Genomic DNA, 223,010 nt, shown 5'->3' on the forward strand with positions numbered 1-223,010 from the left:
CCTAAAGGGCACAAGGAAATGGTGACAGTGGTGAGCTCACAGCAAGGTCACATCAGCACACAGAGGGACACTGAGGTTATGAGGATGAGGGACATGGCTCAGAGAAAATAAGCCAACATTTATTGAGTTTCATTTAGCCAGTGGTCCTTTGTGGACAGCCTTCTTTGAGAGGTCTGAGCTCTTACTTGTGACCAAATTGCTGCTCTTTCTTTTCTTTGGACTGTTTCCTTGTGATCTGTACCCTCTGCAAGTCTGGTACCCCTCTGGCTTTTTTTTTTTTTTTCAGGGTGTGAAAACCTCTTGCAAAACCATCAGATTGCCTGTCAACAGTATGCTTCACAGCACTGGCTTGGAAATTCAGTCTCTTACTGCTTTTACCCTTCTCATTCTTCTAATTTTCTCAGAGGGGGGGGAAAAAGAAAAAAAATACACCCTATGGCCTAACTTTCCAAAAGTGCTGTTTCCTGTGGTCTTGAAGATCACGTTGAGCACAGCCACATGAACCTGAGTTCTCTTTGTGCTCTCTTGCTGAGCATAAAAGGGAGCAGGAAGGTGGTGAAGCCCCACGCTGCCTTCCAGTAAACCCCAAACCTTGCTCTGAGCTGCTGAGTCAGTGTCTGTCAGGAACCCCTCCCTGGTGTCAGCATCTCCAAAGACCAAGGCAGCATTACACGTGTGTATCTCTGCCAGAAATGCAGCTGGAAATGCTTTTTTTTTTCCTTTTCAGTGGGCTGAAGAGGGTCGGGGGTTCATCTCTCAGAGGCAGGCAGGGCTGGGCCACTTGTGGGGTGCTTGGACTCCCTCCTGGAATATTCTGTAGAAGGGATTTATCTCAGCTGCCCACAAAGGAGCTAAATGGATGTAATTTTGACAGAGGAAGACTCTGCTCCATCAGCCCAAGAGGAGGAGATGATGCTGAGGAGGGGCTGAGCATCTCTCAGCCATCCCAAACACCTTTGGGGTGATGGGTTTGTTCCCCATCCCTGTGCTCACAGCAGGATGCTCCCCCCAGAATGTCTCTGTACCACCTGGAAGGGAACAGAAGAGTAATGAGTGTGATAACAGCTCGATGCAAACAGAAAATATTTCCTCTTTATTTCCTTTAAACACAGCTACAGGAAACTGAGCTGCCTTGGGCAGGAAGCAGGGGTTGCTGAGGAGTGGGGCAGTAGAGCCAGTGGGGTTTTGCAGGCTGCTGGCTTGATCCACTCTGCTCTAAATAATTATTATCAGCATCCTAATGCCTAATTATCAGCATCCTAATACCTAATTATCAGCATCCTAATGCCCTGAGGGGGTCTGAGCAGCCTCAGAGGCTTTTGGGGAAGGAGGAGCAGGGATAGCAGGTCTGTAGCCTGTGAGATCATCTGCTTTGCTCTGCATCTTGCAGCTTCCAGACAGGAACTTCAGTAAAATCCTCAGGAGTCCCCAAATAAGCATCAGGTTGAGCCCAAAGAGGGGGCTGTTGGGAGCATCACTTCACTGAGACTGTTCCCCAGCCAGGCACAACAATGTCACCTCCAGCTGTAGCCCTGCAGAGGCTGAGATGAACAAAGCAGCATTAAGGAGATTTCCCAGCTCTTTTAAAGATGGGGGAAAAAATGCACGAAGCTTTTCTTCTTCCTGGAGAAAGCCCTGAGGTCCCCTGGTGGGAAACAGCCTCATCTGAGCCAAAACACCACAGCTGTTTTGCTCAGGGAAAGGTGATGAAACTGAGGACTTGTGATTCCAGGCATCCCCACACCTGTGTGTGGAACAAGGTCCAGCCCAAGGTTAATTAGTCACAGGAGGCAAATCACCTCATCAAGGTGAGGGAGGGCAATCCCAGGGCTGCTCTGTCACCCCTTAAACCCTGCAGCTTCATGTTCCTGCCCAGGGCACTCCCCCTGAGCTGGGTTTTGCTGGGGGTGTTTGTAAGCCATTAAATCTCTGGTAGCTGAGAAAGGGCTTCAAAAATATTCTTTGGTGGTCACAAACCAAAGCATAAACCTTCTTTGCACAGGGAAATGCAGTCAAAGGGGAGCAAGGGAGGCTCAGCAGTCCCACAGGGTGTTCAGAAGATCAGAAAGTGGTTCTAAGAAAGGAAACCAGCTGTGAAATCCATCTTGATGATATTAATTGACCACACCTGTGCTGCCTGCCTGACCACTCACCCTGCCTGGGGTTGCTGCTGGATGAAGAGGAATGTTCCCAGTTCTCCTCCTCTAAACTCACTGGTGCAGACTGGGATGTGCTGGACTGGAGCAGAACAACTGCAGGCACTGGATGGACCAGGATTTGCAGGCAATTCCAGGATGGATCTGGCTTGTGGACACTGCTGTGTGAGGTAAGGGGGGAAAGGGACTCTGAGTCCCATGGGATGGAGGGGATGCAGCTCCAAGGGTGGGATGGGTGCTTGGTCTGAGTCCAGGAGCAGTTTTGGGGGAGATGTCTTTAGGCAATTCATTAAAAACTCTGCCAGGCACTGATGAGAAGCACAAACACTTCTCTTTTTAAAGCTGATCTGCTCAGATAAGGTGCTCTCAGGGGGTGTTTCCATTATACAGAAGTTTTCCACAGCCACCACCATGCTGCTTCCATGCCCTGGTGGAAGGGGAGCAGCTCTGACCCCCTCAGCCCTTTTGCCTTCCCTGCAGATCAGGGCTGACCCAAGATCACCCCAAAAATGAGATTCCCTCTAACCCAGGGTTTCTCTGTGCTCTGCACAGAAAGCAGAGCAGCAGGAATGGGTGTAAAGCTGTGCTCCTGAGTTACCTGGCAGCAGGCCCTGCACACAGGAGAATTTTTATCTCTGTGCCTTGGTTGTTTGGTTGGTTTTTTAATTTTTGTTTGCTTGTTTGGTTAGGCTTTTGTTGTTGTTGTTATTGTTTGCTTTTTTTTAGGTTTTTGGGTTTTTTTCCCCAGTTGTGCTTCTGCTGGGTGTGCTTATTGATTTCTCTGCCATGGGGCTGGAAAATATCAAGGAAAAGGGATGTGTGTGTCTATCAGGTGGCTGCCCTGGGGCACTGAAATGCAAACCCCACTCCATTGCTTGTTTTAATTGTGTCTGTAATTCCCCTGTGTAATTACCCTGTGTGATTCCCCTGTGTGCTCCCCCCTGGCTGGTTGGGGTGTCAGAGCCTGAATATCCTCATGCCAGGGACCTCAAAGCTGTGCCTGGAGTGTGACCCTCCTGGGGTGGCATCCACCCCAACTGTGCTGCTCCAGGGTTGTTAAATGAGGCTGGAAAAGTGGGAATCCTCTTTCCATGAATCTCTGGGAAGGTTTCTGAGCTTTCCCTGGCTCAAAACTCCTTCCTTACAGTGCTTACTCCATCCCCTATTGCCTCAAGCTCCCTGCTGGAGTGATTTAAGCCACTTCTGAGGTGTGGCCATCAGTGTGTTTTGTCTCAGGGTTGGTTTTTGTGGATGAAATTCAGGCTTTTAATTTAGTGGGAGAAATACCACCCCTCTTTTCCAAAGTCCCTTTGTCCAACCCAAATCATTGCAACTCCCCAGGCTCATGCATTTGGCTTTGTTGTCACCAGGTTGGGGGCATCATGATATTCCCTGTTTCCCAGCTTTCAGAGGGATGTTCATGGGAAGTATTTCTTCCAAAGCTACCTTGGTGCCATCCCCTTCCCATCTTGCTTGGTAAAGAAAATCTTTGTTTTTCAAACCCTTGGGAAAATCATCCCCAGAGATCCAAGTTCTTGGTGAGAGCTGGAGCTCTGTCCTTAGATCAGGAATATTTTTGTGATGCCTTTTCCTTGGAGGTTTTACACTGTTCCTGGTATTAATGGGGGAATTTATAGGGGATTTATAGGCTGAGGATTCTGTGAGCTTTGCTCCTGGTGAAAATGCTGCCTCCCAGCTGGGCTGGGGTGGCAGTGGGTACACAAGGGGTTAAAGGGATGGAGCAGTGGAGCAAAACCCCTGTGTGCTCTCATGTCTTGGGCTTTATTATTTACTGGGCTGGTGTGTGTATGTACAGGTTTCCTCTGGATGGGGGGAGATGTCCATGGATATCCTGGGAAGTGCAGAGGTTTGTGCTTACCAGTTGCAGTGCTGGGCTCGACTGGAGCCTTCTACACCTTCTACACTGGGGAGGTGGGTTTTTTGGTTTGCTTTTTGGTTTGTTGTTTGGTTTTTTGGGTTTCTTTTTGTTTGGTTTGGGTTTTTATTGTTTTTTTGTTTGGTTTGGTTTTTGGGGATTTTTTTTCTCTTCCAAGGCAGTTAATCCCCAGCACTGACAGAGATAACCTGCAGTCACCCCCTTCTGCTCCCCCAGCACCCTGTGTAAGGACCTCTGAAATGTGACTGATTTTCCTGGCTTCAGGGTCCCCTCTAGGGTGATCCCCTCTCCTGGCCTCAAAGTGGAGAGGTGGAAACACAAATAAAGGCAGAAACTGCCTCTTTGGGGAACTCCAGAGGACCTAAGCAGGGTGATGCCTCCAGCTTACAAAACCAGCCAGAGAGTTTGAGTGGAGCTGGAAATATTTGGTTTGTGGCTTGGAATCCCTGGATGATTTTATTTTACTGGCAGCTCTTTGGGGAATGCTGATCCAGATGTGTGTCTGCAGGATGCAGGGATGCTTTGGGTTTATTTTAACAGTGAAAAGAAAGAAAGAAAAAAAAAAAAACCCATGGTGCTGGTACTGCTGCCTGGTGGCACTGGTGGAGTTTGAGCACAGACCACTAGGTGTCTGTATAAACCAGGGCTTGGCAAGTCCCAGCTGTGGGGTTATCAGCTTGCAGAGAGCAAAGAGCACAGATTCATGAGTTGCAGACTCGTGCAGAGAGCAGAGATGAGTGGCAAGGAAAAGGTGAGAGGAGGATCCTGCAGCACTGCCAGGGATGGGGCAGCCACAGCTTCCTTGGGCAACCTGGGCCAGGCTCTCACCACCCTCAGATTAAAGGATTTTTTCCTCATGTCCAACCTCAATCTCCCCTCTTGAAGTTTTAAACCATTTCCCTTTGTCACCTCACTACACCCCATGTCCAAAGCCCTCCCCCAGCTTTCTTGGAGCCCCTTCAGATATTGGAAGGTTGCTCTGAGCTCCCCTGGGAGCCTCCTCTTCTCCAGGCTGAACAACCCCAATCCCTCAGCTCTAAGGGACAAAAAGCTGAGATGTCCCCAAGCCATTTCTTTGCCAGTCTGATGGCACTCTTTCTGTCCAGACAGTACTTTCAGTGCCTAAAAATTCCTTGTTTCCTCTGACTGCTGGGTACCCCTAAGCACCTTTTTTTTTTTTCCAAGCCAGCTCGGAGCTGCAGCTTCTCCCACCACGTGAGCTGGGAGCCTGCTCTGATGTGGTTTGTGGTTACACCTAACACTGTTCCTGTGGCCCTCCTGTGCTTTTGATTTTTTTCTGATTCACCACTCCGTGCACTTTCACAAGCAAGTGTGAGCCTTGCTGAGGAGAGGTGTGTTAAATCACAGAGTCATCTTTAGCTTGGAGGAGACCTCCAGGATCATCCAGTCCAACCTTTGACCAACACCACGGTCACAACTACTAACCCATGTCCCTAAGGACCAGGTCATCCCTTTAAATCCCTCCAGGGATGGTGACTCCACCACTGTCCTGGACCATTCCAATGGGGATGCCCTGGAGAGGTGCTAAGAGGGTGAACTGCTCCTCACCTGACCTGCAGGGCCCCCAGTGCCTGCTGGAGGTGTGGGTTTGCTCTGATAATATCATCAGTACCCATATGCAGCCCCAGGAGACCAGAGCAGGGACAATCCATGCTCTGAGCCCCTGAGTATTCCAGCCCCCAGAAAGGGATGGAATTCCCTGAGGTCAGATGGGATTACTGGGGGGTGACATCTTAGCAAGGTTATCACTTGCCAGATTATCACTTCTTCACTGACCATTCCACGCAAGGCTTTAATCCTCAGAGGTTCAAAGAGCCCTGGTGTTACCTGCCCCAGTGTGGGGGCTTTATTGACTTTACTGGTGCCCATGCTATGTGTCTTCACCAAAGAAAAGGCAGACACTGGTGTCCTGGGCTCCCAAACTGGTCATGGTGTGTCCAGGGGATGATGCTGCCACTGGATCGTGGTGTTGAGCCGGAGCATTTGCACAGAATCACAGAATGTTTAGAGGGGAAGAGACCTCCAAGATCACCCAGCCCAGAGCTGCCAAAAGGTGGCAAAGCAAATGGCAGATGATGCAGATGGCCACCTGAGGACTGGCACCTTTTCCAGGCTGGCATTGCCAAGCTGCAGCAGGAACAGCCCTTCTCCTGCAGTTCACTGCTGGGAGTGCCAAATGGATGACCACTCAAACCTTTAATTCATCATCCCTCTCACCATGAGAGCAGTCACAACAACCTCTGCCTGGCTTCTGCATGCCCAGACACAGACCCCAGGGAGTTCCCTTTGGCAGGGAGCAATTTCCCCAAGCAGAAGAGGGGACACAGGCAGTGGTTGGAGTGCAATCTACCTGGTGTTTCACATCCTGCTGGTATGAGGAGGACTGAAAGTGAGAGCTGACCCCATTTTACTCATCTGACTTCTCTATCTACTTTCAGAACAGAGAAGTTGGTGGAGACTCAGCCAGGAAAAAAATTTAAGACTTCAGTGAGTTTTGTGGCCATAGAAACTGATATCTGGCATTAGGAGTTGGCACCTGCTGCATCCCAACTTAATCAGTAACTTCCTTTGGAAGCCTCTCCCATCAGTATCCACTGGCAAAAGGACAGAAACTCCTTTTCACCTCCTCTGGGCTAAGGGAAGTGATGTTTCTGAGCTCAGAGGAGTGGGCAGCTGCCAGCCTGTCAGGGTGAGCTCCTCTGGTGTGATGCCCCTTGGAGGCAGGGAAGGAGGAGCAGGCAGGGAGGGGATGGATTTCTGTTTGCAAAGGATCTGACTTCAGGGCATCTCCCTCCCTCCTTCTCCCTCCCTCCCTTCTCCCTCCCTCCCTTCTCCCTCCCTCCCTTCTCCCTCCCTCCTTCTCCCTCCCTCCCTTCTCCCTCCCTCCCTTCTCCCTCCCTCCCAAAGGCACCAGGGGGTCCATGGGGGTCTTGGGTGCTGCCTGGGGAAGGGATGGAAGGATGGTGTGGGCAGAAAGTCTGGATTCTCTGCAGGCACCTGCCTCTCCAGCACTGCTGATTTGGGGCACTGCTCTGCCATGAGGAGATTAATTGGGTTAATTGGGATTAATTGGGGCTGGAGAAGTTAATGCAGCCCCGAGCAGGGCTGGAGATCCCTTAGTGGTGAAGCTGCTGTCTGAGCTGGAGGGTAACACTTTGTGCTAGGAAAGGAGATGTTTTTGGAAGGGATGGAGTTTAAATTAAATGTTTCCTGCTGTTGGCTCTTGTCCCCACGTAAAGAGGATTCCCCATCCTGCCCTGGTAGTTTCTTCCCAGCTGGTGAGCAAGAGGTGATGGATGTGATGGGTGTAGTGAGGACATCTCCTTCCCCAGGGATGACCATGCCTCTTCCATCAGCTTGGTGACCCATTCCCAAGTGGAGAAGTAGGGAAGAGAAAGGAAGGAATGGTCTGTGAATGATGCAATAGCACCTGTGAAACACAGGAGAGAGCAGCAGTGGAGATTGCTTTAAACCTGTGGAGGAGGCACTTTGGGTTGTCTGCAGAAACTCTCCAGCCCAGCCCCAGTAATTCAATGTATTTGGCTGTAATCAGCTCTGGGGAGTGAACTAAAACCTCAGTGCCCTGACCTGGCTGGACAGAGCTGTAAAATGTGACTTCAGCACCATCTACAAGCTCCTAAACAACCCTAATAACAAAAAAAAAAGACAAAAAACAAACCAATGTTTCTCATAGCAAAGGTTACAAAGGAAAAGTTTTATTGGCTTTTAGGAAGGGAACCACATTGTCACTTCAGGGGACACAGCAATACCCACCTTGGGGGTGCAGCTGCCTTTGGTCAGCCTGGGGGACAGAGAGAAAAGTCTCAAACACCCCTTGCAGCAGGGCAAGGAGCATCCCATGTGTGCAGGCCAGTTCTGGGAGGAGAAAAGGCTCCTTCTTGGCACTGCATGAATAACTCCTTCAGCCATGGAGGTTCCCTGGGGGCTGGGGCTTGGCCCTATGTAGGGAAGCTCAGAAAACCTGCTGAGAAGAGCATGAAGCCTGTGGAAAAGCTCCCCAAGGCCTGGAAGATTTCCTGAGCTGGCTTTGGCAGCTGAGCCTGCAGGAGGGATTCAGTCTGGGAGGAGGATTGTGCAGCAGGAACACTCCAGGGCATTGGGAGCATCTGCAAAGAGGAGCTTAGTGCTGGCAACCCAAAGCCTGAACCCTTCCCCGTGGTTCTAAGAAATCTGAAGTCATGTTCTTAAGCTTGTGGTATAAATACATAAATACTTCTAACAAAACCCTTCGGAGTGCACAGCCAGCAGGGAGATGCTGAAGCTCTTTGGGAGCCAGACCATTGACTTGGCCTTGAAATCTGTCCTACTACAACCAAACATGCAGGAGCAGTGTCCTCAGCAGCTCCTGGCTGTCACAAGAAGAGGGATGTGAAGCCCAGGGTCACCCAGGGCAGGAGCCAGGCAGGGGATGTGTTGGTGAAGCTGTGGTGTGACAAGGCTCTCAGGAACCATCTGAGTCCTCCCAGAGGACCTGCAGACCTGCAGGCTTCACCTGATCCACTAGAGAGAACCCACCAAATAAATCTAGAGTCTTCATGGGGTTTTTTTCCAAATTTTTATGTGCCTGGAGCATGTTTGGGTTTTCCTTCAACTGAACATCTCCAGGAGCTGGAGTCATAGTGTCAACGTCCCATCAGGAGCCTGCAGAGAGCTGGAGCAATCAGTGGGCCTCCCCCCTTCAAACTTGCTTGGAAAAATCTTCTCTTTGCTGCAGGATCTGTGTTTCTGCTGCCCAGGGCAGCTCTGTCAGCTCATTTCCAAACACCACCCTTCCTTTTGGGGTCTTTACCTCTCAGAGAGCATTTTCTGCATCACTGCAGAGGAAGTCCCTTGCTATCTCTTTCCCTGTCTCCTGCCTTGCCAGACAAAAGGGTGTTGAGCAGATTTCTTCTGCTTCTCCAGATGGCTCTGAGACACTTGAGGGATCTTCCTGATTCACCACTTTGATTTTAGCAAATCTACAGCGTGTTTGTACTATAGGGAGTAACCAGAGAAACCCCTGGTTTCCTTGGCTATGAGCTAAGCTTGGGTGACTCTCTTTTAGCTTTCATCTTTTGTTCTCCTCAGGGGCTCCACACATCCCTTTCCTCAGGGTTAGAAAGATCCAAAGCAGCTGCACAGAGCTCCAGAGAGTCCAACAGAGCAGGCACTGTATCAAGCCCATTTGCACTGGGATTTTTCTGCCCTCCAGCTGAGGGTTCCCACAGCCCTAAGGATGGAAGCCAGAGCAGTCTGCTTGTACAAGTCCACGGATGGGTAGGAAAGGGCTCTAATTTACAAGGCAAATTCCAAATGTCATCTTCTACAGTGAACCAGTGGACTCAGCAACACCAGGCTGAAGGACAGATCCTCAATGATGGCGTTGAAGCTGGTCCACAGGGTGAGGTTGTCTTGGTCAAACAAGTAGAGAACTGTGGTTAGATTTACTGCTTTGTCACTGTTCTGGACAGTTTGCTCCCAGAGGGCCCTGCAGTTCTTGTTGTCTGCCTTGCACAGTGTCAGGTTCAACAATCCTTCTTCTTCCAGGTCAGAGAAAATGATGTTGTTGCACTTCAAGGACACCAGGTAGAGACCATCACAGGTGATGAGGATGGACCCATTTCTGATCTGAACAGAGCCTACTTCAGCAGTCAGGTTCACAGCTACTCCTTTAGTGCTTTTACCTGGAAGGGTAATGATGATAAATGGGTTTTTGGTTTGTTCTTTTTTTTTTTTTTTTTTGGAAATGGGTTGTGGTGGAAAAATATAGGAAAGGAAGAAAATGAAATAGAAAGGGAATAGGGAGCACTGGAGTTGGAGTAGCATCCACTGCAGACAAGTAGAAATTTCCAAGTTACCACTCCTGAGCAAAAGCTGTGCCTTTTGGACCAAAAATCCCCTTTATATTAATTATTCCTCCAGATTTCTGTTTCTTTATTGGAGGTCTGAACATACAGAAGTCAATAAAATGTCTCTGTGAGTTTAGGAAGCACAGGTTTTTAAGAAGAACAGCAATAAAACAGTAAAAAGTGTTTCCAGAGCTGGAAGGAAGAGGGAAAAGTGCTTTCTCTGGAAATGTTGGTAACATCACCCCTTGGTTTTAGCTTTGGCTTGAACAACTTTACCAGAAAACAGGATACAAGAGCAACACAGAGCCAGAAATGATAGAAGTTAATACAGAACAGAGCCAGGAGAAATTAAACCAGCAATTTATGAGATGTTTCCCCTTGGAACAAGCAGTAAATTTCCCTGTTTGGGGAACAAAACCCTCCTGGGTTTTCAGCACACCACCCCTGGGAGCAGTGGAACCCTCTGGGCTGAGGCCACATTTCTGAGGCTTTTTTCCTAAGTTTCACCCGAGTTTCTCTTGAGTTGGACTCATTGCTACCTTAAAATCTTAACTGAGAGTAAAGTGGCCAACCAAATTTTTAATTTCAAGAAGACTGAGGTGCCTCAGCAGATAAAACACCCAAGGCACACAGAGCACTTCTGTTTCTACTCCCTCCCTCTTCCCCAGGGAACCATTTACATGGGAAACCATTTACATCTTTCAGAAACCAGGACATCACTGACTTCTTCCAGAAACGCCCCAAGAGCATGCTGCAGCTCCCCAGTGAATGAGCAAACCCACTTTTCTCCTTCTCATGCAGAGTGAATGTTGGGTTTAACAGCTAGGCAAGGAACAGCAGAAATCCACACAGATTTTCCCCAGAAAACCATTTCGTTTGGCTTTGGCCCCTTGCAGCACTGGCTCAGGTCCTCACCCTGGCACCTTCCTTCAGGAGAAGAATCCATCCCATTGCTGGGACACGAAGTGCAGAACAAATCCTGGCATTTTAGGGACCGAGGGATCCAGGGGAGCCCTCCCGGGGGTCCGGGGGATCCCGGAGGAGCCCTCGGGGGGCACCAGGTTGCTGGAGGGGGCTGGTGGGTGGTGTGTTTGCATCCTCGGGAAGAGCAAAGCTGCCTCTGGCTACCGGGGGAGCTTTCTGGTGGCCCCGGGAGCCCCCGCAAGGAGGGGTGCAAGGAGCCGGGAGCCTTTCCGAGGTGCGGGGCAGAGCCGCGGGTGCTGCGCGGAGAGCGGAGGGGCCGGGAGCCAACCCACCTGTGTAGCGGATGTGGGTCCAGGGCACTTTGTCGCTCCGAGGCTGGAAAAAAAAAGAATAAAAATAATTTTTTTAAAAAAGGTAAATCCTCATTAAGGCTCCGGGCGGGCGCTGCCGTCGCTATCGCTTTCGTTTCACCACCGGGGCAGGGGCTGTGCCGACAGAAGATCCCTGGCAGCCTCATTCGGCACCGCTGTGGTTAGCTGGTTATGTTCTTTATTTGCTTTTATATCGTTTTTATAAAATATGATTTTCTTTTGGTTCCCAGCCAGCCTGACTTCCAGCTTGGCACTGAGCTGGTTGGGAAAGCATCCTGGGGATGTAATGGGGTGAATGAGGGTGGGGAATGAATCCCGGGAATGTAATGGGGTGAATGGATCCAAAACAGTCAGGAAGGATCTGGGGGTGCATGAGCTCCCCCATCCTGCCTTGCAGGGTCTCTGGTTGCAGGGCTGAGACCCAGAGGTGCCCCCCCTGATTCCTCCTCCCATCACCAAAGGCTGCTCTGGCTTTCTGGCTCAGGCTGTTGCTGGATGTGTCTCTCTAAAGCCTAGGAAGTGCTTTAGGGCACTTTTAAAATGGATTTGCATTTTATAGGTGTAACAGGAAAAGTCAATGCAGCTGCAGGAGCATGTGGCTTGCTGACCAGATACTCCAGACTTCTGTCTTAGCTTTCTTTTTGTCCCTGGAGATATTTAAAAAAAGACTGGATGTGGCACTCAGTGCCATGGTCTAGCAACCGCAACGGTGGTTCAAGGGTTGGACTCGATGATCTCTGAGGTCCCTTCCAACCCAGCCAATTCTATGATTCTAAAATCTGAGCCTTGCATCTTCCAAACCCATCTCTCATCTTAACCACAAGAGGCCCAAATGTCTCTTTACAACCTCAAGTCTCATGGGTTTTGCCTGATTAAAGAGTGAAAGCTTAGGCTGGCAGCTCCGTGCTCTTCCCTTTACCTAGACCATGGGTTTCCTAGGTGTGCTGTGGGAGATGTGTTGGGCTGATTTTCCTGTATTTGGCTACAGGAACAGTGTCCCGTTCACTTGGAGCTCAGGGAAAGCTGGAGCAGAGAGGACAGAGTGAGCCCAGCTCTGCAAACCTGCAGCTGGGCACAGCAAGGAGCAGGGGATGGAGTTTGGGGTTCAGCTGCCCCGTTCAGTTTGTGCCAGGGGGTGAGGTTGGTGCTGCTGGTGGGAAAGCTTTGCCCTGGCACGCCCTGGTGATGCCACAGCTGATGCTCTGCAGCTTGCTCCACTGCCAAGGCTGAATTTGGCTCCCAAACACAAGTTTTAAGAGATGCTGGCTCTGCTGACACCCCCTCCCCTGGCATTGCTGAGCTTACCCATTGCCTTGAGTCTTAAATCTTACTCCTTTTCTAGGGACCTCAGTGCATGAGCCTTTCAGTCTTTGGCTCAGGCAGCTGGGACTTCCAGGTAGTTTCCCAATAAGCACTGGACCTTTGAGGTTAAGCAGCATCCACCACAACCTGACCCATATAGCTGCTGGTGGACAGGGTGTCTCTAACACCAACAGGATGGGTGACAAACCTTGTAGCAGCTGTCAGCCACTGGTGTACATCACCCATTTGACACCTCTCTGGGGGTGGCTGTGCAGCCTCAGAGCACTTTGCAGCTACCTGGTAGTAAATTCATAGAATCATAGAATCCTAGAACTGGCTGGGTTGGAAGGGACCTCAGAGATCATCAAGTCCAACCCTTGATCCACTCCCGCTGCAGTTCCCAGCCCATGGCACTCAGTGCCACATCCAGGCTCTTTGGAAAGATCTCCAGACACGGAGAATCCACTACTTCCCTGGGCAGCCCATTCCAATGCCTGATCACCCTCTCCAGAAAGAAATTCTTTCTCATCTCCAACCTAAACCTCCCCTGGCACAACTTGAGACCCTGCCCTCTTGTCTTGCTGAGAGCTGCCTGGGAAAAGAGCCCAACTCCCCCCTGGCTCCAACCTCCTTTCAGGGAGTTGGAGAGAGTGATGAGGTCTCCCCTGAGCCTCCTCTTCTCCAGCCTCAACACCCCCAACTCCCTCAGCCTCTCCTCATGGGATCTGTGCTCCAGTCCCTTCCCCAGCCCAGTTGCCTCCTTTGGACCTGCTCCAGCACCTCAATCTCCTTCCTGAGCTGAGGGGCCCAGAACTGGACACAGGACTCAAGCTGTGGCCTCCCCAGAGCTGAGCACAGGGGCAGAATCCCTTCCCTGGACCTGCTGGCCACGCTGTTCCTGAGCCAGCCCAGGATGCCATTGGCCTTCTTGGCCACCTGGGCACACTGCTGGCTCATGTTCAAATTCTACTGCTGGGAGAAAATCCTGCAGGGCTGGGAGTGACCAAGTGAGCTCCTCCTTACTGCTCGCTTCAGATTTTCCCTTAGCATTTGCATGAAGATTTCCAAATCATTTTTGCCTGTTCTGGATGCCCAGACATGGGATTTCCTCCTGCCTGGGACTTTGTGTCTAGAGCAGAAGCTTCAGCACAGCCCAAAGCACAAATCTGGTGCTGGCTGAGAGGCTCCTGTGCCTGACTCCCTGTGTTGCAGGTGACTGTGTCCTGGCAGTGGGTTGTACCTTCCCCACACCAGAGGATAAGGTTATGGCCATATCTTCTTTACCTACATTAAACCTTTCACACAATTGCCCCTCCTGCAGCTTTTCCTGCCCTACCTTTATAAAACTCTCCTGTAACAGAGCAACCATTGCTCCCAGTTTGCCACTTGGATGCTGCTCTGTCCCTACTCTAGTGAAGTCTGTGTCCCTAAAGTGCCACAAGAGGCAAGTCAGACCACAAGAGCCAAGTCAGGTTGGTATTTCAGCCTCTGCTGTAGGTATTTTTAGGGTCACTCCATGGTTATCCAGCTGAGCCCTGGAATTCCAGTGCAAGGAAATCCCCCCATGTGCAGCTTGAGAGATGGCTCCTGCATAGCAAGTCCATACAAGACACCATGGTTATCTGCTTGAAATGACAGAAACCAGCCCTGGGCCTGCAGCTGGGAAGTGTTTTAAAACTGCAAAGGTTCTCTGGACTGTCCCAGGGCCTGAGCTTTTCACCTGCTGCACATCCCTGAGCATCCTGATGAGAAGGGGAAGCTCCAGGCATGCACAGTGTCCCCTGCTCACCTGGTTTGTAAGGCTCACAGGCAGCAATTCCAGCCCCTGCCATCTTCCTCTGGAGGAGAAGGATTGAAATGAACAATTTTGGAGAAAAGAGTGGTACTGAGAGGTGAGGAGTGTGACCCAGGAGAGGTTTCTGCATCTGGAGGGGCTCACCCTTCTCCTTTGGCTTCCTCTGCAGCTTCTTTCTCCCAAAGCAGTGGAAGGAGAAGAGCACTGAAATGTTATATCATCTAACTTCTTATTTTTGTTTTGTTTTGTTTTGTTTTTTCAATTATCACAGAAATCTTGAGTGAAATTGCATCTTGAGTTTCTGAGCAATGCTGCTGCAAACAAGATGGCAGCAAAACTCTGTAGGAACCTTAAGAATGAACTATTAAACCAGAAACAAAGGACAATATTTTAACCACTGATGCCCTAAAGTAACACCAAACATAAATATTAATGGCATAGTGACAACTAAAAGAAATAACTGTAAAGTTTTAAAGGGCTAAAGTGACAAAGCCCTTGTGTAGTTACATGCAATGAGCTCAGACGCTCACAGCTACTACTCTGTCAGCAGACTAAAACCATATTATTGCACAACAGTTGATATGGGAACAGATAATACTGGGCTTACCCCATTAGGAGGATCCCATTTCAGTGTTCTGGGGGGCATCATTCTGCAGTTTAATTACTGCTGTGACATTTGGTCAGTGAAATCTGTGCAGAGCACAAGGGTTTTCACTAAGGAGCAGAGAACCCAGAGCACGAGGCCATCCCTCCCTCCTGTGCTTCATCCCATGCCTGCCAGGTGGGCAGAGGATGAACTCGGGTCAGGTGAAGCAAAACAAGCTTTAAAATCATCCCTAGGTCCTGGAGAAGGTGTGGGAGGAGAACTCCCACGTGTGGAAGTGGCACTGAGAGATTGGTGCCAATCCACAACCAACCAACCTGCAAACACAGGGAAGAGGAAAATGGATTCTCTGCCATTTTTTTGGCCACGTATTCTGAGTTTCAGGAATCTCTGTTATTTATGGACACAAAACTCTGTGTCCCTGGCCACACCAGTGATTTACACACACACACACACACACACACACACCCAGAGATGCTGTCCCTCTGCAGCTATGGGTGGCTGCTCCTAAAGCCCAATATATCTGCTGATATATTCCAGGGGTCTTGCTGAGGTCTCACAAACTCTTTTCCTTTCTCACAAATCTCCCTGCATGTTTTTAGAGGTCTGGAGGCATTTAGGAGCAGCTCAGGACCTGATACTTCCACGTGCACTTGTTGGAAGCTTAACATCCACCCTGATGATCCCATTTAATTAAATAGGAATACACTGCAAGCAGGGAAGGGAGCAGGAGGGAGGCAGACCCATGGTACAAGGAGCATCCATGGAATGATGTCCCCTTCCAGCCAGCTTGTCCCCAAACCCTGCACTGGGCAGTGCTGGATGTGATGGTTTGAAGGCAGGGAATGTTAAAAAAAAAAAAAAAAGGAATGACAGACATTACAGAAAGGATTAAAAATGTGTAACTTGAATAGGGATAGGTCTAAATGTTTTTTCTTTTTTTTTTTTTTTAAGGAAAAGAAAAGGAAAAGCCCATGGAGAGCTTTCCAGGGCAGCAGGGAATGGGATGAACAGGAACTCTTACCGGGGATGCTCGCAGGGAGTTTACACCAAGGTAAATCAGGCAGAGAAGCAGCAATATCCACTGGGCAGCTGCAGACACCAAGTGCAGGATGTTCCTGAGCTGTCCTGCCTGCCAGCCCTTCCACTCCTCCTCTGCACCTTCCATCTCCTGATCCACTGGGTCTGGGTTTCTGGGCTCCACACCCGGCTCTTCTTCCATGCTGGGGGAGCTGTGAGCAAAAGCTGGGAAAGGGGCCAGGAGCAGAGCAGGAGCCTGGAGATGAGCAGGGGGAAGATGAGTGAAGTGTCCTTGTCCCAGGGCCAGAGCTGAAGTGCAGACACTGCCTCCAGGAGAGAGTTTGATGGGTTTTATGCACCCAGAGAAGCAGGCGGGGGAACTTTGTGACTAATCTGAATTTCCCCTTCCTTTTCTCTTTTCTTTTCTTTTTTTCTTTTCTTTTCTTTTTTCTTTTCTTTTTTCTTCTCTTTTCTTTTCTTGTCTTGTCTTTCTTTTCTTGTCTTGTCTTCTTTTCTTTTCTTTTCTTTTCTTTTCTTTTCTTTTCTTTTCTTATCTTGTCTTTTCTTGTCTTTTCTTGTCTTTTCTTGTCTTTTGTCTTGTCTTTTGTCTTGTCTTGTCTTTTTTTTCTTTTCTTTTCTTGTCTTGTCTTGCCTTGCCTTGCCTTGCCTTGTCTTGTCTTGTCTTGTCTTTTCTTCTCTTTTCTTTTCTTTTCTTTTCTTTTCTTTTCTTTTCTTTTCTTTTCTTGTCTTGTCTTGTCTTGTCTTGTCTTGTCTTGTCTTGTCTTGTCTTGTCTTATCTTGTCTTGTCTTTTCTTGTCTTTTTTCTTTTCTTTTCTTTTCTTTTCTTTTCTTTTCTTTTCTCTTCTTTTCTCTTCTTTTCTCTTCTTTTCTCTTCTTTTCTCTTCTCTTCTTGTCGTGTGTATGTGAATGTGGGGGCTGATATGTTGCATCCCAGTTCAGTTCTGAGTAAGGCCCTTTGAAATGAGATGTGTTTATGTCTTTCATAGCTTCATCTCTGGCTGCCTTGATAGGTGATGTTTCCAACAACAGCTGAGAGCTGGGTGGACACCCCTTGTCTTCCTGCAGCCTTTTGGCAGTAAAACTCTTATCTTTCTCTTCAGCCTTAGGTGGGGGTTTTACAGGGCTGGCTCCTTCCTAGAATGCTGCTAAAATCTCTTTTCTGTACCTTGGGTTGCTGTTGAGGCTGGGACAGTGTGGAGAAGGAGCTCTGCTTGCTCCCGTGGATCTGCAGCATCCTACCATGTCTAGGTGCTTGCTTAAAAAAGGTCCCTGGAAATGTAAGCTTTATATATATTTATATTTATATATAAATTTCTAAACCCTAACACTAACTGTATGCAGTATTTTAGGCTGAGGAGCATCTACATTTATCCATGGGAGGCCAAAATGAGAGAGTGGCAAATCCCTGATCCTGAGCTGCTCTGTCAAACAGCCTGGGTCCTTCTGCCCTGCTCCCTCCCTCCCTGCTCCCTCCAGGAAAGGGAATTTGTTTCACTGTTTGCTGCTGAGTTTCTGCAAAAAACCACAGGGATGCTGAGCTGAGATGGTCCAAAGTGGGGTGGTCCTGGAGTTGTCACTTTATGGGTATTTTCCTTTGAAGTAGATGTGAGATCCCACCCAACTCCATCCCCTCCCTCCCTGGCTCTTGATCTTTCACTGGCCTTACTCTATAGAAAGAAAGGAAAGAAAGGAAGACAGAAAGGAAGAGAGAAAGGAAGAGAGAAAGGAAGAGAGAAAGGAAGGAAGAGAGAAAGGAAGGAAGGAAGGAAGAAGAGAAAGGAAGAGAGAAAGGAAGAGAGGAAGGAAGAGAGGAAGGAAGAAGAGGAAGAGAGGAAGGAAGAGAGGAAGAGAGGAAGAGAGGAAGGAAGAGAGGAAGGAGAAGAGAGGAAGGAACAGGGAAGAGAGGAAGGAAGAGAGGGAAGGAAGAGAGGAAGGAGAAGGAAGAGAGGAGAGGAAAGAAGAGGAAGAGAGGAAGAGAGGAAGAGAGGAAGAGAGGAAGAGAGGAAGAGAGGAAGGAGGAAGAGAGGAAGAGAGGAAGAGAGGAAGAGAGGAAGGAAGGGAGGAAGAGAGGAAGGAAGGGAGGAAGAGAGGAAGGAAGGAAGAGAGGAAGAGAGGAAGGAAGAGAGGAAGAGAGGAAGAGAGGAAGAGAGGAAGAGAGGAAGAGAGGAAGAGAGGAAGAGAGGAAGAGAGGAAGGAAGAGAGGAAGGGAGGAAGGGAGAAGAGAGGAAGAGAGGAAGAGAGGAAGAGAGGAAGAGAGGAAGGAAGAGAGGAAGGAAGAGAGGAAGAGAGGAAGGAAGAGAGGAAGGAAGAGAGGAAGGAAGAGAGGAAGAGAGGAGGAAGAGAGGAAGGAAGGAAGAGAGGAAGGAAGGAAGAGAGGAAGAGAGGGAAGAGAGGAAGAGAGGAAGAGAGGAAGAGAGGAGAGAGGAAGAGAGGAAGGAGAGGAAGAGAGGAAGAGAGGAAGATTGAGAGGAAAGGAAGAGGAAGAGGAGGGAAGGAAGGAGGGAAGAGAAGGAGGAAGAGAGGAAGAAGGAAGAGACGAACAAGGAAGAGAGGAAGAAGGAAGAGAGGATGTAGGAAGAGAGGAAGAAGGAAGAGACGAACAAGGAAGAGAGGAAGAGAGGAAAGAGAGGGAAGAGAGGAGAGAAGGAAGGAAAAGGGAAGGAAGGAAGGAAGGAAGGAAGGCGAAGGAAGGAAGGAAGGAAGGAGGAAGGAAGGAAGGAAGAAGGAAGGAAGGAAGGAAGGAAGGAAGGGAAGGAAGGAAGGAAGGAGGAAGGAAGGAAGGAAGGAAGGAAGGAAGAAGGAAGGAAGGAAGGAAGGAAGGAAGGAAGGAAGGGAAGGAAGGAAGGAAGGAAGGAAGGGAAAGGAAGGAAGGAAGAAGGAAGGAAGGAGGAAGGGAAGGAAAGGAAAGAAGGAAGGAAAAGGAAGGAAAGAGAAAGAAAGGAAGAAAGAAAGAAAGAAGAAAGGAAGAAAGAAAGAAAGAAAGAAAGAAAGAAAGAAAGAAAGAAAGAAAGAAAGAAAGAAAGAAAGAAAGAAAGAAAGAAAGAAAGAAAGAAAGAAAGAAAGAAAGAAAGAAAGAAAGAAAGAAAGAAAGAAAGAAAGAAAGGAAAGGTGTGGGTGGAGGTTGTGCAGAAGTATTTCTGAAATTGCTTTGTCATTTCTGTCCTCACCCAGTGCAAGTGTTGTTGCTCAGCCTGGGTTAACTACGTAGCACTGAGGACCCAAAGCTGCATTTCAAGTCCTGGATGTGGCATTTTGTCTGGAACAGCTCCTCCAGGGCCAGCCCAACCCCATGCATCCCCTGTCTCCAGTCCTTCACTTCTCCTCCTGCCTTCCATATAAAAACCCCAAGTGCAGGTGGATTATTTGGCTTTAACCACCCCCTGCTCTCTCTTTCCAAGAGGAAACCTTCCTGGCATCCCAGCACATCCCAGGCTTGCTGCACACCCCATCCAGTGCCAAAATTTACTGCCTGGGTGAGAACTATTTTGGTCCCTCTTCTGTGGGGACCCTAAAGGTGGAGCTGATGCCATAAAACTCAATGAACCCTCTTACACTTGTCTTGAAACTTCTTCATTGCAGCACTGGATGCAATGAGGGAATTCTCAGTGTGTGCCCCAGGTATTGACTTTTGTTGGTTCTGTCCACTCCAGAAATCAAGTAATCTGTGACTAAACCAGGTTTATTTCTCCAAGTCAAGGGATATCACCTAAAAAGTTTGTGTACTGCTGCACTGTCTCTGAACCCTGTGAATTATCTCACCCTTATTTCACTTCCACATGGTTTTTTTTTTTCCCCTTGTGTCTTACAGCCACTTCTTGGCTCCTGCCTGTGCCAAGGATTTCTGGGAGCAGAGGCACGGATCCAGCTGGTCAGTGAGCAGCAGAGAAGGAAACAGTGGGATTATTCCAAGCAAGGTCCTTCCTAGGAGCAGTGAGCTGAGCTCTGGATGGGCTCCCTGGGGTGCAGCTGGCTCCTCACTGCCCATTTTCCTTGGATGTCACAGTCCTTCAGCCAAAAGAAGCCTTTTTGTTCCCCCACTGGGCACAGCAAAGCCAGGTAAGTCTAGGACCTGCTGATCAGTCCCATTTTTTGGGTGTGATGGGGGATTTTCCACTGCTGATGTTGTCTTTGCCCTTTTTCCAGTGAAGCCCCTGTGGGCTGTGCTTTTTTCTTTGTGGACTTCTTTTACTGTGATGTCAGCTGAGTTCAGCAGGGGCTAAAATGTTCCCTGCAGGAGCTCTGAAAGGTCAGGGAGAGCTCAGTCATAGCAATGTCCCTTCTTTTTCCTGAGTATCTGCTGTAGTCAGAGCCCATCATCCCATCCCATCAGACTGGAAGGGATCAGGGAGAAAATCCAGTGCAACTTGAGCCATTTTTCTGAAGAGAAATAATCAATGGGGGGGGGAAAAAAAAAAACCCTAATTGTGCAGCTGACACTCAGCAATGCATCTGGTCCTGCAGAGCTCAGCCAGGTCCATTCCCTGTCATTCCTGCAGTGTCAGAAACCCCCCGAGGAGGAGCTGAAACCAGTGGTGCTCCAGGCACAGCTCTGGACTTAGAAGTGGTTCCTCTTGCCTATCATCTGGCACTGACCTCCTCTGGCCTCCCCTCCTCAGGAGGTTTTTGGCCAACAAAGATGGTCCCAAAGCCATTCCTCCTGGAAATGAGGTGGTGGTGGAGCTCTGGATTCTTCCTTGCTTGTTTCTTTTTAAGCAAAGAGTTCCCCATCACCTGTGGAACTCCAGAGACTGAATCAAGAGCTGGTGTCAACAACAACATAAAAAAAGCTCCAAGACCAGCATGCTCCAGAGCATCTCCCTCATGGACAACATGAACTGTTTCATTTTCTAGTTTCCTGAGTATTTATTACCTTTTAAATTTATGATATTTACTATTATTTTTAACAGCTGCCAGGTTAAACACTTTGGTAAGTTGTTTCCTTCACTGTTTCTTAAACACTTTCAAAGGAGCTCTTTAACTTTCCATTCACAGTCATTTAGTTCATGGCTTTTTTTTCTACCTGGTCAGTTTTTTCTCATAATTTCCCCTGATTTATAGTAGCCCTTTTGAAATGTCTCTTATCTGTATTACTGGCAGGGGCTGCCCAGTGCTCATATCATCAGATTGTGGTCACTGCTTAAGCCCTGACCATTTCTGCAGCAATTAAATCATCTTTAATCACCAAATACAGCAACTGCATCTGGCTTGACTGTTCCTATATTAGAAAGTGTCCATCTGAAAGCTTTGGAAATGTTTCTGGTGCTCACTTTGATCAAGCACGAGGCCCAGTAGAGATTTTTCTCCCCAGCATCATCACCTTTTCCTTTCCCTGGACCTCATGGGAGTGAAGCTGCTGGGACCTGCTGCCAATTTCTGCTTTAAGGTGCCCGACAGAAACCATCTGCTCAGTTTTCTCTTGTTTTTTTATTCTTTATTCCTTTGATTTGCAAAAGACTGACTTGTGTAGATGCAGCCAGAATGAAAGACTGAGGAGCTCTCATGGCAACGTTTCCCTAGGCTTAAACTTTTGGGTGAGATGAGGGAAGTTCTTAATCTCCAAAAAGCAAATGGTCCTGGGCCCCTTCTCTCAGGATTCACCCTTTCAGGTTCATCTGCTGTCTGTGTGACAGAGGAGGGGCAGGAAATCTCTCCCAGCTGCTCAATAATTCTCCTGCACTCACCAAACCTGTGGCCATGGTGGGCAGGAGGCAGCTGGCACCCATGGGTGCTGTGGAGCAGATCCATCTCTGGGTGTTTAGGTGCCCCCAGCCCCTCCCCAGAAGGCTGCCAGATCCCATGGGGAGCCCCAAATGAGTAACCCTTGGCCAAAGGCTTTCTCTGTATTACACACAGCAGCACCCACCCCTGCTCCAGTGGCCTTTGAAGTGGGGGGCAGGATGGAGGCTGTGGGTGCAGAAAGCCCCTGGGGACTCTGTCTCCCTGCCCTGCCCACACTGCCAGACAGACAGCAGCACCCGAAGGGGACAAGAGCCAGGAGGGGCTGTCACCCCATGGGGACAGCTGCCATCTCACCATGGGCTGCAGGGAAACCTCTGCTTGGGCACCTTCTCCCTCTCCTTCCCCACTGACCTCGGGGGCTTTGCAGAAGAGTTGCTCTCATCTCCTTCCTCTCCTCTGCAGGTCTATTATTAATTATTATTATTTCTGCTGTTTCATTTTCTCTTTCTTGACTATGTGACTTGCAGGGATACACCCAGCTCCCCAGATCTGCTTGGAACCAGGGGAGCTTCCACCAACTTCTCACAGGAGCTCTCCCCTTACCCTCCTCCCCCCCCACACTTCCAAACCACCCAGCACTGACCCAAGGCAGGGCTGAGCACTCAGCTTCTCACCACCAGTGTTTGCAGTTGACCTAATTTTTTGTTTCCATCTCCAACTGGCACTTTCACTCCTCCTGAAGTGAAACGCAGACACTGCCTGGGGTACCCTGCAGAGACATCACCATGGCTGAGGCTCAGGGGCATCTTTGGGGCTCCCCTGCCTTCCCCCAACACCCTGGGAGGGCTTGAGAGACACTTTGAGACCCTTTTTTGCAGGCAGAGAAGGAGATCTGGGGTGTGTCAGGGTGGGAGAGGTGTGGGGGCAGCAGCTCTGACCCTCTGGGTCCAGCCAGCAGTGGTGCTGAGTGTCCATTTGTCACAGGGACCCATGGGACCCCTACACACACCCCAAACATGCATTTCCCTTGAAATTCATGCAAGAAAAGTGCATCCAAGCACTGAACACATCTGAATATGCTTGATGGGTCTGACTGGGGGGTTAGCACCCAGCCAGGACCCAACTGGGACTTACCTGGAGTCCAACTGCTCTCCCCACCACCCAGGTTTGTGCCATTTCTCCCATGCAGGGGGTGGGAAGGAAGCAGTGGTGATATCCCAGAAAAGAAAAAAAAAAAAAAATCACCTTTTTACCTTTGGGCTGCAGTGTGAGGAACAGAGCAAGGGAAAAAAAAGCCAGAGACAGGGAAAAAAAAAAAAGTTCAGAGTTAGGTCTGCTCTTGCATGGAGCTTGGGCACCAAAATCCCTATGGATGGAGTCTCCTGGCTTGCCAGGCTGGGCTGCTTGGGACAGAGGGATACCCCATCCAGTTCTGATGCTGGAGGAACCATCAGATCTGAAATGGTTTGTGCAGTGGTTTTTTTTGTTGGGTTTTGTTTGCCCATCTGTCAGGCAAAGCTTGTCCCAGTCAGTCTTCAACCTCCTCTGCTCAGTTCTCTGTGGTTGTCTCACTTCTGGCACTCAGCACCACAACTGTGCTACTGGATAAATAATATCTGTGGTTATGACTCACCAGCTCCACCATTGCCAGCTACAAAATCAGGGTAGATCTTGGTAGAGCTGCTGGTAAGGGCTGGAAAATAAACCCCTTGTTTCTTTATGAGGCACCCACACTTGTCTCAGGGCTCTGAAGCACTGCCTGGGGAGCCCATTCTCCCACAGTGATGCTGGGGTGAAGGGGAGGGGGACATTTGAAAGCCACTGTCCCCATCTCACTGAACCATCAGGAACCTTTGAAGAGCTGCTTTTCAACCCTCTTCACTTTCCAGTGTTTGCCTGATAAGGGTTTGCTGCAGTTTAGCTGCAAAGAAATCAGAATTTTTGCTGGGAAAGGAGATTTTTGGTATTTGAGGGCTGAAGAAAAAGAGAAATATCCCAGAGAAGTTCAGCTGATAATGTGGTGGAGTCATCTGAGTAGTGCTGGGAGGGGGTGCAGCTGTGTGTCCCCCCATTGATATCATCAATACTGCTATGACTTGGGCAGAATACAGGATGGAAAAACTGAAAGTGCTTGAGGCAGCTGGAAATTCTCCAGTGGAGTTTGTGTATCTGCAGAGTGTGCCCCTGCCTCCAGCCAGCCCATCACAACCAGCAGCCCCAGGCATGCAGCAGCCCTTGTCCCAGAGTGGCACTTGGGGTGTCACACCTGTCCCAGAAGCCAGAGAGAGCCCCAACCCTTGGCATGGTGATGCCAGCTGGAGGCAGAGGGGCTGCATCAGCTCCAGAAGGGAAATGGTTGGTTTCCCTTCAGCCATGTGTCCTGCTGAGCTGACCAAAACTGAGCAGAGTATTCCATCCCATACATGTCCTACTAAATGTGAGGGATCATGAGGCTCAAGCTCTTCTTCATCCATGGAAGGATTCCATTCTGTTCATCTGCCTTTGATCCTAATCCATGCCCTCCTGAATCCATGTGTTCCTGCATCCAGTTCCCCTGACACCACAGCCTGGGACTTTTCCAGGCCCTGCAGCCTTGGTGGTGACATGAGCTTAACTGCAGCAAAAGGTGGGAGAACATGGTAACACCTGTGCATCTATTTGTATATACTGAATAATTTTCCTTTTCATCACTCCTGCTTCTTTAAAAGCTGTGTGGTTTTGTTTCCAACCCTCAAGTCTCTCCTTTCTCTATTTGTCACTTGTTTAATTGCTGGCCCAGTGTTAAACCTTGGCACACAGCTCATGGTCTGTGAGCTTCCTGCAAGTTTAATCCTGGAGCAACAAACCATGAGAGGAACAGAAGTGAGACCAGGCAGTTGGGAGGAAGGAACCAGAAGAAATCTTCCATCTCCTCTTTCCCACTCCTCTCTTTAACCACACAGGCACCTGAGTTTCAGAAGTGGCTGTCACAGAAAAACAGATATCTGATTGGGGGAGCTTTCAAGTTGAACAAAGACATAACAAAAGCCACCAACTGGAAACTGCTTTCAGAAATTCAAATGGAAACAATAGTTTTTAATGGTAACCAAACACCACAACCCCAGGGACTTGCTCGTCCCTGCCTGACTTCCTGGCTACAGCCACACAGTTGGGATTGAGTACTTGAGAAACCCCAGGGACCTGCATCCTGGGGGCAGAGGAGAGAAGGAAACTCCAGAGGAAAGGGGAAAGAAAGGTGACAGCTCTCCTATCCCAATATTTCCCCAACAGAGGAAAACCAGAATGGAAAGGAACCATGAGCTTCCCCTTTCATATTCCCCCAGAGGAAACAGTTTCAGTTCCACTGTCTGGACACACACTACACCAAGTCACCCTTCAGCAGGTCCCTCCATACGAGGTAATACAGTAATTAAAATATATTAATGGCATTCTTGTGTCTCTTCAGTGTCTGAGGAGCTCAGTGCTGACTCAGGAAGGCAGCAGAGTACCTGAAACACAGCAATCTGCCCCATGTGTGGCTGCTTATTTTGTATGACAAAGTAAGCAACACTTGGTGCTGTCACAGGTCCAACAACTCCTGTGACATCCAAACACAGCTGTGACAACAAGGGTGAGTCAAGGACTAGGCTGAGAGAAAAACAGTACTCACAACCCTGATTTTATTACCTGTTTTGCTAAGTGGCAAGAGATTCCTCTGACTTCATATGTAGTGATACAAAACAGTTCTAAAGGCAGGCTGGAAAGGGTCTGTCCCTCTTTGCCTTGTTTGCATTTAGGGTCTCTAATCAATGGTTTGCCTGGTTGAAGAGGAACAACATCAGCCTACAGAAGAGTCCATCTTCACAAGAGTCCAGCCTGTTTCCAGTTAAATGAATGGAAAAGATCCCACCAGCTGCACCAGAAGTTGAACGAGGCCCCTGGAAACTGAGCTCAGAAGGGAGGGTGGAGAGTTTGACTCCCATGCTCATAAAGAAAAACCACAAATGCACCCTATTTAAAACCAATTCTTTCCACCCTCAGTTTCCCTAGAAAAGTCTTTGCAAACAAACCCCTCCTTTCTCCTTCCCAGTTCAGTGGGATGGCAGCAGGCACTCCGTGGCTCTGGGGAAGCAGAGAAAGCCTTCCAGTCTTATTTCCATAGGAAATGCTGGCTTGTAACTTACATCATCCATCAAATGCTGACAAAATTTGTCAGCAGCATCTGAACAGCAAGTCCAAGGGACAGCCCTGGGGCTACCTGAGGCCTGGCAGAGCTGTCAAGCCCTAGCAGAGCAGAAGGCCCTCCTTGGCTGCCAGGCGCTGACGATGGATTTTATCCTGCTGCAGCTCCTCATGGTTTGGATGCCAGAGCTTCATGACAATTCTCTCAATGTTCAGAGCATAAACAGTGTGTGCAGGAATGATTTCTTTGTGCACCTGGAGATACACATGAGGAAAAAAAAAAAAAAAGTGTCATGTTTCCATATATGTTTCCCCTATGCTGTCCATAGAGGAAGCTCGTTCTACCACAGGACAATCAGTGAGTCAGGAACACACAGGCAGAGCTACAACTTGCCAGAACAACCACCTGCTACACCAACTTGTAAGGGAGTGGCACGGCAAGGAAACAGTCATTTTGTTCTTGAGATGACACCAACTTGTCATCAAAATCTTACAAACACCAATTTGTCACCAAAATCTTACCAACCCCACTTCACGAGATCAATGCTGTTCCAGCTCTTACAATAAATCCTTTGCCTTGACCCAAAACCCCAGGGCCTGTTCAAGGTGCCACCAATTAATTCCTCACTGCTAATTTTAGACATTCAAATGTCCCTGGAGCTGCCAGAGGAGGAGGGAACCAGAGGAAGATTCATCCAGCCTACCTCAGACACCTGCCCAGGGTTGGGGCAGTCAGAGCTACCTCATGCACAGGACCAAGTGTGCCTCTAAAACACCCTGGTGGAATATAAGGAGTAAAAAAGGACACACCAGGGAAATCACTTGGCTGTCAAAAGTCTCCATCTGGCTCAGTTGTGATATAGTCACTGCAGTCTTGCTATAGAGTCCCCCATTCTTACATAGGTGTAAGGAGAGAGAGGGATTTCCTCATCAACTCTGAGCAAGGGGAGTACTCCAGGTGTTAACCCATCAGCTCACTGTGTGTTAACCACCACCAAACGATGGCAATGAGTTCAAGCCACAGAACTGTAAATCTGAGAGGCAAACAAGGAAGGAGAAACCAAACCAACCCCCAACCCCATGCACAGAAAGGAAATGTGAGTGCTGCCTGGGGCATGACATGAGAGTAACACCTACAGCTTACCTGCAGTGCCTCAAAAAGGTCATACATGTTCACAGGAGGCAGGGATGCTGGCAAGGTGTCCCCAGAGCAGGCCAGGAGCAAAGCTGCCTGCTGCTCAGCATCATCAGGGGGGGGCTGGGGAGCCAGACCCTGCCCAGCAGATGGTACCACACCACTTGGAGGGCTGCAGACAGAAAAACCTTCCAGTCAAGAAAAGAGCACCAGCTTTGGAAGTCAGACAGCAAGGGCCTGACCTCAGGGTTTGCTTTTCTCTTTCATAAAAGCATTTTGGCTGTAATTAGAGTATCTTTGAAATTAATTCATTAATTCAAAAAAATTAATAGAGTAAACCCATCCCCAGCATGCTTCAGACCTGCTTAACTGGTCTTGGTTAGGCAGATTTTGTTACTGACAGCTGATATTTTCTACCCAGTATAAAAATGAAGGCACCCACAACATTACACTGAAGTCATTAGCTGTCAGGAGGAGTTTTTTGGAGTGGATTGTGTTCATGGGGTTTGTAGTGCTGTAAGCAGATCCTAAAACACCCACGACCTCCTGTCAGCTTGCTAGAAGCTGCCACAGAGAACCACATCTGTCTCCTCATACACACACACACACTGCCAGAGGCACAGCACAAGCTGTCTGACAACAAGGCTTTGAAAAACAAGATGACCTTGATGTGCTGCTCACTAGAAAGGCCTCTCAAGGAACCATATAAATAGATGTAGGGGCAGGAAATGACAGGATGGAAGTGTCCTGCAGGCCCTCACTGACATTTCTCTCCTACAGCACAACAGCAGTGTCCCCACAAGGGCTGGGCTCTGCTACCCAAAATCAACAGAGTTTCTGTCAGTCACTACAGCTTCCCAAAAGGATTAATTATTAAGGACACCCAGAGGGCCAGGGGTCACATTCAGAAACTGGTGGACAAGCACAAGCAAGGGAAACTTAACCCTGCCCTGAACTCCACTGCTGAGAAATCTGCATTTTCTCCCTCCCTGTTTGGCTGCACAGTGCTCTGCACAGATACCTTCTTTTAGCAGATCCTACCAAATAAACAGGGAAAAAAACTGAAAGATGGGAGTCACTTGGGGACTGGCAAGTTGCATTTGAAATCAGGAGTGTGCTGAGAGCTCCTTACCACTCAATTAAGTTGTTATAAGCAACAACACTGTTCTTCAGGTATGGCTGAGGGTTGATGTTGCTGCCAAAGGCATACTTGAAGTGGCCATCCCGCAGGCGATACGCTTTCCTCCTGGAGATCACAGATGTCAGGATATCCTTAAGGTGGTTCTGAAATGCAGAAAACAACATCACACACATTAATTCATTCACCCCAGCAACCAGAAGAGCCTCACCAACTGGCAAGACACAGTGGTGCTGCTGTGACCTCCAGGACCTAAAGACACAAGGGAATCAATAGCTGGATGAGTTATGTTGTCTGGTACAGTTGGATGCTGCAAGCATTGGCCTGTGAACTGAACTTGAATATGTGATGTGTTGCTCCAAATGTCAAAAAGAGGTTTTTTAATTGCTAGAAAATTCCCAATCTCTAATCCCTTTGATAAAGGGTTAAGAGATTTCATAACTAGAACTTGATGTTACACCCATACCCAAATACAGGCCCTAGAACTACAATGAACAGACACTCTCTCCTCTTTTTCAGACTGTTCAGTTGCCTGGAAAGTGCTAGAGAATCAACTGCCTGAACAAACAAGCAGACAACTGCTTCTTAATTTGGCCTGCCTCACAGATGGGGAATTCAGGTTGGCCTCTACTTCTTGACCCCAGAAATTCATCCCCACATTGACACCCAAAGTAATGGCTGTGCCACTCCTGGGGTGTGCCAGGCAGTGCCCCACTGATGGCCAAACCCAGAGACAGCAGGCACTGCACCTAATTACCTAATTCTGTCACCACACTGCCATACTTGGGCCTGTAACAGGTTATTTTTGACAGAACTGCTTCAACTGAAGCTCCTGTTCTGTCCCAGGAACAGCATTTTCCAGAACAGCCACATAAGCAGGGCTGGGGTTCCTCATCTGCACACACCTCAAAATGAAAACACTTGCAGGCAGAATTTCAAGTCTTTACACCTGTGATGACACAAACCAGGAAGCCCTTTGAGCCTCACCTTACCCTTCCAGAGGCAATCACAGAAGTAACTGTGTTGCTGGTTTAACTGTGTTACTGGTTTAGTAACTGTGCTGCTAGTTGTCCTGGTTTGGGCCAGGATAAAGGTGATTTTCTGTCTTGTACTTTTGCTTTTAGCTCAGTCTCTTGTAAGCAGTTGCACTTGCTGAAATTAACAGCAAGTTTCTCAGACAGTGTGTGCTTCTAGGACTGATAACACTTGATGTTTATAGTTACTGCTAGAGCCTGGTGTGCAGAGCCAAGGACACTGCTCAGCTCTGAGGAAACTTTTACCCTCCAGAAGGAATAAAGAGGTCCCACCTGCAGCCTCCTTTGGGGAGGAACAGACAAGAGAGATGCCAGAATTGACCAAACAGAGGATTCCATCCCATACACCTCATACTCAGTATAAGTTTGAGGGATCACAAGGGCCAAGCCAGATTTCCTGATTTCCTGCTTCCAGCTGCCTGCCCTTCCTGCCTTTCCTGCTTCCCTTCCTTTACCCAGCATCCTGGAAGGATCCCATCCCTTCCTCTGCCTGTGCTCCTGATCCATCCCAGCCCATATCTGTGTGTTCCTGCCTCCAGCTCCAACTGCTGCTGACTCCAGGATTCCAGCCTGGACTTTCCCAGGGCTGCCCTGCAGCCTCGGGGGTGACGTGAGAGTTACTGGGGGCAAGGGGTGAGGAATGTGGTTTCCATTTTCCTGTATATTTGTATATATTTAGTAATTTCTCCTATTTATCATTCCTCTTTCATTAAAGTTGTGTAGTTTAGTTTCCAACCCATCAGTCTCTCTCCCTTATTCTCTCTCCTTTCTTTATCAAGGAGGAGAGAGAGATGAATAGAGAGCATCTGTTACTTGGTTTAATTGCCAGGGCAGTGTTAAACCCTGACACTGGTGTAAATGAGAGCACTGCTGCTTCCCAGCCCAGCCTCACCTCCACAGCATAAACAACTGCAGTCACTGCCTCCTCGGTGACATTGTCCAGCCCGTGCTCATAAGCAGTGACAATCATCCTTCCCTCCAGCTGGCCACGTGTAGGAAGCATCATGGTGTGAGAACACAGCTTCAGATCATCATCCTCCTGGGGATCCTTTGCCACAAACTGCTGGGCTCCTGAGAGTGGGTTCTGAGGCTGGAACCGGTGCTGTTGTGAACACAACGTTAGGGGGATAAAATAATAAAATAAAATAAAATAAAATAAAATAAATAAAATAAATAAAATAAAATAAATAAAATAAATAAATAAAATAAAATAAAATAAATAAATCTGATTATCCTACAAGTCTCCAATGTGGTCAATCAGTGTCCCTTTTATTTCTGTCCATGCCACTGAGGCTAGTTGTGACTTTATGGACTTGCACATCTCCCAGCAACCTCCTCTCCTCTGGGCTCTCTCCTCTGTTTAGTAATTTCTTGTACAGAAACAGGTACATTTTTACTCACTAACTGTACAATTTCCATCAGGATTAAAAGTAATTACCCCAGGCTTATGTGAATTTTACATTTCTTTAAAGCTTTAAATGCAACCAACTTCTGAATTTCATTCCCCACTCTACCCATGCACTTCAGATGCTCTAAGCAGGGCTGTGTTACTGAGCAGTCACTGATTCTGACACAGACTATGGATATTTTTCAGAACTGACTCAGTTATTTGGAAAAAAAAAATAACTGGTGCTGGTGTCTCAAGCTCTGAGCACTTGTGGTGGCTCCTGGGAGATAAGACCACAGGCAGGGAGAGGGGGGGAAAAGCAGAGAATTGTTGATTCTTGGTGCCAGACATGTGCCAGCCCAAAGCCACAAGGGAATAATGTGGCCTTAGCTCAAGTACCTCACACCTCCCATCCCTCAGCTTCTCAAGCCACAAATCCAGTGGCTCTGGAATGGAGCATCCCCCAAGGCTCTAGCAGGGCATGAAGACAAACACATACTTTAAATATAAACAACCACTACACAGCAAAGTGGATTTCTCAGATCTTAGTTCCAAGGAGAGGAAGTGGGGCTTGCTTTACTCAAAGGACAGTGTGGCATTTAACTCAGAGTGAAAAACCAACCCACCCACTAATGATGTGAAACAGATTTCCCTCCCTGTAATTCTGAACACTTGGGCTTTCATTACAGGAAAAAGCTACATGCTTGTAAGAAAAAAAAATTAAATAAGATCTTCAAAAGGTAAGAAACTTGTTAAAAGGAATGTGGCTTTGAAAGAAGCTGATTGGAATGAACCTCACTCAGCTGTTACCCTGGCCAGGCAGGGAAACAACAGGAAATAAAAGCCCTCTAAGTTCACAGTACCCAGGAATTCCACAGGTAACAGAAGAACCTGTGCATCATAATGTATATTTCACACAGCACTTGCTACCAATCACTCCAGGAACACAGATATAAACACACTTGAAATGTGGTGTAACACAGGGGTACCACAGTTAACCAAATTCCAAGATTTCCACAACTTGATTCTCAAACTCTCCTCTCTCTCCTTGTTTTAAAACAAAAACCCCACAGACTGCCACCTGAATTCAGGCAGTGAACACTGCCAAATCATTTAGGCAGCTTCTAAACCCAACGAGCCTTCAGCTGGCCTTGTCCCTTGGAAAGACAAGTTCCTGAAACACACAGAATGCCAAATCCCAGTGCCCAGAAGCACAGCAAGGAAAACTGTGGGAAGGAGCCAAGGAAACTTCTCACAGCCAGGGGTGTGCCATGCCTTCCTCCTCTGTCCCCAGCTATGTCCCCTCTGAGCTGGCTTTGGCATTTATCCAGCCACAAGGAATGCTGATCCATCTGAATAAACCAGCAGGAAAAACTTGATTTTTTTTTTGACCATGGACACTTACATCAAATTTCTGTCGAACTGAAGAAATCTTTTTCTTTCCTTTGGGTTTTCCAGGTTTAGTTGCAGAGCCACCTGGCCATGGGAGAGATCCTGAACCTTCTACAAGTTGAAAAGAAAAAAATAACACTCACCAGGTGTTCCTCAATTAGGGACAGGATTAAACTCTCCACACAGGAAAACCCTTAACACCTGCCCCCCAGCTAAGCCTTTAACTCAAATCAACAGCCTCAAGAAGGGTTTCTCATGGGAGGAAGATTTTGGCAGCTTTTCCCTCCCTTTGTCAGCCCCCTGCTAGCTTGACTCAGTACTTGTTACTTAAGGCAAAAGGAGAGAGAAATAAGCACAGCCTCCAGGGAAAGCCACACAGAAGGAACAAGCTGTTTTTCCAACATCAGGAGGAAAATAAGAGGTTGCCTGGAGATGAAATCTCCTCCCACCAACTCCTGGATCAGGTCAGATGTTAACCAGCAGGATCCAGCAGTCTGACCCCTGCTTCAGCCTTTCAGTTCCCCATCATCTTTAGCAAGATCTGTGTCAGACTCATGCTAAACACAGTGGCTGACTGTCTTTGTCACACCAAGGGAGAGGAGAAAGCACTGCAAAAGCTGCTGAGCCCATGAGCAGGATGACACCAACATAACCAGTGAGCTTGGGACTGACCAGAACCAGCAAGCATCTTAAAAACGAGATTAAAAAAGGAGATAATTGTGTAGTACCACTACAAGCATTTGGCCACATCACCTTGAGGAGGCTGCTCAGATGTTCCCTGTGTTCTGTTTGACAGCTACACCTCCAGTGGTGCTGCAGCACACAGCTCTTGGCAGGGACAGCCCTGCAGATGTTCACCATTTCCTCACAGTAGCACTGAGCTGGGGGTTTGCACTTGCTGATGGTGAACAAGCAGCTGAACCCAAAGGCTGCAGAGCCCTCTTGTGGCTCCTGCACTCTGCTCCCTTGCTTTTGAACAAGGAGCCACCAACCTTTTCCTCCTCATCAGACCCCAGGGGCCCTGCCCACCCCCAAAGAGCCTTGGACTCCAGCTCTGGAGATGCTTCTGTCACCTCAGAAGTGGAGGTTGGAGTCCTGCTGCCAGCATGGTGACCTCTCAGATGTTCCCTGAGCCACCATCCCAGCCAGGGATGGGAAGGGGCAGCAGCCAACTCACCCTCTAGAACTTGGAAAGCTTCACCCACCTTCACCAACTACTGACAACCACCCAGCTCTGCCTCTCTCCTGGTAGCAGGGGCTGCCACAACTCAACACCAGCTTCACACCAACAAGCACTGAGTCTCCCAGTTGTGCTGTAACCAGAAATTCCTGCAGTGATGCTGCTTATGGAGTGTAAGGCTGGCTGGAAGCCCATGGCTACGTGGAGCTTCCCACACTCAAGGCTGGCACATGGTGTCCACTGCCATGAAAAAACCTTCCAAAACATGGACTTTAAGCATCAGGCTAAACCAGAAGCTTTAGGAGAAGTTTTGTAAATGGTCAGCTACTAAGAAGGGTTTAGAAACAACCTACAAACACACAGAGAGGTGGCATATTTATATATTTTAAAAAAAACCAAAAAAACCCAAGGTTATTAAAAAGTTTAACTACATCTAGAAGTGAAAGCCAACAGTCTGTGACAAACCCTGTTATCAAAACCCAGTGAAACTAAAATAAATAAGTCCAAAAGTCCTAAAGCTTTCCAGATGAGTCTTTTCCTCCTCTCCCCCACAGCAGGCCAGGCCCCTCCTAGGCAGGGTGGAAGGATTGGGTGTGTTGATGACAGACCCAGAAATTACCCAGCCTATTTCAAAGCTTTTAATAAAAGTTCATCTCTCTCTAACTCAAAAGAGTTCTCAGAAGCCTCATACAGCTCCTTCACAGCTTCCCTCACACAAGTAACCTTGGGTACACAAACAACACCCTCCTACCTGACTGGGTAGGACAGATAAATAGGTTATAACAGGGCCCAATTTAAAAAAAAAAAATCAATTAAAAGGACCCACCTTTTAAAAAAATAACACAGTAACTTTTAAACTAAATGGCAACCAAAGTTTTCTGCTTTGATAGCAGACCCTGAAAGATGCAACTGAAGTGAATCTCATCCTGAATCCCACATTTAACAAAAACCTAACCAGACTTAGCTTAAACCAAGGGAAAGGGGAGATATTATTCCCCATTAGGAACAGCCCAGAGCAGAAGTTTTTTGGCTCCACTTCAGCTTTTCCTATTACCAGCCCTGACTTGCAGGAGATGAAGACAGGGAAATTTCCCTCTGGCATTCTAAGAAAAGCAGCACTTGCTTTCCAGGCCACAAATGATGAGGCTGGGTTGGTTCAGGTGTGAAACCTCAGAGATACTTGCAGCTTTTATTTCAACTTGCTATATGTTAACTATAAGTTAACAAGGCACAGCAGTGGCTGCTGCTAAGACTTCCAAAGGTGAGCAGCAGGTAAAAATGTTCTTTTAAGAGCAGTCTCTGCATGGATGGCCCCCTGTGTGTCAGCTTTCCTGATGTGCTCCACCAGCACAGGAGGGAAAGACAAAGATACAAAGAGAAACTCAGGATGGAGGCACAGGGCACATCCTCCCACCCTCATTTATCTGACCTTCAGTTGGTGGTGGTTGTTATTTTTTTTTTAATCTTCTGGCAGGGACAAGGGTTTAGTCAAGATTATTCTGATGACCTTCCTCTGCCAACAGCTCCCACTCCCACTTTACTCCTTTTCCTCCCTTCCCAGCTCTCTGCAGAGAAGCTGAACAGGAGTAACCTGAACCCTGAAGCAGCCCAAATACCATAAAACACTCCTGCTACCTCAGCAAGAGCTGTAATTCACTGAACCATCTCTTAGTTGGACTTAGCTGACTAGCAAGTAAATTAAATCGTTACTCCATTCATTAATTAACCCATTAACTCAAGCATTTGCAGCTGTCTGGGGTTTGCTGTTAACATTTAGCTGAGGAAGGAGGCAGCAGCTCAAGGGAGCTAAGAATTAACTCAAGAAATTCTGCAAACAAGACAAGTTTAGAGAGCAAGTCCATGCAAGGCTGAGAAGAGATTTAAACTGGAGTTCCTCTCCTTGGAATTTTTTCTTTTTTTGGGGGGGGGGAAAGAAAAATCCCAGACAAAAATAAAATAATAATATAAAAAATTGCTCCTGAAAAACATCAGTAAATCAGACTACTTCAGAAATCCTCCTTGTGACAGGAAGTGCATCCCAGCCCTCTGGTATAACCAGCCTAAAGCCACCCCGGAGACACTCCCCAGCTTTTTGGCACAAATGTTTCTGGGAAGTTCTTCCCTTCCAACACTTCCACAGCTTCCCAGCTCTGTTCCAGCTGGGTGCCACCCCAGGCTTCATGGGTGCCTGACTTTAGAAGCATGGCTACCAGAGGAAACAAGACACCAGTTATAAAATGGGAAGAGAAGTCAGGCTGTGCTCCCAGCAGGAGTTCAAGGTCACCCCTCATACTGGAACAGACACGAACTTCCCTCCCTCCCACTCCTAAAAACCTGAGGCAGCAGAAGGTGGATCAGAAGGGTTATTCACATGGTTCAACATGGTACCATTTCTCCTTAAAAATACCCCCTCCAAGTTTTCCCAGTCCTAATGCCACCAAGCACACTTAGAATCACAGAATCAACTGGGTTGGAAGGGACCTCAGAGCTCATCAAGTCCAACCCTTGATCCACTCCCGCTGCAGTTCCCAGCCCATGGCACTCAGTGCCACATCCAGGCTCTTTGGAAAGATCTCCAGACACGGAGAATCCACTCCTTCCCTGGGCAGCCCATTCCAATGCCTGATCACCCTCTCCAGAAAGAAATTCTTTCTCATCTCCAACCTAAACCTCCCCTGGCACAACTTGAGACCCTGCCCTCTTGTCTTGCTGAGAGTTGCCTGGGAAAAGAGCCCAACCCCCCCCTGGCTCCAACCTCCTTTCAGGGAGTTGTAGAGAGTGATGAGGTCTCCCCTGAGCCTCCTCTTCTCCAACCTCAACACCCCCAGCTCCCTCAGCCTCTCCTCATAGGGTCTGTAATCCAATGCTGACCACATGATGTTTTTAATACAAAACACCATTTTAAGGCTGGTTCTTTCCCTCCTGCCTCTCTCCCACAGAGGTGGGGTGGAAGGTCCATGTAAGCTGTGTGACCAGAGAGTCACTTTTCAGAAGGGAAATGCCCCTGGGATTCAGTGCATCAAGCTTTAAAGTCCTTTGTTTCCATGGCACACAGCAAACACCTTCCACAAAAAAAGGCAGTGGGAAAGAAAAAAGCCTCTGAGCTTTCCATTCTTGAACAGGGAAAAAAGGAAATAAAACCAAACAACAAACTAGCAGGTGGCAGACTGGAAACACAGAGGAGAAGAGGAAATCCACACACAACATGGAGTTTTCCACTCTCACTGCATCTTCCTGGGCTTGCACATCCAGGCTGCTACATTGCACTCAGCAGACTGGCAAGTAAAATGTGACCTCTACTAGCCCACTGCTGGCCAGGGCTGAGCCCATCAGTGATGGTGGCAGCACCTCTGGGGTAACAGAATCAAGAAGGGGGAAAAAAAAATGCTGCACAACAGCAAAGAGAACTTGAGAATATGCAAGAGGAGCAGCTCTGCAGCCCCAGGGTGAGAGGGGCAGGAGGTGCTGCTCTCTCTTCCTACACAGCAGCCTCATGGCTTGCACTGCAGCTCAGGGCAGATCTCTGCAGAAACCCAAACCCAACATAATTTGCAACCCTTCCCACAGCTGCCCTCAGTGCTGACAGTCAGCAGGCTAACAAGCCACAGCTGGGTGGTTGTTGGGCACAGCCCAACCCAGACTCACTGACAACACTCACAAAGAGGATTTCTTTCTGTCAGACACATACTCAACTCCCAGATCAGTCAGGAAAATCCCAAAACTCTACCCCCAGCAGAGGGAAGAAGGAAGCATCACCAAGCTCAGCAGAGAGGAGAAGCAGAAAGCAAGGTAGCCTCTCCCTTCCCATGGCAGCATAAACCCCACCGGGAAATCAAGGGAGCACTTGGTACAAACAGCACCCAGCACCTGTGTGGTAACCCCAGGATTGCACAAGTGTTTTAATGAGGCTGCTTGGGACTCACCTGGTGCTGAAACCAAAATCTGGCATCTGGTCAGGATAGCCAGGAGGAAATCATTGTGTGAGTGGACTGCATAAAGAGAGAAAGCCAGGAGAAGCACATCAGGACCCAGAGGGCTGCATCCAAAGCAGCACAGAGAGCTGGGAGAGGGAGGGGATTCTTCCCCTCTGCTCTGCTCTTGTGAGACCCCCCCTGGAGTTGTGTGTCCAGTTCTGGAGTCCCCAACACCAGAAGGACACAGAGCTCCTGGAAGGTGTCCAGAGCAGAGCCACTGAAATGCTGGGAGGGCTGAGCAGCTCCCTGGGAAGCCAGGCTGAGGGATTGGGGTTGTTCAGCCTGGAGAAGAGGAGGCTCCCAGGTGAGCTCAGAGCAACCTCCCAATATCTGAAGGGGCTACAAGAAAGCTGGGGGAGGGCTTTGGACATGGGGGGGTAGGGAGAGGACAAGGGAAATGGGTTAAAACTGGAAGAGGGGAGAGTGAGGTTGGACATGAGGAAGAAATTCTTTAATTTGAGGGTGCTGAGCCCCTGTCCCAGGTTGCCCAGGGAAGCTGTGGCTGCCCCATCCCTGGCAGTGTCTCAGCCCAGGTTGGATGGGGCTTGGAGCACCCTGGGCTGTGGGAGGTGACCCTGCTCATGCAGGGGGTTGGAACTGGCTGAACTCTGTCCCTTTCCTCAGTAGCACTCAGCAGGGATGGGCTCTCCCCAGGGCTGGCAGGGGCAGGGCAGCACCAGGCACTGCAGGCACACAGATGCCCTTTTACCATTGTCTTGCGTGAGAAGCCTGCGTGCCTCCAGGTCAAACTCCTCCTTGCTGATCTTTTGCTTGAACCACAGCTTCAAGTTCGCCCAGTACCTGGGGAGGAGCAAACGAGAAGAGCTGTTACTAAACACACTCACACACACACACGTTTTCCCCAGCGCTGAGCCCTCCCCACAGACCTGAGAACAGGGAGGGGACAAGGGGGACCCAGGAGGGGGAGACGAGAGGGACCGGAGGGGACGAGCGGGCCCGGAGCCCGCGCCTCCCTCACAGGCCGGGCCCAGCGGGGCGCCCCTCGCTTTGCCTCACCCATCGCGTGTTTCCCCTTCGCTCCCCACACTTACTGCTTCACGTTCTCGCCCAGAGCCTCGCTCAGGCTCTTCTTGGCCGCCTCCAGCTCGCTCACGTACGTGGCCATCCCCGGGAGAGGGGACAAGGAGGTGACAGAGACCTCCGGGCCCCCCGCCTCAGCCCCTCGCAGCGCGACACCGCCGTAAAGCGCGGCGGCCGCCCGGCCCGTGACGTCACCGCCGCCCCAGGGGTGGGGAGGGGGGGCGGTGCCGGCCGCGCATGCGCAGAGCGGCGGCGGCAGCGGGTGGCGAGCGGGGAGCGGAGTGTGGCGAGCAGCGGGGCACGGAGGCACCGCCATGCCGGGACTGCTGCTGGGGGACGAGGCGCCCAACTTCGAGGCGGAGACCACGCAGGGCCGCATCCGCTTCCACGACTTCCTGGGAGACTCGTGAGCAGCGGGGCGGGGACTCCGGTTCCGTGCACGGGGGTCCGGGGCGAGGGGCACCCCGGGATCGGTTGCCCCCCATCCTGGGATAGGTTGCCCCCCCTCCGGGATAGGTTGCCCAGCCGAGCCGGCGGGCCCGGGAGCCGCTGACGGGAAATTTCCCGTTAGATGAGTCCCGGGGGTGGAGCTCCGGCAGCGATGTGCCCGGGATGGGCCCCCCCGAGCCCATCCCCTGCCAAGGGGTGCAGGGGGAGCCGGGCTCGCCATGGGCTAGCCGGGCTCGTGGTGGGGCTAGCTGAGACCTGGAGGATCGGGAAGAGGTGGTTTGAGAACGGGGAGGCACGGGGAAAGGCAGAGCCAGGCCGGGTGCGCCCCGTCCAGTCCCAGAGGGACAGCGGTGTGGCACCTGCGGGTCACCGAACCGAGCGGGGGGTGAGGAGGATTGGGAGGATGGAGCTGGGGGTGATGGAGCCAGGGGGGGATGAAGCTGGGGGTGATGGATCCGGGGGGGGGGTGGAGCGGGGGGTGAGGGATCCGGGGGTGATGGATCCGGGGGGTGATGGAGCTGGGGGTGACGGATCCAGGGGGTGACAGATCTGGGGGGGTGAGGGATCCGGGGAGTGATGGAGAAGGGGGTATTGGATCCAGGGGGTGGTGGATCCAGGGAGTGATGGAGGTGGGAGTGGTGGATCCAGGGGTGGTGAATCTAGGGAGCGATGGAACAGGAGGTGATGGAGCAGCACATGATGGGTGGTGGAGCAGGGGGTGGTGGAGCAGCAGCAAAGGGTTGCAGCCTCAGTTAGAGCCCCGTGCCTCCAGGCACTGCTCTCCACAAAGCTGCTGCTCTGTTCCTGGCACAGCACATTTGGAATTCGCTCCCAGCAGCTCTTGGATCAGTCTTCTGTCAGCATTGTGAGCATAGGCAGGAGGGAAGAAAGGAGCCCTCTTAGCAAGAAAATAGGCTGCAGGGCTTGGGAAAACTGGTTGTTCCAGCCAGACCCACATGGCACCTTCCTTGGCCAGCTTCTGCTTGGCCTCTGTATTCCAGTAGGGTGCTTCAAGAGGCTTGGAGCTCCAGTGGCCATGTGGTTGTCCTGTAACTTCATGGCAAGCTCTGGCAATTGCAGGGCTCTGGCAGAACTGGGGGGTGCTCTCTCCATCCCCCAGTTTCCATTCCCAGGTCTCACGAGGTGGGACTGAGCTGCTGTGGCACATCTGAGCACTGGGGGCCAAGTGGGGAGCAGTGCTGAGCTGAGGAATGGTGCAAGAGGGCCCTGGCAGGGCATTTAAATTGCTTTGAATCAGCCTCTTGAAGCTCCTGAGAGCTGGGAATTGGACATTTTACCACGAAGTCCATCTTGCTGCTGGGTGGCATCACTGCCCTTACCTTAGCTATGAAGTGGGGGGATTTGTATTTTCCTGCTCTGAAGACTGGAATCCACTGGTGGGAAGCAGTGAGGTGGTCTGATTGTTGGAACAGCAGCAGTAGTGTAGTACTGACCCTCTGGCCTCCCTTATTAGTTGATTAATTCTTATTTCTTCATGAAGTAGGCTCGGTAGCTCACAGCAATGGTTGGTGAAGGTTTGGTCCCATCCCATTCCTCTAAGCCAGGTGATACACGTGGGGGTTTCTCCTCCCTGTGGTCAGTGAGCAGCATTGTAGAGTGGTCAAAATCTCTGCAACAATGAGGTCAGCAATTATATATGGTCTCTGAGGTATGGAGTGGCTCCCCCAAACATTCTTAGGTTGCATGGTGTCCCCCTCCATGCCAACAACTATTCCAGCACCCCCTGGAGAATGCCAGGAGGAGAGTGGGAGCAAGGAATATGTCAGAGCATGATGAACAGGGCTCGTCTCATGAAGGGTTCTAGTGAAAGGGAAGGAAGAGTTTCCAAGGAAGGAAGAGTTCCTAGGGAAGGGTTTCCTGGAAAGTTTCCAGAGAAGGAAGATTTTCCTGGAAAGAGTTTCCAGGGAAGGAAGAGTTTCCAGAGCAGGTTCTCCACTTAACAGAGAGACAACCTGTTCCCACGCTGGTCTCTCTGCAGTGCCACCTAGACAGCTGTTTGTCTGGAGTAGAAAGCAGAAGGACATCTCCCCCTAATGCCATCTCCTGCTCTTTTTCCTTTCAGATGGGGCATCCTCTTCTCCCACCCTCGGGATTTCACCCCTGTCTGCACCACCGAGCTGGGCCGGGCGGCAAAGCTGGCACCTGAGTTCAGCAAACGCAACGTGAAGCTGATTGCCCTCTCCATTGACAACGTCCAGGATCACCTCTCCTGGAGCAAGGTATGAGATAACTGATAAACTGATGACTGATAAACACTGTAAGACACTTGAATCCCAAAGAGTGTGGGATAGGAGAGGCTGAAATGCAGAGCAGGAACAGGAAGGTCTGCGCCGTCTTCACGGAGCGCTCCATAAAATCCAGGGCACTCTGTGCACTTATGCTTTGAAAACAACTGAAATTGTCTCTCTGAAAGGGTAAAAAGTCTGTGGAGGTGGTGGCAAAAGCTCAGAGGAAAGTAGTTTGTCCACAGAACCTCCAGAAGTTCTGCAGTAAAACTGGAAAGGAAAGGGGGGTGTCAGAAGTGAGCAGAAGTCTTCAAAAGGTGCAATTCATGCCCAGGCAGGGAAAAGAGAACAGAACAAAGAGGGGCATATTAAATATGAAACCACAAATAGGAGTATGCTAAGCATAAAACCATCATGAGGGAGTATAAAAAAAAGATGGGAAGGACATAGCTTGTTGAAGGAACATAAAAAGAGCTAAAGAAGAAGTTCAGGTGCAGCCTCAGCTATGGTGTGCTGCCAGGGAGAGACTCCAGGACTCACAGCTGTAAAATGAACATTTCAGACAGATAAAGCCAGAGTATAAAAACCCCTGGGTTAATTACCTGCCTCTTTCTTTGCTCTTAAAATTGAGAATGTTCTCAGACATTTTCCAGGGGTAAGACATGCCTGCAAGAAGAGGCAGTCAGGGTGAGAAATCACAGAATATCTTTGATTGGAAGCATCACTTTGATTGGAAATCATCATTTGATTTGATTCCTTCAGCATCACCCACCCCAACCTCTGACCAGCTGGAAGCTCACCACTAACCCATGGCCCTAAGGACCACAGGCCCTTCAAATACCTCCTGGGATGGTGACTCCACCATGGGCAGACTATTCCCATGTCTGACAACCCTTTCAGTGAAACAATTTCCACACTCAAACATTGTTTCATGTGTGACTGGCTTTAGAACTTAATTAATTGCCTTATTGTTTTAACTGACCTTTGTGCCTGAGTGGTACATGGCTGGTGTCCCACCAAGCCACAGAAGGGCCTGGGAAAACCAGCATAGAAATCCCACACCAGTTAATGAGGTTTCTGTGCTGGTCAAACTGGTTTAAAGCACCAGTCAAGTTAGGATATGTAATATCCTGTTAAATATAACTGCAAGTTAGGGGGTTGCTTTGGGGAGTCTCATCTTCTGGCTCCCCAAAGCCTTTTGAATAGGATATTGTTGGCTTTTACAAAATTCTTGGGTTTCCAAGTAGCTTTTCAAAGAAATTGGTTTTGTGAAGGGCAGGGAGACAGGAGGAAGCAGCAGGTTGGGATACATGGGGTTCAGCATACTCAGGTGATATGGAAGAGAGATGAACAACAAGGTGAGTCAGCAAAACCGTGTCAGAGGCTGCCTGGCTGGCCAGAAACACCCTGCATTAAATGCTAGATTGAGATCTAGAAACTGCAGTTTCCTTCACTAGATCTTACCTGAAAAACACTTCCTAGGAGTCAGCAAAACTGGGCAGGCAGAGCTCTTTGTGCATTCTTTATCTGGAATGGCTGAATCCAGGAGCTCCTTCAGCAGGGATGACTGGCATGTGCTCTACGTGTCAGAGGAAGTTTCAGCATTCTGTTTGCCACTGATGCCTTAATCTTGGTGAGTCAGGAGTCAGTAAATTGCTCTTGAGGATGTCTGGTTTCAGCTTGGACTCTGGAGAGAAAACTGGTTCATAGGGAAGTGATTGAGGTGCCTTATTGCAAAATAGGGTGGAGTTTGCCAGGCTGTTTTCTACAGACATCCCCAGGTCATGAAATTACGTGCACTTTGAAACGTGTTACCATCCACAGGGTTCAGATCTTGCTTCTCAGAAGCTCCCTTCATCCTCCAGCCCCCACTCTGAAGAGTGAGGAGTGTCTGTGTCACTGTCTGACCTTCACTTACAGCCTCCTGTAGGGCATTCTGAAGCATTTATTTCACCTGGGGTGGCCTCTCTGGGGCCACATGTGCTCAACTTGACCTCCTGGGCATCAAGCTTGGGAGGGCTGAGGAGCAGTGCAGGGCCTGACATGTTCTGAGCAGCTGCAAGCAATGGGCAGCATTTCCAACCCTGCCCTCTTCAAGTTCCCCCTGAGCAAGGCAGAGCCTCTTCTCCCACGTTCAAAGCCCAGGGAAGGCTGAGAGATTTGTATCTCAGCTGATAACTCCCCTGAGCATCTGGCATCAGCACTGGGGCCAGTGTGGCTCCCTTGTAGCATACAAAGGATGGAGGGAATGGGCAGCTCTGTTCTGGTGTAGAAACCTTGGATTAAACTTATTCTAATGCTCTGCCTTGAGCAGGCTCCTTTCCAGTCCTGCCATGCCACAGTGGGAGCCATGCTGCAGGGATGCTCTGGCTGACTCCAGGCTGAATTCAGAGAGGCTCACAGTACAGTTTCCCTGTGCAGCACATCAAGGTTGGACCATCACAGGGAGCAACTTCATAAACCCTGGTAGCAAGGGAGAGCTTGCAGAGCTATGGGTGGGGATGGATTCCTGTTCTGTCCCAGCAGAGGTTCAGAAAGGAGCGTGCAAAGTCCCAACTTAACAACTAACCTGTAAGAACCATGCAGAGTCTGGCCTGGCACCTCTTTCTGGTTTGTCACCAGAAGCAGAGAAACTTCACAGAAGCTGAACAGCCCCTGGCTGTGCTGTCCCAGCCTTGGGGCCAAGCAAGTCACAAGCTCCTGCTGGACACATTCCCTTGTGTCCCCTCTGCAGGAGCTCCCCACACACATGGAAAGCCTGTGTGGAGCTCTCCCTGCCTGCCCTCTGCCCCCTCCCCATGGTGGTACTCACAACAGGGAGCATGAGCCCAATGCTTTTGTCTCTTCAGGACATCAATGCATACAATGGGGAACAGCCCACAGAGAAACTCCCCTTCCCCATCATTGCTGATGCAAACCGGGAGCTGGCTGTCAAGCTGGGAATGCTGGACCCAGATGAGCAGGACAAGCAGGGCATGCCCCTGACAGCTCGGGTGGTGAGTACCTGCCCTGGAGCACACCTGCACAGTGGCCTTCACAGCAGCAGGGATTGGGATTGTCTGTCCTGTCTCTGTGAGGTTGGGCTTGAAGATGGGCACAGCTCTCCTGGATGGGCATCACCTTCTTCAGGAGCTCAGTTGACTTCCTTGGGTTGGATCCAGGGGTTGTGGTGAAGGAAGAGGCTGGCACAGTGCTGGCAGCAGCTCCATCTTGCTGTTTGGCAACAGCTCCTCCCTGTTGTGCCTGCAGAGGGGACAAAAATGCTTGATCTGCTGGACTTTCCCTCTCATCCATGCATGAGAAGGGCAGGAGTTGAGGGGAGGAAACTTTTCAAGGAGCAAAACAAGCTGGCATTGGGAATAGGAGCTCCCAGAGCAGTGTTCCTGTGCCTGGGCATCACTTGTTGCTCCAGGAGATGCCCACTGTGGCATCTCCACTGTCCTGTGGCCAAGCAGGTCAAGACCCAGGGCAGGGTTGAGCAGAACCAGCACCAGAGCTGGAGAAACATCTTCAGGCCACCCACTGACTCTGTCTCCCTCTGCTCAGGTGTTCATTTTTGGCCCAGACAAGAAGTTGAAGCTCTCCATCCTCTACCCAGCCACCACTGGGAGAAACTTTGATGAGATCCTGAGAGTGGTGGACTCCCTGCAGCTAACAGCATACAAGAAGGTGGCTACTCCTGTGGACTGGAAGGTGAGAAGGGCAGTAAAGTTCAGAGCCAGGCACTGAAAACAGGCTTTGAAATGTCAACCAGCCTCCCTTGTAGAGGGATCCATAGGTTGGGAAAAACTGCTGAGGTGCTGGGATATGAGTTACCTGCCAGCCCAGGGTTGTTGCAGTCTGGAGTCATCCCTGGGAACCTCCCTTCCCTACCTGTGGTCCTGGTGCCAGCAAATACTGGGCTTGGCCTTTTGGCTATCAGTACTTGAGCTTAGGGCCAAGGCAGGTCCTGCCCTTATTGTCTGTGATAGGGAAACTCTTACCTGTGTGCCAAAATCCACCCCAGTCCAGTGGCACAGCAAGTGTGGGACAGCCCTGTCTGGGCTGGCTTGCTGCTCTCCTGCTTTTGAGCCAGGAAGGACCAGCATGGGCACAGCCCCAGTTTGCCCAGCCAAGTCCTATCCTCATGGGTAATTACCAGTGGAAGTTGCTTACTCGTGGCCATCCCTGTTTAAAACTCCCACAGCTTGTGCAGCCAAGAAAAAGCAAGAAGCAGCAGCCCAGTGCAGCTGCTGTAGCCAGCCAGGGATTCTTTAGCCTAACAGAGCTGTTGAGCTCCCAGCCCTGTGGCTGCTTCTCTGGAGCCAGAGGACACACTCCTGCTATTATGGGAGAAGTCCTCACATGAGGCAGGACCAGAGCATTGTCCCAAACACCTCCTCCATCTGTGCAGGCAGGCTCTGTAGGTGCAACTGAATAACTCGGGGTGTCTGTGGGTGTGATTGTGCCACCCAACACCAGCACCTGGGTGCTGACCACACCAGGAGCTGCACTTTCCCTTCCTGGGGCAAAGCAGAGCACGGAGACAGCCTTGCTGGGATGAATCCACAGTGTCACCTGCCAGCAGGGACAAGCCCCCTGCATCCCAAGCCACCAGCTCCTCTGCTGGTCTCACTGTTCCCATTTGTCCCCCTAGGCTGGTGACAGCGTCATGGTCGTGCCCACCTTACCTGATGAGGAAGCCAAGAAGCTCTTTCCCAAAGGAGTCTTCACAAAGGACCTCCCCTCAGGGAAGAAATACCTACGTTACACCCCACAGCCAGAGTGAGCAGCTCTGCCTGCCCCCCCTGCCTGGCTGCACGCCCTGGGGTGTGGGGAGCAGCAGTCCCTCTGCCCACCTCCTGCCTCCTCCACCCCTCAGCACCAGCAGCAGCCTCATCCCAGCACACTTGATGGAGCATCACCCTACTAAACCAATCCTCCCCTTGCCTTTCATCCCTCACACCCCCTCAAAACTAAAACCTTGGGAGTTTTCTTGCCTTGAATCAGCCCCGCAAGGAAGAGGTGAGCAGAGCAGAGGGGGCTCCTGGGCTGGCACTGTGGGATTTCTCCTGGTTGCCTTCCTGGAGACTTGGTGAGAAGCATGGTGGCAGCAGCCAGGTCCTGAAGGGGTGTCCTGGCTTCACACACCTCCCGTGGGGCAGCCTGGGGGGCTCCAAGCTGCTGTGTGCCTTGGGGAGCAGTCGTCACTAATGCATTAACACCTTGGTCTGGTCCCCTGCATAGGGGAGGAGCTGCAAGAGCCAAATCTCTCCCTTCTCACTGCTTTCTCATCTCTTGCTGGAAGCTGATTGATTGTTTTCAGGTTTTTTTGGAAGAGGGAATAGAACAAATAAACTGATCTTCAGTTCTACCTGCAGCAGTCCTCCTCTGCCTCGTGTCCACAAGCAACCTGCACCATTTACTTATCCCCTGGGGCTGTGCAGCTGGGATGGGTGTCCCTGCTCCTGGGTTGTGGCAACAGCACAGATTGCCTGGGTTCTTGCTCTTTAAATAAGGCACCTGGGAAATGCAGGAAATCTCAGACAAAGCAGCAGGGCCCAAGGTGGGAAGGAGTAGATACCTACCCAAGAAACACAGCCTGGCCTGCAGGGTGTGGGGAGGTCCTGCCAGCATCTCATCCAAACTGCACAAACTCCTCCTATGCCCCTTATGCTCTCTCATGCCTCAGGGGTCTGTCAAGAGATGAGTGATGTTTTTAATATAAAACCAGGCTAGAAACCCCCTCACCAAATTGCTCACAAGCTGTCTGCCAGCGTCCCTCAGGGCCCAGAAACACTCAGAATAAGCAGCTGATAAATTGGCTGCCTCAGGGCACAAATGCACCCCACAGCAAGCAGGGTTGATGCTCATGGTGAGCAAGACACTGGATCCACTGAGATGCCCTCCAGCATCCTATGGATTCTACCACCACCTGCTTGGGATGTGGCCACTCAGTCCTTGGACAACACCCAGAGCTGCTGGCTCCTGCCACCCATCCCTGTCCTTCCCCCCACTGTGCAGGCCTGTTGAGGACATCCTTCCCCAAACACAGCTGCATTTCTGACAACTCCCCTCTTTCAGTATCAAAGAAGAGCATCTATTTTAATATATAATTGCCCCCAGGAAGTAGAGAGTGAAATTGGCATTTTTCCCCAACTTACTTCTACATGAACCTTCATTATGAAATCCTGCATTAGCCTCACGTGTTATTTTCACTAGAAGATAAAAGCACTTGGCCTCTGGGTCGTTTCTCATTCACCTTTCTTCACTCTGCAAGAAGTGAGAGGGGGATCTGCAGTTTCCAAGGGGAAACATCTTTTTCCAGGTAATTGTTCAGCTTTTTATCAAGCTTGGCAGCTTCCCCTGCTCCCCAGGGCTGGGCTGTCCAAGCTCCTGGGTTTCTTGCTGTTCCCTCAGCACGTGGCCCAGGCCTTGACCTGTTTTCCTAAGGGAAAAAAAGAGCTGTCTGCCCCCACACAGAGCTTCCCAACCAACTGCCCCATTTTCTGGAAGGACACAGCCCCACAGCAAGCATTGTGCAGAGAGGCTGCTCCAAGCATCCCCAGGGAAGGGGCACTGCAGGGTGAGCACAGCCCCACTGGGACATCAGAGAAGCCACCTACAAGCCATGGCAAGGGGAAAGAAGTCCTGTCACCAGTCCCAAGAGCTTCAAGCTGCCAAGGGCAGTCACTGGTCCCACTGCCAGCCAGGCAGCCAACAGCCCATCAATGCCTGCCTGCTCCCAGGAGATACAAACCCAGCCAGACTCAAGGAAACACAAGGTTTGGTTCCAGTACAGCTCGAGTGGTTTTTTCTTTTAATCCCAGAGAAGTGAAATGCAACAATTTTTTTTTTTTTTGAGTTGGTAGTAACATCCAGAGACAGAAGTCCAAGCCCCCTCACTCAGTCAAGTCATTTGTGTTTAAGGCACTCTGCAAAACCAGCTTTCCTCTTCTCCTTCTGATTTTCCCCATGCGGCAGCAGAATACCTGGATTTGTCTTTGCTCCATGGTGACACCCACGGGTCCTGGTGACACCCACGGGTCCTGGTGACACCCACGGGTCCTGGCTCTTCACACCACCTCCAGGAACTGCCAACAGCAAATCCAGCAAGAGCCGACCAGAGAAACACCAGGCTGATAAATATGTGGATGGGCACGGGAGGGAGCAAAATGCCTGGGAAAGGGGCACGGGGGGGGCTTTGAGCTTCTGTGGGAAGGGGATGGGCATGGGGTGCCCTCCCTGCAGGCACCATCGTGATTCCCCTTCCTTTCTCCTCTCTGGCTCTGGAAAAGGATGGGAACATGAGGGGCAGTAAGCATCCCCTCCCCGGTGATGCTCCCCAAAATACAGGGGGCAGGGAAGGGATGGGGTGAGGGGAGCAGCTGCCCCCACTGCCCAGCAGAAATAACCCCCACGCCTTCCAGCTGTCAATAAATAGCAATAAATAACTTAAACTTGAAATAAATAAATAGATAGATAAATAAATAAATAAGTGACCCGAGGACAGGGAGGAAGGGAGACCTCGGGGTGCAGGGCAAGGGGAGCTGGGGGGGGGGTGGGGTGGGCAATTCCTGTGACCTGCCCCTCCCTGAGGTAACGGGGTGCTGGTGCCAAAGTGGGGTGCAGAGTAGGTGTCCCATAGACAAACAGAACCCCCAGGTCCAGCTGCTCATCCCTGGCCTGGGCTCTGCAGGTGGAGTTCCCACTTGGGCTGCATCAGCCAAACCTGGGCACACCTCCAGGAGCTCTCACCTCTTGCCATCCCCTATTCTGCCCCTTTTTTCTTCAGCATCACAAGCCCAGCACCCAGGCTCCACATCAGTGCTACCAAGCTCAGGGAGATGCTCTGCCAGCACCTCCATCCAAGCGTGAACACACACCTTTCACAACCATGCAAAAGGCCTGCACATTTTTGCAAACGTTTGCAAACTTTTTTTTTTCCTTCTACAGGGAAATGCCAACAGAGACAACCCCACACATCAAACCCAGTTCAGTGCATCAAATCCAGCCTTTGGAGAAGGAGTGGGCACAGAAGCCCAGCAGAAGCCTGGAAAGGTGAACACAAGCACAGCCCTGGGGCTCAGCCAGTGCCTGGGTGCAGGATGGGACCAGCCCAGGGAGCAGAGGCACAGACTGCAGCCAGGCACTGAGCCCAGCACCAAGCAATCCCTGGGGAGCAACCTTCCAATATCTGAAAGGGCTACAAGAAAGCTGGGGGAGGGCTTTGGACATGGGGGGGTAGGAAAAGGACAAGGGGAAATGACTTAGAACATGAAGAGGGGAAATTCAGGTTGGAGCTGGATGAGCTTTAAGGTCCCTTCCAACCCAAACCATTCTGTGATCCCATGTCCTGCTCTCCCAGCCAACTGGCACCATGGAGGAGCTCTTGGGCTGTATGGTTGGCACACAGTCCCTGAGCACACCAAGAGCCTTTTCCTGCAGGTTTCAGGTGCTCACACAGCACCCTTCTCCCAGCAGGGAGCCCATCTCAAGCCCACCCTTTCATTAGAGAACCCCTTCCTCTGGCTTTTCAGCTCTGATGCTGCCAGAGACATTTCTGCCCCCCTGGATCCAAAGCATCCATCTGCCTACAAACCCAATGGAACTTATCCCTTGTCCTCCCCTAAATATCAAGGTAAACTGTATTTCAAGTATCCAGCCCCTCTCCACGCAAGCATTTTGAGAAATAAACCATCAGTGACTGCAAAAGCTGCCCATCAATCCCATACCAGCACAAAACCACGGGCAGAGAGGCTCACAAGAGCGGGTCCAGCAAACTCCCAAAGTTTTGCTCCAGAAAACTCAACAAACCAAAGCTCAGTCTCCTCTCCTAGCACAAGGCTGCAGCCCCCCAGCCAGAGGCACCAAAAGCAGCAGGTTCCCATCCTGCTGCAAGGCTGAGCAGGAGGAGCAGGAGCCCCAGCACTGGCAAGTGTGCGTTGAGGCATCAAAGTGCAACACTCCCAAAATAAATAAAGAATTGAATCAGCAGCAAACACAACTAAGAATAAATAGTACAGGGATTTCAAGGGGATTTTTGGTTTGAGATGCCTGGGGAGCCCCTTCACCAGCAGGGACTGGGATGCACATCCCACCCTGGAGAAGCACGAGCTGTGTGTAGGTGAAGCTCTGCAGGAGATGGGCTGCAGGGTGATGGGACAGAGATGTGCCAGGGACACCACACAACAGGGACCAAAGCTGGGCTGGGCATCCCCAGGGCACCAACACCACAGGAGAGGCTTTGCATGGAAGTTTTGCCCAAGATGGTGACCCCCCTCCCAGCTTCTCCTGGAAACTGGGATAGAAGATGGGAGCCTCCCAGCAGGACTTACCCATATCTCCAGGGCAATGAATCCTCCCAGGATGGAAATGCAGGAGGGAAAGCAGAGGAGCCAAAGGGCTGGCACTGGGGTGGAGAAGGGAACATAGAAAGCAGCAAAAGCCATAACCACCTGCCTGGAGTGCCTGGGGCATTGGCAGTGCAGCTGGGGCACAGCTCTCACCTCTGCTGCACCTCGAGGGTGAAATGTTGGGAACTGCAGCCCACAGCATGACACTGTCACACAGAGCAGGACACACCAGAGGAGGAAGGGAGTTAATCCCATCCCTCCTTCCCAGGCAAACCCAGGGCTGCCCCACACAGCCTCTGCTGACATCCCTGCCTCTGACCCATGGAGAGGAAAAAAAAAAAACCAATCCCTGCAGAGCCTGGGGAGTCCCCAGAAGGCACGCTGTCCCCTCCCTGCCAGCAGCCCCCCAGGGGTATCTACCCTGTTCTGCAGGTGGCTGAGGAGGATCTCCTTATGAGCCAGTATTGGGGTGGAAAATGAGCAAGCACCCAGGTTCAGGGTTACATCTGCAAAGGAAAAGTGTGAGTCCCAGAGCAGCTCCAGCTGGGTTTGTGTGCAACACTGCCAGGGAGCACCTGAGCACAGCTCCTGGCTTCCCACTCATCTAGAAACTGGTTTTGCTTCCCTAAAAGAAGGGCCAGTGGGATTTAGGGGGGGTGGGGAGGAGGGGAAGGGTTGAGGAACTGCAAAGATTTAGTGCACCTTTAAAATGAAAGGACATCTAACCTGCCCTTAGATCTCACTCCAAGACAGAAAAGAGCTATGGCATCTCCTACACTCACAACTACTCCAAACACACCCTGATGCATGCAAAACAACCTGCTGCCCCCCAGCTGTGGAAAATCCCTCCTGGGAAGCAGCAACAGCCAGTGCTGGCCCCTGGCTACACTCCCAGGCAGGGCCAGGGGTCGATTATTGATCCAAAATGCATAGGTACAGACCCCACGGGGACAGCCATGCCCCAGGGGAAGGGTCACCACAGGACCCCCCACGCCTGGCTGGCACAGCCCCAGCTTCTACCTCCAGCTGGATGGAAAGCAGAACTTGCCACAGGCACAGTTCAACCACACTCATGCTCCTCACATTGCCCTGCAAGGAAAGATGAGTTGTTTAGGTGAGGCAGCCTCTTCCCCAGCTCCTAGAAATCCTCATTTGGCTTTCTGGGAAATCCTCCAAGCTCAGCAATCCCTATTCCAACGTCCTCACTGTGGCCAATCCTTTCAGATTCAGGAGAAGCTGCATTTCCAAGCACAGCTAGAAAGAAAGGCAGGAGGAGAACCCAAGAGGCCTGCTTTGGCTCAGGAACCCCACTGGTCTGCAGCACCCACATCCTCCTCACCCCCTGCACTACTTGGGAGGTATCACGACGATGGGCTGGCCTCGTTTGGGCCTCCACATGAGGACCTGGGCATCATTGGCATTGGGTTTCACTAGTGCATTGGGTGGGATGGGCTCCATCCTGCTGAGGATGCGGGGCTGCTCCTGCTGAGTCCTTCCCACCAGCCTTGCCCTCTGCCCCAGCAGCTGCATGGGATCGACCTCGATGTCCACTCTCATCCTCCACTTGATGGTCTGCAAGATGATTTTTTCCTTGGTGGTGGTGTTCATGGCCACCAGCCAGGTGGTAAAGCTCTGGTCCCTCTTAATCCTGGTCAGCAGTGGCACGTTGCTGTTGCTCACGGGGACAGCCCACGTCACGCTGGGGTAGAAGTTGTCATTCATGCTCACCGAGAACCTGGAGATCTTGTTGGTGGGCCCCACCAGGGTGACAGTTTCTGTGGTGTTTCCATACCAGGGGTAGCTCACGCCATCCGAGTCGCTGATGGCTTTTACTCTTCCTTCTCTCAGGTCGGGCAGCTCCCAGCTTGACCTGGAAAACAGGGAGATAAAAGCCAGGTTAGCAGGGACACAGCAGCAACAGTGTCTGGGAGGGAGAGGGGAGGGAGAGGGGAGGGAGAGGGGAGGGAGAGGGGAGGGAGAGGGGAGGGAGAGGGGAGGGAGAGGGGAGGGAGAGGGGAGGGAGAGGGGAGGGAGAGGGGAGGGAGAGGGGAGGGAGAGGGGAGGGAGAGGGGAGGGAGAGGGGAGGGAGAAGGGAGGAGAAGGGAGGGAGAAGGGAGGGAGAAGGGAGGGAGAAGGGAGGGAGAAGGGAGGGAGAAGGGAGGGAGAAGGGAGGGAGAAGGGAGGGAGAAGGGAGGGAGAAGGGAGGGAGAAGGGAGGGAGAAGGGAGGGAGAAGGGAGGGAGAAGGGAGGGAGAGGATCACAGAATCCTAGAACTGGCTGGGTTGGAAGGGACCTCAGAGATCATCAAGTCCAACCCTTGATCCACTCCCGCTGCAGTTCCCAGCCCATGGCACTCAGTGCCACATCCAGGCTCTTTGGAAAGATCTCCAGACACGGAGAATCCACTACTTCCCTGGGCAGCCCATTCCAATGCCTGATCACCCTCTCCAGAAAGAAATTCTTTCTCATCTCCAACCTAAACCTCCCCTGGCACAACTTGAGACCCTGCCCTCTTGTCTTGCTGAGAGTTGCCTGGGAAAAGAGACTAGAGGGAGAGGGAGGAAGAGGGAGGGAGCTTGAGGACCCTCTCCCCACTTGCAGCAAGCTCTCAAGAAGAAATTCAGCCTCAGTTCCCTCACGGAGCCAGCCAGCTGAAGCCTTTGTTCTGCCAGCAAAACGCTGTTTTAATTAAGCTTCAATCAAACCAACTGGGCTCAAACTCATTGCTGAGCTGCTCTGGGGCTGCTCTCCCCACCATCAGCTCCTGCACTGGAGCAGCTGTCCCTGTCCCTGTCCCCATCAATAAAAGCCATAAAAGTGATTTTGATGCTTCTGCATCCATACACCCACGTGGAGACAAGGAAACACCCCAACTACACCTGCCCGGGGGTGTAGGTGAAACCCCTGCACCGTGGCTGGGATGGGGTTGGGGGGAGCCCATCCCAAACCAAACCTCAGTTGCTGGCCACACCGCAACCTCGCGTGGCCACAGCAGGGGCACAGGTGGCCACGGCGAACCGGGAGCTTCGACGACACCTCCCGCCAGACACCTCCCAGCTCCGGGATTCTGCCGCATCGGGGGACCGGGGACAGGCAGCTCCCGACCCCTCTGCCAGAGCCTCCCTCCGCTCCGACGGGCTCCGGTGCCACCTACGAGGGACCCCGGTGCTCCCCCGGTGACCGGGAGCCAAGGGGGTGATACCGGGGCACATCCCGAGTGCGCAGGAAGGAATGGGGTGAAGCTCCCGGTACCGAACCGTCCAAGCCAACCCCTCTCCCTCCCTCCCGCCGGTGCCCCCGTGGTGTGCCGCTGCCGGTGGCGGTCCCCATCCCCTCCCCGTCCCTTCCCCGGTGCTCACACGCCGAGGTCGCTGTAGGTGTTGTAGAATTCCATGTGGTTGCAGGCCTGGATCCATCCCACCACCCAGGTGTGCCGCCGGGCGATGGGCGGCATGAGGACGCGGGCCGAGGCGCGGAAGTACGGCGTGCGGTACCGCAGCACCACCGGCGAGCTCTCCTCGATGGCGGTAGCCGCCGGTTCGATGGTTGCCGAGACGTCCGACACCACGATCTGCTCCCGGCGCACCCGCGCCTTGCAGGCCACGCTCTGCAGGCACCCCATCGCCACCGAACCGCCCTCACCCGCCGCCGCCGAACCGCGGGGCCGGGTGGGGGGCAGCCCGGCCCCCCGCCGCCGCCGCTTCCGTCTCCCGACCTCCGCCGCCGCCGCACATCGCCGCCCGCGCACCGGCGCCCGCACCGGCGGGGCGAAGGCGCCGCCGCCGTGGCACTTCTGGCCCTCGTCGGCTGCCGTACACCGGGCGGGCGGAGCCGTACCGTGGGTCCCCGCCCCGGGAGGGAACGGACGGACCTCCGCGCCGCCAGGGGGCGCCGCAAGGAAGCGTCCGGTCTCCATGGCAACCCGGTGCGTCACGGCGGGGAGGTGGAAGAGGAAGCGGGGCAGCCCCGGGGAACGGGGAACCGGGAAACGAGGGGACCGAGGAGCGGAGGTGGCCTTGGTGGGGGGGTCCTGGGGTCACATCGGGAGCGAAGGGAGGGGACCGGGACCGGGGCGGTGCGGTGGCGGAGGTGGGGGGGGGGGGAAGGCCGGGGGCTGGAGCAGGTTGCGCTGAGGTGCGGGGAAGATGCGGGTGAGATGCGGGCTCCTGGGAGGCTCTCCCGCCTCCCGGTGGCGGAGCAGGCCTGGCAGCCGGTGACCGGTCCCCTCCTCCCCCAGGGCCACATCGTTTCGCCATGCCGAGCCCCCGGAGCAGCCGTGAGCGACGGTCCGGTAGCAGCGGCAGCCTGAGCAGCAGCAACCGGCTGGAGTTCCTGTCCCTGTTGAGCCAGCGCAGCCCCGGTGTCCCGGACAGCCCGGCACGGCGCAAGGAATCGGGCAGCAGCTCCGCAGCATCCCCGCTGCCCGAGGAGGACTGCATGAAGCTGAACCCCTCCTTCCTCGGCATCGCCCTCAGCTCCCTGCTCGCCATCGACCTCTGGACCTCCAAGCGCCTGGGGGTCTGTGCCGGGGAGGGTTCGGCCTGGGGCAGCGCCCGGCCCCTGATGAAAGTGATCGAGGTGTCGGGACACGGCATCCCCTGGCTGCTCGGAACCTTCTATGGGCTCTGCCAGAGCCAGAGCTCGGCGGCCAGGGAGGTGCTGCTCAACCTGCTCTTCGGTGAGGTGGGGGGCAAAGGGGGGGAGGACAGAGCTTGGAGGGTGAGGCAGGGCTGAATAAACAGCCTGGAGGGAACTGGTTGAGGAAATGATGCAGGCTCATCCTCCTCATCATCATCATCCTCATCATTATGATCATCCTCATCATCATCCTTGCTGGTACCACAGCAAGGAACCCCACAGGAGTGGTGGCATGGGTGCTGCTTGTCTGTCACAGCTCCAACCACACTGCCAAACTCCTGAGGGTTAAACTGCTCCTGCTGCTGCACAAATCTTTAGTCCTTCATCTTGTCACAAGAGGACATTCCAGGTGCAGCTGCCTGGTCTTGAGATACCACCCTGTTCCTCCTGCACCACCCTGAAAAGCTGCTCTGGTACATGGGGATCTGCATCCTTTGGCACCCTGCATCACTGCCTGGTTTGAGCTGTACCAGCTAGTGAGGAAACCTGATTTAAAGGGTGCATTTTAGTGTTGTTTGATGCAATATTTCCACTCTAATGTTCTGTCCTCCCTGGCATACTTGGAGTCTTCATTTTTACTCGCTATAGTAGCTCCAGGACAACAGACCTCCTCAGGTTCCTATTATTAAGTTGGAAATAATTGGTATCTTGCCCATCACTGGAATTCAAACAGGTGCTTTTGTGCATCTTTTTCAACATGGTTAAATTACAATCCCACAGCAGGCTTGGGGAGGTGACCTGGAGGCCTTCAACCTCACCTCTGGTCCAGGACAGTCTGTCCCAGCACCAGGGCCATGGTCACCCCTCAGCTCCAAGCCAGAGCCAACCACCTTTCTGGGGTTCTGTCCCAGGGCTGCAACAGCCACATGAGAAATGAGTGTTCTCTAATGTCCAGATTGAATCTCCCAAACCATATGTACAGAGACAAAAAGAATTGAACTAGGTTTACATATGAAAAAAAAAAAATGCTCTTAAATGATTAACCAAAGGCAAAGAACTGAAGTGACCTACAGATTTAGTGTCCAGAAAAAAACTCTGGGACAAACAGAAGTCAATCTATTACAAGAAAAACGTGTGGAATGTATCCAGGAAAGGGCCAAGAGGATGATCAGAGGGCTGGAGCACCTCTCCTGTGAGGACACTGAGAGTTGGGGTTATTCAGTCTGGAGAGAAGAAGGCTCTGAGGAGACCTTATTGTGACCTCCTAGTCTCTGAAGGGGGCTACAAGAAAGCTGGGGAGGGACTTTTTAGGATGTCAGGGAGTGACAGGACATGGGGGAATGGATTCAAACTAGAGGAGGGGAGACTAGATGTTAGGAAGAAGGTTTTCCCCATAAAGGTGGTGAGAGCCTGGCACAGGTTGTCCAGAGAGGTGGTGGAAGCCCCATCCATCCCTGGAAGTTTTTAGGGCCAGGCTGGAGAGGGCTTGGAGCAACCTGAGGTGGTGGGAGGGGTCCCTGCCCATGGCAGGGGGTTGGAACTGGATGGGCTTAAAGACCCCTTCCAACCCTGACAATTCTGTCATTCCATGAATCTCTCACCAGGCTTCCTGGGAAGAAGGAGCCCAGGCTGTGAGCACTGGGAGCACCTCTGTCCTCTGCCAGAAGCTGCTCTTGCAAAAATACCACCGAACACTTCTCACTGGGGCTCCACCTCAGGCTGCTACCACAAGAACTCCCTTTAGCTCTCTGGGACCAAGCCACCACCATTATTTAACCCATCCTTTAGTCAGCTTCTGCAAACCCAAGCTCCCTGGCATTAGTCCCCCAGACCAGCAGAGCTATGGCACTGCAGAGTCCCTCACCCAAGGCTGTGTTTGCAGTGGGTTGATCATTCACCTTGGTCTGTTCAACCCTGGGGTCAGGAGGGTGGCCCAGAAACGCTGAGTCAGCAGGGGCTGTCAGTAAGGGAGTCACGGGGGGTTATTAACCCCTCTGTTACCTTCAAACGAGGGGTCAGCTCGAGGCCTGAGCCACAGCAAGGGGAGGATTGAAAGGGAGAAAAGGCCTTGGGTGCAAGCAGGGCCAAGCTCTGCTGCTGGCAGCCTCAGGCTGGGGGGCTGGCACCTCACCAGGGCTGCGTGCAGCAAGAGCAGGGATTGAAGATGTGCTCCTGCTGGAAAAGGCCATGGATTAGTGCCAACCTGCCTGTTGTAGCCATGGGAAACACCGCCTTCTCTCAGCAAGCTTTGGTAGCCAAGTGCTTCCCTCTTCAGCTGATGGCTCCGTTTCATTTCTTGCCTTATTTTCCCCCCAAAGGGGAACAAAACCGCGGAAGCTGCAAGGCAGGAAACCTTTCTCACTCTCTCTTGCTCTCTCCTAGCTCTGCTGCTGGACCTCGTGCTGGTGGCCGTGGTGAAAGGGCTCGTCAGGCGGCCACGACCTCCCCACAACCAGATGGACATGTTTGCCACCATCTCCGTGGACAAATACTCCTTCCCCTCGGGCCACGCCACCAGAGCTGCCCTCGTCTGCCGCTTCGTCCTGCACCACCTGGTGCTTGCAGCCCCTCTGAGGGTCCTGGTGGTGCTCTGGGCTCTCCTCGTGGGGGTGTCCCGGGTGATGTTGGGCAGGCACAACGTGACGGATGTGCTCTCTGGTTTGCTCCTGGGTTACCTGCTCTACAGCGTGGTGGAGCGCTGCTGGCTTTCCCCGCTCAGCACCCCGGCACTCTTTGCACTCTGGAGCCACTGATGGATGGGGCTCTTCCCAAAGGAGGAGGAGGAAGAGGAGGAAGCACGCACAGGGAGGGGATTCTGGGACTTGAACTCATACCCTAGCCCCCGTCTAGGTCCAGCTGAGGTTTCTCACGAGCAGTGCTGAAGGTTCCCAAGCATGCAATTAGAAGTTTGGTGCTGTCCTGGCAGGGTGTGCGCTGCCCCAGAAGCTGCACTGACTGTTCTCCCATGAAAAACCAGTCCCTGCAGAGCCCGGGGCTGGTTCAGCTCATTCATCCAGCAGTTGACTACTGATACTGTGAAGCCCCACGCCCTTGATGTGTCAGTCCATGGTGTATGTGGTAGCTGTGGCTTCCCAAAGATCTCTCTGCAATCGTCTGTGTCTCTGTATGCTGTAAATACACCAGTCATGCTGCTGTCCCAGATGTGCCCTGCATGGCCTGTTCCATAGTTTCTGCCTCAGGGGGACTCAGTGGGTTTGTCCTCAGGTTCATAAAGAGCTCTGCCTTCCTAAAAAACGTGTCTCTTCCCTCTTGCTCTCCATTTCAGTACTGCACAGATCTTAAGCAATGAAGACACAGGCACCTGGCTCCCACTGCCATGGGGAAAAGATGGTGTGAGCCAGGATTTGGTCCATCTCCAAGAAAAGGAGGAAATGGGGGAAGCAGCAACCTGCTCCTCAAGTCCTTACCCAGAGCTTCACAGCTGCTGCTTCCCTCTGTAGCACTTGTGCTGGTGAAGGGATCCAGCACAAGTCCTGTGAGGAAGGGCTGAGGGAGCTGGGGGTGTTGAGGCTGGAGAAGAGGAGGCTCAGGGGAGACCTCATCACTCTCTGCAACTCCCCGAAACGAGGTTGGAGCCAGGGGCGGGGCAGGCTCTGCTCCCAGGCAGAGATCAGTCAGACAAGAGGCCATGGGCTTGAGCTCTGCCAGGGGAGGGATAGGCTGGATATTAGGAAGAAATTCTTTGCAGAGAGGGTGCTCAGGCATTGGGATGGGCTGCCCAGGGAGGGGGTGGATTCTCCATCCCTGGAGGTTTTTAAGAAGAGACTGAATGTGCAAGGCAGAGCCCAGCTCTGCAGTGTTTGGGGATCCTGGGCAGACAACACACTCCAGAGTGCTCAGGGTTTGGGTTGATCAGGGCTTGTTGAGCTGTACCAAAACATCTCATCTCTGCTGTTTCCCCAAAATGGGTTGTTTTTTTGCCCAAGTGGTTCTTCTTACAGCTGTTGGAGTCTTCTTCTCCGGGCCATGGAGGAGTAAGCACAGCAGCAATTCTGTCCATCTGTGATTTCTTCCCACACGAGTTTTGCCAAAAGCTGCTCCCAGCTGACTTGCAGGACCCTCCATGAGCTGCTTGGTGGCACCAGCCATGCCACTGGGTCACAGGCTGCCCTGCCACCCTCTCACCTCTGCTCTGCTTCCTTCCACCTCTGCCAGCTGAGAACTTTGGTCTCCCCACATGCTTGTCCTGCGTGTGCTGCCCACTACACCGTGCATCCTGGGTGCTTTTGCCAGGCCTGTGGAACCACGGCTCACTGTTGGTGTCAACAACCAAGTCTTGACTGAAAATGCCCTGGCTTGACCCTGGTGCAGTCCTGTGGTCTCCCGTGCCTATCAACATGGTTCAGGAGGCAAAGTCCAAGGCTGTGCTGCCTCTTTTAGTCACCAAGGGATAAGGGAAAATTCAAAGGCGACCTGCACAGGGGTTGGGTTGAGAGCTGGTGTAAGTCCTCTGTACCTGTCACCCTTGGGCAGTCCCTGCAGAGCTTTCAAGAGAGCCAGAAGCCCGGCTGAGAGCAGAGCAAAGAGCCAGTGCTGCCTCTTTGCTGTTTCCTTGCTTGGTAAGAGACACTTTCAATGCTTTTTGACAGCAGGCATGTAGTGTGGGTTGGCAGCTTGGCACACGAGTCCCACGCAGAGATTGGCCCCTGCCAACAGCAAGCAACAGAAAGAGCTTTATTATACTCACTGCAAACATCCTATGAGTTATAGAAGGTGGAACAAAGCTCCCAGGACACGGGAGAGCCAATTTCCCCTGCAGCCCCCAGGGTTTGTCTGGCTGCAGGTGTGCTGGGAGTCAGCATCTTGCTCCTGAGCCACCGGATCTGTGCCTCCTGCTGCGGGGAGAGCCTTTTCCTTTTCGGTCCCACAACCCTGGCACCCGTGACACCCCAACAGGGTATCACCCAGGCACAAGGGTCCCACTGCACTGGCCGGGGGTCACTGATGGTCCAGGAGTGAGATGTGGCTGTGAGGACACAGTGCCACCATGCCCAGTCCGGGTGCACAGGGGACATCGGTGATGTGATGCCGGGTGGCACCGGAGCATCCCGAGCCGCGTGTGTCCCCGCGTACCACCATACACAGGGTTGGGCTGATCCCGGGAATGCCAGAGGTAAAAGTTGATGGCAGCGTTTGTTCACCTGCCGTGCACACCACGGGGACCGGTCACATCTCTGCCTTTCCTGCAGCCCCGTGTCCCCACAGTGTCCCCACACAAAGCTTCCCGTTAAAGCACCGGGGAAGGCTCCTTGCCCGGCCGTCCCGGAAAGGCTGAGCCGGATGACTGCCCCTCCCGGCCCGGGGAGGAGTGACGGAGGGGACGGCCCCGCTCGCCACTTCCAAGCCCCATCATGACAGGCGTCAGGGCTTAGGGAAATCCGGCACAGACCCTTGCACGGCTCCCACAGCCGCAGGTTGAGGTTTCCCGGGTGGCGTGGTAGAAAGGAGGGGCGTGGGGAGGGAGAGGGCGAAGGGCAGGCGGAGAGAGCATCACCCACCGGGGAGAGGGGGAGGGAGGGAGCCAGAGAGGGAGCCATCGGTACCTGCGGCAGGGCTGGGTACTCCGGAACGTCTCCTTCGGCACAATTTGGCGTGAGCTGGAAGATTCTGAAGCTCGCTGGCACTCGGAAGCATTTCTCCCCGTGGCATCCAGAGGTAACAGCGCGGTGGTGCAAAACCCCCGAGCTGACCAGGTGCCTGTCCCGGGGGGTGGACAGCAGTTGTCTCACAGCCCCAGAGAAAAGTTTTTGGGAGACCTCCTCTCCGTTTGGGACCTCCTTGGTGTAAAAGGGCAATGTTTTTTCCCAGCTTCATCTCTCGTCCTTCAGCCTTACTCTTTGGGACTGTCCTCAGGCAGAGACTCAGTGGTGGAGAGCAGGATGGTGAAGAGGGTGGCGATCGTCGGAGGGGGCCCCAGCGGGCTCTGTGCCATCAAAGCCTGTCTGCAGGAGGGGCTGGAGCCCGTCTGCTTCGAGAGGACCAGAGACATCGGAGGGCTCTGGAGGTTTGAGGTAAACCCCGCTGGCCACAGATCTCTGTTCTGCTCTTGTGAGATCCCCCCTGGAGTTGTGTGCAGTTCTGGAGTCAGAAGGACACAGAGCTCCTGGAAGGTGTCCAGAGCAGAGCCACTGAAATGCTGGGAGGGCTGAGCAGCTCCCTGGGAAGCCAGGCTGAGGGATTGGGGTTGTTCAGCTTGGAGAAGAGGAGGCTCCCAGGTGAGCTCAGAGCAACCTTCCAATATCTGAAGGGGCTACAAGAAAGCTGGGGGAGGGCTTTGGACATGGGAGGGTAGGGAGAGGACAAGGGGAATGGGTTAAAGCTTGAAGTGGGAAGATTTATGTTAGAGATAAGGAAGAAATTATTTCCTGTAAGGGTGTTGAGACACTGGCACAGGTTGCCCAAGGAAGTTGTGGCTGCCCCATCCCTGGCAGTGTCCAAATCCAGGTTGGATGGGGCTTGGAGCACCCTGGGCTGATGGAAGATGTCCCTAGCCATGCAGGGTAGGGTGATGAGATGAGCTTTAAGGTCCCTTCCAACCCAAACCATGCTATGATGCTATGTCCTGATCAGCCAGGATCAGTGGTGACTGCTGGGCTGGCAGGCAGCTGGCCATGGCAGGGTCCTGGGGGGTAAGGCTGAGGGCAGGGGGCTCCACACAAAGGGCCATCCCCCCCATCACTGCCCCCGGGTACTGCTGATCCGTACCCCACTCCCACAGGAGCACCCCGAGGAGGGCCGTGCCAGCATCTACCGCTCCGTCATCATCAACACCTCCAAGGAGATGATGTGCTACAGCGACTTCCCCATCCCTGAGGACTTCCCCAACTACATGCACAACTCCAAGATCATGGAATACTTCTACATGTACGCCAGGCACTTTGATCTGCTCCGACACATCCGTTTCAGGGTGAGAGCCGGGGGCTCTGGGGGGGTTGGTGGGGCTGGGAGGTGCCCGGTGCCTGACTCCTGCTCTCCCCACTCCCAGACCAGCGTGTGCCGCATGTCCAAGTGCCCCAACTTTGCCACCACGGGGCAGTGGGAGGTGGTGACAGAGAGTGAAGGGAAGAAGGAGACGTCTGTCTTCGACGCCGTGCTGGTGTGCACCGGGCACCACACGGATGCACATCTCCCCTTGAGCTCCTTCCCAGGTACCACCCCACTCTCCAGCATGAGGAGAGACTCCTGAAAGCTCAGCCATGACAGTCCCTCTTCTCCCTGCTGCTCTTCCTACTGGTCCCAGCACTTCCCTGCCTTGTTTTGATTCTGGGAGCACTCCCATGCTCCCTGGGAGGGGTGTGGCAGGGCTAGACAACATCACCAGTTTTTGGGGGAGGTGACCTTCCAGCCCAGCCCTAGGAAGCTAAGCATCCCTCCCTCCCTGCCCACAGGAATTGAGAAGTTCAAAGGCAACTACTTGCACAGCCGAGACTACAAGGACTGTAATGATTTCATGGACAAGAGGGTTGTTATCATTGGGATTGGGAATTCAGGCTTGGATCTGGCTGTGGAGATCAGCCACACAGCCAAGCAGGTGAGCAGCAGGAGCGGGGTCCTGGTGGGTAGGGCAGACCCCAGTGGGACAATGCCAGCTCCACAAGGATACCAGGGTGAAGATGCTGGCACAGCTGCTGCTCTGTCCCAGCACAGGCAGTGGTGGCAGTCCAGACTTGATCCTGTATGGATACCCTGATTCCTATCCCCCACTCTGGGGCAGCCCTGTGGCTCTTCCCTACCTCTCCCTGCTAGGCACCAGCCTCCACCTCTGTCTGCCCTTTTGGCCTTCACCCAGCACTCGGGCAGCAGGAAGAGGAGCAATCCCAGGGCAGGATGTGCTCCTCCCAGGGCAGCTCCCCAGGACCCTCAGGGTGCAACACTTACCTCTTTGCCCAGGTCTTCCTCAGCACCCGCCGTGGCGCGTGGGTCTTCAACCGTGTCGGGGATCAGGGCTACCCCACAGACACCATCTTCACCACCCGCATGAAGATATTCCTGAAGTACCTGCTGAGTTCATCCATGGTGAACAGATTGGTGGAGAAGCAGCTGAACGCCAGGTTTGACCACGCACTCTACGGCCTGAAGCCAAAGCACAGGTGCCTTCCAACACTCCCCCTGTCCTGGAGGGATCATCTTCCTCCCCACTTGTCCAGTCTTGCTCAGCCTTCTTCATGCTCTCTGTGCCTGAGCTGGGAGCAACCTACTACCTCTTCCAGGGACCCTTGGTGGCACTCGTGCAATGGCATCTGCCAGCAAGTGTCCCTGGAGGACAAGCCCTCGAGTGATGAGCATCCCTGGGGCTGAGCATCCTCAGAAGAGGGAGCAATGGCTGGAGCAGGACATGGAGCAGAGACCCCCCAACCCAGCACCCTGATGGCTCTTTCTGAATTCCAGGATCTTAGACCAGCACCCGACTATCAACGATGACCTTCCCAACTGCATCATTTCAGGCAGGGTGCAGGTGAAGCCAAATGTCAAGGAGTTCACTGAGACATCTGCCATCTTCGAGGATGGCACCAGGGAGGACATCGACGCCGTGGTCTTTGCCACAGGATACACCTTCTCCTTCCCCTTCCTCGAGAGTTATGTGAAAGTGGTGAACAACCAGATCTCCCTCTACAAACAGATGTTCCTCCCTGAACTGGAGAAGCCAACGCTGGCCTTCATTGGTCTCATCCAGCCCCTGGGTGCCATCATGCCCATCTCTGAGCTCCAGAGTCGCTGGGCCACCCGTGTCTTCAAGGGTAAGAGAGGCAAACCTCCCCTGTGGCTGCAGCCTGACCCTGCATCCCTGGAGAGGGGGTCAATGCCTTGGGTGCCAGACTGACAGCCTTCGGGGTGAGGACAGGGGCACAACACCTTGGCAAGGGCAGCACCACAGTGGCCACGGTTGCCAGCAGGGTGGCCATGGTTGCCAGCAGGGTGCAGCACCCTCACGCTGTATCTCATCCTCCCTAGGGCTGAACCAGCTGCCTTCACGGCACGACATGGAGGCTGACATCAGGCAGAAGAAGGAAGAGATGGAAAAGCGGTAAGACTGCCCTGGGAAGAGGGAGGGAACTACTTAGGGCATGGCTGCTCATGGCCTCCCAGGGGCTGGATCTTACCCAGTGGCTACCCAGGCTTTTTTGGCCGTGCCAGCAGAGGGCAGGGATGTGCTCAGCTGCAACACCCCCACCCCGCTGATCCCTCCCCGTGCTCGTCCCTCCAATACCATCACCTTCCCAGTGCACGGGCTCTGCTGCCAGCATCCCCCTGCCTTCCCTGTCCACAGGTACGTGAAGAGCCAGAGGCACACCATCCAGGTGGATTACATCCCCTACATGGACGAGCTCGCCTCCCAGATGGGGGTCAAGCCCAACGTGCTGACCCTCTTCCTCACCGACCCCAAACTGGCTCTGGAGGTGGTCTTTGGTCCCTGCACACCCTACCAGTACCGCCTGCGGGGTCCGGGTGCTTGGGGGGGGTGCCAGGGAGGCCATCCTGACCCAGCGGCAGCGCATCATCAAACCACTGCAGACACGGCATGTAGAGAAGCAAGCAGCAGCCTCTGCTATGCCCTTTGTTTTCAAGCTGGTCGGGGCCGTGGCCGTCCTCGCCGTGATATTTGCTTACTTGTAGGTGCCCTGGCTTTGTGGTGTGCCAGGGGGCTGAGCAGCCACACCTTGCCCTGTTGGCAGCCTGACCATCCCAGTGCTGGCAGGAGCCCCCCTCCTCCCTGGAACAGTTCTGTCGTGGCTACGCTGTGAGTTTGGGGTGTGCAGAGCTTCCCCAGCTGCCAAAATAATGCCTGCTGTGCATCTCCTCCCGTGGAGCTGCTGCCAGGGAAGGACAAGGAACACTGCTCATCTACAGTCCTCCTCGGCAGCACTTTTGATCCAGCAGGGAAACATCAGCTTTCCAGTTGCTATCACCTGTCTGAGCTACCACTGGCACACTCACACAGAAGCTAAGTAGCAGCAGAGGCACAGCAGACCTCTTAACTGGATAAAAACGTGTTTAAACAAAGCCAGGTGTCTGTCCCATCACTGTTGCCATCGTGTCCCCCCGGGTGGACACACAAAGCTTTGAGGTCAGGTGGCTGGGCAGCTCCAGGGCAGTGTGGGCTACAGACACACACACACAGACACACACACAGTGAAAACAGCCTCGCCCAGGGTGTGCACCACCAGAGCAGGTCACAGGGTCACAGTGATGACAGTTCAGTGCCACCCTCATCACCTGCATGCAACCCTTCCAGGGAATGGCTGGGTGGGTTGGGGACTTGGAGCTGGCTCCATGCCACCACATGCCAGATCTGGGACAACTGCTGGCAACCGGTGCCCTGAGCATTCCCTCCCTCCCCCAGGTTTTGTTTTCCATGCCTCAGCCTGCTAAGATTTGGAGTGTGGCAGATCTTGTCCCCCAGCGCAAGAAGTCCTGAGGGCAAGTCGGTGTCATTAGAAGCTTACAGAAGTTAATGAGCCCCTTGCAAAGGGTGGGCGGGGGGTGTGGCACAGGGGGGGGAGGGAACCTGTAGATCACGTCTGGAAGAAACACACCTTGAGACACCCCAGCTGACCTTGGTCACACACAAGAAGCACAGGGACAGTCATTCCCTACCAAGTGACACCGCGCAGCGCCCAGGTGTCACCCATCGGGGATCTGCACCCTCCGGAACGTGTTCTGCCCCTGGCCAAGGCTTCCCCCTGCATCCCTGCCACCGCTGCACATGGCTGGCCAGAGAGTAGCTGTTATCGGTGCCGGTGCCTCTGGCTTGTGTGCCCTGAAATGCTGCCTGGATGAGGGGCTGGTACCCACCTGCTTCGAGAGGAGCGGGGACATCGGTGGACTCTGGCGCTTTGAGGTAAGCCCCGCGGCAGCGTCCCGGAGGGGAACAGGAGGAGCATTCCGTGGCAGCTAACGGAGCACAGCTTCCCTGCTCTGCACACACCTGACGGGAAGATTTCCAAAGAAAACCCCAGCAAAAAACAACGGCTGTGGTGCTGAGACATCCCCGTGGTGCCAGCTGGTGTGCTGGCCATGCAGCACTCATCTCCATCCCACCAGCAGCAGCAGGGACCTCCCCGAGGACTTTATCCCAGGGCTCATGCCCTCAGATTCATCCTTCTCCTTTCCCATCCCTCCCTTTGTAGTCGCACCCATCTGCTGCTTTGTTCTAGGTCCCCTCCAACCCTTTACTACCTATCCTGGTCCCACTTGACCCCACTGGCTGTCCCACTCCCCATCCTCCCCAATCCATCATTGGAAGTCCCAGGTGCTCCTCTCCCTCCTGTGCCACTCACCCACGCAGAGGCACCGAGTGCTGCCTCTTCTGTGCCTGAGCTCTCCCTGACTCAGGGGAAGCCCCAGAGCTTGGTTCTGTCCCCATCTAATGGGGCTGTTGACTTTTCCACCGAGAACCCACCAAGGAGAAGACCAGCCTCACCACCATGTCCTGATGGGCAGGTGGAAGAATCCGGGGAGGGGGAACACTGCACCACACCAGTGAGGATTTGGGGTGGCTTGGTTGCAAGTCTGCTGGTTCTGCCCAGCTGGAAGCACCAGAGCTGGCTCAGCAACTGATGAGAACTGAAGTGACAACAGCACCTCATACAGCTTTGGGAACACATTAAGGCTGGGAGGAGGGAAACTGAGGCACAAGACTTCATGACCTCACTGTCATTACTGTGTGGCTCCTGCCATCCCAGAGCTTCCTCTCCTTCCTTTCACGGGGTGGGAAGTTAAAACCTGCAGGAGGGTGGTGGGCACAGGGATGGCTGCTACAGCCACCTGTGGCTTAATCCCATGCCCTTGGGCATGGCAAAGAACCAGGTAGGTCTCTGCAGCCCCAGCTCCCCATCCCAGTGCTGATCCCTACCCCACTCCCACAGGAGCACCCCGAGGAGGGCCGTGCCAGCATCTACCGCTCCGTCATCATCAACGCCTCCAAGGAGATGATGTGCTACAGCGACTTCCCCATCCCTGAGGACTTCCCCAACTACATGCACAACTCCAAGATCATGGAATACTTCTACATGTACGCCAGGCACTTCGATCTGCTCCGACACATCCGTTTCAGGGTGAGAGCCGGGGGCTCTGGGGGGGGTTTGTGGGGTTGGGAGGTGCCCGGTGCCTGACTCCTGCTCTCCCCACTCCCAGACCAGCGTGTGCCGCATCTCCAAGTGCCCCAACTTTGCCACCACGGGGCAGTGGGAGGTGGTGACAGAGAGTGAAGGGAAGAAGGAGACGTCTGTCTTCGATGCCGTGCTGGTGTGCACCGGGCACCACACGGATGCACATCTCCCCTTGAGCTCCTTCCCAGGTACTGCTGCTCACCCGCTCCAAATACCCCTGGAAACTCCCTCCTCTCCAGCTTAGCCCCCACTCCTGCCAAAATCAGCTCCACAGGTTAACACAACAGGTGGGACTGTAAGAGCATGATGCTAGCCCACCCATCTTGGTGGTCTGTCCTCGGTGGCTCTGCTGTGCTGTCAGAACCTGACCAAAGTACCCTGCTGGCAGGTGCCACTACTGCCAGCCCACCTCTCCTGCCACAGACAGGTTCCCCAAGCTGCTGGCTACATACCTGCTGGATGCTCCAGCCCTCTGACAAGGCTTGAAAAGCTTGGTGCTGCTGGTTGCTGCCTCCTCGGGGTGCCAGGCAAAAAGCCTGCAAGGCTTCTAGCTGTGGCGATCCTCTTGGCTTGGGTCACCAGGGTCTGGTGGGATGGCATGGACTCCAGCTGCTCTTGGCACTGGAAAGGAACCACAGGAGGATTTGGGGGTAGGAGCATGGAGGTCTCCAGTCCAAGCCCTGCTCCAAGTCAGACCATTCCCAATGGCATCTCACAGGCTGGAGATGCCACTCTGGTCACCCACCATCCCAAGACTGCACCACTCCTGCTGGCCATGATGATCCCAGCCTGTTCCCAAACACACCACCAGTCTGAGCTGAGTGGGGGGTACAGCCACTCCCAGCCCCATGTCCTGGCATGGCACAGCTTCCTTCTCTTTTCCAGGGCTGGAAAAGTTCAAGGGCTGGTACCTGCACAGCCGGGACTACAAGAACTCACAGTCCTTTTTGGGGAAGCGTGTGGTTGTTATTGGCACTGGGAATTCAGGCATTGACATCGCAGTGGAGCTGAGCCACGCAGCCAAGCAGGTGTGCTGGGAATGCCACAAGGGCTGGGGTGGGTGCTCCTTATTCAGACCCCAGAGGACACCAAACAACCCCCTCACCATCCCCTGGGGGCTCCCCTCACTCCTTTGAACACCATTCCCATCTGGATGGGCATGGTTGCTCTCATCCTTTGTGTGAAGAGCATGGTGGTGGTGGGGGGCTCAGTTTGGTCCCCAGGATGCTGCCACCTCTCCTCTCCTTTGCCCAGGTCTTCCTCAGCACCAAGCGTGGGACTTGGGTCCTGCATCGGGTGGCAGAATCCGGGTACCCCTTTGACTTCACCTACAACACCCGTTTCATAGTGTTCTGCCATGGGCTGCTGCCTCCAAATATCAGCAGTTATCTCATAGAGAGGAAGGTCAATGCCCGCTTCGACCACGCACTCTACGGCCTGAAGCCCCAGCACCGGTGAGAGCCTCAGCAGCACCCTGGTACCTGCTGCCCATCCCACTGCCCAGGTCCTGCAGGAGCTCTCTCTCTGCTTTCCAGGCTCTTTGACCAGCACCCGACTGTCAACGATGACCTTCCCAACCGCATCATCTCGGGCAGGGTGCAGGTGAAGCCAAACATCAAGGAGTTCACTGAGACATCTGCCATCTTCGAGGATGGCACCAGGGAGGACATCGACGCCGTGGTCTTTGCCACAGGATACACCTTCTCCTTCCCCTTCCTCGAGAGTTATGTGAAAGTGGTGGACAACCAGATCTCCCTCTACAAGCTGATGTTCCTCCCTGAACTGGAGAAGCCAACACTGGCTTTCATTGGTCTCATCCAGCCTGTGGGTGCTGTCATGCCCATCTCTGAGCTCCAGAGTCGCTGGGCCACCCGTGTCTTCAAGGGTAAGAGAGGCAAACCTCCCCTGTGGCTGCAGCCTGACCCTGCATCCCTGGAGAGGGGGTCAACAGTCCCTGGCTGTGTTTGGGAGGCAGCAGCCAGCTCTGCCATCCTGGCTGCAAGTGATGGCAGAGCCAGCAGGGTCCAGCACCCCCAGACTGTGTTTCATCCTCCCTAGGGCTGAGCAAGCTGCCTTCACGGCACGACATGGAGGCTGACATCAGGGAGAAGAAGGAAGCCATGGCAAAGAAGTAAGAGTCCCTTCGACGCTTTTGGCCGTGCCAGCAGAGGGCAGGGATGTGCTCAGCTGCAACACCCCCACCCCGCTGATCCCTCCCCGTGCTCGTCCCTCCAATACCATCACCTTCCCAGTGCACAGGCTCTGTTGCCAGCATCCCCCTGCCTTCCCTGCCCGCAGGTACGTGAAGAGCCAGAGGCACACCATCCAGGTGGATTACATCGCCTACATGGACGAGCTCGCCTCCCAGGTGGGGGTCAAGCCCAACGTGCTGACCCTCTTCCTCACCGACCCCAAACTGGCTCTGGAGGTGGTCTTTGGTCCCTGCACATCCTACCAGTACCGCCTGCGGGGTCCGGGTGCCTGGGGGGGTGCCAGGGAGGCCATCCTGACCCAGCGGCAGCGGGTGGTGAAACCTCTGCACACCAGAGCTGGGGATGGTGCTGCCCGCTCCAGCGCCGTGCCCCACATCTTCAAAGTCTTCTTCAGCGTTGGTTTGATCGTGTCTACCCTTGTCTACGTCTCACTCTCCCCCTAAGCTCAGGTGAAGGAGAGAGTGGGTCCCCTCCTGGCTTTCTCCTTTTATTCCTTTGGGCTCGGGTGTTTCTGTAGTCTCTCGCTGTGTCTGCTGCCACCTCAGGAGATGCGGAGAGAGTTGATTCCTTGAAGACACATCCCGGTCTGTCTGCCTTTCCTGCTGTGCCGGAGCCATGCCAGGTCTTGTCCCCGAGGACAGGGATCCCTCCTCTTCCTTCCCCAAATCCTGGACCTGCAGCTCCTCAAGTTCTACCCGCGGGTCAGCTCCATGCTGGAGAAACCACGACCTCCCCGGGCCAGGGCACCCTGAGAAAAGTGCAATAAACCTTTGTCCCTCTACCAGGACCAGGGACCAACACTCCACGTGCTGTCTCAGTCTCTGGTGCCTGTCCTGAGGATTCGGGACGGCACCGGACCGATACCACCCCGCAACCCAACCCCAGCGCCGCTCCCCCATCTCCAGCTCTGCCCTCAACCGACATGGCCGCCAGCGGCTAATGCGGGGGACGAAGCCGTGAAGCCTCAACCCGCACGCCCATCACCTCCAGAGTGCCCTCAGCTAACATGGCCGCGGGCCGGTCCCGGAGCACCGGGTCCGCAATGGGGGTGGGCGCGGCCATGGCGCGGCAGGCGGGGGCGGGACAGAGCGCCCCGCAGAGGCCGCCGGCGGTGGAGGGGAAGGTAGGGACGGGGAGGGGGGGGGTGTCGCCATTTTGGACGGAGGCGGAGAGGCGGCGGCGGAGGCTGCGGGCAGGTGTGGCGGCGGTCGGGGTTGGGGTGTCAGGGCTGGTCAGGAGCCCGGAGGATGGGCGGCGGTAGTAGCTGGGCGGGTGGTGCCACGGGGGGTTTGGCGGGGAGTCCCCCCGAGGGGGACAGCGCGGTGCGTCAGGGCGGCCCGGGAGCGGTAGCCGGGGGTGCGCTGTCCGCCGAGCCCTTCAGGAATGTCCCGATCCTGCTGTGAGGCCCGATGCACCGTGACCGGGAAGGGAAAGGGAAAAGGAAAAGGAAAGGGAAAAGGCGGCCGTGGGCCCTGTCAGCTGTCACCGCGGTGCAGGGCCCTCGTCCCAGCCCTGCCCGCTTCTCCTCGGCAGACACTCCTGTCCCCAGCTTCCCAGCTCGTTCCCTTCAGCTTCCCAGCTCGTTCCCTTCACCTCCCAGCCGAGCTCTGGACCCTTCCCCCAAGGAGGGAGTCAGGAGAGTCCGGGCTCGTCCGGCAGCAGCTCTCAGCCGAGGGTGCTGAGCAAAGACCCCGTTTCTCCCCAAATAAATCCCCCACAGCCGGTGTGTCTGAGTGGGTCAGGGGCAGCAGGTGTGTTCATTTCAAGGGAAATTGGTGTCAGTTTCAGCACTGATGGAGCAGGGAGAGGGGGCTGGGAGACACTGAAAGGGTTTTGGGATGGGGGTGATGAGCACCCACCTCGCTGGGACTGGGGGAAGATGTGCTGAGGCACTGCAGAGGTTTGCCTGGGCTTTGGTATAGGCAGCGTTTCCATCAGCAGCACGGACATGGTTGTGTCAACACTGTCAGAACCCGCTGTGCTGCAGGACCTTGTCTGAAGGCAGAAGAAGGGTTTGGGCTCTAGAGGTTAATTTAGTAAAGCCAAGTGCTGCAGGTCATGCTCAGAGAGCTTCCTGTCAGCTGCACGATGCAAGTGGTCTCATCGGAGTGTGGTTTCAGATGCCAAGTGCTGGAGAGGAGCCACTGGTTCAGAGAAACCTCAGGGGCTGTTGGGATAAGTGTGACCTGTCAGGGACAGCCAGAGGGACTGGATTCCATTTAGAAAAGAGAAAGGGAGGTTTTCAGATCTCTTTGCACCCGCATATATCTCTCAGGTCTCTCTCAATTGTCTTGGTACCGGAGGATGTTCAGCTTTTCCTACCTTCCTCACTGAGATGGGAAGTAAGAGAGCCTTAGTGGGCATACTGGGAAAGCAGCTCCTCAGCTGCAGGTCTGGTGGCACAGGGATAAGTTGTCTGAGGAGCTGGCTGAGCCTCCTCCAGGGCAGAGGGGGAAGATGTCAGAGCAAGTGGTACAGGTCATTTGACCTGGATCTTGGTGTACTTGATCCTCACTGAGAGGGGGTGGGAGTTAGCTGCCCTCTTGAGCTGCCTTTTAGCCCCTAGGATTTAAGAAATATCTTAGTAATTGCTTCATAATGTTCTAAAGCCCAGCTTTGGCTGGCAACCTTGGCCTGGCACCTTTCACACAACTTGATCTCTTAAACAAATCCCTAAACGTTGCAACTAATGCTGTCCTTCTGCCTCGCCCTGCTCAGCCCATCATCAGCACAGTAAGCTGAAAGCTGAAAAATAAATTTGGGAAGGTGGCAAGAACTCCAACCCATCTTGGCTGCTGGGAAAGGCCTGAAGAGTCCCGTGGAGCTCGTGGGTGTGTAGTTGGTTTTTCATGGCTTGGCTCTGTATGGTTGGTGGGAGCTGGGTGGGATGGGGGGTGATGGCCCATCTCCAGCTGCAGAGTGGCTGGGATTGCCTCTTCACTGGTGTTCCCCCCGGAGAGTTGGGCAGATTCTGGAGCCCTCGGGGTGGTGCCACTGGCCAGGGTCACAGCAAGAGGACCTCCACGTGCTGTGCCACAGCTATGGTGGTGTTTTGCCTTTGCAAATCATAAGTGGATGCCTTTGAGAGCTGAGCTTTTTGCAGACACCGTGGCATTAATCCCACACCTTGGCCAGGCTCCAGCTTGGGCGATTCCACTCGGACACTTGAAATGCTCCCTGTTGCCTTTGCCAGGCACGAGGCTCTGCTCTTCTGCCCACGAGTTCTTGGAGGCTGTTGAACAGCTGCTACTTTCACTCTCTGGCTGTTTCTTGCTGGGTGTAGGGGATATGTTTGTAAAGCCTGACTGTGGGACTCTGAAAGAGGCTCTGTTAACACCAAGCAACCGATTTGCCCCTAAAGCTTGGCTTTATTTTTCCCACCAACCCCCCTGCTCTGCCAGCTGTTGAGGGCTTGTGTGGGACACAGTTTAACTACTCTGGGGTTGGGAGTCTTAACAATTCCCAGCTGGATGGGATGGATGGCTCATATGGCTATAATTAGGCAAAGCTGTCTTGTCTGTTGCCCTCCCAAACTTGGGAATGAACTTTAGGTGGTTTTTAGGAGTGCTGTCAGCTTCCCCTGGCAAAGAGCGCTGGGGAATGGTACCTTTGCTTCCCTCCTTGCTGCTGGAACCCGTGGGTACAGTCACACTGCTGTCCTCTGTGTCTCCCAGGGGCTGCTGAGGGGTCATGGGGAACACCACCAGTGAGCGTGTGTCTGGGGAACGCCACGGCTCCAAGTCCCAGCGCGGAGATGGCTCGGGTGCCCCCCACCCTGCCAAGGAGCACCCACACAAGATCATGGTGGGCAGCACCGATGATCCAAGTGTTTTCAGCTCCCACGACTCCAAGGTAGGGGCTGGCTGCTGCCTTCCCTGTCCTGCAGCCATGCAAAGGGTCTGTGGGGAGCTGGGAGGCTGGAGGAGCTCTGCAGTGCTCTCATCCGGGATCTGCGTGTGGGCTGATAGGAGCCAAGGGGAAGTAAAAGTAGTCCCAGGTTGTCTTTGTGGCTCAGTCAGGCTCTGGTTTTCTTTGCTCAGATTCCTGGGGACAAGGAGTTTGTGTCATGGCAGCCAGATTTGGAGGAGTCAGTGAAACCATCCCAACAAGCCCGACCCACTGTCATCCGCTGGGCTGATGGAGGCAAAGAGGTCTTCATCTCTGGATCTTTCAACAACTGGAGCACCAAGATCCCTCTCATCAAGAGGTAGCCAATCCCTCAGGTCACTCTCTGTGCTCTTCCTCTCCATCACAGGGAGTGCTTTCCCTTCTCTGTGCTGGTTGTTGTTCCCTTTGCTCACTGGAGGGTCTGAGCACAAATCCATAGTCAGCTTCCTTGGGTGATGCTGCTTGGTGGTTGGAAATAAGGAAACAGAGGGGAAGGGCAGGATGGGCCACTTTTCCTTCCCAGCTGCATGTCACACAGCATCTAGTCCTGGCAGCAGAGCCCTGCCTGGGTGTGCAGCAGTCTTTTGGAAGCTGTCAGCTCTTACCTTGACCCTGGCCTTGCCCCATGCCTTGTTGCATTGTTGCCAGTGGAGTTTGTTTATTTGTCTCTCCTGTCCTACTGAGGTTTCTCACTGCTGTGCAATACATCAGTGATTTCTGTGGAAACTCTGTAGGACTCTGGGCATAATCCTAGCAAATCATCAAATGGGTTTCTCTCAATTGCAGGTTTAGCATTTGCTGCCCCCACCCTGCAGTGCTGCAGGAGGGTGGGGGATGGATTAGATGTCTTGCCCATCCCTGCTCACCAGTGTGTCTGGCACACCGAGTTCCCTGTCCATGGGCTCTCCTGCCTCCTGTGTCCTCACCTCAGATCCCTGGCAAGGACCCAGCCTAATCTGTCAGGAGGGTGTTGGGGTGGAGGGGCTGGGCAGTGCATGGAAAAAATGCTGTTTTCTGGTGGAAGAGCAGCATCGAAGAGCATCAAGGAAGTAATGCTGCTGTGTGTCTGTTCTCTCTGCACAGCCACAATGACTTTGTTGCTATCCTGGACCTCCCAGAAGGAGAGCACCAGTACAAATTCTTCGTGGATGGTCAGTGGGTCCATGACCCATCTGAGGTAATGCTTAAAGCTTTATCCCTGCAAATCTGGTCTTCTGCAAGGGACTAAACATGATTTAACTGCAGCAAGGGGGGGAACAGGAGGAGCAGAGAGGGGCACCTCCATCCTGTGAGTCCTTTCAGAGCCTGGGTCATTGGGATAAGACTTGCTGTACTGGGGAGCATCAAGGAGGTGCTGAGGGGCAGGGAAACACCAGAAGGCCTCTAAATCCCCTTTTGGAATTGCCTACCTGGGCTGTGGGGCCAGCACTCACTGCAGGTTCTTCTCCTATCTGAATCATGGGTGGAAAGAGAAGACACTTACCCACTGGTATGTAACAGAGAGAGGGTGAATAGAGGAGGTGCTGTAGGAGCCTGAGAGTAACAGGAAATCCTCACGGGGCAAACAGCAGAGATCTGCAGGCACAGCACAGAGCAGGGCTCTGAGGTAATGGCACAGCACAGACAGCTTGGGCTGAGAGGATCTGGGAAGCAGGGCATGTGCTCTGGTTGGAGGGGGATGTAGGAAGACTGACCCTCAGTTCTCTCTAGCCTGTGGTCACCAGCCAGATGGGCACAATCAACAACCTGATTCATGTCAAGAAGTCTGACTTTGAAGTCTTCGATGCCTTGAAGGTGGATTCCCTGGAGAGCTCAGAAACCTCAGGTCGGGGTGAGTTTTTGTGGCATTAAAGCTTTGCATGTGCTATTTTCTGCCTCCTCTGCTCTGAGGGAATCACTGCTCTGGGGGAGAAGAGACCCCCTGAGCAGAGGGGTGGGGTTGCACCCAGGAAGAGGATTATTTGGCAGCAGGTCCTCAGTCTCCATGAAGGGGCTGGTGTAACTTATTCTGTGCTAGCACTGTCCTGGGCAGGGCCAGTTCCTGCTCGTGGTCGAGGCAGCCATTTCAGACTGGTGAGCACTGGGAACATCAGCCCTTTCTGTCTGCTCAACTGTGAGTAAGTCATCTGATCCAGGGTACAAGCTAGACGGGAGCAGAATCCTGGTTATTTTCATCAGCCACTCTTCATGCCAAGGTAATTTGTACTGGTGCAAGCACACCAGAAACCTTGCTCTCCTCTTGTGTTACAGCAGCAGGTTAGGTTACCACACAGACACCAGCAGTGCTGGCTCAGTGTGTCATGCTGGAAGGCAGCTCAGTTTCACACCCTGAGTGTGGCATCCTGGCCCTGGTACAGACCCCCATCTCAGACACAGCCTCAGCTCCACATCCTTGCCCAGCCTGGGCAGGAGATGCTTCACTGTGAAGAAACCAGCACACAGCAGGAGCTCCAGGGATGTGGAGCCCTTCCCAGGTGCTGGCTGTTGCAAAACCATCAGGTCAGATGTGGCTGGGAGATAACAGCCAGTCCAGCTCCCAGTAAGCACAAGCTCTTGTGGTCTCTCACATGGGACTTCTCACCTGACCTCCTTGTGAGGCAGTTCTACAGCAGCAGGAGCATGTGGGCATTGTGTGCTTGTGAAGCCCAAAAAGGCCAGCAAAACTGTTTAGAGACAGAGTTTTGAGACAGAGTTTCTCTGTTTCACTTGCTGTGCCCTTGCTGCAAAGCATACAGCTCTGGGGTCAGCATGCTGCTTGCTGCAAGGGGGGGGGACGACCTGGCTGTGCTGCATGCAGGAGTCTTGGGGTGGGTACCACAGGGTGCTTGTGTTGTGTCACCACACCTACAAGCTTACAGCCCTGCTTGGGCACACCCAGAGCTCACCTGGCTGCTTATCCTGCTGTGAAAAGGCTGAGCTGTTGCTATAAGACACGTGGCTGTGGCTCATGAAAGATGTTTGTGCCTGAAAGACCCTACTTGGTATCTTGGGAGCTGCCTTGTGCTCACCAGTCCTGCTTTAGCCGTTTCACATCTCCTCCCATCTCTTCTCTTTAGACTTATCCAGCTCACCCCCTGGTCCTTATGGCCAGGAGATGTACGTGTACCGGCCTGAGGAACGCTTCAAATCTCCCCCCATCCTCCCACCTCACCTCCTCCAGGTCATCCTCAACAAGGACACCAATATCTCGGTGGGTACTGGTCACTACATATGCAGAGCCACAGAGGGTTTGGAAGGGGAATCCTGTCTGCAGGGAGCCTGCTCTCCCTTTGCCTGGGGCCTGGCCCTGGGCAGTTCCTGGGAAAAGCACCACTTTTCCCCTTGACCACTCTGGTTTGGCCCCTGAGCTCTGTTCTTGTTCAGAACAGCCAGAGTCACCAGCAGCTTAGGCTGCCTGAGGTGGCAGCTGCCTGTGATGGTTTGGGGAGGGGAGGGATGGGGGTTTTAGGGCTCTGCTCTTTTCCTGTGACATTCCTCTTCTCCTAGTGTGACCCAGCACTGCTGCCAGAACCCAACCATGTCATGCTCAATCACCTCTATGCTCTCTCCATCAAGGTAAGCTGGGGAAGCTGCTGTGGCTCCCAGCAACCTGCAGCACCTGCAGGGAGTGGGGCAGCCAGAGTGGGGATGGTGCTGCAGGGATGTGGGGACAGTCCTGGGGACAGCCTGGCTGCCTGCTGGCACGGGTGTAAGGCTATGGTCTCCTCACAGCTCCCAGTTCTCCCCAGCTGTTTCACCACAGCATGGTAGAGCTGGGCAGCCCTGGTAAATACCAGACCCTTCCCTCACTCTGCCTCCCCATGGTGGGTGAGGGGTGTCTTTTGTTGTCTGTGAGGCTCAGGGCAGCAGGGATGGGCAAGAACTGCCCCCCTCTTCCTGATGGATGCCCTGGGGGATGCTCTGATCCCAGGTGGGCACAGCCAGGCTGGGCTGAGCTCCCCTTCCTGCTGTGTCTCTGGCAGGATGGAGTGATGGTGCTGAGTGCCACGCACAGATACAAGAAGAAGTATGTGACCACGCTGCTGTACAAACCCATCTGAGCCAGGGCCTTGCCTGCCCCCCACCACAGGACACCAAACGCCGCTTTGTCTGCACACGCTGGGCCCCAGGACTGTGTCACAACTGGGCTCTGGCTCCAGCTTCAAACCTGGCAGGGACACAGGCCCTGGTGATGAGCCCAGGGCCCCTGGGGCCTCTGACACCATCCCCTCCTACTGATGTGGTTTGATTTAACCCTTGGTTTCCAACCCACCCACAGCTCCCTTTGGCTTCTCTAAGTCTGAAGCCACTTTGCTGCTCACACCAGAAGAGCCTTTCCTGGTGCCCAGCACAGAAAGGTCTTCACTGTACCCATCTCCTCCAGCCTCCAAGAGCCCCAAAATGATCCTGGCAGTGCCCCCAGGAACACGTCCTACCTGCTGAAGGTTGCTGTGCTGTCCTGGTGATGATCCTCCAAGGCCACCTTCATCCCATGGAGCTCTAAGGACACCTCGGCCTGCCACCTGCCACCTCCTGTCTCGCAGCCATCTTTGGAGCTGTCCCCCTCCTTGTGGCCCCCAGTTTGGAGGTGGGGTCTCTCTGCTCAGGCTGCTGCCCCAGCCCCTCTGCCAGATTGAGCATCAAACCAGCAGGAGGCAGGCGAGTACAGCCGGACACAGCCACGCTTACCCGCGGCCGGAACAGAACCCTCATGGACCGAACTGCTGCCCCCTCCCCAGTACACAGCGCTTCTGTGGGGCAGAGCTGACTCTCCCAAGCCCAAGGGGCACCTGTGCACACCCCTGCTTGGAGGAGGGGTACCCCAGAACCCCCCCGGCTACACCGCCTGCTGTGGAGCAGTGCCACCTGACAGGGTTGTCTCTATTTATTACAGTATTTATTGTTCTCAGTGCTGCTGGCCTGGTGTTGGCTGGGGGCAGAGAGGAGAAGGAAGGGAGCACCCCAGTGGGGCACAGAGCTGCCCTGGGGATGCTGAGATGGGCTCAGAGCCAGTGCCTGTGACCCCTGTGCTGTGGGGAGCTTTAGGGTGGAGGGGGGTGTGCACTGCTGCAGAAATGGGAATACCAGCAACACCACAACCCAAATGAAACCTTTATTGGGGACTCTCCAGCCACTGAACAGAAACATGGCATTTCTTACATCTTCCTCCCACGCTGGGGCCCCCCCATACCTGGAGAGCCCCCAAAGAGCAGCTCTGATACTTCTGTCTATATACATATACATATATCCATAAGCAGGGACAGGCACACAGTGGGATTACAGAGTTACCAAGTCCTGGGGTGAGTGATGCTCAGTGCAGAGGGCTGTGATGCCCCACTCAGCACTGTGGATGGAAGAGGGACAAGAACTGAAGCACGGGGCAGGCAAGGCCAAGCCAGCAGCTGCTGCTGCTCTGATGCCAAGCAACGTTGGGCAGAGGGGACTCAACCACCACAGAATCCCAAACCCACTAACTGCAGAGCTGGCCATCCCAGACCCCTGTCCACTCCAGCCCTTGGCAGTAGCAGGGGGGTCTGCTCCAGCCTCCTGGTGTGGCAGGGCTCAGCAGCCAGCGGGCTGTTCCATGGCCTGGGGCATGGCACCCAACCCTGCCTGGGGCTCAGGCAACTGGCAAGACCTGCTGGTGGGCCTTCACCTGGGGAGAGAGCATGGAGAGCAGTAAGTGGAGCACTGCCAGGGCAGGCCTGTGCCTGGGGACAGGGACACACAAGGAATACGGGTCCCTGCGTCCCCACACCCAGCTGGCCCCTCAGCACCTGCCATCAGCCACCACCCTGCCATCTGTGCCCAACCCCAGGGCATCAGGGTGGGGGCTCCTATTCCTGGTGTATCCTTGAGGGCAGCCTTACCTCCAGGTTTGTCCTGGCCTTGCACAGCACGTTGTGTGTCCTGGTCACTGCAAAGGAGAGAGGGAGAGATCAGCGAGGTCCTTGAGCTGTGGAGCCTCTCCAGGCACACAGGGACCAGGCCAGCTTGGTAATGCCACCCCTCAGCAGGACATCAGCATACACTGGCTCACGATGAACTGCTCCATGCTGTCCTTGAGCCTGGCTGTGCTCTGCAGAGCATTCTCCCTCTCCGAGAGCTGAGCTCGCAGCGCTGCGATCTCCCCCCGCAGCGCCTGCTCCTAGGATGAGATGAGCACAGTGAGAGGGGTCAAGCACTCATCCTGCCCACTGCCCTGCCCTGCCCTGCCAGGTCCTTACCTTGCCCTGGTGCTTGGCAGGGCTGGCAGGCAGCACGGTGCCCCAGAAGGCAGTGAGGAGCGATGCACACTGCTCCAGGATGCGGTGCAGGGCGCTGGCACTGCCCCAGAGGTGCCCGGCGCCCGCCCATCCCAAGGTCTGTGGGAGAAGGGTGCAGGAGCGGGTGCTGCCAGGGCACCTGCACCCTGCTGCACCCAGGGACTCACCCTGCCCAGCCCCATGCTGCAAGGCAGCTCTGGCAGCAGACTCTACCTGCTGCTCACCAGCCCTGTGAGCCCTGAGGCTCATCCTGGGCTCAGGAGACACTTTAGGGACGGTCCATGGAGCAGGGTCTGACCCTTGGCTGCCACCAGCTCGGTCCTGCCCACACTTTACCTCCTTTCCCGGGAGCTGGCAGCTGCTCAGCCCCAGTGCTGGGCGTGTGAGACACATCAGCTCATGGGCCAGAGCCTTCCCCTCCAGAACATGCTGCTCCAGAGCCCGGTATGTGTCCAGGCGGCCGATGATGTGAGGCCCGGTCGGTCCCTCACTCTTCCTCACTGCTGGTTCTGTGGGATGAGCAGGGTGAGGACTGCTGCCTGCTGTGTCCCTCCCCATCCCATCCTGGGGGCTTGGCTCAGCTCTGGACTCGCAGTCCTTGCTCATCAAGGGTGCTGCCAGGAGCTCCTCAGGGCTCAGCAACCCTGGAGGCAGACGTGTGGGTGGGCAGGCTCTGGTACCCACCCTCCTTCTGCTGGGCCACCAGTTTGTCAGAGGGCAGCGAGGAGAAGAGGGGAGCTGCTGAACTTGTGCCAACATCCCGCACTGGAGGAGATGGGAAGCAGCCTGGAACAAGAAGCACCTGAGCCCCTGCAGGCTGTGGCTCTGTGCCTGGGGCTTTGGGGTCCTGCTCTCCCTCTCTGCCTGCCAGCAGGGCCACCGTGTCCCTTTTGCTGCCACAACAGGAGAGTTGTTTGGGCCTGCCCAGGGGTTACAGAGACCAAGATCAGGAGCCAGGCAGAGGGGCTGGGGCTGGTGGGAGGGTCCTGTACCTGCGTGGGTCTCAGCAGAGGGGCCAGGGAGGCTCTCGTAGACGTTCAGCTCTGCACGCAGGGTCTGGAGGAGCAGGTGGTGCTCCTCACACTGCTGCTGCATGAGTGTCACAGTGTGCTGCAGCCTACGGAGAGGTGAGAAATGGATCCAGAGACAGCTGTCCCACCCAGCCCTGCTGTCCCCAAGGCCACCATGCCCCAAAGCTGACCTGTTGTTGTCCTCCTGCAGAGAATGCCTCTCCTCCCGGAGCTGCCGGATGCTCTCTTGGTGTTCTGCAAGCTCCTCCCTCAGCCTCCGCTGCTCCCCGCGCCTCTGGCACAGCTCTGCCTCAGCCTCCCGCACCCGGGAGCAGGCAGACAGAAGTGCCTCCTGCACCCGTGCCAGCTCTAGGGACAGAGAGCATGGAGGTGTCACTGCCACCTCACTCACTCAGTGCCTTCTGGGACTCAGACCCGGGAGGTTGTTGGCTCGGTGGTACCTTGGGAGATGTGGTCACGCTGGAGCCGCAGGGTTCGGTTGTCCTCACGCAGAGCCTGGTTCTCATTGCTCACCTGCAGCCCTGGCTCTGAGCCCTGGCCATAGACATCACTGGGCAGTCCTGCAAAGAGGGCACCAGTGCTGAGTCTCTGTCCTGACACTCTGCCCCACAAAGGGGGAGCATCACAGAATCATCCGGGTTGGAAAGGAGCTCTGAGAGCATCCAGTCCAACCCTTGATCCACTCCCCCCGTGGTTCCCAGCCCATGGCACTCAGTGCCACATTCAGTCTCTTCTTAAAAACCTCCAGGGATGGAGAATCCACCCCCTCCCTGGGCAGCCCATCCCAATGCCTCAGCACCCTCTCTGCAAAGAATTTCTTCCTAATGTCCAACCTAACTCTGTCATGGCAGAGCTTAAGCCCATGGCCTCTTGTCTGACTGATCTCTGCCTGGGAGCAGAGCCCAACCCCCCCCTGGCTCCAACCTCCTTTCAGGGAGTTGTAGAGAGTGATGAGGTCTCCCCTGAGCCTCCTCTTCTCCAGCCTCAACACCCCCAGCTCCCTCAGCCCTTCCTCACAGGACTTGTGCTCCCTGTGCAATCGGGTGTGCATAGGTTGTCCCCCTTTCTTCTCAGAGCACTGGGCTGCCCCGCAGCCCTGTCCCCATCCCACAGCCCTGTCCCTGTTCCTGTCCCGCAGCCCTGTCCCCTGGCCCCATCCCGCAGCCCTGTCCCTGCCCCCGTACCGCAGCCCTTGCCGGGGGGGCTCAGCCGGCGTTCCAGCTGCTCCCGCAGTCGGTCGTTGGTGCAGATGGATTCCTCCAAGCGCTGGCGCAGGCTGCGGATCTCCACCAAGTGCTCCTCCAGCAGGTCTGCCCCTGCCGGAACCGAGGTGACAGTTCAGGGTGGGGATGTCTGTGGCATCTGCCCCATGTGATTCCCACCATCCTGCTCCCTACCAGGGCCATGTCCCATAGCCAGGTCTCCTTCCTTTTCCCCCAAACCCAGCTGAAGTGCCTCCATGCTCTCCAGCATCAGCCTTACCTGTTAGCTTCTGGCTGGAGGGGTACCCCAAAGGCAGGGCCCCATAAGGCATCTGGCCAGGAGGAGGTACATCCCAGAGGGCATGGGGCTTGGTGGCCCCAGGGATCTTAGCCAGGCTCTGCAGTGTGCTGTGTGGGCAGAGTGATCCTGGGGCTTTGCTGCCCTCTCCAAAGGGGCCCAGTGGGGCTGTGGGTTTTGCTGGTGCCACAGGCAATGTCACACCTGCACACAGAGGGTAAAGCAGTGAGGAGGAGGAAGGCAGTGAGCAGGGAGAGAGAATGGGGGTACCACCCCCCTGCCATGTGCCCTCTTCTCACTCTGCCCAACAGTTCATCCCCATGTCCCCCCCCATGGTGATCCCCTGCCACCAACCTCCTATCCTGGTCAAACCCATTCCCCGTGAAGAATAGAGGCTCTCCCAGGGCTTGCTGATCACGTGGCATGAGCTGGAGTGTCTCAGCTCTGCTACTACACAACAATTAACCAAATCAGCCTTTTCTTGGGGGCCCCAGGATGTGCAAGCACCCACATCAAGGGCTAACACTGCCTCAGGCTGCACCCATCCCACCCGCCAGGTCCTCTCTACGGAAGAGTCACATATGTCCATTGTCCCCCAGCCAGAGAGATGAGACCCCAGCCCTGATGCAGTAACCCTGTGTGGCAGGAAAAAGGCTTGGACAGGACAGGCAAGATCAGAGAGGGCAAGGGGCCACATGGCACAGCACCCAAGGCACACAGGACCAACCCCATGCTGGAGGCACACGCTCACTTTCTCCCAGCTGCCTCTGGAGCACCTGCAGTTCCTGCTGTGCCTCGGCCAGGGAGCACACAGGGGTCCTGCAGCAGCCCAGGAGCGGGGCAGCCACAGGAGGGGGGGGGCCTGGCAGGCAGGAAGGGGGGCAGCACAGGCTGAGGGGCACTAACAGGTTTGGGCAAGGAGTCAAAGTGAAGGCCTAGAGACAGGAGAAAGATGGAGAGAGATGTTAATGTGGCTCTGACTCAGCCTGGCAAGGACCCCTCCTCCCTGACACACCCTGAGCATCAATGTCCCTGGGCACAGAGGCACAGAAAGGGCCCTTTGTAGGGGCTCTCACCCCCCTGAGATGCTCCCCTGCAGCCCCAGGTGCTGTGTTGCTCAGCCCCCAGGCTGGTGTTGGGGCACAGTGCCCCACAGACAGCTCCTGCCCAGGCCTGGTGGGCACTTACTGCTGCAGGGACCCTCATGCAATGTCCCCAGCCTGCAGTCCTGGTCCCTGAGCACCCCATGGTACCTGTGGGCTGGGCAGGCTCCTCGTGGCACTGGCTGCACTCGCTGGCCACATCCCCATCAGAGAAGGGTTCCAGCCCCTCAGACACAAAGGAGGTGCTGGTAGCAGAGCAGGATGATTCTGAGGGTGGGCAGCTGCTGCCTGGGGAATCACAGCGCTCCTGGAGCTTTGCCTCTAAGGTCTTGATCACCTTTTCCTTCTCCTGGAGCTCCCGGCTAAGCCTGTGGAGGTGGCCCATCACCAGGGTTGCTAGGCCTGGTGACCCACAGCCCTTCTTCACAGTGCACATTCCAGCATGATACCCCACAGGGCACATCCCACCTGTGCTGCAAGGCAGCTCGGAGCCATGAGATACCCAACCCAACCCAGAGGCTTCCCATCCCCAGAGCAGAGGCAGCTCCAGGGTGTCCACTTGGAGTGGAGACCCCAAGGGCACCCTGGGCTTCCATCCTAAGAGCAGTGACAGCCCCTGGAGAGCCCATGCAGAGCAGATCCCTCAGGCTCTCACTGGAAATGGGTACCTCAGAGCCAGGAGTTCGTGGCTGGTTTTATCCTCCCCATCCTGTCGATCTCCTGAAAAAAAACAAAGCAGAAAGGAGCCAATCAGTGTCCCCATGCCCCAGGCTGCCCATTCCCAAAAAAAGCCATAGCAAGATGGGACAGCTCAACTCCCAGCAGGTAGCCCAGAGGGCACAAGCTGTCTGAATGACCCATCAAAGCATCCCTTCCTAGGTAACTTTGGTAACCTGGGTAATCCTTCCTGGTATCCCTCCCCCCTCCCCCCAGTGGTTGGTACTTACTGGTTCCCAGTTTGTCACTGAGCCTCTCAGCCAGCTGCCTACCCTGGGCCAGCTGCTCCCGGAAGCCCTGGCCCAGGTAGTAGTCGATGTCAGTGCCTCGGAGGAGGTCCTCAAAGGACTGCAGGGCATCGCGCAGGTGCTGGGTCAGGTTGCGGCTCACTCCTCTGCCCTCCCGCAGCGTCTGCCGCAGGTGGGACAGCTCCCGGGCCTGCGCCTGGATCAGCGAGTCGTACTTCCTGATGGGAATCAGCAAGGGGAAGGGGAGGTCTACAGGAGAGCTGCCAGACCCACCCTCCCCACCCAGAGAGCACGGCAGGGATGGGGGTGCCATGGGTGGGAGTCTGCGCATCATCTACACCCACTGCACAAACGCCCCACGGCGCCCAGCAGCAAGGAAAGCATGCAGCAAAAAAATCCCCACCCTTAAGCAGCCCCTGGAAAAACCCATATCACCCTCTTTTTGTCCCAGAGCCCTACAGCCATACCCAGGCCAAGTGGCAGATTGCAGCTCCTTGGGCAGAACTCCTCCACGCTTGCTGGCGGGCAGCTGCGCCTCCAGGAGGGCGACGCGGTGCAGGAGGTGCTGCAGGTCACGGTGTGCCCGTGGGGTGGGTGGGCAGAGGGTGCCACGGCCGTCAGACTGCCAGCCCTCATCCTCATCAGTCAGGCTGTGGGAGGGGGAGGTCAGGGCCGTGGGGCCCAGAGGGGCCCGCTCGGCACCCGAGGTGTAGCCGCTGGTGAGGGAGATGGATCGGGCACGGCGCTGCAGGTTCTGTATCACTTTGTTGGCGTTGAGCAGCTGTGCTTTGAGGTCCTGGATGTGTTGGTGCAAGGCTCCCACGTCCTCTGGTGTCATGGTTTTCCGAGCAGCCTTGCCCACCCTGGGCACCCCTGGCTTGTACAGGGATCCTGGCTCCTCACCCAGGCTGGGCTCGCTGAACACATCGGGCTCCTCACACTCTGCAGAGGGGACAGGGCATGGTCTCACTTTTCTGGGATGGGCAGGTGAGGCACAGAGATCCATGGAGCCCTGGCTCTCCTTACCAGGACTGGTTGTCTCGTCCCGGTCAGCCTCGGTCTCACTCCGTGCACAGGTCTCATAGCCCAGGTCCTGGATGTCCACCTGAACTTGCTTGCTGAGCTGCTGGGCTTGGGGTTCACCTGTGGGGTACCCCCATTAGCTCAGGGTCCCCTTCTGGGTGGGATTCACCACCCCTATCCCACATGCAGCAGGGTGCAGAGGGCAACACCAGGCTCAGCAGAAACCTCCCCCAGTCCCACCCAGGGTTTTAACTCACGGAGCAGAACGTGGTACTTCTTCAGCTTCTCAGCTTGTGCCCGCACCACGGCCTCGGAGGCAGCGAGCTTGTCCTGCAGCTCTCGGCAGTGCCTTTGCCCCTGCACCACTTGGGAGTGCAGCTCTGCTGTGCCCAGCCCCAGCCAGCCCCCAACACCCGCGGTGTCCTCCGCCTGCCAGAGGGGACAGAGATGGTGTGAGCTCCTCATTTCCATCCCCATCTCCATCCTCATCCCGGTGGCCCACACCCAGGGCACTTACATGGCTACCATCTCCTCCACCCAGGGTGCCAGGGCAAGGTCTTTTAGGCGTGTCATCCTGGGGCCGTGCCTCCAGGGCTGGGCGTTTAGCAGGTACAGGTCCCCTCTCTGCCAGAACTCCCTGGCCACCCCCACTGCCACCGGCTGGGCGGTCCTCAAGGGCACCTTGGCTCTTCCGCTGGAGCCTGCAGGGTTCGGGGGCTGGGGGGCTGCCCAGCCCACCCTCCTCCTGCTCCCCACTCTCCAGCAGCGACGTGGCTTCACCCATCCGCTCCTTCAGCTCGGCGTTCTCCAGGTACAGGCTCAGCATCGCCTTCCTGGGGGCAAAAGGCACTGTGGAGGGCAGGCTGGGGCTGGATTGCAGGGTAACCCCCCCTTCAAGACACTGCCACCCCCTGGCTCCAGAGTACCAGGGCTCTTACCTGATGTGGGAGACAGAGGAGAAGCCGGCTTCCTCCAGCTGTGCCTTCAGGTCCCGCAGCTCTGCTTCTGCCCGCAGCTCCCTCTCTGGCACAGCAGGAGCTGGGCTCCCCATCAGGGTCCTTTCTGTGCTCCGGTTTTCCTTAGGGGCCTGGGGGCTGCTCTAGAGAGAGAGAGAGAAAGGCAGAAGGTGACAGGGATGTTTCCAACGGGACCAGGACAGAGTCTGGCAGTGGCACAGTGCACAGCTCTACCACCCCAGTGCCACGCTGCCCTGACTCACCTGCTGGGTTGCCACGCCATGGGCTGCCTCCTCCTTGATGCTGTTGGTGCTGGTGTCATCAGCATCTGAGCCTGTGGCCTGACCTAGGGGACAGCACAGCACAGGGAGGCACTCAAAGAAGTGGCCACAGCAGGAATGCCTCTGTCCCCTCCTCCCCAGTGATGCTCATGGCCACTGCAGGCAGCCCCGGGGCAAGCACCCACTCTCACACATTCCTCCTGTGTTGTAGCACAAGACTGGGGTCCCCTCGATGTCCTTGTGCCTCAACACCCCTTCCCTGCACCCTGGAGATCCAACCCATCACTCTGTGCTGGCCCTGCACCAAGGGAGGGGACAGCCTCAGCTGCCACAATGATGGCACGCCCCCTGTCCCCATCTCTGCCTTCAGATCACCTCATATTTGCTGCCCCAACACAGGTGCCACCCACCTTGCACCCACGTCACAGGCTGCAGCAGCCCATGGTGGGGCAGAGAGGCTCAGGGGAAGGAGCCCAGGGGTACACCTCACACCACTGCCTGCCCAGACAGGGGCAGCTCCAGGAGAGCAACACCAACCAACCAACCTGTCCTCATCACCCAAGTCCTGCTGCCATATGTGGCACTGGGCTCTTGGGGACACTCGTGTCCCATGCCACAGCCTATGAAGGGCTCAGACCCACCCTGCCCCATAAAGCTGGGGACATCCTTTTCTGCTTGCAGACAGCTCTGCTCCTGCCCCCTTGATGCAGAGCCTAGAGCAGGCACTTGAACCCCTTGCTTGAGCACCTTTCCTCCCACCCAGCTGCAGGGTCCTGCTTGGGCTGGGACTCTTTTCCCCAGGGAAAGGAGAGCCCAAGACCAGCCCTGGGGCTGTGCAGAGGTTCCAGAGCAACCTCTGCCTCACAGGAGGTGCAGCTGCTTTGCCCGTGGCCAAACCCACCATCAGGTCTGGAGCTCCCAGGCAAGGCAGAAGACAGAGCAGAACACTGAGAAATCCTGGCAGCAGAGAGAAAAAAATGTCTCTGCTGAAGGCAAAGCCATCAAGGGAAGCACTTAGCTCCTGGGAAGAAGAGCCAAGGACCAGCCAGGAGCATACCTTGTAGCAGGGCACCCAGCTGCACATAAATGGTGGCAACATCTGGGAGACCCACTGGTAACAAACAACTGCCAGGAAATGGCAAAAAATGGGGGCATCTCAGTGCCAAGCCTGGGCAGACATCACCCTGCATGGTGAAACCTGTTCACCTCAGGGAGCAAGGACAGCCTGGATGGAAAAGCACTGTTCCAGGAGCAAAAAAAGTTTAGAGACACCTGGAAGCAGCAGCACCCCAGTGAAGAAGCAGATCCCATGGCAATTCAGCCAAAGCACAGCCCCTAGGGACACAAGCTGCCAGGTGACAAAGCAACCAGGGCTGGAGCTCAATGCCTTCAGGGTAAGGGGGTGCAAACCCCTTCATTGCAGACTTTGCTGGGGGGTTGAGGGCCACATGCACATGGCTCTCAAGCTGAGTGACCATGACTGAGAGGGCAGGGAAGGGGGGCTGCTGCTCTGGGGGCACAGGTGAACCACACCTCTGATGCCAGGGTACAGCACCCCACTTTCCACCATTCCCTACAGCTCTGCACAGTTCCAGGGCTGGGGCACAAAAAAGGGAGCACAAATCTCAAGGGGAAAAAAAAATAAGGGGAGAAGGTGGTGCTGGGGGAGCAGAGAAGCATGGATGTTAGCAGGCTGCCTAGGCTGCTGTTCACCAAGTGCTTGAACCCTCCATGGCAGGAGGAGCACACCAGGATCCAAAATCAAGGGGACAGGAGCTGCTCAGCTGTCTGTGTATCACCACCACCACCACCGACACCAAAGGAGATGCAAACCCAGCGCTGTTTTTTCACTCCTGCAGTTTTCACCTTGCTTAAGGGCAAAAAAGAATGAGTTGCATGGGTTGGAAATTGCAAATAGCTCAGAGGCACAGGACCCTGAGGTGCACTGAAAGTCTGCACCCTGCTGGGAACATGAAGTTGGAAAGGAAACTGAGAGGGGAAGGTGAGACCTTCAGGAAGAGCTGTGAGACAGCACAAAGCACTGCAGCTCGGCAGAGGGTGCTTCCAGGCATGGGATGCTCGGGTTGGTCCTCCCGCAGGGCAGAGGAGGGGACAGGCAGGGAAAAGAGGGATGAAAGGAAGCACTCAAGAACAGAGTGGAAAAGTTGGGACGGCACAGCCCAGGATAATGCTCCCCCTATGGGGCACTTGACAGCAGCGATGCGAACAGAGGGAAGGACAGATCTGCAACATAAGACACAGCAAGAAAAGATGGGAGCTGCCAGGACTCCCCTCCTGGGATGCCAGTGGGACTGTGCTGGGTCCTGGACTCCATGGCATCTGCGGGAACAGGGAGCCAGCATGGAGAAAGGAAAGTGGAAAGGAAAGGGACACAAAGGCTCCTACAAAGTGAAAGGCAGAAGGACAACGATGCTGCTACACGGAAAGGTGAGAGGAATGAGATGAAACACCAGAAAGGAAAAGCTAACCAAGTACCAGAGCTGCCCAGAAGCCACCAGCTGTGAGCCTTCAGGCCACATGAGAACTGCTGAACTCACCACATAGCTAGGAGCAGACCCAGAGGAGTAGGGCTGACCTGCTGTGTGTGAAGGGAGAGCTGTGCTGCCTCCTGTCCTTGCCTGTGGCAGGGAAGAGAAGAGCTCTGCATGGGGGCAAGGCATGGGATGGTCAGTGCCATGTGAAGCAGTCACAAGGAGGTGTGCAGCAGAGCCACCACAGCTCCAGGTGGTGCAGCCCAGCAAGATGGAGCTTCTTTGGCTCCCCCTCCTCCTCCTTCAGCTCCCTCAGCAAGATGCTCAAGAGGTGCAAAATTTTTCCTTGGGAAGCGATGGAGTTGAGAGAGCTGATCCATAGCCCAGAGGAAGCACTGATCATCAGAAAGCTGCTCTTGCATTTCTGCTTTCACACCAGCAGAGTGTGAATCACAATCCCAGGAGGCAAAAACAGGCCCTAGAAAAGTTATGCAGTGGTGACATGCAAGACTGTCCCCAGCAAAGCAGAAACAGGGCCCTGCCCATTGCAGAAGGGGAGCCTGAGAGATGTGCATGTAACAAGGGAGGGAGCAGACCCAGCCCAGACCCTGGGAGCAGGGACAGGTCTAAGTCACCCCAAACCATCTCCCAAAAAGAGGAGGAAACTCCCCTTTGAGGCAGTCAGAAGCCAGTTTCAGACAACTTAGAATTAGGGGAGGAAAAACCAAAAGGTTAAAAAAAAAACCTCAGTAAAATCATCAATACTGGAGGAGGGTTTGGTTTATACATAAAATGAACTGTTGCTTCTGCACTCAAGACTTGTGTAAGAGTCCCAGGAAGTGCCACGACATCTTGTGGCCTTTCCTCAAGTTCTCTGGCACTGGAACCCACTTTTCCATATACTCCTTCTCATTTTGGGCCATCAACCCAAGAGGGGGATGTCACTGGGTAAGAAAAATGGTGAGGGATTACAAAAACTCACACTCATGCACTTGGGAGATGAGAGAGAACATCTGGTGTTTCCTTCAGAGAAAGGGAATCTTTATTTGGCCCATGGGGATGGGAGGAGAAGGAAGATGAGGGGAAACCAACTAAAATGGAATGATTTCAATGTGCAAATACATCAGTGGCCAGGGGGGAGGGTCAGACAGGAAAACACATGAGAGACACAGGTGGATTGCACTGACCGCCGTTTCCAAAGCAGCTCAAAAATAAAACAAAACAACAACAACAACAAAAAGCCTTGCACCAGTTCTACTGTACCATTCCTAGCTACCAAAGATTCCCTCCCAGAGTCAGTGGGACAAGGCTGGCTTGGTTAGTGAACCGTTTTCTGTGGCAGGAGGGCGAGTGTCAGTGCTCAGAAGGCATGCTGGGGTAGGACTCTCACACGCTCCTGCTCCCCACCTCCTGTGGTGCCCTGTGTCTCCAGCCTGCTCAAACGCTCCAAACTTCTTCCAAGAGCTTCTTCCAGCTGTCCCCGCAGCTCCTGGGCCCCTTCCAGCGCCACCTGCAGGGTACGGTCTCTCGCAGCACTGAGCAGATGCGCGGCACAAAAGGTAACAGGGTTAGAGAGAGGTGCAGCAAAGCACAGTCACATCGGCCCCTCCACCCGGGACTGCCACTTCACTGCTCCCCAGGCAGCTGGGCCACCTCTTGCCTCACCTCTAAACCTCCCCAAAAAAAAAGGCTCCAGCCCATGGTAAGGGCTTCCAGTCACAGCTGTTCCTCAGTACTTACCCAAAGCACTCCACTTATGTGCCACCAGGTAGCTCAAATATCCCAGAGGCTGCAGCCTCACGAAAGGCAGGGGATTAGAGAGGACAGAGGACACAGGCCAGGCTGCACTGAGGGACAGCTGCCAGGATGAGCACCTAGATAAATCCTTATCAACCCAAGAGTTGGTTGGAAACTGGGCAGCAGCCTCTGAAAGGTGGCCAAGTGTGGGTGGGAAGCTGAGACACCAAGGGACGAAAGACAGGGAAGAGATGGAAATGCCAGGGCCTGAACAAGAGGTGGAAGTGGGAGGACTTGAGGTAATATTTCCAGCTGGTCACTGCAGCCTCTCCATGGGAAGGAAACAGCCTAAAACTGGGACTCCCAAGGCCACATCTCCCTGATTCTTTACCTAGATTCCCTCTCTTTCCCACTGAGGGCTTTCAGGATGATCACAGCTTTAGGATTGTCCCACTGGACCACAAGGTAGCCTCACTCACCTGTCTGGGTGTGTGTGGAACTTGACCAGGCTGCCATAGAGCTGCCTCTCTGCCTGCAGAGCCTCATTTAACCTGTTCCTCTCAGCCACCAGCCCTTCCAGCATCAGCAACAACTGGTGGGAGAGAACAGACAAGGCACAAAACTTAGAGACAGAAATCAAAGGAGGCATCTGGCTGCCTCAGAGAAGGTCTCCCCTTCCACTCTTGCTTGTGGCCAGTGTCAGTCCTGGACTCCCAAAAGGCTTTGCCTTTGAGACAAGGGATGAAGGGAACCAATCCTCCCTCTCCTTTGTATTCCCCCCTCCATGATTCCAAGAACAAGGGCACCTCAGCATACCCAAAGGATGAAAATTAAACCTGGTAACTGAGCACCAGCAGAAACACTCAAGCTTGCCTCTCCTGGCACACTACCTGCTGCCTTCTGTTCCCAGTAGCCTCCTGTCCTTGGGACTCTGCTATGGCCACTTTCTCCCGGAGCACCAGCACTTCTTGAGTCAGCCTTTCCACGGCTGGAATTTCTTCAGGATCCACCAGCTGCATCTGCAGATCCTGAAAACCAACAGCAGGAGGGCTCAGTAACAAGGACAGCTGGAACCTTCATGATCCTCCCTGGAATGCAACTGCCAAAAATTTTCCAGTGTTTGGCAAGACCCAGGTCTCCTAAGACAAAAAATGCCAAAGCACCCAGAGTGTATTAGGCACAGACAACAGCCTGGAGCAAGAACTGAGAAGGGACACAAGGCACAGTGTTTAAGGGACTCAAAGAACAGTGTCTGGCACACAAGGAGCAAAAAGCCAAATAACAGCATGCTGGGGGGTCACAGTCAGTGTCTTCTAGCTAAAATAATAGAGGGTTGCAGGCAAATCAGTAGCAGCACCACCCCTGGACAGGCAGCCACATTATCCTGAGAGAAAAGGGTGAACAGAGACTCTTCTGCAGCCTTCCCAGGTGGAACTGAGCCAGCACAGTGCATTATCTCACCTTGACGAGATCCTCTTTGATCTGGATGGTCCTGGTCAATGACTCTATGTCTGAGGCCTGCACCTGCAGCTCTTCCTCCTGTGTGGCCACCACAGCCTGGAGAGCAGCAAGCTCCCGCTAAGGAGGGAAGAGAAGTCCTTGAAAACCTTCAGAAAACAAGCAAGAGCCCTCTGCAAGCTGCCATCCCATTTCTGTTACTGGGGGTACCCTCACAAAACCCAAACCCTCCACTGAGGGGCAGCCCAGTGGTCTCCTGTAAGCAGAGACCAGCACAGCCATCATTACAAGCTCACCCTGCTTTCTCTTTCCTTCTTTGCCATTAGCTCCAACTCCTCTTTGGCATTAACAAGATCCTTCTCCAGCTCTGCTGCTGATGTCGAAACTGCAAAGACAGTTTGGTTACTGTAGGGTTGTGGTGTGTCAGCTCCAACCCCAGGGACAGACAGAGCCCTTCTCTGGCAAGACAGATGCTCTGCTCCTCATCACACTGCCTCTCAGTAAACACTCTTCTTCCCTGCCTCATCCCTCACAGCAGCCCAAGGCAACAGCAACATCCCAGGCCTGCTCTCCTGCCTCTGCCAAACCTCAGGTGTCCTGGCCCCAAGGCAAAACCCAAACCAGCTGCACTTGTCTGAGCCCAGCCTGAACCATACAGCCAAAAACCTCTCACTGGAAAGCATCAGCTTTAGAGTAGAAGCACCTCAAACCCAACACCAGTCTCTCTCTTTCCCAGTGTCCCATCCCCAGACATCCCTGAACCATCACCCAAAGGGAAGGCACAACTTCATTTCAAAATACTGACTCTTGCTCAAAGCTCTCTCCTAGTTTTATGTTACCATGTTTCCCCCACACCAAAAAGCCCTGGCCCTGTCTGGGGACTTTGAAAGAAGCCGTGACTACACTCACTTCCCTCTGTCCTGCAGCTGCTGTCCACCTGTGGGGGTCTGGAAATGGCTGTAGCTCCAGAAGCTCTTTGCAGTATTTCCTGAAAACACAAAAAGCCTCCAGGTTTTCACCTCTACTGGTGGCAGAGCACTCACAGCTTCCTCAGAGCTCCAGGAGAGCAGCAGAGCTGTTGGCTGCTTTGCTTATGCCTCAGATTTGTAAGAAACCAACGAAGGGGATCTTGCCAGGCAGTGGGGAGAAGTGAATTGCAGGCAGCCTGGAAGCTCTGGCCTTGTTTTGTTTGGCACTAGGAGGCTGCTGGTAGAGAGCACCTTCATGGTAAGGACTAAACAGGTTTCACTTGACTGCAGCAAACCCATCTTTCAACTGAGACTCTACAGAGAGATCTACATCTTCATTCAGAGATGTGGCCCAGAGGGATCATGCAGGAAGGAAAACACTGAGCTGGGTCCATATGCACATCCCTGGAAGTCCCTAGAGCTCACTTTGATCCTGGGAATAGAAACAGCAACCTGTTTACAGCTGCTTAAAAGCATTCAAGATGTCAGCTCACCAATAAGCCACTAACAGCTGCTCAAGCAGGAGCATGGCATATGCAGCCTTGAAGTTGTGTACAGCCTCCAAGGGGCTTTTAGCAAAGCTGCTTTAAAAATACCAACTCCAATTGTGGAAGAGACAGCAAACAGCCAGCAGGCCCTGCCAAGAATTAGTGGGAACTAAATTTAGATCTCTTGTCCCCTCCAGAATGTGACAATGTCAGGGAGGTGATCACAATACAGAGAAGCAGCCCAGCCCAAGGAAGGACTGGGTCACTGCTGGAAGGTCAGAGGGTGGATTTCTCTCATATTCTCACGTGCCCTAAGGACTCAAAAACTGCCTGATCAAAATGAAAGGAGACACTGAGTGACAAAAGCTGGTGGAATCAAGATCAGAACATCCAGGCAGCATTTCTGCTTCTCAGTTTCTTCTCCTCGTCCTATAGGAAGCCTCTCCCCTAATCCCACTTTCATTTCTATCATGCTCTGTGGTGCTCTCTCCCATTTCCTCCTGTGTCAATCAGTTCCACCACAGAGCCTCGAGGCCACAGGCAGAGAAAAAGAACACAGTTCTTACTTGGATGGGCTGTTTGTCCTCCTTCAACAGCCTGGCACCAGCTGACTGGGTCCCCACAGGCTCCTTCCCCAGCACGTGCTGGCGTAAGAGTTGTAACTCAGAGCTCCTTTCAGCCAAGGCATGGGCCATCTTCTCAGCAGCCATCTGATTGAGGAGGAAAAGCAGGGGTAGAAAGAGGTGGGAGCCCTGTCCCTCACATTCCTTATGGACTAAGGGAAAAAAAACCTCAACGTTTATTTGCCTCTTGAGGCTAGAAGTGCTTTGGCAAACCAGCCTGGGAGCTACTGCTCCTGGCTACTCAGAGTGACTCCACTGCAGCCCTCCCATCTCAGGCCAAGCCTTGCTTGCCAAGTACTCAGCCTACAAGGAACAAGCTCCTCGGGTTCTCTCACCCCACTGGGGAGTGAGGAAAGACAGAGGCAAAGAGCAGGAGACAGTGCTTGGACTTTTAGCCCCCTTTTTCTGAAAGGAAACTTGAGGCAAACTATCCTGGCTAATGCTGAACCACACCAGTGTGCAAGAGCAGGCACAGTAGGAGTTGTGGATTTTTAAGTGTCCTTCACTGGTTTGACCAACATGTAAGTGCAGAGGCAAGGAGCAGAGCTTCCTCCAGACTTCTGCACTACACTAGAAACAGCTCAGACTCTTCCTTTCTAGGTTGGTCACACCCATATGAAGCAAGGTCCTCCCAAGGACCCTTTGCTGCCCCAAGCCCAGGAGCACAGGTATCTAAGAGGACCTGCACCTCCTTCCCCACCACACACACAAACCCTGCCCACTCCTGACATCTTAGCACTGCTACAAGAGCTGCTGCTTCATCACTGCTCCCATGTGCTGGTGAGACCAACCTAGGAACAGCTGATGGCACCTTTTGTGGTTCTTCAATGCTCAGCAGCTCCAGCAGACTGCACCAAGAGCAGCCAGAGACCAGAGCCACCTAGCCCAGCATCCCCACTGCAGCACTGCACACAACTCACTTGGCTCTGCTGCTCCTTGGTGCTCATGGCCTGCAGCAGCTCCCGGATTTCAGCATCATGCTCCATGGTCTGATGGTTCCTGTCACTGAGCAGATCCTGCAGCATCTTCTCCTTCTGCTGGAGACGCAAGCACAGCTCCTCTGCTACTTCTCTCTGTCCTGGGCTCAACTTGCACAGCAGAGTTGCTGTAAGCTCCTGAAAAAGGAGAGGGAGGAAGGGAGAGGTGGAGAGACATTGCTGCCATTGAACTGCAAGCTGTTGAAGGCCAAATACCTCTTCAGCCTGTGTGCACCTCTCTCAGCAAGCACAGGTATTGACAGGTGCCCAAAGCAACCAGCTTCCACAGCAATGGGCACAGGTTCAGGAGGCTCTGGTTTAGAGCCACTGCCTCTTCAGACAAACCAGCTGAAGGCTCAGGAAGCCAAGACTGAAGTCCTTACCTCCACTTCCTTGTTTCTGTCATGCAGGCAGGTCTGCAGCTGCTGGATGATCCCCTCCTGCTCTTTCTGCCTGCTGCGGGATTTGGCCTCCATCTCCTCCTTCAGCCAGTGGAGGTTTTGGCAGGTTGCTGAGACCTGCTCTAGTTCCAGAGTTTTGGCTTTCAGAAGGCTCTCCAAGCTCTGGGGACCACAAAAGAAGCAGCTCAATCAGGGACAGGGACTTTATCCTGAATTAAGCAGAACTGGAAATACCAGTCTCTCTTGCCAGTGGAGTCATACAGATTCACCCCCATCCTCTCCAGACACCACCTCTGCACCCAGCTCAGAAATTAAGAGTAACTCAGGAACTTTCCAGATACACACAGGGCCAGGGAAAACCCAACACCCTGCAGCTGCTCTCTCCAGCAATGAGCAGAGCATTCATGGGAAGGTTTCTCTGGCACCACACCACAGCCCTGCTGGACACTCACATGAATGGTGGCCTCGTTGCTGGACAGGACATTGCGCAACCTCTCCAGGTCACAGCCACGCTCCCTTATTGAGAGATGCAGCTGCTGCAGCTCTTGCTCCTTCTTCTCCAGGGCAAAGAACTTCTCATCTACTGCTCTCTAGGGTAAGAGGGGATATTCACTCAGAATGGGGTAGCAGCACTCTGCAGCACACCACTCACTTTGGAGGGTACCGGGCAGCAGCGCTCTGCAGCGCGCCGCTCACTTTGGAGGGCACCTCAGCTCCCCCTTCCAGAGGACTTTTCTGGAAGGCTGAGCCATGAAGAGCACATGGAAGACATGGTCACCCCTTGGGTCACCCCCACCCAGGGGATCCCCTGCTGATGGCAGCCCACAGACTGACCCACTGGGAAAAGAGAGAGAGAGAGACATCACCAACAGACTGCTCACCTCCAGAGCAGCATCCCTGTCGCTGACTCGCTGCTGCAGTTTCTCCAACATGACATTCATGGCTGCAGGGCTCTTGTCCAGACTTTGCTGGCACTGCAGAAGTTCCCTTGATTCCTAGAGGTCACCCAAAAGGATCACAATACAACTGTCAGTCCAGAAGCCCCACCAGAAAGCACCACAGGAGAGCCAGGGCAAACCACCTCCACCTTACACCTGGTCTGCTCCCCACACCCAGGGTGGCAGAGCCTCAGCACCTGGGGCTATCACCTGCCAAGGGTCACCAGGCACTGCTGCACCTTTTACCAACCCAGAAGCACCTCTTGCCTTCCCTTCTTTGGAGGGAGTGAAAGCTACAGACTGGTTTTTGCATAGTCAGCTACAGAAGGAGGAGGCAGGGGGCATAACTAGTTAAGCAGAGCTTGGATCTCTCTGCATCTCACCTGAAGAAGCTGCTCCTTGCGAGCCAGCAGCTGACTCAAACGCTGAACTCTCTGCTCCTGGGCCTGCAGCTCCCGGGATTTCTCCCACTCCAAAGTTTGGAGCTGCTGAGCCTTGTCCTGCAGCTCTGCCTGCAGCTGCTGTACCACAGCACGCAGCTCCTGCAGGGAAAAGCATGCAACTTGGCAGTCAGTCTCAACAGACCAATCTGAAGAAGCCGAGGGTTGCAGAAGCAGCCAAAAATGCTCTGCAAAAATCCTCGAGCTTTTACAACTCAAAATACACCTCCAAGGTCAGGAAGCTTGAATTTTCTTAATTTCCCAGGGTACCCCCACACCTCAACCCCTAGCTCTGGCCACAGCCAGGGCTTTACATCACTTACAGTTAACCTGTGCAGCAGCAGACATGAACTAGGTAACACAGCAGAGAGATGGCACATTTGCACCAGCCAAAGGCATACAAGTGACAACATACCCTCAACAAATGTCTCTGCTGATTCTAAGTCCTCAGATATTGAAACAAAGGAGGCTGGAGAATTCTCCCTGCCATCTTTGACAGGGGGTTATGCCAAGTGTGTCCAGATTTGGACAGTGTAGGTAGAAATAATGACTAAGAGCTGGGTACTGACTACACCAGAGTCAAGTCACATAACCCCAGAGACTTCCAGGCTAAGTCGTACCTGGTTGTGTTTCCAGGTTGCCTTTTTCTGCTGCTCTTCCTCACGCACCATGGTCTCCAGGTGCTGGGTTGCTCTCCTGGCTTCAGCCAGTTGATGATCTTTCTGGCGCTGAGCTCTTTTCAGTTTCTGCACCTCCAGCTTGGTGCAGAAAAGTGTGTTCTGAAGATCCAGGGGTGACATTTGCTGCTGCTCCTGGGGTGAGAGTGTGCTCTCTGCCATCTAACCCGAGTGAGGAGCAGAGAAACTTTGTTACTGGATAGCAACTCACTTCAGGAAGGAGATTTAAAGAGGTATCCCTGGAGAATGAAACCTGAAATAACTGAGGCTTGCCAAGGACATACCTGCAACTGTCCCTGCTGGCTTCTCTGTAACATGTCCTGCAGCTTGGCCATGGTCTCGTTCTGCCCCTCGATGATCCGATATAGCTCTTCTGTCTACAGGGCAAAGGACAGGAAGCCCAGTCATGGAGAAACCCAGCAGAAACCCAGCAGAAACCCCCCTCTCCCAAGCCCCCAGAGTGGATGATGACACATGTCATCATTACATGAAAGAGCTTTGCAAGAAATAATTTAATGAGCTGCAGGATGCCTGGAAATGGCTTAAGCATTCCCTTTCAGGCACAGCCTATGCTGCTGACACACTTCACTCTTTTGGGCAGCACCACCCAGCCCACTTTCAAAACTATTACCTTATTCTCTTTGCTCTTCAGGGCCTCGTTCAGACTCTGGATGGTGTGATCCTGCCTCTGTGATGTTTCTTGGGCAGATTTTAATTCAAAATTCAATTCGTTCAGCTTTTCCTGTAACAACTGCAGACAGAAATACAATGCTCATTTAATGATGACTCTACACAAACACTCTTAGGACTCCCTCCAAGACCCTACAGCCTTAGTATTCAACAGACCAAGATCAATGTGGCTCCCTCTAAAGCCCATAAATACTGAGGCTGGGGTGGTGACTGGCAAACAAAGCCTTCAGCCCCTCCTTAGGACTGTTCAGTGCTTCTGGTCCCTCCAATGCAGCCCCCACACGCAGGACAGAGGTTACAGGCTTGGCTTCACATGTCATACTGCCTCTCACATACTACAGGAGTTTTGCTCAGACTGCCCCACAGCCTTCCCAGTTTTCTATCGTTTGTTTCTGTTCCCTTAAGAGGAGAGGGACTTCTTCAGCCCCAAAATCCCCAAGAGATCTGAACAAAGAAAAAAATTCAATACAGAGAAGCTACACATTAAAAAAAAAAACATTCCCTTTGCTTCTCAGATCCTCCAGAGCACTGCATCTGATCCTGGACAATCTTCCAGCCCCTCCCTTCTTTTACTGCCTCCCTGACCCCCAGGCACTCTTTGCAGCAACTGCTAGTCTGATCATCTGATTTGATCAGATCAGTGCCTTATTCAGCCTCAAGTTCTGGCTCCAGCCAGCAGAGTCCAGCCAGTGCCAGCACCCAACAGCATGGCTGCAGTGCAGTGCCACGAAGTCTCTGTGGCTGCTTTACAATCTGGAGAACCTTTGCCTTTGACATCTGGAACAGCTTCAGGTTGGTTCTCTGTTTGCACCAACAATATCATGACACAGCACACCTTGTGCATTTAAGCAGCTGCTTGTTAGCATTCTCAGCATGTTGCCTGTTTGCATTCTTAGCCTTGGATGATAAAAATCTTTCTTGTAACTTACTCTAGCCTCCACTTTTTAAGGAGTTGGTGCTGCTGCATGGTTTCCTCCTGTTGCTCATTAGTTTGCACACCTGTCATATTATCTCTTCTCAAAGAGACACTCCCTGTAAACTGCTTAAACACTTCCACCTCTATTTACTGGGCCTTGGGCCTCTTATTTCCCTGTCACCCTTTGTGGTCCAGGCAGCTCCAAGAGCTTACACCTGTCCCCACTTTTAAAGAAAAGATCCCATCCCAATGTTTCTTCTCCTTTTCCCAGTGGAATCCCCAGTGCAATTTACCTTGGAGTTCAAGAACATAACTAAGACCATCTACCCCTTGCAAAATGTGCTAAATTTGATCTGCCTCCAGGCAACTCAGCTGCCTGTTTCTTTCCTAAGAAAGCCTTTAAATCAAAATTAAAACAAGACTGCCTCTGCACTCTTACTGCTTGCAAAAAACAAGGCAGCTGTCTCAAAAGCCCCTTCTCTTCCTGCATGAGGCTCAGCCCATGCAAACCCAAAGTGAGCTGGTAGCAGGGAAATTCTTCAGAAACAATGTTTGCAAAAATAAGTCTGGAAAATGTGCACAGCACTGGCTGCAGGAGGAACGTAAAATGCTTTTAACTCAAGCTGGCAGACAGCAGCACTGACAATGGTGTGTCAGCACACACACCCTTGATGGAAAAGAGGTGGAGAAGCCTGGCTGCAGCCAGGTTAGAAGGCACCCTCTAACAGCACTTACATCAGCCTCACTAGCCACTGAATCTGCTGTTCATGAAGAAATACCTTGTTGGCAGCTTCAGACTGCTGGATTTTTCCCTGCAGCTCTGCAGCACACAGGTTGGACACGTGCTCCCCCACTGCAGGGTCACCTGGAGCTGGCTGATGATGTTCATCCTGCAAATTCTGGAGGGGGAGGAGAAAGAGAAACAGCTCAGTTATTGCACTGGCTTCTTCTGATCAGCCATCAGAGATCTTGAAGCATGGGCTTAAAAATGTCACACTGTGCTTTTCTGTCTCCAAAACATCATGCCTGTGTCTCCCTTCACCTGTGAGGCAGACTGGCACCTGAACTTGAACAGTGGCAGCAAGCAAGTTTCCAAGGTTTGGATCAGAGAGGGAGACCTGCTTGTATCTGTCAAAGAAGAGATCTTTTGAAATAAGGTTAAATAAAACAGAAAAAAAAATAAACAAAAAGGAAAACACACATTTCCTCACAGTTTGCACATTCCAAAGAAAAATAAGCTAAGAGCAGGGAGGGGAAAGGCTGAGTCAGATTCAGAGTCCAAAGTCCCAAGGGCCCAAATGCTTCCCTGCAGCCATGTCAGCAGCACAGCTCTCAGGAGCCTCTCCTGCATCAGCATTTGGCTGACAAGCCCTCCCCAGTACATCTCCAGCAGAGCCAGCACACACTGAGCTAGACAGAACACTTCTTTAGAAAAATAATAATCACAGCACTCTCCAAGCCTGCCAAGCTCACATCTGCCCAGAGCAGTGGGTAAAAGATGGGCTGTCAGGAGGGTGACATTTTCCTTGCTGGCAGCACAGGCGGCTCTAAGAGCTTGTCTGGGTTTTGTGGGGGAGTTTCCTGGGGTTGTGGTGATGAAGAATTGCTGGTTCAAGAAAATGCCCAAGAAGACAGTGCCTACAAGCTCACCTAGGTACTGACAACAGCAGGTTTTGCAGCTCACTGCAGGAAATTGAAAAGAGAACAGCAGTTTCCCAACAGCAATAAGGGAACTGTGGCCCTATGTATTCCTTTTATGTTACCAAAAAGGGGCTTATTCATATGAACAAGTGGCCAGAAATACCTGACTTCAAAAAAAAAAAGTGTGTTGCTCCTACAAAGAAAAATAATTTATACAAGAACCACCTGGTTTACTTGCTGCTGCCTGGACTTCCCATTTTGCTCTTAAAGCCACCTAAAGGACTAAATGCTTTCCCCCTTCTGCCAGACCCAAAGCCCCCAAGTGCTGCCACCACCATGGCAGGGAACAGGCAGTAAAAAATCCCCCAGGGTGAATTCCTGGAGGAGACAGTCGGATGGGAGAGGCTGGGGGTTGGAAAAAGTCCTCTAAAGCAGTTCCAAGAAAAGGCTGGTGGCATGTGACAGAGAGCCAAGCTGTAAGCACACCATGCAGGTTGTGCCATCTATTCAGATTATCTTTATGCTGTAAATACATCCCTAACACTGAAAATTAGTAGAAAGCAACAGAGATGAGAGGAGCAGCCAGGCCCCACCTCACGTCCTCAGCCTGCCCGTGCAATGCCTTTGTGCACCACATGAAAATTCAGGTTTTTTACATTCCTCCCTAGCATCTCTGAGGCAGGTTTTTGTGGGAAAAGCACACAGCTCTGGGAAATGCCCCAGCAGATGGGATAGTAAGCAGTGCTGGCTCAATAGGAAGCATAATTTAGCACAGCTACAGTTGCCATAGTAATAAACAAGCATTTTTTTCTAATCCCCCAGGCTACCTAGAGCATTAGACAGCACTAAGGCTGCTAATGGGAATGCAATTAGGTTGACACGGATATTCCTCAATTGAAGCTGACTGAGGCCCTCTATTCATTAAGGAAAGTGGCAAAGCAGTTACAAGTTCAGCTTTTTGACTGCATGCTAATGAAGATTTCATTAAAGCCAGCAAAAGAGGCAATCCTGAGCTACAGAAGGACCAACATCAAGGCAGGTAACTCCATCAGAAGTGCTGTGAAAGCAGGAGCTTTCATCACCTTTCAGCAACACCTGCTGTTAATTGATCAATCTTTTCAAAGGATGAGAAAATAAACCAATTATCTAGAATACCAACCCTAAAGTCATCCTCTGGCACAAATCCACCTGCAAGGACACACCTTTTCCTCAGGGCTCTGACACTGAACCATCACCCTGACACAAAGAAAACACATTTGCTGGAAAACACATGCCCAGAAGCTTAAAGCCTCCTTTGGTTGTGGGTAAGAGTCACACGGACTTCTCAAAGAGAAAGCTGGAATGAAGCTGCTGTTGTCTCAGCAGAACAAAGATAAAGCAAGCAAAGAGCTCAGACCATCTATTAGCCTGCACTGGCAGGGAAAGCTGATGGAGATGGGGGGGAGAATGACAGTTTCCCAGAACACAAGGAGCAAATGGGTGGGTGACAGAAGTATGACAGAGGCAGCACACCTAAAAAAGGAGAGAGGTGCCTATTCTTAGCCCTAGGTTGAGCAACTCGTGGCTATCTGCTTTATCTCAGAGCAAAAGAATCCCTAGTGGGCTCGGCATCAGGCCACAGGGATGGTGGCACAATGACCTCTACCTGTACCCGCAGTGGCATATAATCCTCACAGATGTCATCCCACAGCTCCTGCAGTTCAGAAATCTCCGGGGAAAGACTCAAAAGAGCTCTGGAAAAAGATTTTCTGTCCGTGTTCAGGAAGGCAGAACCAGCACCCACTGAGGCAGAAGCACTGCCATCTGCCAAGTCACGTCTCAGCTTGGGAGGGGGCAAGCTGGACTTCACAGGAATAGGTAGCCTGCTGCCCCGGGGGCTCTGAAGGGGTTTGTAGTCCAAAGCCTTGATCAAGCTGAGGGCCAGCTCCAGCCTGTTCCCACTCTGCGAAGAAGCTCGGGGTCATTGCGGTCATCTGAGAAGTCATCATATTCCCACTGCCTTTCAACCCCTTATCTGCAATCTTCATCCTTCTGCTGCAGAGGGCTCGCCTCCACGGTCGTGTCCAGGGACTCAACAGAGGACGCCGGCGTCCCTTCCTCCATGCTTTCCCCATCCACGGGCCCCTCTGGCACTGGCAGACTCCGCTGTGTCGCATCCGGAGGACCCCTCGTTCCCTATGCTGGTCGACCACCGCTGGACATCCCACAGGAGATGCTCCTGGCCACTTTCCGTGGCACTTTGCAAATGGCTTCGTAGTCGCGCATCAGCCACGCGCAGGGCGGCACAGCCCCGGCACGCCGCGGGCGGTTACCCGCTCCCTCTGTGGCGTGGGCAGCTGTGTGGCTCCAGGCCGTGCTCCTCTTGCTCAGCCCAATACTCGTACCCGGGAATAAGCGAAGTCCTCCTGCAGAAGGGCCGCGTACCGTACATCGGCAGGTTGGAAAGATCACGGTCCATCCCCGGCTCTGTCATCGGTACCGGGGTCTTCGTTGTTCCTGCGGTACATGCTGGAGATGCAGAACTTGAGGCGGTCTTTCTCCAGCAGCAGCTTCTGCAGGCGCTCGATGGAGAGGGCCTCGATGCGCGCGATGACGGTGTCGAACCTGTAGATGCGGTCCAGCATGAAGGCACACTTGCTGCAAGCGAACTCGGATTTGCCATCCCGGCACAGCTCCCTGCCCAGGACATGGGAAAGCAGCACCTGGAGGTTCAGCTTGGCCGCCGTGTGGAAGATCCATCGCCGCTGGTTGCCGCACAGCTCCCGGCCGCAGATCCGGCAGGTTTCCTTCATCCTCCCTCCCACCCGCTGCCCCAACTTACTTCCAGGGGTTCTCAAGACACCTTCCTGAAGCTTCTACCGCTCACTCAGCGCATCTCCTGGGGCACAGCTGCTTCAAGCCCCGGACCCATCAGTGCTTCTCACCCCACCAATCCCCCCTTTTTAGGAGGGTGTCATGCTGGGCCTCTTGGTACCACAGCCACACCCCACTCTACAGCATCTCCCTCACGTCCCACCCAACCCACACCACTCTTCTCCCTCCCCAGGGCTGACGCTCGCCCTTTCGCTGCCCCACTCTCCTTACAGCTCCCTCGCCTCCAAGGCTGCCCCTCTGTCCTCACTGCCTCCCTTCCACGGGGCCGCCCCTCACCCCCTCTGCCCCTCAGGCCCCGCCGCTTCGCCTCCCCCCCTCGCTGCCGCCAAGGATGCTCCTGCCACGGCGGCGCTCCGCTTCTGGCTCAGGTTTCAAGATGGCGGCGGACGACAGAGAGCGCCCTTCCCCTCCTCCCCGGGGGGCGGGAGCTGCCGGCAGCCTGACGGGATTTGTAGTCTCCGCGTCCGCCGCGAAACGGCGCATGGGCAGTGTCTCACAGGTGGGGCTGGCACAGTGACAGTGACAAGGACAGTGACAGTGCATGGCCAGTGCTGGGACATCAGTCCCCATGATAGTCCCCAGCCTCAGTCTGTGCCCCACGATGCCAGCGCCCCTCACTCACGCCTGCCTGCAGTGCCAGGTGCACCCCGCCCGGTGCCAGCGCCACATAACTGTCCCAACGCCACATCCCAGTCCCAGCTCCAGCTCCAGGCCAGGAGGCAGTGCCAGGGAGGACATGGCCCCACAGCACAAGGCCACCAGCACACACACACCAGTACCCACACCACGGCACCCACTTGTATCCACAGCAGGACCACCAAGCAGGAGGCTCATTCACTGGTGACCCATGGCTGCTGGGGACCGGCGCTGTGCCACCAAAGGCACAGCATGGCCAGAGCTGGGCAGCTTCCAGGAACCCGCTGCTCTGATCCCTCACAGCCCCGGAATCCCACCTGGCACCACGCCAGGCTGCCGGGGGTATTTTAAGACCTGGGATTTAAACCTGTAACCAGGCACAGGCGGCACTGACACCGCATGAGGACTGGGAGGGCTGTTGGCGTGTCCCAGAGCCACGGACTTGGGACAATCCTGGCCCCCCTGCTCCCCAGCACAGACGTGCAAACACCCGACACTGCCAGGCTGGACATAGCACAGCCACAGCCCCAGAAAGGGACCTTGGGTCCCTGCTGAACCCTGGGTGGTCCTGCTCCTCCCCAGGGTGCTGGGCTGGGGTTCACCCCACACTTGCCACCCACCTGCCGTGCTGGAGGCTCCTCCAGGAGCTGCTGCTGCAGGTTGTGATTCTCTGCCGACAATGTTTCCACAAGCTGTTTGCTGGCAGCCAGCTCCTGGGTCAGCTCTTCGATCCTCCTGTGAGGGAGAGAAGGGTGGGGGACACTCAGCATTGTCCTCTCCCCTTTCCTGCAGCCCACTTCCCTCCCCTTGGATGTCTTCCACCCCCCTGGATGTCTGCAGCTCCTCACAGCACCAGCCCCTTGTTGATTCCCGAGGATGGACAGCACAGCACACACCTCTGGGCCACGGCACTGCAGCTCCCATCACTCCCGTCCTCGTTTGTCCTCGCAGTCTCCTTCAGCTTCCCGCTCAGCTGCCGGCACCGCTCCACCTCGGCTCTGGCCAGCGCCGTAGCCTGCTCTGCCTCGCTCCGTGCCAGCCTGGCCTCCTGTGTGGCACTGGGGTGAGACCCTGGGCACTGTCTCCCAGACACATTCCTTCCCCAAGTCTCCACTGCCCCCATCTCACCTCCTGCAGGAGCTGGATCTTGTTCTCCAGCAGCTCGTAGACATGTTCTGACTCCCGCTGCCGCTCCTCATACTGCTGACGGAGTGCTGCTTGGCTGCGGGACGTCTGGTTCTCCACAGCCACCCTGCCAGGCACGGCATGACAGGACATGTTATGGCACGACAGGATGTCGCATGGCACAACAGGACATGGCATGGAATGGCACAGCACGGTGTAGTGTGGAGTGAGTGGCACAACACAGCATGGCACAGCATGGAATGGCATGAGGTGGCATGTCGTGACATGAGAGGCCATGACACTGCACATCACAGTATGGCATGGCATGTCGCGACATGAGATGTTATGACACTGCACATCACGATATGGGGTGGCATGTCACAACGTGAGATGTCATGGCACTGCACATCACAATATGGTATGGCATGTTGCGACATGAGATATCGTGACACTGCACATCACAATATAGCATGACATGTCACGGCATGAGATGTCGTGACTACACATCACGATATGGCGTGGCATGTCGCGACATGAGATGTGACACTGCACGTCACGATACAGCGTGGCGTGGCATGTCGCGACACGAGATGTCATGACACTGCAATGTCACGATATGGTGTGGCATGTTGCGACATGAGATGTCGTGACACTGCAACATCACGATATGGCATGGAGTGGCATGTCACGACATGAGATGTCATGGCACCGTGCAGTATGTCACAACACCATATGGTATGGCATGGGGTGGCATGTCACAACATGAGGTGCCATGGCACTGCACAGTACAGCACAGCACATCATGACATGGCATGGGGTGATGGCCCAGTCCTCAGGACGTGTGTTCTGGGGAGGGGTGTGAAACCCCTGTAAGCACCCACCCACCCACCCCTCATCACCATGGCTCAGTGTGTCATGGCATGGCACGGCATGGCATAGCATGTCAGGACACAGCATGGCATGGCCTTCTCTTGCATCATCTTCCTCGTTCCAAACCCTCTGGGCTGGGTGAGCTGCACCAGTCTGGGTGCCCACACCCCAGGTCCACCCCCATGGCTGCTGTTCCTGCAGGACCCCTGAGTGGGACATGCTGTGACCTCCCAGCACCCCCGGCCTGGAGATGCAGCACAAAGTCAGGGGGTGGGGGGTGCTCCCAATCACCAAAGTTGTTCCCACATTCTCCTGAATCCAGGGGTCCCCGGTCACCACGCACCTGCACCCTGCCCACAGGTCCCCCTTTACGGGACACCCTCCCCACAGCCCGGGCCCAGCACTGCCCTCCCCCACCAAACAGGTGCTGCCCTTTATTTTTGGCTGGCGCCAGGGCTGTAAGAGGAGCCCTGCAAGCACTCAGCCCTGTTGCAAACCCCTCTGCTGCCCGACGTGGGCAGGGTGCAAGCAGACACCCCCCCCATCACAAGCATTGCAAACAGCACCCGGGTGCTGCACCCACCCCATGATGGCGGGGGGCTTAGCCGGCCCCACTCACCATGTGTTGTCCAGGGCTTGTTGCTTCTCCTGCAGCTCCCGCTTCAGGCTCTCCACCTCCACTTTCAGCTCAATATTCTGCAGGGCAGGAGGCAAATAGGTTGGTGGCCCCACACCTGCCCAAGACCCCTCCACAACCCATGAGGGCAGTGTGGGAGTCCCCCACCCCATGGCAGGACTCTGGATGCTCCTGACACCCAGCAGTCACACAGTGGCAGTATTTTAGCCACTCAGTGCTGGAACAGGGCAATACCCACTCCCACAGCCCCTCTGCAAACAAAGAGCACTGCAGCCCACCCCAGGCACCCCCCTGGGCTGGGGACACCGGCCCTGTCCCTCTCCTTGCTCTTGTCAAAGGCAGGAAGGGACAAACTCCCACACAGCCCCACTGACATCCTCGATGCCCTCCTCGGCATCCCCACTGGCTGCACTCCCCTGGCCCAATATCCTCCTGGCAAAGAGAGAGGGTTGGGAACCCCATCCCGAGACCCCTCCCTGTCCCCCACGGGTGCTCACCCGCCGGTAGACATCGTCCCGGCTGTCCTCGCCTTTCTGCTGGACGCGCTCCTCCAGGAAGTAGATGCGCAGCTTGAGGCTGAAATTCTCCTTTTTGAGGTCATTGAGGTGCTGGGAGAGCGTGCGGTACCCGTTAGCCATGGCCGGTGCTCCATGGGGGGGACATCCCGGCACCTTTCACATGGCGCCGCCGGCGACACGGCCGGGGTCCCTGCCCGCCTGCAGCTCACTCCGCTGTTCCCACTGCGGTCCCTTTCCTTGTTTGTTGGTTGTGGTTTGTTGTTTTTTTGTTTTGGGGTTTTTTTTTTTGACCCTCCCAGGAGCTATTTGCGGCACCGCTTGGAGCGGGGACGGGCGGGTGCTGAAACCCGAGCCCCGACGGTCCCTGCGCGCCTCAGCCAGGAGGGCGGCGAGGGGGAGAGCGGCGCCGGTGGGGGCTGAGCCCCTCACCCCATCCCACCTCTCCTGCCCTCCACACCCCACTCTTGCACCCTGGGGAGCCAGCACGTATGCTGTGAGCAGCCGGTGGTGCGTGGGGGGATTGGTGTGTTCTGGAGGTGCCACGAGGGGTCTTGTTGGGGTTCCCAGCAGCTTTGCAGCCTCACCTGCTCGAAGTCCCGCAGGGTCTGTGTCTGGGTGAGGGGACCCATCTCCAGGTGCCGGAGGAGACACGTCTGCACCAAGGGGTCAGGCTGGGGCTGAACACTCAGGGGGTCGTGGGACCCCCCCGGCTCAGCCAGCACGGGCTCATCACCCTCACTCCACGGCCCGTCTTGAGAAGCTGGGAGGTGAGTGGCAGTCAGGCAAGCAAAGCGGCTGCTCCACACACCGCCTGCCACCAAGATGTCACCAAGAGAGACATCTTGGGGCACAGCGAGCCCCTGGCTGTCCCCTGGGGTGATGCATGTGGGACACGGGGCTGGGGCATGTGGGGTAAAGGGGGGGTTCTCAGGGTGCCTTACCCTCCATGCAGCTGGCTCCGGGGGGCACGGCTGGCCCGTCAGAGCTGCAAGGGTCCCTGTGGAGAGGAGGACATGGCCACATCACACAAGCACTGGGGGTGCAGCCCCTGGGACCACCATGCACCACCCAGCTGCTGTGCCAGAGGGACTGGGAAGGGCAGGGTTGGGGGGGAGTATTCAGCAAAGCCTCTGCATAGCAGCTGCTGCATATTCCCCACCACTGGTGGGGTCACAGTGTGCTGGCAGGGCACTGGTGGGGTGACAGGGAAAGCTTCCAACATCAGTCACACAGGAACCTGCCTAGGGAACTCCAGGCAAGGAAAAAACAAAAAAAAAACCCTGAGAGTGCATGGCAGGGAGGGTGGGAGGGTGAGGGGGTGGCATGACATGTACCCCTGTGCATGCATGTATAGGGACACAGAGGCACATGTGGGGCTCATCCCTGTGTGGCATCTACTCTAAGTGCAGAGATATGAGGCCCCGGGGGCTGTGCAGATGGTTCTGTCCCCTTAAGAGCATTTTAGCTCCATTAGCAGCTCTGGCAGGGCCACCTGAGCCCCCCCAGCAGCCCCCTGGCACCCCAGGAGGGTGTCTGGGTGCTGGCAGTGAGCAGGGGCTGCCCAAGGCAGGACTGGCCCCGGCTGCTCTCAGAGGGGCCCCTGGCCTCCAAGCTATCACAGCTCACCACCTCCCCCACCACAGCCGCCATCAGGTTTATTTTCAGCAGAGAAGGGCGAGTCATTTCATCATTTAAAAGGAGGGAAAAGATCAACAGTCCCACAAATAAAAAAAAATATTTTTTTTTTCCTTAGAAAAAACAGCCAGAGAATTTATTTTCTAGCCCCAGCTTTTTGGTGGGGTCCCACAAGCAGGGCAGTGGGCACTTGCCCCCACTGGGTGGGCATGTGGTCCCTCAGATGGGCACCATGCTCTGCCCAGCTACATGATGCTGAGCCCCAGTGGCCAGACAGGACCACCAGGTCCCTACAGCACAGACCACGGTGGGAACTGTCCCCTCTGAGCTGGGGACACCACACCAGCACCTGACAGGTAGGGGACACAGCACTGCCAGCCTGGGAGGGAGCAGGGGGAGGCAGCCAGGGCACGTCACAGCCCCTGCCATGAGGGTATACTGAGGCTGGTGACTTTAAATACCTTGCACTCTGCCAGGCACCATAACTGGCATGATACCTGGAGACACAGTTCCTGGGGGTACAGCACATGGAGGTGCAGTACCCAGAGGCATGACATCCAAGAAAGCACAACACCCAGAAGTACAACACCCAAAGGCATGACACTGAGGAGACCCCAGAGGCACAATATCAGAGAGGTGTGATCTCTGGAGGCAAGACACACCAGGACGACTGATACCCAGGAGGAATGATACCCAAAGGTGCAACACCCAGAGGCAAAACATCCGAGGAGACCCAGACTCAAGATGCACAAGGATGCACAATACTCAAGGAAGAACAGTATGCAGGAACACAATAGCCCAAGGCATGATATCCCAGGAAGCACAATATCCAGTAACATGACATCCAAGGAGGCACGACACCCAGCAGCATAATGCCCAGAGACACAACAACCAAGGAGGCATGACAGCCCAAAGCCTGGATACCCAGAGGCACAATACCCCTGGAGACACAAGGATGATGCCCAAGGAGGTGTGATGCCTGGTAGTGTAACACCCCAGGAGATACAATGCCCAGAGGGGTGATACCCAGTCATAGGGGTGGCCAAGCCCTGTGTCTCAGTGGCTCCTCAAGGCCACCCAGAGGCAGTGCTGTGGCTGATTTTGGGCTCTGGGGAGAGTGAGCACAGCACCTGCTTTCCTGCAGCCTGGCCACCCAACCAGCACTCCCCAGCACCAGGACTGGGAGCTCTGAGCTGGGCCATAGGGCTCTGGGCTGGGCTAGCAAGAGACTCAGACTCTGGGTTGGTGGGGCTGGATGGGGGCTCCCCAACCCCCCCTTCTGCGTGCCCAACACTGGGAATTTGTTTGCTGCAAAGGGGAGGCCACCACCGTGCTGCTGGGGCCGCAGGAGGACAACAGCCCTTTCATTCTGTCCGTGCCATCCTGGGGCAAGGAGCAGAGATGCTGGCACAGTGCTGAGCCTGAGAGGGGCACAGCCCCAGGGACCCCTGCCCACCGGGCAGCACTTCCCTCTCCTGATATCCCTTCAATCACTAACACGAGATGTGCCATGCGACCCTGACTCAGAGCACCCACTGACTCACAGCATCTCCATGGCAATGCACCAGGGCCACCCTGGCTGTTTGCTGGCACTCCAGGATGCCACCAGGGAGAGGGCAGGGAGTGTTTGCCAGGGCCACGGCACTTGATCTACACAAGGGTGGCCTCTGCCCCACGGGAGAGCATCCCCAAAACTCCCGGCACTGCTCAGCACACCGAGGTAGCAACTCACCTTCTCCTGCTGCTGGGTCACCTCCCGCAAATGGACAGAAGGACGGACAAGAGGATGGATGGAGGGATGGATGGAAGGATGGCTCATCCACAGCCACTCCGGGTGCCAGGGGCTGTTTCCAGGCTGACCGAGGGGCCGTGCCGAGGGCTGAGCTGGGCTGGGCCGGGCCAGGAGGAGCGCGGCAGCTCAATGCCTTGGGCCGGGATGCCGAGCGTGTCACAGCATCGCTCCCCACTGACTCCTCGGCACAAATGTTTCAGCGGGGGTTGGGTGCCGCCACGGGGGAGGTGGAGCCGGGGACAGCCACCCCCTCGCCTGGGCGTTTGTGCACGGCACACGGCATGGCTGCCCGTACACACGGGGAGCTCCAACAAGGTCTCCATTGAATGTGGCAGGGCGAGGGGGGGGTGGTGCTGTGGGCCGGCGTTACCCACAGTTCTGGAGAAAACGGCTCCCAACACTGCACTGCATGCGTGGCAGCCGTGGCCGGGTGCCGGGACAAACAGTCTGGCCCACGGCTGAGATTTCAGGATGGGCAGAGACAGAGGGAAGAGCAGGGAGGATGCCAGCAGGGATGGGGAAATGGAACAAGCCAAGCTTCCTGTGTTAGCACCCCGAACCACAGCTTCTCCCACGGTGCCACCCGCGCTCCCTGTGTCTCCCAGGACACCTCACCTGCCAGGCACCCCGAGGAGAGCCCAGTGATGATGCCAGGCCCGCAGGATATCCTACAGCCTCTCTCTTCTCGCTGGACACAGTACATGCTGCTCATGGACGAGGAACCCCCATTCCCTTCCCACACATCGGCAGCTCCCCCAAACCCCTTGCCTGGATGCCCAGCAGTGCTCCCGGGTTTACCCACGCGTGGCCCAGTGAGCCACAGCCCATCTGGAAGTGGGGTGTCCACATCCCCGCCGGCAGCACCAGCCAGCAGGACTCCAGGACAGGCAGGGGACACTCACGGACCAAGGCGAATGGCTTTGGGAACAGGCAGTGCGCGGCTCCGCACGGCCCCGAGGGAGCACACCCGCATCCTGCCCGCACCGGTGCTGGTCGGTACCTGGGCCTCCACCCGCCGCGGCATCACCGCAGCCCAGCCGGGACACCCGCAGTCCCCCACGCGTGCCCAGGGCACACCGACATCCCGGCTCGCATCACCCACGGATGACACCCGCACCCCCGGGCACGCTTCTTACCTCCGCCGCGGGGCTCGCATCTTGCCCCGACCGAGCACCAGCGACACCAGGCGGCACCGGGCCGGGCGCTGGCGTCACCAGACAGCTCTGGGCCGGGCACCGGTGGTACCGATGGCATCCGGAGAAGCCGCTGGGTCTCTGCAGGCGCTGCTGGGCAGCCCCAGCGTGAGCCGGGGAGACGGCTCTGCGGCACCGGCCGGCTCCGCCCGCCGCTGCATCTCCTCCTCCTCCTCTTTCTACTCCTCCTTCTCCTCCCTGCCTCTGTCCTTCATCCCTGCCTCCTTCTATCTCTCCCTCTAACCCTTCATCCTTCCTCCCCTCCTTCCCTCAGCTATCCTTCTCCGCTCCATTCCTCCCTAAGTACCCTCCCTGCTCTCTCCCTCTGCCCAACTCACTCTCCATCTCCATCCTTCCCTTCATTTCCCCCGTCTCCCCCTGGCACAGCAGCCAGCCTGCCTTGCTGACACAGCCCAGCCCTCTGCCCCTCTGCAATGAGCCCAAATCCTTCCCCACACTTAAGTTCCCCAGGCAAAATCCCTGATCATTCTGACTCTCCAGTCCTTCCCCTAATTTCCCAGTCACCCCAAAAGGCCCCCAATTAGCCAAGACCCCTAATAACCCTAACATCCTAGTTACCCTCAGAATTCCTTGTCATCCCCTACCACCCTGGTCTTCCTTGGACCCCTCCCTCCCAAACAGACATGTCCAATCCCCCTTGCCAATCCCCCCAGAGCCCCATGAACCCTCTGAGAACCCATCCAGCCCCACAAGACTCACTTTCTCTCTAAACTTCCTTGACTTCCCAGTCCTTCACTGGAACACTTCCATCACCTGTTTGTATATCCTTTTCCATCCCCCATCCAGATCCTAATAACTCCAGACTCCTTTGACTAAGCTGGGTGGAAACGTGGATCTGCCTGAGGGTAGGAAGGCTCTGCAGAGGGACCCAGAGAGGCTTAAAAGATGGGCTAAGGCCAGTTATATGGGTTTCAACAAGGCCAAATATCATGTCCTGCACCTGGGCCACAACAACACCCAGCAGTGCCACAGGCTTGGGGAGGAGTGGCTGGAGAGCTGCCCAGCTGGGAGGAATATGGGGGTGCAGATTGCCAACCAGCTGAACATGAGCCAGCAGTGTGCCCAGGTGGCCAAGAAGGCCAATGGCATCCTGGCCTGGATCAGGAATAGTGTGACCAGCAGGACCAGGGGGGTGATCCTACCCCTGTACTCAGCCTTGGTGAGGCCTCACCTGGAGTAGTGTGTGCAGTTTGGGCACCACAGTAGGAGGAAATGTCTTCAAGTTGCTCCAGGGGAGGTTCAGATTGGATATTAGGAAAATTTTCTTAACCAAAAGAGTGGTAAAGCATTGGAACAGGCTGCCCAGGGAAGTGGTGGAGCCACTGTCCCTGAAGGTGTTAAAAAATTGGGTAGGAGATGATTTAGTGGTTATGGTGGTATAGGACTGACAGTGGGACTTGATGATCTGAAAGGTCCTTTCCATCCTTGATGATTCTGTGGTTCTATAATTCCTTTCCCAGCTTGATGCCCCAGTGATGCTGCTGCTCTCTCCTTCAGTCCCATCCCCTCTGCAGGGACCATCCCCTGACACATCCCTCCATCCTGCAGCCCCCTGACACCAAACAGAGACCCTCCAGGACCCTGCTGGTAATAGGGCCAGCAATGGGGTGCTGTGTCCCCATAACCCCCAGACTCCATCCTGATTGTTCATCAGCCAGCACAGCCCCTGTCCCCTGGGCACCTAATAATCCTAAGGGATCAGATTCAAGTCTCTCTAGCTGTTCACTCTGACGTCCAGAAGCAGGGGGACATTCCTGCCAGCCCTGCTGGCACCCTATGTCCCAGCAGGCCCCCAGCAAGGGACGGGGCACCGGTGTGCCATGGGGCTGTGCCTCCGGAGCTGCTCCCCAGGAGAGGGCACCAGCCGGCCAGGAAAAGACGGTCAGGGTGACACCGCGACAGGAGGTGGCCTGGTCACACGTGGCCTCTGCAGAAGCGGGCCACAAGAGTGGGAGAGGGCCCACAAACATAGGAAAGAGGCCATGGAGAGGTACAGAGGTGCTGGGCAAAGCCGGGTGGTGCCAGCCTGGAAAGCAGGGCACTGAGACACTGTGTCCGTGGTTGCCTTGAACAAGTAATGGTTAACAGAGGCCAGGACGGGCAGGGGGCTGTGCCAAGGGCCAAAGGGACAGCAGGGCTGTGTCCCAGTCAAGGCAAGAAGCAACGCTGTGGAGAGGAACCCCCTGTCCCCGGGTCACACAGCCCTGCCAAGGCACCATTTCAGGACCCCCACTGTGGATTTCTCCAGTGCTGCCCTTGACCACATCTTCTGCCCTGTGTCAGCTCCCTTGGACTTTCCCCTCTCTGGCGTCACGGCTGTTCCCTGGCTGTGGCTGTGATGTACACAGCAGTGGGGTTTAGGCAGTGCCAGGGTCTATATAGCACTGGGGTGTATGTAGCATCCCACCTCAGCTGAACTACCTATGGCAAGGGCAGCCATCCCAGCCACCTTCAACCTGCAGGGCCAGGCTCATCTCCTGGGCTCAGATGGGTTTAACAGCCTCTGCCACCTCCCCACATCTCACATGGGGCAGTTTGGTTCAGCCCTACAGCTTGAGGCATGCACAGTCAAGCAGAGAAAGGCTCAGACCCATCAGGGCCTGACTTGGGAGTGTCTTGTCCCTCCCCAGCATATGGAAAATGGTGAGCACGGAAGGGCCAAACCCCGGTTCCTCCACAGGCAGGAGCTGGGGTCTGCCTGGTCCATCTGCTTTGAAGTTTTGGCCTCATGAGAAAGGGAATGCCCTCCATCCCTCACCATCCTTTGTGTTGGGCTGTGCCCAGTCCCATGAGGTCCCTGCACTCTCCACAAGGTCCAGAACTTCCCCCCATGAGGTCACTGGATGTGGACATGTGGCTCTCGGCCCATTGAGGGCGTTTGCTGGGCAGTTCCCATGCACCTCACATCATTGGGAGCTGGGGGACAGGGCTGGTCCCGTGTCCCCAACCCCTTATCATGGGCATTGCTCAACGATGGGTGCAATGCTGGGGGGGCACAGCACTACCTCACCTCTGGGTGGGGCCTGGGGACTCACATTCTTCACCAAGCTGGGGGGACATTGCTGGGCTTGACATAGGCCTGGAGCTAGGCTGCACCCCTGCCAGCTTTGGGGGTGCCCCCCTGCACCACTGTGGCTGACACCACCACCCCCTCCTGCCTCATTGTGCTGTGATGTGTGGGGCGGGGAAACTGAGGCACAGCCGTGGTATGTATGCGGGTAGATCCGCTGCTCCCTGCTCCCCTCAGCTTCTTGGCTCCCTGTCCCGAGGGCAGCGGGTCCTGCTGGGGCACCCCCTTGCTCTGGGGCTGCTGGGGGGCTCGCCACAGCCCTGGCCCCTTTTCCCTCCGCCTCCTCCCCCACTCCGGGGGCGGGGGGAGGGGGGTCCGGGCGGGCTGGGGCGGGGAGGGGAAGGGAAGGAGGTGGGATTATGGAGACGGGACCCAATGAGCCCGAAAAACGTGCCTCGCTCGCAGCCCTTTTAGCGCGGCGGGCGAGCGGCAGCAGCTTTCCGGCGGCGTGCGGAGAGAACCCGAGTTTCATCCCGGCCCGGTCCGTCCCGTCCCGTCCCATCCCGGCCCCGCCATGGCGCTGAGGAAGCTGCAGAAGGTTCTGATCAGCGACAGCCTGGACCCTTGCTGCCGGGAGATCCTGCAGGCCGGGGGGCTGCGGGTGCAGGAGAAGCCCGGGCTGAGCAAGGAGGAGCTGCTGCGGGAGATCCGGGTGAGCGCCGGGATGCACCCTGGGGGGATGAGGGTGGGGGCATTGGGGTCTGCCTGCCCCGGGGGACAGCGGACGCCCCTGGCCCAACGAAATCGGTCCCCGCCTCCCGTCTGATGCAAGACCCCGGCCGGTTTCATACGGCGGATGCCAGACTCCGGCAGCGCTTGTCCTCAGCCCGACACCCGCCGGGATCTCTGGCTCCGGTCCCGGTCCCAGTCCCGGTGTGTTGTCCTCCCCAGGACTGCGATGGACTCATCGTCCGCTCGGCCACCAAAGTCACGGCCGATGTGCTGGAGGCAGCGGAGAGGCTGCAGGTGGTGGGCAGAGCAGGCACCGGCGTGGACAATGTCGATGTGGAGGCAGCCACCAGAAAGGGTGTCCTGGTCATGAAGTAAGAGTAGGAGCATGGGGACATCCCTGCCTGTGCTCCTGGGGAGGCTTCAACAGGCCCTCCCCACCCATAGCACCCTATGTCACCACCCTGAGGGTCTCCATCCCCATGGGGTGCAGACCCCCATCAGCCTGGGGAGACAAATAAGTGATGGAACTCTCCATCCCCAGCACACCCTCTGGGAACAGCCTCAGCGCTGCCGAGCTCACCTGCGGGATGATCCTGTGCTTGGCCAGGTGAGTGTGGGGCAGGGGAGTGGGATGGATGCCTACCCCACAGCCCCTCGACCCCACACTGACCACAGCCTCCCCTTCCAGGCAGATCCCACAGGCAGATGCCTCCATGAAGGAGGGCAAGTGGGACCGTAAGAAGGTAGGATGTGCAGTCCCCCAGGCAGGATGGGGTGAGTGGGGTGCACCCGGGTGGGGTGCACTCACTCTCTGCCTTGCACACTGTAGTACATGGGCATGGAGCTGAATGGGAAGACACTGGCTGTGCTGGGGCTGGGGCGCATCGGCAGGGAGGTGGCCACCCGCATGCAGGCTTTTGGCATGAAGGTAAGGAGCCAGGGCAGGGAGGAGTGATAGGAAGCATGGAGCCACCTGGCCCAGTCAGGAGTGTGGTGCCAGGCTGCAGGGCCAAGCACCTGCTCTGCCTCAGACCATAGGCTATGACCCCATCATCACCCCCGAAACCTCGGCCACCTTCGGTGTGGAGCAGCTGCCGCTGGAGCAGATCTGGCCCCGCTGCGACTTCATCACAGTGCACACACCACTGCTGCCCTCCACCACAGGTATGGGGTGGGCACCAGCTCAGGGAGATCTTGGGGGGAGCTGGGGAAGCCCCTCACAGCCCTTCTCTGCCTCTGCAGGGCTCCTGAATGACAGCACCTTCGCCAAGTGCCGCCGTGGCGTGCAGGTGGTGAACTGTGCCCGCGGTGGCATCGTGGACGAGGGAGCACTGCTGCGGGCACTGCGGTCAGGGCAGTGTGGTGGGGCTGCCCTTGATGTCTTCACACAGGTAAGTGGGGTGGCAGGGACCCCTCCTGGGCTTGGCTTTGGCTCAGCATCACTTTAAGCCTGCCCAAGATGCTCAGGACAAGCCAGCAAACTCCACGGAGCCTGGGACAGCCCTTCCCAGCTCCTCCTGCTTGCATGGGAAGGAAGAAAATGTTCTCTCCTGGGCTCTGGAGTGGGTGCTGGGGGCTGATGGTGGCACGTGGCTGTGTTGGCAGGAGCCTCCAAAGGACCGTGAGCTGGTCAACCACCCCAATGTCATCTGCTGCCCACACCTGGGTGCCAGCACACGGGAAGCACAGAGCCGCTGTGGCAAGGAGATCGCTGTGCAAATCGTGGACATGGCCACTGGGAAGGGGCTGGCTGGTGTTGTGAGTTGTGTCCTCCCCCCCAGGCAGGCACCTGGTCTCTGTGCCTCAGTTTCCTTGGCTGTACAATGTGGGTGCTCTCACAGATGGGTTCCAATCACTCACCCAGCTCTCCCTCACAGGTCAATGGGCAGGCTCTCAGCAAGGCATTTGCACCCCAGACCAAGCCCTGGATAGCTCTGGCCAGGGCCCTGGGCACTGTGCTGCACAGAGTGGGCAAGAAAGCACAGGGCAGCGTGCAAGTCTGCACCCTAGGTGAGCTGCTGTGCCCCCTGCTTGGGCACAGGGACCCCAGTGGGTGGGCAGCGGGGAGGAGGGATGGATGAGAGGGTGGTGGGATGGTGGGGTGGGAGGATTGGGCTGTGGGGTACAGACGGCTGCATGGATGGGGAGAAGGTATGGATGAGAGGGTGGTGAGATGGTGGTGTGGGAGGATGGGGTTGTGGGGTTACAGATGTCTGCAAGGATGGGAAGGAGTGGAGGGATGAGTGGAAGGATCAGCTCCAGGCTGGCTTCTCCAGCATGGGGTTGACCTCTCTGCTGCTGGCCCATCCACACCCTGCCACCTCCTTACACCCCAGGGACCCCCCTGCGAGAGGCTGGGAGCTACCTGACACCCGCCGTGGCTGCAGGCATGCTGGCTGGAGGGGCACAGAAGGAGGTGACCCTGGTGAATGCTCAGCTGCTGGCCCAGGAGGCTGGACTGAAGGTTTGTGGACACCAAGGACTCCACACATCAGCCTGGCAGACCCTGTCCTACCCTACAAAGTCCAGGGGTCACTCAGGCACCACTCAGCCTGGGGGGGAACATCCTCTGAGGACACCCCTGGGGGGGACATCCTCTGGGGTGGCCTCTGAGGACACCCCTTCCCCCTGCCCTGCCACCTGCAGGTGCTGAGCAGCCACATCTCTCTTGGCAGGTCACAGCCACCCATGGCGAGGTGTCCCCTGAGCCCAATGGCAGCACCGGGGTGCTGCAGGTGGCCCTTCAGGGCACCTCACATCAGGTGTTGGGGACAGTGCAGGGCAGCACCCCTGTGCTGCAAGAGGTCGATGGGGCCACCTTCAAGCAGCCAGCCCCTCTGGCTGGCCCCGTCCTCATCTACAGAGCCAAAGCCTCTGAGCCCAGCACTCTGCCCCTGCTTGCTGGTGAGTTCCCTGCAGGTGCTGGATGGAGAGACAGGGATGGGGGAGCTTGGAACAAAATATCTGGGGCCTTGGAGAAAAGGGCTTGGGGATGGGGAAGAAATAGCATTATGGACCTCGGAGAGGTCCTGGGGTGAGCAGAACACTGCTACCCACTGTGTGCTGGGGCATCCTACAGCTCATAACCCTTCTTCTCCTCTCCAGGGCTGCTGGGGAAGTTGGGGGTCCAGCTCCAGTCCTACCACAGCTCCAGCACAGTGGCAGGAGAGCAGTGGAACGTTGTGGGGCTCTCAGCCTCCCTCTCTGACCTCAGCGAGCTGAAGCCACATGTCACAGAGGTCTTTCAACTCCATCTGTAAGCCCTGACCACTGGCAAGGACTCTTCCCACGGCTGCAGCACCTGGACCCCCTCCCCAACCTGGGGAGCACAGCACCCAGCTGCCCCTGGACCCTATGCTGGGCTTGGGGTGGTCTCATGCTCAATAAAGGGTCCAGGAGGAGAGGTGCCTTGTCTATGAGGTCCCTGTATCTGATGCTGAAGCTCCTGCAGGTTCTGTCCCTCCCACCCCCAGCCCCTTTTGTCCCCCGTGGTGTTTGCTCAAGGGTACAAAGGTCTTGGCAGCTGCTGCAGCCCCACCAAGGTCCTGTCTCGCCAATGTCCCGTGCCGGGACGTGGTCCAGAGAGCAGGCAGTGCTCCAAGGTTGCCTGCCCCCTCCTGCCTGATGGGAATTGCCCCCCCCCTCCTGCACTTTCCCATGGGAATGTTTCACTTTGCTGGCACTGCTGGGGAAAAGGCATCTCACCCCCTCCCACCTCCAAACCAGAAATTGAGATCAAGGAGCTGGGGTTTGCTCAGCCCCCCCAGATGTCAAGGCATGCTCCCATCCCAGGAAAACAGGGGTACTGAGGCACTGTCCAGGGGGGCAGGTGGCCATGTTGGGTGCCTATAGGATAAATCCTGTGAGGGGCCATGATCCAGCTGCAATCCAGCCCCACAGTGGTTGAGCAAAAGGACCCTGAGGCAGGAGGGGACCACTCAGAACCAGGAGCCAGAGTCCAACTGCTGCCCTCTCTGATCCTTGCCTTTATTCCCCCACCCTGCCTGGGTGTTCACAGAAAATGCTGCTGGCTCCACCAGCTCCACCATCCCTGGGGCCTGAGGCACTGCCAGCTGCTTCCCAGCCATTCATCCAAGGTGAGGTTTCCTGCAGAGGCCAGTTGCAGATTTGAGGGTGAGTAGGGATGCTGGTGGGGAGAAGAGCATCCCCCTCCCCAGGGCTCACCCATCCCTCTGGTCCTCCTAGAGGGGCTTCCTGGCGTATTCCCGGCGGTACTTGGAATCCACCCGTGTCAGGTACCAGGTGCCGGGGAACAGATCCTCCTGGGAGCCATGGGGGGCATGGTTGGCTGTGGGGAGAGGGTGGTGATGCTCAGGGGGGTTGTGGGGTCCTGCGGGGTGCTGCATCCCCCCCATCCAGCCCCACTCACCCAAGTGATGGGTCTCCTCCCTCTGCTTCATGATCTCGGCGAAGTCCTTGGGGGCCATGCGCTTGCGAGCATCCAGGCGAGCTGGCAGCTCAGCCAGGCTGGAGAGCAGCTTATCCAGGGGGGAACCTGGAGATGGGTATCCCGGGAGTGAGATGGCACTGCCAGCATCCCTGGATGTGCAGTCCCACCACCACCACCTCCCTTTCTAAGCCCCCCCCCTGGTCCCTGGGGCTCACCCGGGGTCGCATCCTGGGAGACGCGGAGGGAGAACATGGTGGCAGCCAGCCCAGAGCCATAGGAGAAGGCCCCGATCCGGGAGCCAGCAAGGTCCTGTGCTGAGGATCTGTAGAAAGGGGGTTGTGGTCTCAGAGAGGATTTGGGGGCTGAGAGAAAGGAGAGTGGAAAGGCCTGCATCCTGCCTGTTTCATAGGCAGAGGAGTCTTGGGACTTGGCACCAGAGTAATTGGCCACCAGTGGCCACATTGCCAAGGGTAGGTGGCCCCAGAGGAAAGGGGTGCTTCAGGACAGTGGGATGAAGCTTTTTCCCCAGGCCCCCAGTGCCTGGCTGTTCCCATAGCTCCTCTGGCACCACTGGCAGCAGGGGACAGCCACACTGCTGGGCACAACAAGGGGGTTTTAATCCTCCTGGGGCAGACAGAAGGGCTTTTTGTGCCAGCCCAGCTCCAGGGAAGTGGGATGAAGACTGGGAAGTGGACGTGCTGGGGGGAGTGTGCAATGAAAGCATCAGGGTCTGTGGAGCAGTGGAGGGGTGCCTGCTCCCCAAGTCAGCCAGGCCAGGGGCTGCCCTCCCCAAAACAAACTCCCCACAACCCTGAGCCAGCTTTGGGGGGTACTCACTGTGCCAGGAGGGAAGCCAGGCAGCCATACATGGATGGAGTGTACATGTTGCCATTGCGGGTGGAGAGAAGCAGGGAGGGCTTGGTCTTCTGGTTGAAGATCTCCTGGCTGGCTGCCTGAAATGCCTTCTCCACCTCCTTGCTGGTGTAGGTGTCCTCCAGCTTCACACCACTGCCCAGGGACAGGCTGGCTTGAACTCCATTCAGGCATGTCCCTGGCTGGGCTAGGGGACAGGGGACATGGCACGTGGACCCACCGGAAGGGCTGCAGCCCCTTGTAGATGCCAGTGGCTGTGTCAGGGTTGGGGGAGGCCAGGAAATCATTCAGCAGCAGCCTCCCCACTGACTTCTGCACCAGCTTGCAGAAAGGTGTGTGGAAGATGAGGTACTTGAAGTCATCGAGGGTGAAGGGCCTCTGGATGCCAGCTGGATGGAAACACGGGGTCTGTCATCATCTGAGGGGACAGGGGGGTACCCCGGGGTGCTGCTGCTTACCCTGCTGCCACTGGCTCTCTGCCTTCCGTCGGTACACGGCGTAGCAGCGGTCCAGTGCCCGCAGGTAGCACTGGATGGAGAGCTGCCCATCCACCACTGGGTACTCAGAGGACAGGTCTGGCTTGTAGAAATCATAGGCATGTTCCATGTGAGTTCCCCGGAGACCTGGGGGGTGCAGGGAGAGTGCTGAGGGGGTCCCAGCTTTATGGCAAGCACCCAGAGGTGCCAGCCCCAACATCCACCCTCTTCCCCCTGGGTCACTCTGAGATTCCCACAGGGACGTGGATGTACGGCCCCCAAGGTGGCACCCAGCAGCTTGTTGTCCCCAGGGTGTGGTGGCACTGACCTCTCTCCAGCACCAGGGGGGCGTTGGGTCCCACCAGCATGGCGATGGCTCCAGCACCTCCCGTGGGCCGTGCGTTCCCCGTGGCATAGACAGCAATGTCCCCACACACAACCACTGCGTAGCGACCTGCGGGAGGAGAGGGGACCAGGGGGGCAGTCAGCAGGTGGGAGCCTCCATCCTGACACATTCCCATCCCCACGCTGCTGGAGGTGGTGGCCAAAACAAGTGAGAAACAGGAGTGATATAGAGCCTGGAGGAGCGGCAGCTCTCTTGGAGATTTTCTGGAGCATCTCTGGGTTTCAAACGCCCTCCTGCACCTCCCCTGACCCAACAGCACCCACCCGGTGTCCAGGCCTCCATCCCCACAGCAGGGTGCCCTGCCTGCACCCACCATCCCAGGCGCTGGACTCTACCCATGCAGCTGCATTGAAGAGTGAGGCTGTGCCCCCATAGCAGGCGTTGGTGGTGTCGATGCCCTCCACGTCAGTGTTGCCCGAGTCATGGAAGAGCTGCATGAGGACGGTCTTGACAGCCTTGGACTTGTCAATGATGGTCTCTGTGCCCACCTCCAGGCGGCCAATGTCACCCCAGGAGAGGTGCCCACGCTCCACCAGCCGCTGCACCACGGTCAGGCACAAGGAGTTGATGTCCTCATGAGCAGCACAGAAGCCCATCTGCTGTTGGCCCAAGCCCCGGGTGTACTTGCCAGCCTCCACCCCATCGTACTGCTCCAGCTCCTCCTGCTCCACATACTGGGCTGGGAAGTACACCTCCAGTGCCAGGATGCCCACGTCCTTGGGCCAGGTGCCCGTCCCTGCAGCACTGGAGAGGCTGGGGGGCAGAGGGAGTGACGATGCTCCTGTGGCATCCCTGCCACCCTGGCTCTCAGCACCCCAAATCCCCACTGCTTCCCTGTGCCTTGTGGCACTGCTGGGAGGCAGGAGAGCATCCCCTTCTCCAGCAGAGCTGAAGAGCAGAACCAGCTTCCTGATCCCAACCCCTCCCCTCAGGCTATGCCTCCACCCTCCCCAGTTTGCATGGGTGCTCACCACGCCTTCTGCACAGCCATGGGGTGCTGGGCCCCCCGGGGTGCCCTCTCCGGCCCCGGGGGTGCCCGCTTTGCCCCCCAGCAGCGGGCAGCACGGCTGACCAAGCGCAGCATCTTCTCCCGGGCTGCTGCAGGGAAGGAGGGAGGGACAGAGGGACAGGGAGAGGGACAGCGGGATGTGCCTGCCGTGGGGCTTTTATAAACTGGGCAGGCAGCGCGGCACAGCCCCTCCCGGCCCTTATCAGCACACCGGACCCCCGCGCTCAAAGGTCGCTGGGCAGCAGCCAACGTGACACGGACAGCAGAGCAAGAGCTGGGTTTGGAAGGGGGGGGGGGGACGATAACCGCGGGACCTCTGTCTTGTGCCCCCAAAGCCTGGGACACACTCGGTTGGAGCTGCGGCTCAGCGGTGGGATGGGGCTCTGTCTCCTGCAGCCTCAGCTCCATGTGCAGGGGGGGTGGAAGCTCCGGTGCCCCAGGAGTGCTCCCGGACTGAGTGCCCAGTGCTCCCGGACTGAGTGCCCAGTGCTCCCTGACTGCCCAGAGCTCCCGGACTGCCCTCCTGGTCCCCGGGAGGTGCCAGCATCACCCATGCCGCCCAGGATGCGGTCACCCTCCATCACGTGCCACAGCTTCCGGGGGAGGAGGGGGGGCAAAAAAACCCTTGATCTGGGTCCGGGCAGAGTCATCTTCAACAAAGCAGAGCAAACAGGCACGTGATGCCTGTGGTAACACTGTGGTGACACAAGGACAGACCTTTGGTCGCAGTGCTGCTGTCAACACGGCCATGGAGGAGCATCCCAGCCCCCTGGCCCCTGTGGAGACATTTGCACCCGGGGACACACACACACACATCTACTGCCATGCCTGCACACCCATCCCATCCCCACCTTGCCCCAGCTCTCCTCCATGCCTGCATCCTGGGGACACACCTGTCCCCCTCAGCTGCACCCCAGGGCCATCCTCTCATCCCCCCACCTTCCCATTTAGCATCAGAGGGCTGGGGATGAGCAGTCACAGGCACCCCTGGCCCCCAGGGGCTCACCCCCCAATGTCCCCATGGCACCAGCAGAGTCAGCTGGGAAGCTGAAGGAGCCTCACCCAGATGCCCACCTGTGAGCTGTACCACAGCTTTGCACCAGCAACAAACTACACAGCACTTGCATGCTGCTTTTTTTTTTTTTTTTTATGTAGGTGTATTTTTAGAAGCTGGGGAGAGAGGAGCAGAGGTGGCAAGGATGGAGCACTGCCAGCATGGAGTCCTCCATGTGGTCCCTCCTGGGCTGTGCTCAGTGCAAGGGTGTGAACTTGCAGATGTAGTGATGCTTCTGGGAGCAGTCAGCGCTGGACCATATGTTGAAGGCTGATGGAAGGAGAGAGATGGCCCTGGGGTCAGCAAGGGCCAGAGCACAGGGGGGGAAGGAGTAGGGGGAGGTTTGCCAGCTGAGACCAAGTGCTGGAGGCGAAGGCAGAGCCTGGGCACTCACCTGTGTGGTGGGTCAGCAGCCCACAAGTTCCCCCACGGGCACCGTTCCCAGGCAGCCCGTTGGAGACACTGTACTTGTCCCCAGATGTCCACTCCCAGGCTGCACCCTGTGCAAGAAGAAGGGGTCAGAGACACATCCCTGCTACTACTCCTTCCCCTGCCACCCCCCAGTGCCCCCCACATCACCTGGAGACTGTAGTGGAGGCCAAGCCAGACGGACTGCACACGCTGGTGGTAGGAGATGATTCTGCGCAGGGTGGCTGCTTCCCGGGCATCCTCCACCCAGGCCAGGTGGGCATTAGGGTGGCTGGCTTGGCACTGCCTCTGAGGGGAGGTTTGGCAGTACTGGGGCACCCCTGGGAGACTGTGGGTCCCTCAGCCATGTGTGCACCCCCAGCAAGCTTACCTCAGCTTCATCCCAGGTCTGGAGCTGAGGGAAGTACTTGATGCAGTTGAGTTTGTAGTAGGACCAGCCCTTGGGGCAGTAGTCTATGTATTGGGCACCTGAGGAGGGAGAGCCATGGGGAAAGATGGGGTCACCAGCATGGCTCCCTCTCTCCACCCTGCTGCCAAAGCCCCCCCAAGTCGTGGGACTCACCGGCTGGCCACAGGAGCCCCAAGCAGCTCAGCAGCAGGAGGGTGAGTTTGGCTGCTGCCACCATCCTCCTCACTCCTGGATGTGTCTCCTACAAGAGCTGGAAGGGTGACACCAGATCACCTGGGGGCAGGGGATGCCACCTGCACACAGAGGGTGCAAACCCACCTGCTCCGGGCTCAATCCCACCCTTTTCAGGCATCTGGAGGAGATGGCAGCCCTATGCCTCCCTCTCCTCTCCCCAGCACAGGCCACTGCCCCATGCCTGCACCCTATCCCCCAGGCACACCTCGGGGTCCCCAGTGATGTGTCCTGATGTGTCCCCACCAGTCCCAGGCCTAGTGGGGGACATCTGGGTGAGCCAGGCTGCTCCCTGGGAACACAGGGAGGGTGAGGGGACTCCAGCCCTGGCATCAGGCAGCAGCCATGGCACAGGCAGAGCAGGGGTGGCTGCAGGGATCATCTGCACAGCATTGTTTTCTCTCCCTGGGCTCATAGCACTGCCAGGCCCTGGTTGAGGAGGCAAATCAGCCACATCAGCACAAGTTCTCCTTTATCCAGGCTAATCCCTGGGTGCTGGGGCTGATTTGCAGACTCAGCTCATCTTCCCCTCAAAGCAGCAGCAACAAAAGTCAACGTGGGGCTGCACATTGAGTTGTTGCAGCCTGCCCAACCCAGCAAGAGCATGCACTGAGCTCCCCTGGGAGCTGCCAGGGCTGGGACCAGCTCCTGCTCACCCTCAAACCACCTCGGAGCATCCCAAAGCAGCATCCCGTGAGGGTCCCCTTCCTCACCTGATGTCTGGAGATGGGAAGAAATACCAGCTTCTCAGGGGTCACCAGGAGAGAAGAGGAGCAGCCTTTTATAGCCTGGTGCTCACCAGCATCACTGTTTGCCCAGCTCAGGTGATTTCCACCATAAAAATCTCACTGCTGGCTCCCCTCCATCCTCCCCCACTTTGCTGGAAAGGTGCCCAGCTCTCCATTCTGTTTACATTCAATGTTTCACCAGAGAAGACAGGAAGAACCTCTCCTAGTTGGTCAATAAACCTTCCGTAATTAGTGTTAATTAATAACGCAAATAGAGAGATAACCTCGTGGCAGAGACCAGCCTGGCAGGGACGCCCCAGGGCAGGGCTGAACCAGGGGGGCTGACAGGGATGATCCTCGGGGGTGCTTTCCCTTGGGATCCCATCCGGAGCATCCCCGCAGCGAGCGGCCGTGCTGCGGGTACCACCTCCCGGCATGTCCCGCATCCCCGGGCACGGAGATGTCACCCGGGCCCCATGCCCTGCCCCGCTCCCGCATGCCTCACCCACACACCGCCCTTCTCTGAACAGCCTGGGGATGTTTGTCTGCAGGATGCAGGGATGCGGGAACAGCCTGCAGCCGGGGGCTGCCGGGCACCATCAGATAGAGGTGTCCGGTCCCACCCTGCTGCAGGGAGCCTTGAGCAGGAGGAAAGGACGGGGGGGATCCTGCATCAGCAGCCCACACTGCCCCGATCCCATGTGGGGAACCCGCAGCCCTGGCCCCAGGGAGGCTGCAGAGTGGGGATGCCCCCGCTCCTCACCCTGGCGTGCCCTTTGTGTGGATGGGGAGGCAGCTGAAGCTCATCTACCCTTCTGCTTCCATCCCAGCATTCTGCACCAGCTTTAAAATTCTTCCCTCCTTCCTGCTTGGATCCCAGCATTCTGCACCAGCTTTAAAACTCTTCCCTCTGGCTGTCCCCTGGCCTCTGGTAAGGCTGCCAGCTCCTGCCTAGCACCCTGCTGCTGTCAGTGCCCAGCTCTCCTTCCCTCTGTCTTCTCCAAAACCCTTGGAAGAGGCTACTGGGAGCTACCATGGAGGCAGCTACTCACAGAGGGACCCAGCCTAACGCAGGGCTTCTAACTGGCTGAAGCTGCTCATTCTGCCAGAGCTCTTTTGTGGCAGCATTCACTGAAACGCACAGGGAGTGCAGCTACACCCAGCGGGAGCAGCTCCCTGCTGGCATGCAGAGACCGGTCTGGGTTTTGCCCTGGGGAGGGAGGAAGATCAGACCTGTCCCCTTCACCCACACAGCCAGGATCCAGCTTCTGCTCCCCGAGACCTCTCCAGGCTCAGCCAGCTCGTTGGACACCCTCTGGGATCAAAGAGTAAATAAAGCCTTCTTGTGTCCAAGCCCAGCTGCTGCCTGCTCTGATTTCTCCTGAAAGAAAGAACCTCACAGAGGAGATTGGCCACTCTGACTAAGGGAAAAACTCTTCAAACGCAGCAGCTCCCTCTCAGAAAACCGGGCTCCACCCTTGTTTCATGCAAAAACATGAAAACCTTCCCCCAAGGTGCCTGAGGCTCCTCCATTACTCCTCTGTCAGATAAAGGATTCTCCAGCTCCCTCCCTGGTTGGTTACCAGAATAATTTGCATGCAGCACAGGTTTCCACAAGCCCCTCATAACCCCAGGCAGGAGGAGAGGCAAGCTTGAAGCCTGAGAACCAGCAAACTCAGTGCAGCTCTGCCAGAGACACAGCAGAACCCTCTTCAAGTCTGGCACAGACATGCAACCTGTGGGAGAACATGGATGAAAGCCTCCCGGAGGTTTGTACTCGCCAAGCTGGCTCTGCTGGTAGATAAAGGAGCTGTGCTGTTTGAATATTAAACCTTTAAAATGCCCCCAGCAGCTTCACCCCTGCCAGGCATCCATCGTAATTCAGCTTAGCAGCTCCATCCAAGTCTGCAGAGAGGGCTGGAAACTGGCCAGGTGAGTGCTGGTGGAGCCCGAGGCTTCAGTGGCAACTCCCTGCTCAGAATACAGGAACACAATCACTGTCAGTTTGTTTCCTAATTGGTCAAGAGAAACTTTCAAGCCTGAAAATGGTGTGGAGGGGCCTGGATTCCCCTTTTCCCAGGCCGGAGAGCTACACATCTTCATGGATCAGCTGCCAAGCCAAAGCCAGGGAAGCAACATCAGCTCCAGGGATGAGGGTCCTCCTCCTGGCTGCAGGAACAGAAACAGGGAAGCCCAGGGAAGCAAGCAGGACCTGAAAGAGCAAGTGAATCCACAAAGAGCCACTGCCTGGCCCATGTTTGCCCAGAGCCTTTCTGAAAGCCCCAGCGCTTCTCCATCTCCCAGGCAAGCAGGACCTCTGACACAAAGCATCTCAAAAAAGGCCCCACAATACCAGTATGTCCAGCTGGTTGGTTGCTGGTTACTGCTCTCTTCTCAGCTAACCAAGAGACCCAGAACCCTCCTGCCACACTCACTCCTCAGCTGGGCTGCTTTGCCCTGCATCCCCTTGGATGGAGTCGAGATGTGGGGTTCATGCACTGCTCAGCACCCTTGATCTCCAAAAACCCCCTCCTGACCTGGACCACAGGGGTCTCAATGAGCCCTCCCCTCACGGGGGTCTGCAGACCTATCAGGCACTGATGGTTCCCCTATAATCCTGTCATTACAACCCAGTGGCTGAGCTGTGGTAGCCAGGAAGATGAAACAAAGCAGCAGACAGATGTTGGGCACATACTCTTTATTCAGGGGATAAAAATTGCTTATACATTTTGCAGCAACTATTTTCATAAAAGACTTTTATAAAAAATGTAAAAATAAGCAAATATTTTCCATTATTAATATAGGAAAATGCTGCTATGTGAATGGTTACTCTACAACTTACGAGATAAAATACCACCTTAAGGAGATATTATCTTTACAAGTAGTTAAAAAAAAAAAAAAAATAAGGCAGAGGGCCATCGTATTAACACATCAGGCACAAAACTGGCTTCATTCCACAGAAAGCACTCATCTTGTAAAAGGGAGCCACACATATAAAAAGGCACTTGGTTATTTGGGCTAACGAGGAAAAGCCCTTTGTTTCTTTAGCACGGATGTAGCAACACTTCATTATTTGCAGTGAAAAACATGTACCTGGACAGACCTCCCAGAGCTTCATGGAGATCTGAGTCAGCTGCAGTTAAAACTTCACAGGACACACTGCACCAGCGTGCTGTGAAAAAGCAGTAACTTCAGAATTAAAATAAAAACAACAAACACTTCAGCCCAAAATGATGGCCCCGGGAACCAGCTTTTTCCTGAGGCCCTGCCTTCATGTACCATTGAGGTGAAGAGGAAAGAGAAAGCTTTTACTCTTGATTAGGATGGAAAGAAACATTGGAGAAAAAATACTGTACACGGTAGGATGTCCTTTGGCTGCAGCCGAGAGCCCCGATCTCTTTGGAACCTGTGTCTGCAGGGAGCAAAACACCCCCAGGAATATTCACTTCGGCTGCTGGCTGGCTCAGAGCCCTTCAGGGAAGCATAACTCTGGCAGGTAAAGCAGAAAAGAGTGGCTGTTTGTCTAAGGTCAGCAAAAGCTGGCTTCCTTCACTCCAAACACATCGGGGGGGAGCTGCAGTACAAACAGCACTACAGTCCCACAGAGCTCGTGGGGCACCTCAGTTGGGAAACCTTAATGCTGGCTGAAGCTGAGAGCAGAGGACAGCCCCAAACCTGTTCACCAAACTGTGTTAGGCAACGTTTTCTGATCTGTTTGGTCTGCTGCTGAAAGCCTGGCAGGGGAGTCAAGTGCTGCAGCCTCCCTGTCCGGAGAGGAGGACAAAGCAGCCTTGTCCCAGGGCTGGAACAGAAGGGACAACTTTTCAAAGGGCTGGATGCCATTCCTGACGCAGGATTGACACTGCAAACATGTAACAACAATGTCCTCGAGACTTCTTGATAACACCATAAAGAGGCAACATATGGTATCTGGAGGACAGGAGGCACAGCCAAGCCTGGGATGGAGGGGAGGGGCGTACTGTGCAAGAACGCTGGGAGCTTGTGTTCCCAGGCTTTGGAACACTCGTGCTCAGCCAGGAGTTTCCCAAAAGGCCTGTAGCAGTTGCAGGGCATCACTTCCAGCACGGTGGTCACGGACACACCTGGCAGGATGGGGACAGGGGGAGGGTAGTGTGTCAGAATGGTCACAGGTGTCTCAGGGAAGAGACACAACATGGGAGAGATGTGCCTGCAAGGCCACTGTGGGGGGAAGACCAGGTCAGACCAGCGTTTTCAGGAGGCAAGGGAGAGGGTGGGGGGGGAAGAACCAAACCACAAAAAAACTAAGACTAAATGTATATACAATCCCATAATACCCGGGGGGCAGGCAGTGAGAACGCTAAGAGGTGTTAGTGGGTCTGTACAAGGCAAAAGGGTGAAGCTGTGTGACAGAAGGTGTCACTTGACCTGCAGGTGTTCTGGGAAGTCTGGCTCGCTTGCTGAGCAAGAGCAGCCATGGGAAGGAGGGGTCTAGGAAGTTGGGTGCAGCTCTGAGCTGTGTCAAGGCAACTTGAACTCGAGGAGAACTACCAGAAGGTGCTTCAGAGAGAGGTTATATGGGTAACAAAAGGAGTAATAAAATAAGGATACAAAGCTGGTTTTGGCTAAATTTCTGGAGAAATGACCTTTGTGAGATGCATTAAGCTGAAGAGCTGTCTCCCCAAAGGAAATGGTGGAACATATTTAAAAGCAGACTGGAGAATCCAGTGTAGACAGCAATCACACCCAAGGTGCACGGCAGTTGGTTAGAAGCGACCCACCTGGTCTTCTCCATCACCAGCTTCTACAGTTCTCTGTTTAGCTATAAAAGCATACAAAAGCCTACAGCGATCTCAGTCCCTCCAAGGAAGGAACAGCCTGGGCTCATTAAGACTCGTGGATACTAAAATGGTTCTTCATTTCCATCCTGGAAGACCTTCATGAGTTCTGGAGTCCGCTTGGATCGGACTTCATCTTGGCCAACCTTCAGGCATACACCTGCATGTTGTTCCGCTGCTGCTCTGTCATGTGGGTGGCTGCTGGCCCACGCTGGTTGTTCCCAGGACTGGTTGCCACGTCAGACCAGTCAGAAGCAGAGTGTGGGGAGGAGCTCGACCACTGGTCTGGAGATTCAGGTGACGGTGTCAGGTACGGGTGCTCCCCTTGTAAGTGCCGGTTGTGGCTAGGAGTCCGTTCTGTGGCCGAGGAGTAGCAGCTGTGCTGTGATGGTGGCGTGGGGTACTTCCCCATCGAACTCTGGAACTGGTGGTAGGTGGGGAGCACTGTCTGAGCCACCTGCCCATCCTGCTGGGGGATGGCAGCCATGGAGAACGAGGCGCTGGGCAGCTGAGCTAAATCCGGTATCTGGTACACGGAGCCGAGAGGCCCAGCCATGTTCTGGGCGCAGTTAGACTGGGCCTGCTGGGGCAGTGCTTGCTGGTTTATGCCACCCTTGGGAACCAGCTGGAAAGTCATGATTGGGGGCAGAGACTCCCTGGACACTCCCATGTGCTTTGTATCTGCTTGAACCAAACCACCCTGCTGGGAAACACCGGGGTGTGGGTGCATCACCTGGGGCACCATGCCGAACATCTCGTTGTACTGCGACTCGTTCACCTCCATCCTGTTCATCCACTCCGTGGAGACGTTGGCCGGCCGGAGCCTGGCCAGCCCGCTGTTAGGAGGGGTGGTTCTGTGCTGTGACAGCAGCTGGCTGACAGAGGGGAGCACGGTGCTGGATCCACGTCCCAAGGGCTGCATCTCGTGGAGGTTGGAGAAGGACATGGTGTGAGCAGCCTGCACAGACGGAGCAGCCAGCAGGGAGCTGGGCGACGAGTGCAGCACCCCCGGCGACGGCATCACGGGAGAGGATGTTGGCTCAGATGCAAAAGCATGGGGTGACTCTAAGGAATCGACTGGTGACAGGGTCACTGAGCTCTCTGAAAACTGCCCTTTGCTCTCGCTGAGGGACTTCTTCCTTCTCCTCTTCGCATCTTTGGTGAGGTTTGTGGGCATGATGCCTTTGGCGTTGGGTTTTCGTGACTTCTTGCTCAGCGAAGCGTGCTTCAGGTTGAGGAAGGACCTGTTGGGGCCACAGATGACTGGAGAGAGGGCAGAGTTGAGCATGGCACCGGGGTGCCCTGCGGGGCTGTGTGCCACGTTGTACTCATTGAGGAGCTGCACGATGTCGTGGTGCATCCGGTCCTGGGCCACGTCTCGGGGCAGGCGGTCCATGTGGTCTGTGATGTCTCGGTTGGCAAAATGGTCCAGCAAGATTTTTGCTGCTTCAAAACTGCCCTCCCGAGCAGCAAGGAAGAGTGGTGTCTCTTCCTGAAAACAAACAGAATGAGCATTTCAGTGGCTTTGCTGTGGAGGGAGGGTCTGGCTTACAGGTAATGCTCCCTTGATGGTGCAGCAAGACCTGGAAGCACCGTTTAACGTGGTGTCACATTAACTGTCTCCAAGAACCACCCACCCAAGGAGGTGGCCACGGAAAAAGGGTGATTACAGGAGGTGATCTCACACACAACCATGCAGCACACAGGCTGAACTGTGCCACCAGGACGTGCACTATTAAGCCACGAGTCCTTGTAGGAACTGCAAAAGCACCTGGTGCCTTCCTCCCATTGTCCCCTGAGATGGAAAGGTACAAAGGGCTAAAACAACCCCAGAGAGACCTGCAGCTTGTTGGGAGCTTTAGAATCCACTGAGCAATGCATACTGCTCCAAAAAAGACAAGCTAGGCAGTAGAAAAAAATCAAGGACTAAAACATAGCAAGAACCAAGAGCAAAGCTACACAGGGTCTGCACAGCACTGACTGTCTCTCAGAGGGACTCCTCCCCCATATCCACCCTGCACTGAGATCCCTGGAAATGTAAGAAGACATGACTTCTGCTGTGCCACCAGATCTGGCTCTCTGCTAACTGGAGCTCAGCTGCTTGACACCAGCAGCACTTCCCCCTGGTACTCTTGCACACCACTGACTGTGCATTGCATTCCCTTTCTGCAAGAAAAGTAGGACAGCACTGATGCCCAGGACATGACTGAACAAGGAAGAGAACATCTCTCTCATACCAGACATCCAGCATTTCCAGAGAATCCCAGTCATGGTCTATGTTTGGAAAACCTGTGCTGAGCACCCAATTTAGAAAATCTGAACTTAGGTCACTACCAACAGCAAAGAGCTGCTTGGACTTAGGAAGCACAGCCACGTGGAGCACACCCAAACTGTACCTTGTTATCCTGCATGTCTCTGTTGGCTCCATTTTTCAGCAGCACTAACGTTGCTTCCACATTGTTGACAGCAGCAGCCCAGTGAAGAGCAGATTTACCTGCAGGGAAACCCAACAGCTTCAGTAAAAATCAAAGAGGCACTGCTGAAGCACCAAGATGGACAAAGAACACTGAGTGAAGAAAGCAACTGCAGTGCAGGTCACAGCACATGAACGTGCCCTGAAGCCATGTTTACACTTTGGAAATCACCTTGCTGTGGCATACCCCTAATGTTACCAAGATGCAATGGGACTTTCACAGCACTTGCTCTGAGATCTTCTAGTTCTTATTTTTTTAACAACCTATCCACAGAGCCATGTCTGCAGTCCAGAAAATGTCAGCATGCACAAACCCATATTTCTTCTGCTTCTCTCTCAGGAAAGTCTAAACCAAGCCACCATGCACCAACTTCTGCAGACAAGCATAGTTATCTGATTTATCTACAGAATTTATGAGCCACTCATCCTCTGGGAGAGCAGAACCCACTCCTCCTTGCTCACCCCGTGACAAATATTTGCCCAGGACATGGTGTCCACCTTACCATGGTCATCAACAGCATTCACATCAGCTTGGCAATTAATTAGCTCAGCCACCATCCCTTCCACAGCCAGGCGTGCAGCCAGAATCAGGGGGGTTGTTCCATCATTCATCCGAGCATCCAAGTCTGTCACTCTGTTACGGATCAGGATCTGGACAACAGGGGAAGACAGATATTTATTTCTTTTTTTTTTTCTGCTAAGAGACCAAAACTACGGATTTGGCAAACACTCAAGAGAAACTTTATAACAAAAAAAAGCAGCCTGAGCACTGAAATGGAGGAACCCAGACAGTTAAGTGAGGGAGTCAAACAACTCAAATAAATACAAGCCAGACAATTCATGCACGCTGAGTTCTTCAAGCTGTGAATACCTGAGAGAACTGGATGTAAACTACTGGCCATGAGAACAAGGGTGTGATCGAACAGAGTGCAGCTTGGGCAAGCTCATATAATAACAGTGCACAGCTACCCCTAAAGAGGTCCTTCAGTTGCTGTACCTGGAAGACACCCTGAGCATCAGCAGCCACAGCTGCATGCAGGGGAGTCCGTCCCATGTTGTCCCGTGCGTTAGCATCTGCACCAGCATCCAGCAGACGTTTGGCAGCATCAGCTCTGGAGTAACGGGCTGCCAAGTGCAGGGCCATCTCCCCAGTGCGGTCCGTTTGGGCCTGGAGGTTGGCACCTTGGTAGATCAAATCTGTGATGATGTTTGCTGAGGAATCTTCTGCATCCTCATCGTCCTCGCTGATATCGGAGCTGCCCAAACGCAGCGATGCCAACATGAGTGGAGTGCACCCATCTGCAAGAGAAGAGGTGGTAGCACAGTAATCTGACACCAAAGGAGAGGAAATTCCCTCAAAATCCTCTTCCCTTGAGCACCTACAGCTACAGGGGAGCCCTCCAATCACTTCAACCCAGACCTGTTCTCTTATCTCAAAGCCCAACAGAGCTAGTGAGTTGGTTTGCTTCCAAGCAGGACTTTAATACCTGCTGCAACCCCAACAGAACACAGACACAGCATCATTCTGTAACTGAAAGAACTGCTGCAAGAGTGAAAAAAATCCTCAAAATGTAAAGGCTAGTTGAATCCCCAGTAAAACACTAGGTCTATGTAAACAAGAGACTTCAGGTGACTAAGTATAACTATTCACATGGGTGTTCTAATGACATACCTGGGGAAAAGAAACAATTTGAAAGAGAACTAGCCATTGATTTTTGGTGGCATTTTTCAGATATTAACCTGAAGTCAATCGCAGACATAAGTGTTCAGATCTATTACACGCTGAAGTCTTCATGAGAAGGACCCTGAAGCTGTGACAGTCAAGCATTTAAAGATGAAAAATGCCCCAGGATTACTTCCTGAACCCACTTCACCTTGCTTTTAATAACTTCCATGACCAGAGCCCGAAACAAACTGATAGAACAAGCACACTCTGTACTTTCACAGCAGTATAACGTGTAGGAAAGGATCAGTGAACACCATCTAACCCAGTATTATTCACTGGTGTGCCAGCAGCATCCTACACATGCAGAATGCCTTGTTCCCCACACACCCCTCCATCACAGCACAGACTGCCCAGGTACCAATTGCTGAAAATCCCACACAGCTCAAGTGCTGTGGAAGACATTGGGCTCCTGTCTCTTCAGTCACAGGTACCAATTGCTGAAAATCTCACAGCTCAAGTGCTTTGGAAGACACTGGGTTCCTGTCTCTTCAGTTTCCAGTGATAGCCTCACACTGATGAGGCTAAACTCACATTCATCCAGCCAGGATCCTTCCATTGCCACTGGAAGGAGCAAGACTCCTCCAAACTTTTAATTTAATTTAACTCTCTTGGATAAACTTCCCTCTTTCTCTGCTGATAAGAAAGGGTGGTCAAGGAAGACTTGCTCATGCTGTTGATATTCCACTCTTGTTAATACCTTCCTTGATGCAGTATAATTAAGATTTAAAGCATTTCCAAAGATTTTCAGCAACCCATCAAATGCCAAGTGCTTCAGTTTCAACACTGAACATTACAAAACATTCACTACCTCAAACCAAAGACTTCAGCTGTAGGCACTGATGCTTGCTCACTGGTTTTACTGCTTTACAGCACACACATGAGAGGCACTGAGGAAGTAAGAAGCACTAAGAAGGAGTGAACCACTTTGTGCTAAGTGCCCCACTTGAGCTCTGCAAAGGTGAACATAAATTTTGCTTCTCCAGTGTGACTTGCTAGCAGGAATTCAAGACAATCTTTCAGTCATTTATTCCATGGACAAGCAGGGGACCTTCCTGCACCTACAGACAACAGCTTCCCTGCCTGCACAACTCTCAACCTACAGTGCATGAAATGCACTGAATGAAGTGCATAAGCCCTGCAGTAAGTTACATGGAAGAATTTGGCTTCTGTGCAGGTAAGCAAGGTGATGACCTCCTGTTGGAAGTAACATACAGAGCTCTAACCATTTCCCAACCTCTGATCACCTAGTTTTCCCAACTATTGCCTTCATGTTCAAAACTTTCTTGCAATCTACCGTTCTGCCACAGGGCATGGTGTGGAGCACTTGCAGAGATGAGAGCAGCAGGCTCCAGGTCTGCTCTGCAGGCAGAGTGGCAGCAGCAGCAGGATGCCCACTCCTCCTAGTGGCTCCCAGCCACAGGACACACAGGCTTTGGCCAAGCTCCTTTCTCAGGATTTGCTGGACAAAAAAAGTGTTGAAGTACGGGCCCGGGTCCAGTTCCAAGATCCAGTTCTGCCTATAAGACCTCTTGCCTATACCTCCTTTTGTGCTTCTCCCTCCCACTCCTGGCTCTGCTTCCTTGTCCCAGATGAACACTTCTCAGTATGCAGGTCAGGTTGTGGTCTCCTCTGTGCTGTCCTGACACAATGAGCAGAGAGATGGAGCTCAGAAAGCACCACAGTCCTGGGAAAACCACTCACAAGAAAGGTCTGTCACTGCAGTAGTCCTCCAGAAATCATACATATATTCTCCATAAGGACACAGCTATAATGTGCATTAAATCCTTGGAAAAATTAGCCCTCCAAAGTCTGTCAGGTACGTGCAGCTCTTTTCAGAACTTTGTAAGTTGGCCACACACAGGTAGCTTTATGAGGCTAGCAAGTAGCACATCCAGCTAGACTGTCACAATTCAATGCCTGATGGACTGCTAGGAAAAAAAACCCAAACACTATGTGCCTAATCTTTTTTCCTCCTTCCAGCTTGTTCTCTGAAATAGCTGGAAAAGAACCCAAAAGGATCCAGCTGGAGGCAGACACACAGCATGGAAAATTCCAGTCTGAACCACTGAAGTTTAAGGAACTGCAAAAGAGGGGCATATAATAGGGACAGTTAATCAGTTTTAATTATAGGTAGTGTTACCAGTTATGCCTATAATTGCATTACCCTGGTTACACACTCACAATAACTGCAGTGAAAAGAATGTCCTCACCACTCCAGGGGACACAGTGAAAGAAGAGTGTGGGGAGACAAAGGGGAGAGCAGCATTTCATAAAATCTCTTCAGTTTGCTGACATTCAAGAGGACAAGCCCTGTGTAAATGCAAAGCTCAGAGGTGGTAAAGCCAGAGGTTCAACAGATAGGTACAACTGAAGAACTCTTACACAGAAACAATACACTGAAAGCTGGGATGTAAAGGATCCACTGGCAAGGACTCTAGGAAATACTTCTGTAGGAGAATTTACCTCTTCATTTTCCCCTAAGCTCCAGAGGCTGCAGAAGGTGCTGGGTTAAGAGAGGGAACAACCCCTTGGTACACTACAGCATTTTGATTTGCCTCTCCTCCCTCTAGCAAAGAATTCTATTGTTCCACCAGCCACCCGTGGCCAGGATCTGCCTCACCTGGCTTCAGATGGCTCCAGCCCAGGCACCTGCACCCAACTAAATCAACCTCAACAGCCTTTGTCATCAGGGGCAGCCAGGCACTTCTGGAGCAGGAGCCATCTGGTCTTCTGAGAGACTTCTGCTTGAGACAGAAATGAACTCTCTCAGAAGTGCCAATTCCTTCCCTCTGCCTGCAAAGCAAGAGGAAGGTGGACAGGGCAGATCAATAGCTACAATAACACTCAGGAATACTATCCCCCTCTCACTAATCCATTACTCCAACACCTCTCAGGCTTTTCAAACCATTTCTTTCCCTGTCACTAACTCAGCTGCTTGCTTCTGATGCCATAAAGTGTGGTAGTTTACACCAGCTTGCTGAAAGCTTCAGTTGCATCTGAATGGCAGGAAACCAACTCAAGTCAGTATTATCCCACTGCTATTGTTGAGTGACCATGAAAATAACAGTCTGAGGACTTAAGAACATTATTGCCTGCACTTGGAAAGCTTTTAGCCTGCCACACAACTAAAAGTTTCAATAGGAGAAATAAAGAAAAGCTTAAATTTGGCAGAAACTGATGGTTTATGTTCTCACAGTCCTTACAGAGAAACCCCTCCTTCCCTCTGCTTTGTTCTTAGGAGAGCTAACGGGTCAAGGAGCAGAAAAGACAATGGAAGAGAACCAAGAAAATGGGTCCAACCATTATTAAATTGCATGGAAAAATTCCCACAAAATTCAATAAAAAGCAACTGCAGCAACATCATCAAAATAATTTCTTGGTATATGAACAAGAGCCACGGCTTGCAGCTCATCCAACAAGGGTAAAGTTCTTGGTCAACTCTCCCCTCTCAAAACACAGGAATCAGCTATACCAACCTGGTCCTCTGACATTGACATCCAGAACATCTACTTCTTGATCTGCTTGAGGTGGTGTAAGGGCCAGGGATGTGCTCCCACAGACATCTGCTGCTTCCAAGTGCTGCTGTGTCCACGGGCGCTGATCTATCTGCTCATCACCTTCTGGGAGTAAGGCCTGATCCTCAGCCTGAACACAGGGAAGAAACAAGTGCTTCAAAATGCTCATCAAGTGGTCAAATTCAGTGAAAGTTTTTGGGCCATATTAGTTTCGTTGAGGATTTTTGGGCTTGGTTTTGGTTGTTGTTTGTTTGTGGTTTTTTGGTTTGGTTTTGGGGGTTGGGAGTGTGTTAGGTTTTTTGTTTGTTTGTGTTTTTTGTTGTTTACATCTAATAACAATCTCCATTTACTCCTGCTTGGTATTCTCAACTTTCACACTCCCATCATATGTTACCAGGCCTGAACTACAAGATATTACAGTACCCATTAACTTTCTCTTCCCTTTAATGCAGCAAAGCCTGTGTGGGAGCTAACACTGGAACAGAAATTATCTGTTTTGTCTCCTGGCCTGTGGTGGCAATATTAGCCTGAGGATTTGCTCCTCAGGTATCATTAGGAAGATACTACAAACCCTTAAGCAAATGGGGCTTTGTGCATGGGGCATGCTCTGTAGGTTAATGCAGCTGTTTTCCTCAACAGCAGTTTCTTGGGGCCAGTGTGCAATATTCCAGTCTCAGAGCTCCTTACCTTTGCTCTCTTTGGCTGAGGTCCACCATCACCTGCCCAGTGCTCAGTTGGTCCAGAATCTGCCAAATTACCCTCTGATATCTGGACTGAGAGATTCCTAACAAACAAGGAGAACACATCACTTTGTCAGGCTGACCAAGTGCTACTCCTGCTTCTTATACTAAACTACAGAGACTTAGGATGAGATGCTTACAAGTGTGGTAGCTTGCAAAGAGAGGGACCAAGAAATTAGAAAGCTCAGCTCATCAATAGTGGCATTAAATGCTATCTTAGTAAATGCAGTGAAAAGCCAAAACTGCATTTTTCTTTTGAAGTTTTTCCTTATTTCTGAGTCATGTCTGACATTGAGCTAGATGTATGGAAAGTTCATTGCCACCTATCAACCTAAAAATGTCACACCTAATCCAGGAGGAAACTATGCAAACTACACCCAACTGCTAAATCTTAACAGAGTTTCAGAAAAGCAATCATAACCAGATTAGATTCCTTACCAGCATTTTATAGATTACTGTTAATTAGAGTTCTTCTGTCCAAAGGAGATGTGTGTACCACAATTTAGAGATTTAGCCTAAGGTGTTACAGCCTACAAGACAGCTTTAATGAAAGATTTATACACCACATTCTCAAAACACTCTACCCTGGTAAAAAACACACTACCAGTGGCCTAAATGCAAACTTACTTGAGTCCAACAGCATCTTCCCCAACTGGCTCTCTGCGTTTATGGTTGCTGGGATCCCTGCGCAGGATGAAGCCCTCAGGCAGCCACAGGGAACCATGTTTGCGCTTCCGTTTTGCCATCATCACACCCAAGAGAAGGATTAAGAGGATGATCAGAGCTGCCACAGCCAGCAGGTAAAGCAGCTGGGTCTTTGGTGGTAACAAGGGTTCACCTAAAAATTCCAGTTAAAATACAGTGAGATTGGCAGAGTGGCACAATGATCTTCAACCTGTGTATTTTATTTTTTTTCTCTCATTTGGGGTCTTGAGGAAGCTTAGTCTCTGCTTCAGCTGTTGTAAGAACACATCCTGTCTTTCCAGCTTCCCTTGATGCTGCTTTTCAAACTATTTCTTGATTATTTGACTGCTAAACTGAAGATCTCACTCCTTCCTCAAGGGTCTTGTTGGCTGAAGACAGCCACCCTACATCAGTATAGACCTGATCTACACAAAGATACAAGCACCACCCAGCTAGGAACAGTGATATTGCCAATCCAGCATCAGGTTGTGGCCAAGCCTCAGTCTGAGGGAGATAAGTGCAGAAATCAAAGAGATTATGTATTGCCAGAGAAGAAAACATCTGGCAGACTAGGGAACGACCCCCACCCTTTCTCTTCAATGGCACTTTTTAATTGAATTCATGGCTTAGAGCACAGGAATAGTTTTTAGTGCAGGCAAGATGACTGCAGTGTGTGGCACACTGCTGCAGCACATGAGATGACTGTTTCTACAGGTATGAAAATGACTGGCTCCAAACTTCAATGTCCTGCCTTACTAAGCATATGTCTCCTCAGAGCAGAACATGCATATTGTTCACATGTATTTCACACATATTACACACACATATTTCTATAACTGGAGGTAAGTTACCTCCCAGAAACTGTACTGAACAGTGAGACATATGAAGATCACGACCAATAACCCAAGTGTGAATTTTTCAAGCCCAGGTTTGCTGACTGCTTTCCTCCACAAGCAATTTTTCCTCTAAGATTACTTACTTTGGACAGACACAAAGGGATAGGGCAACATGCCCTTGATGGCCTGAGCAGCTAAAAGAGCTGCAGCAGCTTCTGTGTTATGAAAGCATTGCTCTGAATCCTCTGCACACTGACGGTTGTCAATCTCCAGGAACACCTTGGTGCTGCAGAAACAAGGAAAAAGGGCACAGAAGTTAACAGAAACTTTTGTCAAAGTATTACATTAAATTGTCACCTTCTAATTAAACTTTCTACCCCAGAAGTGAATTTGGTTGTTGTTACAGCTTTATGTTTCCCCCCAAAAATGCAGATTACAGCTCCAGAAGGTCTAGAAGGCCCCAGAGAGCTACCAGAGGAATGAAGTGGCACCCACTCACCCAATGACCTCTTGCTCTAGCTCTCTGTGCTTGCGAATAACCACGAGTGACCGACGACTCCGTGCTGCTGACTTCTCCCCATAGTATGGGAACACCATGGGTTTGCCCTGGGAATCCAGCTTGATCCTCAGGTTGGTGTGCAGGAGAGTTCCCAGAGTGCGCAAGAAGCTCCGAACATCACCCAGCAGCTCGTCGGGGGGCATCAAGACAACAATGATCAGGGTCCCCTCTGCCAGCTTCTCAGCTTTGTCACCAGCACAGTCCAGACCATCCCAGCCACACTCTTCACTGTTACAGCCCTGGTCACAGCGGCCATCTGCGTAGTGGTCTGCACAATACTTGTCATATCTAGGAGAGTGGGAGGGTTACAGGCAGCATACAGGATGTCCACAGTCTGCACAGTACACCTGCAGTCTAGGGGGCAAGGCCTTGCACTCCTCATAATCATCTGAAGTAAAATAACACCCCTACTCAGGACATAAGGAGAAGAACTACAACCTCAGGATAAGCTTGCTATCTGGCAGGGTGGATGTAGGAAGCACAGAACATCACAAGGATGTGCGTTTCGGTTCTGGTACCAGCGGAAGAGAAGTGGTTATTCTCTTTGCTAAGATAAAGCTATAAAACTTCCTGCCTCACAGAGGGAGAATCACCACAGCAGAGCTGTAACATTTATCACAAATAACTGAGAATAAAGGAGGGCCACAAGGAAGAAGCTGGAAAACACATTCAGAGGCAGCAAATAGAGCTGGGATAATGATACAGGTATTGCACATACGGAGTGAAATTCAGGACAGGAGGCAGTACTATGGAAAATCTAGGAGGTGAAATGCCTCCTCTTTACTTTTCCAGAGGAAGCAGGGGAGACCCATCAATCAAGCACGTTAACACACTACCACTGCTCAGGCTGCTTCGTTCATAGCACACAAACACCAGAACTTCTCTCCAAAACCAGACAAGAAACACAAAAAGCAGCAGACACCCCTTGAGGCCAAGCTTTCAGAAGGAGCAAGGATAAGCAAGAGAAACAAGAGAAGAGGTGGAAGCAGCAGGCATGAAGAGTGCTGAGTAGGGAAAGCAGGAGCTAAGTGATACAGAGGAACTGTTGAGGACCAAGCCTTACTTGCAGGTTTTGCTGTTCTGCTGACATTCAAAGTTGTCAAACAGGCACTCGGGTGTGTTGCAGAAGTCATCACACTGTCCATTGAAAAGCATCCAGCAACGCAACGAGGAGGAGCAGTTGGCCCAAGGATCTTCCATTGTCAGGGAGCAGTCCCCTCCATCCCACTGGCAGGCGTGGGTGTTGCAGTCCTCATCACAATACCCATCTCTTGCTTTTTCTGAACACTGGGAATCCAAACACCCACGGGGCTCTGGGCTGAAAGTCACAGGCTGTTCACACTGGCTGCCTTGGGTGTGAACAGGACACTGACAATAATAGTAAGGAGGCTGGGAATGAGGGTGGCAGCTCCCACCATTCTGGCAGGGGGCACTGGCACAACCAGTGTTTGTCTGGCATTCCTCTCCCGCAGACAGCTTGGGGCAGTAGCACCGGGGACCAGATGATGTCTGGATGCACTGCTCCCCCTTCTTGCATTTGACATGGCCACAAGTACTGTGGCTGCTGAACTCACATTTTGCTCCAGAATAACCCTAGGGGAAAAATAAAAGCAAAACAACCAGGCTGACAAATCTATTCTTCAGCATTCCAAGTGCTGGAGGCAAGGTGTCACATGCAAACCTTTCTTCCTAGCCTCACTGAAGGAGCTATGATTTTCTGGAGCTAGTTTCAGGGATAAGCTAGGAACTTATAAGGCTCTGTTACATTTTGAAATAGACTTAAAAGGACTGTGAACAAAGGGAATCCTGCAGCACAGGACAGCAAAAAATAGTTGAAATTTAATGCTAGGTTTAAGACAGAAAAGCCATCTGTCCTGCCAACAGCAGAACTGTTTGGGGCAGCAGGCAGTATCACTCTCCTTGGACACCTGGAAGGTCAGAGTTTTCCAGCTAAGTAAGTAAACTAAAGGAGGCAGGTAAAGAGTGTCCAAGGACATAGCTTTGCATGTAGTCCAGAAAAGATAACCTCCTTTTCATTCCAAAATAACCAACCTGGTCCTGCTCTGGCAGAGGTGTTGGACTCGATGATCTCTTGAGGTCCCTCCCAACCCCAAACACTCTGTGATTTCACCTACAGTGGACCACTGAAACTAAGGAGATTGTACCCTGAGGACTCCACAGCTGTGGCAAGGAATCCAGCTGCAGGATATGGTGCTTACCGGGGGACACTGGCAGATGAACCCATCTGGCATATTGCTGGCAACAGCACAGGTGCCTCCGTTCTGACAAGGCTTCCTGGGACACACATCTATTACACTCTCACAGTGACGACCTGAGGTGTGGACACATGGGGAGAGGAGAGCAAAGACACATCAGTGTGTGTGTGTGTGTGTGTGTGTGTACAGCAAAAAAAGCCAGCACAAAGCAAAACACTTCCACTCGATAGCCCATGAGCCAAACACTCCGTTGAGATCTCCTCGGAAGAGGTAGTGAACATCTCTTCTGATAAATATGCACTCTGTGTAAGGAGTAGTAGAGGAAGGCACAACCCCAGAATCCACGAGGTGTGTTTGGAGACCTTGTCTGCTTCCTCAAGAAACCCCCAAGTCAGGAGGCACAGAGGCTGAAGGTGCTGTTCCACACCAATCTGGGGGTTCCTAAGACGTCTTCCCTTTTTGTGAGACCCTCAGGCAAACCACACTCTAACCATGAATCAGATCAGACGCAACATGAGTGAACAGGATGGGCAAGCAGACCCTTCTGAGAGTGACCAGCTAGAGAGAGAGCTCTTACTGCACTGACTGGCAACTGCAGCAGCTCCCACAGTTAAACTCTGACACCCGGCTTTAAAAAGGTGAGGATGACCTAAACATGACTTGGACCTCCTAGGAAAACATGATTAGAAGTCTCCACACATGTACAGCCAAGACTGAGTGTGTGCAGACAGGGCAGGGTGGCCCACAGAGTCCTGGCATCCTATCAGGCACAAACCACAGCAAAGCACCCTCTCCTCTCCCAGGCAGAAGGGTCACTCTGGAATGTGCAGCAGACAAACAGCCAGAGGAAGAAGGATGCTCCCCCTCTGTGCTTAGCATTTCCAGACAGATTTCATGTCTGAGACACAGCAGCTCTCCCCTCTTCTCCTAGCTCTGTGCTCCCTAAGCCACAAGTTCCAGCAACCCTTTTGTGAGAGCCAGAAGCAACTTGAGGCACAGTTCATAGGAGCAAGCTTAGCAGAGAGGCTTAAATATAGAGCTACACCAGTGTTCCACTAGCTAGCCTGGCTCCACTTCCCTCATCTGTGCTCTTTTAAGAATTTCTTCTCTCAAACTAGGTAATGCATTCAAAAGCTACTATGTGAATTCTTCAAAGGTATGTTCCTTGCCATTTCTTTGCATCTGAAGGACAAATTTAGTGGGGAAAAACATAATAAAATCACAGCATCTCTAAATTGTAAGGAAAAAAAAAAAAGTAAAATCCACTCTGCATGCAGAGGTCACTGGTAAGCAGGGAAAGTGGAAGATTTAATGGAAGAAAACTGAATACATACGAAGTTAAACAGACATGGAAACTGGAAAGCTGAAAGCTAAGACATCTGGAGAATATTAGCCCAAACTTACACCCAGTGGGAGGCAGAAAGCAGAATAGCAGCAACACTAACAAAGAAGAGATCTAGAGAGTGAGACATAAGTTTGAGCATTGTGAAATGCTTGCAAAGTTGTGATTCAAAGTTGGATTGGGGAAGGATCACATCACTAAGCTAGGAATGCACGGTCTGTCTATGCATAGAGCATTCAATCCTGACCACATCACCAATCTAAGGAGGAAAGGGAGCAAGGAGCAGAAAAGGAGGACAAAAGTTAATTATGGATACCATGACACTGATTTATACAAATATTCATCACAAGCTGCTTTGCAAAGGAAGAGCCATGGAGAAGCTGACACGTGAACAGTCACACTTCCAATATTAGTAATTTGAAGTTATGAAGGAGAGAAAAGTTCCACAGAAAAAAAAACCCTGGCAGCCCAGTGTCTCAGGAGATTCCATTGTCTCAGACAGCTCTGGAAGCCAAACTTCTTAGAAGGTCTAAAAGAAAGATTGGTTTAAAACCTGAGCCATGATGCAGGGAAACAATCAGATGCTGTAATGGGAAGTGACTAGACAACACAACAGCTAAAAAGGGAAAGAATGAGCATTTTTCAAGCTACCACTCTGAAACTAGAAGCATGTTTATGACTACTCACCAGTGAAAGCACTACGACAGATGCAGGTATAATCATTTATCAGCTGAACACAGTCCAGGCTTCCACGAGGGTTACAAGGATTAGAGAGGCATTCATTGATATCTCCCTCACACCTCTCTCCTGCAAAGCCTGGGAGACAAACACAGCTGTAGCCCCCAATCTGGTCAATGCACTGCCCCCCATTAAAGCAGTGGGGTACTCCTGAGTCTGAAACACAGTCATCGATGTTCTCCTCACAGAAACGACCTGGCAAGAGAGTAAAAAGGAATAATTTCAGGATCAGGTGTTGTGGCCACATTCCCTACACTTATGGAGTTCACATTCCCTACACTCCTATGCTTATGGAGTTTTACTTCACATCCAGTCCCAAATCTAAACAGGTAAAGATTCCAGTTTAATGCAATCCTTACCCCCTGCACTCGACCAAACTCAGGTCAGACCTGGGGTACACGTGGTTTAGACCCAGGCACTTCTCAAGGGCAGGTCATGCAGGTATTTAGCAGCTTTCATGCTTGACAGAATTAAAACCACAAAACCAAATCAGACCAAAAAACTCAGTTTAGCAGGGCCAGAGAGCCCGTGCTGTCTGTGCCAGGCTGTGAGCTTCCCACCATTTAACTTGGTGGTAACCCTGAAACTCAGCAAATGCTGAAACTCAGCATCAAAACAAGGAACAAGAAGAGAACAGAAAAGCAGCTGTGGCAGAAGACAGATTCCCAGCCAGCATGTCAATTTCTGCAGTTTGACTTCAGGGGACCTATAGACAAATCTCAACACTGGCAGCTTCTCCCTCTCCCTGTGGGGTTCCCTTTAAAGGGACAAGTGGTGCTGGTTCTGTCGTCACCACACATTTTAACAGATGAAAGGGGACAAAGAGGGTAAGCTGAGCAAGGAGTTTTGTCTGCTAGTACACTGGAGTCATCTGGAGTAAGTAGAGACATTCATCTGAACATGGAGGATGCTTATATTGGCATCAATATTCATTTCAGTCTGGGCCAGGGACAAAAGGTAAGTTTTAATATCAGAAGCAATTGTATTAATCTTCTCCAATTCCTTTGATTTACAAAAAAGGAAAAGGAAAAGAAAAAGGAAAAGAGAGAAAAAGAAAGAGAAAAAGAAAGAGAAAAAGAAAGAGAAAAGAAAGAGAAAGAAAAAAGAAAAGAAAGAGAAAAGGAAAAGGAAAGGAAGAGAAAGAGAAAGAGAAAGAGAAGAGAAAGAGAAGAAAGAGAAAGAGAAAGAGAAAGAGAAAGAGAAAGAGAAAGAGAAAGAGAAGAGAAAGAGAAAGAGAAGAGAAAGAGAAAGAGAAAGAGAAAGAGAAAGAGAAAGAGAAGAGAAGAGAAAGAGAAAGAGAAAGAGAAAGAGAAAGAGAAAGAGAAAGAGAAAGAGAAAGAGAAAGAGAAAGAGAAAGAGAAAGAGAAAGAGAAAGAGAAAGAGAAAGAGAAAGAGAAAGAGAAAGAGAAAGAGAAAGAGAAAGAGAAAGAGAAAGAGAAAGAGAAAGAGAAAGAGAAAGAGAAAGAGAAAGAGAAAGAGAAAGAGAAAGAGAAAGAGAAAGAGAAAGAGAAAGAGAAGAGAAAGAGAAGAGAAAGAGAAAAAGAGAAAGAGAGAAAGAGAAAGAGAAAGAGAAAGAGAAAGAGAAAGAGAAAGAGAAAGAGAAAGAGAAAGAGAAAGAGAAAGAGAAAGAGAAAGAGAAAGAGAAAGAGAAAGAGAAAGAGAAAGAGAAAGAGAAAGAAAGAGAGAAAGAGAAAGAGAAAGAGAAAGAGAAAGAGAAAGAGAAAGAGAAAGAGAAAGAGAAAGAGAAAGAGAAAGAGAAAGAGAAAGAGAAAGAGAAAGAGAGAAACAGAGAGAGAAACAGAGAGAAACAGAGAAAGAAAGAGAATGAGAAAGAGGAAAAGAGGAAAAGAAGAAAAGAGGAAAAGAAGAAAAGAGGAAAAGAAGAAAGAGGAAAGAAGAAAAGAGGAAAAGAAGAAAAGAGGAAAAGAAGAAAAGAGGAAAAGAAGAAAAGAGGAAAAGAAGAAAAGAGGAAAAGAAGAAAAGAGGAAAAGAAGAAAAGAGGAAAAGAAGAAAAGAGGAAAAGAAGAAAAGAGGAAAAGAAGAAAAGAGGAAAAGAAGAAAAGAGGAAAAGAAGAAAAGAGGAAAAGAAGAAAAGAGGAAAAGAAAAAGGAAAAGAAAAAGGAAAAGAAAAAGGAAAAGAAACCCACAAAAAACTTTCACATCCAAAATGTCATTAATCTCAACAAATGACAACTGAAGAATCAAAAGCAGGGCATTCAGAACCTCTCAAAGGAGGGCAAGTGCTTTAGTAAAACAAATTCTGGCAGTGCAGAAACATAAACACAGACTTTGATGTAGAGACATAAGGAACAGCTTCTCGTTGGTTTGGGTTTTTGTTTTAAATTGGAGAACCAAATTAAGAAGAGTACATAAAGAATTGCTAATGCAATGATTCACAGTGAAATAAAGACTTATCCACACGTGCTGACAACCACACTTGAGTGAATCAACTGGTAATATGACCAGACAGGAGGGAAGTATATTCAATTATTTGATCATTTTAATTAAATTTAATTAATGAGCCAAGAATTCAGCTCTGTCTGACACATATGGGGAGGTTGCCTACGTTAGGATGATGCATTTCAGAAAGAAAAAGTGTGTTCAGAGGACTGTAAAATCTTTAACTGACTCCAGAAATAAAGTTAAGAAAAAAAGTCAAGAGAGAAAGCATTCATTGATTGCTTAAAATGTGCAATCCTGAATATTATCAGAAGTCAGGGCCATCAGGGCAGATAACAGGGAAATGGAAAGTTAGGTTTGGAGAAACATGACATTAAACAGGCTGTGGAATCATACTTAATAGAAATCATCATTATGCTACTGTGGATTTGTTTTTAAAAACAAGAGCTCTTAATACAAGAGCTCAGATTTGCTAAGATAGTTTCTGCCAGCCTAGAGGCATCAAACTTCTTTTCCACAAGACTGCAGAAGAGAGGACAATGCCAGGACAAAACTTAAACACGTAAAGGACACTGGAAATTATACAAGAACTAAGCAAATTTTCTGTATATTTCACAGCATCTTCACCCAAAATAAACCTTGCATTTGCTGTATCAAAACAGGGTTTGGAGAGACCTTAATAGTCATCTAGTCCATCCCAATTCCCAAAGATGGATCATATATTCCCAAAGGACACTGTAATGACCTATTCCTTCAGATGAAAAAAACCAACAAAACCCAAAGAAAAGAAGTTTTTATTTTTAAAGAGAAAATATGTATCTCCAGGGACTCGGAGCACTTTGGGAACATTCCTCAAAGAAAATGATGCATTCTCTTTAGACTCTGCATCACAAAACCAGTAGTCAGAAAGGAAAACCCACTCCTGTAACATTCACTTAATTGCTGAGCTTCATACCTCGAGTTCCTGGTGGGCAGGAGCACTTGAAATGATTGACAAGGTCTATACATGTTCCTCCATTCTGGCAGGGCTGAAACTGGCACTCATCCACTTCATATTCACAGTTGACACCCTGGTATCCAGGCACACACTGCCAGTAGAAAAATAAGTGTGAATAACCTTGTCACAGATGCATTAGTAGACATCTGAGAAAGACCAACACAGACAAAACAAGCTCTCAGTAGGACAGGCTGGGACTGCCTTTGTAGCTCTACAACTTCAAGTGATTTCAAGGGCTGCACAACCAGCCAGCTTAAGCACACAACTTGACCACGTCCCACTCAACACCACCCCACGTCTGAATTTGAGCAGCTTTATTCCTGGAAAATCTGGCAATCAAAGCCTGACACCCTTCAGCACTGAGACTGGCTCAGCAGATTTATGTAAAACCAAGGTTTACATAAAACTCATTCTGTCCTTCTGAGCACAAGCTCCCAAACTGAAATGATTATAAATGTTGATATATCATAACCTCAGGGTCTGCACTGCTCTCTGTAGGAAACAGAAAGCCATGGAAGGTTTCTCCCACGCTGAGAGACAGGGGATGCTTTGCCCATCCAGTAGGGAGAATGCAGAATTCCTTTGATATATTTGACATCCATTTTAATATAAACCACACCTCAGGCAAAAAAAAAAAATCTTTCAAGATAAGAAGTCTGTCTCCAAAGAGGCCAAGAGTTCAAATGCCCATCAGCCAGATCTCTAATTCATTAAAAGCCTCCACGAAGCACTACTTCTGCCACAGCTAAACTAAAAAAAAAATAAATAAATCTTTCCAGGTGCAGGTTGCTTTTATCCCCCCTTTGAAACTATTCTACCACTTGCAGGTGTTTGAGTCCTCTTGATTCTTTTGCACAACCATGCTCTAAACATTCAGACCTCTTTCTACTATGCCACCAAGTATTACCTTGCACTGGTATCCACCCAGGTGATCCTGGCAGGTAGCACCATTCTGGCAGGGGCTGGACTCACACTCATCCAGTTGCACCTCACAGTAGCTGCCAGTGTAACCCACCTGGCACTGGCAGTGGTGTGTGTTCCCAACATTGAGGCAGTGACCAGAGTGCTGGCACAACTGGTCCACAGTGACCCCTAAAAAGAAGTTAAAAAGAGTGAGCAAAGATATAAAACACATCAAACACATTTGCTGTGACAGACTGGAGAGATGGGCTGACTCCAATGGGATGAGCTTCAACAAGGCCAAGTGCCGGGTCCTGCACTTTGGCCACAACAACCCCATGCAGCGCTACAGGCTGGGGACAGAGTGGCTGGAGAGCAGCCAGGCAGAAAGGGACCTGGGAGTCTGGATTGACAGGAAGCTGAACATGAGCCAGCAGTGTGCCCAGGTGGCCAAGAAGGCCAATGGCATCCTGGGCTGGCTCAGGAACAGCGTGGCCAGCAGGTCCAGGGAAGGGATTCTGCCCCTGTGCTCAGCCCTGGGGAGGCCACAGCTTGAGTCCTGTGTCCAGTTCTGGGCCCCTCAGCTCAGGAAGGAGATTGAGGTGCTGGAGCAGGTCCAGAGAAGAGCAAGGAGGCTGTGAAGGGATCCAGCAGAATTGCTGTGAGGAAGGGCTGAGGGAGCTGGGGGTGTTGAGGCTGGAGAAGAGGAGGCTCAGGGGAGACCTCATCACTCTCTCCAACTCCCTGAAAGGAGGTTGGAGCCAGGGGGGGTTGGGCTCTTTTCCCAGGCAACTCTCAGCAAGACAAGAGGGCAGGGTCTCAAGTTGTGCCGGGGGAAGTTCAGATTGGATAGTAGAAAGAATTTTTTCACGGAAAGGGTGATCAGCCATTGGAACGGGCTGCCTGGGGAGGTGGTGGACTCTTCGTCCCTGGAGACATTTAAAAAGCGACTCGATGTGGCACTCAGTGCCATAGTCTAGTGACTGTGGCGGTAGTTGATCAAGGGTTGGACTCGATGATCTCTGAGGTCCCTTCCAACCCAGCCTATTCTATGATTCTATGATTCTATGAATATGGCCAGACAGACAATAAATTGAAAAGCTGAAGCTCCAACATTGAAAATAAATGACAGTGGGTAACTCTACTTCCAAAGGAAGTCACTGCTCTGCTTCCCTTTGGATCAGCAACACCAACACTGGCATGGAGTATTTGTACTGCTGTTTTATCCTATCACTGGTGAGCACACATCTGAAGTATTTCTGAGGTGCAGTGTTTGTCCCTAAATGTCTGCAGGTGGAATGGGAGCTTGACACAACTCTCCTTTGACACTGAATCTGCTTGTTTGGATTTCCTGGACTGAAAACAGCCTGGGTCACAAGCCACCTTCCAGGATGAAATTCACTGAAAACCCAAACTTTTGACATGTGTATCATCTGGAGTGGGAAATTATTACTTGGGGGGGAATTGTGTGGTGTCACCTATGCAGCTAAACAGTGCACTCAGCAGCCAGTTTTCTCTGTCTAAATATTTTAAAAGATTATGAGTTATGAGATGCCTTTTTTTGTACAAGGACAACATGCTGTCAACCTGGCCTGCCTGGGGTTCAGCAGAAAGGTGTAAATAGCTGATGTATTTTGGCATGTAAAATAGTCTTACTGAAACTCTGACATTTCATAAAGTATTTAACTCTTCTTTTCTAACATTTTCATTGTAGAAGCCAGCTTCTGGCATCATTGTAGATGCCAGGCAGAATCAAGAAAGCTTTCACCCCCCAACACTGCCTTGCAGAGAGCCTTTTAGCTTAGAACTGACCACGCAGGCAAACCTCTCTGGGATTTCCAGTGCCTGCTGTGTTCACAGGCACACAGAGAAAAAGCAGCACAGATTAATGATGCATGGGGAAATGCTTTCAGTGAAAGCACAGAGGATGCTTATTTACCCCTTTGGGAAGCTGCCACTTGACACGAGACATTGGGCACATCACAGTAAGCACCAGTCCAGCCAGATGGACAGACACATCGAGTCTGGGCTCCATTCTGCACACACGTGCCTTTATTCTTACAGGGAGACTTGCTGCACAGATCCCTGAGTGTCTGGAGAGACAAAAAGTAAAAAAAAAACACTTAATACATGGCAGAACTACTCAGTACATGTTTGAGAAGCAAAGGAAGGAAGCTCTGCAAAACTGGTTCCCCGTGGCACTGTGAAGAAAGGGACTTCTCAAGGCTAAGCCAGGTGCTTCACTGGGTCTCAGGAGATCATACCCCTAGGAAAGCACAAAAATACAGAGGAAAAACCCTGTGTCATCTTTGAGACCAACAAGTGATACTTTTTTTAGGCAATGGGATGGGTTTGAAAAAATGCAATACTGTAGTTCCACATGAGTAGAAGATTTCCAGCTACCAACAGTGACAGGGTGCCCGTTCTTCTGCCAAACATCCCCATCTTCACTGCTTTTTGAGGATGATGGATGTGTTCCACATTTTGATCCTTGCTTTTCCTTCTTGTCACTAGCTCACCATAGCCCTTTTAGACCCCATTTCCTCCAATATGGTCTCTCTGAGTTTTCCTGACTTATGAGACTAAACTGTAACCCCACAAACATTCAGGAACTGGAGATGGGCCAAAGTATATTGCATCTCTTGGTTCCTTACATAAAAAACATAATTTCCAAAGGGACTAATACTCAGTAAATCACCATGGCTAAAGAAGTTGTGGATGTCCCCTCCCTGGAAGTGTTCAGTGCCAGGTTGGATGGGGCTTGGAGCACCCTGGGCTGTGGGAGGTGTCCCTGTCCATAGCAGGGGGTTGGGAATGGATGATCTTTAAGGTCCCTTCCAACCCAAACCATTCCATGATTCTATTCTATGATCATATGAAAGTGCAGCAAGGACCCAAAAATAACTCTGTCTAACCTAATATAAACCAGGCACTACTCATCATTTCATTTTGAGCACTTAGCCCTTCAAAGGAATACAGATATTTGATTGATTTCAAGCTGACTTGAGGGCAGATTGAGGTTTTTAAAGCTACCAGTACTGAATTTGGGCTGTAAAATGCAATTTCAATTACAGAAAGCTCTGTCTTTCAGACGCCTCCTCACAAAGATTAAATTAGAAAAAACCTGGGGTTTCACAGGCAACCAAAAAGAAATCTGGAATTAAAGTTTTATCAGATGTAGCTGAGCGTGAAGAAGAAAAACACCCAGCCTTTCCCTTCTGCATTTGTAATGAGAAGCTGTTTTGCATGCAAATTCTGTAACTTATGAATCATTGTCTGATTTTGTGCTGCTTATTTAGCTTTGCTAATGAGGTCGAGCCAGTTTACCACTAGGACAAGAACTACAGTGTAGCTGTGATCTATAAATCTCCCCAATCCAGCTCTGAATAGTACTTATACATTTAGAAAGCATGATTCCTTGTATAAAATTAGTAATGCATTATGATGAGGTTTCTCTGAACATAAAACAGACTTTCTGAGAAAGCACATTTAATTTGGGGATGGGAACATCAACCCTTTTCTCCATGAAACCAAGCAAACAGAACAGAAGAGGAACTCCTGAATGTCACAGTACTTCATGATCACTCTCAATGCTAATTTTCCCAATGAGGTTTAAGTGGTGTGCCCAGAATGCATAATTAGGGTAGCAGAGGGGTTGCTTTTTTATATCACTTCATTACTTTGCATTCACTTCCTCCATTAGCAATACCTAGAAGCAGACCCAACAATTTAATGTCTAGCAGCATAATACTGGGAAAAAAAAAAAAACCTCCCCCACTGCCACTAAATGCTTCTTTTTAACACCCACTGCTTCACAAAGACACATTGGCATGAAAGGCAGTTGCAAAATTCTTATAAATTGTAGTGTTTTCCACTTCAAGAACTTCACAGGTTTTGTTGTTTTAATGTTTTTTTTAAGCTGCACTCAAACTGCTTATAAAGGAAGCCAATATAGTGCTAAAAAGACTATTTCTAAAGCTAGAAATAGTCTCAAGTAATTCTTGCTGCTTTGATAAGCATAAAATAAATTAAAAAACAACTGTGATTTGAAAAATTGAACCAGCATTCTGTTTCCACTGTGATATGCCAAGTTTAAAGTTTTTAATAGGTACCAATCCGTATGGGTTTGCAGCTCCTATTCTCTCAAAACTGTAGATTGCCTCAATTTAAGTCTGCAAGTAAGGACACAGCCTTTTTTTAAGGATACAGGAGGCTGGGAAGAGGACAATCCCATCAGTTATTGCCCAAAAATATTTTCTGGCCTCTTATGGAAAAAAAAACAATGACCCATTCTCCAATCAACCACCTCCCTTTAAAGAAATAAACTAGTTAAATCAAGGTCCTGCTGCTCAGACAGATATTCTGCTTTTTGTTCTGTATTTGTTTGGCATTTTTAAAAAAAATACAGGAACCCTGCCTTCATTCAGGACAATTTTATGCTTCAAATGAGATGCAGTGATTTTCAAAGCTAATGGATGTTCTACATTTAAGAAGAAAATGAATCCAGAAAGTCCCAGTGACACCTGTCCTCATAAATAAATGAGCATTTTTCTCCTCCTTACAAGCAGACACTTTCCAATTGCAGAGCTCTGAAGAAAAAAAAGAAGAAACTGGACTGATTTTTTCTTTTTTTTTTTTTTTTTTTTTTTTTTCTTCTTTTCTCCAGGGCCAACAGGTCAACCACCTCTTACCAGAACTGAAGGAACAAGAGCTCTGCCACATTTGGTACCCCAAATCTAACCCAATCCCATCTACTGCTGGACAGTTCAAACAAAAGCACAGCTGGCAAGGAAATGTCACCCACCTGACAGTTCTTCCCAGTATAACCCAAAGGACAGACACATCTGTACGTGCCCAGGCTGTCCAGGCAAGAGCCTTTGTTCAAGCAAGGATGTGAATCACACTCATTAATTTCCACGAGGCAGAAAGGTCCTGTAAAACCCACTGGGCACTGACAAGTAAAGGAATTGATCCCATCTACACAAGTACCTCCATTGAAACAGGAGCTGAAAGAGAGAACAAAGGTAAACTGAGACAAAATGCAATTAGCTCACTGCCAAAACAGCAAGAAAACATCACTAAAATGAGAGGAAAAAACCAGACTACAGGATCTTCTGACCACTGCTAGTGTTCCTGCTAAAGCAGCATACAACAGGTAAGGGAAATGGAAGGGGATTCCAGCTCACCATCCACCTCTCTGTCTTTTTACCTTGACAGACAAAGAAAGTAAAGCAAGGTTTCAATGAGTCATTAGTGATGGAGGTAACTTATTTAATGAAATCTTCCCAGTTTCAGTGTGTTCACAAACAATATTGGACCAGGCATGTGTGTGGCTTGCTCAAACTGATAAAATTTTATATAAATTTAATTACAAATTGCAATTGTATTCTGCATGAGAAACAAAACACTTTGCCTTTTTTTTTTTTCAAGTTTCAAAAGAGTCAGAGGTAGACATTTTCTCAAGGAAAACATTCATATAATATGCAAAACACAAGCATGTTCCCTGTTGAAATTATGTGAGAGTACTGGTATTGCTAAATCCCTTCTTCTTCTTCTCATGAGAACCCTGGCAGAATCCAGATCAAAGGAACTGTTCCCCTCCTTCCCATCTTCTGATCATAAGAAATCCTGCCAGATCAGGTGTTCTTTGGAAAAGGGATTGGGAAAGTGAGGACAAGTAAAGCCTCCTGCAGAATTGACACCTTTTTCCTTCAAAAGAGATGCTTGTCAGGAAACTCCTCTGAAAATACCCTTAGATCAGACTCAAGATAATAAATTTGATAAAGTATACAAAATAAATTCATGCTTTCTGTTTAGTACCACTGCCAAATGGTACTTCCAGGAGAGAAGCTACTGTCTCACCTCCTTGACCTCTCAGATTTTAGATACTTTAGACATCCACTGACCATGATTACAGTAAAGATGTCAACATTAACCTGTTTATCAGAGACATTCCTCTGCCTTGTGGGATGAATTCTGGTTTATAAGGAGCAAAAACTTCTGTTCACATTTATAGCAAAAATCAAGGAAGAGAAGACAGAGGAAATGTGTCAGCACTTGGTGTGTTTCACTCACATCAGGCACCCATCTCCAAAAGATGATGGCACTTTCTCCTAAGCAGCTTCTCATGCAAGACACAGAATTATTTGAATTCAAATCAGCCAACCATAATGGTGCCCTTAAGCTTGGAAAACTCTGGTTAGAAGGTGTGACTGGTTTAGCTTGGCAGAGGGGTGAAAATTGCTACAGCCTTCACTCATACTTGCAGGACTGGTTTCTGTCCTGACTGATAAAGAAAACAAAACCAGGATGAACCTCAAGGAAGAACCAGGAATGCTGCTAAAACACCCAACTTACTTCACCTGGTTAAACAACTGTTGTGCAAATTAAACACACCCTCATCAGCGACACAATCCTGTTCTTAAGCAAAAGATGTTAAAACACTTCCTCTCCCACAAATCCAATTTTTAAAAAAGATAAAAAGGATCTTTTCTTTGTATGCAAGAGTACCAAGAGCTTTGCATTTAGACACCTTATTTGCTTCTCACAACTAGACTGGAAAAAAAATACTTTTAAACAATTTCTCAACCATTTCAAGCTTTATTAGAAACTGCTCCTGAGGATCTAAAGTTACTTCCATAAATCCTAGCAAAGCTTAAAATAAATAAGCAGGGAGATGATGGGTATACAGGATGAACTCTCCAAGAGCTTTTAACACTACCAAGTGAACTATTTATATCAGGAACAGCTGCCTAGCATCTTAACTTGGCTGCACAATTCTCCCTTAGAACCACTTCAGGCTTTATCTCTGCCTCCTAAACCATACCTAATTTATGAGCACTAAAGCTCTCTGATGGTTTTCCAGTACAGAATGTGTGGGTTCAGTGTTCTTTCTGCTTGCTTATTCATATTATTTGAAGTCAATAACTCAGGGGAAATCTCACTTCTCTGAGAGCTGAGCATCACTTCCATTTTTGCAGCATTTTTGTATTTCTCAATGCAGTAACTTCATGACCAATCAATACTTTGCCCTCCCCTATATAAAAATGGTTTTCTGAGTAAAAAAAGAAAAAAAGCTTCTTCTGAGTAGGACTGATTTGAAGCCACCAGCACAGAGTGTGTGGCTCCTTACTGCAGCAGCACAATGAATTTCTCACCTCTCAGTGCATTCATCAATGTTGTTCTCACAGTTGATTCCCTCAAATCCAGGCTGACACTTGCATGTGTAGCTGTTGACATAGTGTGTGCATGTGCCCCCATTCCTGCATGGCTCACTCAGACACTCATTGGTGTCTGTTTGGCATTTATCTCCATGAAATCCAGGCAGGCAGATGCAGGAAAAAGAGTTTATCCCATCCACACACGAAGCTCCGTTTTGGCAGGGATCTAGGATACAAGCACAACACTAAGTGTTCAAATAGGTAAAGGTAAAAGGCCAGGCCTAGAGAGGAACCTGTTAGGTAAAAAGAGTATTACAAAGCCCAGACTGTGACAGTTTTACTGTCGAGCTTTTCTGAGTCACTTTTTTTGAGAAATGATTGCAAACTTTAACAATAATGAACTTACAAGAAGGTGCTGATCAACACCAAGCTTCAGGACCTAAAGTTTTCTCTGCTGGGATTTGTTCAGCCCAAACAAACCAACAAAAAAGACTCAAAGCCTCTTACCTTAAAATACAAATTCTGTTTTTTTTAATAAATGCCTACTGAGAAAGAAAAAAAAAAATCAAAAGGAAACCAGCACAGCAACTGTTTCTTTTTCCTTATCAGTTCTTACTCATAAGAGAACTTGCACCATCCTCTCTTTTCCAGACACACAGCTCAACACACAAGAGCTTGTGTGCTTCATTTTAAGCATGAAAGTAAAAGAGTCAAATTAAATGTGTATGTGTAAATGAGTGTGTGAGTATATATATATATATATAAGCACTTATGTGTTACTGAGCACTTAACCATTTTTCCCAGTCTCTAAGGCATACACCACCTCAGATTCTCCCTCACCTCTGCATTTCTGGACATTTTTTGTCCCTCCCATGATCTTCTTACTTGTGAATCATTATTTTTTGGTCTAAGCCATCCCCTACTGTATTCCTGTTATTTCTACAAGTATAATCTGCCTGAAAGAGCTCTACCATTCTATAGTTTCTTCCTGCTTTGCTCTTTCCACCTTTGGATTTAAGACTTGAATTGCCAAACACATTGCCAGTCAGATACTACCTCTGAAGCCAGCTTCCTTTTCTGCTCTGCATACTGTAGACCCAAACTGGACATGTATGAAGGCAGGGAGGGAAACTGGGAAGGAGTTATGCAAAAAAAAAAAGGTTATGCAACTTGGTTTTTTAACCTATGAGCACCCTTAAGTACTACTAAAATGCAAACTTTAAAATGTGAATAGACTAAACAAAAAAATGGCAGAAGGATGAGATCATTCAGTTCACTGGTAAAATGAAGATATCAGAGGTAATTAAAGCTAATTTATTGACTGAGAAATATGGAAAAAAAAATGGGTTGTAAGAGACACACCTGCATCCATTTAAAGGTCATCTGACTACTGGAGAAAAAAAGACAGAATCAAAGCCAGACCCCTGGCAGCTATGGAATTCTGTGTCTGTGGAAGCAAGCCATTTATGACTGGAGCCAAAAGCTGTGCATTAATTTTGTGTTGCATATTTAATGACAGAAAACTGAGACTCGAGTATCAGCTTTTCAATAAGTCCTTGTTATTGGAGGTTTTGGTTGCTTGATAGATTAAACACATTTGGCTGAAGCCAGGGGAAGGTTTTTGTTACACTAAATGAACTCAGCTGTAGCAATAACTTGAAATTCTTCAGCTCATGGGTGTGCTGCCTAACAGACAACATGGGATGAACCTCACATCTCAAAACACTTAGAAAAAGAGAGATTTCCCAACTGTTCAAGAGAAGATGGTGAACATTTTAAAAACATTTTTATCTTGGTCTTCTTGGTATCTTCTATCTTTTGGTCTCTTTCGCCAGACGACTTTCAACAAGACAAGAGGGCAGGGTCTCAAGTTGTGCCAGGGGAGGTTTAGGTTGGAGATGAGAAAGAATTTCTTTCTGGAGAGGGTGATCAGGCATTGGAATGGGCTGCCCAGGGAAGTAGTGGATTCTCCGTGTCTGGAGATCTTTCCAAAGAGCCTGGATGTGGCACTGAGTGCCATGGGCTGGGAACTGCAGCGGGAGTGGATCAAGGGTTGGACTTGATGATCTCTGAGGTCCCTTCCAACCCAGCCAGTTCTGTGATTCTATGATTCTATGATCTTCAGACACCCCCATAAAAACTAGCAGGACAAGCAGTAATTTTTTTGGCCTCAGGAAGCAAAGATTTGGGTCAATTCAAAGGGATATTTTTTTTTCCTGAGGTACCTGTTTGCTCACCAAGAGGAAATCAAAAGCTCAGGGTGAGCCAGATGTCTTAGAAGTTCTTTGGGGTCTCACAAGGCAACTTTTGCTAACAGGCTTGTGGGCATTCTTCTCTACTGCAGTCATAAATTGAAATTTTTTTCAGTGCAAAGCACAATACCCTAATTCAATTTTTTTTTCTTCTCTAAATGTGTTTTTTTTTAAGAGCCAGCCAACTAAAAAATCACAACATTGTGAAACCTTCCAAGGTTTGATAAAGCACTTTTTGAATAGTAATAAATAAACTTCTAAACACATGACACTTCTCAGGTGACCCTGATTTCATCTGATAATGATAGAAAATATGACCAGCAAGAAAAAGAAGTTACTATGTATTTGGTTTCCCTTGCAAACAGCTGTGTCAAGGGCATGAAATTAACATTTGCTTTCTTGTAATTTAAACAATTTCAGTACTCATCAGTGTAGGAGCTACCAGCTATCCTTTTGAAAGAGGTACATGCTCTGGAACAGTGTTTCCTGCTGCTTAACTGGCTTGCAAATATGGATTTACTGGAAAAGTAACAGAATAATAATGAATTATATGAATTTTCCTGAATAATAATGTCAGACAGGGGCATTTCAGGAAAAGACTGTTATACCCCAGATTCCCACCACACCTCAACCAAGCTTAATGTGGAAATACAGGTAAGCCCTGCAGTGTTGCTTTGAGTGTATAAAAAATTTAGGCAAATATAATTCTTCCTTTAACAGTGCTCCTTATGAAACTATGTAAACTTGAAGGACCTTTTCAAGGTAGGAGTCTGGGAACAACTCCTGCTAGGAGTTAAAACACTGCAGTCTGCTTTTAGCAGATGAAGATGATGGATTTTGACTTCCTCAGACAGGCAGGTTTTACAAAGGTGATGTTCAGCTTTTGGGTTGTTTTTTGCTGGTTTTTTTTTTGGTAAGGCATGATGAAAACTTACAGTATCTATCAAATAGCAATCATAATTAGTACAATAAAATTATTTCTAGGCAAAACTGGAAAACACAGCCCCATTTGCTGATACTCACTTGAAAGGCAGTCATCAATGTCACTGTCACAGTCTCCTCCTGTGAAGCCTGGACGACATTCACACAGGTAACTGCCCTGAATATTATGGCACAGAGCATGGTTTTTGCAGGGCTTTGAGAGACACTCATCAATATCCACTGTACATCTCTCCCCTGAAACATGGAGAGGCCAGAAGTTAAGACTCCTCACCTGGCAGTGGTCAAAATGCCAACACTGCTCAGGGGTTCCCATCCCCATTACCTTCCCAGCCAGGGGCACAGTGGCACGTGTAGCCTTCAGAGTCAGGAGATTCCTGGCAAATTCCAGAGTTTTCACAAGGATCAGGGGAACAAGGAGCAACCACTACCTGGCAGTTCACACCTGCAGAGCAAAAGGAGAAAAAACCATGATGCTAAGAGCTTGGTGCTTCTTGGGAGAGTGAATAAAGAGACTGTAACTTGCATGATTATTTTACACAGCAGTGGAAAGCATTTCTAGATATGAAAAATCTCCACAGAAGGAAAAGGAGATCAGAGCATTCCTTGCAAGCTCAGTGGAGACACAAGCCATGGCATTTCCAAGTTTGGTGCCCCTTCAATTCCCACTCCATTTATGTAACTCAATCTAACTTTCTTTCAAAGAAAATTAAGCTGAGCTGGCACCAGGACATTTCTTAATGAGTCCAACCAAGGCTTAGGTATGGTTTTATTAAGTATTCCACTACTGTATCCTATGTGAACTGGCTGTAATTTAACCTCATATAACCATTGACATTTCCCCTCTTGATTCAAATTGCCATTTAAGTTAATGAAGTTTAATGAAAAGATTAAAAAGACTCTAAGGGTGCAACGAAGTGAAATGAATGAATTTTCTCTCTGAATTTTCACCTTTGAATCCCTTCCTACAGGTACATCTGTAACCATTCAGCAGATCTTCACACGTTCCTCCATTCTGGCATGGATTTGATTTACATTCATTCCCTTCTGTTGAACAGTAATCTCCTATCCAGCCTGGATCACAGACACACTTGTACCTTTGAAAGCAAAAAAAAGAAGCAATGTTAGAGCATTCTGAAAGAGCTCCTCTATCAGTTTCTCCTGCAGATCACTTTTGGAGAGAAAAGCAGAAGACCTCTCTTTGAGGAAAGCACTACATTATGGTTAGAGTTCTTACCCCAGCTTTACAGTCCTGAAAATACTGAAAATAAACCCTCCCTTAAAACCACATTTCCCTCCATTACAGATTTCACAAAGCACTTAATCAACCAGCAATATGTTTCTGCTTTGATAAGACCATCTCAACCCATTTAAACAAAGAAAAAAAAAAAACAAAACCAAGATTAAAAACCAGTGGAGGTGAACAATAGGTTCCAAAGATAACTAGACTGATTTAATACAAAGCAGTGGCTACAAATGAAAACAGCTGGCTGGAAACAGGAGCAATCTTCTCCATGGTTCAAAACCTGCAGCAGAGCAGCTCTCCACCCATGAAAAGCAGAACCAAAGACTTGATGAATTAATCTGGATCCAGGCCACACAACACACACATCATGGCCTCCCTCACCATCATGCAAATAAGACTTATTTTATCTGGCACTCAGGTGTACATGGAAATTATTAGGAATGCAGGTGACATGATGATAGCCAAGACAAACCAAAATATTTGTTTTCCAAGCTGAAGGAGCAATAAAGGCAGCTTTCCTGCCAGTTCCAGAGAAAGTGCTGAATCCTGCCCTACAGAGTTAAATCATTTCCTTGCTCAAGTGCTGACAGCACTTTCCAGGGTGCAGCACACATCTGGGAGCCACTGCTATTCCATGTACAGCTGGGATGCTTCACAAACATTAGCCCTACACCTCCTCAAACCCATGGAAATGCACAGACTGCCAGACTTAATCATTACCAAAAAGAGGTCTGATCCAGGCTCCCAAAATCAGCATTTGGTCTTCCTGGATGGGAAGATTCAGAAACAACTCCTGCCACCAAAAGAGCCAGAAAAAGCTTGCTTGCTTTCTCTCAGGCATGTAACTGTGTGATTAAAGGTGACACAATCTCAGCCTTGGATAAACTGTTCTAAGCCAAATACTGCTTTGTTTCCCAGCATCAAAAGTTGCCTGTCCATCCCTTAATATGAAATATCTGGGTAGCAAGAACAGCACCAGCCACAAACAGAGTCTCCATGCTTAATATTTTAGAGCTTGATGGAATAGGTGGCTGCTGCTCCCCAAAGATGCTGTTTGGAAACATTTCTTTATTTTAATTGCATTCACTCAGCTCACTTGAATTTCCAAACCCTGTCACTAGACTGTGGCAGTGTATTCTGTGCTGTATGCTCCTACAGACACAGCAAAGAATACAAAGCAGGACAAAAAAAAAAAGCTATGTTGAAACAGTACAGGCTGCAGCTGGTGACTAAAGGTATACACTCTGCTGGGATTATGTTATGGGCAGCAGATAAGTCTGGAGCCCAAGCCAAAAAATTAGAGAAAAATCAGAAAGCTCAGGTCAAGAACTCTGAGAGGCAAAACAAAAAATCCCCTGAAGTACAGAAGGCATCAGATAAGTTGAATGTGACAGTAAGTACTCACCCAGTGGCAATATGAGTGCAGTTGCCATGAACACAGGGATTACTGAGGCAGCCATCAGCCTGGGACTGACAGTGAGGATGGTGATAACCCTCAGGACAGACACAGCGATAGCCATTGACTTCATTTATACAAGTCCCACCATTATGGCAGGGGTTGGATGTGCATTCATCAATGTCCACATTGCAACGTGGGCCTTGGGGAAAAAAAAAGAAAACCAACAGCATGACTCAGCAGGTAGAATTTCTCACTTTGCATGTCTGCAAGAACATACCACCAAGACACAACTCTAAAGCCAGTGCAACAGGACAGCCTTTGCATGCCTCCATGCTCTAACTGAGGTCAAGAGAAGCATTTCTGAAAGATGCAGCACTCCTTCTGTACTTGGAAAACAGCACTCACGCTCAAAAAGTATTTACAAACCACTAAAAAAACCAAACCAAACCAGAATTCCACTAAAAATCACCAGTTCATTCATTAGGGAAGGCAAACAGCACTCAGCTACATCATGCTTGGAACAAACCTGTTGAGCTCCACTTGCCATTGCCCTGCTCTTCTGCTTTGAATGTACCTACCCTTTGAAAAACCAATACTGCCACAGTCTGCAGTAAACACAGTTCTTGTGGTTTATTGTGCAAAAAGGGCTCTAAAAAACACCGTTTCCTGTTTTGCCTGCCTCTGATTACGACTGCAACATCCTTGAAGTAGTGACCATAAGATCCTGTGAGGCTGGAAAGCTGAACAAAGTGAACGTTGCAGTAAGTTGAAAGTGGTTTTAACATAAGGAAAGGACAAAGTAATGACAGCCCGTGTGAGCCAGAGCTTTAAAAACTGGAATATACCAACTCATCCTGCTACTGAATGAGCTTAACAGCAAGAGAGTAAGAAGTCCAGCAGGATAACAAATATGGAATGCCAGCAACAAAGATTACTGAAAGGCAGGAGTGATCAGGATGATGCCTCCTTCTGTTCTGGGGACAAGTGTACCACCATGACAAGAGTCAAAGTGCCAGAAGCTTAGAAAGACACCAAGAGAAAAGTAAAATCCCCATGAAGCCTCTCAGTGCTATTTCTAATGGATTTCAGATCACCTCTAATTAGAATCATTCAGTAATACACAGTTACAAAGATAATGAGAAAACCCTTATAAGCACTACCAACTGTCTTACAACTATTATTTTATGAACATATTACCATAAATGGCTCAAAACATACTAAGTCCATTACAAACAGTGTTGAGATGTGCTTTAGTCATCAGAAATGATCCTGATGTAGGTCTACAGCTCTAAGCACAGAACCAGGAGTGCCTACAAGCTTCTATATTCAGCCCTGCTTTCACTGTGTAAGTCTTTATAATTTAAAAAGGAAATGGAACAGAGCATAGTAAGAAATACAAGTGCTGGAAAAAAACAGGTTCTTCAGATGGAGACGTCAGAGTGGGGAGCAGCTCATTAAAACACTGAGTTAATGCTTTGCTTTCACAGAAAAAGAAATACTGTTCATGGCTAGAGCCCAAGGTACTGTCCAATCAAACACCTCTCTATATTGTCCACAATCTCTTTGTCCCTGGAAAGAAGCTGTAAATAATAAACCAAAGTCACATGGGTTTATTTGTTATAAAACCAAGAGCCATGAATTGGACATAATTACCTAACAAGAATGGCATTTCATAGCCCAGATTAAGCCATTTTTTTGTGCTTGGTAGAACCTGCTGTAATGTAAAACGCTGAGATTCCAAGATTAGAAGGATGTGCCAAGATACTAACTGAATCCCTTGCAATCAGTATGCAAAAGACCAGCTCAGCTTCCCTAACTACCTGGATAACCATCTTCAAACCAACTCACAGCTATCAGGTAGCTGACTTTACCTGTAAATCCAGGTCTGCAAGCACAATTGTAGCGATTAATGCCATCTATACAGTCCCCATGAACACAGGGGTTACTTGCACAGTCATCAAAGTTATTTTCACAGTTCACTCCTGAAAAAGAAGTTAGAGAGGCCAAATCTTAGAAGGATGAAAACAAAACTTTTCCCCAGATACAGCCAAATCAAGACTTCAACGTTACATGTGTATGGTTGCAACTTAACCAAGAAATGTTACTTCGGTGCTGACTGGTTATGACCCTGAACTTGTGCTACATATTTAAACAAAATAATAAACTCCTTTGAACACCAGGCCTTTTTTCTTTTTCTGCATGCTTGATTTTGAGGAGTCAAGAGGAGGAAAATTTGTCTGAGAGGAGCTGTAGCACCAGTGAAGCAATCCATACAGACACAGAAAAGCTCAGCAAGGAAACGCCAAGTGAAAACAGCACTCCCCTCCAATAAACCCATCTCCACGTGGAAATTTAGCACTTCACAGAAATAATGAAATGCCTGAACTGTTAGAATCCCACCCTTGCCCTTGTGTGTGCTTTATGTACCTGAAGTGCCCAGCAAACAGTTGCACTGGTAGCCATTCACCAGGTCAATGCAGCGCCCTTGATGCTGGCAAGGATTGCTGTGGCACTCGTCTATCTGCTCACTGCAGATGGCACCCATGTAGCCAGGATTGCAGATACAGGTGTAGGAATCAATCCCATCCTGGCATTCCCCGTGGTGGCAAGGATCAGGATCACAGTTGTTGATATTCTCCTCACACAGAAGGCCAGTAAAACCTGAAGAAAAATGGTGAACAGGAGTAACTAAGAAGGTAAATGGTATGATGCTGCAGTGAATCTAGTGCAAATATGGAAAGAATTGGATTAAGATCCAGCAAAGTGGCATTCAGCACAAAAGGGTAACTGGGCACCTCAGCTGCTGCCCATTTTCCAGCCTGGAAAACAACTTTCTTCCACTGCTCACAGCAGTACTGAAAATCTTGCATGGAGAATTGTGGCATTGGAAGTGGTAACCTTTAGTCTGTTCAGAACAGTAGCAGCAAGAGGAAACATGTAGATCTCCATGTGAAATATTTACTTGCATCAGCATGAACCATCTGAAGGCTCTTGTCACATTTTCATATTATTTCCTTCACACAATAACAGGGAGGTTGACTTTTTTAGTATGAGAAATTACTGCAAAGATACTGCAGAAACCTTCCCAAGGGAACTCTCTTGGCTCGTGTCAAAGCCTCTGCAGCTCTGCTTATTAAAAAGTTTCTTGCTCCTCTCATTGGGAAACCATTCAGCAACTCCAAACAAGCACCAACTGCAAATTTATGAAAGACTGCATGCAACCTCTTTAGTTAGTAGCAATGAAACAAGCAGCACTTTGGCCTGTTTCATTCTGCTTCAGCTGGGAAACATCCTGAGCAACAGAGAAGCACAGAATTTATTCACCAGAAGGGTTAAAACAATGGTTCAGGAAGCTAAAAGCAGCAAACTCCCTCAAGGGCCCTGTTTTCCATGTCAGAGCAGTGCTATATGAAACAGGGGCAGTTTAAATGGGTTTTCAAAGATGAGGTTTTGGAGCAATTGCTCACGCTGCCTTCCAAGCAGCTGAAATTTAGGAAGGTCCAACTTCAGACCCCGACTGGAGATTTGATACAAACCAAGCTGCAGGGAATTTCAACAGCTGAAGAGTGATTCTCACCTGAGTATTATAAGTGGATAACAGGCTCCCCATTTTTCATACAGGTTTGTGGTTATTTCTCTGGTCAAACATACCAGGTGACGGCTAACATTTCCAAGTTCTGCGAACGTATGCATGGATGAATGGGTGTGGAAGTAGGTGGGAGAGGGAAGGGAAGCTAGTTAGAGAGATGGATATAAAAAGATGTTAGGGAAGGAAGAAAAAGAAACCAATAAAAGGATTAAGAGTGGCAAAAAAAAAAAAAAAAAGGAAAAATAAAGAAAAAGAAGAAGAAAAAAAAAAGAGACGGAGAAAAAAGAAAAGAGGAAAGACCTAAAACAACTCAACAAAAGAAAAACCATGATCTACCACTGGGAAGGAGAAGTGGAATAATGCCAGAAGGGAAAGAAAAGACAAAAAGCAAGCAGTAAATAGAGCTATCTGTACAGCATCAGGCCAAACATTTTGCAGTTTTCAATCACTTCAGCAGCTGGTGATTACCATTCAGGGAACACATATCACTCAAAACATGAGATCATTGAGCAAGAACATACTCAGACTTTATCTTCCAGTAACTGACCTGCCCCAATGATGAATTCCACATTTCAGTCTTACAGAAGGCTGTCACTATTAAATTTAACACTTAGCAGACATTTGCTCCAAAAATGATTACCTTGCCTCCTACTGTAGCTCAACTGAACCACTTAAAGATCAGATACATTTCTCAATCTCCTACCTAAACATACCTTGTTTTCCTCTTTACAGCCAAGATTTAGACAAGGAAAAAAACCAAACACCTGAATATAGAACACAAGAATTCTCAGGACAGGGAAGAACCCTAATACAGAGACCCTCTTCTGTTTTCAAAGTACTACCCAAGGATTTACTAAGAGTAGTTGCTCCAGTAACATACATTTGGTTGCTTTCAGCCTGTTCCTTGGAAAAGCTCCATACATCATGTTCCTTCATGGAAGCATATGGTCACTCCTCTTAATTGGGGAAATGTCAAGAAATGTATTTATTTTATTTTTTTTCTCAAATTCAGAACACACTTTTTAAGGCTCAGCTCTCCACATTGTCTTCTACTACACAACCCCAAACCCTTTTAGGGCCTCACACTCTTGGTGAATAAATGCAACCAGACCACACACCAGCTTGAGAAAGATAGTTTTTAAGTTTGGAGCTTTCTCTTCTTTTTGTGTCAGCTTATTCTGTTACAAGCAGTAATGAAAAGGAGAACTCTGACAACAATAATTATTCCTCTCCTGATTAGAACTACTGCATTCCTCTACTTACAACAAATCCGTGTTTCTTCAGGTACTTTGGGTGTGTGTGAAGACTGGGGAGGACTTTTTAGGCTCATCTCTGCTATATTCTGTACAAATGCTCAATTCATTAGTGAAATTGAATTTGTCTTAACAAATTTGATTAGTGGAATGATTAAAAACGAGAAAAATTGATACCAGTCCAGCCAACCTAAGAGCACAAAGGCAGCTCCAGGAATTGTTCAGCCTCTCCCCTAATGGAAGAGCTAAAGCTAAAGGTATTCCATGCCTAAATCTGAATCACAAGGAATGTATAAGGCACTGGAAGCAACCAAAGGTAGTTCCTTATACTGAGAGTGTGACCACACCCTCTCATTTGACCAGATGCAAAATTTAAGATAAAATATATCTACATCACTCTTAAGAGATCTGAAGATATGAAAATGCTGTAATTAAACCTGCTGCTTCTAGATGTGTAATTAACCAAGCATTAAAGAAATTCAGTGCCTTCCAAAAAAACCCCACAATCAGTTCCATCCACAATTCTGTCAAAATTTCATCATGAATTTCATCATAATTTTAACCACATTCTGGCAGGTAGATACTGTTTGGCATTTCTTCCAGTGGACAGAATTTTTACTGCATTTTAATCTTCCACTTTTGACACAAAGCAACCTGAAGCAACAGAAATCACAATACACAGCAGTACTGCTCTGTCCACCTCTTTTTCTTCAACTGCACACTAACTATATAATCTGAATTGGGAGAAAGAAAAGTAAACCACAGACAGAAGTCTTCATACAACTCTTTTTTCCACTCACTGATTCCATAGTTAACACAGAAGAAGCTGGCACTTTCTCAGAAGCAAGAGATGGGTTTGAAAGAGGGAGACCCAGAACTCCCATCAACTGTGAACTCACTGCCAGAAGGGAAAAGGCTTTCTATACTTCAAAACAATTCTCTGCTAAGGAACAGACAAGCTTTGCAGCAAATAAACAGCATTACAGAGAAAGAAAGGATGAAAGCTGACATCTTTTCACCACCTCTTTAATGTATTTAGGGTATGTGCAATCTCCAGTCCAGGGGGTATGAACACAAGACTAACCTGTGGCACACTGGCACTCATAGCCATTGGGGTGGTCAATGCATTTGGCTCCATTCAGGCATGGTGTGCTGGAACAGTCATCTATGTCAATCTGACACACAGCACCACTGAATCCTGAAAGGCAGAAGAAAAAAAAAAGAAAAAGATGAAAAACCAGAAGTAATTTCAAGTAGTTATTCTGAAAAGCTGCACTGTCAGTAATTATTTATTAGCATATCCTTAAAAGCACCCAAACTCAGTAAATCTAAACTCAATTGCATCATTAAACACATTGGGTGGATTGGTTCCTTGTCCAAACCACCAGGCAAAACTTAGTTTCTGTCCTTGAGGTCAAAGCAGCTTCAGCTTGAAAAATGAGATGGAGAAGTCAAACAAAATAAAATGTCTCTCACTGGACAGTATATCTGTCTATAAAACTGAAAAGCCACCCTTAAAAACCTCCAAGTAATCAAAGCAATAACTTAAAATGAAACAATTATCATCACTAAAGCCTTCTGACTAGAATTACTGCAGCAGTGTGGAATGGGGTACAAAACAGAGCTGTTATCTTTGAACACACTTCTTGAAATAGTTAATCAGCTATCAACAGGTTATGTGAGATGGTGCAGATCCTTGGGCACTTAAAGGAAAAAAACAAACAAACAAACCAAAAAGCAAAGAACTTTCATTCTTCAAGGAAGAATCAGAAAATCATTAGTCAATAAGAAGGGAAGCAGAGTAGGCTTTTGTCAAGTATATTCTGAACTCAAAACATTTAGTAAGCCACTGGGAAAACAAGTGATGTTTACCTTATAGCTAACAGTGAACCCTGAGCTCAGCATTTATCTTTCTTTTCTTAAGGGGAGACCTGATCAAAGACTCCTCACACAAGCAACATAAACTACCCTGATGCAAAAATACCTAAAAACCTCAGAAAAAGACAAAAAGCATGCCAAAGCTCTGATTTTCAAAATGTACTTAGAATTATTCATCAGTTTCTCACTGTGATACCCACACCAGCAGAAGTTCTTGCTGCAAACCACCCTTTAAGGGGAGAGATCCAACTGTTTGTTTCTAACACTCCCATTCAGCTACAGGCACAATGCTACTGCACCCAGTTCTGGTCTATTCCCACTTCCCAGTCTTTGCAACTCATTTATTCAAACAGATGCTGCACTAAACCACCAGAAACTCACAAGAAAGGACCACCTGCTATCTCTCAGTGGTTACCTAGGCTGCTCTTGGGAAGGTGAGGCAGGAAAAAAGCTTCCAGAAGTAAGAACTTACCAGGAGGACAGACACAGAGGAAGCGATTGACTTTATCAAGACACTCTCCATTGTTCACACAGGGGTTGCTTAAACACTCATCAATATCTTCTTCACAGTGAACACCTTTAAAACCTGTGGGGAAAAAAAAATAGGAAATGAAGACCTTAGAATGTGCCCTTGGAAGTGTAACAGCCTCTTACACTAGCACTGAAAGGCTAAGCCTGGTTTCATTGCTAGCTTGCAGTCTGGGCAGAACCTGCAAGGTGAGATTATTCACCAGAGGTTAAAAAGGGATGCTGAGTGTGCTCTTCTCTGTTGCTGAACATGCTCACTAAGTCAGCAGTAAAAGGAGAAGTTTGTGTTGAATTCACATCTAAGGTTTTCTTCCACAGGATGAGGAATACCTCTGGGTAAGCTCCAATAGAAGGTAAAAGGTAAAGAAACAACCACAACAATTTTAACTCAAGGCTTTTTAGCTAACAGCAGAGTAAAAGAAAAACATTAAGAAGGGTGAAACACTTGGGAGTAGAGTTCCACCTTTCAAAACAGATTAGATATTCATAAAAACTCATTCTAGCTTTCATGGTATCAGCTGAGCACCTGCAGGGGTCACAATTCTTTCATTATCCTTAATAAGACTGTGCAACTGGCACCCTTTTTTTTACCACTTTCAATCACAAAGCAACTAGCAGACTGCATGGGCCTCTGGTATGCTGGACATGTAGATTCTACAAGCATGATTTCAATGAAGGATCTTTTAACAGTTATTTTCTCACATCAATGGGAACTTGCACCATTTGGGCTAATTTAAGTAGAGGAAAAAAAAAAAACCCAAATGCTATTACCCAGAACCATCATACAGATATCTCACATCTCAGTCACTGTTTTAAGGTTTGCACCTGCTTTGCTTTCACAAACATAAGTTTCTGCACGTGTACTTTACCAGGTATAGCAACAAATCTGTTCACACATCCTCCACCACAGAATGCTTATTTCTTTTGCTGATGTAGAGCCAGGTTTCTGTCTCAGTCCTCTAACTGGTTTCTCCCTCCCCACACAAATGCCAAGTCCTCCTGGTTGGTGCCACCACAGAGAGCTCTCTCTCACTGCTTCATTTAGCCTCACCCCCTTTGCAATTCTGTGCTCCACCTCTGCAGAGCTGGCAACCCTCCTTCTGCTTTGCCTTCTGAATTTTTTTGGTGGCTGGAAACCCCACCTGTGTCAGGAACTCCCCTCACCTGGCATACAGAGACACGTGAATCCTCCAATTTTATCCAGGCAGGTGGCATCATTCTGGCAAGGATTAGAATGGCACTCATTGATGTCCATCTCACAGCGAGGTCCTGTGTAGCCCTTCAGACACTCACAGTGGAAGGAGCCTTCTGTGTTTACACATTTCCCAGCATGTTCACAGGGGTTGCTGTTTGCTGCAAGAAAAATATAAGCATGTGTGACATCAAATCTACAGCTCTTAAGGGTCAAGTGGCAGGGATTATAGAACTATTGATGCTTTCAAGGTCTTATCTCTAGATCATCTTTTATATTAGGTCACCTCAGAGGCTGACCAGATGCCACCACAGCCACAAAACAAGCAAAGTCTTCTTTCTTTTCAAAAAGGAACCATGCTCTTGTCCAAACAGAGGAACAAAATTCAAGTAAGTGCTTCTATTCAGATTTTTAATAACTGCTGGCTAGACCTTCCCTTCATGCACTACATAGGCATAAACTACCATTTACAAAACTTAAAAAGCCTTTGCTACAACAGCTAATGCCCAAAACAACACAACAGCATGATATCAGGGAACTACAGCTTTAAAAGCCCACATGGCCACCAGTCTAGGAAGGCACTCAAAAGATCTGGCCACATTTTGGATGTCAAACAGCCTTAATGTATTTCTACCAACAACTCCTGCACAAACTGTGGTACTTTTGGTGTTCATTGCAGCTCTGTGGGTCAGCTTAACTGCTTGCAAGCACTCCTCACACAATGCCAAAGCTCTGCTGCACAATGAGGAAGAGATAAGCATCTCAATGTTCTTCCTTCTCCAGAAGCTCACAGTTCAAACACAGACAGCTGGTCTGACCCAGCCTTTTGCCCCAAGTCTCACACAAGTTATAAAACTCGTCTGAAGACACTGAAGCAAGAGAGCAGGAAAGGAATTGCACTTATGTGGAGAAGCTTTGACCAAATGTGTATTCCTGACCCTGCTGGTTCATAAAGCAAAAGATCCAGCTCTCTGTTGGTGCAGCCACAAACAGAAACTCACCCATTGCACATTCATCCACATCCTCAGTGCAGTCTGCTCCCTTATGGCCTTGAGGACAGGTGCAGATGTAGTGACCATTCACAGGATTGGTGTCACACAGAGCACCCTTCTGGCATGGATTGCTAACACATGCATCATCCAAGTGGCACAGAAGACCTAGAGAAGTAAGAATTCATTCAAAAAGTGAGATACAGCAGTTAGACCATATGTTAGACAGTAAATTTCTCCACCCTGATACTACAGAAATTCCATAGCCAGAAGCTTAGACAAGTTCTTATAGGCTTCAAACATTAAATCAACTACACACTTTTAAAAAATTAATGAACACAGATTCTGTGACTTCAGAGGTGTCTCCAGGACTTCTAGAGGGGTACAAGGGCAAACCATTCCCAAACTTACCTCCTTGGAGCAGTTAACTAGCTTTACCCTCTAATCAGCAAGATTTTTCTGACAGCTGAAACCACAGGTACACATGAAACTCACTTTCTTATTTCAGATATGCTGATGTCTTGTATTTCTGGGGAGTAGGTAGGTGAGACTTTCACATTTTTACCTACCCTACAACAGCAGATTTTACACTATGCCAGTAAGGGCATCCTTACTTATGCAAAAATGTCTAAATTAGCCTTCTAGAGTTTTAAGTACATTTACCTGAAGTGGCACAGAGCAAGTCATCCCTCATCTGAAACTTCTCAGGCAAATAAGGATCCTGCTAAGCACTAGGAAAAGATCTTTCCTTGCAATCTAAACTGCAATAAGTTTGTCTTCCAGCCTAATACAAACACTTCTTTGTCTTGAGCTACAGAGTTTTAAAAGGTCTTTGCTTGTGAACAGCACATTTCCTTTTGTTCTTCCTGGTGTGGTCACCAAGTGTGTGAAGCAAACACAGAGCTTTAAGTAAAGGCTTAAACTTCAGAAGTATTTTCTATAAAGCGCTCGAGCCGGGCAAGTGTTTTTTTTGTCCTTACCTGCCTTTCCTTCTGGACAAATGCATGAAAAAGAAGCCACTCGATCAATGCAAGTGGATCCATTAGCACAGGAGGCAGTGAAGCAATCATCAATGTTCTTACTGCAGTCATCCCCACTCCAGCCATTGACACAGACACAGGCGTAGCCTCCGTTGTGGTTGGTGCAGGTGCCTCCATTCTGGCAGGCATTGGGCTGGAGCTGACATTCATCAACATCTTCAGTGCAAAACTGACCTGAGGCACAGAAAGGAACAGAGTTTACTATGACAAGGTTCTTGAATAGATAACCAAAGGAAACACTGCAGCCTAACCTGATTGCCATTTCTTATTTCTGGGATATTCAACCCAAGGAGCTTCCGAAACGCTGTTGGCAAATTAGGCAAAAAAGTCCCTAAATGACCCCAAAGCAGGAGCTGGACTGCGAATAACTTTAAGCAGACACAGCCTGCAGCACATGAAGGTAGATCTGTGAGGACATGAGCAGCAGGAAGAAGGAAGCCCTGCCTGCAGAGCAGCCAGAGGGACTAAGAAGAGAGAGGATGGCATCACAAGCTTATCTTGGCCAAAGGAGTGTCAGGCAGCAGCAAAGGAACTCATCAGGGGAACTTAGTTTTTCCTATACAATTATGCAAAGAATATTACTGAATGAGGAAGAACAGAATTCTTGAGACTCTTCTGCCTAAAATATCTAATTTCCTTCCCCTAGGTATTTCTACAGACAAACCACAAATACCTGGGGGTTTTCTTGCGTTGCTGGTTTGCTTTTTTTTTTTTTTTTTCCTGGTTTTGTGGTGGTGTTTGTGTTTGGTTTGGTTTCAGTTGGTTGTTTTTTTGATACAGAAAAAAAAACCCAACTCTAATAAAATACTCTAATGGCTAAAGATATTGGAGGGAAGAAAACACATACACTGTTGGAAGGAGTTTTAAGGAAAAAGACCACTGGACCTCTAAGCATGAAATCAGTTTCACAAGGTGCAGCATTTCACAGTCATATCTATAAAAAACTCTTCAATTCACATTTAGTAAAAGTATTTCTTTATCCAAATCCATTTTGTTTTGACACCAAGATTTGGATCATTTACCTCTTGCATCAATATTTTGCTTCAACATAGCACTCATCTTCATAACTAAAGCTGCATGGTTTACTTTTAAGATGAAATTGTTCAGCTGAAGTTTCAAGTCATTCACTGTTATTTTCAGGTTTTTGGACAGGTCAAACCTAAGCATCAGTTGATTTCACAGCACACATGCCACCAGTACTGCTCCACAATCTTCCATCTGATAAACTATTTGTCCTGGTTCTGCTGAGAACATTCTAGTACTAAACACTTGGTGGTTGTTTGGGTTTTTTCTTTTTACATTTCTTTATCACTTGCTTTTACCACCCTTCCTAAAACATTGATATGATGTACCCAGCAACAGAACACCACCCTTTATCAGAGAATAAGATTAGATTTGTTTGTGATTTCCACCTCCCTCACAGCATCTTCCCATTATTTGGGTCAACACTGAAATAACTTCATTGCTACTACCAAGATCCTCCCAGTCCTTATCTCCAGATACTCCAAATCAGCTCCAACTTTATTTGCTTGCTTCCAAGAACAAGGAATTCAAAAGCAGGTCACAGATGTCCCTAATGAGTCTTTAGCTTTTTGGTCCTGGGAGCTCTGGATTTTTTTCCCCTTAGTGGCAAAGAAATGCAATTATTTCAAATGAAAGTCACACAACTGACTTTGCCCTGTGTGTGTGTGCTCCTTCCTCCAGCAGGACTACTTCAAAACACGGATTTATCACTTGACAAAACGTAGTAAAATTATAACAGAAATAATAATTACAATAGATATTGCAGAATTAACCCTCACACTTCCCAGTTTTAGTAAAATGGAAGAAGGGGAAATCTAACCTTTATATTTTTATCTGCAAAACACAGATCTCAACACTTTATAAAAAAGCAAAACCATTTATTTGCCTTAAAAGTTGTCTGTTCATCAGCTTCCAATATTGGCTGAGCAGTAACCAAACTGAACAGTCAGTTATCTCAGACTGCTTCCTAGCAGTCCTATCTCTCAACTCAACTGATTTCCTTTCAATAAAAAAAAAATAATTATAATCAAGATTATTTTTCCTTATTATAAAACCAATTTTCCTTCTCTTCTTGGAAGGGGCCCAGCCCAGATCACAGAACACTCTCTGACAATCACTCAGATGTAGCACAAGTGTTTAGCACCAGTGTTCAGCAGCATCCCCATCCTTTTGGCTGCAGAAAGCTCAAGTTTGGTACCACTAAAGCATGAACAGCATCAGTGCTGAAGCTGCTGCACCACCCAGCTCCTTATGCCTCTCCCAAAACCTTCTCCCTTTTGACTGTCTGAACAGCCTCCTGAAATACTATGTTTTGTGGGGTTTTTTTGTCAGTCCATTTAGGGGGTGTGTGCACATGTTGTTTTCTGTTGTTTTGGGTTTTATTAAGCAAAGACAGGCAATCCACTCCTGCTTGTAAACTTGTTAAACACAAGTTTGTTTGGTTTTATTTTCACATTTCAAATGTCTCTAGTAATATTCACATTTAAGGACCTTTTTATTTATAGACATTTTAATTTTTTTCCCTCCACACAGTACCAAGAGACAACCCTAATGTGCCTGCAGTAACTTTAGGCTATTCTGTATTTCCACAGCCCTAAACTAAAACAAATTTTTAAAAGGTCAAAGCAAGGTAAATTTTAAAAGTTCTTCAAGCAATTCAAGTGTATTTTAAAACCAAACCATGCTCATTAGATTTGATCTTCACTTAGCTTCTCAGATTTCTATTGCTCCTTTTCGCAGCTACCAGATCCCAATCATATTTGTGCTTAATTATGAATATGAATTAAACACAGCTTCATCTTAATGCAGTTTAAAAACAAAGGTAATTCAACTCAATCTGAGGGGTGTAAATGAGTAATTAACTCTTGCACTTTACTATTGAGTATTTTAATGAAAACAACTTGTTCTTTATTGAAGTTGTAATTGAAATCCAGACTCAAATAACATCTGGGCAAATAAATAGACAAATCAAAAGCAACATAAAGCAAGCAGAGCATATCAATCTAACCACATTCATAAGTACTCAGTCTCACCACCATCAGGCATACACATATATATATATATAATGTAAGTGTAATAGTTTTTTATTTATTTTAGAACTTTTAAAAAAATATTACAAAACCAGACCAAAGTCCAAGATGCTCCCATTTCTTAACTGGAGCTGGTGAAAAGCAATTGCAAAAGATTTTAAAGTTTTCTGAAAATGTCTGACACCTTATTTTTGAATAAGGGTCTTAAATGGCTGGGAAATGCATTCAGGAGCCCAAAGTTGCCCAAAGAAAGAAGTAAAGTTTTTTCTTGGAGGTGTTTGGGATTTTTTTTAGATACTCTAGGTTTGCTGACATCATTGTTGTGAATCCTTAGGTGTTAACAACATGGGATTAAGAGTCAGCATTGTAATTCTCCAACACAGGTTTTCAGCAGGGTTTTTTGGGTGATTTTTTTGATGTTTGATTGATTCATTAGGGAGGAGGGTAAGGTGGGGACTGTTGCTGCTTGTTTGGTTGTTTGCCCCCTGCATCTTGGAAAGCAGAACACCCATTGCATAACAGCTTTCAAGCCTATCCTGTAACTACAGGGTGAATTAGTGCAGATCTAATGACTGTACAATATTTTAATGGAAATGTAGAAACATACGTAAAAAAAAAAACCAGCAGAAAGGAGACAAATTACCCCAAGAAGCTAATAAAAGCCTTGCCTGACCTTGATATTTGCAGAGCCTGGGAAATCAGCAAAACGCCGACTCAGGTTCTGAGTGACCTTGTACAAAGTAAACAGCAAATCCATGTGGTGTTTCAGAATTGAAAACTAGAAGTAGAAAAAGGGAACAGCCTTCAACTCTTACAACTTTTTGCCTACTCTGAAACTAAGTCACTTCCTGCATATTGCTCCCCAGAAAAGCCACATGGAGTAAACCAGACAAGTTTTCTGCTTTCATGGGTCCCATTTTCAAACCATCAGGAATTGGACAAGAACTCCAGGAGCTTCTCTTTAAAGTGACACAGGATGCAGTGGTTTAAAAACCCTCAAGTTGTGGCACCTGATTTCACCCAGGAGAAATAACCAGTCCCTTCTCCTGGAGCAATTTGTATTATAAGGAAAAAAAAAAAAAGTCTGATTTCCAAAATCAGGCAGATTGCACTCATTTTATGTGTTATCCTGCACTGGAAGCATAAAGCATTAGCTTGAGCAAATAGGAAACCAAAAAGTCATCCTGGGAAGCAGGAACAAATGTCTTGGAAAGCTGATCCTACCAAAAATGCACACAAAAGAAAACATTTGATCAGTTCCAGGCCCCTCAGTTTAAGAAGGATGTAGAGGTGCTGGAGCAGGTCCAAAGGAGGGCAACCAGGCTGGTGAAGGGACTCGAGCACAGGCCCTATGAGGAGAGGCTGAGGGAGCTGGGGGTGTTGAGGCTGGAGAAGAGGAGGCTCAGGGGAGACCTCATTGCTGTCTACAACTACCTGAAAGGAGGCTGTAGCGAGGTGGGAACTGGACTCTTTTCACAGACAACCTTCAACAAGACAAGAGGACACAGTCTTAAGTTGTGCCAGGGGAGGTTTAGGTTAGATATTAGAAAGAATTTCTTCACGGAGAGGGTGATCAGGCTATGGAATGGACTGCCCGGTGAGGTGGTAGATTCTCCGTCCCTGGAGACATTTAAAAAAAGACTGGATGTGGCACTCAGTGCCATGGTCTAGCAACTGCTCCGGTGGGTCAAGGGTTGGACTAGATGATCTCTGAGGTCCCTTCCAACCCGGCTAATTCTATGATTCTATGATTAGATAAATTGCTTTACTGACACAAGCTTTCTCAACCTTCAAACTTCTCTGGAAGAGGTGACACCTTTATACAGCCAAGACCATCCAGAACTGAAAGATATCTCAGTTGTGCTCTCAGCTGCATGTGTGTTCAGTAAAGGTCTTCCCTGCTTAAGTATCACAGTTTTCTCCTCTGAAAAAAGGACTGAAGCTAAGTCATTTTTTCTTGTGGGAGCTTTCTAAAAAGTGAGATCCATCACAGCCCTCAAAAAATGTACATCTTTCCTGGGACCTCAGAGCATCTTTCACCTATTTGAAACACACAACCACAGGACAGCAAAGCAGTGGCAGCCATTCCCAAACCTCAGGTGTTGGGTTTTTGGTTTTGTTTTGAATAGATTTACTCATCTTGGGCAATGTCAAATGCCATCCAAGATACCATAAAATTTAAGAGCTTCATTTGAGCAACTGAAGATGAACCTACAATTGTAGTGAGCAGAGTAAATATCTGTGTTTATTTTAGGCTAATATGGTGGAGAAAAAAGTTTAATTTCATAACCACACTGGAAAGCATGTAGTGGAACTAAAAGGTTTTTACAAGGGATTTTTACAGCCCCCCAGTACAAAACTCTGGGCTTTAAGAGCCTTAACACATGCCCTGATCCATTAAATACTGCCATAAATTATTCCCCACAGACTACTGGGTAGAGAGGGCAGTCCTAACACAGCTCTTCACAGGTACTAATCCAAACAAACAGACCAAAATTCACTACAAATTATTAGTGATGCATTAAGTTTAATATGGCAGCAGTAAGTGAAATGACAGCAGCAGGATAGAGAAGTAACCAAAAGGAAATACACATCACCAAACTACCCCTCTCCTTTGGAAAATCCAGTGTATCAGGGAAAGACCTAACAAGTGAAAAGATCTGCAAGGCAAAAAACATCACCAGTTGGAGCCAAACCTTACAATAAAAGTTTCATATTCTTAGGCTATCTCAGCAGCTCATCTTCAGTAATTATCCAAAGACAAATCACCTCATTCTAAGTACAAAGGAAGTGATAGAAACTGCCAGAAACAAGTCAGCTGCAGACAGAACAACTGTTACCTATTACCCTCATCTCACACCCACCAACCCAACCTCACCAGAGTGGTCCAACTTACTTTGTTTTAGTGCCAAACACATGCAAGATGCACTGAAAACTTAAAAGCAGCTCCACCAGAGTTCATTTGGCACATTTCCTTGCAAAGAGCACCTCCCACCCTGGCAAGTCAGCAAAGGCACAAAGGCAGAGGTGGGATTGTCACTGGAATTGGATGCTGCCATTCTGTCATCACATCAGTTCAGCTGTTAACACTTCAGGTGTTTTATTACAGCTGCCTCCTAACCACAGCTTGCTGCTGGGAAATGGAAAGCAGCAGAAAACAAAGGGGAGGTTGCAGTAGGTGTTCCAGAATCTGTCCAGCCTGAAGTACTAAGGGTGCAGCTTCCAGTGCCTGTGGAATCCCTCAGCTCTGCAAAACACTGGAATCAAGCACCGCAAGAGAAACCAAACAGCATCCAGGATAAACTTTACATCTGATGCTTCTGGACACTCAAACTTGGAGCTGCCAGTTCTGGAGCCTGCCACGTGCTCCCTCTTCCCTTTGTATCTGCCAGTTCAAACATGAAGGCTGAAAAAGAATCATAATCCCTCTTGGCCTCTGTCAGAGAGCTGTCTCGTGGAGATACTACTGTAGTGACAGCAAACCACCAGCCAACTTGCCAGCTCTGGCATGGATGGATCTCAGCCAGTACCAGAGAAGCTACTGTGCTTTTTAATAAAGTCTGGAAAGGCACCAGAAAGTCTATCAGTGCTACACAACTGGGAAAGATAACTGCACCCCACAGGAGTCTGCCCCAGCCTCCCTGTGTGCTATGGGCACGGAGCATGTAAAGACTGCAACCCCAGTAGTGCTTTCTGGTACATAACACTCTACAGAAAGTAGCAAGGATGTATATTCTGTCATATAGAAGGCTGGCATGCTCCACATATCATATCTAGTGTGAGAATTAGTTCCTCTGCATTCCCAGCCTCTAAATATTCCAGCAGGGCAGTGGGTTTTGAACACTAGGATAGCAGGACTTGTTACTGTACCCTGAGGAAAGTGGTAGCTGGCAAAGAAAGTTTTAAAAAATAAAGAAAAAAAGCACACCATCTTACATTAAAATGTTAAACATTAGCCTTTCCATGTTTATTCTCCTTTCTTAGCAAAGAAAAGTCATGCCTGCCCAGAGCTGAAGGCTGGGATTTTCACTGAAAACCAAGGATAAGGAGCAAATATTACTCTAATTAAGTAGGAATCGAGCCCTTAACTCCCCTCTTTGAAAATTCCTGCCTAAAGCTCTGCAGAAAAAAGTAACTCTTGTGCTAGTCTTTAAGAGCATATGACCAAGCTAACAGCTATTTTAATTAAAAAGCACAGCCCTGCTGCCTGAAGAGCCTTTCTGCTGAAAACAAACATTTGTTTCTTAAGCTACCACCCAATGCTGGAGTTATTTGGTAGAGTCAGCAATGAGCAAACTCTGCTTCCCTTGAGACAAAGCTCTCCCAGATTTTAAAATATACATTTCACTAAACCCCCTCCCCACCTTTCCAGGGGAAAACAAAGCTTAAATAAATACAACTGCCATGGGAGCCTTGCCTTCCCAGCCACAGGGGCAGGAATAATGAAAGGAGGGAGGCAAACAGTCCAAGGCTGCAGTTGAAACACTAGAATATAATGTGGGGTCTTCCAAAACCCACTTGAGTGTGGACACAGTGCATCCTCCAAACCCAGAGACTCATCCCACAACTCCTGACACAGCAATTCAGGAGCAAAGCATGCCAAGATTTGGTATCCTGAATGGAGGATTCAAATCTTAACCTCTGCTGTGTGCCATTCCTGAAAGGTGGTTTGAGCTAATCATAGATTCATGATGAGCATCTGAAACACTGCCAATTTTCCACTGCTAAGAAGGAGTTCTCCTTCAGCCAAGAAAAACAAAAGCATTTGGAGCATTTTATATCGTTAAACACTTTAGTTCCCAATTTCTTAAGCCATCTTTCTTGACACAAAGCTCTGCAGGCTAGGTCAACAGGTGTATTTTGAATAAAATCTTTATGTGAATTGTAGTCTGGTACAACTGAGCAGCCTCTAATCCTCACATGGTTTTCAATGTGCCCCAAGGACACCCTCACCTTCCACACAACTTTCCAGCCCTGGATTGCCATCACTTCCTCTGCATCCACTCACCCGTAAGACCACTCTGTGAATTTTAATTCCTGATCTCAGACAGGGGAGAAAAAAAGAAAAAAAAAAAAGAAAAGCAAGAAAAGCAAGGAAAAAAAAAGCAGCTGAACAGGATTTTTTACTAGATTAGTGAGTTAAAGTGGCATACTCCCAACAAATACCAGAACCAGCTCAGGGGAAGGGTGGCTGGGAGCAGGCAGAGGAGGCAAAGCCACCTTCCCCTCAGCCAGCAGTGAGCCCAATGAGTTTAAGTGCAGCAGAACAGCAGCAGTTTTCACATGGCACAGGCATTAGCCAGGATTTTTGGCTAATTCTGGCTCAAATCACACTTAAAACACACCCTATCATCTGGCCTGCCATGCACAGAGGAATAGATCTCAGCCTCTAACAAAAGCATCCTTATCTGTTTCAAAGAAATGAGGAGTTTTGTTACACATTTGCACCATAATCCCTTGAAAGGACCCAAATAACACTGGCTCTGACAAAGGATTTAGCCTGGGACAAGATAAAGTCATCCTCAAACAAACAAGAAAATCAGTTAACAACAGGAAAGATCTGGGGCAGTTTCACCAAAACACATCTGAGATGGTCTTGCCAGCTACAAAGTTGGGGTTGACCATCATTAGAACCAGAAGAAATACAAGAACTTCCAAACATTAGTGACAGCAGGAATTCCTCAGCATTGTTTCTAAAAGGCAACATTTTATCTTTGGGGAAAAAGCAGCAAAATGAGAAAGAGAAGGTAAACAATTCAACAAAAAAGGAGCAGTAAGCTATGTTTGAGGTGCAGGAAACTGGACACAAAACAGCCTCTCAAAACCTTGATTCCGGTCACAAGCAGAAAAAAAAAATGTTAAAAAACTGCATAGTTCTGTAGTCCAGCCTTCCACCTGTCAGGGAATTACAGGAGACAGATGGTTAGCAAAAGGAATCAGCACAGATTCTGTTTCAGAAAAGGATGTTTCACTATTACTTTACACAAAACTATTCTTCATCAGATGCAGTGCAACTTCTTGATTTTTCTAGCAAGGAAAGGGACTTCTTTCTCTGGTCCATGAAGTATAAATTATATTACCAAGCATAGCAGATCATCATCCACAGCATAAAGATGAAATGAAGACTAAAATTGCAAAATCCTCCAAGTTTACTTGACCACCAAGAACAGTCATGAATACAGCACATCCACACAGTTAAGTATTTTTTTTTTTAATTTAACATCCTTCTGTTTCTGGCTGACATTCATTTATAAACATGCACGTTAGGGTCTTTTTATTTTTTATAGCAGCACACAATGCTCTCTAATCTTAAGGCCTCACTGGAAGCTTTTGATTCCCTGAAGTCTTCACTCTGACAGTTCCATGCTTCTGGGCTAGAAGCATTTATCATCACAGACTCCAGAAGAGTTGTTTGCTCAGCTCTCCCCTCCTCACTTAGAGATGATTGCAATGTTACAAACCACATTTGTGCCAGGGATGGACCTGCACTTAGACAACATCTTATTGCTGAGTAACTTATTTTTAGTGTCGTTTACTCCTGCCAGCATTAGTTGCAGTTTAATCTTCTTAAATAAATAAAATTTTAAAAATAAATTTAAAAAAGCTCTCTCCAAAACTATTGTAACAGTCCTCCATTTAACTTTTATTTTGTGCCTTGCCTCAGCCTCACACCTCATGGCTCCAAGCTCAACATATCCTAATATCCTGAACCATCCTGGTCTTTCACTGAAGATGCAGGGAAGATGCTGTATGTCCACCCAATGAAGCAAGAACCTCTAATGGGCAAAAGCAACATTATAGACACAATAATTAAATTCTTGATGGCCAGCTGACCAAGAGCAAAGCCACCTAGAGAAGGGCCCAAACACAGCCCTCCAGTGCCACCACAAGCTTCCCGTCTCCAGAGACACTAAAATCCTCATTTAAAGTGCAGGGGAACAGCTACCATTAAGACATCCTGTGGATTACAAACATCTGCCAGCATGAGCAGGTATCACTAATTCTGAGGTTCCCATGGTCTGGTTCCAACATGGAAACTGGGATCATTCATTTCAAACAGGAGAGTTCAGTTGCCCAAAGGCTCCAATGTTTATTGTTCAAACAGCTAAGCTGCTTTTTTCTAAACAGTGAGACCACTTCTATTTCCAAACTCACCTGACTCTTGAAGTCTATCAAGTCAGGGGCCTTAAAAAGCCATCATCTAAACCCACTGCTGTGCTGAGAACTTCACCATAAACAAAGGAAATCCACAGAAAGCTCACTCCATCACATGGCTTTAGAAAGCCCCAGCAACAAAAGGCTTGAGGAGTTCCTCTCTCCTTCCAGGGACTCACAGAAGGAAGCATCCTTCATGCACACCAGGTTTTCTTAGAGAGATTGTCCACACAGAGATGACACAAGGCAAGGTGACAACACAGGTCTAATGATTTTTCCCAGTGCTAGTTATTCAGAGCCTCTAAGAGAGAGGGAACCACCATAAGAGCATTACAAAGAACTTAAGTGGTTAATCAGAGAGAGAATCTACCAAAAAACCCAACACACAGCCTATTTCCACCAAGGTCTCTTCCAGGTGAGTTGCAGAAGTCATCCCTAGCTGACAGCAGCCATCCACTCAAATCCTGTAAGCCAAGCTGAGTTGATAATGCTTTTATAAAACAAATTAATCCTTTCTAGGTGATACACTGTACACACTCGTATCCTCTATGCTTTGGGAATAAGCTTGAGATTAGTTTACTACAGACAGATGCTAGTAGCTACAACAAGGTTTATTTCTGTGATGTGAAGCAAGATTTTAGGGGTCACTGAAGGGTTGTTGGCTCCACACCCAAGCTCTCTTCATGTCTTCCTTTGCAGGTTTCACTTTCTGCAGGCTTTAAGGACACAGAGCCAGAACAGCAGTAAAGAAGCAAGGGGACTTGGTCATTAAGGGGAGGACTCATTTTCCCCTCTTTACACCTTGTTTCTAAGAGCTGTGTAAGCCATGCTGCATTTCACTCTTACATGGGTTTAATTTCATTTTTTTTTTTTAAGTTAATGAGGGTCCTTAACTGGCAGTCTCCTTTGCAGTCAATAACAAATGGTTTATAATGTGTGATGCTCCCTGAGAAAAAAAGCCAAAACAATAAGAAATCTGTTTTCTAGCAGTTTAACTTCTCACAGTGCATTTGTCTGAACTACCAATCACTACAGATGTTCTAGTTTCAAACAGAGTATTTTCTAGATACAGAGAAAAACGTGCTAAATGTTCTTCAGACTCTTAGGAGCTAGTTCAAGTCAGTTCCAAAACAAGTGCCCCAGTATATGTTATGAAAGGAAAAAAAAGAAAATTGAGTCAATGCTTCAAGTTTTCCAGTTCTAGGGTTGTTTTTTTAATTTACTCTTTTACAAGAAGGGCAAAACTATAGTCAGCTGAAAAAGTGTGCCAGCTAAGAACGACTAGTATGACTCAAAAAACAAACCCAAAACTGGAGGTATTTGCTTATTTTTGAGGTATGGAGACATTTTGTGACTACAGATGGCATTGAATTTCCTGTAAGCTGCTTCCTTAAATCATGCATAACACTTTCTTGAAATTGACACTTTTCCCCTCTACAGACTCAAGCAGATTAATTTACAAAACAACAGCAGTGTTTGCTACTCAGAGCACTCCAGATAAAAATCAGTCTCTTCAAGAAAATTACCTTAGCAAAACCAGAAATTGCCCTTCCATTTGCCCACCACCAGTTGTGGTGGCTTTGATGCAAACCATTTTCTTTTAAGGGTTCCACTGACATCTGTCCCCCAGACTACAGAACAGCTCTCAGACATGAGCTGCATTCAGCCATACACAATTCCAGCTGTACACTGGGTGAAGACCACAAGTCCTGTATCCCATGCAATCATAGAATGGTTTGGGTTAAAAAGCTCATCCAGTTCCATCCCCCTGCATGAGCAGGGACACCTCCCACCAGCCCAGGTTGCTCCAAGCCCCATCCAACCTGGCCTTGAACACTGCCAGGGATGGGGCAGCCACAGCTTCTCTGGGAAACCTGGCACAGGGGCTCACCACCCTCACAGCAAAGAATTTCTCCTAATTTCTAACCTAACGCTCCCCTCTTCAAGCTTTAACCCATTCCCCTTGTCCTCTCCCTACCCCCTATCATGTCCAAAGCCCTCCCCCAGCTTTCTTGTAGCCCCTTCAGATATTGGAAGGTTGCTCTGAGCTCACCTGGGAGCCTCCTCTTCTCCAGGCTGAACAACCCCAATCCCTCAGCCTGGCTTCCCAGGGAGCTGCTCAGCCCTCCCAGCATTTCAGTGGCTCTGCTCAGGACACCTTCCAGGAGCTCTGCGTCCTTCTGGTGTTGGGGACTCCAAAACTGGACACAGAACTCCAGGGGGGTCTCACAAGAGCAGAGCAGAGGGGGAGAATCCCCTCCCTTTCCCAGCTCTCTGTGCTGCTTTGGATGCAGCCCAGCACACAGTTGGTTTCTGTGCTGGAAGCACACACTGATGCCTCATCTTGAGCTTCTGCTCCATCACCACCCCAAATCCTTCTCCTCAGGGCTGCCCTCAACCCTTTCTCCCAACCTTTCCTGGGTGCACACGACTGCCTCGACCCAAACGCAGAACCTTGCACTTGGCCTTGCTGAAGCTCACCCATTCCCATAAATCCTGCCCATCCCATACAGGAATGTTCCCCATGGCACCTACCTGTCCACTGCGGGGGGCAGCGGCAGTTGTACGTGTTCACCCCATCCACACAGATGCCCCCATTCTGGCAGTTGTGGTTTGGGCAGTCATCAACGTTGTGCCCACAGACTTCTCCCTCGAAGCCTGGAAAAGCAGAAACACAGCACCATGAAATGGGCTTCCCTTTGAAGAGAACTCACCCTTCACACAGCTTCCCCCCCCTTCCTTCTTTACCACTTGTTAATCTCATCCTAATCAATGCAGCACACTGACCAAAGACTTTGCTGAATGCCTTTCCTGATAGCCTGCAGGTCAGATTACCCAGTTTAAATCCTGCTGCTGTGGGTAGATGGCCAAATATGTTTTTACCACCAAAAGGACAAGGGGATTTTTTTCTTTAAGTGATTAATAAGCACTGCCATTCAAAGCAAACAAAGCAAAGGCTGAGATTTAGCATACTATGAAGTGAACTCATCACTGTCCACAAAGCAGCAGTCAGAGCACCACCCAGGACAAGCTATTCCCATGGCAAAAAAAATAAAAAAAAGCCAGGTGTTCACTTTATGAATACCTCAGCATACTTCATACTCTTTGGCTACGTCAAAGAAAGATCTTCTGTGCTTTGAAAATGAGCTTCCAAATTTCTGGTTTGGGCCTATTCAGTGTTACACAAGTCAGTCATCAACAAATCAGCCACCACCCTGAGGAGGCTTTTATACACTAAGCCCTAATTGAAAAGCAGAAGACACCAGACACCATTTTCCAATGAAAAGCAAAGCTTCTGATGAATGTAAAAGTGGCAAATCCCATCCTTGCCTAGAGCTCTCTCTCCTCTAAGGAGAGAGGTGGGGACCATTAAGGAAAGGAGTCACCAATAATCCATCTTCCCCTCAATTTCCCCTGCTAATTTACTTCATGCTCCATTAAATAAACCTGCCATTTCTGCTGGATGAGAGAGAACTATTTATCAAAGCACAAGTGGATGCATAATAATGCGGATGAAGTAAATGATTCCACATGTGTTAATTTAAAACATCAGCTCTGCCTCTTCAACTGCTTTGGAATGTATATTAACATGACACAGTCTGCTCATCCAAAATGATGCTTTAGCCCCTCTGCTTTTGATGCCCTGTTCCAGACGCTTCCTTAACATCTGCATCAAGCCACAGAGGCCCTGGAAGCAACATCTGGTCCCATGTAGATCGTACTGTGTGGCAGATGAGACAGACTAAAAAGCTCTGAAGCAGCTCTTCCAGGTTACTGCTACCCTCAAGAAACTTCAGATGATCCCTATGCATTCCCAGCTCTTCAACTTCTCCAGTACTACAGGTAGGAGTCAAAAGGGTAGTGCTGTTGCTAAGCTCTAGCAAGGGCATTAGCACTCACCAGCAGGGAGATAAAAACCAACAAAAAACCCCCCCAAAAACTGCATTATTAAACCTGCTCCCTTCAAAGCTCTTCCCATAGACACTGCAAACTTCATGGCAGCAGGGAAGGTTAAAAGGAACAGGAAATATACCATGGTTAGTCTGAAGCCTAAACATCACAGCAGTGCCCTTCTGGCAAAAGAACTAAAGAACAAGTCCCAAGGAATACAATGAGTATCATCTCACTATATTTAAAGTTGTATAAATCTAGCATGCAAGACAGGGGTGTCCTCTCCTTTTCAGCTTGAGGAGAATCAGCTCCCTGACCGCAGATTGCACTCATGGCAGCAATGTGATCAGCATGGAAAATCCATCCAGAACCACAAACTGAAAAGGTTTAAGTTCCTATCCTTTCAGCTCAAACAATATCAAGACCTGCCCTACTTTCTAGTAAACAAATTCCTGGCAGCAGGCATTTATTTAAAACTCTCTCACTCTACTGCACACCAACTGAGAGTGGCCCAATGATTAAGTAAAAATAAAGCATGAAATAGTAAAACCTCACCAATAGTAAAACCTCACCAACAGTAAAACCTCACCAACAGTAAAACCTCACCAAGCCCTTGTACATTTCCCCATTTTAAGCAGCTATACTATCATCCAACAGCTGGTCCTCAGGGATCTCATGGAAATGCAGAAAAAAATAAAATCCCACACAAAGAACTGGAGGATACTAGTGACAGAATAGAAATGAACAAGAGCTTACAAAAAGAAAAGAAAAAACAAGAATAATAAAAAAAAAGGGATGTAGTAAAAGGTTCAAGAGAAATGGCACAGAGCCAAGTGCACTGAGTCAAAATACATTTCCAAGGGAAAGGGAATCGGAAAGGGTTGAAACGGTGAAGATGACACTATTTTGAGTGCACAGCTGAAGAAAAGTTTCCTTTTTGGTAACTTCCCAACTCCCAAATTCCCTTTAAATTTGTCTTACTATGAAGAACAACTTTGGCCTAGTTTCAGAACATGTAAAAGCTGTAAAGGCATGGCTTTTGTGTTCTCTTCAAGCTGAACTTACCCCGTGATATTGCAATATGCTTAATTTGTAGGTACAACTGTACCAGTGAAGTTTAGCTTTCACTCATAAAAGCTTTCATTCATAAAAGCAGTCCTTTACATTCCTAGTTTGGGCCAGCACACCTACATTTGAGCACGACAAGCATGAAGCTGCTCTGGGACATGTGAGCTTTAATTAAGCTGGGTCCCAGGATGTGATTTTGCACTTGCATAACCTGACTCTTTTCCAGAAAGCCAGAGAGTTCACTGCTGGGATGTATTTGGACACCTGACACTGCTTCCTGTCCCCTCCTGTGCTGGGACTCACATGTTGTCCTTTGCTTTCTCCCTCCAAGAGAACACTTTGCAATATATATCCTGACTTTTGCTCCCTATCTTCAAGCACAGCAAACTAAGGAATGAGAACCTCAAGGGGAAAAGCTTTCCCACTGTTAACAGCATGTTGTTCCTCCTCTAGTACACAGAGGGACACAAGCAGATAACTTTACTCTAACGTCATCTGCAATCTCTGGCCCATCCCACAAAGCTATATCCAGTTCCCTACAAAGTTTTTAACTAATTTCAAGCTCTAAAAAACACCTCGGATTTTCTGCCAGACCCCGTGTTCCTGGAGGTGGGAAATGATACCAGATTTCTTATACCAGATGTGGGAAATTACAGCAGATGACAAGAAATTAGAGAATTCAGAGTGCTAAAACTGACCTGCCTCGTTTTAACACAAAAGTGAGCTCCTGCACACCAGGTGCCTGCACCCAACTCGGGCAGTTCAGCTTCCTGAAATAAACGGGAGATGGGCTGCTCCAGGCTAAGAGAGCCAACTCACCTGGACCAGAGATACACCCCCAGCAGGTGTACCCTGCAGCTCATCTCTAGACCCCAGCAAGCTGGTTCTCTCCCTCCACAGGGGATTATATTGCCCAGGTAGCCAAGAAGGCCAATGGCATCCTGGGCTGGCTCAGGAACAGTGTGGCCAGCAGGTCCAGGGAAGGGATTCTGGCCCTGTGCTCAGCTCTGGTGAGGCCACAGCTTGAGTCCTGTGTCCAGTTCTGGGCCCCTCAGCTCAGGAAGGAGATTGAGGTGCTGGAGCAGGTCCAAATGAGGCAACTGGGCTGGGGAAGGGACTCGAGCACAGATCCCATGAGGAGAGGCTGAGGGAGCTGGGGGTGTTGAGGCTGGAGAAGAGGAGGCTCAGGGGAGACCTCATCACTCTCTACAACTCCCTGAAAGGAGGTTGGAGCCAGGGGGGGGTTGGGCTCTTTTCCCAGGCAACTCTCAGCAAGACAAGAGGGCAGGGTCTCAAGTTGTGCCAGGGGAGGTTTAGGTTGGAGATGAGAAAGAATTTCTTTCTGGAGAGGGTGATCAAGCATTGGAATGGGCTGCCCAGGGAAGTAGTGGATTCTCCGTGTCTGGAGATCTTTCCAAAGAGCCTGGATGTGGCACTGAGTGCCATGGGCTGGGAACTGCAGCGGGAGTGGATCAAGGGTTGGACTTGATGATCTCCGAGGTCCCTTCCAACCCAGCCAATTCTAGGATTCTATGATTCTCAGCCTGGCTGTAGGACCCCAGCCCTGATGTTCACTGCGTGGGGACACACGAGGCTCTGCTACAACCCGGCGTGAAGTTACTTCCTCTTCCCAGGAAGTGTTCCAGCTCTCATAAACAGCCTGCTCCAGCCTGACAGATCGTTTCCTGAACAAGCCCTTGGAATTCCCTAGGGTCCTTATCTTAGTTAATGGGTAATTATTTTGATGGATAACAATGAATAATCACTTTCCCAGCTAAGAACTTCCTCTATTGACTTGTTTAACATTCCATGAAAGGTTAGTTGCCAAATGAGCTCCTTTTTTGTCCAATATTTATAACTCCGAGCCCAATCCTACATTTAAAGGAGTTGCTAATGCTTCAGGTTAAGTCTGCTTCACACAAGCATTGTTTTATATTACAACTATCTGTTCTGACTGACCTGACATACTCACTTGTCTAGAATCTTACCTAAGTCAAAGCCAGAGGAAAAATTATTAAACCTAGATGAACAGAAAATAAGTTATTTTCCATAAAGATGTAATACTGACTCTTCACTTACACTTGCCACCAAATGCTGAGCTCTTCCAATACAAGACTTCACGAATTACCTAATGCAAGAGGTGTTTGTGTAAATCCACAAGTAAAATGGGAACCTGAGGATTTAAAATAGCAGCTTGACTACACTGGGGATAAGCAGTACTTGCACAAACATAGAAAGAGCTGCTGGGATGTGTAACTCCAAGTTGTAGAATCTTTCCATATGTTCAAGTTCTCATTCTTGAGTATTTTTAAAAAATGAAATTCACTGAAAAGTGAAAAAGAAAACATCTAGAGGAGAAATTAACTTATTTGGGGGCCAGTCCGGGAGTAACCTAATTATGCTGAAATAGCTTCCTGGGCAAAATAGTTTTCTTCAAAGCTGTTTCACAGGTCACAAGATGCCAAATTGTATTAAAAAAACCACTCCAGCAGTTCAAGATATAACTGCCTCCTGCCTCTACGGCCATAGCACTGAGCTCTGGTCACATCCTAAGGCAGTCCAGAAGGAAGGGCTGAAGCAATTCCATTTATAGTCACAGTATCATTGACATTGCTCCAAATCAGAGAAGGAGTCTAAAGAGGAATTTCTAGTCCCTGGCTCTTGGCACTCTCTTCCAGATGAGAAGGCCTTGTTCACATCTTTCCTGGGTGTAACAGGCCACCATTTCTCTTCACTCTGTTGACCTTTCCTTCCCAGACAGAACCTTTTCCAACACTTCAGTGCTGTACACTTGGCTTGTATAGGAGAAGAAATGGCTGGGTGCCTTGCCTTGGTCAAAGAGTTTTATGTAAGCATTTTGGCTTCTCCAACCTTTTTTTTTTTGCTGTTTGGCAAATTACTATTTTTAAAAAAGAGCACAAACCCACCAAACTAGCAAAACAACACAGCCAACTTAAACAAATACAGGAAATACAGAAGTGAAGGCTCTCAAAGCCACATAAACTCAGCCTCACCATATACATTGTGTAACAGGTCAAAAAAAGCAGCTAATAATCCAAAATGTGTGTGAGCAGTGTGGGTGTGTAACTGTTACTATAGTAATCACATTTTCATTTCCTGACCGTAGCTTAGCCAGCCCACACGTTTGTCTCAGGGAAAATGTGCTCCTACCCCATCTTGTGCCCCTCTAAGTCATGAAAGCAAACTGTCTTATCAGCTTCACAGGAACAAGGCCTTCATCTTTCTCTCCTCTTCCCCCACCACGCTGCTCCTGCATGAGATCTTACACCCTGTAAGCTGGCTAAACAGATGACTTTAAGAAAACTCTCAGACCAAGCCTGTTAATCCACAGCTACTTCGTTTACAATTTGCTTTTAAAAAGATGAGCAGCAGAAAACCAGTAAATTCCCTGAGAGCAACTCTGAGTTAAGATAAGAGCATTCTCAAAGATCCAGTATGCACAAGCCCTGTTTCTTCAAGCAGAGCTAGAAATGGCTTCTTTCACATGAAAATAAACATGATACATCCTTCTATTTTAAGAGCAACTTTCTTAAATTCTTCAAAGTCACATGCTTGCTTAGACAACCCAGAAAATTGTTGTGCAGGCACTAGTTAAGGTTGGCAATGTACATTTAAGGTCATTTTAACCAACACTTCAAGACAAAGGTCTCCAAAAAAGAGAGTATTCTTCCCAAGTTCTAAGTGTTCTTTCCACATGTATTCCTGACTCCAGATGATCCTCAGGAGAAGGCAATTGCTCTACATTCCTCCTAAATAGTATATGGCAGCTACCTCTTTCATTTAAATAATAACAGAGAAATGCTTAAGGGAAGAGAGTTTACTTTTCTGGATTACCACACACCAAGTGTTCCTGTGCCAAACTGCAATACACTTAAGTAGGAAGTCTAGTCAAAAGCATTTCCAAACAATCAGTTTCCCATGGACCGAATTACTCAGTAAAAATATATCAGCCTAAAAAAAAAAAAAACACCCTGATATACAAAGACAACTACTACTGCCCTGCTGTCAGCATGACAAATGGATGGGGAAGAGCAGGACTGAATGGGACCATCAGGTTCCCAACCAGGTGATTTTTAGAGAGAGGTGCTGTGGTGACTGGAGCTCAGCAACCAAAACCAATACAGCCCATGAGTAAGCATCTTGCTGTGGATGAACTCATGGTAGCTACCACCATCAGAAAACAAGCAAGCATAATTAATCTGGAGGTATTACAGAACAAAAAGGGTGTGGTAAGTTGGAAATGATGTATTGTAAAATTTGGGAGAACTGGAGGATAGAAAAGGAAGGGAACAAAAACTAGTAAAGACTGAGAAGTAAAAAGACAAATGGCCATCTTAATTCAAGCACTGTGGCCATTACTGACAGAAAATTACATATTGATAGGGGTTGATGTTCATGGAATGTGGTATTCCAAACAGATATCAGGAGGTACCACTGTAATCTCCTTGAACCTTACCTGTTTGATTCTAGGCCTCCACTTAGTTTCCAAAAAAATAAAAAAATCTGTAATTTCTAGCCTTTTTCCCATTTCTTTTCTTCCACATTATGAAATCCTGACTCTCAGAAATTAACATACTAGCAGAGCTTCCTGACTTGCTGAGGTTTCTGCCTTCAACCTGACGTTACACCCATACCACGCAGAAAACCCAGTAAGAGTTTTCAGAGCAGAGACAAGACCACAAAACCAAGCATCCTGAAGAAGCATCATTTACCTGGTAGACAGTTGCACTCGAAGGTGACATCACTTGTTTGATGACAAGTCCCTCCATTCATGCAGGGTGATGGGGAACAGGGCACGTAGACGCTCTCACAGCGGTGCCCGGTGTAGCCCGGCCTGCACTGGCACCGGTATGAACCAGGCAAATTGACACAGGTCCCACCACGGTGACAAAGGCCTGGGGTGGCACACTCATTGACATCTCTCTCACACCTCTGGCCAGTGTAGCCAGAGAGACAGAGGCAGGAGAACTTATTTCCAGACACAATACATGTACTTCCATTGGCACAAGGTTGAGAGGTACAGGCATCGATCCACTGACAATCCTTTCCTGTAGGATCAAGACAGAGCACTCCATTAACAACAAGTTATTTCTAAGGAAAACTGTATTTCCTTCATGCTACTGCAAAGTGATTGCTATACTAAAACTTATTACAGGAAGATTTATGTCTGCATTTTACAGTATTATATTTGAAATTAAAATCAATTTGCTGGTTAGGGTACAAAGTAATTTTATTTGCAGGGCAGCAGAAAGATACAGAATGTTGTGATTTATAAAAATAACCAATGACTTGAAATCATACTACAAACTGACAGTAACTTTTCTTCTATGTCTCCTTCATGAATGGAAGCGAGTTTCCATGCTTCTCCTCAGGCACCCAATTATAGTTTTCCCATAGAAAGATTTTGTTGGCCAAATTTACTTCTTTTTTTTCTAGAAAGTAGACTCTGAACTCAAAGTGCAACAGCCACTCCAGAGTAGCTTCTGCAGCGAGTTTTCCCACGTGGATCACTCCACAAGATCTAAATGTTTTTCTGCTTATGTGTAAAGGGTAGAAAGTTTGATTCCCAACCCCCCCTTTGCTTTTTTTGGTCATGAAATAATTTAGACAACTCCTCATTTCCTGTGCTGGAGCAAGGAAAGTTGCGAGCGCATTACAACCACCCCAGAATGTTCTGTGAAACAAAAACTGACAAAGAAGGAAGTCTGGAGGTACAAACACTGAACCCCACCTGTGTAACCTGGAGGACAGACACACTCATATGTTTCCTGGCTGAGGGGATGACAAGTTCCTCCGTTTAGACAGGGCTGGGACACATAGCAGAGGTGAGATTCGGAGTACTGACAATCCTCTCCCGTGAACCCTGGAGCACACTTGCAGGTGGGTTTTCCTATCAGGGATGCAGTTTCACAAGTTCCCCCATTCTTACAGGTGTTGCTTTCACAGGGGTTTCTGTACTGACAGTAGTCTCCAAGAAAGCCTTCTCGACACCTGCAAGAGAAAAGAATTTACTCACAGCACATTCACCCCGAGCTTTGCTGTCCTGGGAAGATAGCAGGAATGAAGTCCTATCATCATCACAAGTCTTGTAATTTGCCATAATTAGTGGTAATAGTAACAGTCCTAAATGCTAACGTCATCGATGTAACAGGGCCTTCCTCTGGGACTGTCCCAAATGAGATGACTGAAAACTTAAGTTCCAATTGTGAAATCACTTCTTACAAAATGAATGCATAAATACAGCATACACAGACACAGAAAATGCAGCAACTTCTTGAACTTCTCTTCAAAGCTTCAGTGAAAGCCTAAGTGCTAAAGAACTGCTCAGTAACAATGAATTCCTTGCACCTACTCCCATTCTAATAAGTACTCTTTTTGAGAAGGAAATCAAGGAGTTTCAGTAATAGATATGAACACGAGGTATCATCCACCTTCCAAAGTATCTATAAACCTTGTACAAACGCAGCATCTGAGGGCCTGGATATCTGCAGCAGATTCTCCACCACCAGACTCCCATGAGACAGGAATATAGTGTTATCTTCATGTTAGTCAGAGCATCTGGGACTGTGACATGCTGAAGCCTGCACTAAACTGCAGTCAGGTCTCCCACGCCCCTGGCTGGCACCCTAACGACAAGGTCGTCACTCCTGTCTCCCACAGAGAAACAAGTACACACATGCTATCTAAAACTAGGCTAATATTTTATACAAAGCTCTGTGATTGCAGTTATTTCTCTCTAACCTAAACTTATGTCAGTACAGTCTGACTACACTTGTCAGCTGCAATCCATCTTTTCACTGGCCTTTGTACTATGAATTTTCTACTTAACTTGCAGCAAGCTTGCAAACCCCAACTTTGTGTCACCCACTGTTCCAACTTTCAGGTAGCAGAAAGTTGCAAGAGTATATGCTGAGTGAAAATAACACCTAACATAAAGAACAGGACTGTCCACTTACAGGGTTTTGGTTTTTTTTCCCCAGCACAGCTGCATTGCTGAATGGTTTAACTGGTAAGTAACCCAAGACGTGAAAAAAAAATCAGAAATGGACTTTAAATGTGCTTTGTCTCACAACAGGAGAGCTGCAATTATTAAATCAATTATTAAATCTAAAGGGAGGAGATCCCAACTGCAAGAAATAGACAAAGCCTGTAGCTAGACCTAAAATGAGAACAGAACACTGAGAAACTGCTTTTTTCTTAAGCATTTAAAAGTGTATGGTGGGAAAAAAACAACACCACAAAAAAGCAAACAAACAAAAACCCAAAACAAACAAAAAAACCAAAAAAGCCCCACAACCCAAAAACCCAACAAAACAAGCATAAAACCTTCTCCCTTACTGGACAGGCCTTAAAATTTAGTTTAAGAATCACAGACCAGTCACGAAGCTGTGTTATGGGATCTGCCTTTGATCCTAAACTATGCAACATTTCTACCTATGAATAACAGTGGGAAGACATTCATGCTGGTCAAACACATAGGGTAAGGGAATTTTCAAGTTCTTGATAGAAAGCAGTAACACAAACTGCTTAACAAGGCCATCACCATGCACAGTCTGCTTTAAGCACAGAAGTCATGCAGCTAGAAACAAAACAGATTCAGCATTCTCCCCAAAACAAGAGAGACAGACTTGTTCTGGGGGTTCCTAACAGCCAGCTGAATGTGAATTCCTAATGTGACAGTTTGGGGAGGAATATTAATTGTAAATTATATTTTAGTTGTGCAGAGAGCAAGTATCAAGTAGAAATAAGATGATGCTATACCCCATACTTGCATGGCACTGCCATTACTGGACCATTAAATCAGTTCTGGTGTCTGCTCTTTAAAAAGGAAGAGCTGAAATGAATTCCAAGATAACACTAATGATTAATAGAAAACTCTTGACACAATGAAAAGCCCAGGTGGTTCAGCCTTTTTATCAGAGGGAAAAGTGAAGGAGCCAGTTTATCAAAAGCTCCAAGTACACACAGAGAAACCCAGAGTTAGCAGTAATTCCCAACCTAGAAAGCTCAGGGATAACAAGACTGAGCAGTTGGAAGTTCCAGCTAGATAAACTGAAATTAGAAACGGGGTAAATACTGTTTTCTTCAGACAGAGGCTTACACACAGTCTCTCAGCAGTGGGGGGAAACAACTGGAACAATGCGTTTAAGGTTGCAGTGGAATTTCTCCATCACTCATGCTTGTTTAAAAGAACAGCAGGATTGGCTGCTTCAGGAAGAGCATGCACACTAGTTCAAACACAGCTATTCCAAGAGCTTATTACCCCAGTTACGCAAGGGGTCATTACTAGACGACCACAACTGTTTTTTCTCATGTTAAAATTTATTAACTAGCTTTATCCCCATGTCTTAAGCAGGCAAGTCATATAATAGATGTGCATAATGGTAATTTACCATTCCCCACACCCAAATTAGGCTCCTTTCACCATACCTTAATACTTTCAACTTTGGAGCCAAGAACAGACATGAAAGAGTTTTTTTGCAGGGCAAGGCATGATTAAAAGAAGTCACAGAAAGCAAATCCTGAGACTCTACCACTTGCAGACTATTCCCTGCCATTTGTGCCACCCTCAGCAGAAGAGCTGAAGGCTGTCATTCACCACGAGCCCCTGTCACCTCAAAGAAGAGGCGATTTTGGGGTATTCTGGGACTAACCCATGGCAGTTTTATGGGCTTCCCCTAACACCCTAACCCCCTCCTCGACCCGGGTTGGAAATCGGTCCAAACGCCAGCGGGCTGCGGCGTGGCTGTGGAGAAGCTCCATCACAGAGAAATCTGGCACCAAGCAAGGATGATTGTGCCAGAAGCTGGAGGACTGCTCAGCTCCCACGGCGTTCAAGCCTGCACATGGTGCACTGGCTCACTCTGCTTGGAGGCTGTCTGGGTAACTACAATTAAACCCCATTTCTTGACATCTATGTGTGTAAAGTCACACGGAGGCTCAGTCCCAGAGGGCTTGGAAGATCTCATTGCAGGGATTTCTCTCTTGGTTTCACCACCACCCGTGATGGGGGAGTTCAACACCTCGGTCATCTTCAGCATCACCACTAATACCAAGCTCCTGGGACTGGCAGCAGCAGGAAACAAAGAAAAAAACTTTCTTCCAGAAAGAAAAACAAACCAGAATTTCACAGAACCCCACCTAGGACATCTCATCTGTGGCAAACAAGAAGCCCTCCAACACCACCCACCACTCCCAACGACATAACAAAATAAACCAAAACACACCTCAAGAGATGTCCTAAAGTGCTTTTTTGCTGAAAGGCTGTGAAACAAACTAAAAAGTCTAGAGGAACATCTCACGTTTTGTCCACAAGCAAAGAAAACACCAAAATAACGCCCACTCTCCCACCTCCCAGCAACTGGGGATACTGGAAGGTGCATTTCACTGGTGCCCCTTACTGATGCCTTGCTTTTTTGCTGAAAGGCTGTAAAACAAACTAGAAAGTCTAAAGGAACATCTCATGTTTTGTCCAAAAGCAAAGAAAACACCAAAATAATGCCCGCTCTCCCACCTCCCAGCAACTAGGGATACTGGAAGGTGCATTTCACTGGTGCCCCTTACTGGTGCCCTGCTTTTTTGCTGAAAGGCTGTGAAACAAACTAAAAAGTCTAAAGGAACATCTCACGTTTTGTCCAAAAGCAAAGAAAACACCAAAATAATGCCCACTCTCCCACCTCCCAACAACTGGGGATACTGGAAGGTGCATTTCACTGGTGCCCCTGACTAATAGGGAGGGGGAAGCCTAAACACTTATTAATATTGCTGGGATGATTTAAAAGGAGAGCTGAGACCTCTGCTCTAAGATGACACTTGAAACCATCACCCACAAATGGCCCAGCATTTTGTATACAAATGTTCTGGTGCAAAGTTGAAGGGAGCTCCAAGACCAGGCTTGTTCTGGTATCTTCTGAGGCTAATCAGAAAAACATGAGGGAGCACTCCAGCAAAAGCTCTTTTAACTTGAGCTCTTTACATTTGGAAGGACAAAGCCTTACAGAATCTGCCAGAGAAAACGTGCCTGCCTGTGGGAAGATGGCAGGTCAGGTATACACAGCCCTTTTATGCACCATTTTGTCCTCCTTCTGGAGAGGTGCTTGGTCCCAGTTAGGCAATTTTCCCCTAAAGCAATTTAGTGCAATCCTACTTGAATGTTAAAGAAGAAAAAACCTAGAGTCCAGATTTTCAACCATGCCTCTTTTCATCATTTGTTTCTAGGCACAAATGCTAATAAATTTAGTTCTAAATGTTGGTGCAGACAAAAAGGCAAATATTTGCCCCTGATTCATGTTGGACACCACATTGTTTCTCTAAAAATAGAGGCAAACACTGGAAAACCAATGCCTAAGTCCAGACTTCTTTAAAGGATGTGATTCTCCTCAACAGAAACCCCAGCTTGCCACCACCCCTGCTCTCATCCCAAGCTACTCTTTCAAGTTCTCTTTAGGAGAAAAATAAAAAAAAAAGCCACTTGTCTACAGAGCAGCTTGTGTCAGCTCCAAATGACATGCTCAGAACAGGATACCAAATCTTTTCCAAATAAAAGCCACTGTTTCTCCTCAGTTTTCCATCTAACACTCAGAAACAGAAACAGGAAGATAAAGTTTGTTCTGGCACTTTCTGGAAGCACATGAGGCTTCTTAACCTACTTCAACAGGAATTTAATCTTTTAAGAACAAATTTCACATACAACTTAATTCAAATCATGATTTCTGAGAGCTCCAGAGTTTGAAATGGGAAAATGTCCTGTGGGCTGCATCAGCTATGCAGCTGCTTCTAATTAAAGCTTCTCCTTTACTCTCTCTGGGCTACTTTCCAGCACAAATACTTTAGTCAGAGCTCAGCCCATTTTTTTTTTTCCTCCTCCTTTTCAGCTTCAGCCTGCATTTGCCTTAGCTCAGGCTCTTAGAGAACTAAACAAGAGACATAAAAACAAAATGAAGGTATTTATCCAAACCTGAAGTATCCCCAGAGCTGCATTCACTCCACCAACCTAACCCTACAAACTGAAAGTAGAAGACTCACAAAAGCTGCATTTTTGTCTCTTCTGCCACAAAACTACATTGAAATCACCTCCCAACACTTAGCTCCCTCTTGCTTTCAAAAGGTTTCTGGAAAATACGTCTGGCCTGTTGGAAAAAACTCATCAGCTGAACTATATTTGCTTGGGCACAATTCATAGGGCAGCTTCTTCAAATGCACCTTCTAGACTGGTTAAAAGAGACATCCAGATGTTTGGTTTTCATGGGAGTTTCCTATTCAGGCCCGGTGAGATCATCTGGAGATGCACAGAAGGAAACAGCTGCTTTTAATTTAAAATGCAAAGAATTTCCTAGTAGTCTTGCTTCTCCCAACCCTCCCCCCCCTCCTCTCCTCAACCCAACACTCCATTCTCTTTGATTGGAAGATGCTGCAGGAGAAGGGGGGCAAAAAAATGCAGTCTGGTGACTAGCGTGAGAAGGGGCTCAGTTCCTCTGCTACAGATTTTAACCAGACTTCCCTCTGGCTCCCGGGTTCTGACTCCCACACCTACATCTCCTCTCAGGAGGGAGAACAGGATTCTCTGGTTAGCTTTACAAAAGCTCCTTCCCATGTCTCAGGGCTCCCATTTATGCGTCAGACTTGGAATGCAAACGATGGGATGGGACAGCCGCTCCGTTCCGTGTCTAAAGCAGTACACGGCTGTTGTTCCTCATCCACGGGAAGTTTTTCCACACTGTACCCACTCCACTGCATACCCAGGAGTGAAAGCAACCTCAGTCTGAACAGGCAAGGCTTTAGTTCAGCAGTTTCTGACAATCTGAGCAGCTTTTGGCCTGGGCAGGTAACTCACAGAAAATTCCGACTCAAACCACTCGTCTGTCCCCAGATTTGAAGCTGAGTGTGTGTGTGTGTGTGTACTCTTCCCTTTTTCCTCTGCCCTGGTCTCCAGGGTCTCCTTTAAATTCTAAAAGGAGACAGAAGGAAACGGGAAAGGGCAGCCCATTCTCAGAAAGGGACAACTTTTCAACTTTTGCATTTAACCTCTTATGGAAAACTCTCAGACCTCATCCTGCTGCTAGGTCCCCTATGGGCATTCCCCATTCACTGGTCTAGGAACTATGAGTCTCTGGAGATGGATCCTGAGAACAGATCTGCTGCAGTCTTGGAAGCAGTTCTGCAGTCTGGGACCTTGCCTTCAGCCCCAGAAGTCCTCTTAAATTAAAAATTCAAAAATTAATATCCAGCTGGAAAGAAAGGTAGGTCAAAAACCTGGCAAGGAGGTTGGAATTCCAAGGGGTTAGAACTGGGCAGAAGCCCCTTACTGCCATGCTGTTGTTGGTTTGAGGTTCTCCTGCTGTCACTCCACAGATAACAGGGAAGAACTGTACCACACAATACAAATACAAGCAATATACAATATAAAACCAAATGTAAAAAATATAGACCACTATACAAACAATAAAAACAAATACAATACAAACCCCTTCACACTGTGAGAAAAAAGATACACAGGAGCACAGGTCCTGACAGCTTTGGGCAATAAAGTTTGTGTTGAAGGACTGTCCTTGTGGACTCATCCAACTTCAGAAATCTGTATTTAGTCTAAGCCCAGTAAACAAGCCAAGTGTTTTAGGGTATTTTTCTCCATACTTTGGGTTGTTTTTTTTTTTACCAGTGCACCAACAAAAAGACACTGCTGTTAAAGTAGCACTGTGGTTCCTACAGAGGTTGCTGGGCACAAACTGTGCAACAAGTCCCAAAAATCCATTTTTAAAAACCTACAAAGCACAAGAAGTAGCAAGGCCCACTTTCTTCCCTAAACCTTGGAGCATCCCTACCCCAACTAAATTCCTTCTCGCTTCCACTCCTCTCCCTGGTACAATCTTATTTCTGCTCCCTGTCACCAGGGCAGAAGGGAGGGAAGTTGGGAGAAGCCACAGCTGCCAGATGTGGGGAAACCAGTTAAGATAATCTCTATTTCAGGGTCCTGCCCTGCTCTGGACTGCCCAGTCCTGCATCCACCTGCAGCAGAGCAGACTCTCACACTCAGGAAACTGGGCAGCCTTGCCAAAATCTCTGTTCTGCTTGTCCTTGAAACAGCTCCCTGCACCTTCTCAGCCTGCCTGTAGCTGCAGAAACACTGGAAGTTAGTAGTACAGTCCCCCAGACTACTCCTCCTCCTGTTGTATTCCCAGTCATCTAGCAGCAGAGATATGAGAAAGGGTTTTCCTGTGATTTTCTCAATGAGCATTAAGCAATCTGTTACCCTGCTTCTCTGTTAGATACGAGTGTGCAAGAAGGCAGCTTCACACTCCAAAGTGTGCAAAAGGCTGCCTGGAGATGCTTTGAGAAGGGGGAAAAAATCCCCCACAACAAGGAGAAAAAAAAAATTTAAAAAAAATGCCTTCAGTGCAACCCAAAGCAAAATCCCAAACTGAAACTGCCTCTTGTCAAAGCAGGACCCAAAAAACTTAAAGAGTGACAGATCCCCTTTGCATTGCTACTGCAAACACCCACATTCCATGTAATAAGGGCTGTGTCCTCCCCATGCTGGTCACTGAATGGCCATGGAAAGATCTCTGCAACAAAAATTCTGACCTTGGGAGACGCAAGCACAGGAATGCATAATTTTCTAAATATAAAATCAAGGTCAAAGAAGGGCAGTCATTCTATCAACCAGTGCCCCAAAATGAGAGCCGTGGGCCAGCAGTGTCACCACGGGAACGGAGCTACTTACAGGGTGCTTGCAAGAGCAATCTGATAGAGATCCAACTCTGATTTCCTTACAAGGGTCACAACTGCTGTTCCCATAACAGAAGCCAGATGCACAAGAACCAAGGTTTTTCAGCAGAAAACCAGCTCTCCCTTTTCATGTCCCTTTCTGACAAAGAAAGCTGCTCCAGCACTGAGAGAGAGGTCAGTTGCTGCTTTGCCAAATACCTGGATGAGATGTTTGGTTATCAGAGCTGATGTTACTCATGTCTTACTCATCACTTACTATTATCTCTGATGCAGTCCTTTTCCTCAGCTGCTTGTGTGTTTCTTACAGACAGCAGGATTAACTAGATGGCCTGACCACATGCTAGAACAGACAACTTGGCCAAAAGGAGGTACAGAAAGAGGAAGAGAGCCTATTATATATAACAACTTATTGCCCAGCAGAGGAAGTACTGCAGAAAACTTGAACAAAGTGGAAGGGGTGGAGATTTAGCTAGGCAGTGAGTGATCCTGCAGAACCAAAAGCCTTGCTTTACTTCAGCTTCCTGAACAAAACATTTCTACTCTTACAGCCATCAAAAATTCAGAAAGTCCTTCAGGTTACTACACCGGATACAAAGTTCCCCTACTCAGAGTTCCTCATAGTGCAGGGGGAAAAAAAAAAGTTAAAACCAAAACAGGATGCTAAGAATCAGCCTGCTAAAGGCAGAGAGTCTACAACTGAGGGGTTTTTTTGCTACTTTTTAATTCTTTTCCTGAAAAAAAAAAAAAAAAGAGTTTGAGACAGAACTAGAGAAAAGGCACAAACTAATCTCTGTATACATTTCTTTCCATTTTCTTCTGGCACATGCAAAACTATTACTTGAAGGAAGGGTTGGTTTAAGATCTGCAAGAAGACTGCACAAAAAGGATTACATTAGAATTATAAATTACTCTGTGCACCAAGGAAACGTGTGGTCAAAGCTGCTACTGTCTTAAGGGAAATGTGTTTAGATCTGGACTGCACTAACACTGAACAGAAGTTAATCAGATGAACCCACTAAACAATTATTTATTGTCCTTTACAGTCAAAGACATGGCTAAGACAAACACACAATTTGGAGAAAATATCCTTAGGGAGGTACACGTGGCACAACATCAATATCAGTTTGTTTATTTCCTTCATGCTGACCCACATACTTTGAGCCCAGACTAACATGCTTAAGTATGTGTCAGAAGACCTACTAACATCACATGTGCTGTTTCTTGTTTCAGTCTCAAAATATAGGTGAAAAGCAGGAAAAGTTCCAGCTTTCTTTTCAGATGGGCAGCTTGTTTCTGTTGACAGCAATATAAAGCCATGGACAGAAGAAAACAAGGAATCTCTTTTACTCAGTGGTTAAAAATTTGATTTTAAAAAAAAAACACCACCACAACAAAACAACAGGGAATAAAAAGTTACATATTTGCCTATGGCCTTTCTGCACAGAAGGTATTGATTTGAAACTGAGAAGAATCTCAAATTAGACTGATTTCTTCTTTGTGTGCCACAGGTGCAATTCAAGTATATGGAGTTTTACATATCACATTAACAGAAAGAACTAAAGGTTGTTGCTGGGGCAGAGGGATGTGCAGAAAGGGGTGAAGAGCAGACCTGTGTGTTAGCCAAGCTAAATCAAAAAGACAAAACTCACCAATATTCAGAGAATTTTAGAATCAAGAGGGATTTAGCACACTAAAAAATGCACAACTACCACTGACAAAGTAAAATAAGGCTTAGAAAATAATCCATTTACAGCAGACATAGTAAAATAACCCTGCCCAACAAGGAGGATTTCTTTTTGTAAAACATCAATTAAAAAAAAAAAACAAAACCAAACCTAAATACTGCAGTTTGAAAGGTGAATAGATTTCAATAGATCCATGACAGACACCACACACTCTGCCAGGGCTCCTGCTTTCCACAGAGCAGCAAAGTGAAGGCACCATGAAGATGGGTGTCAGCATTTACCAAAATCAATTATGTGATAAAGACAAATGTGGGTGTGTTTGGGGTGTGTTTGGGGCTTTTTGTTTGCTTGTTTTTGCAACTCCCACATATTACTTGCATATTACGTCACGTGGAAGGGAACTGGCACACTTCAGAATTCTGAAAAAACTCCAAAATACTCAATTTGGGGCTGAAGCTTTACAAAATAAAGCAAGCTGTGAGATGCAGAGCAAGCTCCAAGCTAAGCTGTGGGTCTGGAAGCAGCTTTTACCTCTGTGATCACTTCCTAAACTAATGCAAAGAAATCAAACTGATAAGATCCAAACCTGAAAATCTGAACAAAATCTCCAGATTTCTTATGTTACAATAAGAACAAATAAACTACCAAGAAGCAACAGCTGTGCAAAAACTGAATGCACCAAATAAGAATATTGTAACAATTAACAATTTTGTGTCTGGCTGGGACACTGAATGAAATCAGACTGGCAATTAAATTGATCAGAAATTAAACCAACTTACTTGCAATATCCTGTACCATTCTGATATGGAATGCACTTTCCCTCATTAACACATGGCCTGGAATCATCCATACACTGCAAAGCTGAAAGAAAAGAAAACAACAGTCAAACCAGTAGCCATGCATGTCAAGTCAAAGCTTCATTAGCATGTTCTGGGGAATGAAAATCTCATAGTAGAAAGACTGGAACAAAAACAAAGCCACTATCGTGTAGCTTAATTTAATCTCTGGCAGCATCAAAGAAGAACCATACTGAAAGAAGAACAAAATAGATTTGTTCATCAAGCAACTAAATGTTTCCAAAATTTCTCTTCCATGTGTTTCCAAAGCAAAGCATGCAGAAGCTTCAGCTAGCACCAAAGACATCTGTGTCAGCACTTGTGTGTGTTTTGGGTTGTCACCAATTAATACTTTCTGATCAAAATCCTGGACTGAATACTCCTAAATAAGAGGTAACTACTCCTAAGCCTTCTCTCACAATATTATGTCTCAATTTTTTTAGGTTTTTTCTCCTATCTCTAGGGTCACTTGACAATGAAATATGGGCATCTGTCCCTCAGAAGCTCCAGTTCTGTCCCTGGCCACCAAACACAGACACCTTCCTGCTTTTAGGGATCCCATTTTCAAACCTTACTGCATTTCCATTTAACCCATCTAAGTTAAAAACATCTAGAGGCATCAAAAGCACCCACCCACCCAAACAGCCCACTTGTGTTCCAGGTGCTGTATGGCAGATTGCCTTGTTTTTGTTTTTCAGGATGGTTTAAAGGCATTAAGGTATTAAATTTTTAACACAAATTCACCAGGAAGCATCAGGAAAAAACAATCCAAACCAACACCAAGGTTTAAATGCTGGTGATTAAGAAATGGAGGCTGAAAAACAGAGGAGTTAATGCACGAGTTCAGAAGTTCTCCCTGCCCAAAGTTGGTCCAGCCATTAGATAACTTGGAAGAGACTCCAGTTACTGTCATCCAGGGCTCAAAGTGTTATTTCTCAGTACCCCTGGAGCACATAAACAGGACACATGCACCATGAGGTGCCATAGGAGCATTTCATGCTTGCAGTCCCTATAGAGAATATAGTTAAACAGCTTTAAATACATACGTAGTTAAACATAATTAAACCCAGCTGCCCAGAAAATTATCAGTATTTCCCACAATATGACTACGCCTGCTTCTGTTAGCTTGATTTCTGAAAAAGGGGCACTTGGACAGGGCTGCTTCTGCAGAGTTCTCAGGAAATGAACAAAATTCCACCCTGAGCCCCTCTCAGATAACCCCCGAGGTCAGGGTTACCAAGCAACAGAAATATTAACACAGATTTTGCACGGTGTTTCCCCCCCATCCTAAGAGCAGCCAAAACCCCTTCCACTGGTTTGCACCTGTCTGACAATTTTTCATCACATTTAACAGCAACATCCATGAAACTTTTGACTCCAAAGCTCATCTGCTTCTGTCTAACACTGCAGCAGTTTGTTTTCACAGCAGGAATTAGCTCCAGTTCTCACGGCTCAGTTACACCACGTTCCAAGAGAAACTGCAGGAGAACCTGTAATGATTCAGATTCCTCCTCACCACCTTTGCTACCTCCAAAAAAAAAAAAATAAAATGAAAGAGAGGAAGGTTAAAATGAGCCTCACCACATTTCACAGAAACCACAGGGCAGCCAGAGTTGGGATTCTCATCTCCCTACCTTGAATTTTCATTCTTTTCACACCCATCGAGCCAGTGAAGCAAATACTCAGACAATTATTTCTTTTGTGCCCCTGCTTTCAAACACAATTTTGTAATCTCTTCAAGTACCCACGTCCCCAGTGAGAACTGAGCAGCCAGTTGATTTTGTAACCCACGTAGTAAAAGCTTAACTAGCACTTGGCCAAATAAAACCTCCCAGCACAAAACTCTGCAGAGGGGAACAAGAGGGTGATGGCTTTTGGGGTCACAGTGAGGATCTGGATCAGTGACTCCTGTTTAGCTTGCTAGGCCAAATACAGACACAGCAGAGAGGTTTTAGCAAAGTAATGATTAATTTTCTCCTGGTTTTTGACAAATTATTCCTACCTTGAACTGCTGTTTAGCAGGTCATTAAACTACTACTAGTCCTTAGAATTCTTTAACAGACACGCAAAGTGAATGGGGTAATGCAGGCAGCATATATTTAGTATATATATATATATATATATATAACATAGTATATATTCAGTAAGCTAAAAGTGAAAGAAGCTAAGAAAACAAAAGCAAAAAGCTCTTTTGTATTTGCTTTCAGCTTGGGATTAAAATAGGCTGAACAGAACTACATTTAAATGCAACTAAAGCTGGAGCAAATGTAAATGTAACCCTATTCTATATTAAAATGAGTATTAAAAAGCAACATAACCACTTCACTTTAAGAAAAAAAATTCACAAAGGGAATTGAAGACTGCAGTTCTCACAGTAAAATTAGCATCTCTGTGTATAAAGCACTGTCTTCCTGTATTTCATGGCATCTTTCACAGATTTCACAATGCATGTAAAAACCCAGGTATTTCAACATTACTTACTTCAAAGCTGTTTTTTCTGCTACTCTGCCACGGTGTGCTCAAGAGTTAACAGTCTCAGAAACTTTACCCTCTGCCTCAGCCAGCATAAAGAGTTATGTTTTGCTACATCCATGCTGTTAACTGGCAATACTTTGTTGTGCAGAGCATCAGAACACAGCCTTGCCTTCAGAAGAGAAAAACCACTTTTTCTAGAAGCCATACCCAGATAGCATCAGCATGCTCCCAAGGCTTTGAGTTCTAACAGGCTGCTTTTGACAGTTTTCTGCTGTGTTTAGTAAATCACTAATGGTGAATGATTTGTTGGTTTTCTGGACTTGCTGGAGCTTGCCAAAACCACCAAGACTATCAGAAGTTGGGTTAGCCCTGACCAAGCAAGAGCAGTGATATTTGAAGTCTGCGGTAGACCAACAGGGTCTCTCCATGGGGAAATCCCACAGTTTTTTGATGTACTGAACCACCTCAAGATTTCCATCAGGCCTTTTGAGCAGATCAGGGGAATAGCAGGAAGACACTGCAGACCTATCAAAAAGCCTGGCTCCTTGGGAAGGGTCCAGGCCACCACTTTGGAAAAAGGAGTACGAGGTTCCCAGCAAGGATCGTGGCCAAGTCTGAAAGATTTCTCAGACAAGGAGATGATGTTATGAGCTACACAACTCAGCCTAGAGTCCATACAAAGCCTTGTACGTGCCTCTGCTTGGACACAAATTCTAACCTGACGTTTTAACTAGCCTACCAGGACTCTTTTCCAAGGCCAGAGGGAAAAAACAGGTAGCTGCTGCTGTAAAATGAGCTCGAGCAGAAAGCATTACCCTCAAAAACACCATAGGAAGCGCTGTGCTTCTCAGCCTCTGGATCCAACAGAGCTCATGGAGTACACTTTCACCCAGGTTTAATCTTTTTGACTAAAGAGACAGTTAAAGCTATTCAAGGAAGAAAATAAAAGTTGTCTTTCTGCCTCATTGCTCTTTAAGACGCCAAGATGACCTGGAAGTTGTGATTTGGTTGCTGCAGTTCATCTGCCCACTATAAATTCAGATACTTGAAATAGGGAAGGATTAAGTTCAGAAGCTGCAAGTGGCAAGAGTTCAGCTTTTAAGAGAAAAGACTGCTGTATGGAAACAGAGCCCTAACCAGAGAAAATCTGAAAGAGTTTGGTTGTAAATACCAAAAGGAAAAGCAATGCCAATAAAGTCCTCACACTGTTCAGAAAAAAAAAAAAATCAAGCAGACATAAAGATGCAAAGTGACAAAATGTTGTGAGGAAGAAATATTATAAATCTTGTTTCCTGCTGCTTTGTGGTTGATTAAGCCTGATCCTAAGAAGGTTGCAGGCTCTGACCAAGGGTTTACTGTAAGTAAAGGGAGAGTAATATCTGGCAGAGAACACAGCTGAGCTGCTAGGACAGCTTTCTCTTTGGGAGGACATTACATGGGTCAGTTTTCCTTCTTTCTGTCCACAAATAGAAACTACCTTTTCTGAAACTAGACTGGGCTGAAAAAGCTCTCTTATAGGGGGGGTAGAAAACAACCTACTTGACACAGAAGAATAGTCAGGCTAAAAATATACTAGAGACTAGAAAGAAAACTAAAGCACAAAACAGGTTTCAATAACCTTGATGCAGTCGTGGATTTTGTCTTACTTGACAGTCATAAGAAACAGCCTGTCATTTCAACCATCTTACCCACTATATATGATGAGAAAACCAGCTTTTGAGTCCATTCAGGAAAAACAGAGCACGACAAAAAGAAGCTAAGAGAAAATGCTAAAAACACAAGGTACAATTCTGGAGGAAGAGCAGTAGAATCTCAATGAGCAGAAAGGAACAAATCCCTCCACCTCACAACACCAAACAGCTGCTGGGAAAGTTGTTAAAGAATAAGTAGCACTGCATATATGTGGAGAGAATACCCAAAGATAACCAAATTTTGGAGGAAAACCACAAAGAAGTGATAACTAATTCTGCTACTCACTAACCTCAGCTCCAGTGAGATTATGTACCAGGGAAGAAGCCACTAGTAAATAAATGCTGTCTCAAAATATGAAAATAGCTTTTTCTTTTTTTCTTAAGAGCAGATCACTCCATGGCAGCCAGGAGGGAAGAAGCAAACTATTAAAAAACCTTACTCCTAAAAGGCAATAAAAGTATTCAGCTCACTTTAGAAAATGTGAATGTTCGTGGAATTTAAACAAGCTGAGTGGTCAGCACTTCACAGACAGAAGGTAGTAGTTAAGGACAGATCTTGTCTATAAGGCACAGAATTAGCTGGTATTATAAAAATACTTTAATTGGTCATTAGGAGATCTCCACTTTTACACCCAGAAGCCTGAAATCATTGTATAATGCAAGACTCACCAACAGAGAAGATAAGCAGAGCTGAGAGGAGTGTGATGGCACTCAGCCAATGTCCTGTACTTTTTGGGAGTGAAAACCACAATATCTAAACTGTTTTCCCTCTCTAACTTATCTAGAGGCTTGTAAAAAAAATAAAAATTAAAAAAAAATCAAAGTATTAAAGCAAATTTCAGAAGAACAAGCCTGTAAGAGGTTTTGCTTTAGAAGTTTATCAGGATTTTTTGAATCTGAGTGGCAACAGCAATTCACCATGTTGGTCAAAAGGGAGGACTGGTGATAGAAGCCCCATCCCTGGGAGTTTTTAAGGCCAGGCTGGATAAAACTCTAACCTGATCTAGTGGGAGGTGTCCCTACCCATGTCAGGGGGTTGGAACTGGATGATCTTTAAGGTCCCTTCTAACCCTGACAATTCTACAGTTCTATATTCTCCATTTACTTGCACAGCTACTGTTCCCTCAGTTCTTCTCAGTCTTCGAAACAAAGCCAAAATACCTAACATCCAGAACTGCAATATAAAGCATTTAGGTTAAAAAAAAAAAAAAGTTTCACAAAAAAAATGTAGGGAAAGCAACTAAAGAGCTGAAGAGGAACTGGTGTTTCCATGGCAATCTGGCAGACTGGAGCCATGCTCTCCTTTTCTACAAAGTCTTCCCTCATTCTCCACCATTAAATCTTTATTAATCTGAACATTAAGCATGTTTGCCTGGGCAGGAATGTTAGCCCACCACTTGCTTGCACAGCTATCCAGGGTGATGTCAGAGAAAAGGAGATGGAGACTTGCAGCATGGAACAACCAGCAGGCACTCGTGCCATTTTGAGACACAAAGCTCTTTTTTCATCCTCGTAGCAGTCTATAAAAAGGACATGTGCCCTAGGAACAGACTATTTTCTAAACAGAACGAATGATTATTTCTGCAGCTCTCAGATGACTGTGTCAAGAATGATATAAGCACTGTTTCTTCTAGATGGGCACTGCCAGCCCTTTACCGTGATGATTTCATGGTTAATTAATAGAAACTAATAACTACAAAAGGACTTTCTAACAGAGATGCTTAGGGAAGTTCCTCTTTCCTAAGGTGGATGCTGTTTCCTCATTTGTCCCAAAGGAGAGATGAGAACTATTAATCGCTGTATCTTTCCTCCTCTCAAGAGCCAAGAGAACAAACTTAAAGGAAACAATTTTACATCAAGATCATAGAATCCTAGAACTGGCTGGGTTGGAAGGGACCTCAGAGATCATCAAGTCCAACCCTTGATCCACTCCCGCTGCAGTTCCCAGCCCATGGCACTCAGTGCCACATCCAGGCTCTTTGGAAAGATCTCCAGACACGGAGAATCCACTACTTCCCTGGGCAGCCCATTCCAATGCCTGATCACCCTCTCCAGAAAGAAATTCTTTCTCATCTCCAACCTAAACCTCCCCTGGCACAACTTGAGACCCTTTGTGCCCTCTTGTCTTGCTGAGAGTTGCCTGGGAAAAGAGCCCAACCCCCCCCTGGCTCCAACCTCCTTTCAGGGAGTTGGAGAGAGTGATGAGGTCTCCCCTGAGCCTCCTCTTCTCCAGCCTCAACACCCCCAGCTCCCTCAGCCTCTCCTCATAGGATCTGTGCTCCAGTCCCTTCCCCAGCCCAGTTGCCTCCTTTGGACCTGCTCCGGGACCTCAATCTCCTTCCTGAACTGAGGGGTCCAGAACTGGACACAGGACTCAAGCTATGGCCTCACAAGATGTGGCATTGTTTGGGTTTGCTGTTCAGTGAGGTTTTCAACATGTTGCCAGAGTCCTGCTGCTGCTTTTTCCCCTACTCCTTGTTCAAGCATCAGCCACCCATCCCCTCTCACAGCACAAATTATATTTTTGGAAGTGGGAGAAGCTGAACAGGACCAGAGCAGAGCAGGAAGAAGAGAAATGCCCACTGGCTGCAACAGCAGCAAGATGCTTAGGAAAAGGGAGGACTGGAAATAGCTGTGGAAGCTGCCACAAACCCAACCCACCCACTGTAAGATTTTCAAATGCCAAATGCCACCAGAGGCACGAGTCCTCTTTTCCCAAGGATTGAAGTCCTGAGAACGTCAGCAAGGTGATCTTCACGTAGTTCTAATCTGACTAAGTGATGCCCTGCAGGAAGTGATGCAAGTTAGCCAGATTCTCATCACACTCCCTTTTCAAAGTCTAAATCAGCATATTTGATAAGACCAGATCTGATAGACAGCAGCACCTTCCACAGATCCTGTAAAACTAGCTCTTCTGTAAGCAAATCTGTGTCAAGCAGTCTGGCATCATCAGCCCTATCTGAAGTCCTCAAGTTTCACTGTTTGAACACTAAAACCCCCAAACTGGAGTCCACATCACCACCCTACCTTGGCACTGCTGGCAACAAAAAAAAAACCTCATTGCAACCCATCAGAAATCCAGGCTGATAATCAGCAGCAACCTGGTGAAACTGAGCTAGCCCAGCAAAACCCAAGTGAAACTAATGCAAGTGGGTGATGAGGGTGGGCTTCAGGAGGGAGGATTCCTGCTCCACCTGTTGCTGCCTGATCAGAAGAGGAGCAAATCGTCCACAGCAATTATCAGGAAAGTATCCTCACCAAAAGCACAGGTGGTGCTGCCCCACCCCAGCTTACTGCAACTCCACCAGCAGCTTTTTGCAAACCTACACAATGGCCCAACTGGAAAAGCAAGTTGCTGCACCATGGGGCTTGCATGATGAGGCAGAGCTGAGCAGCCCAAACCATAGTGCTCAGAGCATCCAGGAGCCTCCTATTTATTGACCAAGAGGGCTGACATTAGGTACCTGCCCTCTCTTGCACAAGAGCATCAAGAGAGTTGAATATGCACCTGAAAAAAAAAACCCTTTTGGTGACTTCATCCTTCCCATTAATTCAAGCCACAGCTCCCCACTCCCCAAAACCAGCTGCAAGGTCAGTATCTCACGAACAGCAGGAGTCATTTTCACTCCAGATTTGTCATCTCTGACAACCAGCTTTGTGTAGCACTGCCAAGAGATTTCACTTCCAGTGCCAAAAACGTATGGGAGGACCTTGACCAGCTCACAGGTGTCTGTATCCAGCCAAGTGACAACAAGGGACACCTAAGTCAGCTCCTGCCCAAGAAGGAACTGGTAGGGTTAGCAACAAGCTGTTAATTTCCTACTATGAAGGGCCAGTTTAACTAAGTGGACATGACATTTAAGTCTTTTTAAAAATAGAATTTTGCCATCTTGCTGTGCCTGGGTAAACCATTTCCAAAAATAATAGTCCTGCTACACACCACATCTCTACCCTACCAAGAAAACATACTTCTGAATTGAAAAGCCACTTTACCTTTGAAAGACCCTTTAATTTTCCAGCCCCTTACTGAGCAAAGCTGGCCAAAAGGCATTCAGGAAATAGCACTTTTTTTTTTTTTTTTCCACTCCAACCATTTTCTTGCAACGTATTTGTAAAACTAAACTAGTCAGACTTAAGAAGGGGTTACTGGAGAGGAAAAAAAAAAAATAATAAACCAACATTTCTCCTGGGAGAGAAATAATGACCACTTCAAAGTCAAAACAGATAAGACTGATTAACCCAACTAACCCATATCCAAGTCAGCAGTAGTGGTCAAAAACCCCGCAGACATCAGTTTCCACTCCTAAACCATATGAAAGAACCAAATGGCTGAAATTATCAGTGTCTGACTCAGCCACACACTGAAGAAGTCCCACCACCACTTACTCCCATTGCTGCCTCTCCACAAATCATCTAGAAAGAGATGCAAAAAGGAAGAAAGGACAAGAAGTCACGTAAGAAATCAATGACTGCTGGTCCTGGACATGCTGCAAGGCTCCAGATGCTTTATCCTAGGAGCAGGACTGCTGCTGGGACAGGCATGAAATCCATCAGAACGCAACAGCCCGGGCGTTCTCCAGGGGGCTGCAAAACATTGGGAATGCCAAGAGGCACCGGGGAGCAGTGAGGAAAAGCAGGAGAGTTCCTTCAGCTGGGAACACATGGCTGCTCCGTGCCTCCAGCCAGAAGAGGAGGACACGGAGGAATCTTCTCTCTCTGTGGAGGTATTTCCTCAACAAAGAGGGCAGAAAGAACGCGACGCGCGGGCATTCCACGCCATGGAAAAGCAGCAAACCATTCCCCCCGTGTTTTGAAACCCAAGAACCTAAAGCACCCGAGTTCGTTTTTCCAATAGTGCCCCCGCACTGCCAGCCACGCACGGCTTCCATTTCACTTCGCCGTTACCTGAGAGCTCCCACGGGTGGGCAAACCCGTCTCGTCCCCCATCTTCCCCGGGTGGGCAGCCCCGACCTGTCCCCCATCTCCCGCGGGTGGGAAAACCACGTCCCCTCCTCCATCTCCCGCGAGTGGGGAGCCCTGTGCTGTCCCCTATTTCCCGCGGGTGGGCAAACCACGTCCCCCATCTTCCACGGGTGCGGAGCCCGCGTCCTGTCCCCCACCTCCTGCGGGTGGGCAAATCAGGTCCCGTCCCTCACCTCCCGCGGGTGGGCAAACCACGTCCCGTCTCTCACTTCCCGCGGGTGGGCAGCCCACGTCCCGTCCCCCTCAAGCCTCCCACGGGTGGGCAGCCTCCGTCCCATCCCCCTCCACCCCCTCGCCTCCCACGGGAGGGCAGTCCCGCCGCTGCCCCGTGCGAAGCCCCGCACCCCTTCCCAGCACGCAGGTGACCCCAACACGGGGGAACCCCACGAGGAGGCGGCGGCCGTGGCGGAGCCAGCCTTCCCCCCGCGATGACACCCCACGCGTGGCCACCGCGGCCCCGCCGCTCCCCGCCACAAACCCGGCTCCCCTTCCACGGTCGGCCCGGGACACAAACGCCGTCCGGGCCGCGGCTGAGGCGGCGCCGGTCCTCCCCCGCGACGGCGGGCCGGGAGAGGGGAGGCTCCGGGAAGCCCCTCAGGCCCCCCCACGGCACCAAGCCGCCGTCCCCCCTTCACTCACCGGCGGCGGGCTCGGCGCGGCTGAGCACGGCCAGCACCAGACCGAGAAGGGCGGCGAGCGCTGGCCCCGCTCCGCGGGCCATGGCCACGGCCGCTCCCGCCGCCACTGGCTCGGAACGGCGCGGTGCGGCGCGGAGGGATCTACCCGGCCACCGATGGCGCCTGCGGCCGCCCCGCGCGGAAGGATACGGTAGAGACGCGACGCGCCCCCGCTTCCTCCGCAGCGACGCGCGCCACGCCCTGAGCCAGCGCCGCTAGGGGGCGCTCTGACCGGGACGGGAATGGGATGGGATGGGATGGGATGGGATGGGATGGGATGGATGGGATGGGGATGGAAGGGATGGAGATGGGATGGGATGGGAATGGGATGGGATGGGATGGGATGGGATGGGATGGGATGGGATGGGATGGGATGGGAATGGGGATGGAGATGGGATGGGATGGGATGGATGGGATGGGATGGGGATGGGGATGGGGATGGGGATGGGATGGGGATGGGATGGGGATGGGATGGGATGGGATGGGATGGGATGGGGATGGGATGGGATGGGATGGGATGGATGGGATGGGATGGGATGGGGATGGGGATGGAGATGGGATGGGATGGGAATGGGATGGGATGGGATGGGATGGGAATGGGGATGGAGATGGGATGGGATAGGATGGGATGGGGATGGGGATGGGGATGGGGATGGGATGGGGATGGGACCAGACGGGATGGGAATGGGAATGGGAATGGAATGGGAATGGAATGGGACGGGACGGGACGGGATGGGATGGGATGAGGATGGGATGGGTTGGGTCGGGTCTGGGCAGAGGGGACAGGATGGGACGGGATGAGACGAGACGAAACGGGATGGGACGAGGTGGGATGGAATGGAATGGGATGGGATGGGATGGGATGGGATGGGATGGGATGGGATGGGATGGGATGGGATGGGATGGAATGGAATATAATGGGACAGGACGGACGGGACAGGACGGGATGGGATGGGATGGGAATGGGATGGATGGGGATGGGATGGAATGGAACAGGATGGGTTGGGTCTGGGCAGAGGGGACGGGATGGGATGGGATGGGATGGGATGGGATGGGATGGGACGGGATGGGGTGGGGTGGGATGGGATGGGGATGGGGATGGGGATGGGGGTGGGGATGGGGATGGGGATGGGATGGGGTGGGATAGGATGGGTCAGGATGAGACGGGACAAAATGGAAAGGAATGGAGTGGGACAGAGATGGGTCAGGTCAGGTGTGGGCAATGGGGGCTGCCTGGGCAGAGCGGTGGGGATGGGGGGCAGAGCAGTGAGGGTATAGAGGGGGTGGCAGTGGGGATTGGGGCCGGGTGGCTGTGTGGACAGAGGGCAGGGGTAGCTGGACACGTCGTGTGTGTGTGTGTGTGTGTGTGTCCACGGGTGGTGGCAGCTGTGGGAGGACAGCAGTGTCCCCAGCTGGCAGGATGGGTGAGGAGCTGCTCAGAATGGGGTGAGATGGAGAGGGACCCACAGGCAGGTACCCATGGGATGGGACACCTGGACACTGCCAGAGGGGCACATCGGGGGGAAGAGAACCTTTCAGAGCACCCCATGGCTGAGCCTCACGGCTGCCCCAACACCCGAGGAGAGCCAGGTTCTCACGGAAGATGCCTCGAGAGGGAGGGCAGCAGCTGCATTCACCATCCAGATCTCTCCCGGGGTCAGCCACCATTTAAAAAGCATTAAAAATCCTTCTGCCTTGGCTCCAGCTCCAGGAGGACTGAGAGCCCTTTGTGTGTGGTGCTGACACAGCAGCCCAGCCCTCCAGGATTGTGCTGGGTTTGGGGCAGAGAGGGGGCAATGAATAAACCTCAGTTTTCCCCCTGTAATTCTCCCAAGTGCAGAGCAGGACAGTCAGTGCCCTCCCATCACCATGATTTTTCCAGGTATTGCCAATGCAACCTGGGGGATGAATCCCTCAGCTTCCAGGGCTTTCCATCACCAATGGCACGATGGTTCTTCACAGCCAGGATGTGGCACTGCTCCTGGCACAGCTCCCTCACCCAGCATGCCCCAAACTTCCCAAATATAAAGTTATGGGTGGTGGCTTAAGTTAAAACCATCACAAAGCCAAGCTGGGAATTGAGGAGGGTTAGGAATGTGACTAGAACAAGGAGGCCTTGTGGCTGCTGTCCCATGGGTCTGTCATTAAGCAACAAGCTGCTTTCAGAGGAGTTATATGTATGATTTAGCATAGTTTCATCTTACATACTCAGTTACAGTCCCATTAGCAACACCATATGCAAAGAAGAGAAAATTCATCACCCAGTACCCACAGGCAAAAGTGATGGGACCCTCCAGCCCTCCTACATGCCATCTCACCCCCAGTTTCCCACCCAGAAGCCACCAGTGTCCAGTCCTGCAAGTGAAGGGGTGTGGCAAGGTTTTTTTGTAATTTCCAGCTGGTTTCTCCCACCTTGGCTTTGCCCATGGAGCATTTTACCCAGGTGCCAGAATGGAGCCCTGGCTGCTCAGGGTGGCAAGGCCAGGATGGGCAGGGTGATGGGCAGGGAGTTTGGCACAGTGATGAGCAGGGGATTGGGCAGGGGGTTTGGCAGGGTAATGGGCAGGGAATTTGGCACAGTGATGAGCACGGGATTGGGCAGGGTGATGGGCAGGAGGGTTGGCAGGGTGATGGGCAGGGAGTTTGGCACAATGCTGGGCAGGGTGATGGGCAGGGAATTTGGCACACTGATGAGCAGGGGATTGGGCAGGGTGATGGGCAGGAGGGTTGGCAGGGTGATGGGCAGGGAGTTTGGCACAGTGATGAGCAGGGGATGGGGCATGGGGTTTGGCAGGGTGATGGACAGGAGGGTTGGGCAGGGTGCTGGGCAGGGAATTTGGCACAGTGTTGGGCAGGGTGCTGGGCGGGGGGGGTTGGCAAGGTGCTGGGCAGGGTGCTGGGCAGGGGGTTTGGCAAGGTGATGGGCAGGGAATTGGGCAGGGGATTGGGCAGGGTAATGGGCAGGGAATTTGGCACGATGCTGGGCAGGGTGCTGGTGCCTGGCAGAGAGCTGGGAGCATTCCAGTGCTGCAAGGGATGCCAGCGGAGGGATTAGGAGTGCTGAACAGACTCCATATCCACAGCATCTCTCGTTAAACTGCCCTGGCAATTAGGGGAATCCTGGCACTTTGGCTGGCAAAGCCAGAGGGATCAAGCCTTCCCTGCTGCACCATGTTTGGAGTCTCACTCCACAAAGATTTTGGTCTCCTGCTCCCCAGAGCACACGTTTGGATCTGGGTGTGTGCAGGTGGCTCTCCAGCCTCAGCCTTCTCCAGGTTTCCTGCTCCACGGATTTGAATCCAGCCCCATGTGCCAGAGCTCAAATTGTCACCAGTAGTGTCAGGGGCTGGGACCCGTCCATTCAGCAGAACCCCCAGAAATGATGCCAAGGGGCTCATCTGCAGCCAGCACAGCCAGATGTGACAAGGGATGAAGGAATCCTGTCCCATGTCTGTGATCCCTCTGGTCAATGAGCCATGGGAATGCCATCTCCCCACACATCACTCCAGAGCTGGGGGGACACTGCCAGGCAGAGGTGCCCAGGGCTGTGCTCTGCTCCCCCCAGCTCTCCCTGCAGAATGTTCAAAATGGGTTGAAGCACTCAGGTGCTTTCTGGGTGTCTGTGCATTCTCAGCAAGCATCTCATCAGTTCTCCTCTGTCCCTCACCTTGAAGGAACTGCTGGTTTCACCACCTTTGCATTGGTTCCCTCAGAATTAATTCTGCTTTCTTGCAATAACCTCTTGGTGACATGACTGCTGGTTGAGGTATTCAGCCCACACCCAAACACTTGCCTTACACCCCAGCATTTTACACACCCAGATAAATGTTGCCTCACTTTTACCCACCCCTGCTCTTGGGGTCCTTAGGATGTGCTTGAGTCATATGTCCCAGCTTTCCCTTCTGCAAACAGAAGAGCTGGAACCCTGTTAAAATGGAAAATGAGTGAAAAGACATCACAGCCACGAGGTTTAAGAAAAACAGGAGGCAGAGGGTTTCCAGCAAAATCCTTGGTGCTGGCAGCCTTGTGCTCACACCACTAATAACTTGTCCTGTGGCTCATCTGCTAACTCTTAACACTCATATGACTTGGCTTACACCAGGATTACCTTACCTGCCAGCTCCTCTCATCTTAAAAAGAAACAGAGAAGTGCACTGGCATTCCTGCATCAGGCCCTGCAGGAATGTGCTGGGAACCCTGAGCTGCCTCTGCTGCTTTGCTTAATCTCCCAGAGAATTCCTTCCCTCTGCCATCCCCTCTGCTGCCCTCACTCTAAGCAGCCCCTGGAGAATTCATGTTGCAGTCAGAGCTGTGTGGTGTTTACCCAAGTGTGAGGCTCACAAAATGCTCCTGGCTCTGGGATTGTGATGGAGCAAGAACTGAGTGAGCAGCTGGTGCTGGGATGGGGCGTGCAGCCGTGGCAGCTGCTCAGCACTGCACAGCTCAAGCTTCAGCTCCTGTTTCTGGGTCTGGACCCAGGACTGGCTCTGCAGACAGGAGCCTGCAGTTCCCCCTCTCAGGCAGCAGCTGCTGGAGAGCTGCAGTGGTGATGTGCAGCAGGCAAGCACCCATACATACCCACCCAGCATCCTCACAGCCCATCTAAGTCATGCATGACTCCCATCACCTGTGGTCCCCATGGAGGTAGGGGCATGGGAAAGCAGAGCAGAGGCTTCTTTCTGCTCCTAGAGGACCCAGAGCCCAGCCTCAGTGCCCAGCCATGCTGTTACATCCCTCCTGGCACGGGGCAGGAGCTTCGTGGAGGCCACCCAGGTCCCTTCTTGCCTCGACGGTTCCCTTTCCCGAGGCAAAATCCATGGGCAAGATGCCACTGCACCTGAGAGGGGCTCATGGCTGTGCACAGGGGGACATGGAGCTCCAGGAAAGGTCCCAGGGAGACACAAACCCCAGGTACTGCAGGTTCTGGCACCACAGAAACCCAAGCAGTACTCGTGATGACTGTGACTGCAGCAACCACGTTCAGTTCTGTTCCTCTCTGCAAATCCAGTGGCTGCTGCCACTTTTTGGGGGGCCCAGCTGATGAGAAGGGGACACTTTCTGCTTGGGATGCTGTGTCACAGGGCTGGGGAATCCCTTTCCCAGTGAGTGCAGGCAGTGTGGTGGGGAAGCAGAGTGTGCCAGGGTGGCCAAGGAGCACTGGCAGGGCCAGGGTGCTGCTGGAGGGATGCTGGGGGTAGGAAAAGATGAAAAAAGAAAAATAATGCAGGGATAGAGGAAACATTTTATCATCTCTCTGCAGACTGCTGGGGTTCAGCCACAGGGGGATTTCTGAGCCATGATTCCAAATCACACTGGGCTCCTCTGTGCAGCCATCAGAGCAGAGAAAGCTCCATGCTGGGTGGGCACAGGGAAGGGGACTCCCCAACTTCTGCTTTATCTCCTCCAGTGGGTTTGCAAGCTCAGCCAGACAGGAGCAACCACATGGGATGTAGGCTATAGGCACAGCCTCTGGTAAAGCCTGGGGCACCCTCAGGGAACACAAATAGTGCCCTGTATGGGGGATAAAAGGGACAGCTGGGGAGGGGAGGTGGCACAGCTGCCCCAGGGGAAGAAAATCTGGGAATATGTGTGGGCAGCCAGGTTGGAGGTTGTTCAGGAAGCACAGGCAGACACCCACGGTGGAGAGGTTGTACCCCACCTCTGCAGGCAGCCCAGAGCAGCTGGATCCCCAGGGACCTCCAAAGGGCTCAGGTCTGGATGGCCAACAGGGATGGAATAAGGATGCCAGAGGTTGGGTTGATGCCCTGGGACTTGCAGAATGCTTGGGGTCAGGACAAGCCCAGTTGTGCCACCTGGGATGGAGGGGATGCAAGAGTTTGGGGGTACAGATCTGGGACAGATGTGGTGTTGACTCAGGCTCATGTGGGAGTTCTGGGCTCAGCAGTCAGCTCCCTGTGGCCAGCCACCAAGCCCAGCACCTATTTCAGGTGACAGAAAAATCTACATCCTCCTTTCTCAAAGGTCACCTTGGCAGCAGCACAGCAGGGAAGGGGAAAGTGACCTCCTGAGCCCCCCAGCCTGGTTCTCCGGGGCTCCCCTCCCTGTTCCAAGTAGGATTGAGAACAACTCCCCCCCACCCAGAGAGACAAAGCTGCCATGGCCCCAAGCAGCCCTCAAGAGAGAGAGGACAAGGATGATGATGCTCAAAGGCTGAACCCCAAGCCCTGTCCCTTGCTGTCCAAGCAGTTACCTGTCCCAGGCAGCACTGGGTGTGCCACAAGCACATCTGCACAGCTCTCTGCATCACTGGGATGTTCACCCATGGCAAAGCAGCTGCTGGAAACCACACAGGGTCAAACATCCCTCGAGGTTCCAGAAGGAAAGATGCTGAAAGAAAGAAAGATGCTGAAAATGGTGTGGCTTTGGTTTTTGTTTTCTTTTTTTTTGGGGGGGGAGAGTTGTTGTTTTTTTGTCTTTTTGTTTGGTTGGGTTTTTTTGTTTGTTTGTAGGGTTTTTGTTTTGTTTTTTCTTCTTTTTTTCTGGAAATCTGCCCAAAAGAGGGGTTAGAAGTGCAAGGAGGTAGCTCAAAGGGAGGGAAGCAGTTGCTGCCCGAATAAAGACAGAAACCAAAACTTAGCAGCGCTTGAACGGCTGCCCCTGGTGGTGACATTTTGGCCACAGCTTGTGCCAGGTGGGACCCGGTTTATATCTGACCCTGCCAGCTCCTGCCACCCCACTGCTCTCCCCCTCTCCAGGTTCCATCCCCCAGCAGCATCCAGGAACCAGCTCTGCCTGCCTGCTCTTGCTGCTTTGCTTTCAGATGCTCAAGAAAAAATCCCACCCCCCATCACAGAGCTGAGCAGTGTCAGGAGCAAACACAGCTCAAAATTCTTCTGCATGACCACAAGCACCTCCTGCCAAGCCCTTTTCCTTTGCACCCTACTGCCCATACCCTGTACCAAGGGGTGCCAAGGGGTGCCAAGGGGTGCCAAGGGGTGCCAAGGGGTGCCAAGGGACACGGGGCCAGGGAAAGCCCGGATCCATCCCCCAAATCTCCCAGGATGCTGGTGGGGTGCCAGGATTCTGCTCTGCTCCCAGGTGCTGCACCTGATGTGGGGAAAAAACCAGGGGACCAGGCACAGAGGAACCAGGTGATGCCCGGTGGTGGAATCGAGCAGGCAAAGGCTGCTCCAGAGGCTCTGGAAAAGAAATGGGATGGGAGTTGGGTAGGAGGTGATTCAGGCTCTGATGGGAAGCATCAGCACCCAGCTCGGGTGCAGCATCCCAGATGTGTCTTGGGATGAGCCTCGTGTCCCTCTGCAGCCAGATCCCCAGATCCATGGGGATGCAGCCCAAGCCCAGAGAGGCTGCGGGTTCTTTGGGGAGGACAAGGCAGCGCAATTTGGGAAGGGAGGGAGTCTAAGGGGGATGTCCTCAGGAGGAGCCCATTTTCGGCTCTCCAGCACCGGGGGTGGCTCTGGGCCACCGAACGGCTCCGTGCAGGCGCTGCCATCTGCAGGCAACAGCGAGACCCGGGGGCTGTGGTCCCCCAGACCCCGCTGGGCTGCACCCAACACCCACTGCTGCACACCCACCCAACTGTCAGGAGTGTTGGTTCCACGAGGGTGGGAAGGCTCTGCAGAGACCTGGGCAGGCTGGATGGATGGATGGATGGATGGATAGGTGGATGGATGGATGGATGGAGGGATAGATGGATGGATAGATGGAGGGATAGATGGATGGATGGATGGATGGATGGATGGATGGATGGATGGATGGATGGATGGATGGATGGATGGGGCTGAGGCCAATTGATGAGGTTCAACAAGGTCAAGGTCCTGGTCCTGGTTCACAGCAGCCCAGTGCTACAGGCTTGGGGCAGAGTAGCTGGAAAGCTGCTGTCCTGGTTTGGGCCAGGATAAAGGTGATTTTCTGTCTTGTCATTTTGCTTTCAGCTCAGTCTCTTGTAAGGAGCTGCCCTTGATGAAATGAACAGCAAGTTTCTCAGGCAGTGTGTGCTCCTGGGACTGATAACACTTGATGTTTATAGTTACTGCTAGAGCCTGGTGTGCAGAGCCAAGGACACTGCTCAGCTCTGAGGAACATTTTTCCCTCTGGAAGGAGAAAAGAAGTAAAGAGGTCACACCTACAGCCCTCCTTTGGGAGGAACAGACAAGATAGATGCCAGAATTGACCAGAATATTCCATCCCATACATCTCATACTGGGTATTAATTTGAGGGATCCTCTTCTTCACCTGTCCCTGTTTGCTTCAGCATCCTGGGAGGATTCCATCCATTCCTCTGCCTCTGGTCCTGGTCCATTCCAGCTTGAATCTGTGTGTTCCCAACTGCTGCTGACTCCAGGATTCCAGCCTGGACTTTCCCAGGGCTGCCCTGCAGCCTCAGTGGTGACGTGAGAGTTATTGGGGTGGGAAAAGGGGGAGGAATGTGGTATCCATTTTCCTGTCTATTTGTATATATTTAGTAATTTTTCCTTTTTATCATTCCTGTCCCACTAAAGCTGTGTAGTTTAGTTTCCAACCCATCAGTCTCTCCCTTATTCTCTCTCCTTTCTTTATCAGGGAGGACAGGGGGATTAACAGAGAGCATCTCTTATTCAGTTTAATTGCTGGGCCAGTGTTAAACCCTGACAGCTTCCCAGAGGAAAAGGACCTGGGGGGCTCTGTCAGCACTCCCTGAAGACCTTCAGGTTCTTCCTTGTGTTCCTCCTCCCAGCATTTCCAGCTCTGTGCTCATTAGTGATACACACACCCTACTCCTACCTCCTTCTGCTTCACTTGTGCCCCATGCCAACAGCATCACCCCAAAACTCTCCCAG

General features: G+C 50.5%; 13 protein-coding genes across 17 annotated transcripts; 6 read left to right on the top strand and 7 right to left on the bottom strand.

Moving 5' to 3' along the window:
- Positions 1-9,334: 9,334 nt before the first annotated feature.
- On the bottom strand, positions 9,335-16,342 carry TNFSF4 (TNF superfamily member 4). The gene is made up of 3 exons (XM_030455493.1): positions 15,944-16,342; positions 11,180-11,222; positions 9,335-9,758 (listed from the first exon to the last, which is right to left on the bottom strand). The coding sequence occupies exons 1-3, from the start codon at positions 16,139-16,141 to the stop codon at positions 9,391-9,393; spliced, it is 609 nt and encodes a 202-aa protein (XP_030311353.1). The 5' UTR covers positions 16,142-16,342; the 3' UTR covers positions 9,335-9,390.
- Positions 16,343-24,582: 8,240 nt separating this feature from the next.
- Positions 24,583-38,280, bottom strand: TADA1 (transcriptional adaptor 1). Its single transcript, XM_008494845.2, has 8 exons — positions 38,093-38,280; positions 37,750-37,841; positions 36,990-37,055; positions 31,900-31,997; positions 30,000-30,209; positions 28,068-28,219; positions 26,945-27,107; positions 24,583-26,055 (listed from the first exon to the last, which is right to left on the bottom strand). Exons 1-8 carry the CDS (start codon positions 38,164-38,166, stop codon positions 25,903-25,905), a joined length of 1,008 nt encoding a protein of 335 aa, XP_008493067.1. The 5' UTR covers positions 38,167-38,280; the 3' UTR covers positions 24,583-25,902.
- A 23-nt stretch (positions 38,281-38,303) lies between these two features.
- On the top strand, positions 38,304-46,136 carry PRDX6 (peroxiredoxin 6). The gene is made up of 5 exons (XM_030454829.1): positions 38,304-38,487; positions 40,615-40,771; positions 43,627-43,773; positions 44,324-44,470; positions 45,414-46,136. The coding sequence occupies exons 1-5, from the start codon at positions 38,396-38,398 to the stop codon at positions 45,543-45,545; spliced, it is 675 nt and encodes a 224-aa protein (XP_030310689.1). The 5' UTR covers positions 38,304-38,395; the 3' UTR covers positions 45,546-46,136.
- Positions 46,137-49,476: 3,340 nt separating this feature from the next.
- FAM78B (family with sequence similarity 78 member B) lies at positions 49,477-53,782 on the bottom strand. The gene is made up of 2 exons (XM_030455310.1): positions 53,472-53,782; positions 49,477-51,982 (listed from the first exon to the last, which is right to left on the bottom strand). The coding sequence occupies exons 1-2, from the start codon at positions 53,732-53,734 to the stop codon at positions 51,460-51,462; spliced, it is 786 nt and encodes a 261-aa protein (XP_030311170.1). The 5' UTR covers positions 53,735-53,782; the 3' UTR covers positions 49,477-51,459.
- A 285-nt stretch (positions 53,783-54,067) lies between these two features.
- PLPP6 (phospholipid phosphatase 6) lies at positions 54,068-57,934 on the top strand. The gene is made up of 3 exons (XM_030455309.1): positions 54,068-54,122; positions 54,350-54,790; positions 57,073-57,934. The coding sequence occupies exons 2-3, from the start codon at positions 54,367-54,369 to the stop codon at positions 57,441-57,443; spliced, it is 795 nt and encodes a 264-aa protein (XP_030311169.1). The 5' UTR covers positions 54,068-54,122; positions 54,350-54,366; the 3' UTR covers positions 57,444-57,934.
- Positions 57,935-60,192: 2,258 nt separating this feature from the next.
- Positions 60,193-64,422, top strand: LOC103529405 (dimethylaniline monooxygenase [N-oxide-forming] 5). Its single transcript, XM_008494844.2, is given in 10 exon segments — positions 60,193-60,366; positions 60,540-60,722; positions 61,430-61,618; positions 61,697-61,859; positions 62,100-62,242; positions 62,602-62,801; positions 63,100-63,449; positions 63,664-63,736; positions 63,980-64,166; positions 64,168-64,422. Coding segments are annotated over 9 exon segments (1,596 nt in total). The 5' UTR covers positions 60,193-60,366; positions 60,540-60,590; the 3' UTR covers positions 64,327-64,422.
- Positions 64,423-65,293: 871 nt separating this feature from the next.
- On the top strand, positions 65,294-69,925 carry LOC103529404 (dimethylaniline monooxygenase [N-oxide-forming] 5). Its single transcript, XM_008494843.2, has 8 exons — positions 65,294-65,551; positions 66,579-66,767; positions 66,847-67,009; positions 67,707-67,849; positions 68,076-68,275; positions 68,357-68,706; positions 68,880-68,952; positions 69,120-69,925. Exons 1-8 carry the CDS (start codon positions 65,417-65,419, stop codon positions 69,475-69,477), a joined length of 1,611 nt encoding a protein of 536 aa, XP_008493065.2. The 5' UTR covers positions 65,294-65,416; the 3' UTR covers positions 69,478-69,925.
- A 212-nt stretch (positions 69,926-70,137) lies between these two features.
- PRKAB2 (protein kinase AMP-activated non-catalytic subunit beta 2) lies at positions 70,138-77,813 on the top strand. 4 transcript variants are annotated; one of them, XM_030455689.1, is made up of 9 exons: positions 70,138-70,157; positions 71,753-71,865; positions 72,709-72,886; positions 73,075-73,241; positions 74,006-74,099; positions 74,633-74,753; positions 75,979-76,112; positions 76,409-76,477; positions 76,885-77,813. In XM_030455689.1, exons 3-9 carry the CDS (start codon positions 72,725-72,727, stop codon positions 76,960-76,962), a joined length of 825 nt encoding a protein of 274 aa, XP_030311549.1. In that variant the 5' UTR covers positions 70,138-70,157; positions 71,753-71,865; positions 72,709-72,724; the 3' UTR covers positions 76,963-77,813. The 4 variants fall into 4 exon arrangements, with proteins under 4 accessions (XP_030311549.1, XP_030311547.1, XP_008493064.1 ...); XM_030455687.1 differs by having other exon boundaries at positions 70,151-70,230; XM_008494842.2 differs by having other exon boundaries at positions 70,151-70,230; positions 74,633-74,747.
- Positions 77,814-77,994: 181 nt separating this feature from the next.
- On the bottom strand, positions 77,995-103,444 carry LOC103529452 (myomegalin). Its single transcript, XM_030455686.1, is given in 41 exon segments — positions 77,995-78,557; positions 78,772-78,818; positions 78,932-79,049; positions 79,129-79,680; positions 79,847-79,953; positions 80,160-80,284; positions 80,369-80,546; positions 80,639-80,758; positions 81,383-81,514; positions 81,681-81,902; positions 82,450-82,561; positions 82,563-82,633; positions 82,952-83,169; positions 83,470-83,521; positions 83,749-83,984; positions 84,234-84,708; positions 84,793-84,909; positions 85,047-85,218; positions 85,307-85,622; positions 85,728-85,888; positions 86,009-86,091; positions 89,926-90,053; positions 90,735-90,847; positions 91,146-91,283; positions 91,717-91,833; positions 92,010-92,098; positions 92,623-92,701; positions 93,736-93,879; positions 94,713-94,907; positions 95,153-95,332; positions 95,623-95,760; positions 96,052-96,165; positions 96,492-96,650; positions 97,169-97,387; positions 97,510-97,602; positions 97,857-97,976; positions 99,611-99,730; positions 102,118-102,423; positions 102,426-102,731; positions 102,733-102,858; positions 102,860-103,444. Coding segments are annotated over 41 exon segments (6,939 nt in total). The 5' UTR covers positions 103,265-103,444; the 3' UTR covers positions 77,995-78,521.
- An 11,410-nt stretch (positions 103,445-114,854) lies between these two features.
- PHGDH (phosphoglycerate dehydrogenase) lies at positions 114,855-118,922 on the top strand. Its single transcript, XM_008494841.2, has 13 exons — positions 114,855-114,979; positions 115,249-115,495; positions 115,735-115,886; positions 116,057-116,122; positions 116,204-116,258; positions 116,345-116,443; positions 116,547-116,679; positions 116,758-116,906; positions 117,121-117,273; positions 117,393-117,525; positions 117,852-117,979; positions 118,191-118,419; positions 118,621-118,922. The coding sequence occupies exons 2-13, from the start codon at positions 115,358-115,360 to the stop codon at positions 118,773-118,775; spliced, it is 1,590 nt and encodes a 529-aa protein (XP_008493063.1). The 5' UTR covers positions 114,855-114,979; positions 115,249-115,357; the 3' UTR covers positions 118,776-118,922.
- Positions 118,923-119,448: 526 nt separating this feature from the next.
- Positions 119,449-122,815, bottom strand: HMGCS2 (3-hydroxy-3-methylglutaryl-CoA synthase 2). The gene is made up of 10 exons (XM_030455692.1): positions 122,653-122,815; positions 121,995-122,434; positions 121,604-121,729; positions 121,258-121,422; positions 121,020-121,188; positions 120,764-120,934; positions 120,142-120,248; positions 119,906-120,031; positions 119,701-119,824; positions 119,449-119,622 (listed from the first exon to the last, which is right to left on the bottom strand). The coding sequence occupies exons 1-9, from the start codon at positions 122,763-122,765 to the stop codon at positions 119,718-119,720; spliced, it is 1,524 nt and encodes a 507-aa protein (XP_030311552.1). The 5' UTR covers positions 122,766-122,815; the 3' UTR covers positions 119,449-119,622; positions 119,701-119,717.
- Positions 122,816-123,842: 1,027 nt separating this feature from the next.
- REG4 (regenerating family member 4) lies at positions 123,843-125,589 on the bottom strand. Its single transcript, XM_030455691.1, has 6 exons — positions 125,527-125,589; positions 124,736-124,832; positions 124,544-124,641; positions 124,324-124,461; positions 124,139-124,244; positions 123,843-124,014 (listed from the first exon to the last, which is right to left on the bottom strand). Exons 2-6 carry the CDS (start codon positions 124,797-124,799, stop codon positions 123,941-123,943), a joined length of 480 nt encoding a protein of 159 aa, XP_030311551.1. The 5' UTR covers positions 124,800-124,832; positions 125,527-125,589; the 3' UTR covers positions 123,843-123,940.
- A 2,635-nt stretch (positions 125,590-128,224) lies between these two features.
- On the bottom strand, positions 128,225-214,301 carry NOTCH2 (notch receptor 2). Of its 2 annotated transcripts, none has more exons than XM_030455684.1 (33): positions 214,172-214,301; positions 204,327-204,408; positions 193,869-194,128; positions 192,850-193,185; positions 185,693-185,815; positions 172,890-173,123; positions 171,922-172,077; positions 170,893-171,081; positions 169,673-169,786; positions 168,407-168,520; positions 164,908-165,141; positions 164,352-164,462; positions 162,487-162,679; positions 160,787-160,932; positions 160,161-160,280; positions 159,920-160,072; positions 156,642-156,870; positions 154,289-154,490; positions 151,424-151,577; positions 149,492-149,676; positions 148,543-148,675; positions 145,137-145,382; positions 143,111-143,223; positions 141,955-142,484; positions 140,832-141,179; positions 140,476-140,618; positions 139,440-139,650; positions 138,760-138,856; positions 138,034-138,202; positions 133,829-134,130; positions 133,335-133,482; positions 132,755-132,852; positions 128,225-131,850 (listed from the first exon to the last, which is right to left on the bottom strand). In XM_030455684.1, exons 1-33 carry the CDS (start codon positions 214,251-214,253, stop codon positions 130,507-130,509), a joined length of 7,299 nt encoding a protein of 2,432 aa, XP_030311544.1. In that variant the 5' UTR covers positions 214,254-214,301; the 3' UTR covers positions 128,225-130,506. The 2 variants fall into 2 exon arrangements, with proteins under 2 accessions (XP_030311544.1, XP_030311545.1); XM_030455685.1 differs by having other exon boundaries at positions 128,225-131,803; positions 132,810-132,852; positions 214,172-214,288.
- Positions 214,302-223,010: the final 8,709 nt, after the last annotated feature.

This window comes from Calypte anna, chromosome 8 (genome assembly GCF_003957555.1).
Source record: "Calypte anna isolate BGI_N300 chromosome 8, bCalAnn1_v1.p, whole genome shotgun sequence".
NCBI classification, from domain to species: domain Eukaryota; kingdom Metazoa; phylum Chordata; class Aves; order Apodiformes; family Trochilidae; genus Calypte; species Calypte anna.

Excerpts from the sequence above, each read along its gene's own strand:
- TNFSF4 (XM_030455493.1), bottom strand. The coding sequence starts at position 16,141 with ATGGAAGAAGAGCCGGGTGTGGAGCCCAGAAACCCAGACCCAGTGGAT. Across the intron at positions 11,223-15,943 it reads ACTCCCTGCGAGCATCCCCG|CCTCGGAGCGACAAAGTGCC; the intron begins GTAAGAGTTCCT and ends TTTTTTTTCCAG. Across the intron at positions 9,759-11,179 it reads GACCCACATCCGCTACACAG|GTAAAAGCACTAAAGGAGTA; the intron begins GTGGGTTGGCTC and ends TTACCCTTCCAG.
- TADA1 (XM_008494845.2), bottom strand. The coding sequence starts at position 38,166 with ATGGCCACGTACGTGAGCGAGCTGGAGGCGGCCAAGAAGAGCCTGAGC. Across the intron at positions 30,210-31,899 it reads CAGTTCGACAGAAATTTGAT|CACCGGTTCCAGCCTCAGAA; the intron begins GTAAGTGTCCAT and ends TGTTCACAACAG. Across the intron at positions 27,108-28,067 it reads TATAACAACTTAATTGAGTG|CCCTCCAAGTGGTGTGGTAC; the intron begins GTAAGGAGCTCT and ends TTCTGTCTGCAG.
- PRDX6 (XM_030454829.1), top strand. The coding sequence starts at position 38,396 with ATGCCGGGACTGCTGCTGGGGGACGAGGCGCCCAACTTCGAGGCGGAG. Across the intron at positions 38,488-40,614 it reads CACGACTTCCTGGGAGACTC|ATGGGGCATCCTCTTCTCCC; the intron begins GTGAGCAGCGGG and ends TTTTCCTTTCAG. Across the intron at positions 40,772-43,626 it reads ATCACCTCTCCTGGAGCAAG|GACATCAATGCATACAATGG; the intron begins GTATGAGATAAC and ends TTGTCTCTTCAG.
- FAM78B (XM_030455310.1), bottom strand. The coding sequence starts at position 53,734 with ATGGGGTGCCTGCAGAGCGTGGCCTGCAAGGCGCGGGTGCGCCGGGAG. Across the intron at positions 51,983-53,471 it reads ACCTACAGCGACCTCGGCGT|GTCAAGCTGGGAGCTGCCCG; the intron begins GTGAGCACCGGG and ends CCTGTTTTCCAG.
- PLPP6 (XM_030455309.1), top strand. The coding sequence starts at position 54,367 with ATGCCGAGCCCCCGGAGCAGCCGTGAGCGACGGTCCGGTAGCAGCGGC. Across the intron at positions 54,791-57,072 it reads GCTGCTCAACCTGCTCTTCG|CTCTGCTGCTGGACCTCGTG; the intron begins GTGAGGTGGGGG and ends GCTCTCTCCTAG.
- LOC103529404 (XM_008494843.2), top strand. The coding sequence starts at position 65,417 with ATGGCTGGCCAGAGAGTAGCTGTTATCGGTGCCGGTGCCTCTGGCTTG. Across the intron at positions 66,768-66,846 it reads TCCGACACATCCGTTTCAGG|ACCAGCGTGTGCCGCATCTC; the intron begins GTGAGAGCCGGG and ends CCCCACTCCCAG. Across the intron at positions 68,953-69,119 it reads AAGGAAGCCATGGCAAAGAA|GTACGTGAAGAGCCAGAGGC; the intron begins GTAAGAGTCCCT and ends CCCTGCCCGCAG.
- PRKAB2 (XM_030455689.1), top strand. The coding sequence starts at position 72,725 with ATGGGGAACACCACCAGTGAGCGTGTGTCTGGGGAACGCCACGGCTCC. Across the intron at positions 72,887-73,074 it reads TCAGCTCCCACGACTCCAAG|ATTCCTGGGGACAAGGAGTT; the intron begins GTAGGGGCTGGC and ends TTCTTTGCTCAG. Across the intron at positions 74,100-74,632 it reads GGGTCCATGACCCATCTGAG|CCTGTGGTCACCAGCCAGAT; the intron begins GTAATGCTTAAA and ends AGTTCTCTCTAG.
- PHGDH (XM_008494841.2), top strand. The coding sequence starts at position 115,358 with ATGGCGCTGAGGAAGCTGCAGAAGGTTCTGATCAGCGACAGCCTGGAC. Across the intron at positions 115,496-115,734 it reads AGCTGCTGCGGGAGATCCGG|GACTGCGATGGACTCATCGT; the intron begins GTGAGCGCCGGG and ends TGTCCTCCCCAG. Across the intron at positions 116,259-116,344 it reads GCAAGTGGGACCGTAAGAAG|TACATGGGCATGGAGCTGAA; the intron begins GTAGGATGTGCA and ends TGCACACTGTAG.
- HMGCS2 (XM_030455692.1), bottom strand. The coding sequence starts at position 122,765 with ATGCTGCGCTTGGTCAGCCGTGCTGCCCGCTGCTGGGGGGCAAAGCGG. Across the intron at positions 121,189-121,257 it reads AGAGAGCCAGTGGCAGCAGG|CTGGCATCCAGAGGCCCTTC; the intron begins GTAAGCAGCAGC and ends GTTTCCATCCAG. Across the intron at positions 120,032-120,141 it reads CTCCCAGGATGCGACCCCGG|GTTCCCCCCTGGATAAGCTG; the intron begins GTGAGCCCCAGG and ends ACCCATCTCCAG.
- REG4 (XM_030455691.1), bottom strand. The coding sequence starts at position 124,799 with ATGGTGGCAGCAGCCAAACTCACCCTCCTGCTGCTGAGCTGCTTGGGG. Across the intron at positions 124,642-124,735 it reads GGGGCTCCTGTGGCCAGCCG|GTGCCCAATACATAGACTAC; the intron begins GTGAGTCCCACG and ends CTCCCTCCTCAG. Across the intron at positions 124,245-124,323 it reads GCCTCCACTACAGTCTCCAG|GGTGCAGCCTGGGAGTGGAC; the intron begins GTGATGTGGGGG and ends CTTCTTGCACAG.
- NOTCH2 (XM_030455684.1), bottom strand. The coding sequence starts at position 214,253 with ATGGCCCGCGGAGCGGGGCCAGCGCTCGCCGCCCTTCTCGGTCTGGTG. Across the intron at positions 194,129-204,326 it reads AATGGTACAGGATATTGCAA|GTGTCGAGAAGGCTTTCTTG; the intron begins GTAAGTTGGTTT and ends TTTCTCTTGCAG. Across the intron at positions 156,871-159,919 it reads CATTGATGACTGCCTTTCAA|ATCCCTGCCAAAACGGAGCT; the intron begins GTGAGTATCAGC and ends CTTGTATCCTAG.